Source organism: Felis catus, chromosome A3 (genome assembly GCF_018350175.1).
Source record: "Felis catus isolate Fca126 chromosome A3, F.catus_Fca126_mat1.0, whole genome shotgun sequence".
Lineage (NCBI taxonomy): Eukaryota > Metazoa > Chordata > Mammalia > Carnivora > Felidae > Felis > Felis catus.
The window spans coordinates 67,160,131-67,382,500 of record NC_058370.1 but is presented as its reverse complement, the minus strand read 5'-3'; the positions used below and the strand labels follow the sequence as shown (position 1 = coordinate 67,382,500).

Genomic DNA, 222,370 nt, shown 5'->3' with positions numbered 1-222,370 from the left:
TGAGAAAATGGGAAAAAGACATAGACATTTTACTAAAAAGGATATACAGATGGCACACAATACCTGCAAAGATGTTCTATTTTATTAGCCAGTAGGGAAATGCAAATTAAAACCACAAGCAGATATCATTATACAACAATCAGAATGACTAAAACAAAAAATAATGACAACACCATATGTCGATGAAGATGAACTAGATCCCTCACACACTGCTGGTGAAAATGCACAATGGGAAAGTCACTCTGGAAAATAATTTGGCAATTTCTTCTAATCAACAACAACAATGGTATGCAACTACCATATAACGAAGGAATGAAACTCTTGAGCATTTATCCCAGAGAAATAAAAATTTATATTCACCCAGAAACCTGTACATGAATGTTTATTACAGCTTTATTCACAGTAATCAAAAACTAGAAGAACACAAGTGTCCTTCAATGCGTAAATGGTTTTAAAAACTGTAGTACATTCATACCACGAGATACTACTAGGTAATAAAGGAATGAGCTATAGATATATACAACAACTTGGATAAATCTCCAGAGAAGTAGGCTGAGTGAGAAAAGCCAATTCTTAAAGGTTACATACTGTATGATTTTATTTATATAACATTTCTGAAATGACAAAATCATAGAAATGGTGAGCATATTTGTGGTTGCCAGGAATTAAGGAAGTAGTGGGGGTGCAAGGAAAGTGGATAGTGCTATTAAAGGGCAACATAATCTTGAATATCAATATCAATGACCTGTTTATGATACTGTGCTCTAGTTTTTCAAGATATTATCATTGAGGGAAACTGGGCAGAGAGTGCACAAGATTTCTGTTTTATTTCTTACAACTACATGTGACTCTACAATCATCACAAAATAAAAAGCTTATGTTTAAAAAAGTAAATACATTGGATGAGATTACATTTGGCTGTTTTTAGTTTTTTAGACCTTAGCGTAAAAAATATTTTTATTAGAGGAGCCTTCAGGGAGAACAGGATGACCCCAGGTGCCTTGGCCTTGTGAAAAGAAGGTGGGCACACACTAGAGGCTTAAAGGACCAGAAGCCAGATACAGAAGTTAAACTTCATCAACTTCTTAATTAAGTCCAGGACTGGCATTAGTCATTTAATGATTTATCATTAAAAAGTATTAGTCTATTACTGATTTCCTTTTATGCATCATACTATTTATATTTATGTATTTTTTTACTCCACAGGATCATTTCACAATTCACAAGCACCCAGTACCAGCCAGCAACAGGACATATCATTCTTAATATTCCTTCCTCTATAAGACAAAATTATTTCAATAATAACCATAAAATTAAATAAGTAATCATGATGGCCAGAAAAGAAAACAGACAATAAAAGTTTTCTTTTATTTAAATGTTTGTATGTTTACTGACATATATGACAGTAAAAAATATATAAATATAAATAGTATGATTCACATAAGGAAATCAGTAATAGATTAATACTTTTTAATGATAATGCATTTTTGGAGTCAAAGATTAAAAACCCTTATATTTACATATTAGTATGTTATAATAATGAATAATAACAGCTTAAGAACAAATGAGAAAAAACAACAACTGAAAAGAAATTTTCATTTTAGAGATATTAATATGCAAAAAAACTATTTTGAATGAACTAAAATTTGCCCTCACTAAACAAAAATATTACATCTCAAATTTTACATTCTGTCTTACCATTTTAAATTTCAAACACAAGTAAAAAGTCTAAGCGGTCACATAGAAAGATGGAATTTTAGTAACTCAAGTTGTGTGTCCTTGTTTTTACAAGCACTATGGTATGAGGGTTTATTTCTAATCTTCTATTTAAATTTGGAAATACATGATACCTCTAGGGTTAGAGACAGAAAGCAAACTCAAATTATTCTGTCCCTTTACTGACTTACTCTTGAAACAAAAGCATGTGGCTAAGACTTAATATTTTGGAAGCTGACTGTATAACTGGGAATTTACCATATTAACTTTCAGGAAGAATGCAGTATTTATTAAAGTATAAGGAATAAAAATGTGCTAATTTTAAGTTTACGTCTATTATTAAAATGTGAGAGAATGTCAACAACTGTTTAGAAGTTAGACCAATCAAAGATTTTATTGGGGATGAGTATGTTATCACTGACATTATTTAGAATTGCTGGAACATGGTGATAATCAAAAGCGTATCTACTTTAACTTGACTTTACAATTGTTTTTAGAACCTCCAAAGAAAATGCAGCCCCTATTGCCTGCACCCAGGGGTGATCACTTCCATCATCTCATACCTATTTTGCCATTATGTGAACCAACTGGACCTGTAGTGTATACCCTGATTGGTCTCTCCTACCAACGATAAACTGCTTCTTAGATTTGTAGCAGGAAAATAACTAAATCTGTTAAGGATAGCAGAACAGAACTTCCTTTCCCACCTCCCTTTCTATTGCAATGAGAAGTCATTCAACATATTCTTGGCAACTACGAGGAAACCTTTCACAGGATGGAATAAAAGAGATTCCTCCAGAGAACAGTGTTCTGGCAATTTGGTGGGGGAGATGTATTTGTAATATTTAAGAAAGTGCTTCTTGCCTCCTGTTTACCCCTTTTGCATTTGGTCTCCTTTGTATTGAAGAATAGCTTACTAGTTCTTTCAGAAAAGATTTGTAAATACTGACCTTTCTTAGCTGTTGTAAGACTAAAATTTCCCTGTTTTCACTGCTCTCATGCAATGGTTCAGCTTGGTGGTTCTCAAGTATAGTCCCTACAACAATAGAATCGGAAATAGGTAGGACCTTATTAGAAAGTGTGTTCTCAGCCCACCTAAAACCTCCTGAATCAGAAACTCTGGGGGTTATGTTTTCATAAACCCTCCAGATGATTCTGATGCACACTAATGTTGGAAAGCCACTGATTTAACTAGGTAAAGACTCTTAGGTTGATACTAATTTTTTTCCTCGGTGTTTCGAGAATATAATGTTACAGCCTTTTACCATCTACTATACTGATAAAAAGACTACTGTCATTCTGTCTTTATATTATATCCAACTGTATGAAATTTCCAGTATTCAACCATATTTTATTGAGGTATATTTACAAATAATAAAATTCACCAGTTTGAAGTATATAATTAAATGAGTTTTGGCAAATGTACAACAATGTAACCACCATCACAATCAAGATATAAAACATTTCCAACACCCAAAATGTTCCCTCAACACCCATTACAGTCTATCCTCTCTTGCTATGCTGGCAATCTACTCTTGGTCACCATAGATTACATGGAATTTTCTAGAATTTCACATACTTGGAATCATACAGCATATGCTTGTTTGTATCTTGGCCCTTTCATTTAGCATAATGCTTTTGGGCTTTATTCATTTTACTGTATTTGTCAGTAATTTGCTCCTTTTTTTTTTTTTTTTTTTTTTTTTTTTTGGCTGGCTAACATTCTACTATATGGATAAACTGCAATCTGTTCATCTGTTCACAAGTAGTGGACATTTGGGTCAGTACATTTGTCTTGCTTTCTAGCTATTTACAGAGGGAGGGCAATTCCCATAGCAGTTACTCCTTCATAAGCAGAAACAGAGTTCCTACTCAGTCATTTTTGATCTATAGTGATCTTTATTTCACCTGGCCTAATCCAATAGATAATCTGTCCTATTTTTTTTTTAAACGTTTATTTTTGAGAGACAGAGAGAGGCATGAGTGGGGGAGGGGCAGAGGGAGAGACACACAGAATCTGAAACAGGCTCCAGGCTCTGAGCTGTCAGCACAGAGCCCAAAGTGGGGCTTGAATCCATGAACTGTGAGATCATGACCTGAGCCGAAGTCAGATGCTCAACTGACTGAGCCAGCCAGGTGCCCCATCCCGTCTATCTTGAAGTTCTAAGGTTATCTCTTTCACCTTGACTTTTTTTTTTTAACTAATTTCCTATATTTCCACTCTACTATATCTAGATTTGGATTTGTTTTTATTTATTCTACTTAATTCATTTGTACAATTTCTGCCTGAAGACTCATATCTTTCTTTGATTCTCAAGATTTTTAGCCATTATCTCTTTAAATATTTGCTCTCTTCCTATCTCTGTTTTCTTTCTCTGCAATCCCTACCAGACCAATGATATAACTTCTTATTTCAACTTCCACAACTCCCAATTTCCCTTTTGGTTTTTCTGTTTTTTTCTCTCTGTGCTCTGCATTCTGCGTAATTTCTTTATATGTATTCTGTAATTCTAATTCTGTAAGTTTCTCTTTAGCTACTCTGAATTACTATTTAACCTTGTTTTCTCAATAAGTTTTCTCCATATTTTAACTTCCAGGGTTCCTGTATGTTCTAGTTATTTATTGCCACATAATAAACTATCTCAAAACTTAGCAGCTTAAAACAATCTTTTTATTTTGCTTGTGATTTCATACATGAGGAATTCAGAAAAGATTCCGTCAGAGGTTCTGGCTTAGGGCCTCTTCTGCAGTTGCAGTCAGACAGTGGTTAGAGCTCGCACAGCAGTGACAGAAGACATTGCATATGGCCAGAGATCTCTCTTTCTTTAGTCACCCGACCTCTACATGTGGTCATTTTGCATGGGCTAACTTGGGCTTCCTCACCCCTGCCAATTCCTAAGCAGTTGAACTACTTACATGGCAGCTCAGGACTCCAGCACAAGTGATCCAGTTAGCAAGGCAAAAACTGCGCCACATTTCTGATATAGTCTCAGAAGTCACACAGCATCACTTATACCTCAATTTTTAAATAGTTTTTTCAATGTGCATTTGTTTATTTTTGAGGGGGCGGGGGAGAGACAGAGGGAGTGGAAGAGAAAGGGAGAGAGACCCAAGCAGGCTCCACACTGTCAGCATAGAACCTGATGCAGGGCTCGATCTCATTAACCCTAAGATCATGACCTGAGCTGAAATCAAGAGCTGGTCACTTAACGGAACTTTGCCACACAGGTGCCTCCACTTATACCTCACTGTTTTCATTGCAAGTGAGTCACAATCGTGTCCCTCAAAGGAGTTGACATAGACCTCACACTTTTTGATGGAAAAAGTATGAAGGAAATGTTGTAAGAGAAAAGCATGAGGGATGGGAAACATTGCCGTGGCCATCCGTGTGTAACCATTTTGGAAGATACAGTCTGCCATGCTACACGATTCTTTTCAAATTCTTCCATTTTAAAGAAGTATGTCCTATTCTTTCAAGTTCTATTCCATCCCCTCCTACTTTCTTAATACTTTTTTTTTTTTTCAACGTTTATTTTTGGGACAGAGAGAGACAGAGCATGAACGGGGGAGGGGCAGAGAGAGAGGGAGACACAGAATCAGAAACAGGCTCCAGGCTCTGAGCCATCAGCCCTGAGCCTGACGCGGGGCTCGAACTCACGGACCGCGAGATCGTGACCTGGCTGAAGTCGGACGCTTAACCGACTGCGCCACCCAGGCTCCCCAATAATACTTTTAAGCATACTTAAAGTCCCTTTTGCATTTGTGCCCTTGGTTGTGGATAAGACCCCATCACGCTTTTCCAAGGTTGCCATTGCTGGGCATTCAATGGGATTCACTGATCACACACAAATGTTTAACTTAGATTTTTGGCACAGGGCTGCTATGTGATGAGGTTATTGTGAGAATTCGAGCCCTGCATAGGCAACACAGAATAAGAATCAATCTTTCTTTCTTTCTTTCTTTCTTTCTTTCTTTCTTTCTTTCTTTCTTTCTTTCTTTCTCTTTCTTTTTAATGTTGAGTTTTGAGAGACAGAGAGACAGAGCATGGGGGGGGGGGGGGCAGAGAGAGAGGGAGACACAGAATCAGAAGCAGGCTCCAGGCTCGGAGCTGTCAGCACACAGCGTGACATGGGGCTTGAATCCACGAACCGAGAGATCATGACCTGAGCCGAAGTCGACGCTTAACCGAATGAGCCATCCAGGTGCACCAAGGACCTTCATCTCTTAGCTCTGTTAGTATCCATGTCCCAAGGATAGGAGCCTGGCCCATGGTCTGTGGGGGCCTAACTATAGGCTATTCCCATGTGCAGAACTAGAGACTTGACTGCCCTTTCCAGTTGTTAAAATCCATACCCCAAGATACTGGGTAGCATTCATTTCTGTGGATTCTCAATTTTTGACACATGGAAATTTCTATTTCTTATTTAGTAGCTCAGACACTTTTTTTGTTTATTTTTGAGAGAGAAAGAGAGAGAGTGCATGGGGGAAAGGGGAACAAAAGAGTGGGAAACAGAGGATCTGAAGTAGGCTCTGTGTGGACAGCAGAGAGCCCAGTGCGGGATTCTAACTCACAAACTGCAAGATCATGATGACCTGAGCCGAAGTCAGACACTTAACTGACTGAGGCACCCAGCGCCCCTCAGCTATACACTTTTTTAAAAAAATGTTTTTAGTGTCTAGCAATTTTATGTGCCAGGGGTGGAAAGAGGATTTCCCGTGTTTTCTTGGTCCCCATTTTGATGAAAGTTAACTGTGTTTCTAAATATAGAGTTTTGGATTGCTGAATGCTTGCATTTAATGAACAGATAAGCTCTTTTTTTTTTTTTTTTTTTTTTTTTTTTTTTTTTTTTTTTTATGGATTACCTAACCTCATTTTAGGAGGAAATGAGAGAATAAGGCTTTTGTGTGAAGAGACCAAGAAGGCATGGGTGTGTATTTGAAGAATAGACACGTTCGGAACCTATTGGATTCAGGTCACAGATGTCAAGGACCCATTCTTGAAGAGTTGTTTCAGTGTAAGTCTGCTCCCCCCATAAAATTCCAGAGGACTCTAGAGATAGTCACTATTCAGTGACCTTTCTATCCCTATCAACTGACTATCCAGTCATCAGTTGAGTAGGAACTCCAAACTGTGTATTCTCAGAACCCTTGACCACAGGCTTTCCACTTGAGAGATGAGGCATAGCAACACCCTGCCCTGCCATGATCCTATCCATGCCACAATGTTTACCAGCCCCAGGAAAACTCCTCAGAAAACTGAAGTGACCATTCTGGGAACCCAGCAAGGTTTGGCTTACTTTACATCATGGAGAAATAAAGCATTATAGAGCACCAAAAACCAGGGCAGCTAGAGGGCTCATCCATGTCACAAGTGCAGATTTTAGACACAGGTGAGATAGGAGGTAATGAGAATTCCTAAGGAAATGCAATCTAATCCAGCAGAGTCAGTTCTCAGGGGGAAAATGGGATTTTACTAAAATTAGTCTTCAGGGCATTTTCTCCCATCTCCACCTCTTCTTGATACTTATTCAAAGGGAATTATTTTCAGACTTCTGAAATTGTCCTTTATTTTATTTTATTTTTTATTTTTATTTTTTTGTATTTATTTATTTTTGAGAGACAGAGAAAGACAGAGCACAAGTGGGGAAGGGGCAGAGAGAAATAGAGACACAGAATCAGAAGCAGGCTCCAGGCTCCAAGCTGTCAGCACAGAGCCCGTTGCAGGGCTTGAACTCACAAACCATGAGATCATGACCTGAGCCAAAGTCAGAAGCTTAACCGAGTGAGCCTCACCCAGGCACCCCTGAAACTGTCCTTTAAAATGGATACTTGGGAGGGTTAATATTTATACAACTGCTCTTGTATAAGCAAAATGATGATGATAAAGATGACTCACCAAATACTACCCATTCCCCAAGGCCCAGTCAAATTCTGGCCCCCGTTGTGAAGTCTTTTCTGTCAACACCAGTCCATTCTGACCTCTCCTTTCCTCTGAGCTCCAATTTACTGTCTATTCCACTCACTGGTCATCTCACACATGCCTCAGGATTTTTCCTGTCATTGTCTGAAGTTATTTACTTCTAATGTTTTTTGTAAACTTCTAATACATCGAGGTTGTGTCTCTCTAACCAGATTATAGAATTTTTAAGTCCAGGAATATACATTGCACATCTTCATTTTAATAATTTATAGCACTCACCATGGGCTAAGCATGACACAAGGGCTCCATAAATATTAATAAATGATAGCTTGTTTTTTCCTTCTTTTGTTTGGAAGCTTACATGCTACACCATATATTCAGAAACTGGGATGCTCTGGAATACAAAGAACCCATGAAGAAGTGATTCAGTCTCACCATGCTTCGGTTTCCCACCACAGCATGGAGATGACAATACTTGCTAGTCTCTCTTACACTGGTAGATGAGGACCTTGTTGTTGTGGGTATTAGTTTTTTAATCATACGACACAAATAACTTTAAATATAAGCTTACTTATATAAAGTGTACCTCACTTTACACAAGTGACATAGCTCTGAAAAATTGGATGAAAAATGAGTTTTCACTGATTTATTGTTTGACTTCATCATTTAAAGTTTGATATGGGTCTGTCAGTTGTGAAATCAGTTATGCAGTAGGAACTTGAAAATAAAGAAAAAACAAAGCTCGGGTCAGATTGAATTGACTTGAGATAAGGACTCTGCCCTAATTTCTACATTTATAAATCCAGACTTTTCTTCTTCACTATCCTCCAACAACATAGAGAAGATCCACCAGTGATCCATCATTCAAATCCCTTTATGTCTGATCTGTACAGTCCCTGCTCTTGCATATTCTCTTCTGACCCCACGTGGTGAAACTACAAATGGAGTAAGCCAACTTCCTGCTTTCAGGGCTCTTGAACCTTGAACATCAAGCTCCTCTGAGGATCATATAGCCCTGTAGATTTCACCATTACCAATCTCTTCAACCCCCCAAGGGTATCACCACCACCAGAACTCAAAGTAACTGACTTTGCCTCCCACTTAGCTGGAAAAAAAATATGCAAGTGTGTGTGTGTGTGTGTGTGTGTGTGTGTGTGTGTGTAATAAAATAGGAACAATCTCAACAAAATTGCTACTTTGTTTAACCCCACTCACAACCCTCCCTAACAAACTTATGTAACTGAGATGTGATTTTGGGTTTCCCTCTATCAGAGACCTAAGCAATTTGACCTAAGCCCTAAACCCACATTTCTCTACCTGTATAGGTCAAGAGACCCTCCTTAAGGTTTATGCAAATGTAACACTTAATTGCCTTTGCCTTATCCATTCCTTTTGCACCTTGTGTTTTGTCTCTAAGGAGCCCCTGACAGCCAGGATGCTCATCTTGGCCCCTTCACTATTTTCCACAGGAAATCTTATCACAATAATGGTGTTGTGAATTTCATAACCTCACTGAAGGCTTAAGGAATTGTTGAGAGGTATCATTTGGGACACACCCTGCCTACCAGTGAAGTGAAATTTATACCCCATCTCCTATGTCAGAAGCCATCCAAACAAAGCACTTGCTTCTAATCCATGATCTTCAACACCGTTAGCCATTGAAGTGTAGCTCACTTCCTAATGTTTATTTTCTTTTTCCTTTTTTTTAAATGTTTTTATTTGTTTAATTTACATCCAAGTTAGTTAGCTTATAGTGCAACAATGATTTCAGGGGTAGATTCCTTAATGCCCCTTACCCATTTAGCCCATCTTCCCTCCCACAACCCCTCCAGCAACCCTCTGTTTGTTCTCCATATTTAAGAGTCTCTTATGTTTTGTCCCCCTCCCTGCTTTTATATTATTTTTGCTTCCCTTCCCTTGTGTTCATCTGTTCTGTGTCTTAAAGTCCTCATATGAGTGAAGTCGTATGATATTTGTCTTTCTCTGACTGACTAATTTCACTTAGCATAATACCCTCTAGTTCCATCCACATAGTTGCAAATGGCAAGATTTCATTCTTTTCGATTGCCGAGTAATATTCCATTGTATATATATATACCACATCTTCTTTATCCACTCATCCATTGATGGACATTTGGGCTCCTTCCATACTTTGGCTATTGTTAATAGTGCTGCTATAAACATTGGGGTGCATATGTCCCTTCGAAAAAGCACACCTGTATCCCTTGGATAAATACCTAGTAGTGCAATTGCTGGGTCGTAGGGTAGTTCTATTTTTAGTTTTTTGAGGAACCTCCATAGTGTTTTCCAGAGTGGCTACACCAGCTTGCATTCCAACCAACAATGCAAAAGAGATCCTCTTTCTCAGCATCCTGGCCAGCATCTATTGTTGCTTGAGTTGTTAATGTTAGCCATTCTGACAGGTGTAAGGTGGTATCTCATTGTGGTTTTGGTTTGTATTTCCCTGACAATGAGTGATGTGGAGCATTTTTTCATGTGTCAGTTGGCCATCTGGATGTCTTCTTTGGAGAAGTGTCTATTCATGTCTTTTGCCCATTTCTTCACTAGATTATTTGTTTTTTGGGTGTTGAGTTTGAGAAGTTCTTTATCGATTTTGGGTACTAACCCTTTATCTGGTATGTCGTTTGCAAATATCTTCTCCCATTCCATTGGTTGCCTTTTAGTTTTGCTGATTGTTTCCTTCTCTGTGCAGAAGCTTTTTATTTTGATGAGGTCCCAGTAGTTCATTTTTGCTTTTGTTTCCCTTGCCTCCGGAGACGTGTTGAGTAAGAAGTTGCTGTGGCCAAGATCAAAGAAGTTTTTGCCTACTTTCTCCTCTAGGATTTTAATGGCTTCCTGTCTTACATTGAGGTCTTTCATCCATTTTGAGTTTATTTTTGTGTATGGTGTAAGAAAGTGGTCCAGGTTCATTTGTTCAACTGGACATGTTGCTGTCCAGTTTTCCCAGCACCACTTGCTGAAGAGACTGTCTTTATTCCATTGGATATTCTTTCCTGCTTTCTCAAAGATTAGTTGGCCATACATTTGTGGGTCCATTTCTGGGTTCTCCATTCTGTTCCACTGATCTGAGTGTCTGTTTTTGTTCCAGTGCCATACTGTCTTGATGATTACAGCTTTGTAATATGGCTTGAAGTCACACTAATGTTTATTTTCTGAGGTGAGTCTGTCCATTCTGCCCAGTCTTCAGATTTTTGTCATTCTGAAAAATGAAAATTTCAACATCTCCTTTTATTCATCTTTTTTGAAACTTTTCTTTGTTTCCATTTTCAGTGGAAAGGCTGTCTTTTATTTTTCTCAATAGTTGAAGCCTTATTCCACCACTCATTTTGGGGGTTCTACCATCCTCTAAGGCCTTGCTTTACCAATTATCTCTTTTTTTTCCTGCAACTCTCCCCACAGCCTACAGACATGCCAAGTTAATTTCCTTTTAAAAGAAACAAACAGTATTAAACTAAAAAGTTTCTGCAGAGCAAAGGAAACAATCAACAGAATGAAGAGACAACCTACAGAATGGGAGAAAATATTTGCAAACCATACAGATGATAAGGGGCTAATAGCCAAAATATATAAGAAACTCAAACCACACAATAGGTAATCATCATCATCATCATCATCATAACTCAATTAAAAAATGGGAAGGACCTGAATAAACATCTCTCAAAAGAAGACATACAAATGGTCAACAGATATATGAAAAGGTGCTCAATATCACAAATCATCCAGCAAATGTAAATTAAAACTGCAATGAGATATCACCTAACCTCTGTTAGAGTGGCTACAATAAAAAAGACAAAAGCTAACAAGTGTTGGTGAAAATGTAGAGAAAAGGGATATCTTGTACCCTGTTGGTTGATTATAAATTGGTGTAGTCATTGTGGAAAACAGTATGGAGATTCCTCAAAAAATTAAACATAGAACTACCATATGATCCAGCAATCCCACTTCTGGGTATATACACAAAGGAAATAAAATCAGGATCTCAAAGAGATATCTGCAATGCCCATGCTCACCAAAGCATTATTCACAATAGTCAAGACATGGAAACAACCCAAGTGTCCATCAACAGATAAATGGATAAAGAAGATATGATATATATATATATATATATATATATATATATATACACACACACACACACAATGGAATACTATTCAGCCCTTAGAAAGAAGGAAATCCTGCCTTTTGTGATAACATGGATAAACCTGGAGAACATTAGGCTAAGTGAAATAAACCAGATGGAGAAAAACAAATACTGTGTGATCCAACTTATATGTGGAACCTAAAAAAAAAAAAGTGAAACTCATAGAAGCAGAGAGTAAAAAGAGTGGTGGCTTCTAGGAGCTTGGTTGGGGGATAGGGAAATGTTGATCAAAGTGTACAAGGTGTAGTTACATTGAATGAAAAAGTCTAGAGATCTAATATATATGCCTGATTGCTATACTTAATAATACTGCACTGAACACTGGAAATATGCTAAGAGACTAGACTTCTGCATTTATCATGCCAAAATTGGTAACTGTGTAAGGAGATGACATGTTAATTAGCTGGACTAGAGTAATTATTTGACTATGTTTATGTATATCAAATCATCTTGTTGTACATCTTAAATATATACAATTTTTATTAAAAACATATAAATAAATGGAAAAAAGAAACAAAACAATTAAAATGTCTTCTATTGTACTTTACTTCAAGTTATTATCCTATATTTTTTTCTCTCCTCATGGTCAGGCAACAGAGTTTTCTACCTTGGTGTCTCTGGTTCCTCTGCTCCTGCTCAGTTCCTTACCCAATACAACCTGAGTTCTGTCCCAGATGCCATTAAAACTGCTATCTCCTTTATCACCAATGACCTCCTTTTGCTAAGTAATGGCTAACAATAATAATGGTTAGGATTTAATGAAGGCTCACTATGCATCAATGCTTCTCAGAGTAAGTACTCATACATCTACAATCTCATTTGTTGTCCCAATAGTCATATAAAATGGATACTAAAATTATTCCCATATTGCATGGCAGAAAAAAGCCTTGGAGAGGTAAAATAAGGCATCACACAGCTATAAATTGCCGAGCCAGGACTTGAACCCAATTCTTTTTCACTCCAGTACCAGTGATTGGATGTCTAGGTCATATACATTCTCTCTCTGTAAATTGTAACACTGTTACCACTCCCTCTTTTGTGCAATTCTTTACTGGTTTAGTTTGCATGAATCCACTGTCTCCTACTCTCTGCAACTATTCAGTGTCTGTTCCAGGCTCTTCTTTTTTGACCGATGCTTTAAAGGTCAGAACTCTGGAGTTCTGTTCTTGGCCCTCTTTAACTTTCATGCCACAATGTCTCCTTGGGAAGATTCTTATATTCATTGGGAAACTCTTACTGTTGTTTGTTAATGACAACCAACTGCAGGTCTCCAGCCAGATTACTCTCTTGTTCTCCTGATCTGACTATCTAATTGGCTTCTGGACATAACTTGGAAACACAAATTCAGTATGTTTTAAATGAACATACCTGTCTGCCTCTGCTGCCATTTCACCCTGAAAAAAGTTTTTTCTTGAGTGAAGGGCACTCTCATCCACCCTGTTGATCAATCAAGTCACCCTTAACCTTCCTCTCCTGCAGCTCTCACATGCAATCAAACAATCACCAAGACCAATCAATTTTACTACCTAAATAATCCGCTTTCCTTTACAATCATGTTCCGAGTTCAACCCTACATGATTGCACCAGTCTCCTTGCTGGTCTCCCGGAATCCAATCTTTCCATCTTTAATCTATCCTTCAGGCTTAAAGTTACAGGTTGGTTTAGATAGTCTCTACATGACTATCATTATCTTTGGACTAGCAGCTAGTTGTGGCTTCACTATTGCTCCATGTGTCTTATTCTGGCACCCAAGCTAAAAGAGCAATGGCCATCCATGAGCCTATTGTATCCAGAAAGACCATTCTAAAATTCAAAGGTTACCAAGCATTCCCTTAATCAAAATTCTTTAGTGGCTCCCTGATGCTCTTAGAAGACAATCCAAACTTATCATGATGTATCAGTCAGCTATTGCAACGATACTGTGTAACAAACCACCCCAAATCAAAGGCTTACAATAACAGTCTCTTATTCTCATACTCACAGTCCATAGGTTGACTGCAACTAAGCTGAGCTAGGCTAGAATTCAGTTTCTTGAGTTCCAAGACCGCAGCTATAGGAGGTAAATTGGGTTCAGATCTGTACACAGCTTAAGGGATTTCACAATAAAGGCCCAGCCTTATTATCCAAGTTCTTAGCACAGAAACATAGTCTATAGTAGATGCTTACTAAATGTTTGTTGGATGACAATGAAGCCAGATAGGGCTGGTGTTGGGGAAACCAAGAAGTTAATTTCTTGGGTTTTCTTGTCTGCAGCCTCCCCATTCTATATGCCATTTTCTCTTTGACAGTGTGTCTTTTTCAGGAATCTGGTTCCCTTGTGATCACTTCCCTCAGTTCACCACTAAAACCCACTCTCACAAAAAGCATGCATCCAGTAATTTACACATTAATTAAAAATATCAGTCTGTTAACCCTTACAGACTTATTTGGCATCTGAGCTTTCACTGAAGAATCTGTAGCAGGACTCTGACTCTTACTAAAGGAATTTAAACTACATGGTAAAAGATAAAATTTTAACACTAAATAAGTAGCAAGTTATATTGTTCTCCACGTAAGGTTCATTCAAAAACCAGACTCAACTCCCATTAGTTTATCATACAGATGTCAGCTCAACCTCTTCACAATATATTACAAATAGTTTCACTCAACAAGGTGAAAAGCCCTCCAGGATGAAAGCTTTCTTTGAATATACTGTGGATAAAGACAGCTGCCATAGACAACAATCTTGCCATAACACACCAACATTCATGCCAGCCTCTCCCACGTTTAATCCTTCAGCTTGTGGTGTACACATGGCTTCTTCCAGTTAGATCCCAGAATGCCCTTAGAAATAGGTCATCTGAAATAAACATTAACTTCGCTTTAAAAAGATTCTATGCCTATGTGGTCATAACCCAAAAAAAGAGTCCTTTGGGGAAACAGGACATGTAAACAGCAGAGCCCAGGCATCCTTGCATCCTGTTCCTTCCTTCTCAGTGGCAATGTCATATTTGACCTCTCTAAAATCAACAGCTCTCTGTTCTCTCCATTGAGTTTGGGCAATTTCTTTCCTTCCTCCCCTGATTTCCATTTCTTTGGCCCCTCAACATAATACTCAGTTTGTAAGAACATTACTTAAGTCATGTAAGCAGCAGGATTGATCCATCTTTCTGATAAACTTATAAAACGGTAAATATAACCAAGGTGAATCTCTAAGTCAGGTTACTAGGAGTGGGAATTGCAGGGTGGAGTGTGGGGGTGCAGAGGAAACTAATATTTATTGAGCGGTTTCCACACACCCTGTTCTATTGTTTTACATACAGGATGTAGTTTAACCCTCCCTCATAACACTTATCTGAGATATCTGTTATTATCTCTCTTTGTAAATAGGAAAGCCATGGGTCAGAGAGGCTAATTACCTGATCCTTGGGTCCCACAGCAGAGATAGAATTAGAACCCAAATTGGACCAATCTCCAAAATCCATATCCCCAGCACCTGCAACATGCCTCCATGATTGAATCTTTTTAATGAGAGAATAAAAGATGCATGTCTAGAATTGTGTGGTAAGCAAGAAACTGTTTTGATGAACCAATCAACAATTTTTCAATTAACAAGTATGTGCTTAAAGCCTTGTACGTGCTGAGCTCCAGGAAGACACTATAGGGGAGACGCAGAAGTAAGTGATGGGCTCTTCGACCTCCAGTAGCTTACCAGCTTGGAGAGGAGAAAAGCATCTTGCACGCAGGCAATGGATAAATTCTCAACTGTGTAGTACAGTCCAGAGACAGGCCAGGCCAGTATGTGCTGAACAAAGAATGAATCGGTCAGGAATCTAGCTGCAAGAAACCAGATTTAAGCAGAAAGAATTTATTTAACAGCTAGCTAGTGGGCAAAACCATAATGAGATACCACTTCACATTATAGAATGGCTATAATAGAAAAGACAGATAATGACAAAGATTATTTGGCAACAATCATGTGGAGAAATTGGAACCCTCACACATTAAAAACTGGTATAGCCCTCTAGAAAACAGTTTATCAGTTCCTCAAAGATTAATCATAGTTACCATATCAGCAATCCTACCTCTGGGTATATACTCAAGAGAAAAGAAGATAAAACATCTATATAAAAACTTGCACATGAGTGCTCATAGAGACATCAAAATATCTATCAACAGCCCAAATATCTATCAACAGATGAATGGATAAATAAAATGTAGACTATCCATACAATGGAATATTATTCAACAATAAAAAGGAATGAATTACCAATACATGCTAAATATGGTTGAGACTTGAAAACATGAAAGAAGCTGATCACAAAAAACTACATATTATATAATTCCATTTATATGAAATGCCAGAATAGGCAAATTTATGGAGGTATCAAATAGATTAGTGGTTGCCTAGATCCAGGAGTGGAGGAAAGAATGAAAGTAACTGCTAATGGGCACAGGGTTTCTTTTGCAAGGACAAAAATGTTCTAAAATTAGAGTGTGGTGATCAAGGCACAACTCTGTGAATTTTTTACTTTAAAATGTTTTACTTTAAAACATTGAATTGTGGGGTGCCTGGGTGACTCAGTTGGTTGAGCGTCTGACTTCAGCCTAAGTCATGATATCCTCATTCCTGAGTTCGAGCCCTGCATCTGGCTCTGCTAACAGCTCAGAGCCTGGAGCCTGCTTCAAATTCCGTGTCTCCCTCCCTCCCTCTCTCTCTCTCCCTCTGTCCCTCCCCCACTCATGCTCTATCTCTCTCTCTCTCAAAAATAAATAAACATTAAAAAAAATTTTTTTAGGGGCGCCTGGGTGGCTCAGTTGGTTAAGAATCCGACTTCATCTCAGGTCATGATCTCGTGGTCAGTGAGTTCAAGCCCCGCGTCAGGCTCTGTGCTGACAGCTCAGAGCCCAGAGCTTGTTTCAAATTCCATCTCCCTCTCTCTCTTCCCCTTCCCAGCTCATGCTCTGTTCTCTCTGTCTCTCAAAAATGAATAAACGTTAAAAAAAGTTTTTAAACATTCAATTGTACCCTTTAAATGGGTAAAATTGTATGGTATGTGAATTATATCTCAATAAAACTGTTTAAGAAAACTAGTGGGTAGTTTACAGAATCTCTGGGAGGATGGAGAACTGGGCTTAGAGGTTGTGCAGGCAGAAACAATTCTGTACATTATCTGGACAACTGGAATGACAAAAACATCACAGCCATTGCTGCTGGACACAGACTGTGTTGCTTGCCTAGAAGACACAACCAATTCAAATGCAGGGACCACAGCCACTATTGCCTCTGGAAGACAGATTATTTACTGCTGCAGCAACCCCCACTGGGCACCAGAATGGATTCTGCACCATCCCTGCTTCTTCTCACAGCTAGTTTGGGATGGAGGCATTTCACTGGAAGAACCTAAGTCACATGCCCACACCCTAATTAGCTGCAATGAAAGCTGGGAAAGTATCCATCATCGTCAGTGTTGTAGGAGAAAGTGGACCCTATAAGGGTAATTCTCCAAACATAGGAAGATGGCAGCCGCAAAGAATGACTAATGGTGCTACAGAAGGTATCTCAAATTGGAAATAGCTTTAGCTGCTCTTTGAGGGGTGGACAAGATTTGGACCCAGATAAAGGAGAAAAATATTGCAGTTGAGGAAATTCCACTGGGTGAGAGGGAATAAAAGCTTAGGTTTCTCAGGGGTGCCTGGGTGGCTTAGTCGGTTGAGCACCCGACTTCAGCTCGGGTCATGATCTCACAGTCCGTGAGTTCAAGCCTCACGTCAGGCTCTGTGCTGACAGCTCAGAGCCTGAAGCCTGCTTCAGATTCTATGTCTCCCTCTCTCTCTGCCCCTCCCCTGCTCATGCTCTGTCTCTCTCTGTCTCAAATATAAATAAAAACATTAAAAAAAGACATTTAGGGGCGCCTGCGTGGCTCAGTCGGTTAAGTGTCCGACTTCAGCCCAGGTCATGATCTCACAGTTTGTGGGTTCGAGTTCCACATCGGGCTCTGTGCTGACAGCTTAGAGCCTGGAGCCTGCTTCGGATTCTGTGTCTCCCTCTCTCTCTGCCCCACCTCAGCTCATGCTCGCACTCTGTCAAAAATAAATAAATAAAACTTAAAAAAAAAGCGCTTAGGTTTCTCAGGAATTCACAAGATCCTTTAACATGATGGAAAGATAAGGCATGCAGGTGTCCTAACAGATGACAGAGAAGGCAGAGTGACATCAAGCTCTGGGCTACGCAGTTGTAGAGACTTTAAAAGAAAAGTCACTGAAGGTGGGTTATTAGAAGAAACCCTCAAGGTCCAAATCACTTGTCAGAATTTCTTTGTACTCTTTGTAGTCACTAGAGGCTTCAGTGACAACTGGAAAGTTAGAACCAACCAGTCCCCTGAGTTTCAAGGGGGAGGCACCCAGGTGGTTTCTTCACTTCCTTTGTTTTGTCCCCTTGCACGCCTGGGCAGGAAACAAAGCAGTGGAAACAAGGGCTGCTTTTGAGGTGTATTCAAATGGGGGCCATCGTGGCAGTTTGGGGTGGGACATGTTATTTCTAGCTTAGGCTGTTGAGACTTTGCCAAATGATTTCTTTTTCTCCCTGTATCTCCCATGAACACAGGATGGATTGATCCCTTTCTCAGACCATCCCACATCATTTCTTTCCATTCTTGAGTCCTATTTGGAGCTCTAAATCTTTGTTCCACCTGGATAACTGGGATGATGTAGAGCAGTCTGGAAGAGGGTCTGGCCCTTTCACCATAGTTCATTTCATTTTTATGCTCCCTTTCTATCTGGCTTTTCTTAATAGCTTTGAGATGAATTTCCTTTCAGCCTTGCTCTGGCCTTGTGAAAGCAAAGAGTTGAGTTATTACGCACGATATGAGCATTTATTTATCTGGTTTTCATCAAGATAAATAACAAATTTATATAAAATCTTATCACATCAAAAAATCCCAATGTAGAAAAAATAAGCATGGTTTACTTAATGGTTTTGTAAAACTTTGTCATAAAATCTCAACATGGCAAATTAATTTGCTAAATAGTATCTTAACCTGAAGTCACTTATAGCATTATGGGCCAGATGGAAGGGGTGAGTTTTAAGAAAGTCTCACCATGGAGCTTTAAAAAAAAAATCACCACATCAGCGACATCATACATAAAAAGTGGGGATGATGGATTTGCCATCAATAAATTTAATAGCAGCCAGAGCACCATTTGCTAGAAATTCACTTTGAGTCTGAATTATTTTAAATAAGGCATTGCACATAAGGGCAAGAAAGAAAAAATTCCCAGCTCAATTTCCATTAATTTCTCAGCCAGTAACTTTGAAATAGTGTAGAATTTACAGGTTAGCAGCAAAAACTCACTCAACCAGGGAGAAAATGGGCCATTTCTCTTTGGTGTCCAACTGAAGACCCCACTTGGAAGCTAATTTCTGATTCTTGAAAAGTCTTTTAACTGTATCATTCCTTGATTTTAACTGGACTGAAGCAGCTCCCCATGATACAGGGAAATGTGAGTGGATTGAGTTTTCCTTCCATTACAAAGGCATTACCCAGGCCCCCAAGTGGTAACCCGCCCAGATTAGTGTTAAAGACTAAGTCACACCAACTGAGAGGAAGACACAAGGCACAAATGCTGGCTTTTGTCATTGGCGAGTTAGAAATGCTGAGCAAGTGGAAGAGAGAAATGTGTATGTCTGAGTTTCGCAGCCCATTGGAGAAGTTTGCCTTTCTGTTCTGCCTTCCTCCATATAACAGGCCCTGCCTGTCACTGGAGCTGCTATTCAGGATGGTCACTGGCTGGTTCTCACACTCACAAAGAGCTTCAACTTCAGACATCTCCAATCCCAGAGATGCATGGTGACTAAAAGAGGAGGACATTCATGTAAAACTCTTATCCATCCTGTGGTGCAATATATATTAACATTTCAGATATTATTATTATACAAATAACACAAATACATCTCTTTACATTTAAAGTAAACCAGATTTAAAGCACACTATGATTTTTTGCAAACCAGTTTTAGAATTTTTAATACATATGTGTATCCGTTATTCTGTTATTATGTATTATATAATGCCAAGAGCCTCAAAAACAAATAGAGGAACAAAAGAGAGAAAGAAAATGGTCTGAGCCTCTCTCAATTTCCAAGAGACCCTGTCTAGAAGACCATGTTTTACCTTACTAAGGACAAAATGCTATACATTTGACTCTAATTTGTTTCAATTATTAATCGCCCTTAAGATCTTAAGTTGCACAGATAATAAAAGCAATCTATAAAGAAAAATAATAGTTACTATTTAGTAAGCAGTAACAACATGCTGGCCACTATACTAGAGCTTTTCTGTTACTTTCTTTGATTTACAACAGTATTCAGGTAAAGATTATTCAATTAAAGACTATTATCCCCCTTTTATCTATGTGTAAACTGCATGTGCCCCAAATCATCCAGATGATAAACAGAAGAACTGGGAATTGAACCCAAATCTGTTTGTCTCCAAAGGCCATGTTCTCAGCCACTACTCAAAGATCATTTAAATGGCAGTTACCAATTTTATAGGAAAACTAAAAGACACAACTGACACAATATCACCGAGAGCATCTCCCTGAGTCAGTACTAGACTGTCAAACTCTACTCTTGGCCTCCCTTTTCTAAACCTCATTTGACCAGCCCCTATCTAGCAGCTCAGTTTTCCTTCGGACAGGTAACTATAATATGGCTAAATAGGCTTCAGCTTTCAATTTTTGTGTTCTCCTGAGATTAGGCCTTGACGGGGTTTTGGATAATTCAGAAATTCCTTGGCAACCTCTCACAGACACTGTTAGAGTGATAACCTTATTTACAGAGGATAATGCTATACTTAAGCCTTGCTTAAGTTATATTACCTTGCTTTTTCTCCATGTGCCAAATAATGTACCTTTAGGGAAAGAACTACTAATGTTCGAATATTGTCGTTAGCATAGTTACAGGTCATGTCTAATTTTTAATAAATAATTGTAGCATTTTAATAGGTGAGATAGGGACATGGACTAATACTCAAGAAGTTAAAAAGGACATCTAGCGAAGGGGTGCCTGGGTGGCTCAGTCGGTTGAGCATCTGACTTCGGCTCAGGTCATGATCTCACAGCTTATGAGTTTGAGCCCCGCGTCGGACTCTGTGCTGACAGCTCAGAGCCTGGAGCCTGCCTCGGATTCTGTGTCTCCCTCTCTCTCCCCCTCCTCCACTCATGCTCTGTCTCTCTCTGTGTCAAAAATAAATAAACATTGAAAAAAAATTTTTAAAGGACATGTAGTGAAAAGCAAAGTCTCCCTACCTACCTACACTCTCTTGCCCTAGTTCTCTACCTGAAGGCAACCACTATCCTTATTCCATGGAAGTATAAGTATGAAATGTACCCATTTTAACATCAGCACCCCACTCTGAACACTGCATTTTTAATAATACATCTTTAAGATGGTTTCATATCTGCACAGGACTGCTCTGTTTTTTGTGGCTGCATAGCATTCCATTATGGATTTAACCAGTCCCCTTTTGATAAACATTTAGGTTGTTTCCAGCATTATGCTATTAGAAAAAATGCTACAGTGAATGCCTTTCTGCTTGTGAAAATTTACAGATGTAGACATCTATAAGATTAATTTTTAGAAATGAAGTTGCTGTGTCAAGTTTAATCTGCCTTTTCCAGAAGTTGTGCCAATTTACACTTGCACCAATAATTCCCTGCTTTCTAGTATCTTCACCTACACAATGTGTTACAAACTTTTGGATCTTAGCCAATCTGTCAGTTTGAATTTGCATTTCTCTTATTATAGGGGTGATTGAACAACTTTTCATATGTTCACGAGTCGTCTGTATTTCCTTTTTTTTAAGTTTTATTTTATTTTTGAGAGAGAGAGCATGAGCAAGGGAGGGCAGAGAGAGATGAGAACAGAAGATCTTAAGTGGGCTCTGCGCTGACAGCAGAGAGCCTGCTGTGGGGCTTGAACCGTGAGATCATGACCTGAGCTGAAGTTGGACGCTTCCCCAACTGAGCCACCCAAGTGGCCCTGTATTTCGTTTTTCATGAAGCATCTATTAATATTCTTTACCTATTTTTCTATTAGGTTGTTGATACTTTTTCTTATTAATCTTTTTATGTTAAGGAAATAAACCCTATGGGATATGTGTTATTAATCGTTTTTTTCCCCTCAATTTGTTGTTTGTCTTTTAACTTTATTATTTCTTGGCAAACAGAATTTTTTAATTTTTATTCATTAAAATGTATCAGTCTTTTCTCTTATGGCCTCTGGGATTTGTATCATACTTAGAAAACCTTTTCCCACATTGATGTTGTATAGGAATTTTCACATGTATTTTATGACTTCATTTTTATATTTACATCTTTTCTCCATCTGGAATATATTAGATACAAGAAGCAGGGTAGAGATCCAATTTGATTTTGATGTTCTAATGGTTGCCAAGTGGCTCAAAAACCATGTTGAATTTCATTTTTTTTTTCTCCAGATAATGCTTTAGAAGCCCACTAAAAAATCTGGGAATTGAAGGGAGCCTGGGTGGCTCAGTTGGTTAAACATCCAACTTAGGCTCAGGTCAGGTTAAGTGCCCGACTTCACCTCAGGTCATGATCTTGCCACTTCTGAGTTTGAGCCCCGTGTTGGGCTCTGTGCTAACAGCTCAGAGCCTGGATCCTGCTTTGGATTCTGTGTCTTCCTCTCTCTCTGCCCCTCCTTCATTCACACTCTTGTCTTTCTGTCTCCCAAAAATGAATAAATGTTAAAAAAGAAAGAAAGAAAGAAAGAAAGAAAGAAAGAAAGAAAGAAAGAGAAAGTCTGGGAACTGATGTTACCTTCAGCCTCAGATTCCTTGTAAAACCTGTCCCACACAGTACATGGAAATCACCATCATTACCCCTTAAGAAATAAGCTAGTATAAGTAGAATGTGTCTGAATAAGAAGGAAAGCAACTGGGATTAGTTCAGATCTGGGCAGACAAGTTTTGGTAAGCCTAAAGCTTATAAATTTGTGCAGAGGAGGGTAGAGGAAGGAGTGTTCTTCAAGAAAAATAATATAAAATTACAAATAAAAAATTACATATAAACCTGAATATTTATTTAGAATGTAAAGAGAAATTACATAAAAAATTAAAAAATGGAAAAGTGAATACATTCTGCAAAAATTAGAAAATACAGAAAAATAATATAATAACCTAACAATATTTTTATTTAACTCCCTGACACTCCTTCATAATATTTTGGCCGCATACTCTTTGATTGCCTCGTCAAATGGTAATGATATTATAATATTATTTTCCATAGAGAAAATAGAAAGATAATTCAGTTTTTCCTCTAGCATGGTTGATGAAAATTTGTTTTTTATTAATGATGGTTTAGAAATTTTCCTTCAGCATTAAATGTGATATTAGTATTATCATATAACTTTGGGGAAATGTCTATCAAATTTCTTTCATGTATAAGCTATAAGATTTCAGGTCCTTTGAAAGTTTCTTATTCAACAACTAACCTTAAATTATCTTTTCATTGATGATATCCATTGACCAGTTTGTCATCAATGCCCTCATTATAAAGTTTCCATGCATTTTATATAATTATTTGTTACCCAATATTTTATGCCAAACCAGAGTAATATAATTTTTCCACTATGTTCATATTTTATCATCTTCATTATTTGGATTGTCAAACAACATAGGAGTTTATTCATTGCTACTATTCAAAATGTATCTCTTCCAATTAGCAAATTACTGCAAATTTGGGGAGGTCAAGTTCACTTTTTGTTGTCTTTTCTTGTCTGCATTGCTTTCATTTCAATTTTATTTATTTTTGCATTCTTTTATTCCATTAATTTTTATATGATATTTTCTTGATCAAAGAGGAAATTAAATCTGAAATTATAAATTATATAAAAATAATGAACGAGAGATAATAAGAAAATCAGTGAGTCACAGCTAAAACTGTACTCTGAGGAAAATATGTAGCCTGACTACCAAAAATAAATTTATGTGTAATGAATTTATTTTCAAGAAAGTAGTGAAAGAATGAGGAAACTAAAAGAAAGTAACAGGAGATAATTAATAAAGACAAGGTTGGGATTATTGAAAAGTATAAAAAGTTATGGAAATGTCAATAAATCCTCAAAGTTTAACATTTGAAAAGGACCAATAAAATGGGTAAATGTCTCTCAAACCTAGTTAAGAGGCAAATATAGAAAAGAGAACCAAGAATCATAAGATTGGGAATAAGAAAGAAGACATTATGAAAAAATACTATGAGTGAATAGCTATGATTTGAGAATACAGAGGAAATGAATGTTTTCTTATTAAAACAAAACTACATTCAAGTTGAAGTTTCAGCTGAAGCTGCAAGATGCATCAGATTCTGCATGACTGTATCCCAAAGGAAGGACTAAAGCACATGCAGAATTTTTCAAGGCAAAAAATAATAATTTATTACATAATTTTTGAAGCTCTCACCCACCTTGAAGCCACAAAAGGGTCAAAAGTTGGAAATTAAAGAGACAAATTTGTCAGGAGGCTTTCTTTGGAAATAATAGCTGTCGTTCCTACTCTCCTCCACCAAAGGAGAAGGGAATGTTACCTTCTGACCCAAGTCTAATGCCAGAGATTTCAATTGGATAACCCAGAAAGCTTGATTTGTGTTCCCTGATATTGTTGGAGGGAGTGGGAGTAGGGTCAAGAGCACGATTGTCTGGGGCCTTAGTCCCATCTAAGAATTCTCCTGGGCAAGAGACTAGCTATTCCAGTGGCAGAACATGGGGACTGATCTGCCCTGCAGTGTTTGCTGGGATGGAGGACAGGACTTCTTCCCTTAGACCAAACATAAGCCTGCAAGGAGAGAGAGAATTGGCCTTTTTGATTCTTGCCAAGAGCACAATGTGAGAGGTCTATGAGAATCCAACAGAGGACGTTTATACAGTGGTAATGGGGAAAGTGGAGACCAACTGAGAGAGGATGCATAGAACTCATAGCCCACATCACTAGATTTCCTGTCAGAAGGACCTAGCTGGAAAACTCTGAAAAAAAAAAAAATATTATACAAGTGGCCATGAGATAAAAGAAAAAAAAAAAAAACAGAGAACAAAAAACAGGCCTAGGAATTGTAAAGCCAGCTTATAACAGTATCTGTCAAAAATGAACTTTCTACCCATCTTTCCTCTCCTTCCTCTGGGCACATTCCAGCTCCAAAGGGACTGGAAATAGCAACTAATAATTGAGTGGAGGTGAGTAAGAGAAAGAAAAGATTTCTCCCCAGTGATGATGGTGGTGGCAGTGTCATTTTTTAATCTCTCTGATTCCCTATTTAAAAACAGAGCAGTGGGTAGCAGAATCAAAAGCCCATGCCTGGATAACACTTATAGTGAAACTAGTTGACAGGGTATCCACACAAGTCCCAAAATACAAGCAAGTGAGGACAAACCGTCAGGAGCCACAGATCTGCGTGGTATCACAGACCTTGCGTAGGAGAAAGCAGAGGGAAGCAATACAGCATCTGATAGATATGAAAACAGAAGACCCCCAAATGACCAACAGATATTTACTGGAAAGGATGGAAGGACAATTAGGGAGGAGCAGGTAAAACTGTGAGGAGTTTGACCCAACCTAATAGCAGGTAAGTGTTACAGGCCCTTTGAGAGGCTAAAGTGCCCTGGCCCCTGCACACTGCCCCAAACAACCTACTAGGCTCCCTTGCAGGGCAAGGCCTCACACTGAGGAAACACCGCTGGAACTAGTCAGGGTTTTGGTCATCTAAGCAAAACCAGAACATGATGTGTAAGATTAAGAAAATTAGATTAGCATCAAACTTCAACAGCAGCACCACATAACAGAAGGGGAAGTAAAACAATTAAGATACTCAAAAAAAGAAAATGTGAGCCAAAGATTTTATATCCAGAAACATTGACTTTCAAGTACAAAGGGCACAGATAAACAAGTATCAAAAAGCAGTAATTCAGAGAATACTGGACCCATGAGCCCTTCCTGAAGAATCTACTGGAGAATGAACTCCAATCAAAAGACTAGAGAGACATCAACATAAGGACTCTTGGTGAACATTAAATATAGAATATATGATTAACTGTAGACCAAGACTAAGTGAGAGGTAAAAGGAAGAGAGTCTAGTAGGTAATCTTTATGTGCTCAAGCAATACAGATATACTATAATTATAAAAAAGATGAGAGGGAATAGGGAGAGCATAATGTAAAAAATAATTCTAATTAGGGGCGCCTGGGTGGCTCAATTGGTTAGGCATTCAACTTTGGCTCAGGTCATGATCTCATAGTCCGTGGGTTCAAGCCCCACATGAGGCTCTGTGCTGACAGCTCAGAACCTGGAACCTGCTTCAGATTCTTTCCCTCTCTCCCTCTGATTGTCTCCCTCTCTCTCTGCCCCTCCCCTGCTCACACTCTGTCTCTCCCTGTCTCTCAAAAATGAATAAATGTTAAAAAAAAATGTTTTAATAAAAATAATTCTAATTATTCTCAGCAAATAGTATTGTAGAAGAGAATGAAATAAATGAGTAATCAGGAGATATTCTAATTCTGTCATCCCCTTTTTCCTTGAGACCCAAGATTCACAGTATGAAAGAAAGGACATAAAATTGTAATATAGAGTAAAAACCTTTAGACTGAATTGAATTAGAAATATCAATATAAACTCATGAGATAGTTTACCTTTGAAAATATAAATATAGATTTAGACATATGTGCTACCTAGCTTTGTCCACTAAAAAAGCCTAGAAACAGTAACCAACCCAATAGCAATAAGCTAAACTAGTACCCAAAATGTGGTCTTAAAATACGATTTCTCACTAAAAGACATCTCTGTTTCTTAGAGGAATAGCCAATTCCAAGTCTGCCACAAGAAATGTACAAAAAAAAAAAGCTTAGAATGTCATGTAATACTAGCAAAGAATAGTCTGAATGTGTCAAAAGAACCCAGAAGCCTACCAGAAGAAGCTCATACTGACCAAAGAGGAAATTTTGAGCTTCAAAAAGATAATAATTGTAACTGATTGAAACCTATCAAATGTGTTTAAATCCATGAATTCATAATATTTAAAAAAATTAATTGATGAAGCCAGACACGAAGGCCACACCTCATATGATTCCATGTATATGAAACATGGAATCCGTAAATCCATAGAGACAGAGAGCAGATTGGTAGCTGCCAGGGGCTGGGGGAAGAGCGGAAAGAGGAGTGAGTACTTAATGATTAGGGGGTTTCCTTTTGGAGGGATGAAGATATTCTGGAACTAGACTGAAGCAATGGGTGCACAACATTGTTGTATGCACTAAATGTCACTAATGGTAAATTTCATGTTATATATATCTTACCACAGCATTTAAAAACTGAGAAAAGAAACCTAACTGATCACTTTCAGAGAATTACAGAAAAATAATTCATTACCTTAAAAGCTAGTAAATAAAAGAGAAAGAATCAAGCATTTATCCTGCCTTTCTTACATTAATTTTACCACTAAGTAACCAAAAAGTAGATTAGGGAAAAGGAGGAAGGGAGAGAGGGAGGAAGGAAGGAAGGAAGAGAGGAAAGGAGGGAGGAAGAAAGAATGTTATCTCAGCTTGCAAGTGATATAACTGTGTTCCTAGAAAACTCAAGTGATAAAAAAAAACCTGTAGAATTAATAAGAGAATTTGATAAGGTCACTGAATATTCTCTCTCTATATACAACCACATACAACACACACAAACAAAAACAGTAGGTTTTTCTCTATAATTTTAATAGCAGGGGAAATTTTCATTCACAGCAATGACAAAAGTTATAAAGTATTGGGATAAAATTTCACAAGGTACAGGACCTATATAAGGGAAACTACAAAATCTTAATAAAGGATAAATGAAATGAGACCTGAATGTACAGAAACATTGATCATGTTCCTAAATGGGAAGACTTAATTCATAAAACATATGCCTTCCAGAATTGTTGTATAAAGTTAATACAATTCTAATTAGAACCCCAATAGGGAGGTTTTGTTTTTGTTTGGAAACTCCATAAAATTATTTTAAAAAAATTTTTTTTAACGTTTATTTATTTTTGAGACAGAGAGAGACAGACCATGAACAGGGGAGGGTCAGAGAGAGAGCAAGACACAGAATCCGAAGCAGGCTCCAGGCTCCGAGCTGTCAGCACAGAGCCGGATGCAGGGCTCAAACCCACAGACCGTGAGATCATGACCTGAGCCGAAGTCGGACGCCCAACCGACTGAGCCACCCAGGTGCCCCCCCATAAAATTATTTTAAAGAAGTCTATGAAAGAATAAGTTCCAGGAATAGCAAAGAAAATTATTCTTTAAAGGAATAGTTAAAGGTTACATGCTCTCTCTACACAAAGGTAGTTTGACCTAATGGTTAAGAACATGGGCTCTGGGGGCACCTGGGTGGCTCAGTCAGTTAAGTGTCTGGCTTCCACTCAGGTCATGATCTCAAGGTTCATGAGTTCGAGCCCCACATCGGGCTCTGTGCTGACAGCTCAGAGCCTGGAGCCTGCTTCAGATTCTGTGTCTCCCTCTCTCTCTCTGCCCCTCTCCCACTCACACTCAGTCTCCCCCTCTTTCTTAAAAATAAACACTTAAAAGAAAAAAGAACATGGATTCTGGAGCTGTCCTGCCTTGGTTCAGACGACCCAGGCTCTGCTACTTACTGGTGGTGTGGTGCAGAATATGTTTCTTAACCTCTTTTCCACTTAAGTTCATCCTCAGTAAAATGAGGATACTAATAGTACCTACCTCATAGGGTTTTTGTGGAGATTAAATCTAAATTCCTTAGAATAGGATATAGTAAATGCTATAGTTGTGCTCTGTTATTATATTGCCATTACGATAAAGTCTGTCTTTGAAAAGAGTATCATACAGGTCCAGAAGTAGGCAAATTGATACTGGAACAGATTAGAGAATCAGAAACAGAGTCTAGCACACATGGGAACTTACTGTACCACAAAAGTTGAATTTCAGTTTAGTAGAGAAAAATAATTTATTTACCGAAGTGTCACAATGGGCTAGCCATCTGGAAGAAATGCATGTCATATACAAAAATATATTCCAGATGGATTCCAGATTTAAATGTAACAACAAAAAAATAAAACTTTCAGAAAAATTTAGGAAAATAATCAACCTTGGGTGGAGAGAGGCATTCTTAAATAGGACAGAAAACTCAGACCCAATAAATGAAAAGGCAGGTATATGAAACAACATACAATTTAACACTTCTGTATGGCAAAAATCATAAACATAAATAAATAATACAAATTATAGTCCAGGGAAATATTTGCAACATTCACTTAACAAATTTATTTATTTAATGAATATTTGTTTGAACACCTTTTATAGGATGGGTGTTACCAGAGGCAATGCTGAATAAAACATTCAGCAAATGCTACAAGTCAGGGTTTGATTTATTATTTTGTTATTTGTCTGAATACCTGTATTCATGGCTCTTAACTTCTAGTGATAGATGATACACATGACTAATAACATACAGAAAATTCTCACAAATGAGAGGGAGAATACAATGGTAAGAATAATAAAAAAAAAAACATAGACAACTCAGAGAATTCCAAATAACCATAACATGTGAAATTATATTTATTGCTTTCATATGGAGACAACACTGCTTATGTCTTCCCTACTCTGTGTTCAGTGACCTCATGCTGGTAGCTTGAACTCAGCCATGATGAGAATATTTACACTACGGAAATGAGCAAATGCTACAAGTCAGGGTTTGATTTATCATTTTTTTCTTTGTCTAAACTTAGGAAAGTAATGGAGAAAATGTTAAAAATGCAGATGAAACTTAAAAGTGTGGTGTGTCTGTGGTCACTATATTATGAATAGCAAAATACATTAAGGCAATATTCTTCCAGTATTAGAAAACTATCATCCAGTTCAGCATAGAAGTTACTCACCTCACTGACAAATGAGTGAGGTTCCAACACATGTAGTGCTAAAGCTAAAAGAGATTTCAGTTTAATGATATAATTTATATGAGGATGAAAAATAGTTTAGGAGTAGATCACATTTCAGATTGAATGGCAAAGAAATTTATTGGGAGAAGAGTTAGGGAATTGGAATGGAACTCCATTTGTCAAATGATGGTTCATCTGTAATAGGTTGCATACAGATATAGGAGTTCAGCAGCAATTAACCAAAGCATTCTGTAAGATCTAGTTGGCTGTATGGAACTCTATTGATTACTATGTATTTTATTAATTGTAAATTGTATATCTTTGATATCAGTAACATTTTAATAAACTTAGGTGCATATACGTACAGTGTGTGTGTGTGTGTGTGTGTGTGTGTGTGTGTGTGTGTGCAGAGTCAGTTAAGCCTTTACCAGCACGCTGGTGCTTCCACATACATCCCTTTAACCAGAATTTATTCATGTGGCCAAGAAAGGCTTGTTCTATTCTAGGCAACCTTGTGACCAGCTAAAAATTCTATTCCTATGGTAAAAGATAGGCTAGACTTAGGGAAAGAACTAGCAGTCTCTGACACAGCACTATGATTTTCATTTTATGTGGGAGGAAATTGAGACTCAGGGAGCTTAAGTTAACTTGCCTAAGGTCACGCATCTAGTAAAAAGTTGAGCTGAGATTTGGACTCACGTTTGTTTAGCTTCAAAGGTTTTTTTCTCCACACCATTCTCTACCTCCAGAATATGCAGTGGAATTTGCAAGTGAAAGATTCTGCCCTCCCCTCCTCCAAGGTAAAACTTCCCCTTAGTTATGCACTTATAAGATGACTAATGGGGGAAAGGGGTTTTCTGTCACAGAACAAGAAGTCAAAGAATGGCTAGGGTTAGGAAGTCAGTGGGAAAAATGTGTACTCTCTGGGAAGTTCATTTGCCTGCAAGGAAATTAAATCCATGGGTTTATTCAGGAAGGTAGGGAGCTATGCACCTATATCCATTTTTTCAGACACAGTCCACATGTTTTTTTTATTACTTCAGAAATTAACGTTGCTATGGACACATCAGGAGAGATGAAAGGTGGGCCAGGGAGGAGAAAGAGGACTTGGACATGGGAATAATGCATCTTAGAAAATTCCCTTGCTCTGATTGGTCTGTAACACATTCACCCTAATGTATTTAGCTGTTTCTAAGCCTTATATACTAGACTTTAAATCCTTTGAAGGCAGGAACTATATCTTGTTAAATGATCTAACATAATTTCTTCATAGAGTCAATGAGTAGCAAACAATGGTTGAATGAATTATCATATGAGTGGACTGGGATTAAATGTACTCAGTATTTGTTTATATAATATGTGTCTTATTTCTCTTTGAGTATCCCCTGAAAGGAGGAGCCATGTCTGCTTTCGGGACCAAAGGTTGTTCAATTATTTATCCAACAGATACCCAGTAAACTCTTGCCATATATGAAACACCATAGAGTGAAAATATTGGCCATTCCTTAGACTAGGATCTATATGAGGGTGGGGACCACATGCCTTCCTTCCTCTGGAATTTTCCACAGAGAATTGTATATTCAAAATCCAAAGTTCATTATAAAAATGGCTAACATTTATTGGATACTTACTATGTGTTGGCACCAAGTACTTTGCTGTATTATTGCATTTAATTGGCATAACACCCCCATGAGGTGAGCACTAGTATCACCTCCACTTTATAAATGAGCAACCTGAAACCTAAGGAAGGAAGTAGTAAAAAAAAAAAAAAAATCACATAGCTATGAAGTGTCAGAATCCCTGGGTCCCAGATTCTTACTCAGTATGTTCTCCTGGGCTATTAGCAGTGCCAGTTCTCTGGGGAAGCAGCAATGAAAAATGATGAACTATTGAAAAGCCTGCAATGGACCTTGGAGTCTTTCTTCAGTCTCTCCCCTTCTTACCCAGGACTGACAGATAAGGGTGTAGAGATCAAGGTTTTAGACTAGGTGCCTTGTAACAGTATTAGTGACCAACACCATTTCTGACAGGTTCTAGTGTTTGATTTTATGGAATGGGTATTAGACTACTCTCACCTGTCTCTGGCTAATTAGAAAACTAAGAGTTGTTTTGTTTGCTGAAATTGGCACCCATATGTTGGAAATGCCTTCAAAGAGGGGCACCAGGGTGGCTCAGTTGGTTAAGCCTCCGAATTCAGCTCAGGTCATGATCTCACATTTTGTGAGTTTGAGCCCCGCATCAGGCTCTGTGCTGACAGCTCAGAGCCTGGAGCCTGAAATGTATTCTGTGTCTCCCTGTCTCTTTGCCCCTCCCCTGCTCACACTCTGTCTCTGTCTCTGTCTCTGCCTCTGTCTCTCTGTCTCTCTGTCTCTCTCTCTCAAAAATAAATAAATGTTAAAATTTTTTTTAAAAAAGCGGGGGTGCCTTGGTGGTTCAGTCAGTTAAGTATCCGACTTCATCTCAGGTCATGATCTCACGGTTCGTGCGCTGGAGCCCCGTGTAGGGCCCGGTGCTGACAGCTCGGAGCCTGAAGCCTGCTTCAGATTCTGTGTGTCTCTCTCTATCTCTGCCCCTCCCCTGCTCATCCTCTCTCTTTCTCTCAAAAATAAACATTTAAAATTTTTTTTAAAAATGAAAGAAAAGAAAAAAAGAAAATGACTTCCCCTTCTCCCAAACTACTAAAATAAGTGTAAGGATTCACAAAAGAGAATAGGCAGGAGGAGTTGTTCATGGACCAGAGAATTTGATGACTTTCTGGAAAAGAGAAGTGGGTAAGAACTTGTCTACAAGTAAAATAGAGCAAAGGAAACTGTAAGCCCAAACTCATGTGGAGGATGAAAACAGAATTGGATAAGAAATAATGAAGGGAAGGGGAGAAAGGAGGAAAAGAAGGAAGGACAGAAAAATTAGAAATGTCAGAGGTAGAAGGATTTTGTCAGAAAGTTAAGCTCCATTTATAAAGCAAACTAAAATGCAGCATGATTTCCAGCATGTGACAAAGTGTAAGAAAATGCAATCCCTTTGACCTTGATGCTTGAACAGGTTTCTTTGAACAGCATTACTTCTTCTCTAAGGGTTCGACAACAGTGCTTGGGTATAAGGAGAATATTATTTAAAGAGGCATGATATGAAAACATTGTCAAAGGTTTCCAATTTTTAGAATCAGTCCACAGAGAAACCATAGAGGATTATACAGTTACAGAATAGAATGTAAAGGTTATGAACCTGAACAAGGTAAAAGTAATACTGTAACTGACAGGTTGGGAAGAGAGGAGAGGGGGATGAAACAGAGGTGCTAATATCCTCATTGTTCGTGGTATAGAATCAAAGGGTATTGTCTAAAGTTGATGTTATGGGGGCGCCTGGGTGGCGCAGTCAGTTAAGCATCCGACTTCAGCCAGGTCACGATCTCGCAGTCCGGGAGTTCGAGCCCCGCGTCAGGCTCTGGGCTGATGGCTCAGAGAGCCTGGAGCCTGTTTCCGATTCTGTGTCTCCCTCTCTCTCTGCCCCTTCCCCGTTCATGCTCTGTCTCTCTCTGTCCCAAAAATAAATAAACGTTGAAAAAAAATTAAAAAAAAATAAAGTTGATGTTATGAAAACTAGATATTTAGGTGTATTCTATAAAGTTATAAAAATAATCAATAGAAAAGGCAATAATAAAAAAGTAACTAACAAAACTTGGCAGTGGAAGGGAGGTGGAAGGTCATTTAAGTGAGCTAAATTTACATCTCTCATAGTAAGGAGTCAATCAATAAGATTTAAATTTGGTAAATCAAGAAATAAATGATTACCATCTTATTTTGAATGATCATGACAAATAATAGAAGAACTAAAAATAGAAATGGTTAAAAATGGATATTTCCTATCTGTTCTAGAGAAACACTTCCACATGTGTCCAGGAAGTGGGGACAATGATGGTCAGTGCAGCTCTGTGTTGTTAATAGTGAAAAATTGGAAATAACTAAATAAGTAAATTATGGCCCAGTCATATTACACAACAGCTTAAAGAGATGAAATAGATATAGTATGCACTGACATGGAAACATATCCATGATATATTATTTTTTATAAAGTTTTATTTATTTTGAGAGAGACAGAGAAAGAGAGAGACAGAGAGAGAGCCAGTGGGGGAGGGGTGGAGAGAGGGAGACAGAGGATCCAAAGCAGGCGCAATGCTGACAACACAGAGCCGGATGTGGGGCTTAGACTCACGGACCGCGAGGTCATGACCTGAGCCGAAGTCAGATGCTTAACCAACTGAGCCATGCAGGTGCCCCTACGACATGTATTATTAAATAAATAAAAAAGTGGGTGCCTGGGTGTCTCAGTCTGTTAAGTGTCCAACTCTTGATTTCAGCTCAGGTCATGATCTCCCCAGTCTTGATTTCGACTCAGGTCATGATCTCACAGTTCATGGGATCTAGCCCTCCGTCAGACTCTGTGCTCACAGTGCAGGGCTTGCTTGGGATTCTCTCTGTCTCTGCCCTTTGCCCACCCGCACATGTGCATTCTCTCTCTTTCTCTGTAAATAAATAAACATTTTTTCAAAAATCAAGTTGTTGGATTATAAATCCAGTATACCATTTGTGTAAAATAAGAATCGAAACAAGCATACCTGTGAAGATTATCAAGATCTGGGAGGAAACTCACTACTGTTAACAATGGTGGTTATCTCTGAGGAGGGGGAATGTAATTGGAGTGACCGTCAAGGACCCTAGCTTTGTCTGTACGGTTTGAAATTTTTGCAAGAAAGTATTCGTGTATTATTTGTGTAGCCTGAAACTGATCATTTTTAAGTGGTTACCACGGGGTTGGGGGGGCAGGCATAGAGCCTTTCATTTAATACCACCACTCTATGACATATCAATTTCTTTTTTTTACTGTGTGCATGTATTACTTTAAAACAATAATTTTAAACAGTAACAACAAGAATCAATGCTTTTGCTCCTTTAGTTATAGGAAACTTCATAGAACAATGTTGCTGCAGGCAGTTCTCTAAGCCCAAAGGTTGCCCTCCCACCAGCCCCATAAATGATTGTTATTTATGAGCACTTCGTGACATAGATGTGTACAGCTATTTACCATTTCTGCTGGGAGGATGGATGTTCACATTCATATGAGACAAAAACAAATCAAGATTCAACTAGACGGGCTGCTGTGGGCTTGGGGATTAGAAGAGCAAAAATAAAAATAAAAAACAAACCCAGCAACATACTCTAGTAAATCACTTCTCCTTTCTGTCTTGTTCTTAAGAAAGAATTTAACAACCTCATCTGGGTTGCAGACATTTTTATGTACTTGCCACTGAGTTTTCAAAAGCATGAACAAAATGTTTGGCTGAACTAGCCTCTGGACTGAAAGCTCGATTGTAATCATGGCAGATCTTTTTGTCCAGGATTCAATATGGCAGTGTGCATATGTCACTTTGTCTGTCCAACAATGGCTCTTCTCTGTTTTCTTATCTTTTTGAACAACCTTTCAGAAAGCTTCAAAATTTTACCAGACCCTATAGGTTTCACTTCTAAGACCAAGTGAGATCATTTGAACATTAGGGGGATGAGAGAATACTTTTTTCCATTCTTATTCAAATTCTGACCTTCCAACAGCCTCCTGATCCTTCAACATCCCACCATTTTGTTCTTTCTGAACTTCAAGGAGTGGGTTGAGTTTAACCTTCCTCGTCTGTTGCTTGTCTTTCAGGCATGGTTCACTTGGGAAGAACCTAGAATCTTTCCAAAGCAGGCGTCACAGATATTGGTCCAGATGGTAATGTTGAGCACTTTGTTTTACCTATAAAGGAATTAACATTAATGAGTTCATTCACAAACATTGTTTAATCCTCTCAATGTCCCCCATAAGTCTGGGTTTTAAGGAAGAAAAAACTGAGGGCAGAGATTAGGAACTTTGCCCTAAGAGACGCATCATGACAAATTGCTCTCTATTCCAGGCCTTCAACACAGCTCTCCTGTTCCAGGTAGCTAACTGGAGGTCTTTATTAAAATGCCCCCTAGGCCTGCTTTTAGCTTTTAATAAGAGTACCTTTGTGCAGTTTAGTAAACTTCCAGGGACTTTATTGGGGGAGCTCTCTTAATGAATCCCTTTGAAGTTGCCAACACTTTTGAGATATATTTGCAGTGATACCATGAGTTGCTTTTTAACCTGCTGAAACAAAGCACCCTATCTTTGATGTTGAGCTCTGAATCCTAACTTGCATTTCTACCTGGGGCAGTACATTTAGAGCGGTGAACTGCCGCTTGAAAAGAAGATTCACATGCGTGGTTTCCCCATCATCACTCTCTATTTAACTCACCGTGTGTATGTGTGTGTGTGTGTGTGTGTGTGTGTGTGTGTGTGTGTGTGTGTAGCTGATGTTTGAAACCTCACTCCTGGACTTAAAGATATGCAGAGAGAACCATCAGGCCTCTCTATCCAGAACCAAGTATGTAGAGACAAGATCACTCCACTTTATGTCAGCTGTGGCCCAGGCCTTGCCATTACTCCACTCACCCTCACGTTGGAGGTACTTAAACCAAACTATGAAGGGCTCAAAACATCAAATCAAGCCTTGCCTTAATTTACTCCATTAATTTGCCCATCTTCCACCTCCCCCATTGTCTCAGGCAGTCCTGTTGCTGCTCCAATGTGATGAAGGCTTGTCCTTTCCCTCTTCTTTCCAAGTTGATGTTGTCACTCCCTGACTCATTTCCATTGGTTCAAGATGTCTGTGCCTTCCATAGTGAGCTAGCCTGATAAGCCAACCCATGCAAATATACTAAAAGGCTTAGAATAGAACCTCCTTTCTCTTTCCAAATAAAGCATGCATAGTTCGTTCAAGACTAAAAATATCCAAAACTAAAAAGAAAATTATAAATATGTAAAATTTCCCCCACCTTGTTTTTCAACTAATTTATCCTGAACATCTTCCCACATCAATCAATTTTATGCAGCATCCTCTTTAACGTTTCAAAATCCAGTTATACTTCCCTGTCTTCCCACTAATGAGCAGTTATTTTCTCTCCAGTTGTTCATCTGATGAACATCTTATATCTAAACTTGTACAAAGTAGGATTTCTATATCACAAGGAATACAGCCTCATGAACAGAGAGGAGACCCCCTAGAAGGCCTGTTATGTGGCTTCATTTTCTGTTCATGCCTGAAGCCAAGCCTCCTTCTAACCATATCTCAGCCTTTGGCTTGTAATTATCACTCTGAAACCTGTAAATTGGGGACAGACTTTGGGAAAGGGCTTGGGAACTGATAAACCTTGACATGTGTCTAAAAATTCACTTTAAAAAATGTTTATTTATTTATTTTGACAGAGAGGGAAGGAGAGAGAAACCACATGAGCAAATGTGAGTTGGGGGGGGTGGTGGGCAGAGGGAGAGAGAGAATCCCAAGCAGGCTCCAGTCTCACAAACTACAAGATCATGACCTGAGCCAAAATCACGAGTCAAATGCTTAACTGACTGACTCACCCAGGTGCCTCTACAAATTCACTTTTATTGTATATATCTCTATCAGTTTGGATAAAAACTGGTACATTTAACCAAAATTTCCCCATAGGAAATTCATGAGAATTCTATCTGGACAATCAGAAAGGTGATTGAGTTTCTGCAGTAAATTTGGAGTTTGTGGGGCCAACAACTGATCTGAGCCTTAGGTTGGCTGCTTTTTCTTCTTTTGCTTCTGTAAGCCCTTTTTTTCTGAGCTTCAGAAGGTCAAGAAAGGCAGTAACTGTCCCTTTCTTCCAACAGTATATTGGAATATAGGCATGATGAGGAGGAAGAGGATGATATTCACGGTAATGATAATACAACAGACTGTAGCTAAAGCCTTCATTCTACTGGCAAAATATTCTATTTCAGAAACAATACTGCAGATCAGAGGAGCAGAATAATAAGAACTTGAGTCTTCTCATCTCAGAGGAAACATGAGGGTTCAGTGCTCCCTTCATCCACCTGCAATGAGATCCAGCTGTGTATTGTCCTACTGTTCCTAGTTCCATGAAGGGCAGACCTTACAACTCTTTGACAATTAAAAAGCGGACACTTGGGGATTAAGCTAGAATTGAAGCAAAGGTTCATAAATCTTATTTTAGCCGCAATAAGACTGAAGACTTTGCCTCCAAAATCCTGGGGATAAGGGGCTGATGCACCGTCCATCACTTTGATGTGTTCAACATTCAGTTATAGAGAGAAGCTCAATTTTAATGGAATACCAGAAAAAGAGTCTAGTGGACAATCAGGTATTGATTTCAGGTATCACAGAGAGTGTGTATATTCTGTGTCAGAAAGATAGAGGATCTTTTCTTGTGACCTGAATTAGAGATTTTTTCCAGCAAAAGACACCTGAAGGGTGTCTGCATACTACACCGGAAACAGTTGGCAGGTTCACAGCGATTCCTACCTCATATACCTTCCATTTTGGACTGAAGTCCTCTGATAAACCTTTAGCTCTGCTTTAAAGTATGAGTTGCTGTTATTCAAAGTCCACTTTTGCCTAAATGAGACAAGGACATATTATATGAATGGGAGGCAGCCATAGATTTGGAGGGGATCATAACAGTTCCTGAGTTGTATGATTCAAGGGGTACCAGGAAGACTCCATGCTGTCTCCCACCACATGTGCCCACTGCATGCATTAAGAACTTTTTTCATTGAGTCATAAGGTCTTTCTGACTTTCAGAGTCCCCGGTTCTGGTATAAATACCTCTGGAAAGAGTCACACGATCACCTAAAATTTAGAAGGGGGTTTTTTTATTTTATTTTATTTTAATTAGTGTAATACTTTTTCTAATGAAATATTATCTAGGACCCCAAAATATAAAAGGCAGAGTAACTCTTGCTGAAGCAGGTGGAGGGCTGGGGCTCACTTACTTGACTTCCTCTTTAATCAGAGGAAATCAGAAAAAAAGTAGTCAATTATATATATATATATATACATATATATATGTATATATATATATATATATATGTATATATATATATTTTTTTTTTCAGTCCAAAGGTCTCACATGTTTATTACTGAACCAACCTACAGGTGCAGAAGCATCATGACAGAGAAAAGTCAATTTCCTGATAAAACAGATCTACTGGTCAGGCAATAGGAAGGTGATGGAATAGAAACACATGACTTTCAGGCAGCATAAACGTGTGCCATCTCATGTTCGATCCCATCTCATGAACAGACCCAGCTTTGTTCTTCTCCAATGCTGCCTCTTGGAGTTGTATCTGATTTTATTACCAGTTTTCATCTGAATCCACTGGGGAATGGGACGATTCTGCTTTTGTTTCTTTGCCGGGAATCACTTGATCCTGAGAGTCTCGTGAGAAGACATGGTGAGAAACAGTCAGCAGCACACACCACAATGGCGAAGAGGAAAGAGCATCAACTGTATATTTTTTAATGAAATTTGAATTAAACATTTGCAGGGCCCCTTAAGTAATCTTGAAGAACCTTAGAGTTCTTCAATATATATTTTGGGTCATTAAAAACTTGACAAAATAAGCATTATGAGCTTCTAAATGTGATGCATCAGGAAGCATATACTACCACCTATGAAGTATCTCCACCAAAAGGAAGGAAGAAAAGAAAGAAAGAAAGAAGGAAGGAATTTAAGCAAATCTTTAGTTCTAAAGTGTCTGTTTACAGGAAATAAGAGAATAGAGAAACAAGTTAAATTACACCATGTGGAAACAGCCAAATACTGAATAAAGGAAATTCTGCAGGACAAATGAATTGGTTTGTTCAGCAAATGAAGAGTGTGAAAAGGGGGAGACGGGGGAGGGTAATTATTAGATTTTAAAAGACAACAATGCCAGGGGCGCCTGGGTGGCGCAGTCGGTTAAGCGTCCGACTTCAGCCAGGTCACGATCTCGCGGTCCGTGAGTTCGAGCCCCACGTCAGGCTCTGGGATGATGGCTCAGAGCCTGGAGCCTGTTTCCCATTCTGTGTCTCCCTCTCTCTCTGCCCCTCCCCCGTTCATACTCTGTCTCTCTCTGTCCCAAAAATAAAAATAAACGTTGAAAAAAAAAACTATAAAAGACAACAATGCCAAAAAGACAACCCATTTTAAAAAGGGACAAAGGACTTGAATAAATATTTCTCCAAAAGAAGATGTGCAAATGGCCAAGATGTTCGATATCATTAGTCATTAAGGGAATGCAAATCAAAACCACCACAAGGTGCCACTTCACACCCACTGGGATGTCTATAATAAAAAATGTAGAGGGGCATCTGGGTGGCCCAGTCAGTTAAGCATCTGATTCTCCATTTTGACTCAGGTCATGATCTCAAGGGTTTATGAGATCAAGCCCTGCATTGGGTTCTACATGACAGTGTGGAGCCTGCTTGGGATTCTCTCTCTCCCTCTCTCTCTCTGCCTTAGTTGCATGTGCATGTGCTCTCTCTCTCTCTCAAATAAATAAACATTTTTAACTGAAAAAAATGTTAAAAATAATAAGTGCTGGCAAGATGTGGAAAAATTGGAACCCTTGTACATTGCTGGTAGGAATGTAAAATGGTGCAGCTCCTGTGGAAATCAGCTTGGCAGTTCCTCAAAAAGTTAAGCATAAATTTATCATATGACCCAGCAATTCCACTTCTGGGTATATACTCAGAAGAACTGAAAATTGGTACTCAGACAAATATATACACAACTATGGCCATAGCAGCACTATTCACAATGGCCAAAAACAGTCCAAATGCCCATCAACAAATGAATGGATAAACAAATTGTGGTAAATACATACAACGGAATTATTTATTCCATAAAAAGTAATGAAGTACTGATACATGCTACAATGTGGATGGACCTTAAAAATATTATGGTATGGTCACATATTGTATGATTCCATTGTATGAAGTAACCAGAACAGGTAAGTCTCTATAGACAGGATACAGATTGATGGTTGTCAGGTGCTGGTGGAAGGCAGGAAAAGAGAGATGCTGCCTAATGGGGTTCTTTCAGAGTAGGTTTCCTTTCAGAGTGATGAAAATGTTTTGAAACTAGACAGAGGAGGTGGCTGCACAACACTATGACTGCACTAAATGGCACTAAGTTGTTCTCTTTAAAATAATTAATTTTGTGCTATGTCAATTTTACATCAACAAGGATAGATAGATGATAGATAGAGATTTTTTTTTAAAGAACAGAAATATACCAACCAAATCAAACGTGTAGTCCTTGTTTTGATTCTGAGTCAATCAAAGCAATCATAGCAATATATTTTGGGGGGCGCCTGGGTGGCTCAGTCAGTTAAGCTGCTGACTCTTGATTTCGGCTCAGGTCATGATCTCATGGTTTGTGAGATCGAGCCCCATGTCAAGCTCTGCACTGAGCGTGGAGTCTGCTTGGGATTCTCTTGCTCTCTCTCTCTCTCTCTGTCCCTCCTCCGCTCTCTCTCTCTTTCTCAAGTAAATAAACTTTATATAAAGTATATATACATATATATATATATATATGCAGTTGGGGAAACTTGAACATGAATTAAATGACAGATGATATTAAGGGATTATTGGTAATTTTTTGTAAACTAATGCCATAGTGATTGTGTTTTTAAAAATTCATTCCTCAGAGATTCATTCTAAAGTATTTGTGAATGAAATAATATATCTTGGATGTGCTTTAAAATACTCCAAAACAAAACAAAACAAAACAAAACAAAAATGTTGAGAGGGAGAATAGCTGAAATAAGATTAGTAAAATTTTGATAATTGTTAAGACTAAGTAATGGAGGCATGGGCATTATTGCTACTTTTGTGTAGATTTGAAATTATCCAAAATGAAACACTATCCAATTTGCTTAAGAAACTATAGATTTATTTAATGCCATTTATGGCCCTTCAAGATGGACATGGGATAGGTGCCTGAGAGGTTTTTAGCAAATGTGAGAAGAGAGGGAGATAGGGAGATGGAGAAGAGGAATACTGGAAGAAAACACCAAACGAGCCTAAAACCATATGCTCCATAACTTCACAGGGGGCAGGTCCCTCAGAGGGAGAGAGAAAACTGTGCTTTCTCAGCTATAAACATGGGGTGGGGACCCTCAGGTATCCCTCCCAGGGCAGGGGAAAGTGCATCTTCATGCCCATTATCAGTGGCCGAATATTTACTGGGCACTAACCATACATAAAATATTGTGGTTATTAGCAGCTCCAAGTTAAATCACAGCCTCAAACTGTGCCCTGCTAATAGTGATCGTATCTAAGTAGCCCCTACACAACTAGGGGACCGTTTCTTCCTGGATGGAAGGAACCTAAGAAATCACAGATCACTCTTGATTTTGTGAAGTCACGATGGACCTTTGCAGTGTAGACTGCCCTGATCAGGAGCCCTGGGTTCTAGTCCTAGCTCTACCAATTACTAGTTGTATGCACCTGACTCTAAGCATGTAAGTCTCTAGTTGCTGACTCTGAGCACCTCATTTATGGAATGAGAGTTTGGATGATTTCTCTCGTTCAGTCTATCTCTACAAAGCATTCACTTCATTCATGCATTCATTTACTATATGAACATTTATTCTTTGAATAACCTTAGTATATCTACATCTAGCAAAGAACTCTGCATCTCTGTTAAACACAAAATATCTAGAAAGTTTTCCTAAGCAGACCTCTCTAGTTGCCTCTTGATTTCAAGGGTTGAGAGTTACTCCGTGTTTCTCTTTTGAATGGAAAATGTGCAAGAAATATATTTCTGTATCCCTGGTCATAGGTGCCTTATAGGTGGGGCCCTAATATTGAAGGAAATCAGCTTTATTTTTGCAATTAATAAAGGGTAAGGAGTTCTTCCTGAATTTCCTTTCCTTTTATTAAAAAAAATCCTAAAATTTTGCCATCCATAGGAGACCTCTTCTAAATTTTTTTTTTCAATGTTTATTTTTGGGACAGAGAGAGACAGAGCATGAACAGGGGAGGGGTAGAGAGAGAGGGAGACACAGAATCGGAAACAGGCTCCAGGCTCTGAGCCATCAGCCCAGAGCCCGACGTGGGGCTCGAACTCACGGACCGCGCTCGAACTCACGGACCGCGAGATCGTGACCTGGCTGAAGTCAGACGCTTAACCGACTGCGCCACCCAGGCGCCCCCATAGGAGACCTCTTCTAACAGGTTTCTGTATGCCTTTTCGGGTATCATTTGTAATGGTTATACAGTATGCCTTTATATGAATGCACTATAATTTACTTAAATATTCTCTACTTAGGTAGTTTCCTACCATAAAAATTCTGGGGGAAAGCATCCTTATATACACATCTTTATTTAATTGTTCAAGAAAATCCTAGAAGTGGAACTTCTGGGTCTAAAGGAATGGACATTTAAAGTTTTCATAAAGCTGCTTACGTGCCCTCCCAAAAGACTAGCAACTGACACTCCTTTAGCACTATATGAAAATGCCTGTGTCACTACATCCGTCCCAACATCCCAATGTGAGCGTTAGCATTCATTTCAGTCTTTGCCGATCAATCCTTCTTGACATTTCACAGGGTCTCTTATAATGCTACGTTTGCATTTCCATACCCTGAGAGGTGCTAGAACACCATTGTGAGTTTATCCAGAGGTAGTTGCTTCCTTCCTCCATTTCTGAAGGAACAGGATCTGTCACAAATCACCTGAACCTCCTAGCTCTCAGAGCAACAGTCTGCAGGCTGCACCAGCTTCTCCCTTTCTTTGTCTTACTGCTGTGGTAAACCAGCATACCACTTTGGTGCCAGGCTCCCATCTTCAGGAGGTTCTCATTCAAATTAAAATCACAAGCAGCTAAAAGTTAATTCATCACCGCTCCTGTTTTAGCTGTATAAAATAAAGCTTTCCTGCACCCCAATTCTGCAATTAACACTTCATTTGGGGGGTTGAAAGTGAGCTTTGCTAAGCAGCCATGAGTGATAGAGGAGATTCTGTTTTATTTGGATTCCTTTCAATTATGATTTCCTGCTAGCTGCCTCACTTACAAACACAGAGGAAACACCACACCATAGATACCTTCCTTTTTCTTTCTTAAAAGATTCATTTTGGGGCACCTGGGTGGCTCAGTCGGTTGAGCATCCGACTTCAGTTCAGGTCATGATCTCGCAGTCTGTGGGCTCAAGCCCCGTGCTTGATGTGTGCTGTGCTGATGGCTCTGTGCTGATGGCTCAGAGCTGGAGCTTGCTTCGGATTCTGTGTCTCCCTCTCTCTCTGCCCCTCCCCCACTCATTCTCTGTCTCTCTCTCTCTCTCTCTCTCTCTCTGTCAAAAATAAATAAACATTAAAAAAAAAGAATTAAAAAAAAGATTCATTTTAATAGGTGTTGGCAAGGACCTATCAGATTGCTAGGGTTTTTTTTCCCAGCAAATTAAATACCTGATTTATTCTCCTGGCCAATTTTCCCTCCCTACCAGCCCCAACCCCCATGACATAACAGTCATGAGGTTATGAAAACATATGGAGAGAGGTTATGAGAACCAGTAAGGCTCAGAGCATGCTGTCTGCCAGCCTAAGCTGCCTCCGTGATTGTGTGCAAAGAACACAATTTGCAGAGAACAGGCTGTTACATATTGCTCTCTGTTGCATCGTGAGATCAGCTCTCCATCTATGGGGCCTCTCCCCCTGAATGCAAGTCTCTCTCAAATAAACTACTTGTCCAGGTAGTGCTTCTAGCCAATGCACTGATAGAAGAAATGAGGATGCTTTATTCCCTCTAAAGAGGACACAGTGTCAAAGCAGGCTTTTTAGAAGGGTCACGGAGGGCTATAGATTTTTGCGGGTCATGAATCAAGCTGTTGATAAAAAGCGATGTGCTTTCCGGGAAGGTGTGATTTGATGTAGACTTGACCCAGGACATGGTGAATATACAGCACATTAAATAAGCAGCAATGGTTACCTGGGTTATAGCGAGGTGGCTCCAGTAATGTTTAAAAGTTGTACATTGAAGACTCTAGAAAATACTTTAAAACTGTATATAATCTTTTGGAAGAATTTCATTTGCTAGGCACAAGGGGCAGCTGTTGGAGTATGTGGCCATCAGAGGGCTCCCCTCTTGCTTTGCTTTGAATTCACACCTTCTCATGCCCAAAAAGGAACAACACGTTGATTTTTGAACACATACCGTATTTAGATAAATGTAAAAATCTCCTACACATACTCTGCAGGGATCCTGACAGCCTCTACACATACTCAACCTAGAAATCATTACTTTCTGCATACCCCCACTAACCTGGGAAATTTTACTAGCTTTACTTATAGTTGTTTTCACACACAAAAATATACACACACAAAATACACACACAAAATAATAACAGATTGTTTTTATTTGCCTTCAAATGTTAAAAATGTCTTCCAGGGGCACCTGAGTGGCACAGTTGGTTGAGCGTTTCACTTCAGCTCAGGTCATGATCTCGCGGTTCATGGGTTTGAGCTCTGTGTTGGGCTCTGTGCTGACAGCTCAGAACCTGGAGCCTGCTTTGGATTTTGTGTCTCCCTCTCTCTCTCTGGCCCTCCCCACCCCTCTCAAAAATAAATAAACATTAAAAAAAAATTTTAATGTCTTCCAATATTGAAAATGACTTTTCAAACTATACAGCTCTCCCAAGGATGGACAAGCATTATCATAGAGAATCAGGAAAGTCCATATTCCTAACTAGACTCCACCTGTCAGAATGGCTAACATTAACAACTCAGGCAACAACAGATATTGGCAAGGATGTGGAGAAAGAGGATCTCTTTTGCATTGCTGGTGGGAATGCAAGCTGGTGAAGCCACTCTGGAAAACACTATGGAGGTTCCTCAACATATTAAAAACTACCCTACAACCCAGCAATTGCACTACTAGGTATTTACCCAAGGGATACAGGTGTGCTGTTTTGAAGGGACATATGCACCCCAATGTTTATAGCTGCACTATCGACAATAGCCAAAGTATGGAAGGAGCCCAAATTTCCATCGATGGATGAATGGATAAAGAAGATGTGGTATATATATACAATGGAGTATTACTCAGCAATCAAAAAGAATGAAATCTTGCCATTTGCAACTACGTGGATGGAACTAAAGGGTATTATGCTAAGCAAAATTAGTCAGACAGAGAAAGACAAATATCATATGACTTCACTCATGTGAGGACTTTAAGAGACAAAACAGATGAATGTAAGGGAAGGGAAGCAAATATAATATAAAAGCAGAGAGGGGGACAAAACATAACAGACTCTTAAATATGGAGAACAAACAAAGAGTTACTGGAGAGGTTGTGGGAGGGGGGATGGGCTAAATGGGTAAGGGGCATTAAGGAATCTACTCCTGAAATCATTGTTGCACTATATGCTAACTAATTTGGATGTAAATCTAAAAAAATAAAATTAAAAAAATTTTTTAAAAATACTGATGACTGGGGGCACCTGGGTGGCTCAGTTGGCTAAGCGTCCGACATCGGCTCAGGTCATGATCTCGCGGTCTGTGAGTTCGAGCCCCGCATCGGGCTCTGTGCTGACAGCTCAGAGCCTGGGGCCTGTTTCGGATTCTGTGTCTCCCTCTCTCTCTGACCCTCCCCCGTTCATGCTCTGTCTCTCTCTGTCTCAAAAGTAAATAAACGTTAAAAAAAAAATTAAAAAAAAAAATACCCATGCCTGGATTCTACCCCCAGACAGCCTGATTTATGGAATGGGGTATAATACGACCATTAACTCCCAGATGATTCCAATGTGTAGCCAAGTTTGGGAACCTCTGATCTAGAGCCTCTGCTTCTTTTCCTTCCAATAATGATTTAATAAATGTCTTCCCAACTAAGATAGTTAAAATGCATTTTCCTGTCTGCAACTTAAAAACCTGACCAGTGCACATTTATAAGGTGGCTTCCAACTCTGAAAACAGAATTTTAAGGGTGCCTGGGTGGTTCAGTCAATTAAGCATCCAACTCTTGACCTTAGCTTAGGTAATGATCTTATAGTTAGTTGGATCGAGCCCTGTGATGGGCTCTGCACTGACCGTGTGGATCCTGTTTGGGATTCTCTCTCTCCCTCTCTCTCTGCCCCTCCCCAGCTTGTGCACTCACACTCTCTCTCTCTTTCTCTCTTCTCAAAAAAAAAAAAAAACAAATAAACAAAAAAAACACAGAACTTTATTATATTCTGTCTTTTTAAATTGGTAGAGGGGTACCAAGACAATTCAATGGGGGAAAAAAGTATCTTCAACAAATGGTACTGAGACAGCTGGATTGACACATGCAAAGGAATGATGCTGGACCCTTATCTTGTCCCATATACAAAAATTAATCCCAAATGAATCAAAGACCTAAATGTAAGAGCTAAATCATACAACTCTTAGAAGAATAGGTGTAAATCTTCTTGACCTTGGATTTGTCAATGGTTTCTTGATTATGACACCAAAAGCATAAGGAACAAGAGGAAAAAATAGATAAATTGGATATCAAAACTGAAAAATTGTGCACCTCAGAGGTCACCCTTGAGGAAGTAAAAAGACAACTGACAGAATGGAAGAAAATTTTGCAAATCATATACTGATAAATGACTTGAATCTAGAATATATAAAGAACTTCTATAACTCGATAATAAAAAACAAGTAACCCTGGGGGCCTGGTCACGCAGTCAGTTGAGTGTCCAACTCTTGGTTCCGGCTCAGGTCCTGATTTCACGGTTTATGGTATCAGGTTCTATGTCAGGCTCCATACTGACAGCACAGAGCCTGCTTAGGATTCTCTCACTGCCCCTCCCCACCCCTCTCTTTCAAAATAAACAAATAAACTTAAAAAAAAACTATTAAAATGGGCAAGGAAGATGAATAGACATTTCTCTGAGAAATATATTAAAGTCGCCAATAAGCATATGAAGAGATACTCAGCATCCTTAGTCATTAGGGAAATGCAAATCAGAACCACAATGAGATATTACTCCACACCCACCGGGATGGCTATTAAAAAAAATGGAAGATAACAAGTATTGGTAAAGATGTGGAGAATCTGAACCCTCATACACTGTACACCAGTGGGGCTGTCAAATGGGGTAACCATGTTAGAAAACAGTTTGGCAGTTCCTCAAGATGTTAAGCATAGAATTTACCATATGACCCAGCAATCCCACTCCTTGGCATGTATACCAAAAGAAATGAAAACATGTCCATGTAAAAACTTGTGCGTGAGTATTCACAGCAGCATTATTCATAATAGGTGAAAAGTGGACAAAACCCATCAGCTGATGAATGGATAAACAAAATGTGATCTAGCTATACAATGGAATAACATCCAGCAATAAAAGAGAATGAAGTACTAATATATGTACATGCTACAATATGAATGAAATTTGAAAACATTGCTAACTGAAAGAAGCCGGTAACAAAAACCCCCACACATACTGTATGATTTCACATTTATGTGAAATATCCAGAATAGGCAAATCCATAAAGAGAGATAGTTAGTCAGTGGTTACCTAGGACTGGGAAGGTAGGGGGGAATATGGAGTGGCTTCTAATGGGTGTGGGTTTCTTTTTGGGGTGATGAAAGTGTTCTAAAATTTATTATAGTCATGGTTGCACGAGTTTGTAAATATACTAAAAACCATCAAACTGTACACTTTAAATACATGGCGTATAAATTATATCTCAATAAAAGCTGCTACTAAAAAAATTGGAGGGATTCCAAACTTCATCTTGTAGTGGAAAATATATTTAGGAGGAAGAGTGATGGGAAATCCTTCTAGGACTTGGAAAATCATCTCATGTAGTCAGTCACCTCTCCCAGTTGGTAAAATGCACTGCAGAAAGGCACGGTCCTACACACAACAGGAGGCCCCAAAATAGGTGATAGTAGAAAGAAGAGTTTTTGAGAAGAAACTTTTCGAGAGGAAGTCAGGAAAACAATAGTGCATTATAGTCAGTCTCTTTCTTGCAGTCAGAAAGAAGGTAGTGGGAAGCGAGCAATTGTCTTCGGTGTCCTCAGGTGGCTTGCAAGACATGGATGGGTGCTGAAGTCAGGGAGAAAACCTTATCTGAGCCAATACAGAGACAGAGCTGTTTGGGAGTGTAAAAATACAGACAGCGGGTGCAAAATCCCTATGGAAAGTGGGAATATGAGAAAAGTTGGAGAGCTTTGTATCACCAAACTGTTAATAGAGGTGACCTCTCAAGAGTGGGCTTAGAGTGGAAGGGAGAGGGCACTTTTACTTTTTATTGTATTTTTCCTCCATGTAATTAAAATGTTTTACAACAAACATGTATTACTCTATGATTAACAATGTAAGAATGAACTAGTTTGCTTTAGCAAGTGTATGACTATTTAAATGAGAAAAAAATCAGGAAGAGAACCACGAAGCAGAAAGGAATGGAAATAGGAGAGGAAAAGAGCAGAGAATGGGGATGAAACTCATCACCACAATGGTATTTGGCAAAGAACATAAATACAGTATTACTTCAAATTTTTTACAAAACTAGTTGCCGAAGAGTTTACGTAGCATGGACAACTAATAAAGACTGTGTCCTTTGATTTTGTACCTTCCAATTTAAGTGATTTTTTCAAGGTTATATAGTTAAAGGTGGACTAGAATTTTAACAAGAGAAAGTTGGAATAGACGGGCTGGAATACTACATGCCAAGCTAATATGTTAGTTTATTCTGTAGACAAAGAAAACTTCTTCAAGAATTTGGAGCAAGTGGAATTGCATTTGATAGTGATATGAAGCAGTGGTTCCCAAACCCAGGTGTGCATCAGAATCCTAGAGTTAGCTTTAAAAATGATATAGATTTGGGGCGCCTGGGTGGCTCAGTCAGTTAAGCATCAGACTTCGGCTCAGGTCACGATCTCGTGGTTTGTGAGTTCGAGCCCCACGTCAGGATCCGTGCTGATAGCTCAGAGCCTGGAGCCTGCTTCAGATTCTGTGTCTCCCTCTCTCTCTGCCTCTCCCCTGCTCACTCTCTGTCTATCTCTGTCTCTCAAAAATAAGTAAAAATGTTCAAAAATTAAAAAATAAATAAAAATGATATAGATTATTGGGAGCTTACCACCCTTCTTATTCTGTAGGTCTGGGCTGTGATCCAGGAATTTATATTTATAAATCTCATGTGTTACAGATGCTCTATCACCTTTAGGAATGGGTAGAGAATAAATAGATCAGAGTGCAGGAAATAATGCAAATAAAGAGACAGGAGGCTACTGGAAAAGTTCAGGGTGTTGGAATACTGAACTGGAATGGTGGTAGAAGAAAAGAATTAATATGACGCCATCATTACAAAGACAGATTTAATGCAGTTTGTTGAGTGCTTGACTCTATGTCCCATGCGGCAAATATCAGTTTGTTTTGTTGACTATTGGATATCCCAGAACCTCACACAGTGTACATGATGTAGTAAGCACTCAATAATATTTGTTGAATGAATGGATGGGAAAGTCAAGGCTGACTCGAAGGGTTTGAGTAGAGTTACTTTAACACTGGTGGTACAGACACTTCGGGAATCTGTTTTCAGGAAAAATAATTATAGATTTTCCATGGTTGAGTCAGAAAGTATGGTGAGATGTACAAGCCCTTAGAGAATATGGGAGAACTTGTGCCTACACCTCTCTAGGGCAATGTGGCTGGGACAGTATGGGAAGAAGAAGTCTGGAGAATTTTTTCACGGACTATAAAGTCTTTAAATAGCTGTCTGCAAAGTTGGACTCTGTGAGACATTCAGTTTGGTTGTCAGGTCTTACTGTGTTCTCTGACTGCAGATGGAAGGTTCTTAACTAGGTAGTGTTCCACATCTCCCCCTTTGTAACTTTTAATTAAGTTAACTTACCCCACACCTTCATTCAGCATCCATGAAGGAGTTTGTCCTCTGGCTTCATTCACCCTTTCACCAATGACACCTTAATTCCTCTCAATTCCCCTTTTACATCTTTCAAATCCCTCCTCTACACACCCCCAGCCCCCAAATCCCAAGACTGTTTCTGTATTTACTTTGCCCTTGACTCTTGTGTTCTGCCTCCCCTTCACAAAGAGATGCGGGTTCTGCTGGCTGGACCCCGAGCATTTTTTCAGGAATGTTTCGGTTCTTTCATTCTGCCTCTGTCTGCTCCTGCCCACCCTGGGCATCAAGTACCAGGCTGGGACCCCACCAGACCTGCTTCATTCTTCCTAGAAGGAGGGTCAAACAATCATGTAGCACAGAACTTTAAAAAAGATATGGCACATTTCCCTCCTCCTTATAGGAGGATCAAAGACATGGACAAGACCTGGGGTCTATTTCCATTTAGGCTGAATCACACATAGGTGCACTTAGAGATCTTAGGAATCTTAGGAACAGGGAAAAAAATAAAACAAAAAATTTTGTGGGTTTTTTTGTTTTCTGGGTTTTTTAAAAATGTTTATTTTTTGAGAGAGAGAGAGCGGGGGAGGGGCAGAGAGAAAGGGAGGCAGAGAATCCAAAGCAGGCTGCAGACTCCAGGCTCCAAGCTGTCAGTGCAGAACCCAATGCAGGGCTTGAACCCACGAACTGTGAGATCATGACCTGAGCCAAAGTCAGTCACTTAACTGACTGATCCACCCAGGTGCCCCAATAAAATTTTGTTTTAAATAAAATAAAGCAAAAAGACCCAACTTGGTAGGTAGGTGTCATGTTACATTGGAATTAACTGTGTGACCATGAGCAAGTCATTTTGCCTTAAATGAGGTCAGTTTAGCTAAGACAAAAATCATTCCTTCTAACTTTTAACACTCTTTGATCTAATAAATATATCCCTTTGTTTCTGATCCCTCTTCCCTGAGGTGGAGGAGAGATTGGTGTGGGGTGTATGGGCCCACCAAGATTGGGGAGCAGCATGGAGGTGGCATATTCTAGTTTCCCTGGTTAACGATGGGGAGAGAATGCCAGGAGACCAAGTAGTCCAGCCAGGCTGGAGTGACTTTCCTAGAAAGGGTCTCCATAGACAGGGCACCTAATATGAGACCAGGAGCCTAGGTCTGGAGCCAAAGGAATGTGGGAGGATTTGAGAACGTAGCAGAATTGGTACAAAATGGGAAGTTATATGGGAAAACTCCAGGCCCTGCATTTGTAGGTAGTTCATTTCACTCAGTGGGGAACAGGATGGACTGGGCATGCTGACATCGTATCCTGGCTGCCTTGGCTGCATCCAAGGACGTATTGAGTATCTACCATATTCTGATTTCCCTTCCACACCTCCTGGCCCAGAGAAGTAACACTGTGCAGTTGCCAATTTTCCCAGTATAAGACTGATAAATCTGGAGACACTCTCCTACTGTCTCAACGGGATAGTTTTGAGTGAAGGAGCTACATCTCCAGCCTTCAAAGGGAATAATGGGGTGATACGTGTTTGTGGAGCCAAGGAGGTAAGCTCCATCTTGTCAGGGGGTGCAAACTTCTTGGTCTTCAGAGATGAGAGGGTGTCATACGTATAGGATGTCACATTGCATTCTGCTGTTTCCATTCTCTATGAAGGATTGCCACTTAGGAAGGCAAGTCTTTATGATGATAAGGACCTGTTTGCCTATTTCAAACTGGTTTTTTTTCTCCCTTATCTCTTATCTCTCTTCTCTCATTTTTTATTTTTTAAAATCAACTTAAAAAAACAAACCCTTTTTGTATATTAAAGGTGTTGCCAATTCTTCACTATTATAAGCACTACCATAATAAACAACTCTATATGTACATCTTTGTCTATTTGTCCAATTAGTTCCTCACAATAGATTCCTAGAAGTGAAATTGCTGAATCAAAAGAAGTGGATGTTTTGAATGAATTTTCTAAATTTTGCCAAATTGCCTTCCAGAATTGGAACCATATACATACCATCAGCTGATTATGATAGTGTGCTTTCTCATATGCAGCAAACATTTTCAAATCTTTGTTAATCTGAGAGGTTAAAAAATATATCTCCTGGGTGCCTGGGTGGTTCAGTCAGTTAAGCGTCCAACTAGCGATCTCAGCTCAGGTCATGATCTCATGGTTTATAAGTTCGAGCCCCACTGCAGGCTTGCACAGATGGCATGGAGCATGCTTTGAATTCTCTCTCCTTCTCTCTCTGTCGCTACCCCACTCGTGTGCTCTCTCTCTCTCAAAATAAATAAACTGAAATATATATATGTATATGTATATATACATATACATATATATGTACATATATATATATACATATACGTATATGTGTATATATATATGTACATATATATTTCTCCTTCTTAAATTAATTTCATTTGCAGGTACCAAAGATTTTTTTTGTTATATATGTTTATTGTCCATTTTAATTTCTTCTTTTGTGGGTTTCCTTTTCATGTTCTTTGCCTAGTTTTCTTTCATAACATTAAGCTTTATCTTGTAAGTAAGCTTTTCATTTATTAAGACTATTAACCTTTTTTTCCACCATTCCAAGTGTTTTTTTAGTTTGCCCTTTAACTTTATCATTGTTTGTGGCATTCATTTTGCTTTGTCTTTCTTGATCATATAACATTTATTATTTTTGTTTAGAAAGATCTGATATTTGTCTTTAGAAGAGAAGAATCCTGAAGAAAGCCAAAGTGGGGGAAGGGGGAACACCTTAATTACAGAGGAAACAAAGATAAGAATCACATAAGACTTCTCCTCAGAAACCATGTAAACAAGAAGAGAATGGAATGAAATAAGAAATGTGTTGAAATGTAAGAACCACCAAATTGTATTCTGTAACAATTGTCTTCAAAAATGAAGGAGAAATAAATCCTTTTTCAGACAAAAAGAAGTGAGGGAATTTGTCACCAGTGGATGGGCCCTTGAAAAAAATGTTAGAAGTTCTCCACAGAAAAGGAAAACTATGGAGGCCAGAAATTCGAATCTACATGAAAAAAAGAGAGAGACAGAGAAGGATGTTAGGCAAGAAACTAATAAAGGTAAAATGAAAGCTTATATTTTTGTTATTCTTAATCTGACAGCTGTTTGTTTAAAAAAATAACAATAGCAATAATGTATTGGGTGACTATAGCTTATGAATGAGCGAAATGAATGATAGCAAATTGTGAGACAGGAAGGCAGAACTGAGAATACCCTGTGATAAGGCACCCATCCTGCCAGTTGAGCAATACAATGTTATTTTCAAATAAGACTTAGGGGTGCCTGAGTGGCTCAGTCAGTTAAGCATCCGACTTTGGCTCAGGTCATGATACCCCAGTTCATGGGTTCGAGCCCTGCATTGGGCTGTGTGCTGACAGCTCAGAGCCTGGAGCCTGCTTCAGATTCTGTGTCTCCCTCTCTTCTCTTTCTTCCCCTTCCCCACTCACACTCTGTTTCTCTCTCTCCTTCAAAAATAAATAAACATTAAAAAAATTTAAAATAATAAATAAAATAGACTTGGATTATTTGTAAATGTTTATTGCAAACTTCAGGGGAAACTTTTTTTATTATTTTAAAATGGTATAGTTAATGTGCCAAGAGAAAATGGAACAGTATAAAATGCCCAGTTAAAAATAGAGAGGGCAGAAAAAGAGGGGAATACAAGAAACAAAGAACAATTGCAATGAATAGAAAACAATTACGACTATGGTAGCTGTTAATCCAATTATATAAATAATCATTTCAAATGTGAATGAAAATATACCGGTTAAAAGATGGAGACCGCGGGGCGCCTGGGTGGCGCAGTCGGTTAAGCGTCCGACTTCAGCCAGGTCACGATCTCGCGGTCCGTGAGTTCGAGCCCCGCGTCAGGCTCTGGGCTGATGGCTCGGAGCCTGGAGCTTGTTTCCGATTCTGTGTCTCCCTCTCTCTCTGCCCCTCCCCCGTTCATGCTCTGTCTCTCTCTGTCCCAAAAATAAATAAAAAACGTTGAGAAAAAAAAAAAATTTTTTTAATAAAAAAAAAAAAAGATGGAGACCGAGAGGTACCTGGGTGGCTCAGGCTCAGTCAGTTAAGTGCCTGACTCTTGATTTCAGCTCTGATCATGATCTCATGATTCAATTCATAAGATAGAGCCCCTTGTCCGGCTCTATGCTGACAGCCCAGAGCATGATTGGGATTCTCTCTCTCACTCTCTCTTTGCCCCTCTCTCTGTGTGTGCATGTACACACACACTCTCTCTCAAAATAAATGCATAAACTTTAAAAAATAAAATAAAATAAGACAGAAACTGAAAAGGTGGACAAAAACCGTATGTTGTCCATAGGAAGCCCACTTTATTTTTTTAAAAACTTTTTTTTTACATTTATTTATTTTTGAGAAACAGAGTGAGACAAAGTGTGAGCGGGGGAGGGGCAGAGAGAGAAGGAGACACAGAATCTGAAGCAGGCTCCAGGCTCTGAGCTGTAAGCACAGAGCCTGATGGGGGGCTCAAACCCACAAACTGTGAGATCATGACCTGAGCCGAAGTCAGACGCTCAACCAACTGAGCCACCCGGGTGCCCCCATAGGAAGCCCACTTTATGTGTAAAGACACATACAGATTAAAAGTAGAGAGATGGAGAAAGATATACCATAGGAACACTAATCAGAAGAAAGCTGGAGTAGCTGTATTAATTTCAAATAAAGCTGACTTCAGAACATGGAAAATTATCATGGCAATATCAATATCAAGGAAAATTATTCATAATAAAGGCATCGATTCTCCAAGAAAGCATACTAATCCTGATTGTGTATGTGCCTAACAACACTGATAGAACTGGAAGGAGAAATAGATGAATCCACTATTATAGTTGGAGATTTGAACACCCCTCCATGAGTAAGTGGCATGTCCAATAGGCAGAAAATCAGGAAGGATATAGTTGAACTGAGCAGCACCATTAATCAACTGGAGCTAATTGACATTTATAGAATACTTCATCCCACAACAGAATACACAGTCTTCTCAAACCTACACGGACGTTCACCAAGATAGACTACATTCTAGACCATAAAACGCACATCAGGGGTGAGTGCCTGGGTGGCCGTTAAGCGCCTGACTCTTGATTTGGGCTCAGATCATGATGTCACAGTCGTGATATCTGCACTGGGCCTGGAATCTGCTTAAGATTTTCTCCCTTGTCCCCACCCCTCCCCCACTTGCCTTCTGGCTTGTGCTCTCTCAAAAAAAAAAAAAAAAAAAAAAAAAAAAAAAAAAAAAAAAAAGCACATCAACAAATTTAGAGGAATAAGAATCATACAAAGTATGCTCTCAAACCACAGTGGAATTAAACTAGAAAATCAATAACAGAAAGATAGGTGGAAATCCTAAAACATTTGGCTGTTTAACAACGCATTTCTATATAACACATTGATCAACGAATAAATCTCAAAAAATGTTTTAACTATTTTGAACTAAATGAAAATTCAACTTAACAAAATTTGTGGGATGCAGTGAAAGCAATGCTAAGAGGGAAATTTATAGCATTGAATTCACGTATTAAAAAAGGAGAAAGGTCTAGATTAATAATTTAAGCCTCTTAGGACACTAGAGATTCAGGAAGATAATTATGCTACTACTAAAAAAAACTAAGCAGGAATGAGTTCCAAACCACCTAATTCTTATGTTTGCTCATGCCACTATTTTCTCTGGGTCCAGAATTAGCTGTTTCATCTGGTTATTGATCCATGTTATACAAGGCTAGTGCTAATACAAACAGTTCTTCAATCTCTGCTGTCACCAAGGGGAGCTGCTGCACAGATAATTCAAATTATCAGACAAATTTGTACCTGATATGCATATTTTTTTAGGTTCAGGAATTTCTGGCCTTAAGGTTAATTTTAACTAGTAGGACTTGATTTTGCAGATTACACATTTTCATTAATACTGGAGCTGCCTAGAGAAAACTTTCTCTCTATGGAGTTGCTATGAGTATTTCAGAATTTTCTGATTCTGAAAGTAACATGAACTTATTGAACTTTGGCAAGAAGTTTTGTTTGTTTTTGCTGAGTGGGTGATGGCTGTATGCATATGTGGGAAAGTGAATTCTTCTGCATAAGAAAGGGAGAGAGATCTGGAAGCCTGGGCCAATCACACTTTAGAATTGAGGAAGCCAGAAACCAGCCTGTCTTGGTCCTACCCAGGGAAAGACAACAAAAAGAAAATCTGGTTCGGTTTATAGCTGGAAAGAATTGAGGGATGAAGCATGTATTAGTCAGGGTTACCCAGAAAATCAGAATCAACAGGATATATAAAGAAATATATAACCAATAGGATATATACAAAGTGATTTATATGTCATCCAATAGGGTATATATAAAGAAACTTACTATAAGGATTTGACTCACATGGTTATAGAGACTGAGAAGCAAGCGGGAAACTCAGGAAAGCTGGTGTTGTAATTCCAGTCCAAGTCAAAGGTCTGAGAACCAAAAGAACTGATGGTATAAGTTCTAGTCCAAGTTTGAAAGACTGAGAACCAGAGAGCCAATGGACTAAGCTCCAGAGGACAGGGGAATACCAATGTCCAGGTCAAGTAGTCAGGCAGACAAAAGAAATTCTCCCTTCCTCCACCTTTTGCTGTATTCAGACCTTCAATGAATGATATAAAGCCTACCGACATTGGTACAGCAATCTGTCTTACTCAACATCTGCAAATTCAGATACTAATCTCTTCTGGAAACATCCTCACAGACACACCTAGAAATAACATTATCTGGGTATCCTGTGGCCCAGTCCAGTTGATACAAAAAATTAACCATCAGAAGACACACCTGAAAGAAATATTTGAATTGCTGTGAACTGTACAGTGTAAAACTCTCATCTGTCTTTCCTACAAAATCTTCAGTAAAAATCAACATTTGGTCCTATTATAGTCCTCCTGGGGAACAAAGAGGTATTGAGTTATGTTTTGTGATAGGTTCAAGGATATGACAGAATGTTGGAGTTTAGCCCTAGGGACAAATAGGGAAAATTTTTTAAAGAATTAAATGTAAATGCTCTTCATAGAAATGACCATTATTGACCTTATGGTATTTTTCCTTCCTCCTTTTATGTATGTATGTATGTGTGTGTGTGTATATATATATATATACATATATATATATATATGGGTATATATATTATAAAATTGGGACTGCATTATATAAATAGATTTCTATTCTACATTTTTACTGAACATTAAACCATGACTATTGGATACTAGTTTCTTCAAAAACCTGATATTTAGTGGTTGCATAATACTTCATCAATGTCAATATACCAAAGTTAATTAATTACCTCTCTTTTATAGATATTTATCAGTTTTCAACTTTTTATTATTGTAAGAACTCTAAAAGATATCATGGATATCTTTTAATGTAAATCTACATTGGCATCTACAATTCTTTCCTTAGGATGGAGTTTAGGAAGTCAACAGGCATGAAGCTTTTTAAGACTTTTGATCCGTTCTGCTATTTTACCAAAACACTGTTCAGAATGGGTTATTTCCACTCTCACTAGCACAACAAAAAGATTATTTTACCTGTGTTTGTACTGTATATTAATGGAATTACAAGGTCCGTACCATTTTGTGTCTAGCTCCTTTCCCAAAATATATGTTTGCAAAATTCATTCACACTGTTGCATACGGTTGTAGACTGTTTTTTCTTATTAACTGATGGCATTTGTTGTGCGAGTATACAACAATTTATTTATCCGTTGGTGAGCATATTATGAATAGTGCTGCCGTGACATGTCTTTTGAAGGACATATGTCCACATTTCTGTTAGATAGTTACATAGGAGTGGAATTTCTGTGTGTATATATATACTTAGCTTTAAGAGATATTGTCAAATATTTTTCCAAAGTGGACATACCAATTTACATCCCATTAGTAATGTGTGAGAGTCATAGTTGCTTCGTATCCTTGCCAGTATTTACTATCATCAGTCTTATTTTTTTTAATTTTTTTAAGCTTTATTTATTTTTGAGAGAGAGAGAGACAGAGTGTGAGTGGGGGAGAAACAGAGAGAGAGAGAGAGACACAGAATCCGAAGCAGGTCCCAAGCTCTGAGCTGTCAGCACAGAGCCCGACGCGGGGCTCAAGCCCACGAACTGTGAGATCATGACCTGAGCCGAAGTCGGACACTTAACCGACTGAGCCACCCAGTCTTATCATCAGTCTTATTAATTTTAGCCATCTGGTGGGTGTGTAACAGTATCTCATCGGGTAATTTTCCTGATGAATGATATTGAGGTCCTTTTCATATGTATATTGGCCACTTAGATATATTCTTTTGTGAAGTACCTGTTCAAATCTTTGTGGTTTTTTTTCTGTCAGTAAGTTGAATATACGTATGCACGTATCTTTTCTCAGTCAGTGTATTCCCTTTTGCTCCATCAGTAGTATCTTTGGATGAACAGAAGTTTTTCATTTTAATATGGTCAATTTATCATATCCTTCTTTAATGTTTACTGCTTTTTGTGATCGCCTAAATAACTTTTGCCCATTCCAAGAACATGAAGGTATTCTTCTGTGTTTTCCTCCGAGAGTTTTATTTTTTTCTCTTTCATGTTTAGCTCTGTAATCCATTTAGAGTTGATTTTTGTGTGTAGTATGAGGTATGGGTCCGGATACATTTTATTCCATAAAGCACCATTAAAGAACGTCTGTCTTACAATATTTAGCCACAAATACTTTTTGTGACCTTGCCACAAATCAGGTGACCATATATATGCAGTTCTGTTTCTCCATTCTGTTCCATTGGTTGACTGGTTTTATATTATTGATCCAATATCACAATTGTTAGTCAAATAATATCTAATAGTGTAAGTCCTTCAGCTTGTTTTTCAAGATTGCTTTATTTCCCCACTTTGACAACAGGATATTAGGGATTTTTTTTCTCATTGCTCTGTAAGAATCCTCTACCAGTAAAGCAGATTAATCCTTGCCTGTTATATGCGTTATAAATATCTTCCCATTTGTCATTTGACTTTTGATTTTATTTATAGTTTCTCTTGTCATAGAGAAGTATTAAATTCTTACAAAGTGAAGTCTATTGACATGTTGTGATTTTTTTCCTCCAGTATGTTTATGAAAGTTTTTCTCTGATCCCGATGAAGTTTAAATGTAATGTTTATATTCACAATATGGAGTATATGTGACTACATGAAAATAAACATCTTTTTTTATAAAATAATCAATAATCTTCCTTTCTTTCTAGAGTAGGAAGTTGAGGTTCAGGGAGGGTGGGGGCGGGGTTCACTCCTGCTCAACATTAGGAAATTGAGAATTCTAAGAAAGCTTTTGCTTACTTCCTAAATCCCAACCTCATGGGCCAGTTACCTCTAATAGAGAAAAACGTCCTCCTGATTTCATCTGATTGCAATTGGCCCAATCAACAGAGTGGATTGCTGTGTTAGTGTTAGAAGGAATTACTGGGCCTGTTAGGGGGTTTTGTTTGTTTGTTTGTTTTTAACATTTATTTAGTTTTGAGGGGGGAGGGAAGAGGGGAGGTGGAGAGAGAGAGGAGAGGAGAGGGAGACACAGAATGCAAAGCAGGCTCCAGGCTCTGAGCTGTCAGCACAGAACCCTACATGGGGCAAGTGGTGAGATCATGACCTGAGCCAAAGTCAGACGCTTAACCAGCGGAGCCACCCAGGTGCCCCCTGGGCCTGTTAGTTTTAAAGACTGGAGCTGAGGCTGACAACCAGCCAGGATCTCCCTGCTCCTGGAGAGATCAGGTAATGAACAGCCTGCTAAGACAGGACAATATCCTTGTCTTCAGAAGGACTGTCCTGTGGCTCATAGGAGGCTGCCTGGGAGGTACTGGCCAAATCAGAAAGGTTTATAAATATGAGCAAGAGCTCAGCTCATAGAAGTCCCCGTGTTTATGTCTCTTCTGGAAGCCCGGAGCAAAAGAAGGTAATATGGTTATTTGACTTCTTTTTGACAAAACCAAATCCTTGTAGTGATTATTGAGAGGCAGAATAGAAGTCCAAATGATGAGACTGAAATATGGTTTAAGTTCTAACTTATTTTGATCCTGTGCTCATTTTTTTCTTTGCAAGGGTAAAAAAGGAAGCCATAAAAATCCTCCCGGCACTACGTGTGTGTGCTTACTTAGTCCATGGCCTAAGGGAGTTTTATGGGAAAGTTTGCTGTGTGCCAGTGAAGCATTTTATTTTTTGTCATTTTAAAAACAAAAACAAAAACATTAACTAAAATGAAACCTTTCATCTCCTCCCACAAAAAAAAAAAAAAGAAGAAAAACCCACAGAGCCATAGAGCTCCTCCCCTGAATATGAAAGTTTTCATAATTTCGTCCCTCCCAAAAATTAATGCATAGGACTGATTGCAGTTACAAAACACTGAAAGCTTTGGCTTTTCAGCCACGTAGTGTCCTGTTCAGATATCCCTGGAGGAAAGCCAAAAGGGATTGAAATCTTCTTCTGAAAGACTAAGAGATGATTATCTCCTTTGGCTCTAGTGTTTGACTCTAAATCTTTAGCTTTCAGAACAACTAGAATAAACCAGTTTAGATGGCGATGGCTTTTTTCTTTCTTAAAATTATTTTAAATTATGTTCATATATTCACATACGGTCTCATATTTGAGATTAGCTGCAGTAAGCAGCAGCCTTTGTAGCCTGTCATTTTCATGGTGAAGAAAAAGCTCCACTGCCCTTAGATGTGAATGAGGTTTTTCTAGGATAAAATGCAAATACCCTTCAAAGTTAATACTGATCATTGCTACCTCAGCATGAATGACCGTACTGGGCCTTTTCTCTAGGGCTAGTTTTGACAGGAAAGAAGTACAAGCTCTGCTGGGGGTCAGTCTAAACTGAGGGGGCTGAGCAGGGAGCCAGAAGGAGCAGGGAGAAGGCACAGAACCTGTGACACAGCCAGCAAGGCGTGCAGACTACGTGCAGGCTACGGTACGCCCCTTCAAGCATACATCTTTGTTCTATGCCTCCTTTCTCCTTCCAACCAGATAGCTGAATTTTTGTCAGTTAGGATAAAGTTGGGGTAAGGATTGAAAACCCTATTTTGGGAAGGGAAAGACTATGGAAGTGGGAGACAAGGAGGCCTACTCCTGGCAGGGGACACACTCAGGGTCCTTCAAGACTGAGGAGTCATCTTGCACTACCTCAGCAGAGAAAGCCAAAAGTCCCCAAAGTCTGTGTCAAGACCTTCCCCTGGCCCAGCTGCTCAGCTGTTCAGCAATTCCTGGGCCTCAGGTGGCAGGTCAGGTGTTTGGACCTAGTTTGTGTTCTGGTCCAGGCAAAGGCACAGCCCATTCACTTCCACCACTGCAAGAGGAGTCTTCATAAACTTCTGTCTCTCACCTTTTCTGGTTGATCTTCCATGAACAATTGATTGGAAGTCAGATCTTTCCTGGAAACAGAGATTGATTGAGTTACTGATTGATCTTCTATGAACAATTGATTAGAAACGAGATCTTTCCTGGAAAACAAAGATTACAAGATATTTATAAAGCAGGGTAAAAGTGTTTGTTAATCATATCCTAAATAAGAGGAAAATATATTTATTTTATCTTCTCTCCAAGAAGGGAATATTTAATATTAATATTAAATTTATTAATAAATAAATATTAATTAAGAAATATTTCAAGCTTCTCTTTGCAAAACATTGGGGTCATTTTTTTTAAGTGTATTTATTTATTTTGAGAGAGAGAGAGAACACACACGCAAGCATGCAAGTAGGAGAGGGGCAGAGAGAGAGGGAGAGAGAATCCCAAGCAGGTTCTGCACTGTCAGCACAGAGACCAATCTCATAAACTGTGAGATCATGACCTGAGACAAGATCAAGAGTTGGATACTCAACAAACTGAGCCACCCAGGCACCCCAAGGTCATGAGTTTTTAGTCTGCTGCATATTTCTGAAGTAGAATGAGACCATCACCAAGTTATTATCAGCATCCCCAAGGACACAAATTCCCACCAGCATCCAATCAAACTAAAGAAAAATGGAAAGGAGTACATGAACCTCTGGTGTTTTGGGGTTTTGACCTCTATAATTTTGTGACTACTGTCTGATTTCCTTTGGGCTCAGCCTGATTTAGTTGAAAGCTTAGAACTGTGTCCACTTTTTAAAGAAATATGGCTAAAACAAATTTTAAAAAATACTAAAATTCCTAAAGCACTTACTGGTTCTAAAGGAGCAAAATCAAAACTAAGGCCCAAATAATTTTTTTAAGGACCTAGATGCCATAAAGAGTAAAACTGACCCTAAGCCCCACTCAAATTTACAAAGAAAACGTCTTCTCCTTCTGCCTTCTCTGAAAACACATTCTGTCCCCTGTCTTAATCCGGTTCTGCAAAGTGAAGGCTAACACCAGGATATGAGACTAGGGAGCAAGGAGCAACCAGAAAATGGACACACTTATGCATTTCATTGCCTCCCTGATCATCATGAATCCAAATGTAGCTTTTAGTTTCTGGAAATTTGACCTCAGAACTCATTGGGGACATCTCCATGTTATAAAGATGGAAGCGGTCCTAGGTTTGGCCTATGGGCCATAGTTTGCTAACCCTTGATTTAGATTATCATAATAATGATAAATATAATAATAATGAGCACTTATCTCATTCCATTATCACAATGACTCCCATGAGGTAAATACCTTTATCTAAGGATGATATTGAAAAAAATTAGCTACTGATATGACTAATCAATTAGAACAAAGAATAGGTGAATAATGGTTGAAAACTGGCCTGCTGTGATCATCCCCACATTATAAGTTTGGGTGGGCCTTAGGATAGGGTAGTAAATTGTCTTAGGTTATACAAACAGTACCCATAGTAGAGCTGGGATTTTCTGACTCTAGAGCCCATACTCTTAACAACTTGATAGATATATGCTTCTGTAAGTCAGAGGGACTTTGTTTTGGTAGCAAACTTAAACCCCTACCAGTTACCTAGTCACAAGCATGTCTGGGCAAGAGTAATCTATCCATACCACTTCCAAAAACATTCAAAACACAGGTGAGCCACAGTTTAGAAATATTTCAGTATGTTGATAGTTAGATTGCAAATAAATCAAAAGGAAATGTGAACTCCTTTGACTACTCTCTGACTTAAATCCTTTCCCCTGCTCTATGCCTATGGCTTATCCTCACCCTTCCTTGTCTGCTCAGGTCTCTGATCAAATGTCACTTTATTGTGTGGTCTTCCTGACCTCCAATAGATTAATAAGATAGCAACTCCTGTTCTGGGTTTCCTATCTCTCTTGCCTTGTTTTGTTTTTCTCCATAGCACTTAGCACCATCTAACACACTATGTTTAAATTTATTTTTTTATCTCCTCCAGTTAGAATGTGAGCTCTACAAAGTTAAGGACTTTGTCTTGTTGGCTGCTATACCTCAGCACCTAGAAAGCACTTGTTTAATGACTGAATGAATATATACAGTAGAGAGGCCACATGGTACAATAGTAAAAACATTGGATTTAGAATCAGAGGTGGTATTCTAACCCACCTCTGCCACTTACTGGTTGTGTGACCTTGTACAAGCTAACCACTTGAAGCCTTGGAGGCTTCAGGAAGAACAAAGGCCCTGAGATAGGAGTGTGCTAACTAGGGCAGGATGGCCACGGTAACTGCAGCACAGAGTAGGCAGAATGTGGTAAAGAGTGAGAGATGTAAAGATTAAGGGGCTGAATAGGTGGGGATTGTGGACTATTCTAAGGACTTTAGGTTTTTCTCTGAGTAAGAAGAGAAGACAGTTGAAGGATGTGACAAAGAGGAAAAATGCTATCTGTTTTAACTTTTACAAAGTCTGTTTGTGGACAAGGGCAGAAGCAGAGAGACCAATTAGGAGGCTACAACAGTAATCCAAGTGAGAGATGATGGTGGCTTGGCCAGATTAAATAAAGATGATGAAGGATTGTCAGGTTCTGAATATATTTTGAAGACATAGCCAACCAGATTTGCTGATGGTTTGGGTGTGGAATATGAGAGGAAAGGAAGAGTTAACAAAGACTCCAAAGATTTTGGTGGGGGACTGTAGGAGGAGTGGGTGTGAGATGGGTAATAAGAAATTTGGTTTTGGTTCAGCTAAGTTTGAGAAGCTTATTAGACATCTAAGTAGAGATGTTAGGCTGTCAGATGGATAGATAATTCAGGCATTCATGGAGGAGGTACAAGCTAGAGATATAAATTAAAGTGTTGTCAACCAATAAGCCAGAAGTTTCTGTCCTGGCTACTAGTAATAATCACCTAAGGATCTTTAAAAAAAGGTTTTTTTGAAATTGTGGTAAAATGCACATAACATAACATTTCTCATCTTAACTATCTTGAAAAAAATACATAGGCTCCAATCTGGACCAATGGAATTAGAATTTATTGAGATAGAAACTGGGCACCAACCAGTGTTTTTAACAAATATGCCAAGTGTTTGGGAAGATGAGGAGAAACCATAAAGGAAATAGAAAAGAAATAGCCTACAAGATAGGAGTCAGACAAGTGGAATGTCCCCAAAGTCAAGTGCAAAAAGTATTTCAAGAAAAGAGTAATATAACAACTGTCAGATACTACTGATAGGGTCAGGTAAGATGAAGACTAAAGAAAAATCATCAAGCTTAACAAAATGTACATCTCTATTTTCCTTGACAACTCTTTCTATCAGTTGGAACTATCATATTTATTAATATTAAAAATAACGTTTGGTCGTTAAAAATAGCACCTTTTGACAGTAAAGCCCATTAGAAGTTTTCAATCCTTCTGTGTCTTGCTCATGTATCACTCATGACTCAATAGTCAGAACAAGGTCAGTTGGTGATTTGGCCCCAGACTGAGTCTCCTGCAGATGATATAGAACTATGTGGGACCTCCTTTCTGAGATGGACTGAAAAAGGATCTTTCAACTTGATCACCAAGGAGATGGGACAATAAACTCACCCAGCCACTCATAGAAACCAACCAAAGTGAGACAGAGAGGACTACTTATAAAAGGCCAGAAAAAGCAGTCACTAAGAAAAATAGAACTCTTCCTCTTTTTATATTTGAGAAAATGCCCTATCTCTTCCCTGAAACAACTGCCAACAAATGCTTTATATGATTATAATTTATATAATGCTTTAAAGCTTGATAAATTTGAGCTTTGCCAGACCCTTAAACAGAGGGAATTCAAAGACTTGAACCATCCATTGAGAAAGATCTGCTGCTTCAGTTCAAGTTCATGTCTTCTGGATGTTTCTTCCTCAGTGTCACTTCTTTCTTGCTTACCCTGAATCTGCCCTCAATTTATTCATGAATCTGGGCGAAGGCATCCACTGCTTACCAAAGTCTTTCTCCATCCCATGCTAAGGAGCTAATGCTTTCCCCCATCTCACTACTGTATTCTCAAGGGACAGAAGCTCTGATGAGAAGGAAGGATGACATCAAGAATACATGTAGAACATAATGTAGGGACCATATTAGAAGTGATGTCAAAATTCTCATCCTCCTTGTTATTCACTCACTTCTTCCTCTAGATTGTGCATCTAGAACAGGCACCTAGCAGTGCCTCCTGTCCCTAGAGTAGGATTCAGTAGAAGACATACAAGTTTCTCTATAGGGCCAAGAGGGCTTCAAGTCCATGTTATCCCACCCAGTTCATCAGAACAGGAGACAAGATTGGGACTTAAGGCTAAAACTCTAATGAATAATAAAAAAAAAAGGGAATTTTTCTAGAGCAGATGTTCTCAATCTGGCAGCAATCTCTGTGGTATGGGCTAAATGTGTGTGTCACTCCAAAACTCATATGTTGAAACCCTAATCCCTATTGCGATGGTATTTGGAGGTGGGGTCTTTGGCAGGTAATTAGAATCAGAATAAGTCATGAGAGTAGAACCCTCAAGATAGGACTAATGCCCTTATAAGAAGTAACATGAGAACTCTCCCCCCCCCCACCACCAATATGAGGTCACAGAAAGATGGTGGCCATCTGCAAAATAAGAAGAAAGCCTTTATCAGATTCCAAATCTGCCAGCATATTGATCTTAGACTTTCTAGTCCCCAGAACTGGGAGGAAATAAGTTTATCATATCAATAAGCTTATCATATCAACCTCAGATTCCATGGAAGCTAAGTCATTGGGCCTAAACCGATTCCTGCGTCCCCTTCTCCCCCTACACTACTGCTTTGTAATCCAAAGCCAAATACAATTTTTTTGGTGTTTAATTGTAATACAACTTTGGAGCAAGAAGTAGTCTGACTTTTTTACGTTGTATTGACCGTACAGCAAGGGTGGAGGGACCAATACGAGTCTTATCGCAGCACTGAGGGAAAAGCTTTTCAGAAAAGGAGATCAAGAAAAATATGACTCATCATGGATGAACCTTGAAAACATTATGCTAAATGAAAGAAACCAAACACAAAAGGCCACATTTTGTATGATTCTATTTTCCATGAAATGTGGAGAATGGGCAATTCCATAGAAACAGAAAATAGGTTAGTGGTTGCCAGGGTCTGAGGGAAGGGGGAATGAGAAGTGATTGGTAATGGGGACGGGGTTTCTTTTTGGGATGATGAAAATGTTTTGGAATTAAACAGTGGCGATGGTTGTAAAACTTTACAAATAATACTAAAACCACTGAGTTGTACACTTCAAAAGGGTGGATTTTATCATATGTGAATTATATCTTAATTTTTAAAAGAAAAGATGTGACTCAGAAAGGCACACCTCAGATGTGACAACTATGGCTCAATCACTTATTTGGCAATTAATTGGAGAGCATGGTCTTGAGATACTTCTCATATGTAAAGTCCTGTGCTTTTATCCTCTCCCCCACACCAGTGGAAATCTTTTTATTGCCTTTTCTGTTTACAAAAGCAATACACAGGCATTTTTAAAAATTCTGAAAATACCAGAGGATGTAAAGAATAAAATAACTTGAAAAAGCACCACCCAAAGAAGGTCATTATTAACATTTTGGTGTATATTTTTCCAGATTATTTTTCTATGCATATGTAACAGGGAAAATATTTTAGAACTATGTTAATGCGTTCTTCTCTTTTGCACTTCCTTGTATGTCAGCAACCCTCATTCTGTACAAAGCATCCTTTTTCCATAAACTATCAGATTCTGACGACAGGAATGCAAAGAGTGGAAAAAGAGTCAATGTTCAGTTTTTGACTTCTAAAATAAGATTTTTGATTAGACATTAAGAGTTTTGAAAGCCAAATGTTGAAAATAGAGAAGTTTTTAAAAAAATTATTGTATTTCTAATCAACCTAAGAGACACAGATAGAGTTTTACTGAAAGCCAAGAATAGGGAAACTCCAAGGATGAGGGATGTGAACTGGGGGGAGAGGGATGAGTTTGGTTGGAAGATTATGGAGGGAAAAAAGAATGGCTTGGGGGAATGCGGAGTAGACAGGTGTATCCTGACCAATATTCTCTGGACCGAATTCCTGGAGGGGAGAGCAAAGGGAAAGGAGAATTCTCTCTGCCCACCAAAAGAAACCTAGGAGACTTCAGTTCAGGGAGATCCCACCCTAGTGTGGGTTGGGTAGAGCAAGAGTAGAACTGCATGGGTTGTGACTAGACAGATGAAGCAGAGCAGCAATCCCAAACTGGTCTTGGCTCCACTGTGACCCAGAAGGGACCCCTTCAGGGGGAAATCTAAAAATTAGCCCAGGCTTTAGTTGGGGAGCAGCTAGTGTGCATCAACCAGACCATCCCCTCACCTCCTTCCCCCCTCCCCCCGTACCCCCACAGCCTCCATCTGGGGGAAGGGGGTGGGGGAAAAACAGCCTTGTTAGGGAACTGGACTTTGAATTGATGAGCATTTACCTGATAGAGACCACTTTAAATCAAAATAGACTGTTAAACCACAAGAGACTATTTAATCTGGAGGAGACTGAGATAACTTTAATTGAAAGGGTGGGAGTGTGTGAGAAGATTTAGATCAGTTAAGAAAAGTAAAGAAGCCAAATGCCCCTCTTTAAGAGCAGTGTAATCAAGCTAGATGTTCTATTTTAAGCAAATAAAATAAATGAAAATGAATAAAACTTTATAAATACTTTTAGCATACACATTTTCGTAACCTGATGTTTTTCACTTTACAGTATGGTTTATTATTATTTTGTTGTTGTCTCCATGTTCCTTCCCCCCCAGCTAGGCTATAAATATTTTGAGGACAAGGACAGTGTTTTCTTTGTGTCTGCCTCAGTGCTGAGTACAAAGCAGACACTCCATATCACTACCACCTAAAACATTTCTAGTTCTTTCCCTATTTACATGCAGCTAAAAAAAATCTTGAGGCAAGCAGATAGTTTGGAAGAAAGGGCCAGTGAAAAGAACACTGCATGGATCTCTGAGTTCTCCTGATTGGTCACTGACTTAAGGTAAGTCACTTCTTCGCCTCTCGCTCTCACTTTCTCCACTTTCCTCCCTTTCTCAGAAATAATGCCTTCACTATCTTTTCACGCACATGTGAGGCTCAAATAAGGAAATGTACATGACATCACTAGGAGGTGAATGCAAAATAACCACATCAAAATCTCATTTTTACTAGTGACCCCAGACTAGAATGTCAAAGTGCCTGGGATCAGGCTCTCTTCCAGGCTGCCCTCCTTGCCCAACCTTCCTGCAAACCCATTGCTACAGTGTTCTTCCCCCTCCACCCCCCACCATCAGCTTTCTCTGACTGTGGCAGCCAGACCAGAGTCAATGATCTCCCAGTAAATACTTGTTTTTAAAGAACAACTGAAAGATTTTTACTTAGCTGACTTGTGACTGTTTCCTGAACACAGATGGAAAAAGGTTATTTAGAGACAGGAAAACAATAAGGGCATTTTTCATTCTAACAATCTTCATTAAAGATCGTTAATCCTTTCCACTTCACCAATTAGCAGGTCTTACAGGTCTTGATTGAGAACAAATAAAAGTAAGTATTTTCTCCACATACCAATAGTCTTAAGTCATAAGCAATGATGTAAGCCAGGACTTCAACCGGCAAGGCACTGCACCTTGGTTTTTAACCAAGAGGCCTCTGGTATCATGCTTTGCGATATATGGAATATGGTTCTAGCTCTTCAATAAAACACACAGCTTGCCTCCAGTGGTTTCAGAATCTAAGGCAAGCATGATCCTGAATAATTCTGTGGGTTTTAAAAAAAAATCCAATTCCAACTTAACTATCATTCACTATGTAAATAAATCTCTGAAAAATATCTTCTTGAAAAGTAAAGAATTGTTCATTCTTTTAGGAAACATTAAATGAGTATTTGTCACATGCCAAGAGGTGTGCTACACACTGGGATACAAAAACGAATCAAGCTGAGTTTAGTAGGGGAGACAGACATGTCAAGCGAGTAATTGTTCTACACTACAGTAAATATAATCAAAGGTGTTCACTGGCCCAGAGGAAGAAGGACTGAGCATCCAGGTTGGGTTCATGAGACAGGCCCCTGAGCTGGATGTTTTCATTCCTGCACTCATGCCACAAATACTTATTGCAACCGCTGTGTGTCAGGCATTGGGTAATAGGAATACAGTAGTGAACAAAACACATAAAAATTCCTGTCCCCATGAACTTACATTATTGTGCAGACAATCACGAAGACAAGTAAATAAGTGATGTATTTATCTAACTAACGAAAGGTTGTAAGGGGGGGCCTGGGTGGCTCAGTCGGTTGGAGGGCTGACTTCAGCTCAGCTCATGATCTCGAGATTTATGAGTTTGGGCCCCATGTCAGGCTCTGTGCTGACAGCTCAGAGCCTGGAGCCTACTTCGGATTCTGTATCTCCCTCTCTCTCTCCCCCTCCCTCACTCATACTCTGTCTCTCAAAAAAGAATAAACATTAAAAAAAAAAAAAAGAAGAAGAAAGAAAAGAACTTTAAAAAAAGAAGAAAAAGAAAGGTACTAAGGAATAAAAATGAAACCACAAATGCAGATTTGAAAATTGTAGGTGAGAAGGCCATGGGAAGTCTCACCTGAGAAGGTGACTCTTAATATCTAATGAACGAGATACGTTAAGACTTCATTTCTATGAGGACACCATAGGACAATATGGCAGAGAAAAGAGCAAGCACACAGGCTCTGAAGTACAAAAGAGCCTGGAAGAATGTGAGGAAGACCAAGGTCAGTGTCCCTACAGTAGAATGAGTGAGCGGGAGAGTAGTGGGAAATGAGATTGAGAGGCAACTGATGAGAAGGAGGACAGATTTTGAATACGGAATTATGGGAAGGATCTGAGCAAGGAGTGACCTGAGCTGAGAAGATGACGCTGCATGATATGTTCTTGGGGACAAAAGCAGACAAGAACAGTTGGGAAGTCACTGCAGTAGTCCAGGTAAAAGATTGTGTTTTAGACCAGGGTGGTGGCAATGGGAATGGTGAGATATGGCCAAATTCTGGATTTATTTTGAAGGTAGAGCCAACATGATTTGCCAATAGATTGAGTGTGAAATGTGAGCCAGACAAAGGAATCAGAAAAGCACCAAAGTTTGTGGCCCGACCAATTACAAAGGTGGAGTTGCCATCGACTGAAATGGGGCAGAGGGACAGGCGTTGGTTTAGAGGAGCACATCTGGAGTTCGACTTTGAGCATGTTAGGTTGAAGTGTTTATGATATCAACTAGAGATATCAAATAGCTATATATTTAGGTGTGGAGTTGAAAGCAGAGGTTGGATGTAGAGACATAAATTTGGGCACTACCGCATATAGATAGAATTTAATGCCACGAGCTTGGACAAAATCACCCAGAGAGAATGAGGATATGAAAGAGAACAAAGAGAAATAAAGAAAGAAAAGAAAAGATTTCCAGATAGAGAGGAAGACATGTGAGGACAAGAAGGTAAGGACAGAAATCCGCTTCGTTAAGCTAGAACAGGAGTCGACAGATTTTTCTGTAAAGAGCTAGGTCAATATTTTAGACTGTGTGGATCATACTGTCTCTTGCTCTTACTCATCTCTGCTGCCATAGCATGAAAGCAGCCATAGACAACCCCTAAATGAATTGAGAGTGGCTATGTCCAAATGAAAATTTATTTACGGACAGTGGAAGTTGAATTTAACATAATTTTCACATGTCACAAAGTATTAGTCATCTTTTGATTCTTCTCACCCACTTAAATATGTAAAAACCATTCTTAGCTCACAGGCCACACAAAAACAGGCAGCAGGACAGATTTAGTCCTCAAGCTATAGTTTGCTGACTTCTGAGCTAGAAGAATATAAGGTGCAATTAGGGAGCAGTGGGAAAATAAAACTGCAGAAGTAGTCAGAGTTTACGTCATGGGTTAGAAATATCAGGTATAAAGTGACTGCTACATGGTCTGCTCTCAATTAATGGTAGATATCATTATTGATTTGATGTGTCATTTACAGGGAACTAGCAGACAACTTTAAGGAAGTGAGATTTACAGTCAAAACTGAGACCTAAAATCACAGGATTTAGCATTAGCTAAACCAAGAGACGGAAGAGGATAAATGAGGCCTTCACTGAAATAAGATTGGGGGTGACTAGAGGGGCCCCAAAGGCACCAGCAAGACGTTCTGGGTAATAGTTACTAGAAATGCACACATGGATGATGACTTGTAATGATACTTTAATTTTATAAGACATATGTGGAAACTCATTGTGGTTGCAGGCATGATTCATTTGCAGTCTGTGAATGAAGATCTGAAATCGTTAATACAAAAAGATGCTTCCGAGCAAATGAACCATATTTCTGTGATAGAGGAGCATCTTTAATTTATATGCAAGCTTATCAAACTGGAGATAAACATGGTGTGCCAATGTTTGAGTTTAAAGTGCCTGGGTGGCTCAGTCGGTTAAGCATCTGACTTCGGCTCAGGTCATGATCTTGTGGTTTGTGAGTTTGAGCCCTGCCCTGGGCTCTGTGCTGACAGCTCAGAGCCTGGAGCCTGGAATCCGTTTGGGATTCTGCGTCTCCCTCTCTGTCTGCCCCTCCCCCACTTGTGCTCACTCTCTTTCTCTCTCTCAAAAAAATAAACGTTAAAAAAAATTTTTAAGCGCTCCTATTCTGCTCAGAATCACCAGACAGAATGTAGACTGAGTAGTACAGGCCTCCCCTCAAACCACCTCCCTACAGGCAGGGTGGAACTTCGGGTTTACGTGTTCTGGTGCTTACTAGTTGGGTGAACTTAGCCCCAGCCCTTAACTGTATTGGTCTTCACTCTTCTCTTCTGTAAAATGGAACTGATTATATATTTACTCATTTGAAAACTAAAGAACACATTTTTTTTTTTTTTTTACTTTTCGGGGTTTTTTTTCAGTTAATTTCAATAAAAAGACAACTGCCCAGAGAACTGACCTGCAAGATTCCCTAACTGTTGTTATCTTAAAATAAATTTTATTTTTTCCCATTGTAGATGCGAGGTATGTTCATTGCAGAAAATATGTAAAATACTGAAAAAGGAGATGTATGGCCACACAGGGGTGGGGAAACACGCCTGAACCCCCAAGAAAAATCATTATTAAACTTTTGAAGCATTTTTTTTTGGTATTTCTAGAATTATTATTATATTTTAAACGTTCAAACTTTTTGCCACCATGAAATGCCAGCTCTCAGGCTTGCCATAAAAATAACCTAAACATACGGAAATGTATTATTATGGAACCGACGTTTTCCATCTTTGGTACACAAAACAAAACTTCACAGTCCACCAACAATATATGATTGAGATTCTTGAGGACGTGCTTCAGGGAACTGTTTGTTGAATACTTAAAAATAAAAATCAGTGTTCCATTTTTAAAGAACAGCTGGCTGTGGATCTTCTGCCGTTTTTGCTTTATGGTCCCTTCTGATTCTTAGCTGTAATTAATTTACCGGAAAGATTTTACAGGGCTGAATTAAGAATGCGAACACGCAGTTGTACGATAAAAGTCTGTGCTGTTGTTCTTCACGTCTCTATATTTTTACAAATCATCACTATTTCTCAAAGAAGCTATCAGACACAGATCAAATTGTATTATGTGGAAACAATAAAGCTCCTTTCACCACAGTTAAGAACATTCTCAAGAATCATCTTACGGCCTGCAAATGAAGTTGAAGGAATATTTGACAAAATCAAAATTCCCATCTAACGAGGGATTGTCCCTTAAAAATTGTTTAGAAAGGAACTAGAGCCATGACAAATTCACACATGGCGGCGGAGCATTTCCTGGCCTTTGCTTCAGTTCTCATATTTCTCTCTTGCTCTTCACAATATTATTGTTGTGAGGGGGGGAAAGGTACATGTTGTTAATGATTTCTGCGCCTGTTGTTTTGTCCACATTCTCCAGAAAGCCCTTTCAAGACTGTTCTTTGGAATCAGCCTTTATGTACACGCTCCAAGTGAAAGTTGGGCATTTGCCAGTGAATTCAATGTCAGCGTCAACTGTCAGGGTCCAGGAACCCTTCTGTGAGAGGCAGCTTGGGATAGAAGAAAGAGCACCGGACTAGAGTTCTGGGTCCTAATTCCGACTCTGCCACTTATTAGTTTTGTATCCCCTGACTATTTACTTAAACCAAATGAGCTTTTGTTTCCTCATCGGTAAAACGAGAATCATAATAACTGCCCTGCCTATCTCTCAGGGTTGTTGTGAGGAACAAATAAAATACTGCATGTGAAAGTGCTTTTAAACAAGTGCTCAGTAAATGTCAAACTTTTTTTTTTTAATTGATGTAAAATATACATATAAATGTTACCATTTTACCATTTTAGGTGTCAAGTTCAGTGACATTAAGTACATTCACCTTGTTGTGCAATTATCACCGCCATCCATTTCCAGAATTTTTCATCCTCCCCAACTAAAACATTACCCATGAAACACTAAGTCCCCGTTCCTCCCTCTCCCCAGCCCCAGGCAACCACCATGTTACTTTTTGCCTCTACAAATCTGAGTACTCTAAGTACCTCTTTTAGTGGATCATACAATATTTGTCCTTCTTGTGACTGGCTTCTTTCACTTAGTATAAAATTTTCAAGGTTCATCCATGTTGTGACATATATCAGAATTTCCTTCCTATTTAAGACTGAATAATATTCCATTGTATATATAAACCATATTTTGTTTGTTCGTTTGTGGACAACTGGGTTGTTTACATTCTTTGGCTATTGTGATAATGCTGCTATGAAAATTAGTCTACAAATATCTGTTTGAGTCCCTGCTTTCAATTCTTTTGGGTATACACTGAGAAATGGAATTCTTGGATCATATAGTTATTCTATGTTTACTTTTTTGAGGAACTTCCCTACTGTTTTCCACAGAGGCTACACCGTTTCACATTCCTACCCATAATACACAAGGATTCCAATTTCTCCACATCCTCACCAACACTTGTTTTATATATATGTGTGTGTGTGTGTGTGTGTGTGTGTGTGTGCTCCATCTTAACGATTGTGAAATAATATCTCATTGTGGTTTTCATTTGCATTTCCCTAGTAATTTGTGAAGTTGAGCATCTTTTCATCAGCTATTGGCCATCTGTTTATCTACTTTGGAAAAATATATATTCAAGTCGTTTGACTGCTTTTCAATTGGGTTATTTGGTTTTGCTGTTGTTGTTGAGTTGTAAGTGTTTTTTATATATTCTGGATGTTAACCCCTTGTCAGATATGTGGGTTGCAATTATTTTCTCCCATTACATGAATTGCCAAATATTTTTACTTTCATTCATGTACCAGAGCCTATAAAAAAAATGTTCAGTCATTCACCATGGAGTTTTAGGAACTGAGAACACTCTCCCAGAGTTTCTGTATATAGACATGATACCATAGTTTAAAGACCAGATGAGAAATTTTCATTGGCAAAATATTTTCTTCTGATTTAAGTAATAAGAAAAAGTACTTCAAACTTCCCCTACTCTCAACCTGTCTCAGTAAGATATTTAATTTAGTTGTAAGTTGGAAAGTGATTTTCTTTACCTGCTTATACAATAACTAGATAGATTAACAGATTGGCCAACAAAAAGCAAAGAGCTACAGTTATATATGACTGAGGGGAGAAAATAGAGACACTTTTTTTGAGAGAGGGAGCATGTGCATGTGCATGTGCTTATGCACAGGGGAGGAGCATGGAGAGAGAGAGAGAGAGAGAGAGAGAGAGAGAGAATGTCTGAAGCTGGCACCATGCTCAGCATACAGCCTGGAGCCCGATGCAGGACTCGATCCCATGACCCTGGGATCATGACCTCAGCTGAAATCAAGTATTGGAAGCTCAACTGACTGAGCCACCCAGGTGCCCCCATACACTTTTTAAAAATAACATATCCTGTTTATGCCTTGCCATTCACCATCCACAAAGGAAAAATGAATAAGCCATATGCTAGCAAAGAATAATCACCCTCTTCACAGGCAAACTGTTAAATTGCATAGGTGGAAATAACAGTCAAAAAAAATACTGAGTATCTACAGATCTTTCATTCAATAATTTACTTTACAAACTTGATATTCAGCTCTGTGTTAGGCACTGGATACACAGAAATGAATGGGCACAGTTCCTGCCTTCAAGGAGTTCCCACTCGGGTGGAAAAAATGACCAAGGCAAAAGATAATTACAATACTATATGGTGACTACCAGGGAGTTCTGAGGAGTGTTTCCATTGTGGATAATTCACTGCTGACTTCTATGAAGAATATCTCAGAAGTATCAAGTAGCGGCTTATGAAATCCATCATGAAGATAAAACTTTATGAAATGTTAATTATTGTTATTACATTCTTGGTATTCTTTTAGTATTAAGAGATATGGTGTATAAACCACAGAGCATTTTGTGTCTAAAATTGTTTAAATTTGTTTTCATTATCAAAATAATGCATTCTTTTTATAGAGAGTGCAAGCAACACAGAACTCACCGGAGGTAAACACCACTAACAGTTCACTATGTTCTAGTTCATTTAAGATAGCATCCTAATTTCAAAGGTACTAAAAAGTGGAGAGAAAAAAAAGAATTTTAGTCAGCACTTGAAGTCTAGGGTCTGTATGAGCAGAAGGCAGAGACACCAAGGCAGTCTTAAGCAAACTGTGCAGAAGAATTCACAAGAAATCTGGCTTGCATGATTAAAAGAGGATTATATTCATTTTCATACTAATGTTTTATACTTCCAGGCCTTGTATATTACACTAGGAAGTATCTTTGTATATTGCATTCCAAAAATCCCCGGCTCTTAGAAGATGCTCCCAAAGTTTATGTTTCCAGAGTTGTACTTAATACCTTCTGAATAGGTTAAGAATATGATCTTCGTTGTTCAGAAGATTTATTCTGTGTTACTCAAGTGAATCTTTGCCTGGAAGGAGATAAATCTCCAGTTTCTGAAACATTGGTCAATAAGTATGCATTGGTCCCACATGGACAGATATGAAGGAGCACATGACTTTTTTTTTCTCAGTCATTAGCCTGTATTTATTTTCTTTTCTAAAATCCAAAGGGTTTTAAGGAATGAAAACTGTTGGGATGCAGCCTGTCCAACCGTCAGGTCTCTTTCTTTTAAAAACATTAAGGAGACAGCACAGTATAACATAGTACAAGAGGAAAACATGTGTATGCAGACCTAGGTTCTTCCACTAATTAGATGTGTAATTTTAGATAAATCACTTAACCTCTCTAGACCTCTGTTTCTCATCTCTAATTGCTCTACCTAGTTCATAGGTTATTGTGAAGATCAAAAGAAGTCATAAATGTGGAAGCACTTCAAAAAATATAGCACATGCATACTATAAGGTATCATTAATACATACATTTATCATTGGTCTGTGATGCCACTCTTAGACTCAGGCAAGAGTAGCACTTGCCCTGGGTGCTGTGCTCCACAAACACAAACACATTCAACTTTATTAAATATCTAGCAGCACATTCCTAGTATGGCCTCAACTCTGGCAATGGCAACAATATTATCTGGAGTGATTTAAAGATTATATACAGTACTTTCTGGATCTGGCCCAAACTGGATCATCTTGATCAAACACATGTCAGATTTGACCTCACAGACATTCTGGTTAACAATGGAGATGCCATTTAAATGCTTTTGGAGGGGGCACCTGGGTGGCTCAGTCAATTGAGGGTTCATTTCAGCTTAGGTCATGATCTCATAGTTTTGTTGGTGGGTTCCACCATGTTCTGTGCTGACAATGAGGAGCCTGCTTGGAATTCTCTCTCTGTCTCTCTGTCTGTCTCTCTCAAAAAAAAACAAACAAAAAACAGAAAAAAAAAAGGAAAGAAAAAAATTTTTTTAAGATGGTCTTGGAGAAATTAGATTTAATTTAGATAAGAGGGTGAATTGCACTAGGATAGTTAAGTAAAACCATAAAAGATCCTCAAATAAGGAATTGTGGTCTATGGTGGAAAATACTTTTAATTTTGTGCTAACAATAGTTATTTAGTAGGGACTGTTGCTTGCTATTAATGATGTTAGCAGAAGCTTACATAAGACATAGATCTAAACTTGCCTATTTCGCTTTTAAAAAAATTTTTAATGTTTATTTTATTTTTGAGAGAAAGAAAGACAGAGTGCAAGTGGGGTAGGGGGAGAGAGGGAGACACAGAATCTGAAGTAGGATCCAGACACTGAGCTCTCAGCACAGAGCCCAATGCGGGGCTTGACTGCATGAACCGTGAGATCATGACCTGAGCCGAAGTGGGATGCTTAACTGACTGAGCTACCCAGGGGCCCCGCCTATTTCACTTTTTAAATAATTTAAAATGCTTTTTAAATTTTTAAAGAAAATGATTTTTCTAAGTAGAAATATGCTAAATGTGACAAATACAATGAAAACGATATTCCAATAAAATAACAGAAAATTCAAAGAAGGGAATAAAAATGTTTGCATAATTAGGAACATGCTTGTATACAACTATATATCTATATATTATATATCTGTGTCTGGAGAGGTAGATGATATTTTCTATACATTATAGGTAGAGGTATGTTCCCCTCTGAAAAGAGATTTAAACAAATTGAACCACATATTTTTCTTTCTGTTTTTCTTTATGTCTCAGCATGGAAAAAACTGAAAGAAAATTTAACACTGTATGGATATAGATATTGCTGATAGGCTGGTGAAAAAAAATTATAAGTGATAGAATTTATATGACAAAATTAAAATTTTGTAGTATTTTCTCTGATAATCATGATTGCAGCAGCCCCATTAAAACGTTTGAACATGATCTGTAAAATTTGTGGTTTATTTCCAAATATAAGCACTGATTTAGGGATTTTATTGACAATTCTAGTTGCTACTGCCTCAACAGACTAAAATTTCTCCAATTCTATCAAAGCAAATTTTTTAAACATCTAATATTAAGGAATTACTTTCTTTGCATGAAAATAGTATTAAGATTAATTTTTTAAGAGATCCTTTTTTCTAGGGATGCATATTGATATATTCATGGATAAAATGTTCGGATGTCTAGGATTTGCTTCAAAATAACTGGATATAGAGAGTTGGGTAGTATGGATAAAGCGAGACTGACTAAGCATTAATACTTTTTAAGGGTGGGTGACAGGTCCAGTGGAGCTCTTTATGCTCTATGTCTACGTTTGTAAATGTTTTTACATTTCCATGGTAGAATGTTAAACAAGAAGCTAAGAAGTCTATTGATTTAGGAAAAATTTTGCTATTAGTGTCAACAGAACTCAAATTGTGTGGATTAAAACACTAGAATTAGGGTTTTCCTGAAAAAAAAAGTATAAAATAAATATGTAGTAATTTATCACCTATGTACATCTTTATCTTCCTACTCATCCAAACATCACGAGCCCATCAACAGAACGCCCAAATGTATAATAATAATTAAGTTCAGTCATTTTTGCTATTTAGCTTTCAGTCATATAAAAACCATTGCTTTATACATTAAATTTTTTTGTCACAATAACAGTATATTTATCAAGGAAGATGGATAGAACACATTTATTTAATTTTTTTAACCTTGATTCATAATTTTTAAAAATCAAAATTGGACCTTTTGTATGTAGCCCTCTATCTGCACTCTTGTCCTGGGAACTCCAAATGTTAGGGACAAGCATGCTCTCAGAATTTCCATTTTATTCTTTATTTTGACAGCTAAGATTGGCAGTGAATACCTAGAAAAGTGCTTTTTTTCAACTTATAATTGTCTTCCTCTATATATTGTAAGAAAATATGTGTATTTTTGCTCAACATCACAAATGGGGCTCAGATATCTCTGAATGTTCTACCCAAGGCAAGAACCATGTGTAGTCATAGTAATGTTGACAATCTGCCCCCTCCACAGACCAGTGACCAAAGCAGTCATCGCCTCTTTAGTGAGAATAGGTGAGATCAAGTTACAGTCATTTCAGGGAAGACTTTAGGAGTTGTTTGAGACCTTTGGAGTAGATGGTCATCTACATCAAGGACGTACTGTGGAGAGTTCTGTTTATAACTCTGGCCTCTTATTTAATACAGATATTAGACTTTTGGACAATTTGTGCAGAGAGAAAGTTTAAGATCCTCTTTTTTTTAAATTTTTTTTTTTTAACGTTTATTTATTTTTGGGACAGAGAGAGACAGAGCATGAACGGAGGAGGGGCAGAGAGAGAGGGAGACACAGAATCTGAAGCAGGCTCCAGGCTCGGAGCCATCAGCCCAGAGCCTGACGCAGGGCTCGAACTCACGGACCGTGAGATCGTGACCTGAGCCGAAGTCGGACGCTCAACCAACTGAGCCACCCAGGCGCCCCAAGATCCTCTATCTTTTACATGATAGAGACATTTAGCTTCATATTTTCTTAGCTTCCAATTCCCAAACAAGGAGATGTAAAAGGGTGAAGGAGGTTAAGATAATTATCTGGACAACAATTAGTCCATATAAGCAACTAACAACTAGTTTCTTTTGTCTAAGTCATTCATATATTCCCACCCAAAAGTCCTGTTTCTGTTTGAATTAGCTGTGTGATCGCTCCAATCTCCACATGCAGCAATAGCTGACTCTTCAAAAAAAAAAAACTTATTCTCTCCAGTGAAGTACATTCATACCACACTTCTGCAATTCTAAGATACTTTTGATTGTAGGATTGACCAAAGATGTAGTAACCACTTTTTTAGGAGATAAAAGAAAGGGACTGTAAAATTAATTCTAACCTCATAAACACCAAAATGTATGTGGGGGGGAGAGGAGAATGTCTTAGAATTGAGAAAACACTAAAATATGATTTTTTGAAGTTACTTTAGAATAAGAAAGTTATTATAACTCTTATGGGGAGTGATGGGAGACAGAGAAAGGTGTACATGTGGGCCATTACGTAGGAACAGCATGGTGGCCCTCTGCTCTGGTCAGAAAGGCACAGCATGAGAGCATGAGGACCTAGCAGGAAGGACAGACACCAAGAGTGGGGAGAAGGGGGCTTGAAAGCAGTCATGGGTCAAGTGGAAATGGTGCATAAAGAAACATTATATTAGGAAATTTGCCTATAGCTGGCTCTGCCTCCAAATAATCCTAAGTAACCAGAAACCTACAAGAAATGATCAAGGTGAGCCCTCAGTTCTGTAACTTCTTCCCTTAGGTTATTATCAAAACCTAACCACCAGACAAAGCACAAGACCTTTTAGCTAGCCTGCTTGAGAAACAGGGCTGAGTGTTCTACCTCCTGGAACATTAAAAATTACACTTAATCTCATTTTAGTGTAATGTTAAAATACTTTTAAGTCTGTATGGTAAGAAATGCAAAATGTTTTGAGACAAAATACCAAAGGGTATAGTCATTAGGTGTTACTGTGTTTACCCAGTAATTGGCTCCTTTCCTATAATGGATGAATCTGTTTCAAAATGGAAAAATAAATTAAACAGTAAACAAATTCCCCACATAAAGGTCATATGAGCTCTTTGTAACCAGAATGAGGTATTTCAGTAAGTTTACTGAGCACCTGGTATTTTGTTCAGGTGGCTTGCTTCACTCTGTAAATGCCAATAACTAGTGTTTATAAGTCTGAACTATTATAATGGTCACTTTCATGTAATAATCGCATCCTTATTCTCTGACTGGAAAAAACAACATAAAAACTGTGAACACTATGTGACTAAATACGGAAAATAAATATGCTTTAATAGTTTGGGAATAGGAACAGTGTTTGAAGGTAGAGAATAGAAAAGAAAAAGGCATTCTGCATTTCCTTGAAAATTTTGATTCTGCTGTCACCACTTCCAAAGTCTAAGTGGGTACAAACAGCCACAAAACATCTTTCTGGCTCCGTATTCCTTATTCCCAACTCCTCCTTTCGAGGTAGAGAAAACACTTTGCTTTTTATGTGTCCTTCTATTTCTTAAGTCCTGGAGAAAAGGAGATCGGGTAGTTAGCGAAGGAATTGCCTCTTTGATTCACTGAACTCCTACTATGTGCCAGACACTGTGCTGGACATCATGCAAGATGCAAGATGACAAGACAAAGTCCCTACTCTTCAGAAACTTTAATGTGGTGTAGGGAGAGTGGTCAGGGATTGGGATCACACAGGTAAATCACTAAACTACCGGGCATTGATGGCAGGTAGGGAGTACCAAACAGGATTACCTAAATCAGCTTGTGCTGTGTGTCTTGGGGGTGGGAGGGGGGGCAGTGGTGGTGTACTGGAAGGCCTTCCTGGGAAGAAAAGACACGATTTAAGGTCTTAACCAATGAGTAGAAATTAGCCAGATGAAATGCGGCAAAGGAATGCAGAAGAGCCTTCTTGGCAGAAGGGACAGAAATAAAATTGGCAGAAATCAGTGAGTCATTAGATGGGGGCTGGGTCAAAGAGAGAGGAATCTTATAGATGGGCAGGTTGTGGCTGCAAAGGCACAGGCAGAGCAGGCAAAATTGGGTTTTAATGAGATGTTTCTTTGGTCAACTCTCCTTTGTGGAATGCCCCTTTTGTCCTGGCCCAGGTCATGGCTTCTAACCTGGCATCAGTAAAGAATAGACCAGTAACTAATCTCACCCTCTGGGTTTAGCACTTTGGCAAGTACCATCTTTCTAGCTTCCTCCTTGCTCTCCATCTCTGACATTCATTCTTGTTAAACCTCTTACTCAATGCATTTTGCTGCTTGTTTGGCTGGTGTTCCAGATGCCTAATAGCCAGTTAAATTAAACTTACCTTTATAGTTATTGATCTTTCTTTGCTTGAAAAAATACTTACTCAAAATAACAGCTTAGTTTTTTTTTAATGATTTCCAAAGAAATAGCCAAGAGCCAAGGGCTAAGGGCCAAGAAAGCCAATAATAATGATAATAGCTACAAAAATGGACTTTTGTTGCTTGTCTCCACAGCTTCGTAGCTCTGTTTCCCACCCCCACCAAGTCTCTCGGTTTTTATTTGAGGAATCCACCTCTCCCCACGCAGCCCATGTGCTTCCAAGGAAGATGACCCACTACCTGGTTAGTTTAAACCAACCATCACATTTCATCTTCCCATGCACAACTTTTGGTTCCAGGGCAGGCTTGTGATTTAAGCAACTGAATATCAGGATATTTGCTAGGCTGCTGGGGCCCAGTCATTCTCCCTAGATGTGGATGAGGGAACATGTACTTTTTGGAGGTGTAGGCAGTCATCTTGTGATCATGAGAGTTGCTGGCTTTAGGATAAAGCTGGCAATGCAGAAGGCTGAGTGGAAAGATGGAAAACACTGAACCCTTAGTGACTAAAGACTTAAACAATCCTCAGTAAAATAAATTAATCCAAAAGCCTTCCATACCTCTGGACTTTTCAATTTCATGAACCTGTACATTCCTTGCTTAAACCAGCTTGAGTTGTGTTTTTTTGGTACTTCCAACATAAAATATTCTATGCTATACAGTTCCTATTTGTTGAGAGCCTACTATGTGCCAGGTATGGTAATGTGTGTTCTACAGACTAATTTCTACAACCATATTTTTTCTTTCTCTTTACAATTGTGGTAAAATACACATAACATAAAATTTCCCATTTTTATCTGTTTTAAATGTACAATTCAGTGACACAATGTAATACAGCCATTACCACTGTCTACTTCCAATCATAATCGTATTTTGAGGTGGGTATTCCTATCCTCATTTTACCAAAAAGGAAAATGATCATCAGAGAGATGCATTACCCACATCAGATCACAGTTAGTGGTATAGTCAAGATTTAAACCCTAGTCTGTGTGACTGCAAAGCCTAGATATTTTTCTACTTCATTATAGTGCCAAATTAAATTATGAAGCAAGGAAACAGGAAGTCTTGGTTGAATTATCAGCTCAGGGTCCACAGCATAGAGATTAGGATCTTGGGAGGTACAGATCCAAAAAACAGGATACAAGGTAAGGAACAAATAGTGATCAGAATCCAAACCATCAAAGGTTGGACACTAGAGGTGGAAATCAAGGGAACAGGGAAAACCGTTTAGGTTCAAGAAGTAAGGTTGGAAAGGGGGCTCATCAGTGGACCCTTTAAGAATATCTGGTTGTATTTACTCACCCAACCCTGGTTTGTAGGTGAAAAATTATTGCCTTGTTCACTTATTTCCTAAAGGATTTTGACCTCAAAACTAATAACAAATAGTACTTTAAAACAAAAAAATAGCCCCAATGCTATGCTAAGCATTCATTAAAATAAGTCACATAATAAAGTTGATCCGTATCAAAAAGGAGACACATCCTGTGATGGGGCCTGGTCCTTTAAATGAGGTCTGTGATGACTGAAGAGCTCTATTACCTTCTTGTTGGGACAAGATGGATTCCAAGCAGTGTTTCCTTAAAAAAAGAAAAAAAAAATTACAAGCTTCTATGCTAAAAGCTGTCCACCTTTGATGAGTATCTCTTAATTGTTTACTTTTTAACTAAGGGTTTTTAACTAGGGCTATTAGAACTCCAGGGTGTTTAATCTGTTGATCTGTTTTCAAAAGTCTAACTCCTTTCATTTGTGATCCTAGGTAAGCAGTAGCTTGGAGGGTTTTACTTATACAAAAAGATCAGTTCCTTAATTTTCGATTTCCGTAAGTGTAAATTTTTGCAGTGTCAGAGGCTCTCTTGAAGTGGGGGAGGGGAAGTTATGAGAATGGATTGGGTAAGACTCCCCATTGTTTTCACACTCCAAAACCTGGACCTCCACACCAAGGCCCCTTCTCCAGTTGGGTAGTGAACAAAAATACCAACATTTTCTCATCAATTATTTTTTATGTAAATCTAAGTGCTGACCTTAATGATTCACTGCATACTGAATAGAAATATGACAGGGAAAGGAGCTTCATAAAGCCAATGTCATTTGACATGGCTGACACATGTATGAGGCTTATCACCCTTTTCCCTCTAAAGCAGCATTTAGGCCACTAAATGCTCCATGGTTTACATTAGGGTTCACTCTTGGCATTGTACATTCTATGGGTTTAGACAAATTGATAATGACCAAATCCACCATTATAGTATCATACAGAGTAGCTTTATTGTCCAAAAGATCCTCTGTCCTCTGCCTATCACACTGTCCCACCTCCCTAACCTCTGGCAACCATTGACCTTGTTACTGTCTCCATAGTTTTGCCATTTCCTGAATGTCATATAGTTGGATTCATACAGTATGTAGCCTTTCCAGATTGGCTTCTTTTACTTAGTGTATGCACTTAAGGTCCTTTCATGGCTTGATCATTTCTTTTTAGTGCTGAATAATATTCCATTGTCTGAATGTACCAGTTTATTTACCCCTTTACCTACTGAAAGACAAGACTTATATAGAGAGGTATGAATGACTGAGCAAGTCCACCTACCTGACCAGGTGCCAGGATTACGGTTGGCCTGCCAGATCCATTGAGTTGGGAACAGAAAGGGGACAGGATGACAATTAGGCCTCCTTACCAGAGATAGCCCATCACTACTATGCTACCATCATTCCTCTGGAGAGAATATGTCGCTTCCAAGTTTTGGCAATTATGAATAAAGCTACTATAAACATCGGCGTGCAGGTTTTTCTGTGGACAGAAGTTTTCGACTCCTTTGGATAAATACCAACAAGTGTGAGATTGCTGCATCTTATGGTAACAGTATGTTTTATTTTGTAGGAAATCACTAGATGTTTTTCTGAAGTTACTGCACCATTTTGCATTTCCATAAGCAATGTACAAGCGTTCCTGTTGCTGTTCACCTCACCAGTATTTGGTGTGGTCAGCTTTCTGGATTTTAGTCATTCTAATAGGTATGTCATGAGTCTCCTTATCTTTTCAGTTTTTACCCTTGTCCTCTCCACCCCCACCACTCCTTGCAATAGCCTATCTTTTCAAAAGGACCCATGGAATTGAGGGCTGTGTGGTAGGTGGCACAAACAAAGCCACATTAGATAAATGATAGAGTGGAAGGCTGAGAAAGGACTGGATCAAGTCATATGGGAGCCCTGGGGAGAGGAGTCACCTGGCACCCTTTCAAACCAATAGCCTTTAAATAGCTGAGGGCAGAGAGAAATTCATTTTCTATTAATATAAAATGTATAGCTCTTTATGGTTAAAATAAAGAATTTATTACATGAATTGAATATAATAATGTTTCGACTTATTTGGAATTGTCTTTCCTTTCACATTTTTCATTCATTTATAACTTGAAGAACAATAGTTTATTCACCAGGCATAGAGGTAAATTACAACTACAGACTCTTGTTCAAAATATATTTATAAGTTCTTTTGTTTTTTTTCCAGTTTATATGTCACAAAAACAGTTCTAACTTTTCTGAAGGTCTTGTTCTTTTTTTCATTTTTCTTTTGGGAATTTCTGAGCTAGGCAACATCTTGTAAGACACATTCATGGCTTTAAAATGTAGAAAATAACCATCTGTCCCCCAAAACAGTATTAAAAATTGGTGGTAGAATTCCAAAATCAAATGCTACCTCCACCTCTTCTACTGACCAACTTATCTGAGGGAACACACATGCCCATGTCTATGCCCCAGTGAGAACCCCAGTACCATTTTATTAGTAAGCAGGCAAACGCCCAAACTTAATGCTTGGATCAAGGCTGGGTAGAGGCCAGAAGGTCTGAGTGAGGCCTCTTGGGCAACCTTTCCAACCTCAAATCTAAGTCCTGTGACCCACCCTCAAGTAAGCCAGAAAAGAGAAGAGTAGTAGGAGTGAGAATAAGAACAGGACATATAGAGAAGTATGAATAGCTGACTATAAGTCCATCTACCCAACCAGGTGCCAGGATGAGACTGGCCTGCCAGACCCATGGAGTTGAGAACAAAAAAGGGAGAGGAGGACAATTAGGCCTCCTTAGCTGAGATAGCCCATCGCTACCATGCTACCCTCACCCCCCCCCCCCCCCGCCCCCGGAGAGAGTATCTGCAAAGCATTCTCCTAGGGGTAGGAAATAAAAAAGCAGGCATTAGACTTGTAAGAAAGGAAAGTGTCTTTCAGTGTCATGATCCTTCCTTCTAGTGAAGTGTCTCCAGAGTCTCTGACCAGGCTAGTCACTTTTTCCATGTGGAGGATCTAATAAGAGGGTAAATAGAGGCAGAAGCTTGAGTGGAAATGTCCTCCTTCATGAGCTCTGACAGAAGAGCTGAACAGCCCTCCCCACCCCACCCCCCACACCTACCCCATTATTTATTTATTTATTTATTTAATCTTTAACAACTGGGCTTAATAAGCAAACTTTGTTCAGCTAAGTTTGTCCAATTAAGATTAGCAGCTCCCTTGGTCATTACCACTGCTCCTTGCTCTAACTTCCTGGGACCACTGAGATGCACAGTTAAGCTTAAGCTGGTCTTCCTAAGAGTTTCGGTAATGGGTCACAACAGGTCATTAAATCAATTTAACTTCCAGGCTGTACTGCACCCTTGGCCAAATATTCACTCCCTAGTTTATTTCCCATCTGAAATCATACCTAGTCATACTGTCCAAAACTGGTCAACAGAGAATATCACTCTCAAAAGTCCAAATAAAACAACAAAGAATGGTTGGAAATGGAATGACAATAACAGAAATTCAAGTCCAAAATGAATTCCTATTTGTACCATTACTTGAACTCAAAGACCTTCAGAATCCAATTACTCTTCTCCCTGGTTTCCTGATCCTTTCAGTACCTGTCAGAGGATTCTCCTTCAAGTGCCGTGGGTTCCTTCAGCCTTCACTGCACCCTGAACCTTCTTCCATTACAATGGGTGTAGAGCCTTCAGCACCTTAAAAATGAAGTAACCCACCCAAATCTCTCGAGTCCCATAAATGTAGAAGCAATTGTGACTTCTGCAGCAGCAGCATTTTGCAAACAAAATGATGTTTCTAGGATCCAATGAACAGACAGCCCCTCGTTGCCGTTGCCTACCAGAGATTACAGCAGACTGAGTGTTACCTGGGGGAAGCGGAATAATGTATGGGAAACAAAGGATGAAGAGAGAACATCTTTTTGGTTTCTGCCTTGCCAGGAGGCCTATTAGAATATGTCAGTTTTCCAACTGCTACATGTGAATTTAAAGCAGTTGGGATAAACTTCCAAATAAGAGGTTAACTGTGACATAGGACATCTTAGTTGCTTTTAATAGGGACATAGTTGACTTCCTATACAACATCTTCCTCTTTTTCCTCAAAAAACCCTAATTTTTTTCTATGAACCCACATTTCCTCCATCAGCTGACCACATCTGAAGCTATAGGGGCAAGTCTAATTGGTCTAAGAGTAATCCTCACCCTCCCCAGAGGCTCATTCAAGAATGGGCATAGAGGGGTGCCTGGGTGGCTCAGTCAGTTGAGCCTCTGACTTCAGCTCAGGTCATGATCTTGTAGTTCATGAATTCGAGCCCCACATTGGGCTCACTGTTGTCAGCCTGTCAGTGCAGACCCCACTTCAGATCCTCTGTCCCCCTCTCTCTGCCCCTTTCCTGCTTGTGCTCTCTCAAAAATAAATGAACAACAACAACAAAAAAGAATGGGCATAGAACCCAATCAGGTACCAAGAGAAATGAGGTTTTCAGAGGTAGCATCCCTAATGTCTAGATCACACCCAAATCTTCCTTCTTTCTCTTGGTATCCTTCCCATGTTCTGAACCCTTCTATTTCCATTTCCCTTTTGAGTCTGGTATTTCTGGCCGAAAAGACTAATGTTACATTGAACCAGGTCTCTGTGAAGTGACATAGCTTCCACCTCCACAGCACTCCACATTTATCATAGGCAACCTGGGGGGCCTGGGGGGCTCAGTCAGTTGAATATCCAACTTCAGCTCAGGTCATGATCTCATAGTTTTTGGGTTCAGGCCCCGCATCAGGCTCTGTGCGGACAGTTCAGAACCTGGAGCCTGCTTTAGATTCTGTGCTTCCCTCTCTTTTTCTACCCTTCCCCCGTTCATGTGCTCACTTGCTCTCTCAAAAATAAATAAATAAACATTAAAAAATATGTAATAACAACAGGCAACCCTGTAGTCCGTGCTTATAGCCTTGCAGCTGGTCTTCTCTGCATTTGTCCACTCCAGGTCCAAAGCCTTTTAAACTTCATGACACAGCTGCTGCCGCTGTTTCCTGCTCTAGAACTCCTTAGGTCTATTAACCTTGCTTGCAAGATCTGCTCTCCTGAAATGTATCTTAGCTGGATTATCACTCTCAACAGATTCCTGAATCTGAAGCTTCTACTGATGCTTCCAAAAGCGATAATCTCAGGATCACAGAGGAGTCTAATTTGTCCTCTGACATGTGCTCCTCCCCTAAACCCCACTTCCTCTAGCTTTCAGATTCTCCAGTCCTTGAGTAACTTCTACTACTTCATGTATTACTTTCTGCCACTTCTTTCTCTGCTCCTGTTCCATGTCTTTCTATCATCCCTACTCTTTTCAAGGAGGCCCAAATGAGTTCGTAAATTTTAATCTGGTACTTAAACGCAGCCAATTCTTCCACAAACACAGATACACCTCCAACTGCTGTCTCCTTTCTAGGCCTATGCACCCATTTCCTGACCTAATCCTTGTACTCTCTCTTAAGAGGCTCCCACAGTGAGAAGATGCCAGAGTATTCTGCATCTGCCACAAGATCCTTGTTCAAATACTGCCTGAGTGGAGAAATCCTGCAGGGAGGTCTCCCATCAGTCCATGCCTCATCACCTGCTGTCATTCAGCCTGACCCTCCCCTTTGGTGCTGTCTTGTACGTGCCTTGTAAAAAGTTTTCTAGTACTATTCATTTTCTAGGCATACTTCCTTATAACAAGAGCCATGTCTGCTTCCCTACATATAATGCTTATGTGTTTTTGAAAATCACCAAGTATGGCCTGAAACAATACCAACACCAACGGCAATAACAACAATGGCTAACGCTTTACTGAGCCCCTTCTATGCACCAAGCACTGTCCTAAGCATTTTATAGGTATTAATTTGTTTAATCCTCATAATAATACCATGAAATAAGGACTACTGTCACTCCCATTCCACAGAGGCAGAAACTAAAGCACAGAAAGGGTAAGTGATGTGCCCAAGTCCAAAGCTCCCTGTTAGTCTGCCACTCTGACATCTACCCACACGTTGGTCACCTACCAGTTCTTCCAAGATATAATACACTCTTATCATTTGGCCTCATCTTTTCTCAGTGCTTGGAAATTGGGTTCTGCTTTTAAAAAGCAAAAATAAAGATTTACAACTGTCTGTCACAGCTCATCCTAAATCTTGAACACAATTAATTTTTTTAAAGAGTGCCATGTCTCTATTATTCCACAGGGAAGGGTATTAAAGTTTGAATCTATAATTCTTTAAAGATAACCTCTATTACAAGTATCATTGGAGTGCGTGCTTACCAGGTTTTCCCACATATACATTAAATTTAAATCCTTAGTTCCAAGTTAATTTTCCCTGTCTAACTGATAAAATATTATCTGAGCATGTACTAAAGAATGAATTTCTGCAGCTTAGTGAGATAAGTCATTCATACTCTAACAAGGATATTTTAAACAGCTGGTTATTCCTTCAGGAAAACCATATTCAGATCAAACTAATTTCCTAAATGACATAAAAGGAGTGAGCAGCTCTGAGGTGTCTTATGTAACTCACTGAGTGCTGATGGCTTGGGACTAGATGATGGAATGACAGAGGAAAGGGAGGCTGAATCTTTGACATGCTAAAAATCACAGTAAATATCACCTGCCAGGTATTCAAATGATTAAAGGGCTTATTTTTTCCACATCCCTATTGTGATAGGTTTTATAAACAAATAACTTTACATACACTATCCTGTTAAGCACCAGTAATTAGTTGAGAAAAACAAACACAAAGGTACTTGAAGAGAGAGCAAACCCTGAGGGAATTTAGCCCTCTGAAATTATTCTAAGTGTCTACTGAAATCATTCTAGGAGACTCCTATCCCAAATAAAAACCCCCTTTAAGTTTTTTTCCTGTCACACATAATATCTATCCTAGCTAATTGACAGGAAGGAATATTTACTGACACAGGTGGACCTGGCAATGGATAACAATATCTGGAATATTTGGGGTTTTCATGGGGGAATTGGGTCTATATATACCTGTGAATGGAATGGGCACTGTACTGGCAAACAGTAACTTTGCTACTAAGCAGTTACAGGATTTTTTTTTTTTTTGTCACCTTACCTCTTTGAACTTTAGCTTCCCAGTCTGTCAACTACAGAAATGAAAATTACATGATCTCCAAGGCCCAGTCTAACAACTCCCAAGTTCCACAATTTTAAGATGCCTTTGAACACTTTTGCGTGAAGAAGATTCTAACATTGAATCCTGTAAGATAGACTAAAAATATGTAGGAACCAGTGATCTGGGGATAGGATAATATTTTTTGTTATCTCCTAATAGATGTTCCATTACTGTTAAACTAGTTTCTCTCTTGCACTCCATCAGCCATCATGGCTCCAAGAAAGGGTACAGAGCAGATACCATCACAAGAATGAAGAGGATATGGTACATAAGGAAAGCTCCTGACATTTAAGAAGGAGAAAAATTCCTCTTATAGCCCTGAGGGATGATGGAGAGAAGACAGGGGTACAAGGAAGAGGTAATCAGACCCACCATGCTTACCTTCCATCCCTTCTCAGGGTGGAAACTATGATTGGAGGTATATAGTTGAAGGTATATAGTTCACACAGATTTGGGGAGATCCAGGAAAACTGGGGATAGTGGTTTGCTTCCCTGAGCATGCCTGTGAGAGGCTGAGTCCTCTAGAAACTCAGCTTTCAGCTTGATGGCATGTTCAATATGACGTAAGGAGGATAATGCAACATTGGTGGCGGGAGATGGCTCAATAGATAAGCCCGAAGCAAGGCTCCTGGCTCATCAAGGCCTACATGTGGTATTCAGGGAATCCGGAAGTTCCCATATATCTCAGTGAGAAGAGAGAGTGGCATTGTGAGAATCAATGGACCTGCAGGGACTTGGGCTCAGTCAGTATTGAGGTTGTAGTACATAAGGCAAATGGCTCATGTATGTACTTCAGTCAAGATACCAGCATGATACCTCAAAACACTAGAAATGACCAATTTTACCTCTAGACTATCAGTCCTGCTTTCAGACCATAGCAGCCACTCCATACCAGTGGATAACAAAGGACTGGCATGCCTGGCTTCTCTGATGCCACGTAGGCCTTCCCATCCCCCACGGCTGCTACCAACCCACTAGTCACGGTGTAAATTAGAACAAGACACTCCCTTTCTTAAGACACTTTACTTCCATCTATCAGAAAATTGTCATAGTATATACTGGTTTTGTTAGAACAAGTCATCTTACTGCCACATGCCAGAGAACTGTCATAATAAATTTAGAAATCTATGATGCCAAAAAAGTGAAGGACATTCTAACTGTACCTTATACAGTAACCTTTGGCCTTCATACATATCTTGGAATGAGAGGGGGATGGAGAAACAAAATCTCAAAGACTGATCATTTTTATTAAAAAAGAGGGGGCGGGGCACCTGGATGGCTCAGTTGGTTGAGTGTCTGACTCCTGATTTTGGCTCAGGTCATGATCCTAGGCTCGTGGGATCGAGTCCCGCATTAGGCATGTGTTGAGAACTCAGCATGGAGACTGCTTAAGATTCTCCCTCTCTCCCCCCCCCACCCCCCTCCCTCTCTCCTCCATTCTGTCTCAAATTTAAAAAAAAAGAGAAAGCAAGAGCGATAATGTGGGGACTCAAAAAGGTTAAACATTACAGAAACAAGCTACAATTTCTTTGTACATCTGGATTAATGTAAGTAAATCTTCGACTATGCCATGCCAAATTACAAACTCTTTATGCCCAAGATTTTACCTTTTTATTTTTGGTATTTCTCTTAGCAGAGTAATGCAGAAGGGACAGAAGGAACTAATAAGTGCTTGTTGAATAAAAAAGTAAACTTTTAGAAAAGTCAGAATTATGGCTCCACTTATATGTATAATAGTAAATAATTTTCCTCCCCCCTCATATTTATTTCAACCAAATCTAAAATTTTACCCATTGGCACCTAGCTAACAATCATAAAAACCTTAGGTTCTTCAGTTGTTTTCTAACAGCCCCCTCCCAAAATATTTTTTGGAAAAGGAAACTTAGATGTAAATTTCAACATTTTAAGGACCAAAGAGAAATCACCTCAAAATTACAGCATTTTTAAAAACTGAAAATGGGATTATGTAGTCCAAAATAAGTTCTTTTTAAGGTGAGGGACCCTCATTATTTAGAAAGGTGATATGCCCGAAGTCACATAATTAAATCCAGGACTCAAACACCCTGCACAATATTGGCTCATCTCTTCTTGCCCCTCTCTCCACTCCCTCCCAAAGTACATACTTTTCTCCCTCTCAGCGTTATTTTATCACCCTCTGCAACCACTTAATTCCCTATCTCAAACCTAGATAGCAATTGATCAAACTCAAACAAGAGAGAAATCACCCAAAGGTCTGCAAACTAGAGAATCAGGTAAACTGCCAGTTTTGCCACATCCATAAAATAAACAAAAAAAGAGCGGAGAGAATTGAGAAAGGGCACTTTTTCTGCCATCACAACAAAGCTAGGGAATAAAAACGCGTTTTCCTTGGGGACAGATTATGCTGAGGGGACCAGATACAGATACCAAAGATAATTCCTCTTGGGTTTTTTTTCTTTTCCTTTGAGTTTGTGGGATCAAAAAAAAAAAAATTAAATAACAGTCATAACCTCAGCACATTTACTTCTCTTCTTTTTCTCACATATTATTTTCTTGAACATAGACCAAGTTTCCAAAAAATAAATTGACCAAGGTCTATTGCCTGTTTACCAAAACCTCTTCAAGACTTAGGTGACTCCTCTTAGTCACGAAGATTAGCAAACTACTCCAAACTTCGGTTACAGGCTGAAAGCTCGGTAAATTGGATCTTCAAGGTTTGCAAATACCCTCAGCTGGGCTAAAGGGCACAAAATCTCTAGCGCTCCCTACAGCTCACACTTTGAACGTACCTACCACAGAAAACTCAAGTTACCAAGGATCGACTCCCTAGCTCCACTTTTTTTTTTTTTTTTTTTTTTCTGCTTAAAAAATTGGGTGAAGGTGGTGGTGGTGGGGCGGGGGGAGGACTAAAAAGGCGAATCGAAGGATTAATCACTTCTCCCCATTACATCAGCAGCCCCCGCCCTTTCCTCCGAGCACCTCCTCTCCTAGAATCGTCGCTACGCACTAGCGCTCTCTTCGCCCCCCCCCCCCCCGCTCTATTATATGCCCTGATACCTCCCCATTATCACCCGCCCCACCACACTCCCCTTCCCTCCTTCCCCCTCCTAGGCGAGGCAGGGAGGAAACCCGAGAGAGGAAACAGGGCGTTGAAGGAAGGGACTTCGCCATAAGACCAGAGGCCCCATTGGCCCGAAGGTTGTATGGGCGCCCCCCATTGGCTGCTCTGCCGAAATCCCCGCCCCTCGGCTTCCCCGCCCATTCACCCCTCCCCCCGCCGCCCCGCGGCCCTCCCCCGCGCCCCTGGCCAGCCCCGCGGCGGGGAGGGACCCACTGGGCGAGTGGAGGCTCCGGCGGTGTCAATGGCTCCTCCTGCCACGGAGCAGCAGCAGAAGCAGCGGCTACGGGGTTGAGGAGGAGGAGGAGGAGGAGGAAAGGTTCCTTTAAGGAGGAGGAACGACGACGCCTCTTTTTCCCTCTATCTCCTCCCTTCACACTCATTTCCCCTTCGCCGAGGAGAGAAGGGGGGGAGGAGAGAGAAGAGGCCGAAGAAAGAGAAAAAATTCCTCACAGAAATCTCTTTCAGGGGGTGTGGGGGGAGGAAGAGGAAAAAAAAGAGCTGGGCGCCCCCTGCTCCCTCCCTCCCTTCTCTCCCTCTCTTCTCCTCCTTCTCCCTTCCTCGCCCGCCCGCCCACTCCCCCCGCCGCCTGAGACGCCGCTCGGGAGTCGGCGGGACCGGAGTCTGTCTCCTCACCCGCCGACGCCGCGCTTCGCCTCGGGATCCCCAGGCGGGCGGACGCCCTTTCTTTCTTTCTCTCTCTCGCTCTGCCCGTCTTTCTGTCTCCGTCCCTCGCGGCCGCCCCGCCCGGCGGCCTCGGCCTTCCCCGTGCGTCAGGCCCTCCCGCCCGGCCTCGCTCGGTCTCTGTCTGTCTCCGCCGGCCTTTCTCTTGAATCGGGGTCTCGTTCACCCCCTCCGCCCTTCCCATCTCCCCTTCCCCTCGCCCCCTTTCCTTCCTCCCCCTCCCCACCCCCTTCTCCTGCCCCGCAGCTCGTAGTGCGTGTGTGTGTGTGTCCCTCCGCCAACGCCGCCACCTCAGCCCGGCAAATGAACTCCGTCCGAGCCGCCAACCGGAGACCCAGGCGAGTGTCGCGGCCGCGCCCGGTGCAGCAACAGCAGCAGCAGCCCCCGCAGCAGCCGCCGCCGCAGCCGCCCCAGCAGCAGCCGCAGCAGCAGCCTCCGCCGCCGCCGCAGCAGCAGCAGCCTCCGCCGCCGCCACCGCCGCCTCCGCCGCTGCCCCAGGAGCGGAACAACGCCGGCGAGCGGGGTAAGGCCGCGCTCCTTCCCCGCCGCCCTCCGGCTCGGGCGCCGGCCGGCCGGGACCCGCGGGGAGGAAGGCCGGGGCGGGCGGGGGAGGCCTGTGCGCCCCCGGGTTGGGAGACGGAGGCTGAGCGGAGGCGGGTCCCCCGGTGCCGCAGTGTCAGCCCGGCCCGGGCCCCGGACGGCAGGAAAAACCGCGGCTTCCCCACTCGCCCGGGCTCTCGCTCAGGCCGCGCTTTGTTTGGTTGCGGGGGCTCGGCACCCTCTACCCCCACCCATCCTTTGGCTCCTTCGCTGGCTCACGGACCCCGCAGGAGTCTGTTGGTGGCTGGGGTGGGGGGAGGCAAAATGTGGGATTTCCCCCTTTTCTGCTGCCTTCCACGGTTTAGCCTCCCCCTTCCTAACAGAAGGTGTGGGGGGGGGGGGGGACAACTGGGAGTGATCGGGCGGTGGGGCTGGCTGGGGAACTTGTTTTCCCCCTTTTCTCTGTTAGCCTCCCCCTTCCTGTGGAGGAGGGGGAAGGGGGGGAATCCGAGTGGTCTGTGGTGTTGGCCGGGGAACTTGTTTCCCCCACCCCCCTCCCTAGTCACGGGGTAGGGGGAGCAGCGACTACTCTCCCAACCCCATAATGTTTGCTGCGCAGTTTGGCTTTAGTTACAGAACCCCTGGGAAGGACCCGTTAAATCAAGACCTTTAAATAAATAAATATAGAATCCATCGGCCATTTCCAGTCCCCTCCCTCGCGTCAGTGCAGTTACCCTTCGGTTCTATCGACCACCCCTCTCGCCTGTCCTCCCCTAGCAAACCCCTACGCCTCCGTGCTACCCTCCGTCTCCTAGTGGGGTTTGAACGCCCCTTCCTTGGAACTGGCCCCTTGGGAGAGTGTGAGTGTGTGTGCTGTGTCCAAGGCCTAGTGAAATGTGTCATTTGGACCCAACTGTGCAGCTCTGTCTGGTAACCACCATTGTCTAAGGGCTGAAGCTCCCGGGGGTTGGATTCTTGCTTTAGCAAAAATAATGTTCAGTTCTACTTTGATGATGTGGTTATTTTGGGAGATATATGAGGTAGGATGTGGCACCTTGGTCTCCAAACGTAACTATTCTCTTTATTAATTAGCTGCTCTCAGTGGGAGTGGAGGTCAGTACCATATTTATGTGTACGGTTGTTGTTTTAAGGAGGAGGGGAATTGTTAGGAGACATTTTGCGTGTTTTCGTTGGCGGATTAAGGTTAATTTTACATGCGTTGGTTGTCACACCTCCTTTGATTAAGCGAATTGAGATTAAATGCCTTTTAAAAATTATACATCCCTTCCTTAAAAACTGTTTCAATGTTGTACTTAGCTAAAATACTTAAAAAGAGAGATGAGAATCTTTTGAAAAATAGTTCAAAGGGTTTTCACTAGTCTCTGTTACAGATGGTCCTTGAGAAAGCAGTTTGCTATATGTTGCTTGAAAGAATGTGATGTTTCAAGCCAGTTAGAGGTGTTGTGCAACAGTATTGGTAAATATGTTTTGATGATTCTCGGATACATTTACCATGTTTTTGTAAATTAAAAATATTTGTAGTTTCATCATTTCCTTTCACATTTGCATAGCAGGGTTTTCCTGTGTTCCATTCAAATAATAGTCAAGTCCCCTTCCACCATATACTGTAGAGTTCACAGTCCTTTTTGAGAAAACAATGATACTAGATTGAAATCCTAGCATAGGAAGGATTTAATTGCTGGAAGTGTTTTTAAGATGTACTGATTTGTTCATACCATTAGGGCTGAATCAAATCTGTTTGGCCAAACTTAATTTAGTCCCATTGTGTATTTTAAAATATTTATTCTGAATCTCCTTTTCATGATGTGTGTAATTTCAAACTTAGTTGAGGTACTTTTATCTTGGGTACTTTTCTTAACATTTGTTTGAATTATTAGCCACTAAAGTCTATTTCCTTTTGAAGTAAAATTACTTGGTGGTTGGCATTAGCATACTAGAGTGTCAGTTTCCTTTTCATTCATGTCCATAAGCTGACTAACAAAAAGATGTTCAAGAAATCAAAATTTCAGTATACACCTAACCAAATAGTAAATCAAATGCACTGTAGGATTGTTGCTTTGCTGCAGCTAGTAGAAACTGTTCTGGTAATTCCATGTTGACACAGAGGGGAAAAGAACTTGCTGATTAGCCTTCAGGGAAAATTCTGTGGGTCTTTTAGAGGGCAGATAAATGGCTTTAAAATGAATAAAACATTAAGATAACTTAAAAGAGTAAAATAGTAAAGATTTTGCCAGTTTTAAGTAAAATATGTCTTTCTACAAAAATTGGCGATTTGATTGCTTTTTAAAAACGTACAGTTCACACGATGAGAAGTTAGTCAAAGGAATAACCTCTCTTTTAAAAGTTTTATGGAGCATGGGAAGTGTCACTATTTTTGGTCTGGATAGAAGAGGTTTTGTTGTTTAAGAATATAGTGGGTATCATAATTTTGACAAGGTAATTAAGGAACTACAGCCAACATGTATGTGTGTGTTGTACTTTTTACTAACTCTTAATGGGTATGTAGCTCTTGAATTAGAGTTTGGATAGAGTTACATAATAGTGGATCAGACAGCTTTCCAGGTCAGAAATTAAAGTCAGACTCACTGTTTTTAAGACAAGTTATTCATTCAATATAAAAAATTACTTATTTCACATAAAAGGATGGACTTTGGCTTTTTAGTGGTAATAGTATAGTTACAATGTAGTTTTTTTTTTTTTTTTCAAGCAAAAATTTTGTCAGGGTTGGATTTTTGTTGCTCCTTTACCCACAAGATAATTGGTCTAAAAACTTCCTTGATACATCCTTTCACACACACACACACACACACACACACACACACACACACACACACACTTTCTCTTATATGCCATGGCCAGTGTTTGAAGAGGAAAAAAACAGTCTAATACAGTGAATTCTTATGAGGACTTTTCAAAACCTTCCATTGGGGACAATTACTTATACCCACATTGGGAAATATTTGGCCTGAGTGTTTAATGGAATGCTGTCTTCACTCATGTTATCTGTAATGGCCCACTGTCTTAACATGGAATACTAATCATTAGCTGGTTTTGGTCTTTTAGTTTAAGTTCCAGAGTTTAAGATTTCACATACTACTTTAAATTAGTAGAAAATAATTGGTGTTCCACATAGGGACACTTTGATGATATATTCCAGATTCAGTGAATCTGGAAGTAGTGTGGGGTAGATTTTTTTATATTTATTTTCTTTTGAAATCCTGAAAGGATTTAGCTTTTGCAGCTTGTTGTGATTTATGTTAATATCTTTTTGATAGTCTTTTTCTAAAAGTATGAGGTAAGGTTACAAGTCTGCAGAAGTGCTATGTATTCCGAGCATTTTTAGTTTATAGTTAAAATTGGTTACTTAAAATAGGTAATAAATACAAATGATTTAAAATTCAGAAGTTTTTTGTCTACACCTGCCTTCAGCAACCAAATTCTCCTGCTTGGAATCAATCACTATTATTAGTTTCTCATTTATTGTGTTTTAATAAAAACATAAAAAATGAAACTTGACAACTGAAAGTCTTGATATCAAAGTTTTTGAAAATAGGTGTAATTTTTTCTGGTTGGAGAATTCATAAGATTCTTTTGAAGTGCTGAAATTTTAATTATATAATCATTGATAGTTCAAGAGATTTAATACAATATATTAATGGTATTGCTATTAATTTCTAGTCTGAAGTAATTGTAGAGAGTAAAAACATAGTCTTTTTAGTTCCATATTTGTGGGATAAAAATCTCACCGATGACCCTGGAATTAGAGTTTTGTTTTAACTAAACATGTTGAAATAATGCAGTACATACAGTATATGTGAAATATTCCTAATGGAGCTACATATTATAATATGCAGCAGCCAGGAAACTCCTTAGTGTTCTAGTCATGCATGCTAATCATACCTTCTGTGGGCTTGTTCTAGCTCATGATATTTTACCTTCAGGTTCTTCAGAATAAGGAACTTACAGAATGCAAGAATAAGGAACTTCTGCAACCTTTTTTGACAGAAGAGTTCTGGGCAAAGGACATGATTTTTCCAGTCTTAGGAATTAAGTACTGTGGGCCACTACTCTCCCATCTGGTGGCCAAACCTTCAAAATATTTACATCCATGAAAGGAGAAATGCCACCCAGTTTTTTGTGGGAGTAGGGTGGGGTGGAAAAGAGCCTGTTTTCTCAAAGCTTAACAAGTTATTTGAGGGATAGAAATGAGATAGTGGGGTGCCTGGGTGGCTCAGTCAGTTAAGGTATGACTCTCGATTTCTGTTCAGGTCATGATCTCACAGTTCATGAGATTGAGCCCTGCATCAGGCTCTGTGCTGACAGCATGGAGCCTGTTTAGGATTCTCCCTCTCCTTCTCTTTCTCCTCATCCTCCACATCCTTCACTCTTGCTCTCTTGCTGTCTCTCTCAAAATAGATAAACATACATTTTCAGAGAAAACATGAGATAGTGTGACAATGCTGATGTGAAAGTTCTGCTGATTAGGCCTATGGGTTGTCCCTATACTGCTTTTCTCTTTCTTTACTGGAAATTCTGGCAAACCCAAGGACAGGCCAACCAGCTTGGAAACCTACCAGGTAAGGCAAGAACTACCCGTAGATCCTGACCTGTTAGGACCCCTGGACTTAGATTTGGGAGAATTCAAGGCTAGTGAGTATTTCCAAGTTTGTTTGGTTTTTTTCCCCTATGTGTTTTAATTTTGAAGCTAAACAATCTGTAATAAAGAGTTATTTCAACTTGAGGTTCCTTATAGTCCCCATATTTATTACTAATAAGTTAACTCTTGTGTTTTTTTTGTCCCACTAGTCTCTGAAGAGTTATTCTGTTTTAGACCTTCCATTTTATTAATTTAATCAGCCCTTTGAATTAATTACATTCTCAGCTTCCAGAGAATTCCAGTTGTATGTGAGGTTACTAGCAAAGTATCCCCAAATTGCAGTTGTTAACCCTCTGAAAATAAAATGATAAGCAAAATATGCCAGTTGAGACAGTTGGGCAGTATGATAGGGAGAGCTCAGGGGTGCCTGGGTGGCTCAGTCGGTTAAGTGTCCTACTTCGGCTCAGGTCATGATCTCACAGTTCTTGGGTTCCATCCCCACGTCAGGCTCTGTGCTGACAGCTCAGAGCCTGGACCCTGCTTTGAATTCTGTGTCTCCCTCTCGCTCTGCTCCTCCCCCACTCACACTCTGTCTCTCTCTTTCAAAAGTAAATAAACATTTTTAAAAAATTTTTCTAAAAAAGAGCTCAGAGTTACAGCTAGCTAGTTCTAATCCTGGTTACACCATCAACAAGCTGTTTGACATGGCGAAAGCAATATAAACTCTTGGAGCCTTACATGATTATCTTTAAAATGAAGATGGTAATACTTGTCTTATGGAATAATTAATGATGAGAGATTTAAGTTTCTAGGACTTGACAGATGCTCAATAAATGGCAGCTTTTTAAAATAGTAATAGGTGCACCTGGGTGGCTCAGTTGGTTAAGTGTCAGGATCTCATGGCTCCAGAGTTTGAGCCTGCACCAGGCTCTCTGCTGTTAGCACAGAGCCTGCTTCAGATCTTCTGTACCACCTCCATCTCTGCTCCTCCCCTGTGTGCGTGCTCACTCTCTCTCTCTCTCTCTCTCTCAAAAATAAACACTAAAAATAAAATAGGGGTGCATGGGTGGCTCATTCAGTTAAGCATCCAACTTTGGCTCAGGTCATGATCTCATGGTTTGTGAGTTCAAGCCCCACATTGGGCTCTGAGCTGACAGCTCAGAGCCTGGATCTGTTTCTGATTCTGTGTCTCTCTCTCTCTCTGCCCCTCCCCTGCTCACGCTCTCTCTCTCTCTCTCTCTCTCTCTCTCTCTCTCTCTCTCTCTCTCTCTCTCTCTCAAAACTAAATAAAATTGAAAAATTTTTAAAAATAAAATATTAATAATAGTAAGCAATGGAATCAGTTATATATAAAACTAAACCCAAGAGATAAAATGTGCATGAGTCATTAGTTTCTGGCATACCCCAAAATGCAATCTAGGTGACTTGATAAAACCTTAGAGAGGGGCACCTGGATGGCTCAGTTGGTTAAGCCTCCAACTTAAGCTCAGATCATGATCTCACAGTTTAGGAGTTCAAGCCCCGTGTTGGGCTCTGTGCTGACAACTCAGAACCTGGAGCCTGCTTCAGGTTCTTTGTCTCCCTCTCTCTCTGCCCCTCCCCTGCTCACACTCTGTCTCTCTCTCAAAAAATAAAATTAAATAAATATTAAAAAAAAAAACAAACCAAAACCTTAGTCTGGTTTATAATTATAAATCATTTTATAGCCAACAAATTGAAATATTCTTTGAAGAAAGAATAAGGAAACAGAAGAAATGAGTATTTGAAATACAATAATAAACATAGATCACTGTTTTTGCTTATGTACTAGAGTCTAATACACTCTCATTTAACCCTTTTAGCAATTCTGTAAGATGGACATTAGTCAGCAGTGAGTAGTCCTAGTAAATAGCAGAGATTTTCAAAATTGATTTATATCACTGAATCTTCCCATAAACAAGAGGAGAGATAACAAAATACATTTGGCAGAATGTGTCCATCACATTCAGAGGAGGGAATAACCTAGCCCTTGAAGCACATCTGTCTCCTTTCATATCCCATTTATTTTATTGAAGACTGGTACAGTAGTCTGATGCTATATATTATTAGACACCTGCTTTAACATTTTTTAAATAACCTTCTGATCATAACTTTACCTCTAATGTAGATTTGTCTCTGGAAGAGATTGCACTGATTGGCCAGCATGTTTTTCCAGCTTGTTGAGATCACTAAGTGCTCATTGTGTAAAGAGGGGTAGATTTCTCTTGAATTACTCATAAGTTATGAATAAAAGGTGTTAAGTCATTTTAGCTCATGGTTATAGACTAGCCTATTTCAGGAAGGAAAAATGTGAGTTAAATTACACTTCAGTGGTAATTTTGACAGGTTTGTGGACTAAATATCCTTTTGTCACCATAGCTTTATGTCTTTGCATGTATAGCCTGGGGTTTTTATATGTTTGGTTAACACAGAAATGTGCTTAAACTTAATCCTTAGAAAATAGAGAAATGAAACCAATTAACTTCCCTTGTATAATTTATTTTAGTTTAAGGAAATATCAAAAATATGTACTTTGAAAATGAATACATTGTGTATTTTTTGTTTTAAAACATCCAAATTAATATAGTATATTAAAGCAAATGTAAGTTGCTTATTGTCCCCAATTTCTAAAGATCCAATTGTCAGTGTTTAGTCCTTCTAACAAATGAAAAATTGTGTGTGTTCAAAAGAGGAGAAAAAATTATTAAATGCTGTTCCCTCAACTGGTGAATAAACCTTAAAAAACATAATGGAATATTTCCACATCTCATGAAGGAAGAGGTACAAAGAGAGCCTACTTTTCTGTTTTCTCAAAGCTTTGAAATTGAGTGATAGAAATGGAATAATAACCTGTGCTTTAAAATTTTTTTTCTGGTAACAGTGAAAATCTTTACTGATTTCTTCTAGTGTGCAGCATGCACTCATTTTCTAGATGTTCAGGTTGGGTTGTGTCAAAATCTTTGACTACTAAAAATTTTTCCTCAGAATGGAATTAACTGGCTCCTATAGGGGTTCAGTCTTTGACATTGATTTCTTTAGTACCATGTATTGATAACTGACTTGAATCAGTTTAGCCTCTGCTGGTTTGCTGCCTTTACTTGAGTTTAATGAGAATTCTTTTTTACACTGAAATATTGATTTTGTATCTTGCATCCATAGTCTATAACATAGTATGTATAAGACCATGTGGCTTTATGAGAATCTGACACTTAAGAGGAAGCAGGTGGGGAAGAGAAAGAACATACAGCTCTTTTTTATTCACCTGTTATATTTTGAGTTGGACAGGGTTGGTATATATATGTCACTAGTAATTGTTTCTTCCCATATAATCATACATATTAAAAAAAAACAGGCTTTAAGGGAAATTAGAAGTGAAATAGAATTTAACAAATGGAAAATAGAAATCATTCTGGGTTTGTATCATGGCAGAGAGAAAGGATCAAAGAAGACTTGTTTAAAAGAAATGGAGGTGGGTGAAGATCCTATATTTCGAAATTGAATTGTTGGCAAAGTGATTGTATGGTAAAAGAAATGGTGGAATCACTCATTTTTCTGTGTTAAAAGTAGCCACAGAACTAATTCACCGTTGTGTGTAAATGACTGATATCTTCATGATCCTTTGAAATGCATTTGCATTTTTAAGAAACTGATCCCTTAGTCAAATTTTGGTATTTTAGGCCCAGTAGAAGAGATAGAAATAAGTGATTTGGACAAAGGCTTTGGGTAGGAGTGCTTCCTCAGAGACAAAATAAGTATGTCAGGGGAAGGTGAGGGTGGAATAGTCTTGTAAGAATCACTTCCCTTACACATTTATTGTTTTTACTAATCTACTTCTGACCGTAAAATTTTCTTAAAAGTTTCACATTTTATTTTTTCAAAAGACTAATTTTGGGTTGAAGATTGGGATGGAGAGAAGAAAAAGAATTAGAGCAGGTAGGAGTGACAGTATGTGTGGGTCATTTAAATTAGAAAGTCTGTATGTAATTATACACACACACACACACACACACGCTATATATAACCATATATAATTATTTAAATTGTGAAAAATCTATTAGTTTTTTTTTAACTAAGCTTTTTTTAATGTTGATTTTTGAGAGAGAGCATGAGTGGGGGAGGGGCAGAGAGATAGAAGGAGACACAGTCTGAAACAGGCTTCAGGATCTGAGCTGTCAGCACGGAGCCCAACATGGGGCTTGAACTCAGGAACAGCAAGATCATGACCTAGGCTGAAGTCGGACGCTTAACCCACTGAGCCACCCAGGCACCCCCCTAAACTGACATTTTAATAAAAATACGCAAGTGCACAAATCATTGGTGTATAGCTTGATGACTTTACACAAAGTGAACACGTCTGTGTAGCCAGTAATACCTAGATCAAGAATTAAACGCTACCAGTATCCCAAAGGGGTGCCTGGGTGGCTTGGTCTGTTGAGCGTCTGACTTCGGCTCAGGTCATGATCTCACAGTTGGTGGGTTTGAGCCCCGTGTCGGGCTCTGTGCTGACAGCTCAGAGCCTGGAGCCTGCTTCAGATTCTGCCTCCATTTCTCTGCCTCTCCCCTGCTCATGCTCTGTCTCTCTGTCTCTTTCTCTCTCTCAAATATAAAATAAAAAACAAAAAAACCACTACCAGTATCCCAGAAATCACCATTCTGTGTGTTGTCCCAGCCCCTTGCCTTCCCACTCACTACCCCCAACCCTATCTTTCTTACTGCTTGGATTGCTTAGATTAGTTTTGTCTGTTGTCTGTCTTAGGTACCAACTTTATATAACTGTAATCACTCAGTCTGTATTCCTATGTGTCTGGCTTCTTTCCCTCAGTATTTGTTTATTTCAACCATGTTGCTTATAGCAATAGTTTGTTTAGTCTTGTTGATCTGTAATACTACATCGTATGAGTATATGACAATTTATTCATTCTATGATTAAGAGACATAGAACTTTAATATTTGGCTGTAAGGAATAGTGCTGTGAGCATTTTATGTATATCTTTTGGTGAATACAGGTACCCATTCCTGGTAAGTCTTTTACCTCAACATTATACCATCAGTTTTCTTTTCTCAAAGACAAAGCTTCCATTTACTTGGGAGATAAAACAACTTTAAGACAGATGTGAATATGGGGCACCTTGGTGGCTCAGTCAGTTAAGCATCCAACTTCAGCTCAGGTCTTGATCTCACTGTTCCTGAGTTCAAGCCCCACATTGGGCTTTCTGCTGTTAGCACAGAGCCCACTTCAGATCCTCTGCCTCTTTCTTCTTTCTCTCTCTCTCAAAAATAAACGTTGAAAAAAAGACAGATGTGAATGTGTCCTCTCATAATTAACGCTGCCAAAACAATTGATTTTATTTCAAATATTAGTATTTTTCTTAAGTCTTTGGTATATCTGCTCTAGCATTCTTTAACAGTGGTGTTAGGAAGTTTACCCGTCACCTTAATATACTTTAATTTTCCCCATAGGTTGTAGGTTGGGTTATTTTGAGGAGGAGGGAAATCATTTTTTATATTTAGGAATTTTCAAAATTACTGTGGAATTTAATGTGATTCTAAGCCTTCATTACAAAAATTATTTGTTTTTGCAACTGCCATAGTTTGTTTCTCCATTTCAGTGTGGAATCCTTTTTTTTTTTTTTTTTTTTAACTACTTTTAAGCTTACCTTTTTAATGCCTGTGAAAATATTTTGCTTTTATTTGGTTAATTGTTTAATTTATTTTTTTCTGCATATCTTGATTATCCTTTATTAAATTATGCTTATTTTAAAATTACAGAAGCTTCATAGAAAAATTGGGATGCATTTTGTTCTCAAGTTGTTTTTCTAGTCCTTGACCAGATCATCAGTTCCTGATGTATAAGAAGGTGTAAAAGTACCTCTGCCAGTATCATTGATAAGTTTTTCCTCAGCTGAAAGCTTGTGCTGAAGTGTGCTAGTTAGTGTCTTATAAGCTTATGCTCCCCATGATATAAGTATCCCCTGAGGAATGGCAGGCCATCAATGACTGAAATGGGGTTCTGTTGTTAAAGAACCACTTGCTTAAAACAGATAATATGGTAGCCTTAGATATCAAAAAGTAAGATCTTATTATTTCATGTCTGTTCTTTCAGCACTTACTAGTTCAGTGTTAGTGCTAACAGTTGTTCTTTCTTGTCCACGATAAGCAGTGTGGAGGAGACTGCTACCTTCCTGTCTTTTTTTTTTTTTTTTTTTTTTTTAAACACCTATCCAGGGGCGCCTGGGTGGCTCAGTCGGTTAAGCATCCGACTTCGGCTCAGGTTACGATCTCGCAGTCCTTGAGTTCGAGCCCCGCGTCGGGCTCTGGGCTGATGGCTCAGAGCCTGGAGCCTGCTTCCGATTCTGTGTCTCCCTCTCTCTCTGCCCCTCCCCCGTTCATGCTCTGTCTCTCTCTGTCTCAAAAATAAATAAACGTTAAACACCTATCCACATCAAGTAAATGTTAAATTTGGGGATAAGGAGCCTGAGCTTTTTCATCAAAGTGGCTTTTTTTTTCCTTCCCTTCCTAGAATTAAATTTCTACATCAGGGGATTTTGAATAAGGTGACTTCTGAGTTGCTTTAAAACTCTTTCTGTATCATTTAAATTGCCAGTAGAAATCAGTGAGGTCTGAATTTGTTAGGTATTACTATACAGACATGGTTCTTGCCTTTATGGAACTTATAATTGAGTTAGAAACTAAATTTAAATAACATTTGAGACCAGAATGAATTGCAAATAAGGATGTTGATATTGTTTTCATTGTCTTCTGATACATATTTTTAAGGATACACACACATATACATGCATACATACATATACCACATTGGAGTTTCATTCATAACCTTATCTGTCCACTGTTTCCAAGTCCAGAGTCTGTTGGAGAGTTTTTTATGAAATGGTATGAAGATGAAGGTTTGTTTTGACTCCCCGTAGTCTGATATATATTCTGCCCTTTAATCATTTATTGAATTACCTCTGTGCCACACTTAGAAAGTTGTTGCAGCCCAAGGTTTACGCTAAATTATAGCATGCTTGTGTGTAAGTTATTAAGAAAGAAAATGTGCCTAGTGAAAGAAATTACCTGCAGAGTTGGGGTCATTTATCTTGTTTTCATGGTGTAGTCCTTCTTCATTGTATTCGTTATTTTGCTTATATATCCAGAAACTGAAGGTAGACGGACAGGTTTAAATAAAATTATATGTTGCCAGAATCTAAGATCTTCAATTGCAGAGGTAAAACAACACTTTAAGGTCCTTCATAGCAGCTGTAATCCCACATATAAGTTAGTTGTAAAGGCATACTCTGAAGGTGCCTTTATGGATTTTTTCTGATGCTCTCTTAGTCTCTACTGCAACATCTCACAGGGAAAACTTCCCTCTATTTCTGAGTCATTTGATTTGAGAACCTCTTAGCTGAAATCTTTAAAGCTGAAAAACAGAGCTGAGACATCTGGGTGTAGTGAACTTGTCCAAGGTTTGTAAAGTTAAGTCTGGTTTTAGAGGGCTACAGAAATGTCACATACCAACATACATATGCATTGATAACACACACAACACTCTCTGAAACTGGGAATATGCACTCCTGATTTTGTGAAGTGTCTAAAAATTTTTGGTGAAATGTTAGCAGTAGTATCTTGGGATGGTGGAGGAAGGTGATTTTTGTTACTTCTTTTACATTTCTTTGTTTTTCAAATACCATATATGGAATCTGGAAGGAAGGAAGGTTTGTATTTTTTTAAAAGATTTTAATGGTTGTGATTGATGATTGTGATTATTAGTAGTTGGTTTGATGACATGATCCTCAGATAGGTCATTTTACATTTGAATACAAGCTTGAAACTTTACATTTCTCAGTTCTCTGTGTTTTGAGTGCTTATTAATTTATAGACATTTTTAGTTTTTGTATTCACAGCAACTTTAGGATAATAATTGCTTATATCATTTGCAGGAAATGAAGATGACTGATGATAAGAAAGTCAGAATTCGAATGAAAAATTTGTTATTTGGGGGTTTTTTTGAGCCAGTGATACTGTCTTTCTAGGACAAGTTTGTGACTGTAGATTATTTACATGCAAATACATACAGTTTTTTCATTACATACATGCCTGGTTGAATGATGGAAATTTAGCATACAAACTGGATATTTGAAAGAAAAGTGAAACTTCTTATTGGTCAGAACAAGTGGCTATTTCTTTTGTACTCTGGTGGTATGGACTCATGTCTATTTGATAATTTTATACGGAGGATTTTCTTCCCATAAAACTGGAGATAGCTCTGAAAAAAATAATGACTATTAAGTTGAAACAGATTGCTAAGAGATTGTTGCATCATTATCAGTAAAAAATCTTCCCATTCTAAGATACTGTATTCTTAGAAGTTTTGGATTGTGGAACCTAATGTGTTTGAGAATAAATAAGAACCCACAGTGACTTTCAGAGATATGGACCTTTGAAGCCTAAATTTATTAGATTTGGAATTAACTTATCTCACACTTGGCCAATCTTCTGATCATCTTATAGACTCCTTATAAACCTTAACCAAGAGAAAACATTTTCTTATTGGAAAATACACTAAAAACCTTCATTGAAAGAGGTGAACTGTTTGTTTTGTTTTTAATGTAGGGGCTACTGTGTGGTTTTGGGAAAATCAGTCATTAAGTATAGATTCTAGATAGTAATTATCATAGTTTTATGAAGAGCTGATTACAGATGAATTTAAAGTATTTTCCTGAAACAGTGACTTTGGGTAGCTGAAGAAGGAACAAGAGTAACATAGGTGTATTTAAATACAGCTTTTATTCTTTTATGAAATAGTCATATTGGTGTTGTGAGGTTGGGGGAAATTTTTTTAGGTTGAATTATATGGAAGCAACAACTAAAAAATAGCGCTAACCATTTACAAATAGACATTTACAAAAATTTAGTAAATGGTTGTTTCTGTTTCCCTTCTTTTTCCTTCTCTGGACTGAGGTTTGTTCATATTACTAATTTAGGTTACTATACATATTAAGTTCATAGATTTAAAAAAGCAGGGGCGGGGGGATGCCTGGGTGGCTCAGTTAGTTAAGCGCCCAACTCTTGGTTTCAGCTCAGGTCATGATCTCATGGTTTGTGAGTTTGAGCCCTGCATCAGGCTCTATGCTGACTGCACAGAGCCTGCCTGGGATTTTCTCTCTCCATCTCTCTCTGCTCCTCCTCCGCTCTCTGTGTCTCTCAAAATAAATAAACTTAAAAATTTTTTTTCTCTCTCTCTTTTTTTAATATATGAAATTTATTGTCAAATTGGTTCCCATTACAACACCCAGTGCTCATCCCAACAGGTGCCCTCCTCAATACCCATCACCCACCCTCCCTTCCCTCCCACCCCCCATCAGCCCTCAGTTTGTTCTCAGTTTTTAAGAGTCTTCTTCTGCTTTGGCTCTCTCCCACTCTAACCTCTAAAAAATTTTTTTAATAAAAAAATAAAAATAAATAATAAATGCGCTGAGGTTAAGTACCTCAAAAATCAAGAATAGAAGTTAAATTATTTTGAATCGTCTCTTAAACAAACAAATGAACCTTCATCTTTATAGGAACAACAAAAAAATGAATAATCACTTAGAAATGTTGAGCCAGAACTAAGTATGGCAGAAAACAATATGGACTACAGGTGAATCAACCTAAAGTGTGTTTGTGTGTGTGTAAACACATGATAATGTATCAGAGTAATAAGACTTGTAAAATGTTGTAATGGTTGAGAAAATATGTCTATTAAAAAAAATCAAGTGTTATTCTAAAGAGGGATAAGCTGACAGGTAACTAAACCTTTCACGTGATTGGAAGTATATGCTCAGAAGATAGCTAGGGAAAATGAATTTAAATTATTTGATGTTTAGAGTGTTATAAAGAACATCTGGTAAACATCTTCAACAGGTCGATAAAGAAGATTATATACTTTGCTCTTTTGGTGTCAGCTATTATGATTAGATATTTTAATTATCGTAGAGATGGTAAATTAGTTAGAAATTATAGAATGTTGGATGTAGAACCATAGTCCCAATTCTTGAGGTTTTTTACTTGTTCAAGGTGGTGGTTGGAATGAACCCAGATCTCCTGACTCCCAGTCAGTGATGATGGTGTTATCTGTTCTTGCTTCAGAATTTTATTAACATTCTGTTCATTTTTTCAGTTTAGTGATTAGTTGAACCTATTGATCAGATAAAGTTTTCTGTAATTTAGCTGAAATAAAAATTAATTTTGTTAGAATAATTATTGAGTTATTATTAAGTTATAAAGTTATTGTGTTCAATAACTTAAAATATGCAAGTAAATTTTAATAGCTTTTTTTTATTAATTGACTTAATTTTTTGTTTTGTTTCAACCAGTTGTGACTGGTTGAAAAAAGGCAGTTATGTTATTCCAGCAATTATATTATTTACTGTTCAATAAATGATACTGAGACTATTGATTATTCATTTGGAAAAAGCATTCAATTAATTTCCTACTTTGTACAATACCAAAAACTACATTTCGAATGATTAAAGAGCTTGACATTTTTTTCAATTGAAAAATGTTTTATTATAGTAAAAACATTTAACATGAGATCTATCCTTTTAACAAAGTTCTAGGTGTATAATACAGTATTATTAATTGTAGGCAAGGTGTACATCAGATCCGAAGAACTTACTCATCTTGCATTACTGAAACTTTATACCCGCTGAATAGCAACTCCTTATTTCCCCTCTCCCCCCAGACCCTGGGAACCACCATTATATACTCTACCTTCATAAGTTTGACTATTTTGGATACCTCACGTAAGTGGAATCATGTAGTATTTGTCCTGCTGTAAGGGGCTTATTTCACTTAGCATAATGTCCTCCAAGTAAGAGCTCAGTATTTTTAGAAAATCATAGAAAACTTGGAAGAAAGTACTTTTTCCTCAGCAACACCAAAAAAAAAAAAAAATCATTAAAGAAACATCAAGAAATTGACTACGTAAGATAAGTGGAAAGTTCTGCGCAATGAAGGTTGCTAATAAAGTTAAAGCAAATGATAGACTGAAAGAAAATTTGCACCTCTCTAACATACAAATGATCAATATCATATGTGAGTTTTTATGAAAAAAATTATACATAAAATTAGCTAAATCTTTTTTAAAAAGAACCTTTCATCCCATTCCCTTCCTCACTTTTACCTTCTCAAGAAGCAACAACTGTCATAAATTTGATATAAATCTGTTCATTCCATTTTTAAGTACTTTAACATATTTGTGTGAATCTGTAAACATTTAATTGTATGGTGTTATGGTTGTTACTGTGGGAAAGTAAAAGCTTACCTTCAAGGTGTTTCAGTGCAGTAAACAAGAACATAAAATATTCTTTCAAAAAATGTTGAATATGTAAGTGCCAAAGAAATAGATAAGTCATAAGTCTGGCACTCTAGAAATTTTTGAGTGATTGTTAAGTGAATTAATGAATATAGAAGGATATCACGTTTAAAGGAAAAGTCCTCTCTTCCCCTGACCTACCACTCCCTAGAGGTAACTCTTAACTGTGTGTGTTTACTATAGAATTTTTTAAATATATGTGTATGTAAACACATACTCTTTTTATTTAAAAAGAAACCATACTATATTAATTTGTAAATTAAGTGTTGTTTTTTACTTAAATATATCCTGGGCATTTTTCTGTATCAATATAAGTATAAATAGCTCTTTTTTTTTTTAACAGTTGCAGAATAGTTCATTATATGAATGGATTATGATTTATGTTAAATGTACCTCTGTTAATATTCAGGTTCTTATTTTTTGCAATTATAGTAAACATCTTTGTACAAGTATCTTCACATGTTTATGTCACAGTTTCAGTTTCATAAAAGTTATTGAGTCAGAGATATTTGCATTTTAAAGTTTGATAAATGTCAAATTTGTTTTTTAAAACAATAATCCCACCGTTAATATATGAGATTAAATGTTATTGATTGAATGTATACATGAAATACTTAAGAGTGGAGGGGAAACTAGTCTGAGGCTGAAATGGTTTGAAAAGACTTGCCAGAGAAAGTGAATGCTTAAACTAGATCTTGAAGAATGAGTATGTCACAGATAGAAAAAAGGGAAAAAAAGGATATTCTTAGTAAGAGGAAATGGGCCAGAGACCATGGAAGAATTACCAGGACAGATTTTTAACTCTGTCATCATATTCTGTTCATCTTACAGTTCACTTTGTCTTGGTGTTTCTTTTCCAAAAAAGAAGTTAAAGTTGAGTTAGGCACTCTCCACTTCAGGTCTTCCCACGTGTAGAATAATCTAAATTCTTTAACCCAGATTCAAAATGCTCTATACTTTGCCCTTTTTTCTTTATTATGATTCTGTTTTGTCATTGACAGACTTACCTATAAATTGTTTTTGAATGAACCCTGTATGTTGCTACTGTCATTTTTTTTTTTTACACTGTCAGAAATTTTTGAACTCAGTGGTTGCTTGACTTCAGTGTTTAATCACTTGCTTTTCTGTCTCCATGCTTTTTTGGTAGCTACCCATATCTCAGCCTCAAGTGCTTGCTGTCATTTACATTTATGTAGTAAATAAATACATGTAAGCATAAAGGTCATTTATGTTTAATGTTTGGAGGATTATCAGTAAATATTTGATAATATTTTCTACAGTAAGCTCATCTTGTTCGATGTCCTGAATGTTTTTATTTATAATACTATTTGACAATGAAGTTTCTGAAAACTTACCAGAAGCTATGGGAATTCCCTATTAATAGATATCTGATATCAGTGTAGGGACTTTCAATACACAGTGGAAATGATGTATTATATATTGCATATATAATATCAATGTATATATTAAGCATAATAAGAAAATAATTTTGAAAGCACTTAAGTAGTAATTAGCTATTTTTATATCCATGACAAAACACAAGGAATTTTGGTAATTCCTGCCCAGTAGTTGTGATATTAATAGACATCATTTATTGATCACTCTATTCTTGGTAGACAGTAAGTGCATGTTTTATTTTTGTAACAGCCCCCATCATGTAGGTAATATACCCCTTTTGTATATGAGGACTTTGAATTGAAGTAAAACCTAAGTTTCCATATTAAAATTGTACATTACTGAACGGTTGTGTAGCGGGATAAATAGCAAAAAATGTCTGCTTTTAAATCCTTGGTAGTGGGGCGCCTGGGTGGCTCAGTTGGTTAAGTGTCCGACTTTGGCTCAGGTCATAATCTCATGGTCCGTGAGTTCAAGCCCCGCATCGGCCTCTGTGCTGACAGCTCAGAGCCTGGAGCCTGATTCGGATTCTGTGTCTCCCTCTCTCTCTGACCCTCCCCTGTTCATGCTCTGTCTCTCTCTGTCTCAAAAATAAATAAACGTTAAAAAAAAAAAAATTAAAAAAAAATAAATGCTTGGTAGTGAAATTATAGAACATAATAAGTTCTTTCTTTCTTTCTTTCTTTCTTTCTTTCTTTCTTTCTTTCTTTCTTTCTTTCTTTCCTTTTTAGAGAGAGAGCACATGCACGTGAGCTGGGGAGAGGGGCAGAGGGAGAGAGAGAATCTTAAAGCCAGTCTCAGATCAATGCATAGCTCGATCCCACAGTGCTGGGATCGTGACCTGAGCCAAAGTCAAGAGTTGGCTGCTCAACTGACTGAGCCACCTAGGCACCCCAAGAGTTCTTTAAGATGGTGAAAAAAAGAGTGCCTACCCCAAAATATGAGCTATAATGACAGTATATTTACCAGGACACTAATTTCCAGAAGATAGTGGAATACTATTTCCTTAAAATATAGAGGTAATATAACTTTAGTTTGAATTCTATACCCATTTAAACTATCAATTATCAACAAAAATGAGGCCCAAAGTCAGGCTATACACAAAATTAAGAGTTCATCACCTATACAAACTTGATGCAAGGGGCGCCTGGGTATTTATTTTTTTATGTGTATTTTTTTAATGTGTATTTATTTTGAGAGCATGTGTGCAAGAGAGTGCACGGGAAGGGCAGAGGGAGACAGAGAATCCCAAACTGGCTCTGAGCTGTCAGTGCAGAGCCTTATAGGGGGCTTGATCCCACCACCATGAGATCACGACCTGAGCCGAAATCAAGAGTCGGTTGCTTAACCCACTGAGCCATCCGTGCACCCCAAAGTAAAAAAAGGGCGCCTGGGTGGCTCAATTAAGTGTCCCAACTCTTGATTTCAGCTCAGGTCATGATCTCACAGTTCGTAGTTTGAGCTCCGCATTGGGCTCTCTGCTGTCAGCACAGAGCCCACTTAAGATCTTCTGACCCCCTCTCTCTCTGCCCCTCCCCCACTTGTTCGTTTTCTCTCTATGTCTCAAATAAAAAGTAAAAAAGAAAAATGAATACATCATGAGTGAAGAATTAGTAAAATATGTTAATAAATTGAGTAGACTTGATTGTAAATATGTATAATATTTTTAAAGGTAGAGCCAAAATACTAGGCAATAACAAGAAAATTGGAAGAAAGGGGATTATAGCATGTCAAGAGTGCTACGGGGTGCCTGGCTGGCTCAGTTGGTAGAGCATGCGACGCTTGATCTCAGGGTTGTGAGTTTGAACCCCATGTTAGATGTAGAGATTACTTTAAAAATAAAATCTTTGAGAAAGAAAAAGAGTGCTATAATTCTTTTTTCACTGAGAACTCTAGGTCATCTTGTAAAAATAGCTATTTCTGTGGCTCTGCAGCCAGACTCTCTGGACAAAATCCTAGCTTATGCCTTACTAGCTGTGTGACATTAAGGTTACTATACCTTCCTGTGCCTAAAATTTCTTATCTACAAATAGGAAGGCAATAACCCTCAAAGTGTTATGGGGAGGATTAAGTACAATACATGTAAAGCCATTAGAACACTACTCAGTACATGTAAACACTCAATACATGTCTGCTGCTGCTGCTTTCATTTCTCTTTTACCTTAAGGGTAACCCTGAAAAGAACAGAAATAAAATCTATGGCTTATGAACCAGTAAAACTAAAATAAGAGAATGAAGAAAGCTTAACCCTTAGTGTACTGTCAAGAGCAGTTGCACTAATTTTAGTTTTTTATTTTCTGAGCACTTCTAACACTTAAAAAGCTTTGGTATTTTATTACTTTTATTCTTACAGATCTTCCAAAAAGCAGAAAAATTTTTACTTAAAAAAATCAATCTATGTTGCAGTTATATGAATCCATCAGATGCTTTTTGTAAACCTAAGGTACATTATGGAATCTTAGCGATCTGTATTTTGAAATATTTTGCAATTTCTAGAAATTTTATCATTGCCACCAATTATTTCCTGCTGTGTTAAAAAAAAAAAGATTTGATAAAGCAAGAATGGTGGAATCCACTGGAAAGAAGGTATAGTGAAATAGTCATTTTTTAGGTTTTTTAAATTAATTTTATGTTTTTATTTATTTTGAGAGCACACTGGAGAGGAGAGGGGCAGAGAGAGGAGAGAGAATCCCAAGCTGGCTCCACCCTGTCAACACAGAGCCCCCTGTGGAGCTCAGACTCACAAACCATGAGATCATGACCTGAGCTGAAATCAAGAGTTGGACGCTTAACCTGCTGAGCCACCCAGGCACCCCTTTTTTCAGTTTTGTTTTGGTTTTTAAAAATTTTTAATTTAATTTTTTTTTTACTAGCTGTATTGCATCCTTCAAAAAAGGTGTAAAAGAGGATGAGAAACATACAGATAAGATAAATACAAGGAGAGAACTAGTATTCTAGACCTGGGCTGTCTAGTATGGTAGCCACTTGCCACATACAACTACTTATATTTAAATTAATTAAAATCCATAGAATTTAAAATTCACTTCCTTGGTCACATTAACCATGAAGTAGTTATATAGAGGGAATATAGCTCTCTATTAGCTTCATTTCACTATGGCTACTATATTGAAATGCAACTATAGAACATGTTTATCATTGCAGAAAATTCTATTGGATATCACTGCTGTAGATGCTAAGTGTGATAGTGAAATTGATCATATAAGTGATAGTAATATGGGTCATATCCATGAAATTTCAGATTTTGAGACTTGAGATGTTCTGTACCTTCCAGGGATGGTATTAAAGAGTGCAATTTGGGAAAAACTAACTTGTCTAAAACCATAGACTTAACCAGTACTGACACTGAAACTTCCTATGTCCCAACTTTATTACTCTGAAGAGCTTTTTAAAATGTGGGTTATAGCTGTTTACTATATCATAAAGCATATTCTCTTACAATAATATATTAATATACTCTCATGAGTAATAGCTTTTTAAAAACAAAAATAATGGAGTAGCATTGTTTTACATTTTTGCAAATCTGGTGTCTAAAGAAAAAAATCAGCTGGATTTTAATATCTACCTCAGCATTTGGTCAGTTGTGATACCCCATGTCCTATATGTAGCTTCTGAAAAACACTGTATACTTGTGAGAAAATGAGAGTGAAAAGGCATATGATGTCTTACTATTAATAATGAAAATAGTTTGGACCTTAGTACCCATTGAAAGTCATCCTTTGATGACTCCCAAGGGTTCCCATACCACACTTTGAGAATACCTTCTCTACCCTAAAGCCTGCCAGTTATAGCCCCATACAGAATTTAGAAACCACATTTAATACCTTACTCTAGCATATAAATGGACAGCTGATGATTATTAGACACTTGAGAAAAACCTATGAAGTGAAAGATGGAAGCCAAAGCAGAAAGGTAGAAACAAGTGATTGAGAAGAAGTATAAATGGTACTGGGGAGAAGAAAACTTGTAAGAAAGTAATAACCTCAGAACACTAAGAGGTTATTATATGTGTGAAACCAGAATCAGATGTTAAAAATAAGGACCGTCATAGAGCAAAAGGAGCTCCAAATTAAAAAATCAGAGCGGAGGGGCACTTGGGTAGATTAGTTGGTTGATTTTGGCTTAGGTCATGATCCATGGAGCCCCACATCGGGCTCTGCACTGGGCGTGAAGCCTGCTTAAGATTCTCTCCCTCTGCTCTTCCTCATGTGCGCACATGCGCATTCTCACAAAATCAGAGTAGATATGAAGTATGAAAAGTATAATTAAAAATAGAAATGTTGACAGTTTATGTTTGTAATGTAAGGGTAGTGAAGGACTTTGTATACAAAACTTCAAAAGCACATGGCATGAGTCAAAAAATGAAATGAATTTGTTTACATCAGAGTTAAGGCATTCTGTGGATTGAAGGGACATCATGGTAGAATGGGAGAAGATATTTGTAAAATATAAAAACTAACAAGGGATTTAACATCAAGAAAACGGAAGAAACTCCTAAAAATGCAAAGGGAAAAGACAGCCATACCAAAATAAAAATACATAGAAAATATGTAGAGGTTCTAAAGAGGCATTTATAGAAGGAGAAACCCCAAAGCTAATAAGTCTGTGTAGATACACTCAAAATCGCTAGTTAACAGAAAATTTTAAATTGAAACAATAAGATATCACATTTACCCATTAGTTTGGATAAAACAATGTATTAGTTATCTATTTCCTCATAACAGATTACTCCCCAAATTTAGCATCTTAAAACAAAACGTGTATTATGTCACAGCTGTGAAGGACAGAGAATCTGGTATCAGCTTAGCTGGATGGTTTTAGCTCAAGGTCTCTCATGAGGTTGTAGTCCCACTGTGAGCCAGGGCTATAGTCATTTGAAGGTTTGAGTGGGACTGGAATATCTGCTTCCAGGAAAGCTCACTCAAAGCTGTTGGCAGGAGGACTCAGTTCTTTGCTGGTTGTTGGCAGAAGATCTTAGTTCTCCACTGCATGAGCCTCACCACAGGGCTGCCTGAGTGGATTCTGAAGGGTGCTTCTAATAACATGGTGTTACAGATTGAATGTCATGTTTCCTTTCTCCCCCAAAGTTTGTTTAAAGTTTCTATGTTGAAATATAACCCCCAGTGTGGTTGTATGTGGAGGTAGGGCCTTTGGAAGCTGACTAGGTCACAAGAATGGAGCTCTCATGAATGGTATTAGTGCCCTTATAAGAAGAGGCCGGAGAGTTAGCTCACTTTCCCCCACCATGTTAGAATACTAGAAGAAGTCAACTGTCTGTAGCTTGGAAAAGGGCCTTCACTGGAACCTAACCATGCTGACATTATGATCTTGGACTTCTGGCCTGTAGAACTGGGCAAAATAAATTTCAGTTGTTGATAAGTCACTTAGTTTATAGTATTTTATTATAGCATCCTGAGTGAAGACACATGGCATCTGGCTTCCCCCAGAGCAAGTGATCCAAGAGTAACCAAACAGGAAGCCATTGGTGCCTTTTATGACCTCTTCTTTGAGTGAAATTTCTATTCATTAGAGGCGAGTCACTAAGTCTAGCCAGTACTTAAGGGGAGGAGAATTAAGGCCTCACTCATGAAGGGAGAAGTATCAAAGGATTTGTGGACTTTCTAAAACTACACTGTATAATGCCAAATGTTAACAGAAGTATGGACTCTGCAGCCTTTCCAGAGCTCAACCTAGCAGTACTTAAGAATATGAACACCCTGTGGCCCAGTAATTTCCTTTCTGGATATGTATCTCAAGAGTTTCATAGGGGTTATGTACATGGGTGTTCACTGCAGTAGTATTTGTAGCATCAGAAGTTAGAGTCAACCAGGATGTCTCATATACTGGTTTGAGTGTAGATGGGTAAAATTTGTGAATGCACATTGTATTAGTTTCCTAGAGCTGCCATAACCAAGTATCACAAACTGTGTGGCTTAAACAACAGAAATTTATTCTCTTACAGTTGTGGAGGCTAGAAATCCAAAACCATTGTGTGAGCAGGGCCATGTTCCCTCTGAGACTTTGGATAGAATCATTCCTTGCCTATTCCTAGATCATGGTGGTGGCTATTAATCCTTGGATTGCAGCTATATCACTTCAATCTTTGGCGCAGTTGTCACATGGCATTCTCCCTGTGTCTCTTCTCATAGCGTTTTCTTCTTATAAGGGCATCAGTCATATTGGATTAAAGCCCACCCTAATGATCTCCTCTTAACTCGATTACATCTACAAAGATTATTTCCAAATAAGGTCACACAGGTAACAGTGGTTAGGACTTCGGCATATCCTTAAGGGATATAATTCAATCCATATACATGTGGACTATTACTCAGAAATTAGGAGCAACTAAATAGATGTACACCTGCACATAGTATATAGCAGGAAATACAAGAAATAGAATGATGGAGTAGTAAAAATAACATTTTTGTTTTATTTTAAGTTTATTTATTTTGAGAGAGCAAGCACATGTGCAAACAGTGGAGGGGCAGAGGGAGAGAGAGAATCCCAAGCAGACTCTCTTCTACCACCACAGGGCCCGATGTGGGGCTGGATCCTATGACCATGAGATCATGACCTGAGCTAAAAGTGAGAGTTGGACGTTTAACAGACTGAGCCACCTGGGCACCCCAATAATAACATTCATATAAATGAAAAATCAATGTGTAGGAGAGTTCTCCAGAGAAACAAAACCAATAGGATGGAGATAATCTATCTGTATTTATATCTCTATATAATTAGGTTGAGAGATACTGAGAAAAAGGAACTGGCTCACATGATCATAGAGGCTGGGAAGTAAAAATCTGCAGTGTGGGCTGATAGGGTGTAGAGACCCAGGAAAGCTGATGGTGCAGATGAAGTCCAAAGACTGTGCTAGTGAATTTCTTCTTGCTTGGGGAAGCTTGCTTTCTTCTAATTAAACCTTCACCTGATTGAATGAGGCCCACCCGCATTATGGAGGGCATTCTGCTTACTCAGGAGTTTACCAGTTTAATGTTAATCTTGTCCAAAACACCCTCCAAGTTGACACATAAAATCAAATATCACAAGTCCACTCCATGTCAAACTGACACCCATAGACCTCTTCCTTAAACAATATTTAGAATACAAATAAAGACAGTAACAAGGTCATACTTCTACCTAACATACAAATATCCTGTGTATAGCCAAAAACAACCTAAGCCTTTTCCCAGAGGAGGATGCAAAATCCTGATGTTTAACTCTTCTCTTTGATATCCCATAACTTAAATATTATGTTGTTTTTATGTGTGTTTTGTATATTATGATATAAATTCAGTGTACCTCAAATGATGAGATAAGAAAGGGAAAACAAAAATATTTGTATATACAAACACACAGGCACACAAACATATTTATAATAAATACATGACAGTTACAGTTCTCTTTTCTGTAACATCACATGGTCATAGGTGGTATTCATAACTACTTTTGCCTACTACCTATTTTATATTACTTTTTCTTTCTGCAGTTAACTCAGCTGGTCATAGTTCTTTACTTGGTACAGTGACCCAAATCTTCCTTCCTGAAAGGTCTGAGCCGTTAGTAGTCTTGCCTGAATTGGGTTATAGTTTTCCATTGATTTTAATAACAGCATGATAACATGGAGAGATGTCCTTGGGGATCTCCTATACGCCAGATATACTCTCTTACCTCCATTGCAGAGTAGCAATCCCATTTCCCCTTAGTCCCAACCATTCAAACAGCACAGTGACTTCCTGCTTTGACTGTTTATTCAGGGGCATGAGGTATCTAGAATGTCCAGGTGGCAGTTTTAACTTCCAGTTCAGTGAGATCATTGTTATGTCTCCTGATGGAAGCATTCCTTTCTTTGGAATTAAGACCTATACACCACTAGGAGAGCATAAGGTCATGGAAAGAAGAAACAAAAATTTTGCAGGTGGATCACTAGGAATAAATAGTGGTGCCACTTCTATTTCTGCCCCTTGATTCCTGGATCTATGAATCCTGACTATGGGGGAAACATCACCATATATTGAATACTGATACACAGCCTCCTGGAGAGTCTTTCCCCATTCCTGCAAGGTGTTGCCAAAATGACAAAAAATCATTTCATTATTCTATCAAGCCAGTTGCTTCAGAATGCTAGGGCACATGATAAGAACATTGGATTCTGTGAGCATGGGTCCACTGCTGTAACTTGCATGAAGTTACTTCCCTTGATCAAAAGCAGCATCATATGCAATACCATGAACATGAGTAAGGTATTTGGTCAGTCTACAGTAGTTTTGGCAGAAGGTTTGCATTCAGGGAAGGCAAATCCATATCCAGGATAAGTTTCTATTACAGTAAGAACAAATGCTGCCCCTTTCATGATGAAAGCAGGTCCAATGTAATCAACCTGCTATCAGGCTGATCACACCAGGGAATGGTGCCCTTTAGGAGATTCCGTGTTGGTCTCTGCTGCTGGCAGATGGGCCACTTAGCAATGGCTGCAGCCAAGCTTGCCTTGGTGAGTTGAAGTCCATGTTGCTGAACCCATGCATAACCTTCCTCCTCCGCCCCAGCCACTTTGTTCATGAGCCCATTGGAGGGAACAGAGATGGCTGAGAAGAGAGGCTGACTGGTATCCACAGAACAGGTCATCCTATCCACTTGATTATTCAGGTCCTCCTTGGTTGAGGTCACTCCTCCAGGGGCCTTGACATGAGACACATGATGTTTTCACCCATTCAGAAAGGTCTGTCCACATACTTCTTTCCCAGACTTCCCTGTCACCAGTTTTCCAGTTGTGTTCCTTCCAAGTCATCCCGTCTAGCCAAACCATCGACCACAGCCCGTGAATTGATATTTAATCACACGTCTGGCCATTTTTCCTTCCAAGCAAAAGGAACAACCTGGCGAACCGCTCAAAGGTCTGCCCACAAGGAGGATTCCCCTTACCTCCGTCTCTCAGGGATGCTCAGAAAGGAGCTGTAGTGCCGCAGCTGTCTGCTTTCAGGTGGTGCCTGCACGTCATGCAGAACCATCTGTGAGCTAAGCTTGAGTTCTTTCTCCGTCGTCTGATTGGAGGGAACTCCCCGTGAAGCTGTAGGTGCGGGCTGGGAGAGAGCCGATACTGTGGCAGGGGTAGCGACTGTGGGCATTTGGGCTGCCTCTTCATGGAACTTACTTGCGCCTTCAGGATGTGTTCGGGTCCCGTGTCATAATACCACCTCCATTTGATGATGGAATGCTGCAGTGTATGCCCATCTTTATGGCGTGGTGGGTCAGGTAACACCCAGGTCATGACCAGGAGCTCAGATCACATGGGAACTTGATTTCACCCATGGTTAAGTGTTAAGTCTCAGCGAGGGCCCAGTAGCAGGCCAAAAGCTGTTTCTTAAAAGGAGAGTAGTTATCTGCAGAGGATGACAGGGCTTCGCTCCAGATGCCTAAAGGCCTGTGTTGCGCTTGTCCTAAAGGAGCTCGTCAAAGTTTCCAAACGGCATCCTTGTCTGCCCTTGACACTTTGTGCACCATTAGATCTTTTGGATCACAAAGCCCGTGTCAGAGCAGCTTACACAGCAGCTTGGACCTATTGCAGAGCCCTCTTCTGTTCTGAGCCCCACTCAAAATTAGCACCTTTTCGGATCACTGAGTAAATAGGCCAGAGTCACAGACCCAAATGATGAATAATGCAACAACTTATCATTCACCTTAGGAAGGATATCTCAACATGCCTCATACCACTGGACCCTTAGAAATTTCAAAGAAGTTAAAGGTTCCTGAATTTTTGTCAGATTTATTTCACATCTCCTGCCGTGTAAACTGCACAGTAGGTCCAATCAGTGTGGTATCTTGTGAAAGGGAAAGGTGATCATGATCCCTCATCACACCATGTATATAAACTAACAGTTTATATACTGTTATAATAAAGATTAACATTAGATATTTTAGAATAGTTGTCTTTGTATAAACAAGAGAATGAAAATGGAAAATGAAAGAACAAATTCAACAAGAATTTAAACTATGCAAATGGAATTGTTAAGTCTCCCAGAAAACTAGGATCAGAAGACCAAAAATACGGAATATGGGTAAGAAAAAGAGAAATAGTAGAAAAGAAAAGTAGAATGTTAGTCTGGGAGACCCAACTCTGAAATCGGAGGGGTTCCAGAAAAAGAAAATAGAGAGGAAGTAATTCAAACACATATTTCAAGAAATTTTCTTCAAAATAAAAGGACATGAATTTTTAAATTAGAAGGGCCCATAACACATTCATGAGAGTGAATGACAAAAGGCCCTCATTGTGGTAGTACATGATGAAATTTCAGGACATCGGGGGATAAAGAGAAAAGCCTCAAAGCTTCTGGGAGAAAGAGGAGTCACATACCAGTGATCTGGAGTCAGAATATCCATGAACTTCTCAAAAACAAACCTGAAAGACACTTTAGCAATGTCTTCACATTCGTGAGGAAAAACTTAGTTCTGCCTTTAGAATTCATTACTTTTAAGCACACTGTCAATCAAGTGTATAGAAGAAGGTATAATAGTCTTAAAATCTGAGGAAATTATAAAGCCAAAAGTACAGACAAATGGACAAGTCTGACTACATAGTCACATTTCACACACTTAATAAAGATACAGAAAATTAGCCAACACAATTGACAAGCTTGATTTTAAAAGATGTAGAACCCTGTATGCACACAAGCACATACATAAGTAGAACATATACACAATTTTCAAGTATACAAAATTTAAGTTAACAAAAGTTAATTTGTGTTGTCACAGGGGAAATTTTGTCAGTTTTCAATCAGTGCCATTTAGAACATATTCTTGGACCTCAACTTAAATGAGAAATCAAGAATAATGAGTTTAAAAAAAACAATAATGAGTTTAAAAATTATATCTAAACAACTTTGGAGAACTAAGTATAGTACTTAATGAGATAAGAGAAAATACAGTAGACATTACAAAATACTAGAACTCTGACATAGACACTACATGTCAGAAGTTGGAGGTTGCAACTAATGCGAACAGACATTTGTGGTTTAAAAATACTGGTTTTTAAAAGATTGAATATAAAGTAATTAAGTCTTCAACTCTTGGAATAGAAAGATAACAGAAGAATAAAACCAGAGACAAAAGGATAAAAATAAGTATAAAGGAGAAATTAATGAAATAAAAGACAAATGATTGGATCAATGTAAAGGCCAGTAGACAAACTACTATTAGGGGAAAAGATACAAATAAGTAATGCTAAGACAGAAAGAAATATAACCACAGATAGAACAAGAATTTTAAGAATCTTAAGGTAACTCCATGAATACTTTGTCAATAACTTTGAATCATAGATGATACAAACAATTTTTTGGAAAAATGTAATTTGCCAAAATTAACCTTAGAAATAGATAACACTGATAAGTTAATCACCAGTAAATACTCAGAAAATAAAAGACAAATTTACACATACCAGCTTCCCAAAGGTACACCAAACCTCAAAATTTTATAGTTACAGAGAAGAGAAAAAGAAGAGTTCTCCGTTGTACCAGACTAATCATTCAACAAGTATTTCTAGAGTGTTTAAACTATGTGCATTAGTGAAATAATACAAAAATATTTGATACCTAAAGTAGGCAAACAGTGCAAGAAGATATAACGTAATCTTATGAACAGGTATACAGAAATCTTAAAATATTAGCAAATTAAACCCAGCTTATATTAATGAAGGAAAACATCACAATCAAGTGGGGTTAATCCCAGAAATGCAAAGTTGTTTTAATACTAGAAAACCTCTTAATGTAACCTGTCACTTCCAACAAGTTAAAGGAGAAAAAAGTAGTCCCTGTACTCATTGAGCAGATATTTAGTATCCATCATAAACCAGGAGGTAGGCATTAATAGTTTAGCAGTGTACAAACCAGAGTCCTGTTTGCATGGAGCTTACAGTCTAGTGTAAGAAAAATTATAATGTTAGGTAATCTGATAAATGCTATGAAGAAACATAAATCAAGTAAAGGGAACAGAGTGATAAGTATTATTAATAAACATTTACATATTAAATATAAACCCTCAGTCTCCTGTTTTTTCCATCTCTGTTCTTTGTCAGCTTGCCATTTATGTTTCCCTGAACACTGTAAAATAATAAGATAATCAAATACTCCTATCCAGAAAATAAGATGACGACCACTAAAATTGGCCAGCAAGGTCTGTCTTGAAATAACTCAGTCATTATCAGTTGAAGTTTAAAAATTTGAGTCTAGGGGTAATAATACATATGTATGGAATATAAACATTTATAATATATAGCATACTTATATAATCTGTGTATTTATATAATCATATAATTGATAATAAAATGTATGGAATAAATATATATGGAAGTTGTGTTTCTTAGTAAAAACTTGAAATTCAGAGACTGCTCATATATAATTTTTTTTCTACATAGAATTTTTAATTTACATAGAAGGAATAAAGGAAAAAACTGTTTTCCTAAGGTTATTAAGTATGGTAGCACAGTATCTTTAGCATAACACTAGAGCTATGAAGAGCTGGGAGTTAAGTTTAATTTGAACACAGTGCTAAATGAAGCAAAAGTCATATAAATTGGGGCACCTGGGTGTGTTAGCCGGTTGAGCATCCGACTTCTACTCAGGTCATGATCTTGTGGTTTGTGAGTTCAAGCCCCACATCAGGCTCGCTGCTGTCAGGGAAGAGCGCACTTCAGATCCTCTGTCTTCCTCTCTCTGCCCCTCCCCAACTTGTGCTATCTTATCTCTCTGTCTTTCTCTCTCACTCAAAAATAAATATTAAAAAAAGTCATATAAATTAATTTCACATAGAAAGACCTGTTCCTAATCCCAGATAAACAGTGTCACAAATGCATCCCCATCAGTCATTATTAGGATGCACTGTGGAATATCTGTGGCTTTACAAAAAATGTTTATGTACTCCCAAAACAACCCAAAGTCATGGCTGTTTGTGTTCCATAGTAAGCACTGTATATGAAGGACAGTATTTATTTCAGAAAATCTGAACTCTTTAATTGGATTTGGAAGATCTTCTTTGGATATAAGTTTGTTGGTTCTCTTTGTTTAATTCTTGCCAAAGAACTAAACTTTCAGGCCTTCACTTCATTAAAATAATACATTAGGAGCTTCTGCTAAAAGATGCTTATAGTAATTTTTATATTTGTGTATTTTAAGTAAGTTCAAAAGCAGAATTGTATAAGGTATTTTAGGTCTCTTTTGTCAGACTCTTAGTTTACTTCAAGATCCTTCCCTCTAGTAAAATAAGGGTTTATTTTTTCTAAGTTGCCTCTGAGACAACAGTCAAGAATTGGGCAGCTTCACAAAAGATGTGTGCACAAAAGGTCTTTGACTTTGCCTAGCCCAGAGGTTTCAGATTTGCAGCCAGCAAACTGATCTGGCCAACAGAATGTTTTATTTGTTCTGCATAGTGCTCCTAAAAAATCAGTTGGTTTCCAACATTTTTAAATGTGAAATTTCACATAATCTCAATTCCTGAGTTCGTTTAACATTTCAGATCATCTGATACCACTGGCTTGAATCTCTACATGGCTACAGTTGACCAGGGTTTAGCACTGGGTGAGGATTGCATGAACGATAAACTGTCCATTTCTCTGTATTCCCACCATTTCTTAATGTTTCACTTCACTCATTTTCTTCACCTGTGACTTACATAGGTATTTAAGTATGTGACCCTTGCTAACTTACTGGTTCATGTGGACAGCCTTTTTAAAATTTTTGTTATGGGGTGGGGGGGGGCCTGATGGCTCAGTTGGTTGGGCATCCGACTTTGGCTCAGGTCATGATCTCACAGTTCACGAGTTCGAGCCCTGTGTCAGGCTCTGTGCAGACACCTCAGGGCCTGGAGCCTGCTTCAGATTCTTTGTCTCCCTCTCTCTCTGCCCCTTCCCTGCTCATGCTTTCTCTCTCTCTCTCTCTCTCTCTCTCTGTCTCTCTCTCAGAAATAAACTTTAAAAGAAGTTTTTTTTGTTATGGGGCACCTGGGTGACTCAGTCAGTTATAAGCAACTGATTCTTCGACTCCTGTCATTATCTCAGGGATTGTGAGTTCAAGCCCATGTCAGTCTCTGTGCTAACGGCACAGACCCTGCTTGGGATTCTCTCTCTCCCTCTCTCTCTCCCTCTCCCCCCCAATGTGTGCATTCTCTCTCAAATTAACTAAATAAACAAAAGAAAAATTGTTGCTTTTAATTATTATGGCATGGGAAACTAACACTGACTAGGATAAATTAAACGTTTTTAAAAGCCTGAATTTGGGCTAGCATTGCCATCTTTCTTTCCCTAAGCTGTAGTATGTCTTTAGGAGAATATACGGATATGCTTATCAATTCTTTATTCACTTACTCAAAGCATTTGATATGGATTCTCCTGGAGTCTGGTAGTTTCTGTAAGAAGAATGTTGTGACTTCAATGAGGTTTGTTAAGATCCTAATTTTGTTAAGTGATGATATGACTATTAGAAGTAATAATTTTTCAAATCTGTATCACTAAAAAACATTTATTTAACCTCTTTCTGTGTCATTAGGCTAGGCATTTAGTGTAGTTATTTATACTGCTTACTAAATATTTTTGGCTCTCCTCCATCTGGCATTTTCTGACCCCTCTGTCATTGGGCTATGTCAACAGTTCTGGCCAAAGAGTTGTGAATGGAAATGAGTGTGTAATTTCCAGGCCAGTCATTTAATTGCCAGTATGAGCTCTCTTTCCTTCTGCTGCTGCCACTAGCAGTGTTTCAGAGAGTGGCTGCTCCATAGTCTGAGTTCCAGAAGAGGATAATACGGAGCAGAGCTCTTCACCAACCAGTGATAGGTATAAAGTATGCAAGAAATAATTCTGTTATTTTAAGCTAGCAATTTTTGGAGTTGTTCATTACTGCAGTTTGACTTAGCATATCTGATGCTATATTGTAGCAGTGAAGAAAGAATTAACATTAATTAAAGCACTTAATTAAAGGTAGCTGTGCTAACCAAAATCTATAACCTGTAAGCTATTAGAAAATTGTTTTTAGTCTTTAGGGTAACTCTTTATTTATAAGTTGTGTCCCCAAAGGCCTTAAGTCTTAGAAATTTCAACTTTGTTTGAGAGTACACATACAAGATACTAGCGATCGCTGTACATTTTGCAGTCAGCACTGTGTTATGTACGTAAAGTCTGAAGGTGATTAAGGCCTATCATGTTTAATCCTACTTGTTATCAAGGAGGTGTTTGTGTGTTTATTTTTTTTCTCAAGAATAGCATGGAGCTGAAAGTTTTTAAGCAAACTTTCAGGATAGATTATAGACTTTTGTGAGCTGACATAATTTTGTGATGGAATTTTAGAGCTGTAAGAACGCTTAGGTATCATGTAATACAACATTCTTATTTTATAGATGTTGAATGCTATAAAAGACTAAATGAAGAACATGTTCCAGTTACTTACTTTTACATTATTTTTAGGTCTTAAAATACCTTTTGAAAAATTCCAGCTAATCCCTTTGCCAGCTAATATTTTTCTTAGCACTCTTTGTTGACATTTGTATTCTTTTTGCTTCCTCATTTTCCCTTCATTATATTTGATCCTCATAGTAATTCTAAGAGGTAGATAGTTTTCTGCCATTTACAGTTCTGGAGACTGAGACTTAATTGAAGTGAAGTAATCTGCCCAAGATCATATGGCTAAGGAGCAGAGCTGGGATTTGAACAGGTTCTGTTGATTCTAATAATCCATGTTGTTTCCACTAATGTCTTAAATGTATTTAAGATTCTTATACAAATGTAGAGAATATTTTACTTTGTGTGACTATTAAAATTAGATTTGTCAGAGTGACAGGAAATCCAAGACAACAGTTGTCTAAAAAGATAGAAGTTTATTCCCCTCTCTTGTGATTAAAGTCTGGAGGTAAGCATGTAAGGTTAGTATGAAGGCTCTCCACCATGACTTTATGGATCAATACTTCTGTTTTGTTTACTCCACTATCCTTAAACACATGACTTCTGTTTTATGCTTCAAAATACCAGCTCGTGTTCCAGCATTCTATCTAGCAGGAAGCAGAAAGTGTAAAGAAGCACCCTTTTCCTTCCCTTTAGTACCTATTCCGGAAATTATATAGGACACTTCTGCTAATATTCCATTGGCCAATACCAAGTCATATGGCCAACTCATTTGTAAGGGAGGCTGAGAAATGTGGGCTGTGTTCTAGATGGTCATCTGCTCAGCTAAAAATCTAGGGTTTGTGACAGACATAGTTGACTAGATTTGAAGTAATAGCAGTTTCCCTCACAATGATGTAATCCGGTTTTGTTTCAAATTGTTTATTCATAGGTATTTATTGAGTACTTATGTACCAAACACTGTCATAAATATATATGATGGTAAACTGCATTAGTTCTTATGTTTATTTTTACAGGTTAGGAAAATTTTTCTCTAAATAGGTTAAAATATTACCCAGATGTTTTCTTTGCACATATATAAGGAAAAAAAAAACATATCCAGCTTTAGCTTTATATTTATGATCCAATAAAACGTGCTATATGTTTTCAAAGTGAGCCAGTACTTTTGAAAATTTTGTGCCACAACCCCAAAATACTGTATCTAATGAACACTGTGAAACTTTTGAAATAAAATTATAACTTTCACTTAGGTACTTTATAAATTAAGATCTGTTTATAGACCCTTTATTTTGAACACTTTTCAAAAGTGAGACTCTTACGATCTGAATGTAGGTTTCACTTAAGTTTTCTGTAACTAGATTGTTTCAGAGCCATGTGAATGAGCTATTTAAGAATACTTATGGAAATTAGAGTATATTCTCATTTAATTCTGTTCCCTATTAGCCTTACAGCAGAACACCTATAAAATCAGCTAGTGATTATTCTTGACAAAAACATATAAATAGAATTATCATTTAATAATTAGTTCATTAGCTTTTTTTTGTACCAACACATCTGCGGCATTTTAAACTTGAAACAGTATCACATTGAGCTAGTTTAATGAGAGTGTTTTGGTTTTATTTTCTATATTGAAGTAGATTTGAAGTCAAGGGGAACATTGCATTTGAAGCTAATTTAAGTCTTTGTACTAATTGTTTTAGATTTATTTTAGTTATTAAACAGTATTGGTATGCCTAGTGCTATGATAATCACTGTTGAAGGAGGATCCAAAGAAAGAATTGTACATGTGTGCATATTTTGAATTTGCAGTCACATTTTTATGGTTAAGAGTTTGCTCCCATAGATTAGGTTTGGATTCTTACTCTTCCCTTTTCTTCCCAGTTCTTGACATCACTCTGCTTTAATTGCTTCTGAATTTCTGATTATTACTTCTGTAGTCCTGTGGCTTTCAGCCCTGGTTGTATGTAATGAACAGTAGAGCTTTTTCAGAATTCAAAATGCTTTTGAATGTAGCTTAAATCTCACTCAAACTGGCTTAAACTGTAAGAAAATTTACCTCATATAGTAAGTTTTGTCTTAAGTTTTCCTCAAGGACCTAGGCTGGCTGCCTATCATAAAAAAATGCAACATCTATCCTTGTTTGTATCTACTAGGAAAAGAGAGAAGGACCTCTCCTATCCAGAAGCCAAAAAAGCAAACTACTTCTTGTGCCCCACTGGGCCAAACTGGCTTAGTCCTGTTCATCCTTGAAAAGTATGGAATTACCATAAATAGCCAGACTATGTATATGCAGTGGAATGGATATTATGAAGTAAAGCACAATGCCCATTTCATAGTAGATAAATTGTGGATATATGTGTTTTTACAGGAGCTACAGCTGATTCAATGTACCACTAATTTTGAGCACTACTACACTTCCCAGTTCAAAAAAAAAAAAAAAATAGGGAAGAAGAAAACGTAATTACTTTTCCTTTTTCCAATGGAACAAAGAATGGTTTTGGTTTAACTTATTTGATTTCTAATGAAGAGGCTAAGTTTGGGTAGCGTTGGTTAAGGCTTCAGGATAAAGTAATTGTTAATTAAGGATTGGATTGGAAGATCTATATTCATAATTGTCATTTAAATTTATTAACCATGTGGAAATACAGCCAATTTCTAACGTGGTGGCTGTTGTTAGAGGTCCTTTGGCTGTGTACTATCTGGCAAATGAGTTTACCACTCAGAGTACAATGATAAAAAGTATTTTAACTATTTGGAATAAAGCTGCCCAGCAATCTCATTTACCTTAACGCTGAGGCTAAAGCAATAAAGACTTTGAGCAGCATGACATAGTTCTAATACTCATGGTCCTTTATTCTCAGAAAAGTTTCCTAAGCTCCTTTTTAGTGCCTGTTTACCCTAACTATTAATTAAGATATGTCCAGCAAGCTATTATTTTAGATTATCCAAGAAAAGAGAAGTTTATAGTTAGTCTAATGGACAGCTTGGAAGAAGCGACAGCTGACAGCATGACAGCAAGAAAGGGAGAAAAAAAATCTGTAAACTGCAGGAGTAACAGAAGAAACCCAGCAGTGTAGGACAATTTATTCTAGAATATAGCTTTATACTCATAAGTGGGTCCTCCGGGGGGGAGGGGGGCGCCTGGATGGCTCAGTCAGTTAAGCGTTGACTTCAGCTCAGGTCATGATCTCAAAGTTTGTGAGTTCGAGCCCTGCGTCGGGCTCTGTGCTGACAGCTCAGAGCCTGGAGCCTGCTTCGGATTCTGTGTCTCCTTCTCTCTCTGCCCCTCCCCCACTTGTGCTCTGCCTCTCAAAAAATAAATAAATGTAATAAAAATAATAAAACAGCATGAATCTCCCCTCTACAATTCTATAATCAAGTGTTGCATTATTTTAAGGGTATTCTTCTAAAAACAAAATAAGGTAGGGGCACCTGGGTGGCTAGGTTGGTTAAGAGTCCGGCTCTTGAGGGGTGCCTGAGTGGCTCAGTTGGTTGAGCGTCTGACTTCAGCGCAGGTCATGATCTCACAGTTCATGGGTTCAAGCCCCGTGTTGGGCTCTGTGCTGACAGCTTGGAACCTGGAGCCTGCTTTGGATTCTGTGTCTCTCTTTCTCTCTCTGCCCCTCCCCTGCTTGCACTCTCTCTCTCAAAAATAAATAAAACATTAAAAAAAAAAAAGAGTCCGGCTCTTGATTTCAGCTCAGATCATGATCTTGTGGTGTATGAGTTCGAGCACCGGATCGGGCTCTGCACTGACACTGTGGAGCCTGCATGAGATTCTGTCTCTCTCCTTCTCGCTCTGCCCCTTGTGCACTCTCCCCCTCTCTAAATAAATAAATAAACTTAAAAAAAAAAAAGATTCAGGTAATTTACTTCAGAAACATTTTCAATCAAGATTGATTAAAATTCTGTTCTGAGGTGCCTAGATGGCTTAGTTGGTTAAGCATCTAACTTTGGCTCTGGTCATGATCTTACTGTTCACTAGTTCATTCGATCCCTGCATCGGGCTCTGTGCTGAACGCTTGGAGCCTGGAGCCTGCTTGAGATTCTGTGTCTCTCTGCCCCTCCCCTGCTCATGCTCTGTCTCTTTCTCTCTCTCAAAAATAAATAAAAACATTTTTTAAAAATTAAAAAAATATTTCCTGGTGTTTGAAGGGTGTAAAACCCTCAGGTATCCTGAAAAAGTAACTATGAAAACATTTTCTTTGGGGGCTACAGATAAGAAAGACATAGTAAAGCTTTAGCTATTTGTATACAAGAAATTGGACCAAAATCTTTCTTGAGATCTCATCCATTTGTGAATTTATGAAAATGTGCTGTTTTTCCTCTGTGTAAATCATCCAGAGGCTATTACTTTTAAATCTTGCCAAGTTTCCCCCCCTTCCCCTAACCCCAATCAGTGCAAATTAGTTTAATCCTAAACTAACCCAGACATCATCAGAATGAATCATTGATGTTGACACGAGTTGTTCCCCAAATCTCCAATTATTTTTATATTTTAATCTTTGAGCTCTGGATGATTTTGAGATGAGTGGATATATTTTGTTGTAGTATTCCTCCTTATACATCTTAGAATCAAGAAGGGGGGGCGCCTGGGTGGCTCAGTCGGTTGAGCGGCCGTTTTCGGCTCAGGTCATGATCTCACGGTCTGTGAGTTTGAGCCCCGCGTCGGGCTCTGTGCTGACAGCTCGGAGCCTGGAGCCTGTTTCAGATTCTGTGTCTCCCTCTCTCTGACCCTTCCCCGTTCATGCTCTGTCTCTCTCTGTCTCAAAAATAAATAAATGTTAAAAAATAAATAAATTAAGTAAATAAATAAATAAGGGAAATACATTTCTGTAAAGGGTAGCTTTAAATAACCCATATTGCTAATAAATTCTGTTAGTGCCATTAATTGTTTACTCTGTAACTCCTTTGTAAGAAGTAAAACTTAGTAAAACCCAAAGTACTTCCAATTCAGGTTTTTGCATTAAGCAGTCTTGTGTTTTTCAAGTATTCATGCTCTAGAACATTGTTATTGACATCAGTCTGTGGGATACCACATGAAAATCTGGATAATTTATAAATTAAAAAAAAATATTTTTCAGTTCTAATATGAAAAGTTTTTTTCCTTTTATTTAATGATTTACATGACTCAAAGCATTAGTGAAAAAAATATTTTGGCGCCACCTGCTGTTTAATAGGATATTTCATCTACTCTGGTAAAACGTGAAGGTAGATTTGAGTATGTATATATTTTCTATTTATTCCTGTAAAGCAGAAAAATAATGGAGTTATTTTTTAATCTGCTTGCGCTGCCTTGTGATTCCTATATTTCTGATGCTCAGACAGTTTCCTTGGTAATTTGGGAAATAAGCTTACTGAAAAATATTTCTGTACTCTTACCTCTGCCGCTTTTGTATATTCATTCAGTGCCTCTGGGTTCCTGAAGACTTTTTCCTCTACCTTCCTTTGTCTTCCCATGAAAGCTTTGAGTAAGACAGATTCACTGGGCTTCTTACTTAACTTTTGCTTTCTTATGTCCTTTTCTGAAGACCTAGTTTTTCATCCTTCGTAGTCTTCCTGCATCTTATCCTCAAGCCGCACCTCTGTCTATTCTGTGAAATCGTCCCCTGTGATTCTGAGCTACATTTATTTTTACTGCTTTTCTATAGTTTCTTTTATATAAATACAGAAGTAGCATCTTATTTTATATTCATAGTCTCTAATTGTCAGACATGACCTAGTACTCTGGTATATTAAGAGGGAGAGAGTGAGTTTGTTCATTAGTTGTCATGTATGTCTCTTCTCTCCAAACAAGAGTCCTGTTCTCTGTTGACTGGGGCAATTTATATACTGATTTTGTAGTCTTTAGATAACAAATGTTTATGCACTTTGGGGTATAAAAACTTGAAAATCTGATGCCTTGATTTAAAAAACTGTGCAGGGGTACTTGGGTGGTTCAGTTGGGTAAGCATCCGACTTCAGCTCAGGTCATGATCTCGCTGTCCCTGAGTTTGAGCCCTGCATTTGGCTCTGCTGACAAGTTAGAGCCTGGAGCCTACTTCAGATCCTGTCTCCCTCTCTCTCTGCCCCCTCCACTGCTCACACTCTGTCTCTCTCCTCTCTCAAAAATAAATAGAACATTTAAAAAATTAATAAATAAAAAACTGTGTACATAGACTAAAGATAAATGAGTCCTAAGCAGTGAACTTTGAGTAAAGTTGATGAGTTTCTGTGCATAAGTAGCATGATGTCTCTTTTGGCTGATCAAATCTTATTCTGTTTCTCCATCAAATTTAAACATTGTTGATTTCTGCTGTGTTGATTTACTTACAGCATTCCTACCACTCACCTCAACCCAATAAAACTTTGAAACATGTATTTAAAGCTTAATTTTACATTTCCTCAACTAAGAATAATATCTCTAGACTTCCTCTTTTGTAAGATGAGGATGGATACTCATAGTTCTTGCCTTTCACCACAAAGGTGGTTACAGCTGTACATTCTCATTATCAAGGTTAATAAATGTTTGCCATGTTGTTAGTGAAGTGTTTTTCAGTGATTTGTACATAAAATGACTTGAGGTTGAAAAATGAGTGTTTACTATGAATTTGGAGATATTTTTCTCTGTAGCGCCAAGTATGTGCTAGTTTCTCTTTCTCTACTCCCTAGTAGGCCACTCAAAAGAGATCATTCCTAACTAGTCTGATGGATTCTTTTTTTTACATTTCACCTGTTGCCTTTATCATGTTTTCAAGTTATTCCAAGCTTCTTACTATCTAACCTGTTAATTTCTCGATGAAATTTCTAGGAAATTTTCATTCCTGCAGCTCTTTGGAGTCTTCTGATCTGTAGTTCCTTTGGGCCTGCTTCACAGCCTTTATCTTGGAATTTCTTCCCTTTGTTGCTTTTCTGTGATAACTTGATTAATTTCTGGATCCCAAATCATCTTCTTTCTATATTTACTGCCTAGTTTTGTTGAACTATGTCATCAAGTAACTTCCTAAGGAAAGTTATATAGGAGACCAACTTTCTAAGTCTCAGCCTGTCTGGAAATTTCTTTATTCTCCCTTTATTCTTGTGTGGTGGTTTGATCAGACTTGACTTCCTTTTATTGATCAACAGTGAATGTCATTCCTTTCAGATTCACATACCATGATTGTCCTTTACTGTAATTGCATTTTTCAGAGTTCAAAGCTCATCTGAGGTTTTGAGAGGATTTGACAGCTCCCTCTTCAGTTGTAGCCTCTAACGTGCTTTAGTAGGCAGTAGCTTCTTCTGCTTTGCTTCTGCAGTCAACACTCATTTATTTTTGTGTCTTCTAGAAATCCATTGAAATCTTTTGTGTACTGATGGCTTTATCCTGTTCTCTCTTTTGTAGCGGTTTGTATCTTTTTATTTCCTTACTAATAATGTAAGGAGCCTTGGGGATAAAATGAGTCAATCAATCCTGTCATTTTCCCCCAGGTTTTTTTTATTTTTAAAAGTTTAGGGGCACCGGGGTGGCTCAGTTGGTTGGTTGAGTGTCTGACTTCGGTTCAGGTCATGATCTTGCGGTTTGTGAGTTCGAGCCCCGCGTCAGGCTCTGTGCTGACAGCTCAGAGCCTGGAGCCTGCTTTGGATTCTGTGTCTCCTCCTCTCTCTGCCCCTCCCCTGCTCATGCTCTGTCTCTCTGTCTCTCAGTAATAAACATTAAAAAAAAAAAAAAAAAAGTTTAAAGTTGACCTGTACTAAGAAAGTAACTTGAACATTAGATCCCTATTGATATTATAGTGATTTTACTGTGGCAGAAAATTATTCCTGATTTCATGCTGTGTTTTCTAAATAATAGTAGTATGTATACATACAGCTTTCCATTGGATAATTGCAAAAACTTTATCAGAGAAGAGTGACTGAATCACAATTTGGGTTTGTTTGTTTTTTCCTCTTTTTTACTACCATCACCTTAATCCAGGGTTTTCTGGTTTATTGCCATTATTGAAGGAATCTTTCTATTGTACCCTAGTTTCTTATATGCACATTGCTGCCTAAGCCACCTCTTAACAAAAGGTTTATTAAATGTTACAACTCTAATTGAAAATTTTCCTTTTTTTTTTTTTTTTTTTTTTTTTTTTTTTTTTTTTTTTACCACACCATTTACCTTGGCTTTCAAAGACTTTTTGTGTGTGTGGCCCCATTGATTCTCAAAAATGTGACTCCTGACCCAGCAGAGGCAGCATCCCTTGGAACTTGTTGGCAGTATAAATCCTTACTCCCATTCTTCCCTTTCTGATTCAGAAACACCGAGGGTGGAGCTCAGCATTGTGTTTTAACAAGATCTCCACATGATTCTCCTCTGTACTGAAGTTTGAAGACTGCTGATCTAAGTCCATCCCTCTCAGTTTGCAGGCAAAGAATTGAGGTATAGAGAGGTTAATTGGTTTGCCCAAAGTGATACAACTAGGTAGTTTTCTTTCTAATACTCTACATTTGATTTGACTTTTTATAAGTTGCAGTTAGAAAGCAATACAAGAGGCACCTGGGTGGCTCCATTGGTTAAACATCTGACTTCAGCTCAGGTCCCAATATCACTGTTTATGAGTTCAAGCCCCGCATCGGGCTCTGTGCTGACAGTTCAGGGCCTGTCAGCCCTGACACTGGGCTTCGGATTCTGTGTCTTCCTCTCTCTCTGGCCCTCCCCGATCCTACTCTGTCTCTCTCTTCCTCAAAAGTAAATAAACATTAAAAAAAAAAATTAGAAAGCAATCCAAAAATGGAAAAGTTGGGAAAGGCTTCATAGATAGAGAACATGGGACTTGACAGAACACTAAGCTATATAACCTTATGTAAGTAGAGAGAAAAGAGACGGATATTGTAAGCAGAAAGAACACAGTGAATAAAGGCACATAGATGTAAATACATATGTAAACATATCCTAGGAACAGAATAGTCTAAGTTGCACTAATACTAGCTCTGCTTCACAGGAGATGGAGATAATATATGTAAAATAATGATCACACTACCTGGCACATTGATAAAATGTTAACTGCACGTTATTAGTGCTGGTGGCTGGGTAGTGTCGATTATGTTGTTGATGTTGTTGTTTGGGAGGTGGTATGGAACAGAAGACTGTGTCTAAACCAAATCCCAGCCTTGCTGCTTACTAGCTGTTTGACTGGAAAGTTAATCTCTCTAAACCAACTATTTTTCAGCTTATATCTGTTATTATTAATAAGTTATCTTATTTGACACTGAATGACATAAAGCTAATGTCAAAAATCCTATCTTTCCTGAAAGGGTGAATTTTTGTCTTGAATTGAAAAAATTAACAAAAATGGCCAAGGAAAAATGGAAACTTTAATAAGAACGGAGTAGTTAAATAAATTTAACAAGAGACTGTTGGAATAAATCATGGAACATTTATATTCTGTAGCCATTGATAGCCATGTTTCAGAAAAAATTTCATGACCTATAAACATACTTCATGTTCATGGTACAGTGAAAATTAAAAAGATATACAAAGCAGTATGTACAGTATTTTAATTATATCATTTGATAGGGAAAAAAACTGGAATATTCTAAAGCATTAATGGGAATAAAATTCTGAGTGATGGGATTTTTCAGTAACTTTTTTCCCTTTTGTGTTTTTCTTTACATTTCCTAAGTGAACATATTTTTATAATAAAAAAAAATGAGTGTAACAAATACTTCAATTGTGGCAGGATTGTTGGAATAATTTTATAGCCTCCCAGAATGATATTTTAAAGGGGATAATACTCATTTTTTTCTGTGGTCAGCCCATGGCATTTGTGGATTTCACATTATATTTTGTGCTATTTAAGAACTACTCTGAACACCCATCATAGGTAGTTTGTACTAGTAATTATTATTTCTACTTCAGCTTTTTTTTTTTTGAAGACTGAATTGGATAATATTAAAAAGGCTTCTAACTGGAATATTTTGAGTGGACCTGGCTGACTTTCAGCATCCCATCTCATTTATGGATGTCTCTGCCAGGTACTGTGTTAAGTATTAATGTTTACAACATTTTATGAGGTAGGCACCATTATTTCTATTTTATGGATGCACTGAAAATCAGACAGAGTAAGGAATTTGTCCATGATTGTAGAGCTAGCAACTAAGCCAAGATTCTAAGCCAAATAAGTACCGTTTTCCCAGTCTGTATTTTTAATCACTGTACTATACTGTATCCAAGTATTATTGATATTTATAATACAAAAAGATCTAAAGAGGTGCCCATTATGAAAATAAAGGGTCTGACGTATATGTTTTGGTGTTTTTGTATAAAATGTTAACTTACTAACACTTAATAAAGACCTGAAATAGTATGATTTTTTTAAATCCTGTAAACATTTCCAAAAGAATATGTTTTATTTCATGATACTCTTCTGTATGATAAATACTCCTAGTAATAAGTATATCCAGTAATATTTATCAAGATTAATTTGTATGTATATATGTATTTTTACTTTTTTTAATGTTTTTATTTTCTTTTGGGAGAGAGAGAGAGACAGAGTGTGAGCAGGGGAGGGGCAGAGAGAGGGAGACACAGAATCTGACGCCAGCTCCTGGCTCTGAACTGTCAGCACAGAGCCTGATGCAGGGCTCGAACTCACAAACCGTGAGATCATGACTTGAGTTGAAGTCGGAATCTTGACCGAGTGAGCCACCCAGGTGCCCCAAGACTAATTTGTATTTAGATAGTACAGTGGTTAAGAGTATGGGGCTCTGGAGCTAGTCTGAGTTCAGATTCTGCCTCTGCTACTTAATATTGCATAACCTTGGGCAAAATGCTTAACCTTTCCTTGACTGGTTTCCTTCTCTGTAAACTAGGAATAAAATAATATGTTCCTCATAAGGGAGCCTAGGTGGCTCAGATGTTTAAGCGTCCAACTCTTGATTTCAGCTCAGGTCATGATCTCATGGTTCTGGGATCAAGCCTCCTGTCAGGCTCTATGCTAAGAGCATGCGATCCCTGCTTGGGATTCACCTTCTTCTCTTTCTCTGCCCCTCCTCCCCCATCTTGCTCGTGTGTGTGTGTGTGTGTGTGTGTGTGTGTGTGTGTGTGTGCGCGCGCGCGTGCACTCTCTTTCTCTCTCAAAATAAATAAACATTTAAAAAAGTAATATATGAGGTGTGTGAGTGGTTCAATTGATTGAACGTTTGACCCTTGATCTTGGTCAGGTCATGATCTCCTGGTTCGTGGGGTTGAGCCCCATGTTGGGGCTACTTGGGATAGCACAAGAGCCTCCTTGGGATTCTCTCTTTCCTTCTCTCTCTGCCTCTCCCCCATATGTACTCTCTATCTCTCTCTCAAAGTAAATAAATAAACTTAAATAATAATATGTTCCTCATAGAGTTGATACAGTGATTTAGTAACTTAGAACAGGGATACTGTGTTGTTGTTTTTTTTATTTTTTTAACGTTTTATTTATTTTTGAGACAGTGAGAGACAGAGCATGAACAGGGGAGGGTCAGAGAGAGGGAGACACAGAATCTGAAACAGGCTCCAGGCTCTGAGCTGTCAGCACAGAGCCTGACGCAGGGCTCGAACTCACGGACTGCGAGATCATGACCTGAGCCGAAGTTGGCCGCCCAACCCACTGAGCCACCCAGGCGCCCCAGGGATACTGTGTTTTATTGCTCATCACTTTATATTACAGATACTGCATTTTTTACAAATTGAAGGTTTGTGGCAACCCTGCATCAAGCAAGTCTATCAGTGCTATTTTTCTAACAGCATTTCACTCTTTTTGTGTGTATGTGTCATGTTCTGATAATTCTTGCAGTATTTTGAACTTATTCATTATTTTGTGGTGGTCGTCTGTGATCAGTGATTATGACTTCCTGAAAGCTCAGTTAATGGTTAGCATTTTTTAGCAATAAAACATTTTTTAACTTAAGTATGTATGTTGTTTTTTTAGACATAATGCTATTGCACAACTAACAGACTACAATATAGTATAAACATAGCTGTTATATGCACTGTGAAACTAGAAATTTATTTGACTTGCTTTATTGTGGTAGTCACTTTATTGCAGTGGTCTGGAACCAAACCTGCAAATCTCTTGAGATATGCCTATATGTGTATAAAATATCTGAAACAGTAGTGTTTGCCACATGTAAGTATTCAGTATTAGGTACACTAATAGTGGTAGTACTAGTAGCAGTAGTGGTACTGCTGCTACTACTATTAGTCCAATTACTATCATTATTCATATTATAAAATAAACTTTTGAGACATTCAAATTACATATATACATACATACATACGCACATACATACATACATACATACATACATACATACATACATAAGATTGTACTTAGAGTCCATTGAGCTGAAACTTACTTTGCTTCCACTTACTAACTTTCTAACCTTCGGCATTTCCCTGAGCTTTAATGTCAGTAAAACAGGCTGATAATATTCTTTCCTGTCAGGTAATCTCTTGATCTGTAAAACATTACTAGAAATCATATAGTTCTAGAAATTATGGTCTAACTTTAAAACTATGAAAGAAAGAGAACTGATGATGCTCTGCCTCCCCTCCCTTCCATGAGGTCCATTTTCTTTCTTTCAGAAAAATGGTTTCTCAAGTGAGTTGACAACAAAGGTTAAGCATTTAATGCTTGTTAGATTATAATAGTCTTATTCTTATTTCGATCTTCATACTTTACTCTCCTGGTTTTGGTATTCCTTCTCTATAAAACTAAAGTAATAAAAGTATTTCTAAAAATTTCTAAATTTAATGTGAAAATAAAATTAGGGACAAGCTAAATTGTTTTCTTTTAAGCTGTGTGTATATGGTGATTAACGTACTCTACCTCATATTTTCCTAACACCTTGTGTATGCCTTTAATATGGTGGTTATTATAGTGATTCAGTTGTTTGTATGTCTAGCTTCCTACTGAATCAAGCAGACCTTTATATTCATTGTGACTAACAAATAGTTGGAAATTAACAGGTTTTTAAAATTTGCTGACTTACATGAATCCTAGATTAGCCCATAATTAATGAGGTTTGTCTTAATTGCTGACTTGGTGCCATGGTCATTCTGATCTTAAATTAATGATTCACTTGATTCCCTGGTCATATCAGCTTCTACTTTAGATGTAATGTTGCTTTTGAATAATATCATTGTCTAAATCCACTTAAGGCTACTTAAAATTTATGAAAGTTGCTAACTTTAAAAAGATTCTTTTATTTTTCATCAAGCTAGCTAGAATTATGAACTCTTATCAATTCTGAGACCCACAGATATTTTTTATATGTGGTATTGATAATTTTGACCTCAGTAGATAACAATCCATTGTACATTATATAGCTTTTCCTCAAGGATTGGATAGCACATTAGTATCAAGTATCTATATTATATCATAGTATGTAAATAAGGATAGCTAAATCTATGTAACTCTCTGCTCCTACTATAGTATATTTGCAAAGTGATAAAATTCTCTCTTCAAATCACTCATTGAAACTTGAGTTTTGTTGAGAATCTCCACTTGTATGTCCCACAGTACCTCAAAACTCAAAACCCAAACCTGAACTCATCTTTTCCTCCCCATTCCATCCCTAGCTTGCCCACAAAGATCCCTGCCCTAGTACATGGCACCATCCATTGGATTGCCCAAATCAGTATTACTCCTGGCTGCATCCTCTTCTCTACCCGCCCCTCATATCCATTCACTCATTAAGTTTTATGAATTTACCTTGTGCATGTATCTTAAATCTATTCACTTCTTCCTTTTTTATTAACCATAGTTCAAGCCATGTTTATCTCTTCTCATTTGTATTTCTGCCATAGCATCCTAAACTGGTCTCCCACCACCATTACCATCCATTTCCAGTTGTTTTTACACTGTTTAAGTAATCTTCCTAAAATACAAATCAGAGCATGTTGCTTGCTGCTCTATTTAAAACCATTCAGTGGTGGGGCTCCTGGGTGGCTCAGTCGGTTAAGCATCTGACCAGCTCAGGTCATGATCTCATGGTTCATGAGTTTGAGCCTTGCCATCAAGCTTTGTGTTGACAGTGTGGAGCCTGCTTAGGTCGGTCTGTCTGTCTCTCTCTCTCTCAAAATAAATAAATAAACTTAAAAAAATATTCAGTAACAATCCTTGACCTTCAAGATAACATCTAAATTCTTTAAAGTGTTTATAGCACCCTTCATAATCCAGCCCCTACTACATGATACAGCCATATGGAGCAACTTGTAGTTCCTGGAGACCTGTGCTGGAGGTGAGCACCTTCAGGTCTTGACACACACTATTCTTCCTGCTTGACTAATTCCCAATTGTCATCAGTCTCATTTTGGAATTTTTTCAAGAAACCTTTGCTGATACCCCAGTATCCTACTCCAACATCATCTAATATTGGATTAGATATTCTTGTATATTTCCATAGTACTTTCTGCTTATCCCTGTTAACAGCATGTGACATACTGTATTGTCATCGCCTATTTAGTTGTCTGCGTCTCTCCTGAATTCCTGGAGGGCAGGTACAATATTGTTTTGGTTGCTGTGTTTCATTTCATTCTTTCTTTCTTTCTTTTTTTTTTTTCCTTTTATGGTTTGCCAACAGTGTTGGAGCTACTTTCTTCAGATGTTTCTCTCTCTCTCTGTCTCTCTCTCTCTCTGTCTCTCTCTCTCTCTCTCTCTCAATTAAAATTTCATTTATTTTTTTGACTTATTTAGCCTGGAGACAAAAAGTTTATTTCTCCCACCATCCACCCTCTACCTCTAGCAACTGTCATTCTGTTGTCTGTATTTATGAACTTGGTGTTCAGGGCAGGGGGTTGGTTTGTGTTTGGAGTTTTTTATTTTCTTTTAGATTCCACATGTAAGAGAGATCATATGGTAGTTGTCTTTTCTTCATCTGACTTACATCACTTAGCGTAATGCCTTCAGGATCCATCTGTGTTTCCACAAATGGCAAGATTTCATCCTTTTTTATGACTGAATAATATTCTATTGTGTATATATACAATTTTTTCATCGATTCATCAATCAGTGGACACTTAGGTTGTTTCTGTATATTGGCCGTTGTAAATAATGCTGCAGTGAATATGGGGTGGGAGGTGTATACATCTTTTCAAGTTAGTGTTTTTGTTTTCTTCAGGTAAATACCCAGAAGTGGATACCAAATGGATCATATGGTAGTTCTACTTTTAACTTTTTAAGGAAACTCTATACTTTCTTCTATAGTGGTTGTACCAGTTTACATTCCCACCAGAAGTGCACAAGAGATCCTTTTGGGTTTTTTTTTTTTTTTAAGTTTATTTATTTATTTTGAGAGAGTAAGCAAGTGTGAACGGGTGGGGAAGAGGCAGAGAGAGAATCCCAAGCAGGTTCTGCACTGACAGTGGTGCTTGAAGTCATGAACCCTTGACATCATGACCTGAGCTGAAGTCAAGAGTCAGATGCTTAACCTCACTTGCTTAACCGACTGACACACCCAGGCACCCCAGAGATCCTTTTCTCTACATCGCCAACACTTGTTATTCTAGTCTTTTTGATAATAGCCATTCTAACACGTGTGAGGTGATATCCCTTTTGATTTGCATCCCCAATGATTATAAATGTTGACATCTTTTCATGTATCTGTTGGCCTGCTGTAGGTCTTTGGGAGAATGTCTATTCTAATTTACTACCCATTTTTTAAATTGGATTGTTAGGGTTTCATTTTTGTTTTGCTGTTGAGTTGTAGGAATTCTCTATATATTTTATATATTAGTTGTTTATCAGATACATGATTTACAAATATTTTATTCCATTCAATAGGTTGTCTTTTCATTTTGTTGTTCCCTTTGCTGTGCAGAAGCTTTTTAGTTTTGAAGTAGTCCCATTTGTTTATTTTTGCTTTTGTTGGTTTGCCTTGGGTGTCAAATTCAAAAAATCATTGCCAGGACCTGTGTCAAGGAGTTTATTGCCTATGTTATCTTCTAGGAATTTTACGGTTTGAAGTTTTTAATCCACTTTGAGTTTATTTTTGTGTGTAGTGTAAGCTAGTAGTTCAGTTTCATTCTTTTGTATTTGGCTGTCCGGTGTTTCCAACATTGTTTATTGTGTCCTATCTGCATTGTGTATTCTTGGCTCCTTTGTTGTAAATTAATTGACCTTATATGTGTGGGTATATTTCTGGGCCCTCTATTCTGTTCCATTGATCTATGTGTCTTTTTATGCCAATGTGATACTGTTTTAATTACTATGTCTTTGTAATATATTTTGAAATCTGGGAGTGTGATGCCTCCAGCTTAGTTCTCCTCTTTCAAGATTGCTCTGGCTATTCAGGGTCTTTTATGGTTCCATACAAATTTTAGAATTGTTTGTTCTGTTTCTATGAAAAATACCATTGGGATTATGAAAGGGATTGTGTTGAATCTGTATATTGCTTTGAGTTAGTATGGACATTTTAACAGTACTAATTTTTCCAATGCATGAGTACAGAATATCTTTCCATTTATTTGTTTCTTCAATTTCTTTCATTAATGTCTTCTAGTTTTTAGTATATAGGTCTTTTACCTCCTTAATTAAATTTATTCCTGGGTATTTTTTTGTTTTTGTGCATTTGTAAATGGGTTTTCTTTTTAATTTCTAATAGTTAATTCTTCATGTATGCAACAAATTTTTGTGTATTGACTTTGTATCCTGCAACTTTATTGAATTTATTCTAACAATTTCTTGATGTTTTTAGGGTCTTGTATATATAATATGTCACCTGTAAATAGTGACAGTTTTACGTCCTCCTTTCCAATTTGGATGCCTTTATTTGTCTTACCTGATTACTCTGGCTAGGATTTCCAATACTGTGTTGAATAAAGTGGCAAGAGTGAGCATATTGGTCTTGTTGTTCCTGGTTTTTAGAGGAAAAGCATTTAGCTTTTCACCATTGAGTATGTTAGCTGTGGGTTTATCTTATTTGGCCTTTACTGAGGTATGTTCCCTATACCCACTTGGCTGAGAGTTTTTATCGTAAATGGTTGTTGAATTTTGTCAGATGCCCTTTCTGCATCTATTGAGATGATCATATGATTTTTTTCTTTTATTTTGTTAACATGGTGTATCACATTGACTGATGTGTAGCTGTTAGGCCTTCTTGCATCCCTGGAATAAATCCCACTTGATCATGGTGTCTGCTCCTTTTAATGTATTGTCGAATTCAGTTTGCTGATATTTCATTGAGGATTTTTATATTTATGTTCATCGGAGATATTGGCCAGTAATTTTCTTGTGGCATCCTTATCTGGTTTTGCTATCAAGATAATGTCTGCCTTGACTTTGGAAGAGTTTTTTCCTCTTCTATTTTTGAAAGAGGTTAGAAAAATTGATATTAAATCTTTGAATGCTTGGTAGAACATAACAAGAACCCATCATAAAAGGAAGAAGACCCATCATATGCTGCCTTACAAGAGACTCATTTTCCAAAATAGATTATATGTTAGGCCACAAAAAAAGTCTTAATAAATTTAAGAGAATTGAAATCATATCAGGCATCTTTTCCAACCATAATGGTATGAAACTAGAAAATTAATTATATAGAGAAGACCAGAGAATTCACAAATTTGTGGAGATTAAATAGTATGCTACCGAACAACCAGTGGGTCAAAGAAGAAATCAAAAGAGAAATCAAAAAATACCTTGAGACAAAAAAAATGGAACTGTGACAGACAAATAAGTGGCATGCAGCAAGAGCAGTTCAGAAGGAAAGTTTGTGGCAATAAATGTCTATCTCAAGAAACAAGAAACTATATTTCAAGGAACTAGGAAGAGAAAAAAAGCCCAAATTTAATACAAGGAAGAGAATAACAAAGATTAGAGCAGAAATTAATAAAATAGAGAGTCAAAAGACAATAGAGAAGATTAAGGAAACTAAGAATTGGTTCTTTGAAACAATAACAAAATTGACAAACCTTTAGCTACACTCACCAAGACAAAAGGAAATAGGACACAAATAAAATAAAAAATGAAAGAGGAAATATTACAACTGAGAGCACAGAAATACAAAAGATTGGGAGAGGTTTTTTTTGTTTGTTTTAGCATTGGAAGATTAGAATGAAGTTGTATGCCAACAAATTGGACAACCTAGAAGAAATGGATAAATTCCTAGAAATATACAACCTACCAAGACTGAATCATGATGAAGTAGGAAATTTGAACAGATGAATTACTAGTAGGGAGATTGACTCAGTAATCAAAAACCTCCCAGCAAACAAAAGCCCAGGACCAGACTGCTCCACTGGTAAATTCTACCAGACATTGAAAGAATTAATGGTTGCTCTGTCTCACCAGTAACTCATACGGTGCATGGCACATTCGTTCGTTCATTCTACATTTATTCAGCAAATATTTGTTGAACACACTTCATGTTCGGCAGTTTAGAATGAGTTGGTCTAAATTTTTTCTGTTGAAATGAAGCCTTGTTTGAGTTTTCAGTAAGTGTTGATAATATCAAAGAAGTGGCTTCTAAAGATTCAGTGGTCAAAGTGTAAATATTTTTTCTTTTACCAGTCTTAGATAATCCCTATAGTTCATGTTGTTTTGGAAATTCAGAAGTGTGTGTATATGTGTGTAATTAATAACTGAATATGTGAATGGAATATGTAATAATATCTTGAAGAATTACATATTATGACTTTATTTCTGGACTCTCTACCTTAAAATATTTAAGAAAAATTTTTAAGTAAAATGCTGAAGTTTTAAGTAAAATATTTTAAAACATTTTAAATGAATTTTATCTTGATTTCAGTTTATTCAGTGGATTTTTTTAGTAGTTGGAAAAAGCTGTGGTAGTTCGCAACTGTGTTAGAAACAGTTGTCAAGTGTGGTTCTTTACAATGTGAGACTGGGAGCTGTTTCTAAACACACAGTTACTAGCACAGATTTGCTTAAGTTTCCAATCTGATCTGTGGCTATGGGTAAGTAATGTGGAATATGTATAATATTTGTGGGGGGTTGGAAACCACTGTAAATTAATTTCCATAAACTCTAACTTTAGGTTGGTGTATAACCTAGTGTATAGATTTTGGACCCCATCCAAGCAGTAATACAGTTTTTTTGTAAACCTTTAAGATAGTTAAGTATGTAAAAATTAAGGTATTCTTCTAGTTTCAGAATGTATAGACTTAAGTCTCTTCTTTTGTTGGAATAAATCCTAATATAAATTTTCAATGTGTTTAATATCAAAGATTTCAAAGATTATTTTTTAGCTAAAGAAAGAAATGTGCTTATTTTCCAGAAGGCTTTGCTTAAACCTTGGTTCCTATTCATAGTGAAGACTCTGGTATATTAATGTAGGGTTTACAGTAAAATCTAAAAATTATAAAATTAAATCTGTGTGTGTGTGTAAGCATCCCTTTAAATTGCACACTATTATCTTTTTGAGCACTGATAAGGTCTTTTTTTTTTTTTTAAATAATTTAATATTAAAAAAAAATCAGAGTGGTCATCATGGGAAAAATCAGGGTTTTGTCAGGTGTCCTTATGACTATCTTGTCATTTGGTATTGCTTTCATTTTGAGTCACATACTGGTGCAGGAGCCTACTAGTGATCTTAAATCCTAAAATTATAAATAATATTAGTTACAAACAATGATCATGGTAAATGTGTGCTGATGTGGTTATTTTGACCCAGGAACGCACAAGGAAAAGAAAAGGAGAAGCCTGATCTTTCTGGGAGGGTGTGTGTACGTGTGTGTGTGTGTGTGTGTGTGTGTGTGTGTGTGTGTAGACTGAGTTGTTTTGTTTTGTTTTGTTTAACCATGATCTGAACTGCCAGACATTTGAGGAAAATCTTTAACAGGAGAATGACCAAGATAAACAGAAAAATATTCCAGAGGCAACTTGGGCTGGGTCTTGAGGGATGACTAGGAGTTCACAGATGGGCTTTGAGTAGGACATGCTGAGCGGGACGGGGAGAGGAAGGGGTGCCTGGGTGGCTCAGTCGGTGAGCATGACCTCACAGCTTGTGAGTTCGAGCCCCGCGTCAGGTTCTGTGTTGACAGCACAAGCCTGGAGCCTGCTTCGGATTCTGTGTCTGTCTCTTTCTGCCCCTCCCCTGCTCTCTCTCTCTCAAAAATAAACATTTAAAAAAAAAAAGGAGGGGGAGAGAAAGAAAGATGGGATTCCAGGGAGAGGGAGTAAGATGAGCAAAAGTGAGGGGTAGACACGGCCAAACGTCTGTTCTGGGTCCACTGTCAATGCCAGTGGGGTCCAAGGGTCCTCCCTAAAAGAAGAGTAGCAAGAAACAGAAAGATGAATGAAAGAAAAGCTGACCTGGATCTAGGCTGAGGGGCTTGGGCTCCATCCCAAAGGCAGCGGGGTCCCTGAAGCGATAAGGTCTTAATAAAATGTGTGGGTGTGTACACTATCCAATTTGGGTAGTCACTAGTCACATGTGACCGTTGAGCACTTGATATAAGGCATGTCTGAAAATAAATGTGGTAAAAATAAGTACTGATTTTCAAAGATTTGGTATGAAAAAAGAATGTAAAATATCTCAATTTTGTATTGGTTAAATGTTGAAATACATTTTAGATACCTGGTTAAATTATATTAGAATTAATTTCACTTTTTTTTCACATACAGCTACTAGAATATGAAAAATTACATGTGTGGGGGTGCTTGGTTGGCTCAGTCAGAAGAGCACGTGACTCTTGATCTCAGGGTTGTGAGTTTGAGCCCCATGTTGGGTAAAGAGATTACTAAAAAAATAAACTTTAAAAAAATTTACATATATGAATCACATTCTGTTTCTATTAGACCTCTCTGGTTGAGAACATTTCCTAACTGAAAATTATGTTTTCTGTAAATTATGGTTGAAATTGAGCATTTTTTGTATTGAGATTTTTTTTTTTAGTTTTAGATTACAGCTTGGCATTTAAATATGGACATTCTAATACTAGGTGTAAAAGTGAAACTATAAAGTTAAAATTTTTTCAACAAAATATTATTTTGAGGGCTTGCTTTTAGACTTCATTGTTGGAACAAAGCCATAAATAATATTTTATGATTTCTTGATTCTTGGATTGGAGCTAGTATGGCAGTTAACATTGATCGTTCACTTTATTAATTGTTTCATTTATTTATTTAACAAAATTTGTGTTTATTTGCTTCATATGTGCCAAATCTATCTTGGGAATACTTCATAATTTTAGGAGGGAACAAAAAATCATACATGTGCATGTATATAAGTTCATTGGAGTTGAAGGTAGAAAGACATGAAGCAGTTCCTGTCCAGATTTTTATTTTCTGTAAAGAAGTATCTAAGGTCATCATAGTTCACCACTAGGGATGGTTTTTGGGGAAAACTCCTTGAATTGAAGAGGTTCTCCAGAGATGTGAATCAACATTTTTTTGAGTACCTACTGGACAACAAAGTAGATACTGAGAAAGAATATAAATGAGAGACCTGGCCATCAAAGCTTATATTTTTGTCAAGAAAATATGGCATATACCAAAAAAGTAAATAATAACATAAAGTAGCTATGATATTGCAAAGAATATATGGTACTTACACACTACTGCAGATAATTATACAGTACTGCAGGAATTCAAAAAATGAAGAGAATACTAATGACTAGAGTTGTTTTGTTTTTTAATCTTTCTCCTTTGCTTCATATTGCAATAGTGGCCAAGTGATCTTTTTAGAATGACCCCTTTTTAAATACCTTTTAGAACAGTCAGTGGTAATTTATTATGAGAACTATATAGAAATTTAGCACAGATTCTTTACCTCAGCACAAATAAGAATAACAGTTCTTTTAGAACTGAGCTTTGAGTGCTTTAGAACAAGACAGTGTTTACAGATAGGAAGTTGAGGTTACTATGGCATTACACAATTCAAATTATGTAGCTTTGTGTATCTGTTTGGTGTGAACTTTTGGGTGCAGCTGAGTTAACCAACACCTTTTCTTTCTGTTAGTACCTCTGAATTCCTTACTTTTTAGTCTTTAATATTTGCTGTGTTGATGGTGAGAAGGAAAGGATTCCAGGGCAGGATGGGTGAGTGAGTTAGGTATCTGTAATAATAAGATCTATAGATTTGAGGGTTTTTGTTTATTTTTAGAGAGAAGGCACGAGTGGGAAAGAGGGGCAGAGGCGGGGAGAGAGGGAACCTCAAGCAGGCTCCACGCTTAGCCTGGAGCCCAATTCAGGGCAGTTCCCATGATCTTGGGATCATGACCTGAGCTGAAATCAGGAGTTGGACACTCAACCATCTGAACCACCCAGGTGCCCCAAGATCTATCGATTTTAAACAGGAATAGGAATGGGGTGAGAAAGAAGAAGGTTGTATAGGATGAAAAGTTTTGAGAATGTACTTTTTTGAGTGTTGTAGAAACTGATTGCTAGCAGCCTTATAACCAGGGTGATAGAGATATTATCCCCACATGCATACCTACCACAAACATACAGAAATGTAACACAAAACAAGGACAGAAATGTAAATGCGTAGTTAAGCTCTAAAGAAGGAAAGAAGAAGCCAGAAATGAGAGAAGTCAAATCAAAGCAGTAAGTAGGAGTAGGTGCTATTGTATAAAATAGCACAGGGACTTTTTGGTTCTGGACTATATGTCCTAAGGGATCTGGGTTGGAGTTTTAGTGCATATATGGGCATGGGAGATATGTGGTCTTAGGCATTTTCAAAATAGAGCTAGCACTAAAACCTAGGCATATGGCTTAGAACCTGAAACAACTTCCGTAATTGTACAAAAATCTAATTTTTTTTAATGTTTGTTTATCTTGGCCTGAGCGGGGGAGGAGTAGAGAGACAAGGAGACAGAGGATCTGAAGCAGGCTTCACACTGTCAGCAGTGAGCCCAGTGTGGGGCTCAAACCCATGAACCGTGAGATCATGATCTGAACCGAAGTCGGACACTCAACTGACTGAGCCACCCAGGAGCCCTGTCCTTGCTTTGTATTTTGTAATGACCGCATAATAGTCTATTGTATAGCTGTACCAAAGTTTATTTAACAGTTATTGATGAACATTTTGATTGTTATCCCGCAGTATTATAAACAACTGCAGTGAATATCTTGGTACATACTACTTTGCCCATATGTGTGAATATAGTTGCAGAATCAATTCGCAGAAATGGAATTCCTTATTAATAATAGCAATTGCCAAACTGCTCTCCTTAAAGCAATTAGGAATCTTTTTTCCCTCATGCTATCCTTTAATGATACTAGTATTTGATCACACTTTTTGATATTTGATAACTTGCCACGTAAAAAATCTCATTGTCAGGGCACCTGAGTGGCTCAATGGGTTAAGCATCCAGCTCTTGATTTCAGCTCATGTCATGATTTCATGGTTTGTGAGATGGAGCCCCACGATTCTTGGGATTCTCTCTCTCCCCCTGTCTCTGGCCATCCCCCTTGTGCGCTTGCACACGCTCGCTCTCTCTCTCTCTCTCATGCATGCTCTCTCTTTCAAAATATATAAACATGTTTTTTTAATCTCATTGTCATTTTTATTAGCATTTAAACTTAATTCTGTCTTGTCTATTCATGTCCTTGGCCTGATTTTCTATTGAATTGTTTCTTTTCCATATTGATTTGTAGGCATGCAGATAAAATAAGGAAATTACCCTTCTGTGACATGTATTGTAAAAATTTTTTTCCTAATAGGTTGCTTCTTGATTATGTTTGTGGTGTTAATTTTCCAAGCAGAATTTTAAAACTTTTTATATATTACTCAAATTGATTAGCTTTAAAAAAAATCAATATGTTTATTTGGGGGGAGGTGGGGAGAGAGAGAGAAAGAAAGAACAAGAACAAGTTGGGGAGGGGCAGAAAGAGAGAAGAAGACATAGAATCTGAAGCAGGCTCCAGGCTCTGAACTGACAATCAGTGAGCCTAATACAGAGCTTGAACTCACGGAGGGTGAGGTCATGACCTGAACTAAAGTTGGACGTTCAACTGATTGAGCCACTCAGGTGCCTCTATTAGCCTCTTTTTAAAAAAAAAAAAAAAAACAATTCGTACTTAAAAGTATAATACAAGGAAGGTTTTTTCCTTCTGAACCCCCACAAAAGTAAGTTGCCAGCCTGTTAACCTGCTACCTCCTAATACGTTAGGGTGTATGTTTCCTACAAACAAGGGTATTCTCCTAAATCACTGTACTACAGCTATTAAAATCTGAAAGTTAACATTGACCCATTACTACCTTCTAATCTTTTAACTCCCATTCAAGTTTCACTAATTGTCATAATAGCAAATTTTTAGCAGAAGGATCCAGTTCAGAACCATGTTAGTTGCCATATGTCTTCCATATTCTTCAACCTGGAACAGTTCCTTAGACTTTGCTTGACTTTCATGACTTTGACAATTTTGAAGATTATTCAAAACAAATTAGAACAAATTGAGCTTGTTTGAGGTTTCCTCAAATTAAATTTAGGATATATATCTTTATCATAGCAGTTGTGATCCTGTTGTATGCTATCAGGTGGCACACAGTTTCAGTTTGTCCTACTGATGATAGTCATGTTGATCACTTGATTAAGGCAGTGTCTGATGGGCATCTCTGCTATCGAGTTACTATTTTTCCCTTTCTACTTAATAAGTATTTGGGGGGAGGTACTCAAACGTGCCATTCCATATCAAACTTTAAAGTTAATTATTTATCTCTAGCAATATGAATTTATGGGTTGCTTTCTATTCATTGGATTATAATACTTTCACTGTCATTATGAATTTTGATGTTCCAACATAATTTTGCTAGTGAGTGATCATTTAAGCTGACCTCTGTGTCTTTTTGACACATCTTCATCATTCTTTGAGCATTTTCTTTTCTCTGCCACAAGATATTCCAGGCTTGTTTTATAATTTCCAACGACCTAAAATCAGCCATTTCTCCAAGGAGCCCTTATCCTTTTTATAAAAAATGTTATCAGAAGCCAAGATCCAAATGTTAGTCATACTCATTGGTACTGGAGTGTCAACTGCTTTCTAGGTTCTGTCAGTGGACAGAGCTAGGAAATATACGCAGGTACATTTATCCACATCCAAACATTTACATATGTATTTATGTATTAGAAAACCATGAGTTCACATTGATAACCTCCAATTCCAGTCTTAACACCCAAGTTCTTATTCTAGTTTTCTTTTTATAATTTAACTCTCTTCTCTGACAGAAACCTGGCTTCCATTATTGTTTAATTATTTGATGAATCCCTCTGTTGTATGCAGCCAATCTTCCACTTCCACCATCCCTTTTCCTGTATGCCCTTCTCTCCTTGCTCTTGCTCTGACTCTCCATTTCAGGCCACCCCTTCTCCCACACAAGCTTCCTTACCCTGTTGAGCTCTAGCACCCTATGCCAGACCACTGTCTGCAAAATGTTGTTTTCATCCTACTTGATATGTGATACCCACCCTCCACTTAGCTGTCCCTCTGCATGGACACCCTCCTCATCCCACTTTGATTCTGACATCTCTTGCCAGGCTACTCTTCTCACCCTACTTGGGCTATAATCATGTATTAGTAAGTCTTCCCATTCCTCAAGTGAACATGCTCCTCACCTTTTTTTTAAATGCCTTCCAGATTTTGTGTTCTACTTCTTCTCCGCTTTAACATTACAAAAAATAATTACCTTTGGTTTCTTTTAGTGATAGATTTTTTTGTACTTGAATACATGCTCTATTTTGGAATTTGTTTTGAAGTAAGAAATGAACTAGAAGTCTAGCATTTCTTTCAGATGTTTGTCCAGTTGGCTGGAATTTTATATAAAAGTTGTACCTACCCCTTCTCCCCCTATCAAATTTATGAAGCTTCTTAAAAGTATGCTGCATCCATAGAGCTTTTTTAAAAAAATGGGTGTCATTTTTCATATTGCTTTTTTTTATAACAGATGATGATGTACCTGCAGATATGGTTGCTGAAGAATCAGGTCCTGGTGCACAAAATAGTCCATACCAACTTCGTAGAAAAACTCTGTTGCCAAAAAGAACAGCGTGTCCTACAAAGAGCAGTATGGAGGTAAATAAATGTAATGAAGGAATTGTTAAGAAACAAAACGGGAAATGTCACCATTTAAAAGAAATTTTTTTTAATGTGTATTTATTTTTGAGAGAGAGACAACATGAGTGGGGGAGGGACAGAGAGAGAGAGAGAGAGAGAGAGAGAGAGAGAGAGAGAATATGAATCTGAAGGAGGCTGTAGGCTCCGAGCTGGCAGCACACAGCCTGACATGGGGCTCAAACTAAAACTGCGAGATCATGACCTGAGCCGAAGTCGGACGCTTAACCGACTGAGCCCCCCAGGTGCCCCTGAAATGTCACCGTTTTTTAGAAATAATGATTACGTATGGTAAAAATATTTGCTTAATTAGTTTTCCTTTTGTTTTTGAAGGGTGCCTCAACTTCAACTACAGAAAACTTTGGTCATCGTGCAAAACGTGCAAGAGTATCTGGAAAATCACAAGATCTATCTGGTATTTCCTTTGGGAAAACTAAGGGATAGAGTTAAATACTCTTTTTAATTTTGTTTGATAGCAAAAATTAAAATTTTATTAAATATAGATTAATGGCACATTTTGAATTGAAAAGGTGACACTATAGAATAAACATGAGAACCTGATCTCTTTTGACTGTAATTGTTGTATAAAAATACATTTTATGTGTTTAACCAGTTTCTGAAATGGTACGTAACAGCTAAAAGAAAGAATACTTAAGTTAGGACAAAAGAAGGTAAATGTGTATATTATCTATGAAAGTAAAATGCTTATAAAATGATTGTCATCAAACAATAAAAGCTATTCATTAGATAAAATGAAAATAATGCTCTTTACATAATGAGAAAGTTGTCACTACCGCAGTAAATAGTTTAAATGCTGTTTGTTAATCTCTTTATAGCAGCACCTGCTGAACAGTATCTTCAGGAGAAACTGCCAGATGAAGTGGTTCTAAAAATCTTCTCTTACTTGCTGGAACAGGATCTTTGTAGAGCAGCTTGTGTGTGTAAACGCTTCAGTGAGCTTGCTAATGATCCAATTTTGTGGTAAGTGAAAATTTATTTCTTATTATCTTGAGATATATTATTTGCTGCCCTAAATGCTAAAGATGGTAGGGAAGTTGAAGTGTGAGGTGGTAGTTAAAATTAAACAGTTGGAACAACATTAGAATGCTTATAAATTCCATGTTACCTGTTTATCACAAATGTAGGTTGTTGGTCTAAGTGGTATTTATAAAACAAAAAATGAAGTACTTTCTGTGCTATTTATCAGTTAATAGCAACTGAGTGATTGTGGGAAATGTTGTTCATTTAAATTTAAGCTTTTTAGAAATAGAACTGTGTCTAATTTCAAATAGGTAATTTTTTAAGAAAAAGAAAACAGGTGATTCAATCTGATAGTTTAATGAGAGTGTAGATTTTGTTACATCACTTTTGGAAAACTGTTAACATCACTGAGTTTGACAGTTGTATTTATGAGCCTTAAAGTATGCGAGCCCTTTGACCAACATAATTCACTTCTGGAAATTTTTTTTCCTTATGTACAAATTTTTCATAATGGCACAGTTAATAATAGGGAAAATTAGAAATCTAAATGTCTAGCAAGAAGAAATGGACTAATAATGTAACATCTACTTGGAGGATGATGATACAGGCAATCAATAGTGATTTTTACAAGAGTTGCTACTAACATGGTAAAATGCTATGTTCTAAAAAATTTTTTTAAAGAGCAGAATACAGAATTTTATATGCTATATAATCATAACTGTAATAAATGAAACTATCTGTAGATAAAAAGACTGCAAGAAAATACCAATTTTTACAGGAAGTGATTAGTTACTATCAGTACATTTCTGAGATTTGTTGGCTCTTGATAATAACATGTAAAGATATACAAAGAGTTAATTAGGTTCAGAGTATTTGACTGAAAGCCATCCTTTAATTATTTTTTTCAAAGTTTATTTATTTATTTTGAGAGAGCATGCACATGTGTGAGTGGAGGAGGGCCAGAGAGAGAGGGAGAGAGAGAATCCCAAGCAGGCCACGCACTGTCAGCATGGAGCCCGATGCCCGGCTTGATCTCACAAATGATGAGATCATGACCTGAGCCGAAACCAAGAGTTGGGTGCTTAACTGACTAAGCCACCCAGGCAACCTAAAAGCCATCCTTTTAAATAATAACCGTATGAGCCTTTTACAGTAAGGGTAGCCTTTTTTCCCCTAAGCAAATTTTGAAGAATTGACACTTCTTATTTTGGGAGGTGTACTATTTTTTATATGTAGTTACATATTGTTTTTTAATGTTTATTTATTTATTTATTTATTTTCTAAATTTTATTTATTTTTGAGACAGGAAGAGACAGAGTATGAACAGGGGAGGGTCAGAGAGAGGGAGACACAGAATCTGAAACAGGCTCCAGGCTCTGAGCTGTCAGCACAGAGCCCGACGCGGGGCTCGAACTCACGGACGGCGAGATCATGACCTGAGCCGAAGTCGGCGCTCCGGCGCTCAACCGACTGAGCCACCCAGGCGCCCCTGTTTATTTATTTTTGAGAGAGAGTGAGTGGGGAGGGAGCAGAGAGAGAGGGAGACACAGAATCCTTAGCAGGCTCCAGGTTTCTAAGCTGTCAGCACAGAGCCAGATGTGGGGCTCAAACTTGTGAACTGTGAAATCATGACCTGAGCTGAAGTCAGATGTTCAGCCAACTGAGCCACCCAGGTGTCCCTATATGTAGTTATATTATTTTATATAATGGCTATATTATTTTAGCCATTTTACATTTAAAATTTTGTTTTTTTATATTCTTATATGTTTTAAAGCATCAGATAATTTTTCTAGTTGTTTTATTTTTATTTTTTTTTAATGTTTTTTTATTTATTTTTGAGACAGAGAGAGACAGAGCATGAGCAGGGAAGGGGCAGAGAGAGAGGGAGGCACAGAATCCGAAGCAGGCTCCAGGCTCTGAGCTGTCAGCACAGAGCCCGACGTGGGGCTCGAACTCACAGACTGTGAGATCATGACCTAAGCCGAAGTCGGTTGCTTAACCGACCGAGCCACCCAGGCGCCCCTTTCTAGTTGTTTTAAAGGACATTTTATGAAGAAATCTTTCATTCCTTTTCTCCTTCAGGAAACGATTGTACATGGAAGTTTTCGAATATACTCGCCCTATGATGCATCCTGAACCTGGCAAATTCTACCAGATTAATCCAGAAGAATATGAACATCCAAATCCTTGGAAAGAGAGTTTCCAGCAGTTGGTATGAAGTATAAATGGAAAATACTGATTTATATTTGTAACTAAAAGTTGCTTTTTAAAAAATTTATTTAAACTTAAGAATAGGTTTTAAGGCAATGAATATTTATCAGTCAACAAAATATTCAACAATTTTTTTAACTGCTGATGTATTTATTAATAATTTAAACAATGGCAGTAAGCATCAGTAGCCCAAGAGCAGTTATACTTTATATGGATCTCTTTGAACTTTTTCTTAAATTATTAGTGTTCAGTAGTTGTTTTAAAGTTTCACATTTACCTTAATTTTCCTATGGTCTTTTATGAGTGGTTCTCAGGTGGGGATGGTTTTGCTCCACAGGAGACATTTGGCAATGTCTGGAGACCTTTTTGGTTGTCACACTGGAGAAGAGGATTCTACTGGTATCTAGTGGGTAGAGGCCAGGGATGCTGCTAAATATTTTAACAGTGATGCACAGGACAACCCCACAACAAAGAATTATCTGTCCCAAAATATCAGTAGTGCTGAGATTAGCAAATTTTGTCCTTTCTTACTGGATATTACTGAGTCATAAGCTGTTTCAGAATTTACATTGCACTATGCAACAGAAAATTAGAATAATTAAAACCTTTTTTATATTTAATAAAAAATATACAATATGAAATTAATTTAGAATATAATGTTTATATTAGTAGTTAATGTTTCTGGTTTTTTTGTTTGGTTTGTTTTTTGACATTTTAGTATAAAGGTGCACATGTAAAGCCAGGATTTGCTGAACATTTCTACAGTAATCCTGCAAGATATAAAGGAAGAGAAAATATGTTGGTATGTTTGATTTGTATTTTTACAAGACTTAAGATGGTAATCTTTCAGTTCTGTACTGATGCTTTTGTTTTTTTTTGTAGTATTATGATACAATTGAAGATGCCCTTGGTGGGGTACAAGAAGCTCATTTTGATGGACTTATCTTTGTTCATTCTGGAATATACACTGATGAATGGATATATATTGAATCTCCAATCACCATGATTGGTGCAGGTATTTTGAGATGCATTGTCATTAAAAATTTAATATATTATTTACGTGATTTTTTTTTTTAACACTAGTGACTTAAAATCCAGGGGAACCTTGGTAATACCTTAATGGTAAGAAAGAACAGGAATATTGCATATCACAGAAATGAAAACATGACAGTTCAGACATTATAGAGGAATTTTTTTTAAGATGTATATATTTCTTGATGTCTGTACTTTGTCCAACTGTCTTATCCATTAAAGAAAGAAAGATACTTGTTTTATCTTTTATTTGAAAATCAAGATGGTTAATGTTTTTATTGCTGTGTTTTTAATGAAACAGATATCCTTTGTAAATTTTTTTTGTGCTATTGGTCAGGTTTCTAAGAATTAATGTAACAGTTGTTGAGCACTGATCAGTCATTTCAAGATTTCTTCTGCCTTTTTTAAGGACACTGTACCTGGACCATTTTAAGATAGCTAGCATTTATTACTTGTAACTGAAATTTTTATTTACTGCCCCTTGTGCTTCCCTGCTCCATTTCCACGATAGAGAATGGGGGGGAAGGTATAATAAATTTTGCCTAGTGACTTGCAGTACTTTCCAAATCAAGGCCAGTTTGGAAATAAGTTTAAATTGGGAGGTTTCTCTCCTTCTCTACCTACTTATCATCCCCCTTCTTCTTTCCCCTCCTTAAGCTTCTTTTTCTGGTGCTGCCAGAGGTGATTTTATTTTCACAAGAAACCATTTTTTAATCTGTCATTGTATTTGATACTAAATACTATTAGTAGTTAAATATTATTAGGAGTATTGTTATATATGAATGAGTATAATAGTACTCAAATAATATCTACATTAAATATGATGGCCTGTAGAAAAGGCCAGTGAAACATAGTTACCTGATAAAATGAATATTCTTATATATTCAATACTAATGTTTTTTTAAAACTTCCTCCTCATATTATGCTAAGTGAAATAAATCAGACAAAGACAAATACCAAGTGATGTCATTTATATATGGAATCTACAAAACAAAACAAATAACAGTAAAAAGGAAATAGACTCATAAATACAGAGAACATATAGGTTGTTTATAGAGGGGAGGTAAGTGGACAGATAGATAAAAAAGGGGAAGGAGATTAAGAGGTACAAACTTCCCGTTATAAAATAAATGTCACAGGTTGAAAAGTGTAGGATAGGGAACATAATCAATAATATTATAATAATTTTGTGATGGTGACAGAGTAATTACACTTCCATAGTGAGCATTTTGTAATGTATATAATTATCAAGTCACTGTATTGTACACCTGAAACTAATATGTTAACTATACTTCAATTAAATTTTTTTATTAAAATTTTTCTTAAAAAATGAAAAAAAAATTCCTCCTCCAAAAAAAGTACCCAACTTAAAACAATAAAAAGGATTTTTTTATTATTAGTTTTATGGCAGAATATTTTTGCTGATTAAAAAAATTTTTATTTCAATTTCATCTGATAAATCATGTGCTTTAAAAAAATAAAGGTAATGTGTTTTAAAATATCTTCTCCACAGCACCTGGAAAAGTAGCAGACAAAGTTATAATTGAAAACACTAGAGATTCAACCTTCGTCTTTATGGAAGGTTCTGAGGATGCTTATGTTGGATATATGACAATAAGGGTAAGGAATTTAAGATTTAGAATATGTATGTTGAAATCGTTTAAGGCAGTGGTTGTCTGTTTCAAGCAGAATTTCTCCTTTTCAGTTTAACCCTGATGACAAATCTGCTCAACACCATAATGCACACCACTGCTTAGAGATTACAGTAAATTGTAGCCCTATTATTGATCACTGTATCATCCGAAGTACATGTACAGGTTAGTGTTTCCATTATGTTTTATTATGAAATGAGTTATTGGGGTGCCAGGGTGGCTCAGTCAGTTGAGTGTCCCAACTCTTGATTTCGGCTCAAGTCATGATCCCAGGGCTGTGGAATCCAGCATTGGGCTCTTCACTGAGCATAGAGCCTGCCTTGGATATATATTCTCTCTCCCTCCCTCTCTCTCTCTCTCCCCCTCCCTCCCTCCCTTTTCCCCTCTCCCTTGCTCTTGCTCTATCTCTCTCCCTCTCTCTCTTAAAAAAAAAGTCACTGTATTGTTGTCCAGTAGATTTTTAAATAAATTTTTCTTCTTACAGTTGGCTCAGCAGTATGTGTTAGTGGTCAAGGAGCATGTCCCACTATCAAGCACTGTAACATCAGTGACTGTGAAAATGTTGGACTTTATATAACAGATCATGCACAGGTATTTTTTAATTTTGTGGGTTTTTTTTTCTTTTTAAAATTTTTTTTAAAGTTCTGCTAATGTCTATTTCTGATTAATTGTTGCAGGGAATATATGAGGATAATGAAATTTCCAATAATGCTTTAGCTGGGATTTGGGTTAAAAATCATGGAAACCCAATTATTAGACGGAATCATATCCATCATGGACGTGATGTTGGTGTGTTCACATTTGATCATGGCATGGTAAGAACATTTATTCTTAATAAAAAAAAACCTGACTTCTTATCAGTTAAGCTATTTTTTTAAAGATTTTTATTTTAGGGACACCTGTGGGGGCTCAGTCAGTTGAGTGTCTTGACTCTTGAGTTCAGTGAAAGTCATGATCTTATAAGTCATGGGATCAAGCCCCACATCAGGCTCTATACTGACAGCATGGAGCCTGCTTGAGATTCTCTTCCTCTGTCTCTGCCCCTCCCTTGCTTGTACACACACACACACATTCTCTCTCTCAAAATTTTAAAAAGAAATTTCAGCATCATATTTTAAAATCAATGTGCAGTAATCTGTAAATTCATGAATCTAATACTATGTGCATGTAGAGAAGATGGTGTTCTTAGGAAATTGACGAATCTTTGAGGGGAGTAAGATCTAATAATATAGTAGTTCTCAAATGTAAGTGTGCATAAAAATCACCCAGATACAATAAATAATATAAATGGGGATTAGGATATGCATTTTTAATAAGCACTATAAGTGAGTTGAATGCAGGTTGTTTTTAGACTACACTTGGAGAATTAATGGTTTCATCATTCCATTTTAGTGCTTTAAAATTTTTTTTAACTGGCAGAATTTTAATAAGAGATACAGTGCTAATAAAATATCAGTTCTAAAACTGATGCAGCAGTTAATTAGTGTCTTGATGGATATTATATTTTAAATACTATTATGTCATTTTACACAGATTTTTAGAGGCACAACTTTTTGAGCTCTCTTAGACCACTATTTTAAAATAATGGTCTTTGGTGTCTATTCAGGTATGCTTTTCATTTAATGTCTAATTTTCATTGAGGCAATTTTTAAGTCCTAGTACAACATTGGCAACATTTTTTGTTAAGGAGTCTGAGATGGGAGAAGAGGTGATGATATGGTGGGCAAATCGGGTTATAACGAAGTTGTATTGCTGTTGTATAGCATGAATCAAGCAACAGAGGAATGTTGGATTCACATATACAAATCATCAATTAGTGAAGGAAATTTTTTATTTTTATTGTTTGTTCCAAAGCCCTAATGTAGAACTGTTTTAAAACTGATCTAGACCAGGAGGGAGCACTCTTTTATGAAATTCTGATTAGATTTAAATGGTTTCAGACCATCCAGTGCATCATATTCCTGGGGTAACTGTAACCTGAGACGAATAGTTCACTTAAAATGTAGGCTATAACTTGGGCCTTTAAATAAGAAAGCAGAGTGGGGGAAATAAAATAAATAAATAAACAAGCAAACAAATAATAAAGAGTGGAGATGACCACTTGCCCCTCTCCAGCTGGAATAAAGAAATTGACATTTCACTGTAAATTGTACCTCTGTTTTCCAAAGAATAGGGAAATAGGAAGCATGGGAACTGGGGAGTCTGGGCAAAGGTATGGAGGATATCAAAACATAAGAATCTTAAAAATCTCCCCTTCTCCCTTGGCCTATATTGCCTATAGTTCCTAAATGGAACTCTCATTTTGTAATGGCACCACTATGCTAGTATTTCTCTGCTCACGTTGCCTTTGCACTTTGCCCCAGAGTTAACGTACAATTCTAGTATCACGTTTTTGCATTCCTCTGGTCTCATTGACAAGGGAGATTTGAGGTGCCAATATAATTTTAATCTGAGTAAACTTCCTCATTTTTTTTTTAATTTTTTTTTTCAACGTTTTTATTTATTTTTGGGACAGAGAGAGACAGAGCATGAACGGGGAGGGGCAGAGAGAGGGAGACACAGAATCGGAAACAGGCTCCAGGCTCTGAGCCATCAGCCCAGAGCCTGATGCGGGGCTCAAACTCACGGACCGCGAGATCGTGACCTGGCTGAAGTCGGACGCTTAACCGACTGTGCCACCCAGGCGCCCCTACTTCCTCATTTTTAAAAGACCTGTGGTGATGGTCACTTAACTAAAGTTCATCATAATAATTTAGTCCTCATTGTACACCTATATTTGGGCTTACAAATTTTTTAACTTGTTTTTAAACAATTCTAGGCGATGCTACAGATAGATATTTTCATTAAGGATTGATGAAGAGATTTGTAACGTATTACACATTTGTAAGGGAAGGATGGAAATTAAAGCATAACATCTTTTGGTAGGATGTTCTTCCATTTCAAGTATTCTTTTGGCTTGTCTTCTTCATTGTCTTTGTGTTGACAGCCCATGATCGGTAGGATAACATCACTGTGAATAATCTTTCTAAAATTTGACTTTGTTATCTATAGAACTTCAAAGAACATTAGAATAAACATTTAAAACTAGTTTCTATACTGTCCACTTTCTTTAAATAGACATGTATTCTCTGAATTTTTTTCCTTTACTTGCCTGCTGACATACTTAGACTTTAAATTCCTATACTCACAAGAATTAATCATAAAAGATTTTATACTCTTTTTATTTTAGAGAGTTGTTTTTGTAAAGATACTACATGCACTAGTATAAAGGACACCTCTAGGATTAAGTATGAACTCGCACAAAAAATGAGGGAATGAACACCTTTTATTTCAACCTGTCACCATTCCGTCATTTATATTCTTATTTTTCTCTTGTAAAGATTTGTAACATTTGCATTCCTATAGTTATTGGTGTGTATTTATTCTATATTTGTTTACCTTTAGTCCTTTTATAACAGTTTGTCCATTGCTGAATTTTTTTGATTCATCCTTTGTATGGCTGGACTTTGTCATTTAGCCATTCATTATTTGTTTTTTGGGTTTTTTTTTTTAAGTTTATTTATTTATTTTTGAGAGAGTTTAAAAGAGGGGTTTACAAGTATTGTAGCCTGAATTCTTACCACTTGAGAACACCTACCCCATTACCTTTTAACTTGGCTAAATATACACAGTTTTGAGTGCACTTTTTTCCCCTCTGAATTTTATAGTCATTTTTATATTTCTAGCATCCAGTGTAGCTGGCAAGTCTGAGATCATTCTGGGGTTTTTTTTGTTGTTTTTTTTTTTTTTTTTCTTTTTCTACTTCAGTATCCTTATGTAGGTTTTTGTTGATGTTGTGTTTTACTGGGTTTTTTTTTTTTTATTCCATGTGTTCCTTTCTTTAGAAACTTGGCTCTCTGTGTCCCTTACTATGTTTCTATAGTTCTTTTTTTCCTGTTTTGTTTCCAGTAGGGTTTTTAGCTCTAATTTTTAATGCATTTTGTTTTATGGAATTTTTCTAACGTACATAAAAGTAGAACAGTATAGTGAATGAATCTCCACATACCCGCTTTCCACTTCAACAGCTATCTCAATTCATGGCCAATTTTGTACTTAATCACTGTACTTAATCACTTTAAGTACAATTCATCTGTACTTAATCACTTTACTCTCTACTCTAGATTATTTTGAAGCAAATCTTGGACATCATCATATCATCTGTATACATTTCAGCATGTATCTTCAAAAAATGAGGATTCTTTATTTTTCTTTCTTTCATATAACCACAGTACCAGTCTCATTCTTAAAAACAATTTTTCTGTCATTGTTCACAGTTCCCCAATTATCTTTTTTTAATATTAAATCCATTCCAGAGTATTGTTTTGTATAAAATGTAATTAGAATGCCACAGCAATACCAAACTGCTATAAAATTTTTTGAGACATTTATTCTTAATTTATGAATTTGACACATGACAGATGACAGAAATTTTGAAATTGCCCTCTCTCGTTTTCCTTTACTTTGGATAATCTCCCTTAGATAGGAAGCATAATTTCATGGTTAGTGTGTTTCTTACTCACATTTACCTCTTGTGCCTGGGATATTTCTATGAAAATGATACGGAAATATCTCTTTCTTATGTTCCGTTCATGCCATTAGATCTCATCACTGTAGTATTGGCTAGGCTCATTGGAACCTTCAGCTATTTGGGGAAAACTACCTTGCTAAAGGTAGAAGATAGCATTTGTTAGGTTTCAGCACCTACTCTTCCTTATCCAGATTTTGCAGTATTTGGCAAGTGTTCTGTAAATAGTAGTTTGCATTGCAGACATTTATTTCAATGAAGATAGCATGCTTTTTTCCCTCTATTTTTCATTCTTGTTTTCTTTGGAGAGTTTTAAGAGAAATTCTTGAATGCCTTTTACTTTGTCATATTTAATAAAGACTGTTGTATTTCCAAAAAATTTTAAATGAAAAAGTCCTTCACCTTTTATTTTTATATCAGTGTTAAGTTTTTAACTTTATAGAAAGTTAATTTTCAAAAATTTATATTTTTTTTTTCTTCAACTTTTTTTTTTTTTTGGGGGGGGGGGACAGAGAGAGACAGAGCATGAACGGGGGAGGGGCAGAGAGAGAGGGAGACACAGAATCGGAAACAGGCTCCAGGCTCCGAGCCATCAGCCCAGAGCCTGATGCGGGGCTCGAACTCATGGACCGCGAGATCGTGACCTGGCTGAAGTCGGACGCTTAACCGACTGCGCCACCCAGGCGCCCCTCAAAAATTTATATTAATGTGTATGTCAAGGATTTAGAAACACTTGTGGTATCAAGTTAACAAGCCCTTATTTTATATATGGAAGAAGCTTGGGGTCCCTGGGTGGCTCAAGTCAGTTAAGCGTCCAGCTCTTGATTTCAGCTTGGGTCATGATCTCATGGTTCACATGTTCAAGCCTCGCATTGGGCTCTGCATTGACAGCATGGAGCCTGCTTGGAATTCTCTCTTCTCTCTCTGCCCCTACCCCCCTTTGTGCTGTCTCTCTCAAAATAAATAAACTTAAAAATGTATATATGGAAGAAGCTCTTAGCAATCTGATATCTTTGAAATGATTTTTTGGGATTGTCCAACAAAACACCCTTGCTTTTGGAGTTTTGTACATATATGTTGGAGTTTTTGTGGTTTGCATCTTACAAGGCAAAGTAGAATTCTGTCTATATCCAACTTAACATTTCTGTATTATTAGGCTATTTTACACTAAAGGCATCTCTTAAAACATGCATTCCATTAAAATGTATTTTAAAGCAGAATTACGTTAACTGAACCCTTTAAGCCCATAAGAGATAGATTTCTTTGTAAAATTATTAAACTATAAGTCAGTCAATCATTGTTCTGTAATGAATATAATAAAATGACAGTTGTAGCAATAGAGAGGCTTCTGGTTTTCAAAGCATGTAGTGGGGGGGCGGCTCCTGGAGCATGTGACTCTTGAGTGTAGGGTCATGAGTTGAAGCCCCACATTAGTAGTAGAGTTTACTTAAAAAAAAAAAAAAAAAGTATGAAAGAAAATAATGTTTTTTGCTGCTTTCTGTTCTTGAAAGTTATCCTCAAACAAAAAATACAGGTTACAAACACCGTCTTTGATAAAGCCTAGGAGACATTTTAACTTTTAAATTGCAATGTTATAAATGACTGCATGCCTATGACCAGGGCAGTCAGTCCAGTTTAGAGCAGATTATAAAACCTTATGTTCAGGAAGATAAATTGATAAATCTGATGTGAATATAAATATATTCAAGTGTTTAAAGAACTGATCACAGGTTTAGGATAGAATTATCACTAGAGACCTAAGCAAAGGAGAACAAGATAATTACTAACTTCAATAAAAAGTTGTATGGCAAAGAATACGTAGTTGTACTTTATGGCTCAGCTCTGAGTAGCACAGTAATCTTAACCAAAATTGTGATATAACTACATTGGAATGATACAGTGTGAATGTGTATGATGGGAGATAGAAATAGAAAGAGCTAAATTGTTACCTTCTATAATAGGAAGTCAGTGGATAATCCCTAAAACTGCAAGCTGAAGATACAATACAAGTTGTTTTTTGGTTTTTTTTTTTTAATGTTTATTTTGAGAGTGCAAGCACAAGTGGAAGGGGGCAGAGAGAAAGGGAGAGACAGAATCCCAAACATCTGTGCTGGTGGCGCGAAGCCTGCTTAGGTTTCTGTCTCTCCCTCTCTCTCTGCCCCTCCCATGCTTGTGTGCCCGCTCACTCGCTCGCTCACTCTCTCTCAATATAAATAAACTTTAAAAAAATAGAGAGATAGATAAAAAGAAACAGCTAACGAATGGAAACGGGGGCCATTAGATCAGGGAAAATGAGGAGAGGAGGCTGCTGTTTGCCTTAATAAACTTGTGGATCTAGTTGACTATCTTAGGGGTGCCTGGGTGGCTTAGTGGGTTAAGTGTCCAACTCTTGGTTTCAGCTCAGGTCATGATCTCACAGTTTGTGAGTTCAGGCCCTACATCAGGCTCTGTGCTGATGGTGTGGAGCCCGCTTGGAATTCTCTCTCTCTCTCCCTCTCCTTTCTGTCCCTCTCCAACTCGTATGTGCTCGCACTCTCTCAAAGTAAAAAAATAAACTTAACAAAATAACAACAACAAATAAATTGCTTTAGTTGACTATCTTAACTATACAGAATCAAAACCTAAAGAAAACAGAAAGAACATCCCTGCATTTGAATCATGTTTAGTCAATACATAGCAAAATATACTTGCAGTACTGTATGTTTAGTATAGTCAGTAGATGACAGTGGGCTGTTACTGAAATCTTTATGGAAGCCCAATAAGCAACACATTTCCTTGCCACATTCTGAACAAATTAAGAAATAAAGCCATGAGGTAGCAGGAGGGGGCTGAAATAGCATTTTATTAACCCTTAAAGAGCTAAGTTGGAGAATACAACCTAGAACAAGAACCACATGGATCTGGTTGTAATTGCACCCAAAATTAAATAGGCTTACCCACTTAGTCCTAAGATTTGTTGTGGAATAGTAGCGGAAGGCATGCTCCCTCAGGGCAGCTCACTTCTGTGAGGAAAAGAGTGAAGCTGAATGAGCATACCCAGTTTATTCTTCCCCAAGTTTACCAATCAGAGAAGTCATTCAACTCCCAGCAGAAAGAAACTAGGAGCCTAATTGAACTCCTTTCTCAATAATGAAAACATCAGAAATGTGGATTCATTCCAACCTAACATTAAGTCCATTTGGTCTGAACTCTTTAAATTTCTTGGTTTTTTCTTTGATGCTCAGTTTTGCCATAATAGTCTGTATATATATCCATTATATATCCATTTTTATTTGGTGTAAAATCAAAGAAGCTTTTCATATTTAAAGAAGTTATTTTTCAAAGTTACAGATAATTTGTACTTGTAGCAAATGAATCCAGAAACTACTTCTGAATGTTATTCTCAGAGGTGTGTCTTCTTAAAGAGTTAAATATATAGTAAACTATTCAGATTTGCATCCTGTTTTTAGCCTCTACTAGATTTTGCAAAAAGTTAATTAGTTCTTACTTGAGTGTTTAGTGTGTGTGAAGTCCTGTATAGCTGCACCAGAAATTAGTATATTCATTTCTGTATAGGAGCTTATGATCAGTTAGAAATGGATATGACCAATATGGAAGTAGTACAAAGCAGTACTTAGAGGTAGCATAAGAAAGTACTTAGTATTAAAGAGAATTTAAAGAATGGAGAACACCTTCAGTTTTTGAAGGGAGATAGACCAGGAGGTAAAGTGCCATCTTAGGAATGTCTTATTTTTTTCTCTTAATTATTTACTCTTAATTGGATCTTAGAATTTAGGATATCAGTATTACAGTAACTTTGACTCTCATTACAAGTAAGTGAAGCATGTCCAAAAAATAAAAAAAAAAAATAAGCATGTCTGTTACAGAAGATTTAAGAAATTAAGAGAAGTGTAAAGGATACAAAAAGTCATCCATAATACTTCTCAGATAATCATGCCCTCATATTTTTGTTTTATTCTTCAAGTTTTTCTTGAAATAAAATTGAGATCATATTTAATGTATACTATCTTAGATAGCATGTAGAGCATAAACATAAGTCTTCAGAAGGGTTTTATTGTCTCTGATTATGTCCTTAAGTCAACTTTTTAGAATTTGATTTCTTGGGGCATTTTTAACAAGGATTTATTTTATTTAATACGTAATAAGTCTTTGTTAAAGGATCTATATATTTATTGGGTAATGGTGTTTATTTGCATTTATTGAATAAATCTTTCCCTATTTTTCTTTCCTGGCTTTGAGTATACTCAGACTAATTAGAGAATTTGTAGTTCTGTTTTACTAAAATACTTAAATCTCTTCGTTTATCATTTGAAATTTAGTGTATATCTGTGTTTTATTCTTACTCAGCATTTCTGATACTTAATTTAGAGGTATACACTAAAAAGGTCAATTTTTTTAATGTCATTTCTTTTTGGAAGGTAGCCTTACCTACAGTTTAATTTCTGTGTTTTTCAGGGTTACTTTGAAAGTTGCAACATACACAGAAACAGAATAGCAGGCTTTGAAGTAAAAGCCTATGCTAACCCCACGGTGGTTCGATGTGAAATTCATCATGGGCAGACTGGAGGAATATATGTGCATGAGAAAGGAAGAGGACAATTCATAGAGAATAAAATCTATGCAAACAACTTTGCAGGTGTATGGATTACCTCAAATAGTGACCCAACAATAAGGTATTTATATGTAATTATGGATGGAAATTACTTTGTCACATTGTTTTGTGTTGTAAGAAAAGTCAGGATACTTAGCTTTAACTCTCAGTGTTTTTCCTAGACACCTGACTGCTGTAAAATAGATTTTCCTAGTAAATGTCTATGCATCTGGATGAGCATAACAATTGCTTTTATTTTAGGGTGTTCGTTTTTAGTGATCTAAGCCATGCATTAATAATATTTTATGAACAATTGCAAATGCTGAGATTTTTATTTTAAATTTATCAAACTGCATTATAAATGGGTACGTAGAGCCATGAACTTTCTCTTGGAACCTGAATGATCTTGTCTTCTCTTTTTGTCTGAGAGCAGGTGGCATAACTCAGGAAAGTAGCTATCTCAAAGATTCTTGGACAGAGAGTCCAAGAATAACAAAAAGTCAAAACTTTCCTTTAATAGTTCCTACCACTCCCTCTGGCCACAGTAAGGAAACAAACAGATACATTCTGAAAGGCATTGACTAAGACTGTAGAACAGAACTATTATAATTTGATCAATGATAATTTATTTTTAATTGCCAAGTTTTATTTTCCACTGGCTTTATGAAAGTAGATTATGGGATTTCCATCTTGTTAATATTCAGCAAATGTTTCCAGATCAGCTAAAAAACAGTTCTTCTCATTGTGTTAGCTATTTTGAGGGGGGATTTTTAAGAATGTTATTTTGGGGTGCCTGGGTGGCTTGGTCAGTTAATAAGCATCCAACTTTTGATTTCGTCTCAGGTCATGATCTCAGGGTTCATGGGATCAAACCCCACATCAGCTCTGCGCTGACAGAGCAGAGCCTGCTTGGGATTCTCTCCCTACCCCCCCCCACCCCGTTTCTCTCCCACCTCCCCCCCCCCAACCCCTGCTCGTGTGTACCCATGCTCTCTCAAAATAAATATTTTGGGGAAAAAAAGAATGTTATTTTGTCTCGAATACCAGGAGGCTCTTCTAAGCTTTAGGTCTTAGAAAGAACTGCAAGGGAATTTAGAAATCATCTAATCTGAGTCCCTCATTTTACAGATTAGGAAACTGAGGCCCTTAGAAGATAAATAATTTTTTAAGGTCACATGATTATGAGTGGCCTTAACAATTTATTGTGTAAAACAAGTAAGCTTGTAGATGTTTGAATAGATGTTTATTTTTTATTATTTATTAATTATAGGGGAAATTCTATATTTAATGGAAATCAAGGGGGAGTTTACATCTTTGGTGATGGACGAGGCCTTATTGAAGGAAATGACATTTATGGTAAGCATGTGGTTTTGCTGTATACAGTCTTGGAGCTTGGCCTTCTTGACATTAACACAGTGGACCACTTTGAAACCATCCAAATAGGATAATTGATCCAGTTTCTTTAAACTCTCAATAAAGATTATTTCTGATATCTATTTACTTAATAGTCATTATTCACTTAACATTTACTGAGTACCCATTGTGTACCAATCACTATGCCAGATTATCAGTGATGAAAATATAAATATGACCTTAGTCTCAGAAGTATCTACAGTTTCCTTAGATTCACTTCATTAACTTTGGTACTAACTATAAAAGGAAAATACTCCTCATTAAAACTTTTTGAGATATTAATTCAGCAAACCATTATTAGGTGTCTGTATGCCAGACACTGATATGTTCCTGGGCTTTGTCTTTTGCTAATACTTAACATAAAGCTTACTTAGTTTCAGGCATTATTCTGAACACCTTACCTGAATTAAGTCATATAATATTCACATCAACCCTGTGAAGCAGACACTATTAAATATCCCCACTTACTGATCAGGAAACAAAGGTATGATGAGGTTAAGTATCTTACAGTCACACAGGAAGGTAGAATTCCTGGGATTCAAAATTTGGCATCCTGACTTCTGAGTGTCTACTCTTAACCATTATACCCATACTGCCTACAGTTTTTCTTTTTATACTCCTGGTTCCCTTAGTTTTTTTTAATGTTCATGGACCACAAATATCTTTCTGAATATGACATATTCACAGACTAATGCTTTTCCTAAAATTGTAAAAATGTTTAACTACTTTGTAATGCAAAACTCTTACTGTGTTGCACTAGGCTCCTTATGTTGACATTGTAACTTTTATTTTTAAATAGGCAATGCACTAGCAGGAATTCAGATTAGGACAAACAGTTGTCCAATTGTTCGACATAACAAAATTCATGATGGCCAGCATGGTGGGATTTATGTGGTAAGTTAATGAATATGGTTCTAGAATGCCATGCATTAAAACCAAGAGAGAAGGGGTAGGCCACATTCAACTTGTAGAGTATGAATTTATGACTCTCTTTAATATTTATACAATAAGATTCTTGTTCTTTCTGCCAGTATATATGAATAACTTACTTTTATAGTGTGGGTAGTGTTCTGTAAAATTCAGTCAACTGACTGAATTTAGGCATAGAAGTATCTTCTTACTAATTTTTTAAAGTTTTATCTATTTAAGAAATCTCTGCCCCCCAGCGTGAGGTTCATGACCCTAAAAAAATCAAGAGTCGCACGCTCTTCTGAGCGAGCCAGTCAGGTGCCCCTAGACTTGAATCTTTTTGAATATTTTTTGAAAACATTTTCTCATTTGAATTTATGTTGAAACATAATTGAGCATCTTACAAAATTGTAAAAACATCTATTAGTCCTATGTCTTCTGTTACCATGGTGTCTGAAACTGTTACAACCGATTCAAGTGAGAAAATGCAGGAAGTTTTAGAAAGGTCCTTGTGTAATGCTAGGTGTGACTCTAATTTTTATTTTCAGTTCTAGAAATGTCCATATCTTAAATCTTCTCAAAAATTTTAGTAACCTAAGACCTTTTTTTGAATTATTTCATCAATAATAAATTTGAAATAACTATTAACTTACTAAATGAAAGATAAGCTTTTTTGCTGAAGAAAATTGAATGCTACTACTCTTTCTATAATAGATTTAAAAGTACAAAGCCACATAACAGTATATAAACTTCTGGAGCTTAAATTCGTGTAGAGACTACATAAAAACAATGTAATCATTACCTCTTTAACCAGATTAAAAAATAAAAATTGAGATTTTTTTTATGATAACTGTTTTTAAAGAGGGAATATAAACTATTTCCAGAAGATACATATGTATATATATATTGTAGTGTTTCTAAAAGATATGTATTGTAATTTATTGTAATAAATTTCATTTAGCATGAGAAAGGACAAGGAGTAATAGAAGAGAATGAAGTTTATAGTAATACTCTGGCTGGGGTCTGGGTGACAACTGGCAGCACTCCAGTACTGAGAAGAAACAGGATACATAGTGGGAAGCAGGTAAAATTATTTTGGACTCTTATTTGGGAAACACATTGTTTGGTAAACACTTTCTTGTCATTTGAAAAATAATTTTTTTTAATTTTAGGTTGGCGTTTATTTTTATGACAATGGACATGGAGTGCTAGAGGACAATGATATCTATAATCATATGTATTCAGGGGTTCAGATAAGGTAAACGTTTTCACATTTTGCTTTCGGGAAAAAGTTGGGTGGGAGTATGTGGGGCATGTAGAACTTTCCTTGTTATTTAATGCTCAATCTTTATTCCTCCATATATATATTCACTCTCTTATCACATGCTCAGCTTTGTCAGAATATAACTTCTCTTGAACGACCTGAAGATGGTAGCCAGTGGCACATATGCCTGCCATAAGTGCACATTTCCTCTGTTCTCCAGTGTAACGGTTGTAGTTGCCAGTGTACTCCATCATACTTGGAAAAGTGGAAGGCTGTATAAAAACACTTATGAGCTATACCTGGCATGTTGTAGGCACTCGGTAGATGGGAGCTTCTTTTTTTACACTATTTCTGTAAAATTAATAGTTTTTTAAATCCCTCTTTCCTGTATTTTAAGTTTTAAAAACTGTAATAGTACTTAAATTCAGCCCTTCATTTTATATATGAGGGGAGCATGCAGTAATAGTCGTTTAATCTAACTTCCCTCAGTTTAGTTTGTATATTATTAGGAGACTGTATAGTAGTAATATAATCTATAACTAAGTGTATTCTATAGTAAATAGAATTAAGCAAAATTAAATCAGTGTCTTTACCAATAAATTTTCTCAGAGCATTTTGGAAGGATGCCATTGTTATATTTATTCTTACTGTGATTAATATGAATTTTTCCACTGTTACCTCACATAACATGGATAAGAGAGTAAAGGCAATTTATTTTTTAACGTTTTTATTTATTTTTGAGACACACACACACACACACACACACACACAATGTGAGTGGGGGAGGGGCAGAGAGAGGGGGACACACAGAATCCGAAGGAGGCTCCAGGCTCCAAGCTATCAGCACAGAGCCCAACACAAGGCTCAAACTCATGAACCACAAGATCAAGACCTGAGCCAAAGTCGAATGCTTTAACTGACTGAGCCACCCTGGTACCCTGGGAGTAGAAGCAATTTAAATGGCATTATTTTCTATTGTATCCATAGGACTGGAAGCAACCCCAAAATTAGACGTAACAAAATTTGGGGAGGACAGAATGGTGGAATTCTTGTTTATAATTCTGGTACGTTTAATCTTTCATCTTTTTCTCAATGCTAATTGCCTTTAAAATATACTTTCCAAATAACATAACCTACATTTTTACACTTGTAGGTCTAGGCTGTATAGAAGACAATGAAATATTTGACAATGCAATGGCTGGAGTCTGGATTAAGACAGATAGTAATCCTACACTAAGAAGAAATAAAATCCATGATGGAAGAGATGGTGGCATCTGTATATTTAATGGGGGTCGAGGTATCGTTGTTAATTTTGCATTAGTAAAAAATCAAGTTTTTCATTATTCTTCTTCCATATCTTTAATGATTAGTGACATTACCAATTAATATGTTATAAATGAGTGAATCTCAAGTTTATTTATCAGGTCTTGAAATGGTTTAGGAGATTAGTTCCTAGAGGTAAAGGAGACAAATGTTAACGTAATTTTTCTTTTTTCTTTTGTAGCCATCTTGACTATGCCAGTTGTTAGGCTTTTTTAAGGTAGAATTTGTTTACATCCTCTCTCTGGACTTAATATTTAGAATAGTTATAGGATTATAATAAACCTCAAAGTCCAGTTACATAACTAGATGAGAAATTAATTGGGTCTGTAAATATATGAAAATGTCTGTAGTAAAGAAATACTGCTTTGTAACTGTTTACAACTGTGTTGGAGAATGGAATTAATGAAGCCCAGCGGGCATGCCTGGTTTTGTATACATAAAGGTCAGCTCAGTTTGCATTGAGGCAAAAGTTCCACAGTCCCTGCCCCTTGCAAATGCATGTTGCTTATAGAGAGAGACTAGGGGAGAATGTCAAATGCAAATTTATCATCATTCCTGAAATGTCAGTAACCCAGCACTGTACATATCTTATACAGGATAGCTAGTTATTGCTACAACATACCAGTCAACAAAGTTTACTACTACAGCCAAGCAGTGATGATTCCATTAATGACAGAGACTCTGAAGGAGCTTAGAATTTAGTAATAAAGTAACATATCTGATAGGAGTATTTACAAGATATAACGAGGAAACACAATACAGTGGATGGTTTTATTTGTAAGGTGTTGAGAAAAGGTTCATGGAGTAAAATCACTCTTGAGCTGTGCCTTGAAAAATAAGTATTCACAGGTCAATGGGGTGGGGAGGTCATTCCAGGTGTAGAAAGCATACTTATTTCAGTTTCATTTTGTTCTGTACATATTAACTGAATACTCATGTACTAACAACTGTGATACCAATGCTAAAGATACAATGCTAAATAAAAACAGTACTACATCCAGAAAGTTTATAGTCTAATGGCACATTAAAACAAAAGTCTAGAAGAAACAAAGTGGTTTAGTAAGGCAAAGAGGTACTTTGCCTTTCTAAAGGTGAGCCTAGAAAAGAGGCAGAGCCCAAATCTTAAGAGACTTTGTACATGGAATTCAGACTGGATCTTAGCAAAAGCAAACTTACAGATAGGGACTTGAAGCAATTTAAGGTCAAGACTGAAATACCACAGATGGGTCAAATGTCTACAGAAATAAAAACCATGTTTCACGTCTTCAGGGAGCAGAGAAACACTAGTACACAACTAATAATTGTCTATACATAATTAGGTTTTATAGGAGTAATATAGCTTAATATTTTAGTGCTGTGTACTTTTACATATAGTAATTCATGTGATCCCCATTATAACCCTATATGGTAGGTGCCATTATTCCCATTTTACAGATAAGGACATGGAGACAAAGAGTAGGTAAGTAATTTACCTACTCAGAGCTAGGAGGAGGTGAAATCAGTGTTTGAAGACCAAAAGTCTAATAATTCCTCAGCTCACTATCGATCATTATGTTATACTCCCAGAAGAGAGAATAATAAATTTGATGGAGAGAAACTAAAAATCTTCCAGAGGACGTGACATTAGGAAGAAAGAGGGTAGGACATTCCGGAATGAGGAATTAATACAAACCAAAACATTAGAGATAAAAACGTATAGCATATTCAAAGCATAGGTAATGTAGGAAGACAGAATAGGTTGGGGAATATTTTGAAAGGCTTTAAATGGCAACTTAATTTTAAACTTTATTCTGAAAATACTTTTTAAGCAGAGAGGTATGTGATAAAGCTGTAGGTAACTGGGAAAAATAACAGCAAAAGCGACTGGAGTAAAAGAAATCGGTCAAATAATGATTATTATAGTAATGGCCAGAAATAATCAGGGCTTGAATGAAAACACTGAGGGTGCTGCAGAGGTTCCAGAAACATTTAAAAGGAATTAATTTTAATTCAGTATTTTTAGTGAGAAAAACTATGTGCCAGCCACTGGGGATGCAATGGTGAATGAACTGCACATGGTTCCTGCTACCATGGGATTTCCAGTTATTTGTTAGTATGGTTACATGGCAATTTTCAGTTAAGTCTTACATTCCTTTGAATTACTAATAAACTTTACTTTCAGCTGAAAAGTTAGTCCTGTGAATTTTACACAATGCAATAAGAAACTAAAAGAATACTTAAATACCACCAAAACACCTAGTAAAACTTGTGTGCATTAGTCTTAATCTGAGGAAATATTTTATTATAGGTCTCCTTGAGGAAAATGACATTTTCAGGAATGCTCAAGCAGGTGTTCTCATCAGCACTAATAGTCATCCAGTCTTAAGGAAAAACAGAATATTTGATGGATTTGCTGCAGGTTTGTATTTTCTTTTGTTACCTGTAGCTTGTTTTCTATAAAGTGTTTGATTTTTAGTCTGTTCTCTTTTGCTTAATAACCAAAGGTGTAAATTGTATTACAAAAGTGGCTGAATGCCTATCAATTTACAATCGCTTATTAGAGTACCCAATCCAAGTTCTGGATTCTTCTACCCTAAGCCCAACTTTTAAGAAATGTCTCTCTTAATGTCCGGTAGTAATTATGAAACATTAATTGGGATAGAATGCAGGCTTGTACTACAGACAAATTCAAGCCCTCTGGCCTCACAAAGTATTACGCGTATATTTCAACTTTTTGCCAATGAAGATGACAATTATTTTTATCCCAAATAACCATTCAGCTCCTTTTTTCTTCATGTGTATAACTAATGGCTACCTCACCATACTTCTGAGCGTTTATCCTCTTCTTAGTTTGCAAAGAAAGTAGTAAGTTATGAACCATCTGTAGCATTGCTCACTTTGGCAAGGAGAGTGGACTAGTAACAGTGGAAAATAAGTGTTATTCTCAAGGACTCTAACATTTCATCTTATTCTTTAGATATTAAGAGTTAATACACTTGTTAGTTTTTATTTGCTGTAGTGCAGGTTTCTTTTAGGAAACTGCATAATGTGATGATGTATCTACTGTTTGTAAATTTTACTTCAGGTATTGAAATTACAAATCATGCGACTGCAACACTAGAAGGCAATCAGATTTTTAACAACCGGTTTGGAGGCTTATTTTTAGCATCTGGTGTTAATGTGACAATGAAAGGTATGTTGGAGTCTGCTCTGCCTATAAATATAGAAAATACGCCATGAAAAAATAATGGTATCAGAAGCCATTGGTATTTGACTGCTTTGTCAGTCTACCAAGGCCTGTTTTCCTGTTTACCAAGACTGCAACTCACCTATTTTCTAAGTTTCAGGCTGTTCTAAACATTTGGAATCTCTTACACAAGGAAAATCCTTTAAGGTGTTTTACTCAATTGGCTAGCCTTCTTTAAAGATCTTAAAAAGTGACTCTTCTTTAAAATAATTCTATCATCTATTTTTATCTTAAGTCTTCTATATCTTGTCTTTGTCCTCTAGAATTTTACTTATTTTTTTCTTTTATTACAGACAACAAAATAATGAACAATCAAGATGCCATAGAAAAGGCTGTTAGTAGAGGCCAATGTTTATATAAAATATCAAGTTATACCAGCTATCCCATGCATGATTTCTACAGGTATATTTCTAAATTACTTGAGTCTTGCAAAGGGGGAGTTCGTGATTTTTCTTTTTCTGTGTGTGTGTGTGTGTGTGTGTGTTTTCTAAACTGGCAATACCTAACATTTTTAGATCTCTTTCTCTTAAGGCAGAGGAAATGGGGTATTTGCCAGTGGAAAGAAAATATAACTGTGAACTTTGTATTTGTCCACATTGTGTTTTGTGGTCAGTCTACTTGAGGATTGTGTGTTGGGGACCATAAATATGAAAATATAATACTGCAGTAACTATTCCTATCACTAGAAAGATGGAACACAATGCTTATATTGTTTGCCTAGGAGTTTCAAAGTAAAGCTGTCATTAAGTGTTCCATATACCCTAGTCACTGAGTGGTTTTTGACTCCCTTCTCCCCCAAGCTGATTCAATACAGACTTTGATAGGCTAAATTGCAAATCAGTGGCTTTTCTCAGAAGACACAGGAGATTCACTTATTACATTTAAGTCCTTTTGCAGAATTAATGTGGCATGGGGCCACAAAATGGTTTTGGTCCTCTTTTCTTGTAAACCAAAGGTCATAGGGTGAAATACCATGTTTTGAGGAAATCTCATGTTCAAGAAAAATAATGTAAGCTTTTGCTTTTTAGATGTCACACTTGTAACACCACAGATCGAAATGCCATATGTGTGAACTGCATTAAGAAGTGCCATCAGGGACATGATGTAGAATTTATTAGACATGATAGGTATGTAGCACACTTACTTGCTCTATTACCCACTTATTTTCCCCCTCACTTTCCTAATTTTTGGGTTTTCATTTTGCTTTAGGTTTTTCTGTGACTGTGGTGCTGGAACACTGTCTAATCCTTGTACATTAGCTGGTGAGCCTACACATGATACAGATACACTATATGACTCTGCTCCACCTATAGAATCTAATACATTGCAGCACAACTGAATTCCTTCCCTAAAGAAAAAGTCCTGCCATTCTAACATCATAACTTAAAACATTTTTTTTGGAAGAAGATTTAAAATATTTGCCCATGCTACAGGAAGAGACTGTATTAAAAATGGATACACGAGGTCAGTTGACACTATGAAGCTCAAGCTACCAAAAAGAAAGTGGCAATATATTGACTCAGGATCTCAAAGCTGGGTGTTTTAGCATTACTGTGTAAAGACTTTTGAAGGGACAGAAGTGAAGAAATAAGCTGCAATTTTGTACAGATACCAACTTCTGAAAAAAAGCTGGTGTTTTTACAACTAGCATTGAATGCAGTCCAATTTGCAGTAGTACTCTTCAATAGACAAGCAGCTTTGTTGCTGCCTTTATGGACATGGGTACCAATTGCTTTTGTAATATGGTAAAAATGTGAGCTAGCACTTCTGCGTTTCTTTTGATTTTTTTTTAACATGTATTCAGATTGAGAAATATGATTTTAATGCTTTAATCTCATGTAGTTTGTTTTTAATTTCAAGCAAATCTTCTTGTACTTGAATGTGCCCTGTTTTGTTAGCACACCTAGACTTGCTGTAACTGTACTCATGTCCCAGTATGTACGTTCTTTCTATGAAAGAGAAAACACTAATCTTAAATTATATCCAGCAATGTTTCTGGTATCCTTTAAGAAAAGTTAAGACTATTATTTCCTTCCCTTCCCTGTGCAGCATTCAAAAATCACCCCTAGAAAAAGTGAGTGTTTTAATGAGACTTCCTAGGAAGGGATGCACTGTAAAACAAAAGTATTCTTGTAACTCAGTTTTGTGAAAGGTAAAAACTACTATGTTTTAAAGTACACTTTAGAAAGTCTCTTCAAAACAGTCCTGTATTTGAACTCTGTTCATAGTTTTTTTTTGAACAGTTTAGACAAACTGCTGGAAATTAAAAACAATTTCCTGCATTAAGCTGAGACAAGTATATATACAGCCCTATACAGTTTCATAGCTCCCCCTCCCCCATTTATGTGTATTGGTGACAGTGGGTATAAACAGCCTGAAAGTGTATGCATGTACCATAACATCTAGACTTAATATATTGTGGAGTATTCAATAACCATTATGTAGAAGGTAGATAAGAATTAAAAGGGTTTAATTTCCTAGAAAGAAAATGGAAAAATGGTCATTTTTAAAAAATAAAGTTTATTAGATCATAATGTTGTCTGAATTTACCACCTTTGTCAAAAAGTCAACTCAGAGCTTCCAATGTAGTCTATAATTCCTTAATCAAAGTCAGCAACTTAGGGACAGCTTCAGCATCTATAGTCGACCTTTCACTAGCCAGGCAAACTTCCCTTAAAATTAAAAAAAAAAAAAAAAAATTGAGTTCACATCAACCATCCCCCATTATGGTTATAATAAGGTTGGCTGCATGGCAAAATTATATCTAAGTATAATTACCGAAATAATCGCAGTGATTGGGTCATCTTCTCAAATTCTCTTGCTTTTCTATGTCCCTTTTGAATAATCTCCTCTGGAAGATTAGCAAGCTTTGCTGCATTAAAGCCATAGCTTTTAGGACAAGCTCCCTTAATGAATTTATATAGGAAGGTAATAGTCTCCTGGCTGGGATCCTCACATTCATTTTCTACCATGCATGCCTAAAAAAGAAAAATATTTTATTACATTATATTCATGTGCTAGTAATGGAAGTACCTGATTCCCTCAAAAATCTAACCTTTTGCATAAGCAATTTACACATACCATGTGTCCCAGGCGCACTGCAACATTTTGAGAATAATCTTCCACTAATGAATGGTAATGGGTAGAAAACAATGTACGACACTTTATGTTCTCAGCAAGTTCTTTAACAACTGCATTTGCTATTGCTGTTCCATCAAATGTTGCAGTACCTCTTCCTATGAAAGTAAAATATGCATAAATTACATATCTGCCTAATACCCAAAAGGATCTACCTTACAATAGAAAAAAAGAAAAAAACCAAGATAGAACAGTAACATCAATTAGTGCATCCAAATAATAGGCCCTGTTTAGCTAAATAGGTCTGGTCTCATTTAGCAGCCCTTGGAGTGGGGTGCATTTCTTTAAAGCATACTGTTCAGGTACCAGTCATCTTCAGAAATGTCCTATTGGTTTCTCCTTAAATATCCATATTTTGATTAATTACCAAGGCTTGAGATCTCTTAATACTGAGAACTTTTTCACATTATCTCTTCAATCTCTTATCTCCAAATATGGTCTATGGCGCAAAGGTGAGTGCATTCTTTTAGAGAACTGTCCTGTCAACCATCTTCAAGAAAAGTAATTCTTTGTACTAAAGTTTTAAAAATAGCCTTCAAATGGAAATTGTAATGTCTTACCTAATTCATCCACAAGCACCAGAGAATGTGCTGTTGCGTGTGTAAGGATACTGGCAGTTTCACTCAGTTCAACAAAAAATGTACTTTCACCTAAAACACACACATATGTGAAGGAGAGCTTTAGAATCCTAAAACAGTACATTCATCTTTAAGGTTCATATTCTTTGAATCCATGAGCTACCCAGGTTAAATCTTTTTACACAGATTACGCATGCAATTCTTGAAACAATAGAATGATTTCAAATGTCTGAAAGCATTCCAGAAGAAAAACATCAAATTTAAATGACTCAGATGCACGCAGATATATTTATCTGATATATCTGAAGGCAGATATGTTTATCACTTAAAACACAGAATGAATTGTCAAATAATAAAGCCTTAGGTGGAAAAGAAAACTCACCTGACATTATTCTGTCTGAGGCACCAAGTCTAGTAAATACTCTATCAATAGGTGTGAGCCTGCATACTTCAGCAGGTATGTAACAACCCGTCTGGGCCATTACAGCTAACAGGCCAGCCTGTAAATGGAGGAAAAGGTCATTTCTAATTGGCATTAAAAACATAGATACATAGACAGATACAGATCTATATATATCCAGAAGACAGCAACGCCAAGCTAATAAACATTATCTTTCATAAGAACAATTATGGTAGCAGTCAGGCACTCCTAAAAGGCAAAGGGAAGCCTAAGGAAGGCAAAAGGCTTAGGGCCTAACTGGCTTGAAAACCTCAGCCTGTGAGGTCTGAACCCACTACATCAGTGATTTTTAACCCTGGCTAGCTACACAGTAGAATCACCTGGGAGCTCTTTAAAATTGCTGATGCCTAGAAGCAATTCCAGACCAAATCAATCTGGGAGGATGGAACCCTCCTGCACTTTGTCAAGCTCACCCCATTTTCATTTTTTAAGATCACCTGGAGAGCTTGACAGAAATACAAAAAAATCAAAACCGATTAGAACCGTACTGTCCCTTGCTAGTTAGGAAATTTGATGACCATAAGTCTAAGATTATACAGAAGAGCAGGGGGTCAGCAAACATTTTCAGTTCAAGGGCCCAATGTCTCAGTCACATTTTTTTTCCTTTTTATAACCCTTTAAAAAATATAAATCATGGTTTAGCTCAGTGGCTGGCCAACCCTTTATGTATTTATTGTCTTCCCTAAAAGCAGTTTCCAACAGTTACTCGAGGTCATAAATTTTATTTGCTTTCCTATCTGAACAAGTCGGTCATGGTTTTTTATAAGGATTCCCACAAATGAGTCGAATTAAAGGACAAACCTGCAACATTTTCATTCATTATGAATACACCTACCTTCAGAGGAAATGAATCCAGTCAAGTCAAAGTTTATAAAGACATAACTTGAAATCTCCCTTGCCTTTTTATTTTTCTAGCCTTTTTAAATATAGGCTTCCTGTACATCAGACAGACATTTGATGAAGTGAATACAATTCTGTTTTATAATACATTTTTCCTTTGTTTCCTAGTATTCTAGTGACTGAACTGTTATTCATGTGCTATTTGGAAAAGGGCCTAAATATGTAATATATTCCTAAAGCGTACAAGTAACTTTGTTGTAAAACCTTAAAGGTCAGTTTACCTGTCTCATGAGTGTCGACTTGCCCCCCATATTAGGTCCAGTAACAAGCACACAATAAGCTTTGCCACTTTCCTCCTCCTCTTCCTCACAGCCTATTAGAATGTCATTAGGAATAAAGTCATCTCCAAAAAAAGTCTTCGTAATGCAGGGATGACGTGATCCTCTAAGGTCCAAGAAGGGGGGTGTGTCTTCTTCTGGAAACAGAATTACTGGACGACACATAGGGCCATCACCCCCTCGACTGTAGTTAGCCAGGCACAGTAAGACATCTGTTAAGGTAAAAGTGAGGCTTGATTTTTGAGGTCTGATAAACACAAAGACCCAACTAATTAATATAAAAAGCCTGCTGGGGATTCTGTGTCTGCCTCTCTGTCCCTTCCTCAGCTCACACCCTGTCTTGTGTCTCTCAAAAGAATAAACGTTAAAAAAAAATTGTTTTTAAACAAAACAAACACTTTCTCAGTGGAGGGTGGTGGTATGTTCTACTTGCTTTTTAGACATAGTGTTTTTTCTTTTCTTTAAAAGGCACTCCAGAATACATAAAAAGCTTTAATGCATTCAATAACCTAAAATCAGTCATCGGCCTAAATGTTTTAGGGATCTTCTATTATAACATTTGTAATGAAAAGAGAACTCTCATTTTTGGCCCCAAATCCCACTTCTCACCCAGTCTCAAAAAGACTTAGTCCCTCCCCTAACATCCAGACCAGAGGAATGCCAGGGGAAGCTAAGAGATACAACTGGGAAATGCTATACTGACCTATTTTACTTGATCTAATCCTGGAGCTAACACTTCTTAGAAGCAGAATGTTTTCACAATAGGCACACTGATATAAAACAATCTTTTTTTTTTTTTAAGTTCTTTTAAATGTTTATTTTTGAGAGAGAGACAGAGGACAAGTGGGGTAGGGGCAGAAAAACAGAGGAAGACACAGTTTCTAAAGCAGGCTCCAGGCTCTGAGCCATCAGCAGAGGCTGACACAGTGATCAAACCCATGAACCTAAGATGATGACCTAAGCCGAAGTCGATACTTAACCAACTGAGCCACCCAGGTGCCCCTAATATAAAACAACCAAGAATAAATTCACAATTTTGAACACCTGTGCTGAGGGAAGTTTTTTTTTTTTTTTTTTTTTTTTTTTTAATTATCTACTGAACTATTCAAAGCTGTATTGGTTTAAGGAATAAATGTGGCACAGGGGCGCCTGGGTGGCTCAGTTGGTTGAGCATCCGGCTCTTGATTTTGGCTCAGGTCGTGATCCGAGGATCGTGGGATCCAGTCCCTGAACGTGGATGGGGCCTGCTTGGGATTCTCTCTCTCCATTGCCCCTCTCTACTGCTAGCATGCACTCTCTCTCTGTAAAATTAAAAAATAAAAATGGCACAAAAAGGATGCCAATTCTGGACAGCCGTGTTCAGGTCAAAATAGTTCTGTTACAAATGTGGTTACTGTGTTTTTAAACCACAGGGAAAAAACCTAAACTGAAACACCAAGGGCTCCAAATAAGTTGGCCATGAAATTTATAGAAAAAGGATATTAAGCTTTTGAAAAGGTTACCAAATTACAAATCTATAAATCAGGGCTCTGAGAAATCAACTGCAGGAAAGTGTGATAATTTGGGCTAAAAGAAAAAAGATCAAAATCTTGAAATATGCATGTAAAGAAAAGAGATGCACTGAAAATACAGAAAGGATGCAAAAGTTAAAATTAAGAAGTGATGGGCCAAGATTTTTTAAGCTTCTATTTTTTGTTAGACTAAATTAAAACAGTATCAAATACTAAAAAACTCCACTGTAAAGGAAATTTGATCTAAAACACATTGCCTCATTAAAAGTACTAAAAATATTTTATCTTTTGTTCAATTATTCAAGACTGAGTAAGGCCAAAAAGTGAACAACTTAAATTGCTATGGACAAACTAGTCATTTTGTCTAGTGAGGAGGCAAGCATACACACATCAAGACGTATATACCTTGTTATCTATGTTCAGAGATACACCTCAGTGGCAACTCTCCAATGGATGTAAATCTTAATGTACAACTAGGACATAACGCATCACTAACCAAAGCTTTAGGAATAAACTTGTTCAAAGTCTTACCCAATACTGCGATGCACTCAACAGCAGACTGCCAGTCCTTGTAATTTTTATCAAAGTTATAGAAGAGTCGCCGCATGCAGTCTTTCAACGATACGTCTCTCCGCTCTTCAGCGTTTATCAGATTAGCCAACTTCTTCTCAATAGTTTTGGTCCAGTATCGTTTACAGCCCTTCTTGGTGGATTTCAACTCATATTCTTCTGGCAAATTACGAGTGATGAAATTCTCTGGAATTTCCAACTGGTAACGGTTCCTGCCAATCCCCCAGTAGACAATGGTCCTACAGCCAATTCGACTGCGCTGTTTCTCCAAGTATTCCAGGAGGCTCTGTTCATTTTCTCTTATGTCAGCAAGAGCTTGGTCATAATCAGGGTCAAATCCTGCTTTGGGAGTAATTAGTCCAGTCCTTCGAGCCTTTTCATGGTCAAAGGCTGTATCCCATCGGTTCAGTTCTATAGTCAAATCAGGAAAACGGCCCTCAGGATTTTTTGTCTGCAAAGTAATGACTTGCTTAAGGATTTTAGACTTAAAGTTGTCAGCAACTTCTTCCATAGTCTCTATAATTTTACATATTACTTTGAATCCTTCTAGAGCAGAAAGAAAATCAATAATCTTTTTTTTGCTGTATGTAGTTTCTTCATACATTATAGCCCTGCTATCTGGGTGGTTCTGGCTCTTCAGGGGAGACCCAACATTATGAATTTTACTCAGCAGCCTCTCAAGGTCTGGAATCTTCTTTAGAAGGTCTGCAACATCAGAGATTTTGTCAGGCACAGCCATGAGGTCTTCTATAGCATCTAAACGATCATTGATAGCATAAGGGCTACAGAGTGGGGCACAAAGCCACTGCTTTAGGAGCCGCTTACCAAAGGGAGTATGGCAAGTATCAATCTTTTCTAGCAGGGTCCCTTCAGTAGAACCATTTGTTCCATTCAGGAAAATCTCCAAGTTGCTTAATGTCACAGCATCTAGCACCATCCGTTGATTGGCTTTTGCAAAAACAGCACCAGGTCTTGTAGCACTAACCCTGTCAGAATCCAAGGGAATGTATTCTTCAAAATTAGCCATTGATAAAAGCTCTTGATCAATAAGGCATTTTTTGAGGTAGAAGACACAACCACCTAGAGCAGAGAGGGCCAATTCACTCTTCTCTCCTGGTGTTAACCCAAGAGAATCAGACTCTGAGGTCATACCTTTAAGCACCTGGGGTAACATCACCCCACTGTCATTTAACTTTTCCTTAAAATATGCTTCTTCAAGGAGAGTTCTCAAAGTTTTGGCTGCATCCCAAAACTGGGAGCCTGGTATCAGACCTTCCTGAAGAGAGGAGGATAATGAACCCTTCAGAATCATCTTAGTTTCTGTTGAGAGATTTCCTTTCTCAAACAAGACTTGTACTGGAGGGTAGTGTGCCACTAGAGTCCTAAATCTAGAACAGTGGCGATCATCTGGAAACTGACCTATGAAAAACTTTCCCAGTGAGGTATCAACAAAGCATACTCCATACACTCGAGTGTGGCCAGAGGAATCCTCCTCTTTTTCTTTGAGGCTAAGAAGATACTTACTGTAGTTCTCAGAGGGGTCACCTTCCAGTACACTGTAGGTCTGTGTACCCTTGGTAATGACTCTACAGATCTCCCTCCTCACCACTCTGTCATACTTAGATATATGTGCCATCTTCCGGCATCGTGCCTCCATCATTTCCGGGGTCTCAGTCTGTTCCACTCGTGCTACTTTATAGCCCTTCTGAACCAGAGAATCAGAGTATCGGCCAAATGCAATTTCAGGGAAACCAGAATGAGCCCAGTTGCCTTTCATGAATACCAGCCCGAGTTCATTGACTCCAACAAGAGCATCCATGTGGTACAACTCATAAAACTTCCCCACCTTATAAAAAATAACAAGATCAAAGTTCTGAGACTTAATCTGCCACCACTTCCTCATCCCAGGAGTACAGGAATTAAGGAAATCCTCAGGCACATAGAGTGTGGATGCATCAAAATCGGGGTGATCAGGTCGCCTCCTGTGGAGATCTCGTCTCTTTTCCTCCTTAAGCCACTCTAAAGTTTCATGATACCAGAAAGTGGGGCGACTACTATCCTCACATCCTCCACCAGTGTGGGCTTGAGATTCAGAATTCTGAGGGGCAGAGAAAGCACTCAGAGTGCTCTTGGTTTCTGATGAAATGCCAGTTGATCGTTTGGTGGCCAAGGGCATTTCCTTCCTTGAACTTTTCCTTTTGAGAGCGCCATTTCCAGACACCATTTTCTTCCGTTTTGAAGCAACTTTGACAGGGCTGTCCAAGCCTTCACTGTCACTGTCCCCCACTCCACTGCTTATTTCATCACTGCTTCCTTCCTCCTTAGCATCTGGCTTGAATTCCACATCAGAGCCACCAACATCACTCTCAGAGTCTGATATGACCCTTCGTTTTTTTATCTGGCGGCTACTTCGCCTAGATCCTTGCACCTTAGGTGGCACTTCTTCTTCACTTTCAATTTCCTTATCTTCTTCACTCTTATCTGATGAGTAAGTTGCACCTACCTGGCAGGCAAGGAAAGAGTTATTTAAATACAAAACAATCTGGAAAATTACAGTACTGCTGTGAAGTATTTCTCAATACTTCCTATGTCAAGAGAAGAACCCATCTCCAAAAATGAGAAACTATTTTTTTCCTCAAAGAATATCAGTTTCAATAGTATCACATTACAGGATTAAGTGATTCTATCATGACAGTTCTATCTTATATAATAGTGATGCAGCTCATTAGCATGACCATACATCACAAATGCCCGTAAAGTGATGCCCCCAGGAACAGTCAGCTGTGGAAATAAACAACTTTAAATAACTCCATTATCTTTCTTCCAGGGTCACCTCTCCTCTTACAGATGGACATATTACGAAATTTGCCACTTTATAAATTCTTAAGTGTTAAGAAAGCAGTAAGCAATCTCTACTGGTTCTAGTCCTTGCCCTTCCACAAACCAGCTGTATCTTCTTGGGCACGGCACATTCACTTATCATGGATCTCCCACATACGTGAAGTCACAGGAGGCTAAATGATTTCTGTATTACCATCCAGTTCTAAACCTTTGATGAATGTTATGATCCCTGCTCTCAACCTCAAACATAAGATTAAAAACACTTTTCCTCTCATTTCTCTTAAAATACCCATTAGATTAACTTGTTTATTCCCTATCTGTAATAGAATAAAACAGAATCTCTTCAGCACACTGCTCACTAATTTCTTAGAGAATAATGACCATGTTTGTTTTAAATGAACCAATTATTTCTTCCTTAACAGAATTTAATTCAGTCAAATAGTGACCACTAACATTTGAAACCCAGGTTGTATGTCAAGGTTATTTAACCTTTATTCTCATCCATACAAAATACAACAAAAAAAAGGAATGAACGCATAAAACCAGGCAATTAATTACCAGGGCTTGACCACACCCTCCTATAGAGGTTTACTACCAGATACCATGACCAATTTTGTCACCATGTCCTTACTGTCCTGAGCTCACTACTTGTTACCAAAAATGGTTCTACCTCTTACACGATGTGTCCTCCACCAGGCTTGAAGCTGTAAAACTTAAGCAAAATGACTGCTGAGATTCCAATCTAATTTAACCTACAGTCCTGAGGAAATACAGACGTATGTGTACAAATATTAAAGTGTATATATATGCAAACAACATATAAATAAGAGAACATCACTTTGCATATCCACCCCCTCTTTCCATCACTCTCCCAACAGAAGTAACAACTGACTGTTTAACAATGTCCCACCTCCATCTCTTCTTCTTCCTCTGGTTCTGAGGGCTCATCACACACTGCCAATTCAAGCCTCTCGATCTTGTCTTTATTCAAGGCTTCATCTGCACGTTGCATTGCTCTGAGTATTTCAGGCTTTGAACTATAAAAATGACCTCCTTTTTGTGCTTCTTTTGATTTTGAACCTAAAAAATTTACATTTAGATTGAATTTATATTTCTTAAGCAAATCTTATTCTTATAAATAGGACCTGTTGGTGGGGTAGTGGACTCAACCTACAACACCTGTCCTAATGAACAAGAATGATGAGAATCTAGTTTTTAATTTAATGACCCATTACTTTTAATTGATAGTAGACCAGGAAAGCCTACAAGGAAGGAATTCTCAGGGAAAAAATTACCAGTGAAACTTAAATTACCTATTTTACCTCCTTGAAGTTGCCTTAACTGTTGGGTCATCCAGGACCACTTCATCTCTCTTCTAATTTCTTGGGAAGTGGCCCTAAATAGATAAAGCCCACCTCCTCTTCAGATGAGACATGACATGTAAAAGGTGTTTGTGTTGAGACCCTTTTTTTTATTACTTCAGGAAGGCCAAAACTACACCGTCAGTTAAATGGAGTTATGATACTAAGTTTATCCCTAAGTTAAATAGGATATATTAAAAACAAACCAAAAAACAAACAAACAAAAAAAACCCTCTACTGGTAAGGATACTAATATTTTGGAAGGGTACCCCAGTTCAGACTTTGAATGTTTTTTGTTTTAAAGTTAAACTGTCTTGTTTTCAAGCAAAACTCTTTCTTTACTCCTTGCATTTAAAGAGCTGTAATTTTAAATGACACTATCCACTGAGCAAAAGATTAGATGCAGAAGATCACAAATCTAATGGCACAAACTAGGAATGTCTGTTTTCTTCTAACCAAATATAATTAGGAAACAAACCTGCATTTGTCTACATTTGAAAGCTCCAAACATGGCATTTCCTTCTTTCTACTGAATACTAAAACTAATAGTACATGCTAAAGTGTCATGGAATTTGCAACTTTAATGAGCTGCCTAAATAAAGGTACAATTTTTCATTTTTCTATAGAGCTGCACCAACACTACGAAGTTAGGATAATCAAAATCCATTGGAGGGTGGCTCCTAACTTCCTCCAGTGCCTTGTTTGCAGCTGCACTCACCCCCCAGCTATCTAATGACATCATTCCCCGAAAAACCCTGATGCAAACTACTTTACAATCCTAAGACCAAAAAAAAAAAAAAAAAAAAAGAAGAAAATTAAAAACCTACTTTTCCTCATCCACGCTATTCCAATGATTTAGAAATTTAAAGGGCCAAATGCAGTATGCAGAGGGTGCCTTTACAAAATAATGACAACGTAAATGCAAAATTTTTAAAGTCATACTGCCAAAGCTTTGTTTAGAATCTCCAAATCAGTCCTAGGAAAAGATCTTATTTGTCATCTAGTTCAACTCTCTCACTTTATATATGAGTGAATAGTATCTGAGTTGCTTTGTTGGCCAAGATTATACAGCAAATTAGTGCAGGAGACCGCACCAAATTTCCAGATTCTCTTTCTGTCCTGCAGGTCAGATTTCTGTGCAGGCTGAACTTTCTTCAGTATGCTCTCCTTGCCCTGCAGGATGAGCGGTGCTAGGACCAAAAGGCATGATTCCCAGAGATTCCTGGGAAACTGACCCTTATTCTGACTCCAAAACACTTGAGTTCAACAACATTCTAGCATGGAGAGTCTGGGGATAATAGATAAGGACTTATTCATCATCAAGTGTATGTATAAGCACTGAATCCTGCGAACATCATGTGCATGCACTATATAATTCAAGAAACTGAGAAGGTGCACCTGGCCCAAGTGAGGCCCCACAGGCGGGACTGCTGATGTCTAGGACCATAAAAAAGCTGGGCCTGGAAAAAGAAAGTTATGGTTCCAGAAATCTGATGGAAAACTCACCTCAGACGTAATCATAGGTGAGGATTTTGAAGGCCAGGTAAGCATGCATCTCCATCTGTCCTAGAGAATGACACTGATTTATATGCTACATATCCTGACTGCATTGCCTTTCTCTTGGACCCTTGAAGATGAGGACACTGTCAATTTACCTTTTTCATATCTGAATTTGGTATTTTGGTCCAAATGAGATCTAATCATGAAAACATTTTTCCTTTAAAGGCATGATATTGCCATAAGTCAACTGAAAAGACAGAAAAATTCCACTCCATGCAACAAATCTGCTGAAGACCAGCTACAGCATCTTATATTTTCCCCATCTATCTTATCCTTTTCCCATGCTGGAAGCATTTCCTGCCACTCCTGAAATTTATTGGCATAAAATACACTTAATTTCACTGTATAGGAGACGGAGACACTTGTGCTCACGTGCATGCGTGCTTGCTCTCTTGCACACTCACTCTCACAAACATTCTGCAGAGTGGACTCCCTTACCTGTATATGGCTTTAATAGCCTTCTGCTAACCCAGCCCCTTGTTGGGCTGTCATCAAAAAACTGTACATGAACTCGGACAGACTTCCCTTTCTCGCGGATGAATGTTCCATCAAAAGGGTGGTTATAAACCAGGCAAGGCCACCAGGGGTAACCCTCCATCTTGGCCCAAACCAAATCACCTGGTGAGAAGTCACAAGAACTGTTGCGAAAAGGAAATATATAACTTGGTTAATATTTGGTTAAGTTGCATTCAAGGCAATTACCTACAAATAAAAGCAATTCCAAGGAAGGTATAATTAACACTCCTATGAATTCTGGCATTAATATTCAAGCATAAAAATCCTAGAATTAATGATTTTTAAAAACCAGATGTTCAAGTCATTTTAAAAACATAAGCAAATATCACAATGCGTATTATTTAACTATTAAGACAAACACAAATATAATGAATTCTGGTATTAAGGTGAGAAACTACTTCTCAGAATCATTCACAATTTAAAAACTGTAGCAGAGGGGCGCCTGGGTGGCACAGTCGGTGAAGCGTCTGACTTCAGCCAGGTCACGATCTCGCGGTCCGGGAGTTCGAGCCCCGCGTCGGGCTCTGGGCTGATGGCTCAGAGCCTGGAGCCTGTTTCCGATTCTGTGTCTCCCTCTCTCTCTGCCCCTCCCCCGTTCATGCTCTGTCTCTCTCTGTCCCAAAAATAAATAAATGTAGAAAAAAAAAAAATTTAAAAACTGTAGCAGAATTCTGGTAGAATAACAATGTTAACAACAAGACTCATTGTACATGCTCTCCAAGTTATAATGCATCACATCAATGCCTGCATACCACAATATAGTATATATCAGGAACAGGACCTGACCCACAGTATTAATAAAATACCAAGCATACTATGTAATTTGCTAATGATATTAAATATTACCTCATTAGACTTTGCTTGGAATCAGTCTCCAGTCAAGCTCCTATGTATTCCACACATTCCAAAAGCTACCTAGCACACTACTATCCTTCACTCCTATAAATCTAGTTTTATGGAAAATGTCAGTAAAGTGCCTAACATCCCTGAAGTATTGAGTACATATGCCTTTAGACTCGAAAACAGAAATTCAATCTTAACAAAATGATTTGGTCCTGAAGGTTTCCTGAGAAAGGGAAAGGAGGAGAGGGTAGGGAGAGAAAAATCTAGCTTAAAAGACTACAGCAGATGTACACCTGAAACTAACATAACACTGTATGTTAACTAATTAAAATTCAAATATAAAAATAAAAATTAAAAGACTACAGCACAGTCCCTCAGTGATGAGGAAGCCACAACAGCTGATAAATTCTGCTCAAGTACTATATACCAAGATTTTCTAAACTTGCTTAAAGATTTCACTGAATAACTGCAAAAGTAAAATAAGTATGACAAACAGGGAACATTTTAGAATAGCTTCCATTAGTCACCTGGGGCCACTGTATTCAGCCCCAATAACGAAATTATTCCTTTTCTTCAAAAATGTGAATATGGAAACCCCTAGGCTAGACAATTAGAAGAGAAAAACAACAGCATGATTCAGCTGGGACTTTTCTCAAGGGCCTTTACAGTATGTGCATTCTTAAATCTAGAGCAACCTACACAAGCAAAGATCTATAAATATTGCCATCAAGCTCACCACATAGGTCATCTTTAACAGGAAGCTGTGACTGTACAATTTCAAACAAACTTCTGTTAAGTGCCTCCTGGCTACTAACATCCATTAATAGGAGACAAAGACCCTTAACAGCTGTGCAGAATGGTTTGTTTACAAACCTCCCTACTGTCAAGCAGTCTTTCCCTTGACTCCAGCCAGGTAGCCACTAACCACACAGCATTTGTACCAAAGTACCTGGGACTACCCTAAAGCTGGACTTTTATTTCTGCTGCTAAAGGAAGGAAACATCTTTTGTCTTTGTAAAGACACTAACAGTTGTGAGTCCGAACCGTGGCAATAATTTTTACAAGATTGGCCAAAGAGCAAATACATGTTATTTCAATGAACATGTCTTCCCTCATGAAGCATATTTCTGTATAGTCTTGAGATATCAGGCTTCAAATTGTGTTATCCAAGCAGATTTTTTCTGAAAGGGGGACCAGTCGGGATACCTATCTGTCAAGCCTGGCTGCCCTTCTCAAAGACACTTAAATCCCTTAAAAGATGGAGACTCAGGTAAGGTTTTGGTGTGTTTGTAGCTAAGCCTAAACCCCATCATTGGCTAGTTTGAGGCAGTTCCTCCCCAAGTATTGAAATTATTCAGTATACGTAGATGAGCCCTGAGCCTGACCATTATGGAGCGAGGTTTACAAAGTGTTCTTGGTTTGGAGTGCCTGGCTGGCTGTCGGTGGAACATGAAACTCTTGACCTCAAGGTTGTGAGTTCGAGCACCACATTGGGTATGGAGATTACTTAAAAAATAAAATCTTAAAAAAAAAAAAAAAAAGTGTTCTTGATTTGTGAAATTAAAGACAACTATTCTTCTTGCCTGTGTGTACAGAGTTATGCAGGGTAAGGACTAAGGGCTGAACTGGACACCAGCTGTTTCATTACATCTGTGTCTTATAAAAGTTACAAATTCTCGGGGCGCCTGGGTGGCTCGGTTAGGCAACCGACTTCAGCTCAGGTCATGATCTCACAGTTTGTGAGTTCGAGCCCCACGTCAGGCTCTGTGCTGACAGCTCAGAGGCTGGAGCCTACTTCAGATTCTGTGTCTCCCCCTCTCTCGACCCTGCTCACGTTCTGTGTCTCTCAATAATAAACGTTAAAAAAAAAATTTATAAAAGTTACAAATTCTCAAGAATGGAGTTAGTGCATAACAGACTGACAAGAATGCACATCTTGGTAATACATTTTTTTAAGTTTATTTATTTATTTTGTGACACCACAAGTGGGAGGGGGAGGGGGAGGGAGAGAATCCAGAGCAGGCTCCACGCTGTTAGCACAGAGCCCAACGTGGGGCTCCATCCCACAAACCATGAGACCTGAGCCTAAATCAAGAGTTGGACACTTAACCAACTGAGCCACCCAAGGTGCCCCATCTTGGTAGTACATTTGAAGTTCAAGGGAACAGGATGCCTCAAATCCAGTGGAATTCTGTTTTGCCTGGTATGAGGCAACAGAGCACTTGCAGGAATCTCAGTTTTCTTATGGGATCCCAGAAAAACTGTCATGACTAGATCAAAATTCTTGAGCCAAAAATGACATGGCCACACCTGCCTCCTGAAAATTCCTTTCTATCCTCAAGTAAGAGTAACTCAAGTTTCTGAGACCCAAAGACATGAAAAAAAATTTTAGTTTTATACCTAAACTTAAGATGTAATAAAATATTACTGTTTTAACACGAATAAGTTCATTAGTTTTATCCCAAAGGAAATAACTTGAGCTAGGTAAGACTCAAGTTATTAACTGCCATTTATACAAATGTAGTGCAAATTGTAAAACAAACTGTACAGTGGTATTCAAAGGTCTCAAAAATAATTAGAAAAGATAAATTTCCAAAGCAACCAATTTAAAAATTCAATGTCTTGGGTACCTGGGTGGCTCAGTCAGTTAAGCATCGAACTCTTGATTTTGGCTCAGGTCATGATCTCACAGTTTGTAAGATTGAGCCCCATGTCAGGCTCTGTACTGATAGCAAGGAGCCTGCCTGGGATTCTCTCTCCCTCTGCCCCTCTCCTGCTCATCCACACTCTCTCAAAATAAATAAATTAACTTAAAAAATGTTAATATCTTTAAGTTTATCTTGAAAGGCAGATAGCCATACTTACTGGAGGAAAAAAAGCGTAAAAAGCTAGTTTTGAAATAAATTCCTTATTTGTAAAGTTAAAATTAACTGTTCAAATTGTTTTTCAACATCACCATACCCTAAATAGAACCTTATACTTAAAGAATCTTACACACAATCTAACTTTTCTGCTGTTAGAAATTGGCAGTAAACTATAAAATGCTAAGGCTAAAATGTTTAGTAATATGCACCGTTCCTCTACTAATGCTAAAAATGACATTTTAAAAATTCCAGCCCAGGAAACAGTGGTTTCCAGCCAAAAAGAGAATTAAGTGGGTAATAAAATACACTGTTGTATACTGTGTAATAAAACTAGGTATTTTAAACATTTCAATTAAAAATTTTCTTCACTTAATGCTAACAGAGTTCTTATTAAATCTATTAATTTTGTGGGTACACTCCAATTGTTTAAAGGTAATTTTAAAAATTTAATCTCAAAATAAGTAAATAAAAAATTTCTAGCAGTTGTGTAGTTTCCAAAGAATACCAAAATAAAAGGAACATATATTTTAATCCATGCAAATATTCAGGTTTTCCTACCAACACTAAATCCTGTCTTTTAAAATATGGAAATATAGGGGTGCCTGGGTGGCTCAGTCAGTTAAGCATCCGACTTCGGCTCAGGTCACGATCTCACAGTTTGTGAGTTCGAGTCCCACGAGTCACTAAGAGCCTGCTTCAGATTCTGTATCTCCCTCTCTCTCTCTGCCCCTCCCCGACTTGTGCTGTCTCTGTCTTTCAAAAATAAATAAATGTAAAAAAAAAATGGGGGGGGGGGGCGCCTGGGTGGCTCAGTCGGTAAGCGTCTGACTTCAGCTCAGATCATGATCTCACAGTTCTTGAGTTCGAGCCCCATGTCGGGCTCTGTGCTGACAGCTCAGAGCCTGGAGCCTGCTTCAGATTCTGTCTCCCTCTCTCCGCTCCAGCCCCACTCACACTCTGTCTCTTTCTCAAACATTAAAAACAATTTTTTTTCTTAAATTTTTTAAATATGGAAATATAATGCAATCTTGAAATATGCTATAATTTGAATACCTGCCAGTTTTTCATACACTGGTTTTTATAAAAGCCTGACAACCCTATGAAAATCACATCCACCTATTTCACTGGCTCTACTTAAAACTTTGCCCAACAGTCATGTATTAACTGTATTTTAATATTTGGCTATGTTTTCTGACAATCTTAACATTTTTCCCTTTTCATATAACTGTATTAACAAGAATCTTTAGCCCTATGCAAATCAAATTTGAAAATATCTGGGCCAAAAAGTCACCTCACATCTAAATATTTTATTACAGGGGAACCTGAGTGGCTCAGTCGTCGGCTCAGGTCATGATCTCACAGTCTTTGAGTTCGAGCCCCGCGTTGGGCTCTGTGCTAACAGCTCAGAGCCTGAAGCCTGTTTCAGATTCTGTGTCTCCCTCTCTCTGACCCTCCCCTGTTCATGCTCTCTCTCTCTGTCTCAAAAATAAATAAATGTTAAAAAAAAATTTAAACATCTTATTACAATGTAAAATACATTGGCTCTTCCTAAAGCCCAAGCTGAAATGCCAAAATAAATACTGGAATGATATCTTACAATATACTTATAAATAAGATCTAAATAGGGTGCATGGGTGGCTCAGTCGGTTGAGCTTCCGATTTCAGCTTAGGTCATGATCTCACAACTCATTAGTTCAAGCCCACTTGAGCTCTGTCTGTGCTGACAGCTCAGAGCCTGGAGCCTGCTTTACATTGTGTCTCCCTTTCTCTCTGCCCCTCCCCTGCTTGTGCTCTATCAAAAATAAACATTAAAAAAATTTTCTAGGGGCGCCTGGGTGGCGCAGTCGGTTAAGCGTCCGACTTCAGCCAGGTCACGATCTCACGGTCCGTGAGTTCGAGCCCCGCATCAGGCTCTGGGCTGATGGCTCAGAGCCTGGAGCCTGTTTCCGATTCTGTGTCTCCTTCTCTCTCTGCCCCTCCCCCGTTCATGCTCTGTCTCTCTCTGTCCCAAAAATAAATAAAAGTTGAAAAAAAAAATTTCTAATCCAATTACGACTTTATATGTTTTTAAAGTGTTAATATAAATGTTTTTAAATCTATTTAAGTAATCTCTACATCCAACGTGGGACTCAAACTCACAACCCCAAGATCATGAGCTGCAGGCTCTTTCCACTAAGCCACCCAGGCACCCCAAAAATGTTAATATATCTTAAGTGTTTAATATTCTTGAGATTCTAAAGATAGTGTTAAAAAAAAAAAAAAGGAAAAACCAGATAGCTCAGAAAAATAAATGTAAAAGCCTTCATACAACTAGGGTGCCAAGCTGTCTCAGTCTGTACAGCATGCAATTCTTGTCCTCAGGGTCAGGAGTTGGAGCCCCATTTTGGGCATAGAGCTAATTATTAAAAAACAAAAAACAAAACTCATACAACTAAAACTGAGAAATGACTTAGTAAAGCTAAATATATATTGAACAGATCTTTAAAACTATGCTTTAAAAAAAAAAAAATCACGTTTTTGCTTTCCTTTTGGTCCATAATTTTGTTGTCAATTACTGATTGTGCCCCCAAATTTATAATCAACTTTTTGAACTATCTACTTAAAAAAAAATTCAGTAGGTACCAAAGCACTGCTAGAATCTGCTTCTATAAACAATAAAAGATGTCAAACAAAAATATGTGCATATAACACAAAAGCACTTTCAGACCCAACTTCAGAAATCAGCTACCAGTGTTTGCACCTAACTCTCAAGGTGGACCATTAGAGCAGACTTCCTCTACCCTCAAATAACTAAATGCAGTACTGAGAAAAGAGAAGTAATCAAAGCAACTAATTCCAAGGCCCCTACAAGACCTACCCCCCCCCCCACCAGTACACCTCTGCCCATATATACCCTTTCCTTCTCCTTCAGCTTGGTTAACTGTTACCCATCACTTATGCACTAAGGATCTAAGGTGACCATATAAACTGTCATCCAAACTGGTGTCTACTATTTTCTAAACAGGATCAGAAAAGAAACCTAAAGGAAGTTTAAAAAAAACAAAAACAGGTTCTTTGTGGAGCAGCTTAATTCCATGCCTTAGAGCAGGGAGGGAGAAGGGTCATCAGAATGAATGTTTTCAAAAGTCCTGAGGTAATGTTAAAAAGTTGTAAAAGTCAGCTCACAAGAGGCTCCCACAGACCAAATTATGACAAGCTGAGCATCTTTAAATACCCGTTTTAATTATATCAATTAAAACAAGTCAGGTCTGTGAAACTGAGTCCACAGGATACTTTTTAAAAGGGCTAGAATTCTTTCTCTTACAGTAAGTAATATTATATTGATGTCATATTAGTTGGAAAAGTATACCGCTATCTACAAATACATTTAACTATGAAAATTCTTAGGAAAGGACTTACAACTAGTACAGACAAGGGTGCTTAAAGATTTGCCAGGTCTGACCACTCCTCTGAATGCAGATGGGGCATACACTTCAAAGAGAGACAATTATCACTGAAATAAGATTGTAAAAAATAAACTAGCCAAGATTTGTAATAATAATTTTAAAAAGCCAGATTTAAAGCGCTCAAATTTTAAAAAGCCATACGTATTACAGCTCTCTCAATTATCTTAGTCAAAAATAAAGAAAAAGGGGGTTCATGACTGAACCCCTACACACCTCTCAAAGGCTCACTTCTCCTTTCCTTCAATCCACAATTTGCTGGACCTTCTTCCTGAACCAGCTTCCTAACACCCCCTTATTCCCACCATAGCCTAACTCCTGTCTGTCTGCTGGGTTTCACCCCAGAGAGATGAAAGCCTACCCTGTCATATATACTCTTTTCCCCTCACCAAAGCTCACAGAGCTCATATACTCTGCTCCTACTCTAAGAATTACTCTTTTGCTTGTTCTATATAAGGTTGTATCCTGGACCCATAATGGCTAATACTGTGCCTGGCAGAGCAGGTACATGGGCATTTGTTGAATGAAGGTCAAATCTATATACTGGAGTCTCTTTAGAAGCTTAGTATCAAATGCTGATCTTTCCTGAATACTCTGGGAACAGTCCCTTTAGCAGGTGGTCAAGTGTAAACAATGTCATGTTTTTACAAGTCTCCTGAATTCAGACCTCAAAAAAAAAAAAAAAGGAGCATGTACTTTTCAATACATAAAACACAAACCACACAATAAATGCGTCCTTTTAGCATGGATGCAAGAATAGTCAACTCCTGTTCAAATAAACATTATAACACATCTTGCATTTCTTACAATGAATGATGAAAAATTTTATGAAAAACAATGTTATGGAAGATACACATGTTAGGAGAGGAAAAATGTTTTTCCTCTAGCCTTCTGAGTTCTTGGCTAAGACCCGCAGTAATAAAAGATTAACGAAATAAAACCAAACTGAGGTTTATTAACATGTACACCTCCTGCATACATTGGAGATACTGAGGGAAACAGTTAACTCCCAGATAGCTCCAAGTTACCACCTTAAATACCATCTGCAGCTAAAGACAAAAGAAAGATGGAGGAGGGGTGGGGAGAGGGACAGGTACCGAAGGGTACCAGGGAAAGAACACCCAACAAGGGTTGATTGTTATGCAGATTTGTCAGAACCATCTCCATTAGAAACGTTTTATCCACTTTTAGTTATCTTTCCTCTTCCTGGTTCAAAGCAGGAGACATCTTTACAAATGGAGGTTTCCCTTATAAATGTAAATTGATGAGTAAAGTACCCTTTTCAAGAACTGCTCTAGTGTCTGCTGTTTCTCAAAAAGAAAGCTCAAGGGGCGCCTGGGTGGCTCATCAGTTGGGCTCTTGACTTCGGCTCAGGTCATGATCGGGCTCAGCGCAGCTTAGGACTGACTCCCGCTGCCCCTTCCCCGCTCGAACACTCGCTCTTTCTCTCAATATAAATAAACTTAAAAAGAAAAAAGAATTTTGACAATAAATTTCATATATTGAAAAAAAAAAAAAAAGAAAAAAGAGCCCCACATAATCTCTAAGCCAGAGGCATACCCTACTACTCTTCACACAACTACATAAACTCACTGCCTGAAAGGGTCGCTTAAAGGAAGGTAACACTATAATTACACTTAGACTTCACAATCTGTAGGACACCTAAAACTAAAGACATTTGGATTACTCAGAACCACTAACACTTCAATCTTGAATGAGTTGGGTTTTTTTTTTTTTCTTAACCTCTATTTCTTCATCCTTTCAAACGGCTAGCATTACATTTTGTGCCTAATACAATACCTGGGATACAGCAAATACGAGCTTTTCAAAATGTCGCCGCTTCTCCGACAAAAGGCCAACCAAGCCGTGGAACAGCACGGAACTGCTCGGAGAGCTAGGACACCTCCCGGCCGGATTCCCCACAATCGTGGCGGTATATCCCGTCCAGGGCCAGCTCAAGGCCTTTCCAATCTCACTCTCAACTGTGAAAAAATTACAGTGCCCCCTCCTCCCATGGAACCGTCAACAAAAGAGACACTGTATCATAACATCTTTTTCAACTCCACACGACACTTCCACGTGTGTCAAAATTAACACGGCTTCTAAATTCTTCATTTGTTGGTGCATGTTCGGCCTACCTATGGGATGACCCAGCCGGATCCCACCACTTTCTGCTCCCCCCACCCCACCTGCCCCGCCCCACCCCGCCCTGCAATTCTCCTTCCGACCAATCGGACCCCTCGGTCTGCGACGTGATACACCCCCGACGCACACAGCTCGTGGCCCACCCCCACTCCCACCTCCCCAACAGCCCACACAAGCAGGCCGAGCGCCCATCGCCCCCACAGTCTAGGCGTCCAACGCTCAAATCAAGCATCAAAGTGTGTTCCCCGAACGTCTAATGGCCCCCAGTTCACTATCCCAGCTCTGAAGGAGGAACCTCCTCCTTGAATCCCAGTCACTGCCGCGCCCCCACAGCCTCTGGGCTGCAAGCGTTCATCCTCCCCGCAGACATTCCTCTTTCCCGCCACCCCTCCCCCGCCGCAAACACCACCCCCTCCCCCGCCCTGGGTGCGCACCCCGCAAGGAGCGTGCAAAGCTCCCTTCTCTTCCCGCCCCACCCCCAACGCTCCCATTTCCCCTTTCTTCTCGCTACCCCAACCAGTTTGCACTCCATCTCTACCGCGGCCTCCCACCTGGCGGAACGCATCTCTTCCTCCGAAGTCTGCACGTCTCCTCCCCCCCACCCTTTCTTCCTGCAGCCAATTTCCTGCTGCCCTGTTTACAATCTACGCCCCCTAACGCCAAGGCTACGAACTCAACCCCTGCACTGTTTCAAGCCAAGTATACAGCCCCACCTCCTCCGAGCCCAAGGCCTGGCTACGCACCCCGCAATCCTCCAAAGCAAGCCTCCCTTCCCCAGGCTCCCTGCGCCCCGCCGCTGTGCCCCCGCCCTCGGCACCCCCCCCCCACACACACACACCGCGCTACCTGGGGGGGACCGCGGGCGCGGCCGACTTCCGCAGCCCTCCATTGACGTTCCTCGCCTCGGGTGGCGACGCAGAGCCCGCTAGGGGCCCAGCCTCGGCCTCGCTCCAGGCCGCATCCCCGCCGGGAGAAGCGGAGGCCCGGGTAGCAGCGGCGGCACCACCGCCTTCACCTGAGGCCCTGACCGAGGCCTTGTTAGCATTATTCAGCGCTGGAGACTTGGGGAAGAAGCTGTACAGCGTGCTCTGTCGCGACATAGCGACGGCCGACAAGGCCCAACCGCTCGGTCGGACCCAGCGCCTAGAAGCTCGGAATTAACCGCGCGGCGACTGCTGGCGGGAAATCTGGGGGGAGGTGCGCTGCGCAGGAGGAACACTGGCCCCAGCGGCCAATCGACAGGCGCTGGGGCGGGCACAAGAGGCGTAGCGGCCCGTGCGCGACCTGCCCCGCCCCCTCGGGGCGCCAGGCGACGTGAGGAGGGGAGGGGCTGGCAGGGCGCGCGGGGCCCCCGCACCCCAGGGCAAGAATGGCAACAGGCCTGCTGCGCTCCCTCCGTGGCTGGTCGAGGCAGGAACGCTCGGGCCGGTAGCCGGCGGCAGCCTCGGAGCCGCCGCTTCGGTAAAGCCAGCCCTCTGTGGAAGGGCGGTGGCGGGACCGTGAGCTGGGGGGGAGCACGCACCGCGTGGGCATTAGTGGCCGGGGTGCAGAGGGCTAACCCAAGGGCCGGGGAAAGCGGCCCTTGCGGAGAAACACCTTCCCGCGCCTGCCTGAAAAATTCCGTGGTTAGAGCGCTTCCGCCAGGAACTCGAGGGAAAAAAGAATTCAGTCTGCAGTGAATCAAGCCCCCTGTTTATCCTGAATTCTCAGAGTGTTGCACTTAGTAGGCACTTGATACACTGCTAAGTGGCAGGCACTTTGTTGTTGTTTTTTTTTGTTTTGTTTAATGTTTATTTATTTTCGAGACAGAGCATGAACAGGGGAGGGGCAGAGAGAGAGGGAGGCACAGAATCTGAAGCAGGCTCCAGGCTCTGAGCTGTCAGCACAGACCCCAACGCTGGGCTGGAACCCACTAACCGTGAAATCATGACCTGAGCTGAAGTCGGATGTTTAATGGACTGAGCCACCCAGGCGCCAGGGCACTTTATATGTTTATGAAAACCTGACGGCTACACAGAGCTTTCCAATTTGTTTACATAGACTAGTTGAATCTGCCCAATAACTGATGGAAGTACCTCAGGTCCACAACTCCTTATCTGAACCTTTTGGACCAAGTGTGTCTCAAAATGCAAGGTTTTTCAGATTTGGAAAGTGATGTGGAGAGGTTCAAAGTTCAGAGAGAATTTTTGAGAAATCTTTGGTGTAAAATGGTGGCTTTATTAACGCACAGGGACAGGACCCGTGGGCAGAAAGAGCTGCACTGGGGTTGTGAGGAGCAATTGATTATATACCTTCAAACTGGGAAGGGGTTAGAGATTAGCTTAAGTCTCTAAGGAAGTTTGGAAACAAGGTTGGGGGGGGGGGGTAGCTGTTGTAAGGAGGTCATTTATTACTGTCTAGTAAAACCTTAATGAGACCCTTCAGAGGTGTATCAGTGGGCCATATGCTTGGAGGATGATTGCTAACATATATCTTGGGGGGTAGAGATAAAAGAAGTTTCCAAAGAAATATTTATATGTTAAAGGAGACCTACAGGATCCTGGAGGTCAGAATAATGTGAAGCTAAGATTGCTTTTTGCCCTTAGCAAATATTAACATGGAGGCAGTTGAGTTCCTAGAGGAAGGTATTCTGCCTGTCTCAAGGACTTGTCAATGGGCTAGAAGTTGTAAGGAAATTTAATTTTTTCTTTTGTCTTTGTTCTCTACATCAAAAAGATGATAGGGTGTGACTGAAGTTCCCATTCTCCAAAGCCAAAAAAGAAATAGGAAGACTGACACTTCTTTGGCCTTAATCCCAAATTGTGAATAAGTAACTAAAATCCAGAATCCTGGAAACCAATCCCAATCAGCAACAGCTGTGCTTTGGTAAAAACCTTTATAGGACCAGTTCTCTGCTTTATTCAGGAAGGCTGTGCTCTACCACAAGTTCTCCTTTGCTAGACAAAAAGTAAAACCAACATTGTTTCAAATATATTTGAGAGGTGCTTTCTTCCCTCTGTGGGTATAATATGTGATACCCCCAGAGATTCTGGGGCAACACCCTGAAATCAATATTAATGCAGTAAAACCTGTTCAATTCACAGTAACTGGGATAATTATAGACCATCAATAGCCTCAAATAAACTCAGGTCAAAATTTGCTACCACTTGAGTTTGCCACAAAACTTGTTTTTCAGAGATATTTACATTTCAGAGTTGGAGGCAAGGGATTGTTGACCTGTATTATATCTCCACACTATGGCTGTAAAGACTGAGGTACACATGGTGCAAGTAAGGTGCCTAAAATCAAACAGCTAGAAGTGATGGAGTAGGGATTTTAATCCTGGAGAGATGTTTCTGGGGTCTTGTGTTGTTATTATTTTTTCAGTGTTTATTGTTTATTTCTTTTTGAGAGACAGAGAGCAAGTGCGTGCGTGCACTAGGAGAAGACGGGCAGAGAGAGAGAGAGGGAGACAGAGGATTCCAAGAGGGCTCTGTACTCAAAGCAGAGAGCCCAATATGGGACTCCAACTCACAAACTGTGAGATCATGACCTGAGCCAAAGGACGCTTAACCAACTGAGCCACACAGGAGCCCCTGGCGTCTTGTATTATTAACAGAAATGTTATACTGCCTTCAATTTAACATAATTTCATTTCACTTAATCCTCACAACAAACTTGGATTAGATTGAACTGTATGAAATTGCCAATACTGAATTCTTTTTAGGAATGAATCAGTTATGGGACTGAGGTTAAGTGCCACTGCTTTTAGATAGATCAAGTGCTAGGCTCCATCTCAGCCTACCAGCCTGGTAACTGAGTAATTTTACTTCATTGAACTTGTTTCTTCATTGTTATTGAGAACAATCCTAACTTGGGGCCAAATTTTGGAGGCTACAGTCAGATGTCTCCCACATCTAACTTTTCATTAAGAGTCTAAAAAGTAAGAAGTCACACCACACATCTTAGAATTCTCAAACACACAATTTTTTCATAGGTGAGATCACCCAACCATCTCCAGAAGGCACACAATGTTTGTAATTATAAATGAAGAACACCCAAATAAGAGCAGACAGAACAAGCTACTTAATCAGTGCTTGCTACAGCAAGAGACTCAGCTACCATCACGGGCAGAGATTCAAGGGCAAGCTAAGGAGTGGGAAAGCTTCACAGTGAGCAAAGGGAAGGCTTCAGATGTGCTCTGATTAGAAGTAGTTGGCCTGGGGAAACTAGACATGGGCTAACTAGAAGTAGAGCATCCTTTGTGGTTGATTTGGGAAGGATATTTAGCCTTCTCTGATCGGTCCTGAGTTGGAAGAGGGAACAACAACAACAACAAAATAGAGAACCTGACCAGTCATTCACCAAGTCCTGACAGTTCTGGGCCAACTGCTACAGAAATCTTTGGTTGCTGCAGAGGTTGTGGTTTGGCTTCAATCTACAGCAACTAGCTCAAGAAGTCAACCATATCTGCAGCAACCAGTCCAGGGAGCCAAACAGCATCCCTGATAGCCTTTGAATCTCTGCAACATGCAAATGGTGGTGGCTGTGACTCCCTTGCTGTAGCAAACTGAATAAATAGCCTTTGCTCGTTCTCATTTGGGTGGTCCTAACTATTTCCACATGTCTGACAAGAGTCTTCCAGGCCAAGGGCACAGCTCCTCAGTGAAGAGCAAACACCCAGAGATTGGGTGTAGCGAGGAGGCCTGAATTGCGAGAGAAGAATAAGCTGGGAGGAGCAGCAGGACAGGAGGTCAAGGAAGAAAGGCTAGGGTGGATTATCTGTGCCCTTATGGGACTTTTGACATTGACTCAGAGTGAGCTGGGGAATCACTGCAGATTTTGAGCGGAAAAGTGACCTGATGTGACACAGACTGCAATGTTGATAATAGAGTGCAGTGTAAAAAACAGTAACCTAACTCAGCTCTCTTGTTCTTGACAGAAGAAAGTATAGAAATAGGGAGAGTGCAGTCTGCATAAAGTCTAGGAAAAAAAAGAGCCAGAAGAGCAAGAGAAATTAGTGGTATTTATATCTGAAAGTCTGGATGTATTTACTCATGTATTACTCATCAGTGGGGGAGGGTGAAATATCCCCCAAAACGTCATCATGTGTGCTCTGCACCTGTGCTCCCTAAGCTCATGCAACATCTCCTCCAACTGAATTCTTGCTTTGTGCCAGGCTACTGATGTTGGCACAAGGGATACAGTCATGGGCCAGAAGGGCATGTCCAGAGGAGGTAGAGACTACTGAGAAAACAAGCCCAGTCCCAGTGTTCCTATCACTTTTGATAGGGATTAGGCTACCACCATGGTTCCCAAACTGGGCAGCAAGGCATCCCAGAGAATAAGAGAAAATTCATAAGGGCACCAGGGGTATTTTAAATTTTCAAGGGAAACTCAGCAACATCTGTTGGACACCAAGCAAAACTACTACAGGTAGTTTACAGTTTCAATATTAAATCATGTTACATTGCTTTTGACAATATTATTGGGGAGGAAAAACAACATGTTCTCTACCCTCTTAGGTTCACTTCTTGGAAGTCTGTAAATTTAACTGACAAGATGCAGTTTAGCAAGAGAAAAGAGACGAAATATTTTTGCATGCAGTGCAAATACATGTGGGAGTACTCAGTGATAAGTAACTCACAGGAGTGGTTAGAATTTCGGGCTTATATGTCTAGTTTAGTGGGGGTAGGAGAGAGGAAGAAGAAAAGGCTTCTATAAGGAAGAACAAATCAGGGTTTTTTTTTGTTTTTTTGGTTTTTTTTTAGAAAAGACAAATTGGGGGTGCCTGGCTGGGTCAGTCAGTAGAACATGTGACTCTTGACCTCAGGGTTGTAAGTTCGAGCCCCACATTGGATGTAGAGACAACTTAAAAATAAAATCTTAAAAAAAAAAAAAAAAAAAAAAGGAAAGAGACCCCTGGGTGGCTCATTCGGTTAAACATCCTATTCTTGACCTTGGCTCAGGTCATGGTCTCACAGTTCATGGGACAGAGCCCCCAGTTGGACTCTGCACTGGAAGCTCAGAGCCTGCTTGGAGTTCTCTCTCTCCTCTCTCTCTGCCCCTCCCTCACTCTCACACACTCTCTCTCTTTCAAAAAAAAAAAAAAAGAGGAAAGACAAATGGGTTTTTACAAAAACAAACAGAAGATGAGACAGTTTGTGATAATTGTTTATGCAGGTATGAGTGTTCGTTTTCATGGCCAGGAAACTCCCCAGGAGAAGAGATTTATGACAGCTTCATTTCTCAGAACTTGCTGCTTTTAGTCAGATAAAGGAAACTCCAAGAAGACTTCTTTTGGCATCTGTTACATCTCAAATGTCTTCAGCTTAAAACACTTAAGCTGACACCTGGATGGCTCAGTTGGTTGAGCAACCAGCTCTTTATTTTGGCTTGGGTCTTGATCTCACAGTTTGTGAGTTGGAGCCCTGTGTTGGGCTCTGGGCTAACAGCACGAAGTCTGCTTGGGATTCTCTGTTTCTCTGCCTCTCCCCTGCTCTCTTTCAAAATAAATAAATAAACTTAAAATATTTATACAAATTCTTGGGTTTCACATCATATCTTTGTGAAACTGAGTTTTTGGTGTTTTCTGTGATAAAAAGCAACTACCATGTGTTATAAAGAGAAGCAACAGGCCCAAAATGGCATAACTTGGGCCAGGACAAGTCACCAAACCAGGGCTTATTACCTAACCTAATTGCAGTTTCAACCTTCTTCAGAAATTAAGTTTCAACCTATCAATAAAGAATTTTCTTATTTTGTTAAGTATTATTTTTATTTAAATAATCTCTACACCCAGCTGGGGCTCAAACTCATGACCCTGAAACCAGGAGTCACACACTCCTCAGACAGGGCGAGCCAGGTGCCTCAAAGTTTTCTAATAAGCATCAATGAGGTAATCTGTCACATGGGCCCTCTCTATCCCCTCCCCAACCCCACACCCCAAAGAAATAAGAGATAATATGCACAATAAGACCCACGGCCCTTCCCCCTAAGGAAAGGCGGTCTTGCCTGAAGCAATCCTTTCTTTCGCTTGTAACTTTCTTGTCCCACCCTCCTTTCTACAAACACCTTCTCTTCTGTACAGTTCCTCAGAGCACCCCTCACCCTACCAGACCAGGTGCTGCCCATTTCAGGAATCATTTAATAAAGCCAATTAGATCTTCAAATTTACTTGGTTGAATTTTTTTTTTTTTAATTTTTAAAAATTTTATTTTATTTTTCAGTAAACTCTACGTGCTCAACGTGGGGCTTGAACTCACAACCTGAGATCAAGAATCACGTGCTTTACCGGCCAAGCCAGTCAGGTGTCCCTGAACTTTGTTTTTTTTTAACACATGAGAAAAATGAACGTAGAGTAAGGGTGATGGTGTCCAAATCTGATCCCAAAGTTGGAAAAGTGTGCAGTGCTCAACTAGCACACATTCCATTACTAGGTGCAGGTTATTTAAGAATGAAATACAATTTTTTTCTTTTAATATAGATGTTTATATATATTTTTTATATAATATATATTACATATATATTTTTATATAATATATTATATATATTATATATATATATATTTTACTCTACCCTCTTAGGTTTATTTATTTTTATTTTTTAATTTTTTTTTCAACGTTTATTTATTTTTGGGACAGAGAGAGACAGAGCATGAACGGGGGAGGGGCAGAGAGCGAGGGAGACACAGAATGGGAAACAGGCTCCAGGCTCTGAGCCATCAGCCCAGAGCCTGACGCGGGGCTCGAACTCACGGACCGCGAGATCGTGACCTGGCTGAAGTCGGACGCTTAACCGACTGCGCCACCCAGGCGCCCCTATTTATTTTTTTAATATATGATTTATTTTCAAATAGTGATGGCATTGTTAGGACCTAAATGTTTATTAAGGTGTATGGACATAAAACTTAATACACAGAATTGTTAAGTATTTCTTTTGGACTGGGGGGGTGGGGGGGGGGAGAGGGTTGGTGAAGAAAGTACTGAGATACTAAGAGCACCAGAGGTTTAGGACCTAGTGGTTCAGGGCTCTGTACTCAAACTCTGCACTCAAGCTCTGTACTTAAACTTGATGTTTCAAATTCCAACTAAGCCACTTACTAACTGCATGACTTTGTTGGGCAAGACATTTAATCTCTCTCTGTGCCTTAGTTTCTTCACCTTCACCTATTAAATGGGAATGATGATAAGAGGACCTACTTCGTGGGGTGTGATAAGGATGGAGTAATAAGACACTGTAAGGCCCTCAACCCAGTGCCTGCCACACCATAAGCACCAGAGAAATGAGACAGTCATATACAGAAAGCTCTTAGGATTTTCCAGAAGAATGCGATGCTCTGTGTGCTCTCTGCCTATCCAAGGAGCAGGCTGACTCAACAATTCTTGCCTTTGTCTTGGGCTTTAGGAGATAAAGTCAAGTCCTAGCCCAATCACCCCATGGTCACCAGAAACTTGCCTATAGTCTGAAAAAGTCAGGGTTTTTTGGTCAGTGGCAAGGAAGGAGAGTCCATAGCACAACAGGAACCACGAGGCATCTCATCCAACAAAGAAGAACCTACAGTTGTTATGGGGGAGGGTGGAGGTTAGAAATGTACCTGAGGGGCACCTGAGTGGCTCAGTCAGTTAAGCGTCCGACTTCGGCTCAGGTCATGATCTCACGGTTTATGAGTTCAAGCCCCATGTTGGGCTCTGGGCTGACAGCTCAGAGCCTGGAGCCTGCTTCAGATTCTGTGTCTCCCTCTGTCTGCCCCTCCGTTGCTTGCACTCTGTCTCTCGCATTGTCTCAAAAAATAAATAAACATTAAAAAAAATTTAAAGATTAAAGAAGTGTACCTGAACCCATGTTTGGATGGGTTCAAAGCAAAGTCGAAATCTAGACTGCAAAATGAACCCAAGGCCGCATTTCCTTGGAAACTACTAACTTCAGATAGATGTGGAATGGTGTGCCCCCAAATCCTTTCTCTAATGCTGTCCACCTGGGTTGTAAATTGAAGTTGCTTCTCTGTGTCAGAGTGCATCAAATACTCCAGGCAAGAGTGGGATGTTTCATTCCTGCTGATACAATTTCAAAGAGCAAAGTTTCTGCTGGTCTCTGCATGTAGAGATTGGAGATCTCTGACAAGTATAAGTAAGCACCAGTCTTCATGGCCCTGTACAGCTAGGGCTTAGCCTTGACAGAAAGTGTTTCTTCTTTAACTTTGTAGCTGGCTTTGCCTTTGCTGTCCCTGCCCCATGAATGGCAGGGCACATTTTTAACTTCTCATTCCTTGCTAATTTTTACTTTCTCAGTCCCCAGAAATAAGGAGGGCAGGAACTTTGTGGCAGCCAGATAGAAGGAGACAGGAGCTGTAGCCTGCCTTTCAGGCAGGAAGGGGACAGAAGTCAAAGGCACCTGTGTACTCCTCAAAGTGCCCAAGGTGTGCTAGAGGCACTGAGCCTAGGCTCTGTCGCTCAATGCCTCCACCACAGGGAGGGAGAGCTGCAGCCTCGGTGTGTTTCCCCTTCACCCCCCACCCCCCACCGCCCCTAGCATGCTTCTCAGACCAGGAACAGCAGCGGGAGTAGGGCTGGTTCAGGTCTTTCCCTGGCTGCCAGAACCATCTGGGTGGACAGGTTTTCTAATAACTAGAGAGGCCCTTTCATGTTTCAGATGGTCTCAGCCTCTGATCTCCAAAGTCTGGCCTCAGTGTCCCTTCCAAGCATCCTCTGCCTCCACTGCTCACTGTTTGATTCTGGGGACCCCACATACAAGTTGTGGCAGTTTGAGTGTGAGAATGTGTGAGTAAATTACTTGCACTTGAGCCTTGGTCTTCTAATCTGATCAGTGGGGATTGGACTAATCCTTACCTCATAGGATTATTGGGAAAATAGAATGAGGTGAAGTAAAGGCACATAATGTGTGCCCTGTAAATACCAGTCCCTTCCCTCCCACATGCTGTCTCAGCCCCTGCAATGCTCTTGCTCACTTCCCTTCACAGATTCCAATCCACAAAGCCTTTGCCAGCTCAACTGAATTCACCACCCTCCCCTGAACATACTGTCCCCAGACCAAGACACCAAGGTGGAAGACACCAAGCAGTGGTTTGAGAGCTGTGGCCCCAACTGCTGTGGCATGCATGTGACCCTTGTGACATGCCTCACATTGTCATTTGCCATTTTACGGTGAGCCACAGAATGATGGAACTGGATGAGACCTGTGGGGACCCACTCAAACCCCCAAAGGTCATATAAAGATTATTTTAGGCTGAAGACATTTGAAATTCAACAGATACAGGGGGAAAAATGCCTTCTCGGAGTTTATCTAACTAAAATGAGGGCTGCCATAAATTCCCTCTTTGGTGTGGTTCAGCTCCCAGGAGACAGACCTAGAGCAAACATGCCCTCAATCCCCTCCCCAAGGAAGCTCTATGGTTCCAAGACAGAAAGACTTCGCCTTTGCATAAACAAACACGATTACAAACTTTCTTATCTCATGTCTGTTCTTCTAAAAGCCCATTTGTCTTTCCTAAAGAGATTTATTTGCTCTTCCCAGGAGAGCCTTTTCTCCCCCTCCGTTTTTCCTAGTAAATTAGATACATAAGCCCCAAATTCTAACCACCCCTTTGAGTTACTCACTGAGCACTCCCACTTGTGTGTGTGTGTGTGTGTGTGTGTGTGTGTATGTGACACATGCAGAAATAAACTGTTCTCTTGCTAGTCTGTCTTTTGTCAGTTTAATTGCAGTCTCTATTCACTTAACAGGAGATGATTGAGGGAAAGTTTTCCCTCCTGACAAAGAGTCTCTCCTTGACCAAATTTAGACAGGCTCCACTGAACTCCCTTCTCAACCAGGCTCCGACTTTCAGACTTCCTGTTCATCTCTGCATTGTCCACTTTGAGCAAGACTCCTGCTGAGTCAGTTTAGTGAAAATCCCCCACTGTTGGTCTGACACCCTGAATATCTTTTCACTCTGGCCTACCTTCAGCCTACAATCCTGCTAGGTCAGCTTAACAAAGAATTGCCCTATTGTGGAGGCCACTTCCAAGTAAACAGGCTTGGACAATGAACTGTAGAAAAGCCCCATCAAAGGACCCACCTCAAAATATCCATAGGCCCTAACTGACCAATGGGGCTACTTAGAGTTAGACACAGTTACCAAAAAAGGGAAAATTCCATACGTTGCAATACCTCCTCACCTGCCCTCCTTAAAAGCAGCCCCCTCCCACTGTCTCCTGGCAGACAGCCTCTCCTCTGCTGTCCTGCCCACTGCTCCCTTGGGTATTCAATAAACTTCTATCTCCTTTGTTCTGCCTCAGGTGAATTCTTTCACCTCCTGCACCACCGGCTGCCACCCAATCATTGCCCACATTTGGGGGCCCCCATCTGATCAAGAGACCCCCCCACTTATTTTTAAAATGTCTATTTATTTTTGAGAGACAGAGAGAGAGAGAGAGAGAGAGAGAGTGGGGGAGGGGCAGAGAGAGAGGGAGACACAGAATCTGAAGCAGGCTCCAGGCTCTGAGCTGAGAGCAGAGAACCCGATGCGGGGCTCAAACTCACCAGCTATGAGACCATGACCGGAGCCGAAGTCAGACACTTAACTAACTGAGCCACCCAGGCACCCCAAGGAACACCCCATTTAGACACTATACCTACCTCTTGATAATTTTCTATCCACTGACCATCTCTTGGTCCTTGGCAGTAAATTCCCACTTTTCCTTACTGCATTCAGAACTGAGCATAATGTCTCTTCCCTACTAGAAAACCCTACTGTACTAGCTCTTCTTGAATAAAGTCCCCTTACCACCTTTAATAAGTGTCATGAATGATTATTTCTTTAACATCCCCTCCCCCCACCCAAAGCCCTTATCATCTGAGCCACCCCCTCATTGTATATAAGGAGAAACTTGAGAAGTGAAGCAACTAAGCAAGGGATTGAGTGAGAGTTTGGATTCTGGGGCCCAGACTTACCCCTAACCATCCATGTGACCTCAGACAGGTTACCTGTCTGTGTTTAAAACAAGAAGCATATCTATAACGTGGGCAAATAACAATACCCCTCTTATTGGGTTGTTGTGAGAATCAAGGGAGTTAAAACTGTCCAGCGGGGTAAGCACTATATAATAGTTGTTTCTTTAAAGGTGCTTGCTTGAAGACACTCAGTTAATGATGAGAACTGAAATGAACACACTTTCCCTTCCCCATGTTAAACAATGCTAGGACCAAACAAAAATAATCCAGCTGCTTGCTCCAGGAAATACCTGCTACTAAAAGATAAGATTGTAAACTAAGCAATTGACTTCTCAAGACTACTGATGGAGACAGGCCAGGTCCAAGGACCCAGAGAGGGGGTCCCACAGGACTAGCCAAGAGGGTCCCTGGCTTCTTGAAAGATGGAAGTCAGATGGCAGCCAGCAGGAGGTCGAAGCAGAGTCTATTGAAGAGAGAGAGAGAGAGAGAGAGAGAGAGAGAGAGAGCGAGAGCACTTCCTCGAGATTCAGAATGGAAAAGAGCATGAGTCTCATCTTTCCTTGGGAGTCTGGGGTTTTTTATTAGCGATTGTAGCACATATTGTGCACATCTCCTCTCAGGCAACCAGGAACTGGTCAGAACAAGGACAGGGGCCAGGTGTCCTTCGTAAGCCATTCATTCCCTGAAGTCAGGGGTCTTGGCATCAAGGTGTTTGGTACCAATGGTCTTGGAGAATGTTCATGACCACCCCACCTGGTTATTCCCTAGATGCTGTCTATGGTGCTGGAAGACTGAAGACTCCAAAGATGGCATCATCTCTTGGTCCCTTACAAGGAGGACATATGCTATTCACATTACAAGGCACGTATAGAGTGGGGTGGAGGTTCAGGTCCTAGCAAGAATGGAAGCCAGAAAAGCAGCAAAGGAAAAAAAAAGGCTTTTTAATTCCCTTTAATCCCTTCAGTTTCCCTGTCTCACCAAGACTTGTTCGCCAACTCTCTCAAGACCCTTGCCTTTAGGACCCACCAATCCTTTAAGTCATTAATTCTGCCTCACCCAACCACTTTCCTCCCTTGTAAGACCCAGCGTCACAAGACTTCTTTCTGGAGTTCTAAAGCCATATACCCCACTGCCTGGTTGTCTCAGGGACATCTCACACTTAACATATTCAAAGCTGAGCTCTTGTTCCCTCCTCCCAGCCTGTCCTCTGTCTCTTCTCCATCTTAGTAAGCAGCACCTGTCTGAGCACCCAGTTGTCAAGCCAGAAAGCTGGATCCCTCCCCTCCCTCACTGCCCACATCCAAAGCCCCCGCAACTTCTGCCAGCTCCACCTCCAAATACAGCACAAAACTGTCCTCTCCCTTCTCTCCACTACTGGTGCCATCCTCCTGACTGGTCTCCCTGGTTATCACCCTAACATTCATCCATGCCCCCTGCAACAGCCAGGGTGACTTTTTTCTTGAGTGATCTTTTATTTTTTTATTTTATTTAAAGTTTACTTATTTATTTTTGAGAGAGGGAGAGGGAGAGAGAGAGCACAAGCAGGGGAGGAGCAGAGAGAGAAAGGGAGAGAAAATCCAAAGCAGGTTCCACACTGTCAGCACAGAGCCCGATGCAGGGCTCGAACTTACAAATCAAAAAGTGAGACATGTAACTGACTGAGCCACCCGGGCACCCTTAGATTGACCTTTTAAAGGCACAAATCATGTCTGGCTGGACCCCTTCCCCAACACACACACACACACACACACACACACACACACACACACACACACAAATCTCCAGCATCCTCAGCACTTACTGCTTGGCCCTTATCTGGGTCCTTTCATGATGGACTTTCTTTGTGTCATAGATGCTGCTGTTCCCCAATCAGACTGGAGGTGCCAGAGAACCAGGGCCCAGCAATAGGAAGGGCACACTGTCTGCTAATGTCATGACCAGCCGCTTCCAGGCCATCCCTCCTGTGGCCATTTTGGTGCCTGATGCATGACATCTCTGCCTTCAGTCCTCCCTGCATGCTGCTGCTTCTCCCTACATTGCCTGCCTTCCTCCACTTGGTCATCCTTCCTTCTTTTTTTTTAATATAATTTTTAAAAAAATGTTTGTTTGTTTGTTTGTTTGTTTATTTAGAGAATCCCAAGCAGTCTCCATGTTGTCAGGACAGAGTCCAACTTGGGTCTCGATCCCATGACCCTGACATCACAACCCTGGCCTCATGACCCAAGCCGAAATCAAGAGCTGATGCTTAACTGACTGAGCCCCCCAGGTGCCCCTCATCCTTCCTTGTTCTTCAGGGAGCTGCCCTGATGCTCCAGGCAGGGCTGGGTGGCACTCTGAGCTCCCACTATAGCCTACTGACCTGTCATGGTCTCTTTCTCCCACTAGGCTGTGAAGGCCCAGAGGGTCTGTTTCCAACTGTGTGCCTGGGACACCCTCAGCGCTGCATATATGTTTGGTGATGGAAATGAGAGGCTAGCTTTGGCACTCTGGTACCCTGGCAAGACACACAGCTTAACAAAGGACTGTTTGCAGGGCACCTGGGTGGCTCAGTCAGTTAAGCATCAACTTTGGCTTATGTTGGGATCTCATGGTTCTTGAGTTCGGGCCCCGTATTAAGTTATTTGCTGTCAGCACAGAGCCTGCTTCAAATCCTGTCTCCCTCTCTCTCTGCCCCTCCTCACCCCTCTCTCAAAAATAAATAAACGTTAAAAAAAAGTGCTGGGGTAGGCAGTGGTAAGTGAAGGGACCAGGAGATGCCACCTCAAAATATGTCACTTTGGCATTAGGATTAGTTTGAGCTGAAGATAGTTGAGAATCAACAGATCTGAGAAGAGTTTTCTGCCCTTGCCTTAATCCACCTAAAAGCAGAGCATATATTTCTCTAGCAAAGTGTCCCCCTCTCCTGGATCAGGAAGAGGAGAGTAACTCGTATCACCAGAGACAGAATCAGCACCAAGATGAATCTGCATAAACAAAACTTACTGAAATAATTGGTATCTTCTAGTAGTTTCTCCCATATATTTCCTAGTCACTTCCCTAAAAGTTATCATCCCTTCAAGCCCAAACCCTCTTTCCTTACTTAAAATAGTATATTAAGTCCCTGAGTCCAACCTCTTCTTTAAATTTCACTTCTTTTCTGTGAATGGCCAGTGCATGCAAATATTAATAAAAATTTTGTGCCTTTTCTCCTGTTATTCTGCCTTTTGTTACTTTAATTTGCAGACCCTCAGGTACTTAACCTAAGAAAGGTTTTCCCTCAAGCCACTACCCCCTAGGCCTAAAAGGGCAGGGAAAAGAGCCCTTACCAGAACTAGGGGGAAACCTGCACCTATAGGAAAGAGTGTCCATAAAGCTGTGGCCTCAGGTAGAGGAACACAGCCATTGCCAACCCTCAGGCCAGTGGTGGGGAGGGTGGGGGGAACTCTCTTGCCCCTCTATCTCTTGCTAGTGACCCTCCCCTCCTGGCTGACCCAAATCTGAAGCCAGAGGGCAAAGGGAGCCTGGTGAAGCAGTCAGCCTGCAGGCACAGAGTAGGGTGGAGGTGGGTGGAACATAAATATGGAGGGAAGAAGGAGGATAAGCCCTACAGGCATGTGAGTGTGGGCCCTCTAAAGTTCTGTAGGGCCCTGTGCTGCATGTAGAGAACACAATGAGTCCTGACCAAGCTGCCAGTGACACCTTCAGGGCCAAACACACAAAGAGTATGAAAAGTCAGCTGGGTCCCTGGGAAGACACCCTCACTACCACCTCAAGATATTCTGGCCTCCGCAATTCTCAGAAGAAAGGGGCCATTAGGTGGGCTTCCTTAGGGCCTGGGGTGGAAGCCATTCTGTGTCCTGTGGGACCGTTTTTGGGACCTGTGGGACAGGTTTGTCTCCTCAACAGCCCTGAGAAAGCAGGCCCCACGGGAACCATGTTTGTGACCTTCAGAACATGACATATGCCGCCACAGAGTAGGACACAGTGAAAATCCAAAGAAGAAATGAGTCTCCAAGGAGGATGTATGGACCCTGCACAGCACAGACCAGATGTACTAAAAAGCAGATTTACACGAAGGTAACTCCTAGAACTCCATCCTGGAAACAGACTCCCTGAGGCTGGTTTTAATAATGCGCTCGACTCGGGTGCTGCCGACAGTTAGGGTTTGACACACGTTGGAGTGGGCTGGCAGGAGGCGCCAAGGGACCCCATAGGTGGCAGGGAGGAGGGGGCAGGATTTCAGCAGTTCCTACTCTGGTGCCCGAAGATTTAGGAGCTCCAGGATCTGCTGTTTGCAGGTGAGCCGCCTGGGGGTGATAGTGGGGCCGGCCCAGCGCAGGGAGCGGACCTCCAGTTCCGCCGAAGAGATAGAAAATCCTCGCAGATGGCTCCGAGCCTGGTGCGCCCTGCTTCCCCACAGTCGCCGGGTGCACTCTGCTCTCGGTAGAGGTCAGAACCCAGAACAGATGTCCATCTCTAAAGGCGCGGGCACCACCGCTGGGGCTGAGCAGCTGGGGCTGCAGGACGCTGCGCGGCCACCAGGGGTCACTCCTCGCCAGGCGCTCAAACTGGAGACCTTGTGCGGACTGTTCCCCTACCTCCTCCCCGACAGCCGCTCCCTGAGCTCCCGAGCCTGACCCCCATCCCCCAATTCAGCACCAGCACCCCACACCCCTTGCCTTGGGTAGGGTAACCAGGTAAGATACTGAACACCTGAAAAACTTTGAGTTTCAGATAAACAACAAATACTTTTTGAATTAAGTACACAATCGTTTTTTGCTAAATCTGGCAACCTAGTTTGGAGTCAAACCCTTGAATTCAGATACAAACCTCATCATTCACTGAGTGACAGGAGCAACTCTGGCTCTTCACTTTTCTGAGCCTCAGTTTCCTTATGTTTAAAATGGGCAATGATACTGATTCATGGAGTAAGGTGAAGTCTACTGTTTCAGCTAAGGGGTCAGCACACCTTAGCCCGTTTTCATTTCGCAAAAGCTATTGATTCTTGACTTTAGAGATGGAATGTCTTCTAGCTAAAAGCTGACCAGTAACTGGGAGACTCGCAAGAGACCAAAGACAGCAGGAGGGGCAAGGCAGGGGCAGCAGGCTGAACTGGATGCCCAGGGTGAGAACTGAAATCATCCACACCCACCAGGTTTACAGTGCACATTAACAGGACTTTCCTCTTCCACTGTCTATTAACTGACTTTACTATTACAGGAAATTCTTGCTAAAGATCATAAAAGTTGCAAATATTTTTATTGTTCATTCCAGGAACTTCCTGGAAGACTCCTTTAAATTTAAACCCCCCCTACCCTTGGCCATGCATGGAGACATTTTTGGTTTTCACTACTGTAAAGGGAAGGACTATTGCATCTAGTGAATATAGGCTGGGGATTCTGTTAATATCCTATGATGCACAGGATAGCCACAGAGAATTATTTAGCCCAAAACGTCAAAAGTACCAAGGTTAAGAAACTGATTTAGGGGTGCCTGGGTGGCTCAGCTAGTTAAGCATCCAACTTGGGCTCACCGTTTGTGAGTTCCAGTCAACACTTCTGGTTGTCTGTTGTCAGGCTCTCTGTCCTCAGCATGGGGCCCACTTCAGATCTTCTGTCCTCCACTCTCTCTCTGCTCCTCCCCCACTCTCACGTGCAAGCACATGTGCTCTCTCTTTCTCTCTCCCTCAAAAATAAACATTAAAAAAAAAGTTAAGAAACTCTGGTTTAAATGAACATCAAGCTGTTCAACTCTTCAATAGGGAATATCAAAAGACAGTTTACTACCCAAGACTCTTCAAAATCTTTGCTTCCAAACCCTTGCCTTTCTGTGTCCATAAATCCTAAACTCCTATAACATGACCCTCACCTGGTTCTAATCAAGTCCATGCACCGAAATATCCACCTTATTTTTTTTAACTTTATTTATTTTGAGAGAGAGAGAGAGAGAGAGAGCGAGCATGAGCTGGGGAGGTACAGAGAGAGAGAAGGAGAGAGAGAAGCAGAGCCTGTCGCAGGACTTGATCTCACCAACTCGAGATCACAACCTGAGCCGACATGAAGAGGTGGATGCTTAACTGGCTGAGCCATCTAGGTGCCCCAACATATCCACTTTAAACCAGTGTTGGCCCTTCCTCCTCTAGATGCTCCTAAGACTCTGGTGAGGTAGTGTTCTGCCTTGTCATGTTGAGAACAGACTTAACTTTGACCATTTTGATGGTCATTTCAAGGAGCAGGTGTCCTATAGGCACCCCCCCCACACCCCCCGCATCACATGGTTGGAAGTTCTGCTCAGGTGTCTCCATTCCTGCATGGGAGGATGAGGAGGGTGGGGATCCAGCCCCGATATCTGGGGACAAGCCCAATGCCCTCTTGCCCTCGAATGGGCACCCTCCATCATCACAGCCTCCCTCAGGTTGCCCACGTGTTCAGACTGTGCAGACCCACCAAGATGCCAAGTGACATGCAGAAGACCTGGGTTCTTTCTCTCTCTGACTCTCCAGCTAACCCTGTGGGAGATCCCTGGCAGGGCTTTCTGGGCCCACGTCTTCAGATGAGGGTTGCTGCACTGATGAGATACAATCTGCAGGGCACTCTGAAGATGACAGAGGCAAGGAATGGCCCCCACCCTTTACCAAGTGAGTTCCAACTCCCAGGCCTGGCCCATTTAAAAATAATCAAAAGAGAAAAGGAAGGAAGACATAAAAAAGAAGAAGTGCCCACTGTCAGCAACAGAAGCACCCAGTTCCCAAGACCTGTTAACATTTGGTGTGTTAACTTGTAGCCTTTTACTCATGCCTATAACCTATGATCATCCCGGTGTACAATGTCACCTTATCTTTCCCACAAAGGGCATGTATAAAGAAACCAAGATCGAAGTCAGCAAATGCCTCAAAGTTACTAAATTGAAACCTAAGGACAACCAATCACAAACAGCCAAGTAGCTTTCAGTTATAACCAATCAATAATTTCCTTACTTGACTTCTGCCTTTTCTCTACAAAGTCTCTCCCTGAGTTCCCATCCATGGAGCCTCCAACCCCTTCCAGTTTTGTGCTTCCAGATTCCAATAGATTTTTGCTCAGATAAACTCTTAAAATTTTTAAATATGCCTCAGTTTATCTTTTAACAGGGTCAATGGCTTCCAAATATTGCATCAAGCAGATATAACCTAGAATACTTAAGAATTCTCCTACGACTGGATACTGCTTTCTGTTTTTCACTACTATAAATAATATTGCAGTGAACATCTTTAAGCATGAGGCCCCCTTTCCCCTTCCTCCAGTTATTGGTGTTTGATCAAGTCCACCAGCAAATAGTTTGCTTCTTGAGCACAGTGAGTAACTCATTTATATAACCTTTTTACCCCAGTACTTAGTCAAGAGCTTGGCACAGAGCACGTATTCAAAACTTGTTGATTGACATCGCTCCTCATCAGGGAAATACAAATCAAAACCACACTCAGATATCACCTCACGCCAGTCAGAGTGGCCAAAATGAACAAATCAGGAGACTATAGATGCTGGAGAGGATGTGGAGAAACGGGAACCCTCTTGCACTGTTGGTGGGAATGCAAACTGGTGCAGCCACTCTGGAAAACAGTGTGGAGGTTCCTCAAAAAATTAAAAATAGACCTACACTATGACCCAGCAGTAGCACTGCTAGGAATTTACCCAAGGGATACAGGAGTACTGATGCATAGGGGCACTTGTACCCCAATGTTTATAGCAGCACTCTCAACAATAGCCAAATTGTGGAAAGAGCCTAAATGTCCATCAACTGATGAATGGATAAAGAAATTGTGGTTTATATACACAGTGGAGTACTACGTGGCAATGAGAAAGAATGAAATATGGCCCTTTGTAGCAACGTGGATGGAACTGGAGAGTGTGATGCTAAGTGAAATAAGCCATACAGAGAAAGACAGATACCATATGGTTTCACTCTTATGTGGATCCTGAGAAACTTAACAGAAACCCATGGGGGAGGGGAATAAAAAAAAAAAGAGAGGTTAGAGTGGGAGAGAGCCAAAGCATAAGAGACTCTTAAAAACTGAGAACAAACTGAGGGTTGATGGGGGGTGGGAGGGGGGGGGTAGGTGATGGGTATTGAAGAGGGCATCTTTTGGGATGAGCACTGGATGTTGTATGGAAACAATACATTAAATTAAACAATAAATTTCATATATTAAAAATATAAACAAACAAACAAACAAAAAACAAAACTTGTTGATTGAGTGGTGCCAGGGTGGCTTAGTCGGTGGAGCATCTGACTCTTAATTTCTGCTCAGGTCACCATCTCTTGGTTCACAAGTTCAAGCCCCACATCAGGCTCTCCTCTGTCAGCATGGAGTCTGCTTCGGATCCTCTGTCCCTCCCTCTCTCTGTCCCTCCCCCATTTGTGCTCTCTCTCTCTTTCTGTCTCTCTCAAAAATAAACACTAAGAAATAAAACTTGTTGATTGGGTGGTGATGATGAGGCTGTCCTGTAGGTCTCCACCTTCCTGGTCCTTGTGTGACTTTTGCCTCCATTTGGCTGCCACAAGCCATATGACCCCTTTTCATGAGGCTTTGGTTTGACTCACATAACCTCCCCCAATTGTCTTATCCTTTATCCAGATCACTGAAGCTTAATTCTGGCTGGACCCTGAAGTCTTCTGGGGAGTTTAAGGAAAGCAGGCTCTGATTTATCTCCAGAGAGTCTGATATAATTGCTCTGGGGGTGGGGTCCAGGTAGGGTACTTTTTAAAAAGCTCAGTAAGTGATTATAAGAGCAACCACAATTGAGAACTCTTGAATTAAATGGCCCTTGAGGTCCCTTCCAGCTTTCATGGTTTGTGAGCTTTGACTGGGTCAAGTCAATGGAGTAGAGACTCTATCATATTGCTCTAGGAAAATAGAGTATATTAATAATTATTTCTAGGCATATACAGTTAAGTTGTGGGATCTCAAGAGAAAAAATTCATAATCCTTCTCCATCCTCTGGAAATACCTTGGCTCTCCAACATCCCTTCCAATTCATGGCTCTTCAAAAACTGCAGGCTAACCCAGCCTCTGATGATGTCTATTTCACAGATAGAAAAGTTGAGAATAGGAATGGTCCTGAATGATGTGGAGAACAAAGGCAAAAGAAATTTAGAAAAAAAATTAAACTTCCTTGCAACTTACAGCCCACTGACAAGTACTTGAGACAGGCAGAGTGACCTTCCTCAAAGACCTTTGCTGCCTCAATGTTAATACTTTGCTAGAAGCAATAGGCAGCCATAGCTTGACATTAGCCCCATCTCCAGGATCCTGTAAAAATCCCTTTAGAAAATTCTTTTATCTCCACCCCTCAATGAAATATGTTAGCAATCATCCTCCAAGCATATATGGCCCACTGAGATACATCTGAAGGGTCTCATGACTGAGATTTTACTAGACAGTAGTAAGTGACATTTTCCTAACAGCAACTAGCTCCTCAAGGTCCTGGAAACCTTGCTTCCAAAATTTAGAGACTTATGCCGTCCCTAACCCCCTCCCAACTTAAAAGTATATGATCAGTCACTCTTCACAACCCCAGTGCAGCTCTTTCTGCTCACGGGTCCTGTCCCTGTACTTTAATAAAACCACCTTTTACACCTTAAGACATCTCAAGAATTCTTTCTTGACTGTTTGCTCCTGAATCCTAATACTGTACATCATGGAAGATGTCAGGAGTCCAGCTGCTGGTGGAATCTGTAGGAGGGAGTCGTGTGTGTGTGTGTGTGTGTGTGTGTGTGTGTGTGTGTTTATTTATTTTGAGAGAGACAGAGCGTGAGCTGGGGAGGGGCAGAGAGAGAGGGAGAGAGAGAATCCTAAGCAGGCTCCATGTGGTCAGCGGGCATGATGTGTGGCTACAACTGACGAAACTGCGAGATCATGACCTGAACCAAAACCAAAAGTCAAACAGCAAATGAGGTTTTCTAACAGTTCATTCTCTGATCCAGTAGTGAAATATTGCCTGGATGCATGTGAATCACCTTCAGGGGAGTGTGAGACAACCTGGAAGAGATTAAAGTGATTTCCCCAGAGAATCCCATGACTTAATGATAGCTCAATAAGGAATGAAGAAAAGAGAACACTGCCATATAGGAGAAAGTAATTATTTCCTCCTGTTCTTAAGCAGATACAGGGCACTGTAGAGGCAGAGCAGC

The 222,370-nt window shown here is 38.8% G+C and overlaps 3 protein-coding genes, 1 long non-coding RNA gene and 1 pseudogene across 6 annotated transcripts in view; 3 read left to right on the top strand and 2 right to left on the bottom strand.

The window, feature by feature from the left end:
• Positions 1-7,329, top strand: part of LOC109498160 (translation initiation factor IF-2-like) — a 243,517-nt gene extending 236,188 nt beyond the window's left edge. Inside the window, exon 8 of the mRNA XM_045055102.1 lies at positions 6,595-7,329. The gene's annotated coding sequence lies outside the window, so the exon portion shown is untranslated. The remainder of the gene's footprint in view (positions 1-6,594) is intronic.
• Positions 7,330-38,881: 31,552 nt separating this feature from the next.
• Positions 38,882-39,059, bottom strand: LOC111559708 (annotated as a pseudogene).
• Positions 39,060-94,706: 55,647 nt separating this feature from the next.
• On the top strand, positions 94,707-179,816 carry FBXO11 (F-box protein 11). Of its 2 annotated transcripts, none has more exons than XM_045054183.1 (23): positions 94,707-95,330; positions 153,950-154,077; positions 154,450-154,531; positions 154,956-155,097; positions 157,180-157,309; positions 158,027-158,110; positions 158,191-158,323; positions 159,854-159,960; positions 160,046-160,157; positions 160,477-160,583; positions 160,670-160,807; positions 169,012-169,229; positions 170,418-170,503; positions 171,360-171,454; positions 172,431-172,553; positions 172,642-172,727; positions 173,721-173,797; positions 173,887-174,030; positions 176,344-176,454; positions 177,121-177,228; positions 177,576-177,684; positions 178,311-178,409; positions 178,492-179,816. In XM_045054183.1, exons 1-23 carry the CDS (start codon positions 95,111-95,113, stop codon positions 178,619-178,621), a joined length of 2,769 nt encoding a protein of 922 aa, XP_044910118.1. In that variant the 5' UTR covers positions 94,707-95,110; the 3' UTR covers positions 178,622-179,816. The 2 variants fall into 2 exon arrangements, with proteins under 2 accessions (XP_044910118.1, XP_023107432.1); XM_023251664.2 differs by having other exon boundaries at positions 94,708-95,330; positions 154,953-155,097.
• Positions 95,341-103,321, top strand: LOC123384450. The gene is made up of 2 exons (XR_006595548.1): positions 95,341-99,945; positions 102,112-103,321. It is a non-coding gene; the product is annotated as an uncharacterized LOC123384450 (long non-coding RNA).
• MSH6 (mutS homolog 6) lies at positions 179,783-201,492 on the bottom strand. 2 transcript variants are annotated; one of them, XM_003983968.5, is made up of 10 exons: positions 201,137-201,492; positions 190,918-191,117; positions 188,469-188,638; positions 184,679-187,220; positions 182,580-182,848; positions 181,381-181,498; positions 180,981-181,070; positions 180,364-180,518; positions 180,061-180,260; positions 179,783-179,954 (listed from the first exon to the last, which is right to left on the bottom strand). In XM_003983968.5, exons 1-10 carry the CDS (start codon positions 201,388-201,390, stop codon positions 179,873-179,875), a joined length of 4,080 nt encoding a protein of 1,359 aa, XP_003984017.1. In that variant the 5' UTR covers positions 201,391-201,492; the 3' UTR covers positions 179,783-179,872. The 2 variants fall into 2 exon arrangements, with proteins under 2 accessions (XP_003984017.1, XP_044910117.1); XM_045054182.1 differs by lacking the exon at positions 201,137-201,492 and adding an exon at positions 199,946-200,305.
• Between the last annotated feature and the right edge of the window lie 20,878 nt (positions 201,493-222,370).

What these genes read in the sequence shown, in the direction of transcription:
- FBXO11 (XM_023251664.2), top strand. Translation starts at nt 95,111, where the DNA reads ATGAACTCCGTCCGAGCCGCCAACCGGAGACCCAGGCGAGTGTCGCGG. An exon ending in GAACAACGCCGGCGAGCGGG is followed by an intron (nt 95,331 to 153,949) that starts GTAAGGCCGCGC and finishes TTTTTATAACAG; the next exon opens with ATGATGATGTACCTGCAGAT. An exon ending in AAGAGAGTTTCCAGCAGTTG is followed by an intron (nt 157,310 to 158,026) that starts GTATGAAGTATA and finishes TTGACATTTTAG; the next exon opens with TATAAAGGTGCACATGTAAA.
- MSH6 (XM_003983968.5), bottom strand. Translation starts at nt 201,390, where the DNA reads ATGTCGCGACAGAGCACGCTGTACAGCTTCTTCCCCAAGTCTCCAGCG. An exon ending in GCGCCCGCGGTCCCCCCCAG is followed by an intron (nt 191,118 to 201,136) that starts GTAGCGCGGTGT and finishes TTTTCGCAACAG; the next exon opens with TTCTTGTGACTTCTCACCAG. An exon ending in GCTATTAAAGCCATATACAG is followed by an intron (nt 188,639 to 190,917) that starts GTAAGGGAGTCC and finishes TAAATTTTTTAG; the next exon opens with GTTCAAAATCAAAAGAAGCA.